The following is a 211,692-nucleotide window of genomic DNA, read 5'->3' on the forward strand; positions in this document are numbered from 1 at the left end:
GACAGACCCAGGACAGCTGACCCAAACTGGCCAAAGGGGTATTCCATACCATCTGAGGTCATGCTGGTGGCCCGTACGGGGAACGAACCCGCGACCTTGCCGTTATCAGCACCACGCTCTGCCGTTTAACCCGGCTGCCCGCCACCGGGTTAAACCACAACAATGTTCTTAAAGGATCTTAACAATAGAGCTGCCAGCCCCACCTACAAGAAGTAGTTTGCACTCTTTTGGCAGAAAGATCTAAGATTGAATGGGTATAAGGCAAAGCTGGGAAAATGATGTTGTTCACTCTTTCCCAATGAGTCATCAACAGGTTTTTGAAAACTTTGTAATAATAACATTTTTTTAGAACACCCGAGATGCTTTTCTTCAAAATGTACCATTATAACGAGGGAGGAGTGGAAACGCATGTGCTTTTCATCTGCGCAGAATACAAAGAGACTATTTAATGTAAAGCAGACCTTAAAAGAGACAAATAAGCATGTTAAAGAAAAATGCTGCTAGAGTAAATCTGAAGAAAAATGTTTCAAGTGCACATTGAAATCCTTTCATACCATCTGAAATGCATGAACTAGACAGAGAAAACTACACCGAGAGTCACGGAAAGGGTGATAGATAGACATACTCACACACCCAGGACTGATAACAAGTTTTGTGCAAATCTCTTTCATACTGTTTTGCTTTTCCTCTGATAAATATTTTAAAAGAGATTTGTCTTACCAGGATGACATTAGTATGAAAAAGTGAAAAGTGAAAAGAGTAGGGTTTTTATATTCCTGCATTAGAGAGAGCTTTACAAAGTTTTGTTGTTTTGTTTTATTTGGAGGCAGGTACCTCCATGGTGTTCCAGTTTGTCTATTTTTCTCTTGCTGCCTCTCCTGGTCTGCAGAGCCCTGGAAACAGGATAGCCCAGGCCCCACCCTCCTGGTGGAAAGTTCACGGAAACCATCAATCAGAACTAGTTGCCTTTAGCAACCAACAACAAATCTGTCTGCACTCGCCACAGGGATTGAGAGTACGTGGTTATTTTAACATTGATGTTCAGCTGAGAATTCCTGGCATCAGGAACATCCAACCTGCAGAAACTTCCAGAGAGCAAGTAAGTCATAAGTTATGTCTGTAGGGTAACTAAGAGAGAACAGCGAATGCCAGGGTATGATAGAAAGCTCCACCAGTGTGGTTGCACCCAGTCACTGCTGTTTCCGCCAACAAGAGACCCTAAGCCAGTCTGGAAAATGGTGCCCAGCGGGTTCCTCGTTTGAGGTGTTTTTCTCAGTTGATGGGGGAAAGGCATGCTAAAAATGGTCAGCTTCTTTTGCAGTCTGCGGCAAGGTTTCTTTAGTTGAATATCTGCAGGAGTGGAAATGTCAGAGTCTGTTTTTTTAATAGCCTGAATTAACTGGCATATTTTAATGCATTTACCTATTGTTATTGCTGACTTGTTATATAAAACCTTAAACACGCTGACAAGGCTATATATAATATATATTTATATGATACATGTATACATGTGTGTGTGTTAGATATACGTATATATGTATTGAGAAACTATCTGACCCGCCGTACCTGTACCAGGTAGTCCTTCATGTACGTGCAGTACTGTCTCTAGTCGTATGCAGGAACACCTTCTGCCCCTTCACCCTGCAGTAAAATGAGACAGCACAAGCTGCAAGCCTATGAAGCTCAGGAATGCTCACAGAATTACATTCATTCGCAAGCCTTTATCTGTGGACCAGTTGCTGCCTCCCACAGAGAGGGTCTAAAAAGTGTGCAGCAGTCTCCGAGGCTGGCTGTCAGCAGAGGGATTATGGATTCTGACCCTCCCAACACAAAATGTTTTCCTAGGTCAGTGCAGTGTGGGTCTCAGCAGCTGCCCACCTACGCCTTTGGGAGTGGGAGGCAGAGGGGAAGAGAAGGGAAAACATGGGTATACACTTCAAAGTCAGCTCAGGTTTCAAGGGGCAAGAAGCCTAAGAGTATGATTTGTCCTCATTCCTTTCCTCCCCTGAGCATCAGATGTGGGGAAGGAGCCTGTTGGTGCGGTGGAGGGAGGCAGAGCTGTTGTTACACTGAGCCCAGCATCTCTGTTCAGGACAACTCATCCTGCCTTTGGGGAAGTTCAGCAATTTCAACATTGTCTTTGGGATTTTCCAGAGGGTACAGTCTGCCAGTTAGTCATTCAGCCTGTTCTCCAAGTGCTCTTTTGAAAGAATCATGGCATTTTCAAAGATGTCAGAGGTCATAACTGGCTTGGGTTGACATTTACACTTGTTTTTATCAGGAGATAGGGGAATGGCATTCACTGCTGGTAAATGTGAAAACAGTGGATTTTTTTTTCCCCTGAAGAGTTTAGAGCTCACTCTCTCACACTTATTTCCAATCTAAAAATAATTCTCTCATCAATTCATTAGCGAAAACACATTGCAGTACACTGCACCTTGTTATTGACATTCTTAGCAATATAAGCACTGCTGCAGAATAGCTGCCTGACCGCTTCTGCCAGGCAGTAAAATACCAGAGGATATATTCATTCAATTGATAGAGCAATTAATTTTTAACTTTTTTCCTCCTTTCATACATTTCTGAAAGATACAGGAATGACTGAGGCCAGAGGAACTGAGTAGATCCTGTTATATGAGGATCTGTCTTACCTTTTGGTAGGGCTGTGCACCAGCATCTTTCCTGACCATATTAGGTGCTGCAGAGACAAAATTGGAAGCAGAAAAGCCTAAAAAACAAAAACAAAAACCCAACGAACAACAGTTTTGCATTCTTTGGACTTCCTGGTGATAGGATGGAGATTTTTTATTGCTATTTAGATTCACCATTAAGAACACACAGTATATTTTCCAGCAGATAAAGGGAGAAATGTTAAATAATCATAGAATCTTTCAGACTGGAAAGGACCTCCAAGATAATCTGGTCCAACTGTCCCCCTACCACCAATATTACCTACTAAACCATGTCCCCAATTACCACATCCAACCTTTCCTTAAACACTCCTTACCCTTATGTTATTAAGTAACATTAATAATGTTATTAATAATTAAAACTAGGTGAACATTTTGAGGTCTCCATCAAGATCAGAATCTCCCTGTGCTGATCTAGGTGAGAAGGCATTCCCTGCCTTGAAGAGCTTAAAATCTGAAGAGACCAGGGAGTCATCAAAATTAGGAACAGCCCTCTTTTCACAGAGAAAATAGACCTGAAGAAGCCCTGTGTCCTTCTCAACAAGATTGCTTTTTTTTTTTTTTTCAGAGATTTTTTTAATAACAGGACAAACTAGCTTATTAGCAGTATTGTACACATGATCTATTCTTTGGCAAGTGCATTCCTCAATGTTCCAATTAAAATAGCTCAGTCACTTTCACCCCTCTTGCTTTATTTAGAGACCTCAGCATACATGCAGTAATAACAGATAAGGGTATGAAGATATAAACAATCCTAATTTGTATTATGCTGGGTACATCAAAAAGCTACTGTTCCATAATCTGCTTATTTCCTTTGTAATCCCCACACAAGACCTCTGAAAATCTCCCTGGAGTGTAAGGATTGTAAAGAGTCAAAGAGGGAGAGGAAAAGGGTAGCACGTTTAATAATTGAGGAAGATCTCATTTGAGCAAAGGCTAATGTATGAGCACACGATGTTTCATATGATTCCAGGTAAAGGTTCCAAACACGGCTGGAATGGAGAAAATCATTTGTGCGTAGCAGATCTATGTCATACATCTAGCAGCTAGACCTGGATTGATGTGTATTGTGACCCTAGGGAAAGACTGACAGGCTCGGATTGAGGGACTCTGTTGAGGCAAAAGGCGTGCAAGGAAGCAAGCAGAACTAAAGAAGCTCTAACCCTTCTATCCAATTCTGCAAATACAAAATTCACATTTGGTTCTCCTACTACTGAGAACTCCTCTGTTTCCAGCAGAATTAAATACACCTTTACTTCATGTGGGAAAACCTCATCCCTGCAGTATAACCTATCCATAGGGATAGAGCTCTGGACATGCCATGGAAACTAGGGAAATTTGGTTATCTCAGCCCTGTTCTTGCCATATATTTGAGCCAAAAGGGAAGAGGGCCCACAAATCTCTGTGAATTGAAGCTGCTGTGTTTTGGAAAACCCAGTTTCAGTGCTGGTTTATCCCATGTTTCTGCATGCCACAGGTAGAGACTCCTAAGTAGGTTCCATTAGCTCTATGAGTACCAATGTACTAGACAAATGTACAAAAAAAAAAGTTAAACTTAAAAGTGTAAACTGCATCTTGCATTCAGCTAGGTTTAGCTATATTTTGAAATATTTTTTCCTTTATTTTGAGGCTTATTTTGTGTTATTTTCTAAATAAGTATGCATTAATAACCTCTTGTGCTTGACTGCACACTTGTAGAGGGCCCAGCATGTTGTGGAGATGCTGAATGCACTCTGTTATTGTACAGAGGGCTTGTGTGTGCAGTAATTCTGATACAATCAAGATGTGTGGGACCCACTGGGGATAAGTTGTAGGTAGCATCTATATGTGCATAGTAACTATCTATGCAGCATAGTCAAATGTTAGACTGGCTGGACAGAAATGCTGTTCTGACTCAGTTGCCAGAGATGTAAAGAGATCCTAGGAATATGTCTGAACTCCCCTTTTAACCTCCAAGGTAAAATTTCTGTCTAGAAAATCTGGCCACATCCAGGAAATGCAGGTATATATTTGGTAGCTCCACTCAAATCATATCCTGAGTTCCCATGGTGGGACACTGATGAAAATAAAAGGGGATCAGGCTGACATGCATCTGTGTGCACAGACATACACAACACAATGAAATGCTCGGCTCCATTCCTAGCTCAGTGCTTTCACGGATAGTAGTCATAAATCCACACCCAGCAGGGATGCAAGAACGAAAACCAGCCACAAGAGACAGAGAACAGGCAGAGAAGTGATTGAAGCCAGCCTAGGCAGAAGCAACTTCTGGGAAGCTTGATGCTCCTGGGCAAGCTCAGGGGCCCTATGGGCTCTGCTGCCCTGCCAGATCCCATAGCAGATCTCTGGGGGCAATGCTGGTGTTGCTCTTGCTTCCCCCTCCTTGCAAGACTTAGCAAGTAAAGGCCATGCAATGAAGGCAGCCCCCCCCCCACTTTTCTATTTTTTTTTTGCCCATGGTCTCTCTAAAAGCAGAACACGATTTCTTCAGCTTTGCAATTCAGAAGTATTTTAATTTTTTAATGGAATTTGTTCTTCAGGCTGTGAAATGACCATAAATAGTTTTCTGCAAGCATTTGCTCCTTGAACTGTGATATTTATTAGAGATGAGTCAGATAAAATACCTTAGGCTAGACTGCAGCCCTTTGGTCTCTGTTCATAGCAGAAAGGAGGCTGGGAGGTCCTGGGGGAATGTCCCCCACCAGAAAGCACATCACAGGCTTTCCACACTGCTTCCTCATCCCATCTGCAGCATGGGAGGGCTGGGAATGCGAGAGAGAATGACCTGGGCACACAACAGACTGGAAGCCTGTACCCCAGAAAAGCTGGTAGCAGCCAGATGTACGTGCCAGAAATCAGAGCAGCTTCTTGGATGCATAGACAGATCTGCAGGAGCAGCTCTACTTTGAAGAGTGGAAAAGGTGGTCAATACTGCCCTTGCCCTCTCCCACACTCTGCACCAGTGGTTCCTAGTTTGAGGAGCACGGTGTAGAGCACTGCCCAATTTATGTTGTGCCCTCCCTTGGTCAGCATCAACACAGCCCAGCATAAGATTGTCAGGGGCAGGGGGCTGACCTGAAATGGGTTCTGGGCTGTGGCACTGTGGGGGGAGCACCAGGGGAGGTTGGGCAGGGGCAGTCAGGGCTGGTGGTACCCCCGAGGTGCTGACAGGAATAGATTTCAGTAGGCCTTCAGGTTTGCATTCATTGTAGGTGAAATTATGTACCAGCACAGAGATTCTATGGTGGTTATTCATGGACAAGCATCAGTGATTTAGGAGCAGGCGTGGTAATGGAGCTCAACATCATGCATAAACCCTGAATAAATGCATAAAGTAATCATGGTCAGTGCTTCAAGTGTCCCTATTTACAGACACCTAAAAATAGCAGTGAGTAAAACAAACTGCCTTGAGTTAACACGGTGTCCTGAGTTGTCACGCACACGCCATGGTTAAAACAGTTCTCAGTTCTTGGAAGTCGGTGCTCAGAAACTGCTTTAGAACATTTTAAAGTTAATAACATGCTTTATCCTCAAAGCAGGCCTACTTAATTGTGAGTTGATTTTGCTGTACAGTCATTTTGACACCTCCATTTACTAACGCATCTTTATCCAGTCCCACCAGTGAGACCTGCAGAGTGGGAACACTCCTTGGTTACAGAATTGACTGCCTGACCTTTTATGTGGCCTAAATGTCACCACCTTTCACATCAAGACAGGCAAAAGTCTCAGTATCAATCAAAGTGAAACTACAGTCTCTGGCTAGAGTTTCCCGTGTACTTTATTAGCTTAAACTTTTACAGCGAGTATAGCCTCATGATACAGATGTATGAAAAACAGCTTGACTGTTCATCTCCATGGCTCAAATCCTAAGCCACTTTGCAGGCAGGCATTGGCTTGAAGACTGATGCAGTAAGATAAAAGAATATCCTCTGTATAAGATGATTCTTTGTGAGGTAAAGCAGCCCAAGAGGCAACTCATCCACAAATGGAGTGCCATTTTTTGTTACTTGGAGAAAATTTGCAACAATGATTTCCAGTGGGAATGTCTACTGCTTATTAGAAATAAATCCCATTCTGCCCTTCAGTCCTATTCAAGAACTCTCTGAAATTCTTGTACTACAAAAAGGTGACTGATGTGGGATCCAGAATGTTCCTATTTTTGGTTTTTTAGCTATAATTGCCAATGTTTGAAGTGCATTGACATGAACCAGAAACAGCTGGAACCTCAGTCAGCAAAATGGGAAAGATAGGTGGTGCATAACCATTGAATTAAGAAGCATCATTGCTGCCCATAATCACTGATTGGATATTATCTAATGGCAGAAGAAGAGATATTGCTAATATCTGATAGTTTCAATTTCAAGTATTTTAAGGAGATGCATCAATTGAAGCAGTGATTAGACAAAAGTGGACCAAAACCATCAGTTGATTGCTTTTAAACATTACAACCTCATTTAAAAATGAATGAAAACAAGTCTATAAATTTATTCAGCTCTAATTTCAGTCTGCTTAAATGTTATGATCTTGCTCTGTTCTGCAAACATCAAAGGGAACTGATTTATGTCAAATGACCAACACTCTTTCCCCCCCTCCCATGAATAATTCCTGTAGCTGATTTCTACTGGGAAAGAAAAATACCTTTTATTTCTGTTATGTGCCTAGACACAGTTTAGAGCAATTAGCTGCACTTAGGATACTTCAGATTATTGTCTATTTCTCTGACAGGTCAAGGAAAGTAGCCCAACAAGATCAGTTTTGAAAGAGATCTTATGAATACATCCAAAACAGTGTACACAGCTGGGTTAGAGTGCTTTATGTCCAGTGTCTTTGTTTTGGTAGGAAATGATGATTGAGACTGATGCTTGTACACATTCATCAGAATTGGTATTTTCTTGACTGCCTATTCAAACAACGCCTCTGACGCTCTTTCCAGTTAGCATCCCCAAGGCTTGCAGCAGACGGTTTTTTGATGGGTTCTCATCTCCACTGTTATTTGGAAAGTCCATTTGGAAATAATAGCCCTATTACAGACAGCAGAAAGCAGAGGCAACATTATCAGAATCATTTACCCTGGGCAATCCAAATGAAATCCCTGGAGGAAAGAATATCTAACCTCCACATCCTCTAAAACTATTTTGGTAAAGTGCTATGAAATAAAAGTGTTAGTGTTCTGAAGATCTCTTTGGGAAGGAGACTTCCCAACACTGTAAATAGGTTTTCAGTGCTTCTGGGTGTCCAAGCATGCAAATTCTATGTTCTTAACATTGTGTAGTCATAGCCTTTGCTATGAAGTTTTCTTCAGTAAGGCTACTTTTCTATGTTGGAAACATAGAAAACACAGTGACTGTGTTTAAACAAGGGTTTAATAAGCAGGGGTCTAGCATGGTTTCCTTGACCATCATAGACAAGAGGTTTTAGGTCCCATCAACACTCAATTTTATTTAATGTCTGAGTCACTGGCTCAAACAAAATAGTGATTTAACCTTGACAAGGATCAGTTTAATTTTGTCTCTGTAAGTGGGAGCAAAATGGTTCAGCATGGGACTTTGATGTGCTTTAATGTGCTTTCAGCACAACTTGACCTTGTCTCCACCTGTGCGACCAGCCTGACCTGTGAAAGTCAGGATGCTGTCAGCTGAAATACAACTTGAGCATAACTCTACTATCAAGAGAGAGTTGTTTTGTAACAGTATTTGGCTCTTTTGTAAAGTCTTTCAGCCAAAGAGGTTTTTTTCTATGATGAGTAAGATTCATTAGAGCTAGCCAAAGATTTACTTGATTACGATTATCATTTTTTCACAGAACTAAAATAAGGTTTTATGGAAGAAAAAGATTTTTTCCCCTTGGACTTCATTGAAAAGCTTTGTATTTTTTTGCCAAAAATGAAAAACAGAACAAAACAAAATAAAGAAACTGACTTGTATGATTTTTTATTACAAACAGCCAAAACATTTATACAAAAATAGAAATTGTCTTGCAAACAGTATCTGTTCTACTCAAGGCTTCTTTTTGGCTTCATAAACTTTCAGTCTGCTCTCATCCTTAACCCTGACATATAGTTAAGGCATCTGAGGGGCTGACAAATGAAGCAATTTGCCCTCGGTGCCCCAGTAGGCTGGTGGCAGAGCCCAGAAGAGTCCTGTTTCTGTGGCATCCACTCTTATGCCAGAGCCTGTTCTCTATTCATACCACCCTGCAAGAAGAAAGACTTTGGTCAGTGCTCCCAGAACAGCTGTAATACTGGGAATAGTCTTTGTTCTCAGAATAGAGAACTGGCCTGATAACAGTATATCTGCTGATAAATGCTGACATTATGTGGATTTAAACATCTCCTGGAAAGATTCTGCTGCAGACAGAGGCACTTGCAACTGTAAGGAATATTATTTAGCATCATATATCTTTCTTCTGCTACTGTCTACTGAGCACTTCCTTTAACAAAGGATACAAAGGAGAGAAAAATGTAAATGATGGCACAGAAGCCAACATATCCCATCAGATAAAATGGCAATTAGCAATCAGAGTCTTTGCTACCTTAACAGTCACAGGACATTTTAAACAGTGGTTGGGCTTAATTTGAATACATGATTCTTCAGTACCTATGTAAATACTAGACCTTACCTGTCTATTGTATACGTTTCTGCTTTGAGGGCAACAGGAAGGGTACATTTTCACACTACCTGCTGCTTTTTTACATACTACTCTAGGTTTTCCATAAAATTGGTTTTTGTTCTTTGATAAGATTTATTACTGTGGCTTCCTCAGCCTCATTTGAATTTGGATTTAAATAATTGGTTTTCCAGTGTTTTCTTCCCATTTGTACTCCTGTTATGTTCAAGAAGCTTTTGTAGGATGTGAGGCCTGTTATAGCCAGAAAATAATATATTTTGGATGTGCTACTCTCCAATTTAGCTAATAATGCTAGCTAACTACAACTATATTTCTTGGACTGTCACTGATGAGTGAATGCATCCCAGGAAAGGTGAATGCTTGTATAAACTGAGATGGCAGTTCTTAACGTATATGTTTTTGGTGTTCCTTGTCAACAAGCTGTGTCAGCTCCTTATCATTTACAATGTGTCAGTTCCTTATCATTTACAATACAAGTAGGTAATATATATTTTTAATGCATTTGCTTCAGGAATATTTACTAAACACTTTCCTTTCTCTTTGACTGAAAATCAGTATATATATTTCCCCAGGTTACAAGTCTTGTCATTTCCTTCTCTTTATGATTTATTTAAGAAGTAAGCTAAGTAAAGCTTTAAGTGTTTGCACCATGTTCAAATGTCACGGATGAATTTAATTAACAATTGCAAGGATGAGTTTAATTTGAGATCGATCAGATCAGATCAGTGGGAGACTAGTACAATAGCAGAAAATGTATTGCAGGCATTAGCATGAGTATACGGAAGTCACAAACAAATGCTTTTCTTTGTGCGGGTCTGATGCTGTTATTACCTGATGAGCTGGGACCTTTGAAGAAATCTGAGGAATCAGGTTCCACCGTGTGCTGTCAGAAGACGGGCAAGTGGTTGGCTCCCAGCAAAGATGGCTCAAGTCAGAGGTGGGTTCAGGATGCCCTGTCTGAGCACAGGCAGGTAGTAGGCAGGCCTCGTAGATCTGGCACTGCAGGAGAAGATGGAAATGGTACAAGCAAATTTTCCTGGAGCAATTCGCTGGCTACAGCAGTCAGTTCCACCAGACCAGACCAACTGTTGTCAGGAACATGTGTCTAAGTCCTTTAGCTCCTTCAGAAAATTATTGCTGTTGTCTGCTTTCCAAGGATGTCTTCTGTAGCTAGCTCTATCTTCCCATTTGGTCTGGACTCTAAAGTCTGTTTGTTCATTTTTCTCTTAGAAAATGCCTTTGAAGGTATCCCCAAACCTTATCACCTTTCTGTGCTTTCTAAACCTGTTTAAAGTGATTGGAGATAGGAAGAAGGACAAGTAGCAACCAAGTAAGACTGGAGGTGTATTGAGGTACTGTAACCTGGACTGTAGTCATCCATCCTCCATGTGCTCCCTGGCAATATGCTACTGAATTAACACATCTGATGTACACAGTGGGCCAAGTCCCATGGGCTTGGTCTTAGGCTTTGTTTGGACATCTCTGCAGGTTCCCTGAGGACCCATGAGCCTGCCATAAAGGAGCCCCTGGATAGCACAGAATATCACAGGATCCTGTGCATCCTCTTAGTGCTGAGCATCCAGGCTCAATCTTTTTAAGTGGTTCTGCAAGGAGAGGCTGGGCAAGAGCAGAGCATGTGGTCTATGACCTTCGAGCAAGACTTGCTGGTTCTGAAGTTAGGTGTGGTGGTCAACGCACTTTGGTAATTACACTGATACATGGAAACAGCATGAAAATGAGATTTGAGAAAAGTAGAGATACAAATGGCTTTATACTATCTCACTAACCAGCTAGCCCAAATAAAATACAGCTTCAAAGCTGCCTTTAACCATGGTGACAAGCTCTTTTAGGTGAGAACAACCAGGAGAGCTTGGTGAGAATATATGGTATGTTGGACTACTGTTTTTTTTTTTTTTTCTCTCTATCTTTTTCTTTTTCTTTTTATATGTAATGATGATAGATTATCTAGTCAATCTGATCACCTATTTTGGAAGGCATTTATAATGATCAGTGTCAATATTTATGAGGAAATAAAGCACTCAAATTTATTCGTAGTCACTGAGACTGTTTTTTACTTAGAATTAATGCACTGAGTGCAGGTTTCTTAATACAGTCAGATATGTTAGCCAAGAATAAGCTCAGGCCCCATTGTAGAGCTAAGGATGTTTAATGTATCTTGACAGTCATTAAGTAGTTGGTAAAGGACTGGCAATGAATTCATTATTCTCCTTATGAATCAATTCCTATTTATAGCAAACTATCAAAAATTTCACACTGTAATATGGAGATTGAGAGGGTTATATATAATGGTCCTTTCACTAGAGGCAGCCGTGAAAGGACCGGTGAGACTAGAACAAATTATAGTTAATGATAGACTCTTTCTCAGAAAATTAAATACTTTAATTGGTCAATTAGGTTGAGCATTTGAGAAAGAAAGAGTTGCAATTATGTGAAAACGTGCCTACTGTACTTTGGCAGCTTTATGGGCCTCTGGCAATTTTTCATCAGGATTTAGATTTGTCATCATGTTCTAATGTTTATAGATACCCCTAGCCTAGAATAAGAGCTGCCTCTTGACTTCCTAGGTTTTGGGGTTCCTTTGAAGAAAGGAAATAAGATCAAGATTTTGTTACTAATACACTATGGGTGTAATTCCTTCATGATGTCTATATATCAGTCACAGTGTCTTTTGAAGGCTTAAGTGAGATGCGATACCCAGACATTTCTGATTACGGGTGAATCTCACCCTCTTTGCATATATATGAGGCAGCAACATCAGTTCTCTGTGCATCACACATGCTTGCTGTAGAGCTGAATTCGGGGAAGCAACACTCAGTTACATTGCTTGAAGACACAGGGTATGTTTTTTTTTTTTCAGGTAAAAGTAGGCTTGCATTTTGCATCAAATTCACAAGAGCTGCATGAGTGTGTAGTAATGAAAGACCCAGGTATGCGCAACAAAATTCATTATGTGTATTCCTGTGGAAAATGCTTCTTCACTCTACCTCAATTGTTCTCCGGTTAAACACCAAAACAACTCCATATATTTATTGTCTGCCTCGCATAATCAGTTTGTCATTCATTCAGGGAAGAGCTTATCTCTTAATGTGTGTTTTACCAGGCTGCTTAGTACACTGCTATGGTTCTTGGTGGAAGCTTTAAGGTGCTAACATAGTGTTGTGACTGCTTTTAACAGTCTGTGTTACAGCATTTTTAATAAAGCACCATTGTGTAGATTTCTGTGTGTCCCACATGAATCAATGAATTGAAGCAGCTGTTCTACATAAGAAAAAGTTCTGCCTGCCCTCCTCTAGAGAGTCTCATATTAGAAGTGAGGTAGAATTTTGTTCAAAGTGAAACAAGACTCTACCCCACAGCAGAGAGCTGTTCTTACTTGATGATTGTGGGGAACATGATGTGCTTTAGGTATGGCTAGTTACTGCTAGAAACAATTGCACTATGTTAGTGAAAGTTCATATTGCAGGCTTTGTGCTGTGCTTATTCAATGAGCTTGATGAATGAGGTTAAAAAATGAGGTTCTGAAGTGCTGGAGAGAGTGAGCCTTTCCCCACCTGTGAAGAAAGAGCAATAGCAGCTTGCTTCAGTGGTGCTATGAAAGTGTCTGTGCGCTGGGTTAAGCAGTCTATCGTCCTGAATCTGGGCAACAGACCAGTCTGAAGTCTTATATCAAGAGGCATATTTTGGGCCAACCATATGAAGGCTGCAGCAATGTGATACAAGGGAAGGTAAAACTTTGGCTATTGCAGGGCTAGGTCAGACACACTGGGAAAGCCACAGCTGACAGCTCCGTCGCTGAGCTTCACGAGGTTGTCCCCTAGGGTGGATGAATGGTCACATATCCTAGCTTTCTCCTGGTAGATGAATCCTTCATGCAGTGCTCACCAGTTAGAAAATCAGACAGTTGCCATTCCTGACAAAAGGCACCTCAGCAAAAAGCACCTGCACCTCAGCAACTGCTGGAGAAGGGCAGCAGCAGCAAGACGAGAAGAGCGATTAGCAGCAACAGCAAAACCCCTGAGGAAATCACGTACCACAAAAGGTTCATTCTCTGCTGCCTTTGACAGAGGAAAAGTCACTTTTCCTAAGGAAAGCCACATTTCCTCCCCTCCCCCTCCCCTCCCCTCCCCCCCCCAAGGAACGGTCATTTTTCTTAGGTAAGCAGAACAATAGCGTGTACCTGACATTTTATGGGTAAAAAAAAGAGGTATTTTGTGCTCATTACCTGTTTACTTCACTTCCCTCAAGTGACAGACATGAAATAGAGCCTCCTCCCCTGAAAGCAACAGGAGCAAGCTAGGCTTTGTGAGGACATGTAGTCGTCAAACCCTACCTTTTTCTTCCTCAGCTGCAGCTATGCTGAGCTATTAGGACAACGCTCCTCCTGACATACATGGTCAACACACACAAAGGCAGGGACAGAAACTCTGTGGGGCTGTGCTGGCAGCCAAGCTGAGAGGTGCTTCATGCTTCTCTGGCCCAGGTTCATGAGGTCAGTGTTCAGGAATGGTCTGGTTCAATACCTGATTCATTTTGGAGGCTGTCTCAAGGGAACATACAGACGAGACACATTCCAAGCAGCACTGATCTGCCAGAGGAAACTTTCCTTGCTGTAGGCAGCCCTGGTTTTGCCTGGAGCTGGGCTGGGGGATGAGCCCATTCCACGCTCATGGCCCTTGAGGCAAGGGGCAGCCTGGGGCACGCCGGGATAACATGGGTCCATTTGTGGGGCAAGGACACTAGGCTGGGGTCCTGCTGTAGTCTTAATGTAGTGCAGTGTGGCTACAAGATGGCTCCAGTCAGCTCTGGGTTGAGTGTGCCAGGTAAAATGCAGCTTTCAGAGGGAAGAGGGCTTTTTTTTTTTTTTTTTTTTTTTTTTTGGGGGGGGGGTGGGGAGGGCCATCATTGTCCCTGTCTGTACCCTTGAGGCTGAGAAAAATCCTGGCCCATTACTAAATAAACTTTTTTTTTTTTTTTTTGGGGGGTGTATACACAGAGCAGAGCTGTGCTGTGCCTGTGGCAAGGAAGGAATGAAGTAGCGAAGCACCTGTATCACTTGTATGCATGCAGCTGCATCTTGCCAGGAAAGATATTATGCAGCTAAAGACACACATCATGATGTCCCAGGGAAGGTAAGGAGCAAAACTGTGTTTTCAGGAAACAGTACAGAGTTTTCTCACATCTGACTATTTCTGGGGTGTTTACAAAAAGCTGTCACCTCTGATCTGGTGCTAATGGGCAACTTGCCTTGAACGTGCTGGATGTACAGCTTCCTCCTGTGTGTGCTTTAGCACATCGCAGGTCTGGTCCAGCCTTTGGCATGAAGTACTGCTCGCTCCCCTTGGGCTGGGGGGTTGGTCAGGGCCCAGCAACAGAGTGGTGTAGTCCAGATCCCCAGGCACATCCCTGGCTGTGGGTGAGGGTTGTTCCTATGGGCATACAGAGACATTTTTCTGCAGCTGGTGCTTGCGGGAGAAACAGCATGTGCTTCGGAGGCTGTGCTTCAGACACTGGCTCATTAGCACCAAAATGGGAGAAGAAACACTGACTAGGTACAGAGCCCCACTTCTGTCCTTGCCCCAGACCCTGTGTCAGCCCCACTGCCACGGCATTTCTTGCTGTTAAAATCACCTTTCAGAATGGCTGGCTGCCAACAGAGGCCTAGAGCAACCCCAGCCTTAGCCTACTGCACTCCTCACCGGCTGTACAGTGGCCATCTTATTTGCATTGCTGTGCAAACAGCACCTGTGTTGATGTGAGAGCATTTGACCTTCAGAGAGACCTCATCCTGTTTGACAGAGGAAAAATCACTTTTTCTAAGGAAAAGAGTCAGCTCCAGCAGAACATGTAAAAGTGACTTCTGCTGTCCCACTGGTGAGAGGCCGCAGTGTGGGAGAGGGATGAACAAAGCTGCCGAGGGGGATGGAGAGTTGGGGATGCAAAGTCTCTGAAAGCTGGGCTTGCTTTTCCTTCTCTCCCTGCGAGCCTGAGAGGATGTCTGTTTCCCCTGAAGAGGGAATCCTCATACTGTTCCCAGACAGCAGTTACAGCTACCTTATACACTTGGAGCCCTCTCACTGGGGGCTGCACCCCACACCAGCCTGGTGTTGCAGGTGGTAGGCAGCAAAATTGTGGTGTTGCACCCAGCAGTTTGCTACCTCATGTTACTGTCTGCTTTGCTGGGGCCTTTAAGTCATGTCAAGCAGTACTTTAGTTCAGGTTTGTTTAGGTATAAAATATTTTTTTGAAATACACTGCAGCTTATTCACTGAATGTACTACAAATATTATTAAATTAAATGTAAATGCTTTTGAAATGCAAATACAGGCCTGGGTTTTTCACTGCTTTGCTTTGCTTAGGCACACAAGATAGGGGAGCTGACTCATGACGGGGTTCTCAGGAGTCTCCAAGCTTTTAGTGTTTTGGCATTTACTACTCATAAATACACTTCTCACATTCAGATGACAAATTGGCACTGCACCAGGGGAGCCCATGTTTATTCAAAATACCCCAGCCTTGCTCATGATTATGACAAATCCATACTCAAGGCTTGCTGCCAGCTTGAAAGTCTGGATCCTGATCAGCAAACTTTGATGAGAATCAATTCAATATAACTTGCTATATTAGCAATTGATGTGGGAATGAGCCCCAAGGAGAAAAAAAGTCAGCACAGCTTCTGTTAACAGTTGGGAAAACTGCTGCCTTTATGCCTGCATTTGTATGAGGAATAGCTTTTTGATGCAGTGGGTCTTCACTTTCTGTCCTTCCTCTATAAAAAATGCGCATGACCAATTCTGACCTTTCAGCTTTGCCTGTTAGGAAGACATTTTACTACTCTACCTTAGGATATGCTTGAGAAGTCTGTATTTTTCCATGTAAAACATGAGTACTTCTGTGGTCTTTAAAAACTATTATTTGTTTAAGCATTCTGAGAGGGATATCCACAAAGACATCGTGGTCTAAGCCTCATACCACGTTAGAAAATGAAAGGACATCCAAGTGAAATGTTTTCAGACATCCCATGTGTTTTGAACTTGTCCTCCACGCTGTACTTGCCTCTTCTCATCCCTTTTCCCTGTTTGTTCACTGTTCTTCCTGCCCAGCTGGGAGCAGTTCCCCCTGATGTCCTGTGCCACGCAATGGCCACAGTAAAGAAAGTTTATTGCCTTCTCCTTCCCTGCTGTGGCAGGCAGGAAGTTTGGCAGATGACATTTCCTGTCAGGAAGCTGATGCAGGGCATAGGAATCTCTGCTGTCTCTAAATCTCAACAATCAATGCAATTTACCGTGCAACTACTTTGCTGTGGGTTACTGCAATTGTTATTCATAGTTTAGTCTGACATTTGCATTTTATCAAAGAACAAAATTGCCACATCTCTGTCCCATGTAAAATCTGTGATTGCCCTGCAAGCTGGAAAGTCAATTTAAATTGAAGGCTCCAGTTAATAATGTACAAGATAATCAGTTTCACATGGTTGTTCTCAACGATATTAAGGAAAGTATCAAAGAAATACAAATACCATGTGATGTGATCATCCTCATACACAAGCATTTAGGACCAACACAGTGTCTTTGTTATCTACCTGGTAATTATTACTATGTTTCACTGGTTTAATTATATTTATACCTGTAAGATTACAAGATAATTATGCTCGAATTTATTGCAGGAAACTAGAAATTGCATGGTTTGTTAACCACAGATAAGCAGAGTAAAATTGGCAAACATGACATGGTTATTTGTGCAACATCTGAATGCACATATTATTACTTCAAAGATCCAAGACTGTTGTGTGAGAGGCAAGCGTGAAGCCTAGCCAGTTCAGCACCTGGTAACAGGGAAGCAAAACACTGAGGAAAACACTGCATTGTAAAGCAGCCTGGCACCTCTCCAGGGCTGGAAGCAAAATCTTAAAAATTAAGTTTTAGAAATGTAGCAATTTACTACACCTTACTCCTTCTATTTGTGACGTTTTGCCTTTTTCATGCTGGAACGCTGAGATGCATTTTTGCATAATGCATTTGTTGTACAACTGGCTTAACTAAAAAGTATGTTCTGTGATTGTAGCAGGCTGGACTTCATGACCTTAGTAGTTACCATGTTTAGCAGAGGGAGGAAAAGCCAGTCAGATTGTTTTTTTCATTTGCCTTAGGGGAAAGATAAAGCATTCTGATGGATAGGGCCCAGAGCAAAATGCCCTGCTCCTAGAGGTATTGCTCTTTGACTCCTGGAGACAGATGCTGTCTTTTTACTGAGAGTGTGCCTAGCAAATTGTTTCTCCAAACTCATTTAAGCCTTCTAGACACTGGCAAAAACTGTAAAGGTTAATAATGATACAGTGGAAATGGTTTCCAGTCAGTGATGTGGATGATATTTTCAATTAATTAGCAGTAGCAGTGAACTGTATACTTCAGGTCTGCATCCTTCAGGTCTTGATATAGCAAGTTTTGCTCAGGAGCCAAGGGGAACTTAGAAACTTAGCCTGAGTTTAGGATTTAGGAATTTAGTATTCAACTTTAAGACTTCTTAGCTCCTGTTCAGTCAACAGCACTAGAGTGGTAGAGAAAGCTACCCATCCAAGACTCTGGCCATCAACTGATCTGGGGCAGCAGCAGTCTTGGGTTGGAGTTGCCTTCTTGCTATTGTACGTTTCTAGGTAAACATAAAATTCTCTGAGCTTGGCTTTTTGTTTCTTCCATACTTATTAAAAAAAAAAAAAAAAAGAGCAAAAGCTCATAAGCCTCCTTGCCAGCAAACCATTAAGTGTTGCCTCCAGGTATCACTGCGATGCTGAATGTCCTGGGACTTAGAGAACATTGAGCAGGGTGTTGAACTATCCAGCATGTCAGCATAACCCCAGGCATTTCTACACATCCTCCACTCTCTGTAGACAGCAGAAGTGAATACATCCTGGAGTTTGTGTATAATAACAGCAGTTTGACTGTGTGAGGGCACTGTGGCAGGTTTAAATAATTATTTTCAGAATGGCAGTGCTTAATTTCATCTAAAAACCTTGAAAGAATGTAAAATCTATTTAACATAAGTGACAAGTCAACTAGTAGATCAGCAGTGTTCTACCAAAAGACAGTGAGAACAAGGTACCAGGAAAAAAAAAAAAAAGCTTGATACAAATACAGTGTTGTGAATAACAGAAATCAAGAACTATGAATTCTTTGCTCTAATGTCTAGAGATGACCATCCCTTCTGCTAAGTATTACTCCTTAACATTGCCAGTGGAAAACCTCCTGCAGAACTGTGGAACATCTTTGTCGTAAAATAAACAAGCAATAGCATGAAAACTCCTTGTTCCAGAAGAGAGCAAGGCAGTAAGCTGAACAATATCAGGGAGCAACCCAGGAAGGCTTTGGCAGGGTCCCACAGACCCACAGGATTTGAGTTGGGTGAGCAGAGCAGGGCTAGTGATAGCAACAGGTCCCATCCACAGTCCAGTGAACCTCAGGAAAAAACAAAGTTAACAAGCCCTGTCCAAGGTCAATTCAAACACCAATTCAAGAGCAAGGCTAGAAATAAGTTCTCTGATAACATAGCTCAGTGGAAAAATAATTGTTATTACCAAGCATTGATTTTTTTTCCAAACATGTTTGAGGAAACCAGACACTTTCTGAGAAAATATTTCCTTATTTGAAAACACTTCTTTTCCTTCAAAAAGAAGCATAGTAAGGATGTAAACAAGTTCTACCTTATGAACTTTAGTTGCCTCTGCAGTGCCTTGAGCATCTTAATCACTCCTTTGCTTAGGTATTATATATAGCAATGGGGCTACATTATATGACACAGTTGTCTTTTTGTAATGTGTATTTAAACATGCCAGTGAAACTGGGAAAGATCTTGTGCCAAATTCTGTGATCCCCAGGCTAATGTTTAACATAGCTTTTTTTTTTTTAATGTTTCCACTCATTAAAATTAAAAATAAACAAACAAGAGTTTTTAATCTTCTTCAGTGACAATGTATGACTTGTTTACTGTCTGACTGTCTCTATTCTACTCCCAGAAAGATCTTGAACCTAGTAAGACTCTGTAAGCTCTTGCTGAATTAGTGTTGAGTGTAACTACATTTCTTATCTGCATGAAGTTTACACTGGTATCTACCTGGGGCTGCTATCCTGCAGCAAGTCATTTCCTTGCCAGAAGTTGAGCCAGAAAATCAAAAGCCTGCTCCAGTCAGTCACTTTAGGAAAACTTGCCCTCAGCACAAGTATCACAGAGGAGGAAAACAATGGCTCATGATCTATTCAGACAGAAGTGGTGACTAAGAGGGTCCAAACTTAAATAATTTTCCTCTTAGCCAAGTGAGCATTTCCAACAGACTTGTTATGAAACAAAGAAGGGAGGATCTAAGTAAGTCTGTGTGCACCTGCTTGGTTTTTCTTTGTCTCTTTGCATGGTCAAAAAGCTTCCAACAATACTAATGAAGTTAACACATTTTAAAAAGAACACCAAAAATTGCTTCTTTTTCTGTCACGTCTACTCTATAAATCATCAAAACCAACCTCCAGGCTAGCAGACTTTCACTGGGTATGCCGCCCCCCTGAAGGCTCACAGAAGCCCCTCCTGGAAGCCTTGCTGAGACAAGGCTTAGTGTCATGTACTGTTAAAGGCACTAGGAGAGGCAGGGGTGCAGGAAGGTTACCAGACAACGTTTGCCCTGATGAGTCTGCCCCCTTGCCATGACTGGCTACTAATCAACACACCCAAAACTGGGGTATCTGAAAGACCAAGCAACACTGGTCAGATAAAATTTCAATTTCTTCTCTACCTCCACCTCCCAATGCTAGTGACTTGTGTTTCAAAACAGTACTAAAGGGGTTTGATTCATTGTAAAAACAAAATCAAACAAAAAACACAGTTTATTTTTCCTTATCCCCCAAAACATTAGGCACAAGAAAAAGAAGAAAAAGTTTTCCCAGCAGCTGAAATTACAGGACCAGGTACTGCAACTGCAACAGCAGCTGGAAGTTCAAAGACGAAATTGCTTACAGGTAAGAAAAATAACCTTGGTCTTGATAGAACGTGCATCTTCAGTGCTTTGTAATTATGCTGTTATTCCCACAGAGCTGCCTTTCCTTCAAAAGCAGGTTAGCACAGACTGGCCTATAATGCAGCTGAACTGCGGCAGCGATGCTGGAGAGCTTTAAACAGTCCTGCTCTTGATTGTAATGCTGAAATCCAAAAACCTCACAACAGGGCAGAATCTTGCTCAAGCTCTAAGCTTTTTCATCATTTTTATCAGCTGGATTACTAGAACTCTGTAACCTACCTTTGGTGCTAATTGGCCCTACTTAAGCCCTTGTACATCCTTGCCTTATCAATCACAACTCTTGATGCCTTTGGTAGATATGTTTTCCCCTCCTCCATAGTTAGGAGACATTGTCTATTTAGAAGGGCTAGAAAGCTGAGGTTCTGTATTTGGTCTTCTTGTAGTCTGCTAGGAACTGTGTGTACTGTGATACTAGTTTACCTCTTTTGAGTTCTTGGTGAGTATTAAGTAAGTTATATGCTTTAAGTGACTGTTGTGGTATAAGGCCCAGGAAGATTTCTGTCTGACTGTGAAGTTGTTCTTACTTGGTACTTCATGTAGTCACCCGCAGAGGTGTGTCTGGTGAATAGATGCTGGGCATCGCCTAGCTGGGCATCGCTGGGCATTGCCTAGTGATGTGCCAGCTCAGCGTCACTTCATTTCTTGTTTTTGTTTGTGGGTTACTTGGTATATGTTTTCTACAGGAGGAATATTATCTTTTCCGAGTAGAGAGTGCTCAAGATTTCTTAGCATTGTATGTACGATTCAAGTTCACTTGTGGTGCAGGTGCTCCTTTCACAGGAAGGAGGGGGGAAAAAAACTCGGGTTAGGTGAGGTGTTACTCTAGATATGTGCTCTTCCTTCTAAGGGCACTACTCTAACTGGATTTCCGGAGTTGTCAAAGTACTAAGAAAATGGTTCCACTGTCTGTTAGCTGTCTTAGGCAATTAGCTCTGCCTCTAGGAATTTAAGCAAGCTTTTTTTTTTTTTTTTTTTTTTACTGTATAAAGTGCTATGTAAAAGGAAGAAACTGAAACCTTCATTATGGTGCTTTGGCTTTTCTACTCTGCTAACATGCTAATTTAAAGAGCATCACCACATCTTCTCTGGAGTACATCGTTTGTGGCTAAGTCTGTATTAAAAAATAGTGCAGCTCTGTAGGAACTGGCCTGTAGAACACAGTAACTATTGCTTAGCTCCTGCTGTCTACAGCGTACATATATTTTGGGGTTACTCCTAACCTCATTCAGCAGGCTGAGTGTCCATTAACAAATGGATCGCTCTGTTTAGCTTCATTTGAAAGAAGTCTGCTCTGTGGGCTATCAGCCTCTATGTGTTATGAACCAAAGCACAGGGAGTGGGAGTAATGGAAAAGAAGCTTTTTGGAGCATGGCTCCTGTTCTAATAACATCTGATATTGATCCCCCTTTATGGTCAGCATGAAGTGTTACTTCCCTGGAGCACACCTGCTGATGGTGAGGAAAATAATGCTGGACTCTGCAATGGCAGGGTGCTTAGAATATGAAAGAAATCCCTTTTTTTTCACTCATTGATTTGAAATGACTGCATGCTTCTGCATCTACAGTGGGTTCAATGGGAGTTGTTGATAAGGGAGGAGGGGGGTATTGTATTTGGGGAGGATGATGAGAAAGTGAATTGTTTGAGCAGCCTGAAAGGCAGGCAGGAAGATCCAGTATGTTATCATGGTGATTCCTTTCATTTCATTTGGAAGGTGATGTGATGCTTAATTCATTAATGTTTGCTAAGTGTTTTAAAACTGTGAAGAAGCTGAAGGATGTAGAGATTACTAATGACCTTATGCTGTAAACTTTAGGACTAGATTATTATTTAACTTCAGACTACCCTGCTATAAACTGAGTACTAGAGCTGTTTCATTAAAGGATCTGTCAGCACTTAGATTATTAAAATCTGTTTTAAATCTTATTTCTTATTGAGCATCTTGGGAATGTTTCCATCTGGAATGATGGCTTCCCACCCCACCAAGACTGAGGGGTGTTTAAGTTCTTGTTAGTTCTGGAGCTGCCTCTATAACTCATGTAAACGATTAGATCTTTTTCCCTGCTGAGATGATGATTTTGGTTGTGGTTTGTTAATTTACTACAGCTAAAGTGAAAAAGCTGGTGGGGGACACACAATGGAAGGGGATGGAAAAAAGTTGAGATCACTTAGGATTGATTTTTGTTTTTAAAGAAAGTATACCCCGAGAAGAAAACCTGAGGTCAAAGGGAAATGAAAAAGGTCCTTGAACTGTCAGTAACTCAAGCTGCAGATACTGTGTTTAAAAATAGCTTTCTTTAAATTAGAATAATTGTGATTGATATTGTCACCTTCAGGCTTTCCAGGTTTCTTCCTGAAACAACAGGGTTAATTTTCCTGTTTGACTTACATTTGTTTTCTGATGAAACTACTAAAATAACAGTTTGACAATAGAAATTTTTCCTGTACTGTGAACTTAAAAAAGAACAAGCAAAGCATTAATTAGCATTTGTATTACAGAGGTGCTTGGGAGAATGGAGTCAAAGTCAAAAGACAAAGCTCTTTGTGTGGTTAGGTAGTTACCTTGCTGATCCATAATGACACTCATGACACTGGCAATGAAAACCCAACAAAAGGAAGAAGAGTTGTTCTATGTTTAGGTTTCTGACTTTGTACTCTGGAGACCTGAGTATGTGACTCCATCTCTTTACTCTCAGGCAAGCAAGAAAAGCCTTACTGCTTAGCTGGGTGGGGAAAAGCTGAATATATGAGGCCTCATGAGTAGACAAGTAGTGGCTTCTGCAAGAAATCAAGCTCTTGGAAAGCCACATAGGCCTGAGTCCTTGCCTTTGTATGCTGTTTTTTAAACACTGCTGACATCTCCAGAACTACTATTCCTCTATGGCTGTACTGTACCCTCGTACCTATGTGTCTGGCTGCTAGTCTGTGCCAGGCAGATAAGCTGTGAATGCTTGTGTCCTCTACTTAATATGTTCCCTGTCTGAAAGTGAGATACTCCCTGCCTTAGGTGGTTGTTGGCTAAACATCATAAGGTGCTTGAATTCTCTGCTAATGTCTGCCAGTGAAGGCAATGAGTAGCACTTGCTAATTTTAATACCTTGAGGAAATACCAGTGGTACTAAAGATTCATAGAAGGAAGAAGCCAACAGAAGACTGCTGGAGTCTTCCTTTGGACAGTGCTGTGGTTTGTATGTAACTTTGAATAGCCCTGCATACTTCCTGGGGAAATCAGTGCTTGTATGAATGCAGTATGTGTTCCTTCTCTCATATCCTCTATGGCAAACATCAGTGCTCCTCAGTAACTGATTTGACTCCAGCTATAATCAGGAATAAACATAGCAACCAGGCTGTGACTTTAGTCTGTGTGCAAAGAAATGTAGATATCTAAAAGTAGTTGATTCTTAACTAATGATCCATGTTGTGAGTCAACAGATCAAATGTGACTGGTTCCTAGCAATTCTCCATGTCTGTCTGCTTCCAGAGGGAAGTGGGATGTAGAAGTGTGGTTTGGTGTGTTTTGGTTTGTCCCCCTCCTTCTCTTGTGTGATAGTCAGCTCTTACCCACGTCCATGTGTACATGAACACTGACTATGGCACAGGAAGAAAGCTTCCTGCATCACTAGTATAGGCCTGTTACCGTATGATGTTCTGTCTGTGCTCATTTCTTCTTCCTCTCTCTCCTGGTTATAGTTTCTATAGTACAACACAAGCAGAAGCAAAGCTTGTTTCCCTGGAGCCTCTATGTGGAGAGAGGTTTAGCTATCAATGGACAAGGTTTATTACTTAGGCCCAGTTCAGGTGCTTTGGCCTTTCCAAGAGGATGTATTCAAGGCTGTGCACTGCCTGAGGGAGAAACAAAACTTTCTCAGTGAAAGAAACAAAATCACTTGAGGGGTGTATTCATGGACAAGCTACAACTTTGCTGCCCCTTCTGTGATGTTTAGGGCATCATGTGGATGGCATGGGCTCACAGGTGTGAGGGAAGTATGTGGAAAACTTGCTGTCACCTCCACCAGCAGCTGGGGCAGAGGGACGGCCTGGCTGTCCTCCTGTACTGCCCACATAGCCTCCTGCTCACCCCTGTTGCAGTCCTGGTGCAGGAGGTTGCTATTTCTGCAGCTTCTATAGTACTTGTTAGCAGCAAGCCCAGTGGACCCTAAGCAAAGCAAATAGCAGGGCATGGCTTTTCTAACCATCCACAGTGTTCTGCTGCCCAAGGCAAAGTCCAGCTTGCCCTCTGCCTAGGGGCAGCCCTGGGGAGGAGCAAAAACCCTGTGTGGCTGCCAGTGGGAAATTTTGGCACCTGCACCAGGTTGACACAAAGTCCTGGCCAGTATGCAGCTGGCTGAGGGATATGTTTTTTAGGGGGTTACTAAGGCAGGGTGCAATTTGCTTATTTTGTCTTTTTATTAGTTGGTTTTCTTGGCTGTTCCTATGCATACGTAAACACTTCCTCCCTGTGTTCCTGTGCTTCTGTTGTTTCCCAGTGAACTGAAGTTGCTGTTACTAAATTTCTTTTTCCCGTCTTCATTTTCAAGCATGAAGTGAGGTGATTAATGTGTGGGAAGAGGAGTTGAATGGCAGAGAAGTGCTGAAGGCACGAAGTGTTTCCTGTGGTAAGAAGGGAAAGGTATCTACTGATCTTGCTGAAGTCCTATACTGCTGGTTGGGACTGTCCTTGTACTGAGGAAGATTGGACCCAGACCAAAGCATGTCAGGCTTCTTATGTAATGGAGATGGTCAGATGAGAATCTAGATTTTTTTCCCCCTTGTTGGCCCTTTGTTCTGTAATGGCAGTAGCTGAGGCTCTAGATCTGGGTGCTGGGAGTAAGTGTTTTGCACCTAGATCAGAACCTCTTTGGCTGCAGCACTGAGATCACTCTGAGGAATCTGCTTGCTCCACCACCTCTTTTCCTCCACACTGATGCATTAAGCAGACTGCTCAGACTAGAATGTGTGTGACGTAACTACCCAACACGTGTTAAAGAGCCCTGAATCTCATCAGCTAGGAAGTCTGAGCATGCCCACTTTCTAATGCTGACTGCTGTTTCTTCATTGTTCCTTCCTCGCAGAGATGGGATTAGCTTCTGACACTGCACAGAGCATTCAGGCTCTCTGAGTCTCTGCTAGTACTTCTTACTCCAGAAGAGTGATTCCACCTGAAGCATAAACTATTACCTACAGTTTAGCCCAACTAAAGCTTTGAGGCAGTTAGAGCAATAATTCACTTGAGCCATCTACTCAATATAACTCAGGTTGTATGTTTGTGTGTAATAGTAATTGCTTTTCAGTGGAGTAGAATTTCAACTGTTCAGCAACAATAACTGTTGTGTAGAGTTTTTCCATGTCAAGCAAATAGGTTGTTCTTAAAAAAATAACTTTTGGAGCATTAATATTTGGTATTATTGCATAAAAGAAGCTTTTATGTGAATTGAAGGTAATCTAGGAACTTGCAATGTTTTTCATTTTTCAATTCAGTCCCAATCTCTTTTTTTGTGGTATCTTTCCCCCTACCCCCTTCCCCCCTTCCCCACTGTGTTATCGCAATGTATTGTGGAAAGACCACCATGGACTTGCCCTGTAACTTGCAGCTTATCTCCAAGATGGTGTGATATGAAATACCTTTCTATTTTCAAAACGTTAAGTTATTAAAGCTAATATGGCCTGGCATGTGTGGTGACAAGCCATTCCTTACTCTGAAAAGTAAGGGATACTGTGTAGGACAGGGCTGTTAGGAAGCTGGCCACAATGTCAGAAGCATTTTTAAGGCATGTCTTTGTCTGTTGTATTTAAAACCTACTGTTGACTCCTATAGGTGATTAGCTGAAATAAGTGGTTTGAACAGATTTGTTTCTTTTACACAATTATTTAGTCCTTGGGAGGTAGTAGTTTGCAGTTGAGATTTTTCTGCAGTTAACTTTTTTTTTTTTAAAAAAAGCACAGGCTTTAATATACTTGCTGCTGGATTTCTTTTTCCTTCTGCTTTCTGCCCTTTTGGCCACAGCAGTATATAATTGAGTCTGACAAGGAGCATAGGCCTGTTATAGGTTACTCCCTTAAACTATGCTTAGCAATCAGTTAACTGGCTTCTTTCAGCAGATGCATAGCTATGGAACCTAAGTGAGTTTCTGTCTTTTTTTTTTTTTTGTGTGTGTGTGGTAATGAATGCTATATGGTTGTTATATTAGTGGTTTGTGGTTTTTTTTTTTTCTTTTTTACAGCCTGCCCCTTAATACAGTCTCCATTTATCTCTCATCTCAGAAAATAGTAGTGTTTGCAGCAGATGAGAGCAGGGCTTGTGTGGTCAGCTCTCTTCCTCCAGCTAGAAGAAGACCTTCAGAAACTGAGTGATATGGACCCAGGTTTTCTGTCTAAAGTTCAGAAGTCTTGAGAAGCCAATGAAGCAGGGATGAAATGAATTCAAACGTAGTCTGCAGCAGCCTACCATCAAAATTTTGGCCTGTAATATATAACATGTGTTCATTCATTTTTCTACTTTACAAGAGTTAATGTACAGTATTTTCAGGGTTCATAAGGGGACTTTCCTCCCTCTAGGCTATTAGCTACAGCAACGGCTTATTAAGAGTCAGGTTTTCTTCCAGCTAGGGGAAAAGTGGCCCTAAAGGAGAGGGGGAGGAAGATGTTTAAACAAAATGTTCAGTTTTCTCAACTTAACAATACAATGCCAGAGGAAATGAATCAGATGAGTGATTTCTGTGAGAGTATGTTTTGCTTTAAGAAAACAAAGAGGTTTAAATCTTGGCCTCCCAAGAGTCAACAGGGCCTGTATTTAACTTAGAAAGGCAATGTGGGTTCTTGGTTCAGTTGCTAGGGGTGGAGGAAGGTTATTTTCAGAAGAATAAATGTTAGTTAGGTTCCTATCTAGCATAATAAGCTCAGAGATACTTTCCAGGATTACATTTTGGGGAAGAAAAAAAAATAACCTCCTTCTTTCTTACCTCACCCCTGGGGAAAAAAAAATTCAGCTATAATGCCCTGTCCTACAGAAATGGAGATGATCTGCACCTGATGCAGTGTGGTGACAGCTTGTTGCTGGCACTTGGCACAGCTTCCCAGTTCCTTCCTGCTGTGGGGTCAGACCAGCTCTGAGAAGCCTGCTCTAAATTGTGCCACACTGAGGAGCCCTGAAGAGCAATCTGGCAGGCAGGGACTTGAGAAGACTGTAAATAAACACCTATTTTTTTTTTTGGACTTGCCGTTTGTGATAAGCTATAGGGAGGTTTCCTTCTTCTCCATTTCCTTCATTAGCGAGACCCTCAGTTCTTCATTTGAAGAAGGTGTAACAGGAGGATGTGATCCTGCCCCTCACCCAGTGTGGCTTAGAGCAGTCAGTATATATGTAGTCTGTAGATTATTAATATTCCTTTGCGGGCAGATCGTCCATGTGGTTTTGTTTGTATGCATTGCCAAGCAAACCTGGCTTCTTTAAGGACTGTTTCCTGGAATAAACTGTCGGTGGGCTTTGCATGACTGATTGATGATTGCTATTCTCAGTCTAAGGCTGTTGGTGGAGATGGATGTTTAATCCTGGTCTTTCACAACATGACTGACAGCTGTTTCACACCTCTGGTGGTTTTTTACAGCACCTCAAGTGTGTGCTGATGCTGAAATGGAAATATTGCTGTTCGCCCTCTCCATTAACGCATATAAATAATTGACTCATGATATTTTGAGAAATCAGCTCTTTTTGCCTCCACTCTTATACCTTGCTGTTTCCTTAGTCCCAAGTACTTTCAAGTAGGCTTCCTGTGTGTCTCTCAAGTTGTCCAGTTCATTTATTCATAAGTAGTGATATCAGCCAGTGGGTGAAATTCTGGTCTGAACTTCCAAAGCCTGTGTCCTTCCTGCCTCTCTCATGCAGTGTTTCCTGACTTTAGGCCTTCAAAAGCAGCATTTAATTGCTCTGAAGCAAGTCTTGCTACAGCACTGACTAACTGTGGCCAGGCAGGTGGGCTGTCTGCAGCGTGGGAGTAAATCAAGGGGAAAGGTGTTTCTCTCTGGATGTTTCATATGATCTTGTTGTTCAGGTCAGAATACAAATTCCTGTACTTTTGTCTCAACTTGATGTCACAGAGCAGCCTGACAGGCTAATCCATGCAGGGAAGGTGGGCTGAGACTGAGGGTGACTTTGGCACGGGCTGTACAAGAGCCTCGTAATGCAGGACTTTGCTCTGGAGAATCTGGTGACAATAGTAGGCTAGTCCCAAGTTTAGTGATACTGATAGTCCCAAACACGGGCAGCTGATGAGTCAGGTGTGGGGTCTGTCCAAGGAGAGTCTAGTCAGGAACAGCAGGCTGGAGCTGGGGCTACTTAGAATGGAGGTACAAAGATTATCTGGCCAACAGGGTCAGAAGTGAGGCTGGAAATAAGGCTACCATGTAGGTCTGGGATTTTTTGGGGAAGCCCAGTCAGTAGATTGGAATGGGGCTGGGCACAGTTGTGCTGGCACCGCAGCTTCAGCAAGGACTGAAGCTCCAGGGCTGAGTTACCATGGGGCCCCACAGGCAGTGGGTGAGTGTGTGGGGTCCAGGTGAGGCTAGCAAGGGCCATGAAGGCCACAGGTGCCCTGAAGACCCTGACAGAGTAACATTAATACCTGGCAGACTTGTGGGGGTGCCTTTCCAAAAAAAAAAAAAAAAAAGAATAATAATAACCTCACAAAATCTGTTGTGAAAAGAATACTTTGTAGTTCCCTGTTTTTTAAGAGAATAAAATTAGTTTTTCCAAATCAACAGCCTGTTTTTTGAAAACTGACACAGAAGTATTAAACAAAATGTTGAAAATTACCATTCACATTTCATTGTTGTATAGGGGAAAAAGGCAAAACAGAAGGCTAATAAGTTTTTGGCTCATCTTTTTATAGGAGGACAAAATGTTCCTCATGAACACTTATGAGAAGTCTTGTGGCCCAGTGAATCTTGCTAACAAGTTTTGAATGTCTTGCTATTCTGAAATATACAAGTTTGGGTAAGTCTGAAAAGGTCCAAGAATGGTGTTGTTTTATTATTATGAAGCCATGTGTCCCTTGTTCTTGTCATGCTCCAGTGGGTTTCTCTTGAATCCGTTATGCTAGCAGTCAATTAGCAAAGCATCAATTCTGTTATCAGATAAATAATGTCTCTGAAAGCTAATAGATGTCTATTCGAAAGGTTATTTCTCTTCAATAGAACATCAGTAAGGAAACATGTGCGAGTATCTGACAAATGTGTTTTTTTTTGAAATGTTGCCAAGAAGAATCTGTCTGTTCTAACATAGCAAAAATGAAAGGTGACAGTCCTACTTAGATTGCTTTTAAGGGAGCAACCTGATTAGGGTGCTCTGTTTACGAAGAGGTGTACTGCTGCCTAGAATTGGACAACAACTTAGTCTTGAGGCCAGGCTTACCAGACGTTTTTGGGGTAGGGAGGAGGGGAAGAGGTTGCAATGATCAAAGCCCTTTCTGTAACCTATTCCACAACAGAACATTAGAGATGTCTGGTCAAGATATTTATGAAAGGGCTGTTATTAAAAATACTTGTTAAAAAGAGAGTATGAATCAAAGCTAAGGTTGCTTCTGATCACAACTGAAACAATAAAATTGACAACAAGAAATGCTGAAACACTACTGAAGAGGTTGCTCAGCCATATTTCTAGTTTAATCACTGTTAGGAAATAGTGCAACTCTCCTTTCTTTTCTTCCTGAAACTTCTAGCCTCACACTGCAGATAAAAGAAGTCTGCATGAGGTAAGCTATTTTACAAGTCGCAGTGCATCAGTCTCAGTGGATCCATGAGCTTTATCTGAGAGGCCATAAAAGATGATCATCAACACACTTAAATGCCCTAAACAGATTTACACTTCCCAAAGAATACAAGAATCTGCAAGTGAAAAAAAAAAAACAAAAAACAAAAAACAAAAAACTCAAATGATTTCTCTATAAGCAAGCCCAGAGTTATTTTAGGAACTCATCATGTCTCAAGTTTATCTTCTCAGTTGTAACTTACATATGGGAAACAGCAGTAGAACTTAGTCTTGTTTTGTCACGCACCCTGAGCTGATTCTGTGGTGACTAATAATTGTAGCCTTTCCCTCAGGCACTAGTTTTGCTTTTTTCCCTGCTTCTGTATGAGCACTGAGTTTAATACTTCTCCTGTTCTGTAAAAACTTGTTTGGAATTAGTAAGTTCAAAAGCTACTGGAGGTGAGTGGGGGCTATATGTGTGCATATCTATCCATACATGTGTGCATCTGTTAATAAGTAGCTTAAGTTTTATTTCCTTAGGAAACGAAGCTAACAACTCAAGAAAATAAAACCAAAAGTTTCCTGGAACAGTAGAAGGAGATAGTGAATGATAAATTAAGCAGTCTATGATGCTTGCCTCCCAGATTGCCATATATTAGCAAATGACATGCCATAAATGCATAATGGTATATGACCTTTTCATAGACAAATAAATCCTTGTGATTTGAAGGATTGTTTATTAGAGGATGGATGGGAGGGAATAGATCAGAATCTTTTGTTAATAGCACTGAACCTGTTATTTACCATGTCAGCTCATGATTTGTGTGCCTGCTCAAAGCTTTCATCTAGTTAGTTGTTTCTTTTTGACAATGGATTATCCTAATGTCTCAGTGCAATGCATGTGCAAGACTGAGAACTGCAATGACCATATTTACCTGGTCTCATTACAGGCTCTGATATAATGTCCAAATTTACCATCATGCGGACTAATGTTGTTTGGAAACTTGCTATAATTGTGTATTTTTTGTCAGTAGAATTGTGATCACTTAAACTTTTTTGCTTATTCATGTGTGAATGCATATGGAGGTGAAATACATACTTAGTGTGCTTATAAGTAGCTTGATAGAAGATTTTCTCTCAATAATTAGCTTTTCCAAGAGAAAGATCAATGCTTCTGCCATTTGTAGTAATGTGTTACTGATGAGTTGATAGCTTCTATAATGCTTATTTCCACTAAAGAGGCAAACTTCTACTGCTTCTAGGCTCTTGAGTTACAGAAGATGTACTCTCATCACTTCTGATGTGAATGACCTGAACGGTAAAGAATCAACCCACCTGTCATTAATGGCTATTTGAAATGCTTTTTTTTTAAATAGTTTATCTAAAGCTCTTGTTTAGTTTCCAACATGCAACCAGAATAGATAGCAAAACCTCAAAAGCTGTCCTCAGGCCAGCTCTACAGGCTCTGTATGTTTGAGACATGCCTACATCTGTTAATTATTGCTGTGGTCCATCGACTTGCTACTTAAAGGTGTGCCCTAAGTACAGAACATGGCCAAGGACAGTGTTTTACTTCTAGCCACTGCGGCTATGTAAAATTCAATGGACTGTCTAGTACCAAACATAGTTTTCTCTATAAGCTTTAGTCCAGTTTCACTTCCCATTATTTGTTACTGTTTGAATGGTCCTTGTGACACCTTTGAAACTGTCAAACATGAAGTTAATCTGATCAGTTGTCATGTACATTCCAGTGAGATGAACTGCATGCTATAGACTTAATTCTCACTTAACTATGCTGGGGGAGTCTGGGGTAAGAAGCTCTGGCAGGGGTAAAATAAATTCTGTGCTGGGGGAGATAATTTGCAAGGCTTATGCTCCCGAAGTGGTTGGCTTTCTCAAGTAAAACCGACTTTGCTGTTTCATTCAGGGGAAGCAGGTTTGGCTCTCTTTGCAGGGACTCTGATCTTGTGCGTCAATAGGGAAATTCGAGGAGGCAAATGACCACAGTACATCAACAACTCTTCTTTTACATCATATTTCTGATCAGTGGGTGTGCTCCTCCTGATGAGCTGCAAATGTGTACTTCATATTATATTGGCTATTAACTCCCAAAGTCAACAGTTCCCCTGGTAAGATCAGAACACTTCAAACATTACTCTGTAAATTTTAAAAAAAAAAAAGTAACATTTTTTTCAGTGTAAAGGAACCCTTATTTAAATATTTACTGATACTTTTATGATGTGATCACTTTCCTAAAACCTAAAATTGATCAACTGTGGTGAATACGTGTCACTCTTCCCCCTTTCCCCAAATTCTTCAAAGAGGAGAGTGTGTTTCTAGTAACCAAAGGAGGTCTGAGCTTTAAATGCTCTGTTGTAAGAATGAATTGGAGCCTGAAGACTTAAAACAAGCATGAGGTCTGCTGGTGCACAGTTGTCTCCTCGTGGCAGTGAAGGATATTCTACTTTGACTGTTCTCTCTCATGCCTTGGGGATAACAAGGAAAGACTTCTCAGTGCTTTCTGCAGCTCTGTCTGCTCATCTGCTTGGGAGGAAAAAATTAAAATATCCTTTTGTGTGTCACTATCTTTGCGCTGAGAGTGACATCATTGATGCAGCCAAGTTGCAATAGCAACTCTGCCAGGGCTGTTGACCATAAGTTTTCTAACATCCAAATTCCGGTTTCTTTGGACTTGTACTTTTATGGTTATGAAGTTCAGCAGATACAGTTTAACTCTCAAGCCTAGTTAATGACATGGGTGTCTTTGTGGTGGTAACAAGAGCTCACTACGGAAATGAGTGCCCTTACAGTAGAGGGCAAGGGGCCTGATCCAAAGCCAATTTAAACTGATAGAAATTTTCCCAGTGACTTCACTGTAGCGTGAATTAAGCTCCCAAGTAAATAGCAGCTCCCCCATAGCAGCAATCAGCTATTTTAATGCTGCAGTAGGGATTAGTTGCAAGCAAATGGTGTTTCACCAAGTTTCAGGCTAGCAGCAAATTCGTATATTCCTACAGGAACAGGGATTGTGCTTACTGAATGCGTGTCATGAGCAACTGTGGAGATGGCAAGCCACCAATCGATATCTGCTGCCTTAGTGGGGAGAAAACAATGAGCACCAGTTAAAATGGATGCGTCCATGTGTCTTGGAAATGCAAAAGCATTCAGTGAGCAGTAGCTGGGGTGTTTTGAGCTTCCCAGAGCACTGCAGTGTGCTGTTTGGTTTGATTGTGGGGTGTAATGCAACCAGTACGCTTTGACCCTTCATGCAGATACACACAGGTCAAACATAAACTTGTCAGGACCTCGGGTGCATTGATAAGTATGTGACTGGGAGGAGAGGGGGCAAGGAAGGAGGATGGCCTCAACAGCTGTTAGAGCCAAGTTAGCACATCCCAAATGGGGGGTCTTGACCTCTGCTGTGTCCTGTAATGATTCAGATCCCAGGGTGTGTGGGTGCAGGTACAGCACCAGCTGTAGTGGGTTTGGAGTGTTCCTGTCCCTATGTGACAAGTTACTGACCTTTTTTTTTTTTTTTTTTTTTTTCCTAGATTGCAATACATTGTGATACTATAGGGATTTAAAGAGTTTTGGGCTTATTTTTGGCCCAGACTTTGTGGGTTATTTGTCACCATTTTGGAAGTGATAAATAGCATATGGGTAAGTAGCTGGAACAGTGTGTGTTTTTGGGGTAGGAAAAGGGGAAAACACCATTCTTATTGTTGGTAGGATCCCAGCACCTATGGGGTTGGGGAGTGAGGGTCAATGTCTGCTTTCAATATTTATGGCTAGGTCTCCTCTCCCCATCCCACCCAGAGGCTGGGCTGCTGCCCAGGCAGGGCGGGGGTGAGAGCTGCTGAGCCCCAGGTGGACTGCTGTGTCTAAAAGCCTGAGAAATGATGGGCAACAATCCTTGCTTGCTTGACCCAGCAGGTGGGAACAGGCTCTTGTTTTTTGGAAACAGACTTAATGAGAAACTAATAGCTCATGGAAAGATTACTTAGCTAGATAAAGTGGGAAATTATAAACCATATCAAGTAGTGTAAGAAGATAAGAATGCTTCCCAGGATACTTGTATGTTTGAGTGAAAGGAAATCACTGAATGATTAAATCTCTCTCAGGAGAAAAGGGGGAGCTTTCTAAGAACTTGGTAATGTAGTAATTACATGTGTAAAGTAGTGCAGGCATGCTGTGTGTTAATGTCTTTAAAAGGTTATTATGCAATGCAGATTTTTTTGAAGGATGTTACCAATAGACTAACTACTGACCCATTAAACTTTCTAATAGATATTCATATTTCTATAAATTGGTTAATTCAGTGGTTAAGAATAGTTAATACCCTAAAAGGTATGTTTCTAAAACCAGTACTATAGAGTGAAAGGAAAAGATGATTCTACTCCTCTCTGCAATTACTTTATACGGAAGCTACTTCATTTCCTTACAATTACCTTTTTTAATGTGAAGGTAACCAGGCTATAGATTTATGTCTATAGAATTTTTGGGGTGGTGTATACTGGGTTGTATATTTACAGTAAAGACTGCAGAGTAGCAAATCCTATTTTATATTGGTGGCATGAAGGTGCGGCCCTTGACTAACCCTTCAGTAAAGTGGAAAGGAGAGCTATCAAAGCAAAGTGACGCTTTGCCTTGCTGCGGTAACATTTTCTGGCACACTTGTATTTTGAAAGCTACAGGCTGGCAAACAGACTCGTCTGTGATTAAATAGTAAATACCATATGGCCACTGAGGCCTGCTTTGAGAATCTCCTTCCACTCATGCATTTTAACTCACCTCTATGGAAATCTCCCAAAATAGGTCTGAGTGAAAGGAGTGACAGGAGAAGGTGAATCCAAACACCACCACACTTGCACTGTTTGCTGGTGTGGTAGTTTATGCAACTTAAAGCAGCCCTGAGGCTGTTTTTCCTTGTGACAAAGATTTTCAGATCAGTTTTCAGCCCACACAAGAAATACTGTTGGTCAGGAATTCCCCTTAGAGTCCTTATTGACCTCTCCATTTCATGCTCCCAATTGCTGCAGTAAACTGGCATATATGTGATTTTAGTGCTGGTGAAAGGTGGTCGGCTGACAGCTTTGGAGACCTGTTAAATGTACAGGCAGGTGCAAGTACCAGAGGCCTCCTTGCAGGTCCAGCTCAGTTCTCACCTGTGGGGTGGCCTCCTGTGGGGCCAGGCTGCTGCAGATTCTCACTGAATCCTTGGCCTTGCTGGGGCCAGTAGCAAGCCCACTAATCAGTACTGCTTGTAAAGGCTCACCCTGATATGTATTGACTAGTCTGACTACCAGCTCCAGTGCAGCTACTGGTGAGAAGGATCTGCTGTTGCTGCTGAGCTGTGTCCATGCTTCATAGTGGAAGTTCTCAGTGCCAACCCCCTGAAAGTTGGTCCACAGCAAAAGAACCAAGTAATTGAAGCAAAAATGCAAGAGGATGCTGAGTTCTGTGCAGTTCTCTGAAGAGACTCTAACAGAGAAGAGAAGCTCTACTACGTATCCACAGCTGATGCAGCTTTGAGGCTGTCTTCAGGCTCTCTCTCAAGACTTGAAAGATGCTCTAGGGACAGCAATGCCAGAGAAGAGTTGGTGGGAGAGATGCATGTGAAGTGTTTCAGCTAGGTGTTTGAAGTAAGGAAAGCATTTGAGCTAGGGGAGGGGGGGGATGTGAGAGTATTAAAATATGAAACAGACTGAGGTTGAAGAAATCAATCCTTAAAATTGCTTTAAACAGCACCGTGGCTCGCTTTCTTTCCTTCTTCTAGGAGTATGAAATACTCATTAGTTCAGCAGCACTAATTTTCTGGGATTTTTCCCCAAGTGGTTTGCGATCTGGATTGGATTTGTTCTCCATCCTAGTAGTATTCCTGGCAGCAACAAATAATGCGCAGCACTGTTTTCAAAGGTGATGCAGTTCCTGAAGCCCATAGATTTCTGTATCCTGTGCTAGTGCCTGTAAACACCAGACCTGCTTTAAGCATAAAACTATTTTGGATTTTTTTCACTGGATGTGGTTGTTGGCTTTGAGACCTGCACTCTGCTCTGATAGTGTGGGGGTCAGCCAGGCTTGCTGCTGTCTGAAGGGGAAGGTATGCAGATTTTAGATGTCCATCAGAGATGGTGAGAGAGCAGAAATTTGGAATAAAAGTACTTAAATGGAACTTTGAATGGAGTAAGTCTAAAGGGTGTGAGGGATGGTGAGGGGAGAGAAGAAAGTAAGTTTGACTTTGACTGTCATAATACTTTTATGTGGGTCTTAAGTGCAAGATGAAAAGGCTTTAATGCTCAACCAGTTCTCTTTTTTGTAGTCAATTTACTCTATATTGAACAATATTCTTTCTTTGCACCCACATCACTTAACAGAGGTCAAGTAAAGAAAGAAGTATAGAAATAATTGAAAAGCACTCCACCAAGGAATAATAAGTGAGATTTTTTTTTTTTTTGCGCTGAAGCCAAGACAGAACTAAGTAATTATTTGTTAGAGCTTGGAATCAACGCATGAGCATTAAAGAAAGAAACTGCATGTTTTCTTTTGAGTCTTCCACCTGCTATGCTTCCACTATCTCTAGGCAATAATGAAGAAAGTAGCAAAGTCATGTTCTCATTCTGCCATCCAGGCACGTGGCTGAAGACTGAATTTTGACAGCAGCTCACCACCTTTCCCCTTTGTGCCTCTTAGTCACAAGAATCTAAAAATGTAGCTGTTGCTTGTCTTTACCTGCTGATTATTATTCAGCTTGCCTCTGTCATTCATTATGAGGCACCTGCCACTGTCAGCTTGGGGTGACTAAGGTAATATGAGGTGTAATTCTTGTTCTCTGCCAGAACAGGTAAGCACACATGCAGCGGGTATTTTTGTTGGGAAAAATACCTGTTTGCTGAAACATATTCTTTGTTTAATGGTGTCTTTGTAAGGATTTCCCTCATGGAGAGAGAGGGAGAATACATAGACTATACATTTCTTTTCAGATGCTAGAGGAGTGCTTAATGATTTAGATGAAATTACATGCAGAACCTTCTTCTGGTGTTGCTGAGTAGCAGCTGCTTAGCAAAGGCTAAAGCAAGAGAGAATGCCATTCTTTCCTTTGTATTACCTTCCTTCTTCTTGGCAAGCTGTTGCTTCAGGGCTTCCTAGGGTAGAGGTTGTTGTATCTGGGTCACTGTTCACTAGCCATTGATGCACTGATCCTTTCTCAACTTGTTCAAACTTTCTTAAATATGAGAATATGTTTTGTAACCCATTTTAATGATTCTATAGAAATAATGCTGATTTGGACTAAAGCCCTATACTACTTGGAGCTAGAGGATAGTCCCAAGTGACTTTAACAAAGTTACCTGCATGCTCAGCATTTGGAATATGCTTAATTTGCTGAGTCAGAGGCACTGTATTGTTTTTATCTACCAAACCTGAAGTGAGTGAGGGATATGTTTGTAGCAACATGCTACCTCAAGTGCTACCCATAGGGATGTCTTTAAGAAAAGCATTTAATGCTGTGTACTTACATTTGTGTGTTCCCAGATGTATAAGATGAATCTTGCTTAGACTTCACGTTCTTTAATGTTCTAAGTACTTACCTCCAGCACCTGTATCATTGACTCCTAGCTCTGTCCAGGACTTCTCAATGCATTTCTTTAGAAGTATTGCATGGGGGAGAATCTGGCCTTGTCTTTCTCTTCACTTTGTCCAATTCAATTTTCAGTGATGTGTAAGGGGGGAAAAAATATTCCTACCTCTCATCAACTACCTATGACTTCCTCTGAGAGTCTGTTTTGCATTCTAATGGGTTTCTTACTGCAGCTCAGCAACTCCCTTTTCCTGCTACCCTACATTCTGTAATCTCATTCTGATCCTATACCTGCCCAGGTGTAAAGCTACAAGGACTTGAATAGTGTTTCTCTTGGCTAACAGGAGGAAAGAATATAGCCCATGCTATCTTTAAATGGGATGGCTTCTTTTGTGGAAGTACACTACCATGATCTGTATCTCTTGGTTGTGATGGGTAGGGTTTTTATAATCAGTCGGAGTAATGTTCTGCTCACATCAGACCTTGATCTTTGCAAGTGGCCACTACCAGCTGCTTCAGTGGGACATGGCAGAGACCCTACAGGAGGCCCTGAAGTAAATTGCCTCAGAGAAAGCTGTTCCCTGCTCTGATATCTCAAGGCAGACTCTCTGCTGAGATGCAAGGACCTACCCCTTCTATACTTAACAGTATATGAATTTCACTTTAATGATATCTTCTGATATCTTCATGGTTGTTCATATGGTTTACTAGTCACCTGTTGGTGGTAGGCTATACAGATTAACTGTGCATCAGGTTTTAAATACACTGCAATTTTCTATTTCAGTCAGTGGCCTCTCATTCAGCATTCGATGCTCTTCCCTGACCTCCCCAAAGGCAACTAAAGCAGGTGGATCATTTTAATTGTTCTTAAATTTGAGCTTTTCAGTCTGATACCATGTTGATATCTTGTTTTGTGAAGTCAAAGGCTAAGATGCAACATTGGTATTACTTTCCAAACATCTTGTGTCCCTGTTGTAAAGATCTAAGTACTAAGCTGGTCTGTAAGTAGTGCGAGTGCCCTAGTAAATAGTTGGACTGTTCAGACCAGAGAAAGAAAACTCATTAATGGTTTAAAAGGATTATAAATGTGAGATGAATTCCTTTTTCAGAAAGAGGAAAAAAGCTTTCTGTATATTATACAGACTAAGGCTTTCCCAGACTTGAGATGAACATCTGGATCTTCTTTTAAAGAAATGAGCAAATCTGGGGCTTTGTGTTCATTGGAGAGACTTATGTTCCTATTCCTAAGAAGCTTCTTAGTTATCACCATTCCAAAACATTCAAATCTTTGCAAGCTGCAAGTAACCACCTCTGACTGGACACCTTGTTGTAAGGCGTCAGTAGGCTTTTCTAGATCCTGGTCATACTAGCTTTCTCCTGTTCCTCTTTTGTCACACTCAACTTTTACTGCTTTTCAGTCTGAGCCCAGTTCATCCTTTTCCTGTAGTGTGTACCACCCTCTGCAATAAAGCAGTAGGTGCTGCGGCCTGTCACAGTAAAATATTGTTATTGCAAGATATGCCTCTGAACTCTTCTCCAGGCTCTCCCTACATTTCACAATGGTACCCTGAGCCCCAGGCAAAGTGGCTCTGTATGTACACAGCGTATTTTGTAAGTAGTTAATAAGTTACTGGAGCCCATTTATGTCCAAGAGGTATACTAATAACTTGATATTTGAGGCTGGGGTGGGGAGGAGTGGGGAAGCCCTTGAATGGCAAACAGTGCATAGACTAAGGAAGAACAGACTGCCAGCTGCTCACACTGAAAAGTTCTTGCCTTGATTTTATACTAGTAGGAATGGGGCTGAGGGAAGGTGTTGATGTGTCATTTTCCTTTGGAGAAAAAATCCCCCCTGCCAGTGTGTGTACACTTAATTTAATGCTTAGGACCTCTGAATTTTTGCTCTGCCTTGCTTTGTGGACTTCTCTGGGGCAGAGGCATTTGAGCTAGGGCTGAGCAATGCAGCTTGGACACCAGGAACTTGTGAGCTGTGTCCCCCCAGGTGCTCTGGCTGTGCTGGCTAAGTCCATAGTGTGTTCCCCCTATATAACCATGGAAGCCATAACCACTTCCAGGTGAGGTGTTCTGCCTGTTAGCACTGTGGGTAGCAAGGTAGAACCAGATATCTTAGAGTGGCTTAGGGCCTTCTGCCCACTACTGCATTACACACTGTATGTGTGCCTGTATGGGACTGACCATCATGGGGAATGTTTTCTTTATGCTGGCAGAGGGTAAAAATACTGTGTAAGCAGAACTGTATATTTAGTTGTCGGTCTCGTTCAGTTAGGTAGAAAATAGTTGCTTGTGTGTATATATAATCTCATGTACAAGAAAAGGTGTTTTATTGTTTTTAAACTACTTTTTTGACCAGATCTAAGGGGAGGTTGCTCTGTTTCTGTCCCTGGTCGCACTGTCCTAACATACCCCATATGTGATCTCTTATGCTTAGTTCCCTACCTTTACTGAGTGTTTCTATACCAGTCCTGGACATGAAGTCCAAATACAGTGTTATATGAAACAGATCTGATATAAAGGAACTGTTAGGTGAATAGCAGAACAACACAAATTCCTGCAGCATAACTAACATGCTGTCAGCATGATTGATGTCAATAACATGAAGAAAGATACAGCACTGAGACCTCAGCTGTTAAAAGCTGTGTTCCTAATGAGGAACATGTGAGCGACAGGCTGGTTAGCTGCTGGTGCCTGCTCTCTCTGAAGCCTCTCTTTGTGCTCGGCCCCTTGTTCAGAGCTCATGAGTCACTTCTCTTCTTCCCTGAAGAGAAGCTCTTCAGAAAATAGCATACCAGGGTGCTGTGTTTATTGACTTTAAGTGACTTTCAGGACAGAATTGTTCTACATACCAACAGGGATGTTTTTCCCTAACTGCTGACTCCGTAGATTCTCCCTGGGTGTTGAAAGTCAAACTGTTTTTCCTCTGATTTAGGCTTTGTTGAGGATTCAAAGCTGTCAGGCCCAACTTCCCTTTTGGGGATGCTGTGAATGCCCCTTCAGTATTGCTCCCCACTCCACTGAGCCCCTCTCTACTGTGGTGCCAAGTACCACAGTACACCTGATATCAGTTAACCAGCCCTTCAAGTAGCTTACCATGACTTCAGGATGGCTGAGTATTTTTTGGGACATGGGGAAGGTTCCCAGGGTGTGAGATCTTCAGTCTATAAACCCTTAGCAAGGGTCACGTCACTCTGCAAAGTGCTTGATGTTCTCTGCATACCGTCAGCTGTGGAGTTGTGTTGCTTCCATGGCAGCAAGCTGATGTTGTCAACATGTCAACAGGGGTCTCGCTACAGATTGGTACTTCGTATAGCAGTGTGTTTTACTTCCTTTATGCTTGTTTCAAACAGTGCCTGACAGTGCTCAGGAGCTTTTCATGTAATAACCACCAAGAGACTATTGAAAACATCCCTCTGTGTGTGGGGAAAATGGAGAATCTGAGAGTGTGTTTCCCTGGGAAAAAAGTCATTTATATGTGCTTTCCAGTAGTCCCTGCAGCAAAATAGCTTCTCGGTCTGATTCACCAGTGTATTAAAGCTGTTCTTAAGCACTCTGGAAGTACAAAATAGCTTTACAGTGGTTCAAGTAATCACTGGAGAGTATCTCCTGGAATTGGAAGATCTTTATTCTGGTAAGTTTACTATTGTAGCTCTTCTTTCTCTCCATTCACTTTTTTAGGCTGTCATCAGGGATGCACCGTGTGAAACTTGTAGCATTAGCATCTACTTCTTGGGTTTTTCAGCACCTTCAGGGTTGTTTGGGGCCTGTCAGTTGCCCTAACTACTAACGGGGACCAAAACAGAGCTCAGCTAGATTCCGTAATCAAAAGCCTTACATAAATAGAGCTCATGTCTTGATTGGTCTTCTATTGAATGTTCCTTGGCTGAACTAAAGAATTGGGACATTTTCTCAAGTGGAATCTGTAGGATTCCATTTTAAATTATAATAAGTAACAACTGAGGATCACCTCAGGTTTGAAAGAATTAGTTGTATCTTTTTAACTCTAACCTTCTCAGTCCTCAACGTGTGTGTATATATTAAGTTTGATAATGTGTGCTAAGTCTGAGTGCAACTCTGGTGAGTAGGATTAAATTTGACTTGCAGGATTGAGCACAGTCAGTAATATATGAAAAAAACCCAATGCATTGTAGCTTGCTTTTGCTCTGTTTTGAAACTTCTGCTTTTAGCTATATTTTTTTTAATGGATTGTCTTATTACTGTTAGTGACATTCCTCATACACAAAGGATTTGCATCACACAGTGCAGCCAAATGTAACACATAACAGGTCATGGCATGGCTGAGGCAGTTAAAATGTAGGGAGACTAGAGTCTAACATCAATGGCACTGTGCATCTTGTAAATGATTCCCCCACTGGAGGAGGGGAGGAGGCATTTTTTTTTTTTTTTAAAGCAGTAGTATAAGACAGTCCTATTGTTATAAATTAACATTTTTGTCCTAGATGGCAAAAAATACCACAATAAATTCAGGATGCTAACACTTTAGACACTAATAAACAGTCTTCTGAATCAGTCAGTGACAACATTCTTCTGCTCATAAAGTTCAGTAAATGACTTCTTTTAGACAGAAAGAAACTTAAATTTTGACCAGGATGCATGACTGGAAAAGGCTTTAGTAAATTAAAATCTGCGAGAAGTGATATTTTATTTTTCATGGAGAGAAAAAGTCTTTTTTTTAAACGTCTTAACTTTGAGCTTTGCAATACTTGATTGGATGTGACACTGAAGAATAGTCATACTTTTCCGTGTATTTTTGAATCAAAGGATGAAGGTGGTGTGCAAGCACCGTAGTTGCCGTGGCCAACCTCTCTGAGAGAGTTAACAATGTTCCTGCTGTTCAAATGGCTAAACCAAGGCATAGCCTGTTGCATGCTCTAGTGATCCCATGGTGCTGCTGGCACATACAGCCTGGAGTGGCTTGGACTGGAAAGGGCAGTGGGTGTGAAGGCTTCAAGTCAGGCTGTTCACTCACTGCTGTAATCTCCAGGCCACTTATGCTCCCTCTAAAGTATACTGCATTTGATTTGAAGTCAGCCCTGTTGATATTTTTTGTGTGCACACTTTAGGGTCCTGACCAAATGCTGCTCTGACTAGATCCTAAATCCCTTACTATTCTTTAATTCATTAAAGGCTTGTGTATTGTTTTAATACAAGTCTAGGTCTTACTGGGACCAACAGTTCATTGGTATTGGACATTTACAGTGTACTTGCTGTTTAGATGAAGACTGCATATTTTTTGTCCTTCTGGAGGCTCTGGTCCTAATTTCAGTTATTTCTTTCCTGTCACAAAATGGGAAGTGAGAGCTGAGAGTATAAAATGTGGTGTCAAGCTGACTTTTGTCCCTGTATCTGGAGACAGTCAAGAGCCTGGATGGCTTGTAGCATATCGAAGAGGACTTTCAAAGCTGATTACTCTTCCTTCTGTGCCTGTGGGTCTTTGGAAATAATTGTGTTATATATTGAGCTATAGTGCTCTGCTTGTCCCCTTGGCACCCCTTTTCCACATCATCTGTTTTCTTGTGGGTAGAAAGGAGAAAAAAATTCTGTTGGGATTATACATTAGTTAAGAATTGGGCCTAGTATTATCCATACCTCCAGAAGAGGTACCTTCTTCTAGAGAGAAGCTGGACATAATTTGACCCTGAATGCTTTTGGAGCTGTTGTACTGGTGTTCCTCAAGCATTTAAAAGATGCTGTGGCTCTAGCACTGTGGTGCTACACCTGTTTTCCATAACCTGTTTTCCATACAATGGTTTTTCTCCTACAAGTTGGAGCAAAACCTAAGTTTTGAGTTTACAATGACACTTCTGATTGTCTGAAACTTCAGATCTGAGAACTTAAATTTGAAGAATCGAACACCTGAAGTTTACTGCCACCTGGCTTTGTCAGCTGATGCTTTGATTTTTGAAGTCAAATGTTTTCATGCGAAGACAAAACCACCACTTGTACTTTTCTTGACAACACTAACACTCAGTCCACTATTTCTTGGGATAGTGTCCAACTAGAGTAAGCAACACAGTGACAAAACTGCTATAGCCAGGCAGCTATGTTGTCATAAAACAAGCTAATGGATAGTGTTCATCGTATTTCTCTCCTGCTGAAATGATTTCAAAACCTAATCAAACTAGGGAATATTGTAAAATGAACTGAGGAGGGTTAGGGAAACTAGAGTCTTAACAAGAATTTTTTTATTCTGGATGAAGTTTGACAGTGGGGCAGCTGAAATTGCTAAAACTTTTTGAATGTGTTCTCTGAATTCTTGAGTCCATCTTGAGTGCCTGCAACTTGTGCCAACAGGATGATATCCTGCACATCACTGATCAAGGAAGGGCTTTGCGGGTCCTGCTTGCTTCCAGGTAGAGCTTCAAGACCTCCCAGTCAATTAGGTTCCTGTCACTTCAGGCTCATTCATTACCCGAGAAATAAGACACTCAACATAATAGTTGGGCATGCTGGCAGAAATGCAAACAAGGTTTGAAATTCAAGCCAGGGGAGAGGTCCAGTACAGTATCTCAGCTTCTGAGCTGTGAGTTAAACTCAGGTTTTTAAGGTCTGGATGTTTTATAAATCTAAAAGTAGCATAGACGTTTGTTCAGGCTTCAAGGTTTCTGGGGTGTAATGCCTAACCAATTAAGAGCAATAGGTAAAGGCTGGCCTGCTTAGTATACTGTTCTTACGTCCAAAATAGACTTTATTCAAATTGTGTAATGATGACTGATTTAAAACAAACAAACAAAAAAACTAAAATACATTAAAGCAGCATGTTACAGAAATATCGTTTTTCTTATATACCTACATAAGTTAGCAATACTGAATTGAGCTATTTTTTTAATGCATAGAGTGGTGCATTGGCTATCATGGTTTTGGTTAGTCCTATTTGTGCCTTTTCCAAATTGTTTATGTAGCCATACCCTTATAGCTGGAAAAAAGCCTTACAATTAATCCTTACAATCTCAAATATAGGTAGCAGACAACTATCCCAAGCCATTCCCCAGCAGTACTGCTGACTTGAACTGAAAAAAGAATTCTGCTTGGGTTCCCATTTACCTCTGAAGGGTTTGCTGGGGACTGTTCCTCTCTCACCTGGCGCTTGCTTTTCCAGTCTACCTCTGCATCCATTCCTTGGATGGCTTTTGTACTTATGCTCCATATCAACTCAGGGATTTGTTTCATATCTTGCTTGCTTTATTCTAGTTTAAGGACAACATCAAAGAAAATGGAGACAAAAATAGCTGGTGAGAATAAGTCCTTGAGACTTGCAGATGTAGTTACTCTTTTTATACAGAGGAAAATGAAACCCATCATAATTAATACTCATTGTTGCTTTACTAATTGTACAGCTCACTAATCTGTTCAAATCTTGTGTTTATGGGAAAACATTGAAATAAATGAAATGAAAATAAATGTTACATGGGTAAAAGCCTTACTTATTATAAACAAAATAGTAATAATGCTGTGTGGTTAAAAGATCTTTTAGGAGAATCAAATTGGTGGAAGAAAGCATTTCTGGTGAAATGCTCTACAGTGTTAAGGTAAATCCAAACAAATATGCGTGCTCATGTATTATTCCCTAAATGCTTTCCAGGCTTGTTCTTAACGAGTATTTTGTCTCCCACAGTCACTGCTAATACAGAGAAATTTGGAGCTGCTACTTCTCTCCCATCATGCTGTGTGTTTGGAATTTGCCAGCTGAGGTGTAGTTCATCATATAAACAATGATGGTGTTTTGTTTCCACTTTGATAATTATACAGCTTGCATTGTTTGACAAGTCCCTCACATATGTACATATGTTTGTTATTTATTGCAGTTTCAGAAGCTACAAATGAGATTACATGACCAAGTCATGCTGGAACAAGTACAATGGGAGAACCAGTGCCTGAATCAGCAAGTTACTAGTCTCACAGCTGCGTTTATGGCACTGCGGAAAATAGTGAGATCAATATAAGAATAATAGGCTGTCTGAATGTTTGAGGCTTGGAAGCAGGTTAAAGCACTATTTGATTTTATACAGCTGAGGTTTTGTATGGGCATGTTTTCTTCTGCATGCTTCAGAACATAATTCATTGTGTGACTAACGTAATGTTATTTACTTGAATGCATTATGAAAAGAGCCTGGTGTTCATACACATTTCTGGAAGGCTTCCAAATGCAATATTGCCATAACAGTCTTGTAGTGCTATACCTAGAATAATTCAGAGGAAAGTTGGAAAAGTAATGTGGAGTGGGTTTTTCCCTCTTAAACCCTCTTAAAAGGAGTTGAAGCCTGATATGGCTTCATCCTTTAGAAGAGAGATTTTTATGCAGTCGTTTAAAATAGGGGGAGGCACTTAATGTTTTCATGGCTGGAAGAGGGGAAAGGCTTTTGCTGTAGGCAATAAGATAGCTTCTGCTATTTATTTTGATAAATTGCATTCTGGTAGATTTGACATAGGAGCTGTGTATTACATTTGTTTTGTACCATGTAAGCCTATGTGTGGCTAAATTTTCAGTAAGTGCTTTTGGGTGAGAATAACTTTTCTTACCTATTGACATAAATATGAACTACAAAATGATCTGATTACATTGCATTAAGGGGAAGCAGTTCTTCCTCTTCCCTCTCCAGAAGATGCGACTGTTTTCAGTCAGGTTACTGCATGGGTAGAGTATTTTCAGAATGAATTCCTTTATCAATAGAACAGTAATAAGGATGAAATGTCATCTGGGAAAAGAAATACAGCTCTAAGGCTAGGCTTATGAAATTGGGAGTAGAGGAGGAAGCAGTGTCATTCCCTCTTTTATCCAAGAGATCTGCTGCATTCACCTACTGTGTTTGGATGAAGTTACCTTACCTCTTGCTGGAGGAATATTAACTCCCATCCCCAAGAGTGTGCCAAACTGCTGTTGGGCCTCTTGGGATGAGCTGTTCTATGCTATTTGTTTAAAATGCAGGTGCCCAGATTCTGGGTGAGGACACAGAGCAAGAGGTTGTGGATTCTGTTTTGCTCTGTCTCTGGACAGTGCTTTTGTTTTGTTTTGTTTTAATTTATTTTATTTTATTTTGTATAGTGGAATAGCTGAAGGCTGTTCTTCATCTGCTTGGTGATCTAGACTCTTGATACTCCTGCAGCTTGTTTGGCTTGTGTCAAATGTCTGTTAACTCCAAAAACAAATGGCTGTATTCTCAAGGCTTTTCAGAAGTTATGCTTGCATGTTGTGATGGAAGGTGCACATGCCAGTAGGAAATCTGACTGCACATGATCAAGTACAGCTGAACTTGGTTACACCATGGCTGTTTCAAAGCTGCATTCTTGTACCAGGAACTGGAGCACTGGACTCTGCTACTACTACTGCTACTTCTTCTCTCATGTTTTCTTATCTAAGGCGTGGCATAATGCCTAACTCCTGAAATGCCTGTTGGCCAAGTGTTAACTGCTGGAAGGGAGTCAACTTTGGTCAGGAATCTAACTGCCTGTATTAGAAGGCTGGTGCTTAATCTCTCCTGGATTTGCTTGCCAAAAAGTTAAGAACCAAGTATTTTTTAGGTGGTTGTTCATCCTTGCTGTGTAATCAATGCAGTGGGATTAATCTCTCCTAATTTAAGCTGTCCAGAACTCTGTCCTCTCACTAGTCATTTGAAGGGTAGATATGGCAAATCATTTCAAGGATATTATTCATAATATAAGAGGAATCATTTTCTGGATGGACTTCCCTCCTAACTGCACAGGATACTTATATGACTGGGTTGGAGTGACAGGGTTCAAGTTAAGTGAGGAGACAAATATTTTGTCTTTTGAGCCCAGTAAGGACAGCTTCTAGAGGTGGTAGTGAAGGATCTTGTCCTCTTAGTTAGCCAGCTATCTTGGATACTTAAAGCTGTGGTGTACAAAAATGCCTTTTTGCTTAAAAGTAGATTAAAATACTTTAAAGATGCCTTTTATCTTGGTCTGGACAAGATCAAAGACATACTGAAATTACGTTAGTATCTGTGAAACAAGTGAAGTGCTGTTTGTCTCTTTAGAAGAAATAATGCAACTGGAAGTTTTTGATTTTATTGGACTGAAGCTTTCTCCCTTTGCTATCAGTAAAGTTACACTGAAGGTATTGAATCCAAGATGAATATTGCCATGCTGCGCATACTGGATTTCTGTAGGGTAAGTAGAAACAAAAAAGGATATTCTTTAAATGTGTCTATTTTAAATCAAGCTACATCTGGAAAACTAGAACAATGTAATCCTATAAATGAAAAGATTCCAAAGTCCTTTTGCCAAACGTATTGCAACTGTTTGTTAATAAATAAAAACTCTCTCTTGAAAAATTTGAAGTATTTCTAGCACCGCTTTTAAAAAAGTGACATTCTGGGTCTAAATATGAAGTTTGCTAAATGAGTTGTTTCGTAATCTGTTTCCAAGTATAGTCATGCAGCATTGTCAGCAACTGTACCTCCAGCTTGTGCTCATGGTTTGTTAGAAGCTGTATCCAGATGTCCGTCAAGTCTACTGTTCCTGTGCTTGTTGCACAGCCAAGAAGTGAGACTTCTTTAATATCTTTATCGATGATCTGGATGAGGGGATCGAGTGCACCCTCAGTAAGTGTGCAGATGACACCAAGTTAGGAGCATGTGTCAATCTACTTGAGGGTAGGAAGGCTCTGCAGGAGGATCTGGATAGGCTGGACCGATGGGCTGAGGCCAACTGTATGAAGTTCAACATGGCCAAGTGCCGGGTCCTGCGCCTGGGGCGCAACAACCCCAAGCAGAGTTACAGGCTGGGAGATGGGTGGTTGGAAAGCTGCCTGGCAGAGAAGGACCTGGGAGTATTGGTTGATAGTTGGCTGAATATGAGCCAGCAGTGTGCTCAGGTGGCCAAGAAGGCCAACAGCATCCTGGCTTGTATGAGAAACAGTGTGGCCAGCAGGGCTAGGGAAGTGATTGTCCCCCTGTACTCAGCTCTGGTGAGGCCGCACCTCCAGTACTGTGTTCAGTTTTGGGCCCCTCACTACAAGAAGGACATTGAGATGCTCGAGTGAGTCCAGAGAAGGGCAACGAAGCTGGTGAGGGGTCTGGAGAACAAGTCTTACGAGGAGCAGCTGAGGGAGCTGGGGTTGTTTAGCCTGGAGAAGAGGAGGCTCAGGGAAGACCTTATCGCTCTCTATAGGTACCTTAAAGGAGGCTGTAGCGAGGTGGGGGTTAGTCTATTCTCCCACATGCCTGGTGACAGGACGAGGGGGAATGGGCTAAAGTTGCACCAGGGGAGATTTAGGTTGGATATTAGGAAAAACTTCTTTACCGAAAGGGTTGTTAGGCATTGGAATGGGCTGCCGAGGGAAGTGGTTGAGTCAGCATCCCTGGAGGTCTTTAAGAGACGTTCAGATGTTGAGCTTAGTGATATGGTTTAGTGGAGGACTTGTTAGTATTAGGTCAGGGGTGGGACTAGGTGATCTTGGAGGTCTCTTCCAACCTAGACGATTCTGTGATTCTCATATTATGTTTGGCTTTTACTGATTAAATATTTAAATGTTCCAGACGGGAGACCAGAGTGCAGGAGAACTAGCTGAGCTCCCTCCAGGACGTTGCTGAGGCATGTGTGTCCTTCCTGAGTTTCTAGTGGCAATTGCAAGCAATGAAAGGCAGATATCTGGGCTGCTCTGCTCAGGCAACATAGTAGCTTTTGAAAAAATTGATTTGCTCATCAAAGGCTGATGCAGAGACTATTGGAAGAAACATGAAGGAAAAGTAGTAACTTCTACTAGTTTTCTCTGTAGTGTCTGCTTTAAAGGAATTGACTATTAAAGGAACAGCTGTCAAGAGCATTTGCAAATTGATGTTCATAGCATGTTTTAAGATAGCAGAGAACGAGCAAAGCTACAGAATCCCTTCTCCCACAGATTTCTCCTGTAGGTTGAACAGTGCTCAATTTGGGACCTGGTCAGTGCTTGATGCAGAAGGTCAATCCTTTGCTTGCTGTGTACTGATGTACTCCTCACCTCTTCTGTGAGGTCTGTCCCTAGCCTCTGTGTCACAGAACCCAGACCTGCACACGCAGCCTGAGGCAGGAGGGAAGGCTATTCCCCTGTGCTGAAGCTGCCTGTGTATGCTGCTCACACTGAAGTATGTAAACTGTCCTTTCTTTCCAGCTTTGGTTAGCTGAAAATACAATGTACCAGACACAGAACCTTTTTTTCTTGCCAAAGCCTGTGACAGTAAGTCTGTGGCTTAGGTGCAGCTCTCTTAAGCAATGTTTGCACTACTGTGGAGCAAGTCTTTTGCCAGGCTGTGCAATGCCTGTGTAGAATAGATGCAGAAGCAGTTGTATGTAGAAGGAAAATAAGACCTCCCTGTCAAAGATCTCAAACTTTGGCCCTTATAAGTAATTCCACAGTAAAAGTGGTATTAACAAAAATATCTCTTCCAACTGAGGGTTTATAGTAAGAGAATGGCAACCTTCCTGTTACCTCTTCAGAGAAATTGGAGAACCCTGTTGTTGCCGTGTGAGTCTGCAAATCTCTCTTTCCTGGGAAATAAGCAGCAAAGTGAGGAGTCAGGTACTGAGAAATCCATCTTGGCCTTGATCCTGCCCCTGTGGGGATTAATGAGTTCTGGCTTATAACCACAAGGAACAGCTCCCTGGTGTATGTTTATGAATGCTGAAACATGGGTGTTTGCAAACAGCTGTAAGAAGCTCTCCACAGTGTGTGTGGAGAAGAGCTTCAGGGGTGCTGACTCAGATGATAATGTCTGAAGCAAAATAAATGAGACTTGTAGCAAGCTTGATAAACTCTTAAGAAGTTTTCTGTTAGAGGGGCTTTAGTGAAATGATGTTGTGAAGAATTAACTCATAAAAGATGAATGTAGGATTTGTACAGGTACTCTCAAAGGTTAAATTTTAGTCTTTTGGCTGCATCTTAACATGCAAGTCAGCGCATAGTCTAACACTGTGGTTGAAAGTATTTTAAAATGCTTTAAATCGAAAAGTAAAAGGTGACTAAAATATATGTGAGTTTATTTTATTAAATTTACTGACTCAGTTAAATATATTTCACTTTAAGGAAGTATTTAAAGCAGTATTACCCAAACAACCTAGCAATGAGTTAAATCAAAGGGAAGCACACTTTAGGTCAACATATCAGAAGTTAAATTACTTTGAGCTGTGAAGAATATTCTCTTGCAGGTGAAAGACTGTACTAGGTTAGGACACTGTACAGTGCATGGCAAAATAACTTGTGTTGGCAAAGGAGTTGGTGTGTTCTGATGTCAGTGAATGTGATGTCACAGTATGCTACATCACTTGGGACAATCTTCTGCTGAAAACATTGTGTAGACATCACAGAAGATCAGTTACTGCATACATGTTGACTTATGGCAAGAAAACCCTTTAGGTCTTCAGCTGGATTTGTCTCTTCCTCAAAGTGGTGCCTCTGGAAAAACTGATATGGTAAGAACTTTATACAATCCTGGCAAAAGCATAAGACTTTCTAAAGCTGCATACAGTCTGCATAGGTTTAAGTATTTAAATAATCACCAGTGTGTTGTAGCTGAAGACTTTTCTGGAGTTCCTTTCCCTCATTTAGGGAAGAAGCATGAAACGTCAGTACGACTTCTTGTAAGATTTTGTCTTGCTGAAGTCCAGGAAACACATGCAGTCTTTCTCAGAGTATTCTGTTTCTGTGATCAGCCAGAGCAGGACGGACAATTTGAGTCAAGTGGGTTCAACTCCCTTCCCCCTTTTTAAAGGTTTAAATCCAGGTTGGTTTTGGAGTGGAGCTTTGTTTCTCTTGTGACTGAGCTATTTTGCCTTTACTAAAGGCTAATCTAGTATAAGTGCTGCTGTTGAAAACGTGTGTATTTGAGGTATTTAAGGACTTATTTGCATTTAAACTTGTGTTTTGAGGTCTGAAGCTGAATAGCCCCTAAGACCATCATAAACTTTCTTTTGAGATAGTGAAGCTTGGTAGATTTTTTTTTTTCACTGCAGTTTTAATGTTATCTATTAGGCCTGGCGTATGTACATGAAGAGATGAATGTGTCTCCCTGTTCCTGAGTTAGGACTAAATTTAGTGGGAGGGAAAACAGCCACAAACATTTCGTGCACTGACACAGCTTTATCAAACATCAGCTCCTTACATACATATGAACATTCAGTAATGATGTGCATTATCTATGCAAGATTTCCTTCTACTATTCTTCTGTAGCATATGTTTCTGGGTATGTATTTGTATGTTCTTGTATAGCATGTGCCTGCATGCAGGCAGCAGAGTGGCTCTGCAAGTCTCCCCAGCCCCTGAGAGGCTCTGCCCATGGCATATTCAGCCCCCAGGGTAGCACTTCAGGTGAATAGACCTGTTATTACAAGGAGGAGGCTGCAGGAGCAAGGCCTGGTCCTTGGCAGTACTGGGGTTCATGGCAGTAGATAACAAAAGCAGTAACACTCCTTAAGAAGCTCCTTTCTAAGGGAGCTCGAGGCTTTCTCAAGGGAGAGAACTGAATGGCTGAATAAATCCCTTTCTGCTTTGAGGACACACTTGGAGACTTCAGTCAGTCAGGCTGCTCCCAACTGGTTAAGTCAACATGAGGTTGGTTTGTGAGCAGTGAGACTTGGTGTAATGTGTAGACCAGCCAGCTGGCAATGAGACTGCAGTTCTTGCAAATGTTTCTTTGTGACGATAGCTTAGATGCAATTAAGTTAGAGGTGATTTGCAAATGTTGTGTTCAATTTAGTACACTAACAGCTGTCACCAGTTTGCACTCCTTGGCTTGGCAAGGTGAACTTCTTCCCTGCCTTGTCTGACTTCTGTGAATCCTAAACTCTCAAAAAATTAATACTAGTATGTTGTAAATATATCACCTTCTTAATGTTAAAATTAATCTTAAGATTTATCTGTCCTTTGAAACACTTATGAGCTACTGCTTTCTTACTTCTCAGGACTGTGGTATTATATATTCATAATGACAAAGCAGAAACAACTCTGATGCAGATGCTCTCCTTTATCTTAACTGGACTGTATTCTGCTTCTGCCACACCAGATAGAGCATCATTTAAACCTAGTCTTTAAGAACTAGACACATGCAGCAGGGAGGAAACCTGCAACGTAAAATTAAGGAGGCAGGACAAGTGAAATGCATAGCTCGTCCTATGTGTCATGAGATGACAAATACAATCATCTTTAGAAATAAAGAAGATGCATGTCACAGAAATCCAGTGACTGCATTTTGTTGTGGACTTTTTCCAGTAGCGGAATATATTAAAATATTCCAGGAATCTAGCCTAACTTCTTGTTTGTACCACATCTCAGTCGACACTCAAGTGTCTACTCGTTACTAAAATTATATTTTTATAAGTTGTGGTTAGAAAACTGAATTCCTGACTGCAATCACAGTGAGTGGTAGAAATAAGAAATATATACAGTGAAATACTGCAGAGTGCTATGTGGTACTCTGTGGTACCTCACACTATTGTTTGGATCTCAGTGGAAGACAATGCATCCATCTTATCTATATATAGATCCTTCTGTTGAGGAACTAAATATTCTAGGGGCCTGCCTTTACTCAGTGAAAATTCAACAGCACAGCCTCTCTGTGGCTTGTAAGCTCTACTGGCAGACAGATACTTGGATAGAAAAATCAGAGCTTCCTTGAATTAACAAGCTCTTGCACGGAGAAATCAGACTGCAAGTCACAGGAATACTTTTTCTTTAACTCCCCTTTCTCCCAGTACAGGCTGTAGATGTAGCCTTGACTTCCTTTATCTGCTACAGCACTGAGCTGAGGTAACTTGTTGCAGGTCAGGACTGAGGAGCCCCTCTGTTACTCTTTCTGCTGACAGGAAAGATGGGAGAACAGCTTAGGGGTGGCTTGGTTACACCCTGTGCTTTGATCAGGATGTACAGTAAAATTCCAGGCTAGCCCCTTACAACGATAAGTAACGTGGGAGGTGAATGCTAAAAACATGAAAGACTTTGATGCAAGAGAGCAAATAGGGAGAAGCCAAGAGTCTTCACATGTCTTTTTAAGCAATCGTAGGAGTAAAGCAAGAAGACAGTAGCTTCTTCCATGATGCTGTCCCCTTCTTTCAACACAATACCACATGCATTTCCCATGTTTCCATTCTCTAAGCAGTGTCTCAGTGACCTGCTTGGTACTGGAGAGCTTAATTCTCAGATGAATGACTGTTCCATGGATGGTCTTTTCTGGCTCTGACATCCACAGCTATTGTTGCAGCTGTGACTTTTTGAGTGGATCAGTGACACTGATTTATATTTCTGCCTGCCAAAGGGATTTGGATTTTAAAATCTTTTCAGAGGCATCTCAGCCACAAATGTTGTGTTGACCATTTGGTTATATGAGACTAGGTCTACAATGACCAACTTGCTGCAGAAGTCAATCACTCTTGGGTAATTGGAGAGCATGAGAGAATATGCAGGCTCACAGTGCTTTCTTTTCACTTTGCATATTGTAAGGCAAACTTTAGGAAAGGTGAAAAGAGTGATGAGAGCTGCTAGGAATTTTTTAATAAAGGTTTTTTTGGCAAAACACAAGTTTCTGTCAAGAAATATTTTTATTCACAGCATATTATTTTGCTGTAGCTGACAGAATTTCTACTTCCAGAATGGGATTACTAAAGGTGGAGAACTTTTAAGTTAAAAAAACTTTCTGATGAACTGGAAGTGTGTACGTGCATGTATGTGTGCGTGAAACTTGCACTTGCCAACCAGCTGTAAGGAATGCAGTGCTTATCTGTCCTTTGTTTCATTGTGTAGAGCCCTTCTTAGTGATACTGGTTCTTCTGTAAAGAAATCTGTAGCTCTGAGCAGGGTGCATGAAGAACTACAGGTTTAAGCTTGTAGGATCCTGGTCAGTGTTACTTCTAATTAGAAGTATGACTTGAAAGGCAAATTGATTTTTGCAGTGTGACTTTGGCACCCAGTGGCACTGCTTACTACTGAGAAAGATGAGATTCGTTGAGAGTAGATGAGGTTAGTTGAAAAGTAATGCTTGAGATCCTGTTGTATTTTTGTATGACTTTTGAATTCAGTAGCTTCCAAATATTTAAAAGTAGCTTTCATTCATGAAGAAGCACCTTCTCTGAAGTGCAGACAAAGTAGGATCTCACTCTTTCAATCAGAGATGACTTTTTGGAAGGAAAGCATTCACCTGGATTCAGAATGAGGCTGGCTACCAAATTACTTTCCCCAGGGCTTGGCTTTAACTCCTGAGTGCTCTAGCCCATCTGGAACATGCTTTTTTTCCTTTTTTTTTTTTTTTCCTTACTGTGTCTCAGTCTGAACTAAATTGGCTACTGCAAGACTTGCATGATAATTACAGAACTAAATTCTCTCCAACATGTATATACTTACAGAAGCTATTCTGTCTTTGGGGTGAACTATTGCTCACTTTAAAGGCTATATATTTGCATGCATATATGTATGGGTGTGGAGGAGAAGAACAGGCAGGCAAAAGATGTAATTATTCAACAGAGGCCTTAGTCTTACATTATAAATATGGATCATGACTTAAGGAGCCTGAGGACATAATATATTATCTTCTGCTTGAATATCTAGTTTTAATCATAGACTTGCCTGAAAGTCCTTTCAAAAGATAAGCACTGACATTTAAACTACTTCTGATATATACATTTTTCTATGCACAGATACAGTGGGCTTTCGGGGCAAAAGGGCTGAAGACAGGAGGGTGCTGAACTGAAACAAAGCCAAGTCAGCCAGATGGATGAAAATAAAATTTCCCTATTAGAAAATGTCTATAGTTATGGATATAGTTATACTCAAGGATATGTTCAGTATAAATATAAAATCTTTCAATTGCAAAGATAACTTCTTGAAGCATGAGCATAGGTGCTGGGGAGTTGGTTGATGCAGATGTGGATGCTGGTTGCAGCCCTGGCACTGGCTTTAGGTGGACTACTTAATCTCTTACAGGCCAAATGGGAGCTGGGCAGGATCTGTTCAGCCTGGCGAGCTTGTCTGAAGAGCAAGCACAGTTGTATTTCTGCAGATGAGAGCCATGTGACAGCTGTGTCCAGCCTGCTGTCCTTCTCTTGGCAGAGAAATACACAAAAGTTCAGCAGGCATGCACCTTATCCTTTATATGCTTGTTGTATTCGTAGCTCTGTTAGCCACAGCAATGAAATGTGCATGCAAAATGTGTGTAGAAAAGAGGTGTTCAAGGTGGCATCCAGTCCACACTGCTGGAGAGGCAGAACCATGTGACAATCCCACCTATCACACTGAGGAATGGATTACATGGTTAGTCTTTAGGCTGTCCTATAACTAAAAATGAACACTGGGTAAAAATGAATCAACTGTCTTGTGGGTTATCTGTCTTTCTTTTAAATTAATCCTTTGTGATAACTGGCTATGTGAGCCTTGTTGTGGTAAAACTAAGGTATTCTCTTCCCTTGCTAGTTCTGGACTTAATGGCATCTAAGTTTTTAAACAATTTTTTTCTAATGTTAAAGAAGTTTCCATGATACAGTGCCTGTGAAATACTAGATATACTTTTCCCATGATCTCAGGTGATGTCCTGTAGACACTTATTCATACAGTTCACCCAGCTGCTCGAGTCATCTTACTGTTTAAACCTACCTATGGTGTTACATTGAAGCAGAACACATAGTTGAGTGACTGTGGAATCAGGTGAATGCTTATCTTGTTATTCTGAGTACTGGGCTTTTTATTGAGGTAAGACTTTGCGTATCTCAGCAGATGGAGTGCAATAAGCCCAAATTCTTTTGCTCTAGAAAGAAAGAGCAGAAGGGTGCACTAGCTGCTGGTACTCAGCTAATGAATAAGCATCTCTTTCTTGTCTCTGGCTGCAGAACGCCATGTGAGAACTAGGCTTGGTAGAGCAGATGAATGCAGATAGTGGTGCGTAAGGGAGCAGATAAATTATGGAGTATGAAACCCAATAAATGAAATGGACTTTTTATGACACTTCAGGAAAAATAGTATTCGTGGAGAAAAATGATGGGTTTTGTTAGCTAATATCACCTGTACCTTTCCCCATGCTGAACGCATCATATGCTATAGCATATCACTGTATCTATACTACCTACAGTACTTCATGCATCTTATTTCAATGGTAAATCTTACATGTTAAGTGTCTGTTTATATTTGGGCTACTCTGCATTTGTTCAGAGCAAACTAAGGGAGTAACTCTTTTCCAAAGTAGCTAACAAAAGCTATGGCATAAATGCTCAGCGATGTTAGTCAGGCAAAAGACTGAAATTATCAAGGAAAAATTAGACATTTCCCTGAGGGAGCCAGGCATGCTATTAAGGGATAAAATTTGATGAGACATGACCTTTTTCCCCAGGAAAGTCTAACCTTTTTCTTTCTTCCTACTACTTATGGAGTCAGAAAACAGACATTTGCTAAAGATTGCTTCAGCACTTTAATACGAGAAAAAGCAATAGAAGGCTGTGTTCAGATAGCACAGAACTAGATTCCCAGAGGTGTTTTACATCCAAGGCATACTGTGCTGGGGCATCTCATTGCTCCTAAACTGCTCACAACCCTGGAGTGATGCAATGAGCATGTTACTAATATTCAGTATTGTGATAAGCAGTATGGGAGTGCAATGTCAGTCCAAGCCTGCTGCCTTCTAGCACTGCCTGCAAGTTGTTCTGCCTGCAGACAAAAACCAGGGTACCAATAGACTGGGGCATTTTTGGCTTTATTTCAGTATTCCCTTTTATGCACGGTACTGACTCCTGTAAGCTAGAGAACTGGAATAACCACTGCAGGAAAATATGCAGGCAGATTTCTCATCCTACAGAAAGAACCTATAGTTCCAGCAGCAGGGAGTTTTGGAAGTTGTCCTGCATATGTTTGGTTTACTTCTGCTATTTCTATCTTTATAGTTTAATATATATAAATAGGGGCCTTTAAAACAGGCAAACTAAAAAGGAACACAAAAGCCAGTGTTATAGGGGTAAGTGATAAAAACTTCATCTACTTGAGGGTAGAGTCATAGAATCACTTAGGATGGAAAAGACCTCTAAGATCAAGTCCAATTATTAACCTAGCACTGTCAACTCTACCTCTAAATCATGTTCCTAAGCACCACATCTGCATGTCTTTTGAATACCTCCAGGGATGATAGTAACACTTAAAACAAAACAAAACAACAACAAAAAAAGACTCTTCCTGTCCCATAAAGCAGATGCTGAACCCATTATTAAAATTCAGAGTAGTTTTCCCCTTCTGTGGACAAAAGCCCCACTTTCTCAGCACAGTTTCCTTTACAGACTGCAAGTCTGTCATGTGTCTTGACAATTAAGGATGAGTTAGGAGACAGCTCTTATGTTAGCTTTTCTTTCCTGACTTTCCTGAGCATCTTTAGATCAGCAGTTAAAAAGAGACATATTTGGGTAAAATACAGAGCCATCAAGAAAGTGCATCTTTTTTCATGTGGCAGAACCACATCGATACCAATAAATACATGTCTGAGCCTACTACTTCTAAGTGAGAGGTGAAGAGGATAGTGATGGCCAGCTGTTGGAGGAGGAGCGGGATATCTGAGGTAAAATCTCAGTTCTACTGGCCTGTGCCTCACTGTGGCTCAGCAACTGGTTCTGGGAGTTCATGAAATGGGAAGGAAGGGTCTCCCTTTTGTGCCTTTTGGCATATACAGATAAGAAGTGCTTCATAACAGGAAAATGGTGTTAGATGTTGCTTGCAGTTTGGGCAGATGCCAGCTGAACTGCTAATGCAAACGCTCTGGCTTTTTCCTCCAGACATGTTGACACCTGGGTGCGTGTTTCGTATTACAGGTATGCCCCTAATTGAGGGTTAGGAAGCTCCTAGACAGAGGAGGTGGTAACTGTCAATGAGGTGATTGACACCTTGGCTCAAAGGAAGACGAAAGTTATTGCACGGCTGCCAAGGAGAGTACAAAAAACTTAATGGCTGTTTTGGAGGGTTTCTCTTTGAGCCCATAGAGCTCATTAAGTTGGTCTGACTAGACAATATGCACAAAAAGCATGGGTAACAAAGCAGATTGCATGCTGAACATGCTGAGACTTTTCTTGCTGTGGCCAGATGCTAGGCTGAGGAAGTAAGTCAGCATTACACCAAAAGTGGTCATCCCCTGTTGGTTTCTGAAACTGCTATTGTCAGAGATTATCCAAAATAGCAGCACCAGTCTGCTAGGAAAATGAGCTTGCTTTTGTGCTGTGATTTGTTATGTTAATGCCACTGATATTTTGTTGCTGCTACAGGACTGCTCTTATTAATAGCCAGGCTACTTTCTGCATAGATCTGTGTTTGTATAGCACAACGGAGGTGTCTATGATAAGGACTGAGCACAGAGCAGCTCATGGGCTCTGAAGTCATGAGGAAATTTTTTTTTTTTTTTTACAGGCTGCTTCTAGTTCTGCTTCTAGATCTCTGTCCCTGTTTCTGTAGTTCTCATACTGAGTCTTGCTAGGAGAGCATAACAGAAAACTGTTTTTAGTGGCTTCAGTTTAACTGCAAAACCCTGACCTTTTGGGAAGGTATGGAAGTGGATCCATGCTGTTGGCTCCTAGTACCATTACCTGGATGTTACCTGGAGAATAGTGAGCCATGAATGGACCCCTGAGCACAACTGCGATGAATGTGATCTCCTCAGCTTCCCTGAAACAAGGGAGTCTGATTAGACCCCTGCACGTATCAGTGCAACTTTAGTTAAGATGATTCTTTATTCATTGGATGAATGAGTAAAAGGTATGTGGGGATTGACTGTTCCACTTTGGATATGTGCCAGCTCTTTGAGACATGGCTGTTGGTGATCTTTATTATTAGCTTAAGGCAGTGTAGAGGCTCAAATGGAGTAAGTGCTCCTTGAGCCTGGGTAGGGAAGGGTCAGAGTTTAGGATTTGGGCCTGGTTTTGAATTTTGCAGCTGAGCTGGAAAGACGACAGCAGCCAGCTTACTTGGGACTATCTACCAGCATCATGCAGTGGTTTGTGTGCGACTTCAGCTGCCACTTCTCACCTTGTCTAAAATGAGTCTTGTAGAGCGGTGTAAGAAGATAGACATCAAGGTATGCCACAAATGGTGCATGTGGAGCTATCTGCAGCACTAGAATTCTGACTTTCTGCTCATTTTTCTCTTGAAAACAAATCTGCTTTAGAAATTGAATGACTAGGTGACATTAGCACAACCCTATTATGTACATCATTGGAAAAGAAACCTTTTTTTACTTTTTTTAAAGTTTTTACTCAGAATGAGCTACTTATATGCTTAAATCTCCAAAACTAAAAATGGCTTTCCTTTATTATCCATATTCTGTTTTTATTCATGCCAGGTGCCAAAAAAAAAGTACAAGCTCAATAAGTACTTTTTTTAGGACAGCAAGCATATTTTCTAAATGGACTTCATCCTGAGATTTTATACCAAATCCAAGCACCCTCAGTGTGGACAAAGCAGAGGATTCAAATTAGATTTAACTTTTGAAATTCAGCTCTTCTGTAAATGAAATAATTCTATTTCTATTGAGCTTTCAGCTTAATTTTGGTGTCAAGTTTGGCTCAAAAGAGAAATCTTCGTTTTGGTCCAGTTGCTGGAGGCTATGGGAAACCCTGTTTCAGGCTATACTGAGTCTTGCTAGGAGAGCATAACAGAAAACTGTTTTTAGTGGCTTCAGTTTAACTGCAAAACCTGTTTCTGTAGTTCTCATACTACAGTTACTGTTTAGTTACTGTTTAGTTACTGTTAGTTACTGTTTCTGTAGTTCTCATACTGAGTCTTGCCTCACTGAACTTTTGCAATGTGGACGGTGGTCTGCTTCCTAGCATGATATGGGCATTTTGCACAGAAATGCACAAGTGTGGAAGCGATGGGTCTCTGTAGATGCTCATGGTCCCGCCTCTCTTGTGATGTGCTGTAGCTTGCAACTTCTGGTCTCTTGTAATTGAGGTCATAGTTCTTCATAAATTTTCTAGGACTTTCCCTTCTGAAGTACTGGAATGGGTATCATGTGGGCTTTCTAGGAAACTAAATATATATGTGGCTAAACAGATTATAAGCACTTTAAAGAAATGGCTGAGATCTGCTGTCCTTTCAGTCCCTCAGCTACGGAGATCCCACAAGCACATTCCAGGTTTCTCATCTAGTCCTCAGGTAGTTTGTGCTGATGCTACGTCACAAGGTTGCTGTTTTCACCTCAGTCTTTCTGGGCCTTGGAATTTATAAAAGCACCTGAGTGAACCCTCCTTTATGTCAAAAGCTATAGTGGGAAAGGTTGCCCAGATCTTGTGCTCCACCATGGTAGTGGGCAGAGCTGGCTGCATGCCTAGGACAGACGATCATACATGTGGGACTATTCTGTTTCTGTTAAGACCTGATGCACAGGCTTTTGAAATCCTTCTGGACTTACATTAATGCAACCCTGTCATAGCAGAATCCTCATGTTGAGGGGGAAAAATACTGGCTGTTGCAATTGAGGATGGGCAGGAGAGGCTGATGGTGAAATATCACTCTCTTGTAGGCTTCCTGTAGCTCCTGTTACTAACAGTCATTGCCAGTTAAACCACTCACTCCACTGTAATGAACCTGAACTACCAGGTAGCTGACCTGGTTCCAAGTCCAATGATATAGGAAATGCTAGTGGAGAAGAGCCTCCCCTGTAGTCATTACAACTTTTCTTAAGTCCTGAGGGGTTGTATGTCTGGTCACTTCTGGGGATTTTATGTATCATTCTTTGGCTCTGAGAGGAACAAAAAATGAAGTGATATTCTGCTTGTGTGTGTGCATGTTTGTGTGTGCATTATAAATATATGTGTATTGTAGTAGTATGGCTTCCTTGAGTATGCGGCTTTTAAGATTGCACTGCATATATGTTCTCCTCCCTGACACACTACTGAAATTCAATGAAATACAAAAGAGCTGAACACTTCAAAGGTAGTTGTGTTACTTTTCCCCTTACGTTGAAGATTTTTCATTCCTATCCTGTGGTTTTCATTTCTTCTCTACTTGGCTTTCAGGTCTGTACTGGATCATGCTGATGAAACTAATGCAAGAATTTGGCTGCTTAAGTGACAGTTGTGCCTATATTTAGAAAATGCTTTAAATGACTTCTGTGCCCCCACTGAATCCCGTTTTCCATTACTGATGCTTATTTATGAGTAAATATTAATGAGCATCAAGAATTGACATTCATACCACAGTTAAAATAATTGCTTAGTTAGAGAAGGATAACTTAATGCTTGCTAGTAACATCTGTAACCATGTAATGCAAAATAAGATTTGCTTGTATCTCATTAGTATAAACCTTGGCCAAAGCTCTGATACCTGTTGGGTGTCAGTTTCTCTAAATTGCATTTCAGTAAACTGAAGGTCAAAGAAAGTTTGTGAACCACATACCAAACTCACAAGTGCTTGACTTGGCCACAGTTCTGTATAGCAACCAAGAAAGACATTCCAGCTGCTGCAAACTTTACTAATCTTTTGTTTCTGAATTAGAATATAATAACGAATGAGCTGAGTGGTAGTCATAACTGAGACTTTTGAACTAGATCTAGTGCACACTGCTCTGGAAAATCTTAGTTCAGTATCTCTAACAAGTCTGGGAACTTCTTGTGCTTTGGCTCTTGTATCATTTTTTTAATATATGAAGTTTGCTTAGCTGGACCTTCTTGACAGAACTGAATAGAGCAGATTGGACTAGAGGCATAATATGAAAGCAATGTGGTGTTCTTCTAAATATAGATTTCGTCTTCTCTGCAGCAGGTCCTTTTTTGCTTTGATATCTTACCCTGTTTAGTCGCATGCTGTCATTTATTGTCACATACATGTAAAATGCTGTGGTGTAGTTGCATTGTGAGAAAACTGATTTGCTACTTGCTCAAAATAATAATAAAGGTCTCATATAGTATCAAACATTTAGCTTTCAAGTAATGAGAACGAATATCCTTTCTCTTTCACTGGGGGTGTGATGATGCTATCTATCCAAATCATCATCTTGATGAGGACCATTTGGTGTTTGCAACTCCCTTTTCATTATGCTACTTTTGGCTGGGTATCTTTGGGCAACTCTAAGCTCAGACATACTTGGGCTTTCCTTTTACATTTGGGGTCGGGTGGTGCATGAAGAGGGTGCAATGTAAATTCTAGAAGGATTATAGAATTTCATGCTAAAATCATAAGTTTACCACAGACTAATAAATTCAATCATGACTTCATTGGTACTATACTGATTGAAAAAAGCCTAGAAAAACAAAGCTATATTAGCTATACAGATACAAGTGTCTGTGCAGAGGCTGGATATATTATAATCTTCGGGATTGTTTTCAGTTCTCTTAATCTAGACATCCCATTGATCACATCCTCTTTGGTCTTTAAGGAGACATGGTAAAAATACCAGAATTCATTTTGGTCATTCATTTGGTGGCAGCTTTGCTTGAACCAGCACTCAACCACTGCCGTAGGACATAGTCGTGTTCCGGCCTCTTGCAATTACCTTTGATTACCAGGACTAATTTGCAGAAATTCAAATGGGTACAATATTCTTCTACATAGCCCATTCTTAGTGGACCTTCAAAGAACTCCTTCATCAAGTCTATCTGAGGAGAGCTGCTTGGTTTGAGCTTGCCTGAGGAAATACCAAAAATATCAGAATAGTGGCTTGTCCCTATTCTTCTACCTCATTCCTCATGTGGCTCCTATGCATCTATGCCTGCCTTTGCTTATTGCATTCTCAGTGATCCTTTAGTTTGCTTTGTAATGGGAATGTCATGTCTTGGCAACTCTTTCTCCCAGCTCTAAACAAGCAGAACAATGTGCGCTATTCTGGTATAGTATCCACTTTCAGTTTTGTAACTCCTTGATTTCCAGCTTAAAAATAGTTTCCCCCCTCACTGTCTTGAGCTAAAATAAATGCAACTTAAGTCATTCTGAAAGGGCATTGTCTTTTTTGATGAATTATTTTAATCGGTTGCTTTGAAAACTGCACTTTTTGAGCACAAAAAAACTAAGGAAGAAGAGAATCCTCTTATGGATAATGTGCCTTTATGAGATTATCTGATACTTAAGCAGTAGAATTAAAATCAGGGAGCAATGCAAAATGGTTCTTTATTTAAAAACAAAACAAAAACTTTTCAAGTAAAGAATGTAAAGAAAATACAGCAGGAAGAGCCTGGGTCCTGACTGGGAAAAATCAGCCCACATCTGTTGAAAGCAAGGCACTGTCTTCCATGCAGGGGAAAAACAGGATCTGTAATACATAGTCAATATCCCCATTTAGTGTTTCTGAGCTTCTACCAAAGATGTGACTGTAAAACACATGGGATTTGCTGGACCAGCTAACTCCAAAAGCTAAACAGAGTGAATGGCCTTGGTCTTCAAATAGCCTCAATGGTCAGAAGCTCCTTTGAGTTTACAATGCTTTCATTGCTTGCATATTTACAAGATGTGAATTAAACTAAAATCCTTCCCAAGCACGTGTTGTTGCTTGGCAGTCTGCTGGGTAATGCTCTTTGCATGTGTTTTTATTTTGTGGGACAGCTTTTTCCCCACAGGTTTATACACTGACTTTTTTTTTGGACAGATTAAATTGTGAGACAGCTGATCTGATTACAGATGAATGCTTTTAGTTAATCTGAAGGAGAGAAGTTGTACTTCCAGTTATAGAATTACATATGGTTTGGTTGGGGGTGGGAAAGAATGAAGTTTTATGTAACCCTGGCAGGCTAATATTTAACAATGCTTATTTACTGCAGAGTGCCTGGAGGCACGGCTGTTTCTGCATATGTGACTTGTGTTTGTTGTTCCCTTTGGAGAGGGGAGAAAGAAAAGCCACGAAGGTATATTCTAGAGCAGCATGCCTCAAACAGATGACTATGGTTTAAGATGGAGAGCAGCAAGATTAAGATGCTGATATTTGTCAGGAAGTAAACAGTCTAATTTAGCCCAAAAAAGTGGGACAGCTCTTGTATTCTAGGATTACATCGGTCCCCCCCCCCCCCCCCCCCCCCGTGAAAGTACTTACAGTACTTACAGATTTCTTTTATATTCCTTTTCATTAGGAGGCAGCCAGACCATTCAAAAATTAAGTTTCTTCTTCCTTCCACACATCTAAGTTTAGTATTTTCTCAAGTTTTTCCCCACTACATATTTTTTTGGTAATGGAGGAAAGTAATTTTGTAAGGTAGGGAGTGAGAGAACAAAAACAGTTGCTTTTTGTTTTGAGTTGTTAATATTTCAAAGCTTTACATGAAATCTTATGAAAAACTTTTCATGCAGTCCTTTGCTTTGGTTTTAAATATTATCTATTAATAAAAACTCCACTTTGAAAGTTTGTAACAGAAATCTTGTGGTGGCTTTTGTAAAGCAACTCACAGTTTGCAGCCTCTGGGAAATAGATGCCAAGTGGGGAATTTCTTTGCTTGTTTATTGAGCTCCAGGTCTCTTCTATTTGTCACACGATGAAGAAAATAAAAAAATAAGGACCAATTTCAGTATAGGTTAATCTCTCATATGTTACTCTTGGATGAGCATGGTGTTCTTTAAAAGAAAGTATGTCATACTTGTAGTGCATTTTTATTTTCCTGGTTCTTTCTGGCTACCCAGGGCTCTCTTCCTCCTTGTTGGAATTTGGAGCAATTAAGCTAAGATTATTTGTGATGATGTATCAGTGCACAGACATCAATGTCCTCTTCTGCTTGGGACATCTAACTCCCACCTCGCAGGAGACTGGCAGGTGGGCTTCTGTCCTAGACGTAAAATCTCAGGCTCCTGCAGCTCAGGTAAGGAAGGCTTTTTAGCATGAAAGATGCTTGTTCTTGGAAAGTGTCTGTTCTCTCCAACAGCCACAAAATGCAGTGTAGTCCTGGGTGCAGATTATCTGACAGCTGCGAAACACCAGAAGTGTTGGCGTGTTCCCCATGGCTTGTTCCCAGAATGTAGCTGGGGCTCTCCCAGTGCCCATCACAGCAGCAGATCCACCGGTGCTGGTCACAGACCACAGAAGAGCATTACCCAGTGTGGGTGCAAAGCTGAGCTCCAGAGGGCAGGAGGTCAGTCACAGAGGCCAGTTATGACTGCCTTTTGGAGCTGCAAAATTCCCTTTTTTTTTTAAGGTATATCCCAAGAAAGGAGCTTTCCAGAATGAGGAGACAGTGTTAAGATTGACTGGTTTAAGGAGAAAATTTTTAATTCCTGACCTTTTATACTGGCATAGTGAAATCAGATTTTTACAGCAGTCACTTTAGATATAAATTATGCATTGTTATTAAACAGTAATCAAATGATTCAAATGCAATTTAATTTTTAATTAAATAATTTAAAAGTGTGCTTTAAATATACTGCTTTAATAAAATGCTACTTTCTGCTGCTCTTTTGTCAAGAACTTTATTAACAATGTTGAATATTTTATAGTGCCAGGGGCATCATGTCTCCTCAGATATTGCCAATCTGATAAGGAAGTCTTAAATGTAATTTCTTCACATGGTGGACAGAAAAGTATCTGACAATTTGTTAAATGGGAACATATAGCTTTGAAAAAGCAAATTAATAAAATAACATTAGCATTAGAAAATATAGCTGCATTGTATCAAATATCAGCCAAGGAATTGTCTGATGTATTACATAGACTATTTGCATTTAATTCAAATACTTAATCTTCTTTCCTTACTGGTAGTTTTGGTACTGAACTGTGAACTGTACTCTGGTGCGTGAGTGAGCATAGCATCACTGGAGTCCAGTGCAACTGATACTCTTCCAGTTTGTTCTCTAGTAGTAGTGGGTTTTAGTTTACCTGATGAACCGATGGAGACATGTGGCTCATGAATGTCACCCTAGGCTAAATCCTATATTGTGCTCCGTACCCTATACATGCAGGAAGATTGGCCTTATATTTGTAGTAGAGAGATATGTGAGGTCTGGACCAGCTGTGACCAGTTTGTGAAACCCTCTGGAGGAGTGGTGGTGCTGGCTGGCACTGCCTGCTGGTGGAAGGGGTGCACTTCCTTAAGTTTGGAGGAATTAGTGCAGGTGGGTTTTCATCAGCTTTCTGGGGCAAATGCCCCCCTTGGGGAAGGGGCAGCAGCAAGGTGAGAGATTCCCATTTGGTGTGTGCGTTGTTTTGGGGCTGGACAGCCACTGCAGGCAGCGGCACGCTGGGGCCAGTGTTGTGCAGCATGGCCAAGCAAGGGCCCTGTGCTCAGCATGGGTTATTCTTGTGGGCTCCTCTTGACCTTCTAGTCCACTACAGCCACCAGGTAACGAAACAGCACTTCAGCTGTACCAGGCGAGCAGCCTGAATATGAAGCTGGGAATAGGGAGAAAATTCTGCTTATGTTGCAGCAAAAGCTTTGCTGCTGCAATACTTCTGAGGTACCCTTGGGAAGGTGGGAAGATCTCTGATTTCTGGGTGTATTCCCCAGTGCTTTTCTTTCAGAGGACAAGAGTTTTGAAAAATGCAAAGAGATTGCATGGTCCATGATCATCTAGTCCTAAAATTCAAGTCCATGATTGATATCTTATGTGGAGATTGCTATGGAAGGGTTAAATATTTGCAATGGGGTGTTGCATTGTTAGTCCATAAATACTACCATTATGTCCTATTTTAAGTGTTAGGAAACAAGGCTATCTCGGATGCTGTGTTTTCCAATTTCCTGGTGCTTGCTGTTTCCAGCAACTTGAGTCATCTTGTCATCTGCTTCTGGTTATTTGGACCTTCTTTTTGTAAGATATAGCTAAATGAATAGCTCTTGTTGCTGCCAGTAGATCTGGGAGACTTCTGTATATGTCTTCAAAACTTTAGAAGACATGAAAATTTCCCTTACTGTACTATCATGGTATGTTCTGAATCATACGGGGCACAAAGAGGGGTTGTAAATGGTCAGTCTAATGAAAAATCTTGACTGGCTTTCACTTGGTAGTTTATTTTGTCTCTACCAGTTCAGTAGTTTAATGGCAAATATTTTTTGTATTCCAGAGTTAATAATCCTAGGGCATTTCTAACATGTGTCCTCAGTGTTGAGCAAGTTATACTTTCTAGTAAGTCTAGGCTATGGATTTCAGAATTACTAAAAGTATTTCTTCACTTGGGTCATATTCAGCAATAAAGCTTTCTAGGCTGAGAGGGGAGAATTGTTTAAAAAGCCAAAATGTTTTATTTAGAAGGTTTTGGAACATTCTGTTCACATACAGACTGTCTTTGTACAAATTTGGGCAAAATTATTTGGAGAATGCAAGTTATATGCAACTTTGGGTTTTGGACTGAAAATATCTTCAATCTATGATAGGCTTCCTGTTCAATTCTGCCATTGAGCCACTCTTTCCTTGTATCCTTTCCTTTGCATATCTCTACTCTAAATTAACTTCTCCCTTGTGCAAGGTGGCCATAAAGCTGACTGGGATTATTTCTTGATGCTCATTGTAACTCAGTAGGACAGACCCACTTATATGCTTCTATTTGTTTTACGCCATTTAGATGATGCAGACCAGCCAGTGCATTGCAGTTGCTCTGGTCCATGCAACTGGCTTGAATAGCAAGTTAGACGTCAGTGAGGAGCTGCATCTAGGCTGCTTGTCTTACCCCCACAAAAACCAACAAAATGATAAACTACAGAGATCTCAAAAGAACAACACTCCAAGGATACGTAGAGAGCCAAATCCTCAATGGTAATGTTTACCTAGACAGAGAAGCAGTGTTCTCCTTGCCACTTGCCAAAAGGCAGTGTTTCAGGGGATGTGATAGATGAAACCTTGGAGATTTGATTTTGCTTTCCACGTGACAGGCATCTGTTGCCTGGGGAATGTGTTTTTACATTCTTCCTCCTTGGGTGGTTGTACATTTTGCTACGGGTTGTTTAAGAAATTCAGAGACAAAATTGTAGTGATAATCACTTATGCTCCGAATAACAGTGTAATGTGTATTTTGTTAGTAAAGCTAGAGCAGTAGCAACCATGGCAAAACTCAGTATTATTCCTGAGTTAGCTAAAGCTTAATTAAAGTGTCTGAGTTTATTTAAGCTGTCTCTTCACCTACCTTCGCCTACCTTAGAGCTTTCCTCCCTGGAGGCATCACTGCAGAAGGCTCCTGACTAAAAGAAGCACTGGCATTGACTTCAGCGTTGCTCAGCACAGGCCTGGCCTTACGGTTCCAGTGATACTGCTGTTGTGGCCAGTTTCTGGGAAATGTTTGTATAGATGATAATGTTGGCAAAGAAAGTCCTCGTTTTTCATGGGTTGATGCAGTCACGAGGAGAAGTTAGTTTTTCTTCTCTGTGCTTGCAAGTCTTGCTTAGAAGTGCCCAGAGGAGATGAGGGCTCATGGCAGATGTAGTGTATGTACTGATAACTCCTCATACATAAGTCCTCGTACAGTGAGTTCTCCTATGGACTCCTATTTAAAGCCTTTATCTCTAAGACAATCCATTCCTTGAGCTACAAAAATTGAGATGCTGGTGGAGTTCATGGGACTGCACCAGAAGCACATCTTGTAGCAGTCTGTCAGCAGTTCTTTCTTTAAGGCATTACTTTATTAAATAACACCTAGCTTAAATAGCAGCAACATTGCCATTGCCAGACTGTTTTGTAGTTGCTCTTATACAGTGTATCTCTGTGTTTATGAAGTAGATTGTTCCCAAAGAGTGTCTGGCCTCTTTAGGTAGCCCAGTGATCCATGTTACCACATTATCTGAGCCCTGCACAGGTCTGAATGCCTATCACCACGGTGTCCCTCTGGAGCAGGAAGTACACTTGCTCTTACTTTATAGATGAGGCTGAGACCTGGCTGTGCTGCAGAATGAAGATGTGATTTGCTGCGGTGTTAATTGCACCATGCTAGTGAGGGTAAGAATAGCTGGTGCTGGCAAGCAGTGCGCAGGTCCTCTGTGGACCCTGGGAGGATGGTGTGTGTTGGTGGCCGTGCCAGCTGTGTACTGCAGTCCGTGCCAGCTGCTGTCACTACTACAGTTACGCTGGGGAGTTGGAGTACGCAGGAAATGACTTAGGCTGTCATTCTGCTGTTCAGATACAGCCGAGGTGACGTGCCCAAGGTCATGAAGAGAGCAAGTGCTAGAGAAGTGAATTGGGTTGGGGAATTGGGAATAATACTGCTATGCCTGATCTGCTCAGAAAAGCACCACTTTCTCTCTGATGTGGGAATTATTAAATGTTTTGCTAGCATCAGAAGCTGAACTTGTAGGAAACCCTTGCGGAGGGAGTAAGTTACTGAAGCCTGGTGTCACAGCTGTGGTGTGGTCAAGTACAAACTTGTATCGACGGCTGTGTTTCATACTTGCTAATGCTTGTGTCAAAACAGTGCTGTATCAGAAAATTTGTAAGCGGTTACACTGAATGGAGAGTTTAATCCCATGTGCAGTTCATGTACAGCCAAATGGTCAGGGGTCACTGCTCAGGAACACTGTATCTCACCTGGGAGGAATGCTCGCTTGTTGCTCTGTGGTGGGGTACGCATGCGGATGGCTGCCGGATGAGGCCCTTGCCTCCTTGGAGGGAGGGAAGTGATGACAGCAGAAACTGATGTGCAACAATTTCCAGAACAGTGGTGAGGTAATTCACAGTGAATGAGCCTTTTAAAATTAAGCACAGGCAGTGTAAAAGGTGCTTTACAAAATGCCATCCTGTTTCTAAGTGTGCAGGCATTAGACCCCCCAAGAAATACAGATGATTATAGCCATTGGGCTAATTTTCAAGGCTTTCTCTGTGGTAGTTGGAGTAAGTGATTATCCTGTCTCCTTTACTGCAGAGCACTTCTATCTAGAATGCAGGACGTGATTTTTCCTGTTCATGGAGCACAAAGCAGACACCTCACTTGGAGTAAAGTGTTTAGTCTGGTGAAAACTGCTCTTTGTGTGCATGCATGTGATTTATTTATAATAGATAATTCCTGCTATCCAGATGATGTCTCCCAGCTTCCTTTCAGCCAGAGCCAGGGCAGTCTTTGTCAGTTTTGTAAGGCCTAGTAAGTGTGACACATAAGCAGCAGCCTTTAATTTTCATCCCTGTTGGAAAATAAGATGAGTTATTCCACTTACCCCATGAAATAATAGGGCTGTGTTTGGAAAGGCTGCTGCCCAGCTGGGAGGACAAAGGGCTGCACACCCTGCAAAGGTGGCAGCTTTAGAGAAATAATGGTGATTGAGCAGAGCCATTTACAAAAGGCACATGGCTGGGCAGGTCCCAGAAAGGAGGGAGCTGCACTTTCAGATTAGCTTTCCCCCCTTTTGTGCTGTTCTGGCCTTGTTCTCATCTTCACAGGCATAATGGGCAAGAGTTTCAGGAGGTCCTCCAGAAAACAGGCACTTATTTCCCTGGCTACAAGAGGTAGCTGTGCAGGGGTGTAGGCCTGCATTGGTGTTTCCTGAATGGGTTTGGTTTATAGCTTATCTGCTATATTTCAAGAATATGCTTAATGAAAGTGTGGATTTCTACAGATAGAGTAGAACAACAATCCTTACTTTAAAAGCCTTCTGAGGATTAAGACTAAAACTGAGATGCTAAATTAAAATTGTAGTACCATTTTCGCATTCCCTCAGGGATGATATAAATATAGTAGCTTAAAAAAAAAAAAAAAGCCTGCTAAATTTATCTTAAATTTGAGTTGAAGACTATTCCCTTGGCATATTAGAACATGTGATGTCTTTTGCATCTCAGTTAAAGTGAATGGAAATGGTAGCATTTTACTCCCTAGTTTTTTCATTCTGTCCATAGTAATACAAGTGATAGACCAAATGCAAGAAGTGGCTTGGACTGGGTCAAATGACTGGCTCAAAAATGATTCATAATGGTATAAAATGACTCATAACTGTATACAGCCTTAGATATATACCTGTATTCAATAACAAGGAAGCAAAACAATGAACTTTTTTTAAAGTGCTTACCCAGTATAGCTTGCAAAGGACTGTAAAGAGAAAGACCTGCATTACTCTACTAACGGGAAGACTGAGCCGAGAAGAGGTTAAAGAGAAGGATTTGGACTAATGCTCATAGTGGCACCTTCAGCTGGCAACCATGGTTTCCTTGTTTTTAAACTGAGTTTATTATCATTGCCCAGAAAAAGTATACAGAAAGTCATTGTACTGTAGCAAATATGACATTACCTTCCCTTCAAGTTTCAATAGGCTATTTGTGTATGTGTAGAATTAGTTAGAAAGAAGGAAGATTGTTGGACTTTGTTTAAAGAAAAGTCTGGTGTGCAGAGCACAACTTATGTCTCTGTATAATTATGACAAGGCGAAGCAAATGTTCTCCGAATGGCTCTGAAGCATGTCCCTTTCTCTGCTCTCCTGAGCTGCATCAAGCTGTTGTTTAGACTTTACTAGAGTGGAGAATGTGTGAATGTGTTACAGCTACACTTAATAAAAAGTCTAAAAGTCTATCCCATGTGAAATCTTAAACTCTGCTGTGGTTACCTCAGTTGAGGGGGCTCGCTTTCTTTATCCTCCCCTTTCTCCCCGCCCCCCCCCCCCCCCCCCTTTCAAAGTCAGGAGGGAAGGTTTTGTGCAAGAAGGGAGGAGAAGAAAAGGAGAATATTTAACTATAATATGCCTCTGGCGAATCATGTACTATTTAAAACATCAGTGCACCCAAACAGCCAAGCCAGGCCATGCAATCTGAAAGCAGATGTGGCTCTGCAGCTTCCATCAGACCCCAGAACCCCATGCATCTCTCTGCCTCCCCTCCCACATCTCTGGAGGCTAGACAGTCTGGTCTCCGTCTCCTCTGCACAGCCATACTCCCTGATGTGCATATGAAACACCTGCATTTCCATGCAGCATGCTGGTGCTAGACTCCATGGTGCTGCACTTTAAACATGTCTTTGCTGTAGCTTGTTTTCTGCTTTCTCCTGCTGTTGTTACTTGCTACCTGCAGCTGTCTTGACTCCTTTTCCCCCTCCATTCTTTTCCACTTCTTTCAAGCAAAAGCTGTTTCTGTGTTCCTCCTGTTTCCTTAAACTCCTTCTTTATGCATTATTTCACAAGTCATGAGAAAAAGACCTACATTGATATATCTGATATATCAATATATATATATATATCTGCACTGTTTTCCCCTTTGGAGGAGTAAGGTAAAGGACAGTTCTTACTCTGTTCCCCTAAAGCTGATATTGAGAGGTCTCGTCCTTTCTTCCCATGAGCCCTTGCAGTAAATTTTAATTAATACTGGGAGATTGTAATGAATACTGAGAGATTGGTGTGACTTTGGTTTTCCAGCCCTGTCCTGGGGTTTTCCCCAGCACTGCCAGCCTGGTGCATCCTCACTTGGCAGCTTGGTGGGACGCAGCACCTTCCTGCAGAGTCATGTGCTGCCCAGCCCAAGGAGGCAAAGCCATATCCTCCATGCAGTCCTGAGACTGATCTCTTTCTGTGCAGATAGAAAAGCAGTGACAGTAATGGACTTTTCCCCAGAGACATTTGTTTTTATTTGAAATTATAATTAGAAGCACGAATATATTTACTGTCTGATAAAATCAAAAGGTTTTTCCATACATTTTCTCTCCTTTGTCAGTCTCTGCATTGTTGAAACTGTGAAATTCATGCTCTGTGTCTCTTGTTATACTAGCTACCCTTTAAAATGCAGCTTAATCTGTTACTGTTGTCCATAAATAGTTACCCTTTTTGTGCATAGTCCTACAGAGCTGGAAGGGAACTTCCAGCAGAAGCATCCCTACTGGCTGGGGAGTAAACGGGGGGCCACTTGGCGCTTAAGGAAAAAACTTGCTGGTGGTTGTCATGCATGGGGACAGTTGGTGTCTTGTACATCTGCACTGGCCTGGCCTTCCACATCATGCAGCTCATGCAGCTTTGCCCCCTCAGTGTTCTTCTCAGTAAGAACTGACTTACGTGAATAAGGTATTGGGCTAACAGTCAGTTTCTGCATTGAATTCTTCGTCTGAGTCCAGCCTCAGACTTTGAACCTGCCAGAGCATGTGGCTGCCTTTTACCCAGACCAGTGTGCCCTAGCACTGCATGGTTAGCAATGGTCTCACTGTTACTACCTGCTTCACCGTAGGAGGTTACTGAATCTCTTGTGGAAAACTACTAGATGTCTTGTAAGCTGGGGGCATGGGGCTTTTTTTGAACAGATATAAATCTTTGTTCCACTAGTAAGTGCATTTGCTTGGGATGAAGTCTCCGATGGTCTCACTTTCTTTTTTTCAGCATCTCAGAGGGAAAAAGTAAAGCTTTGGGAAGTAGGCATTATGACCTGACTTGGAACTGGATGTTTTTCTGCAACTAAGGTTTTCACTACAAATATGTTTATGAGGATATCCTAATTAGATATTGACATGTATCATCCAGGTCTCACCATTTCTCCTCAGAGAACTTTGATTTGGCAGAAGCATGTAACAAACACCATGAGCCAGAAAAGCCTGCAAGAGTTGCTTTTAACAACCTCCCTCAGCACAACCTCCCTCAGCTTTTGGCATCCCTACTTGATCCTGTTTGCATCTTTAATACGTGTAGATGTATGCTCATGTACTAGAGGTATGACTACGCATGCAAAGCATCCATTATAAGCAGTTTCTGATTTTTTTTCTGTTCACGCTGATCTCTCAGAGCATACAGTTTGCTAGTTAAGCTATTATAGTTCCTATTGTCAGGAACTTTCTCCTTTTATCCTCTCTTTACATAAACAGTGATTACCCACATCTCTGTTTATGCTTCTATTAAAATAAGCTCTCTTTTTTGGAGTAATATCTATTCTACTGGGCCTGATCTTCGGATATGCCAGGAATTCTATAATCTTACACATGGTTTACCAAAAATTGAGAGCAATTAACCTCTTGAAAAAGCTATTCAGAATATCAGGGGAACTGGACTGTTAAAAATAGTCCTATAGATGGGCCTTTTAGATGATCCTTGGCTGGATCCGTAGCTTAGCCTTGTGCTAAATGTCATGCTAAATGAATTCTGTATTGCTTCTTGACTTGGCTTTTCTAAAGAGCCTAGCAATGGGCTGGCGCTGCTATATTTCTTCCCCCAAATACATGCACAAAATTCACCTTCTCTTTGTTCCAGAAAGGTAACTCTGCTGAGTTGTGTAACTTAACCGCTGTTATTTAGGAGCTGAAATGCTTTGTGCTACAAAGCTCTAAGAGACTAGGCTCTAAGAGAACATCCAATTTACCAAGTTAAACATTTAAAACTGCCTTTTCCTATTTTTTTAGTTAATTCATCTGCCTTTATACCTATGTTATGATGACCTCTTTATGACTGGATCTCAATGATTCTTTAAAGCCTTTTCACTACATCTAATTTCATGATTTGCCTTCTCTCAGTGTAAGACTGCATTTACATGCTGTGAAGCGATGCAGTGGGCAGGTGAAGCATAAGACATCTCTAAGCCTGACGGTTGGCTATGTGCTAAGGTGCGCACATGCTCAGGCAGTGCAGGGAGAGTGTTCCCTACCCAACTGTACCCTACCCCCACTACAAATTTCTGTGCCTAGCTAATTTTGGTCATTGCAGCATGTGGCATGCCTTAAGTCAGTAGACAGTAACTGTTAATACTATTACATTGCTGTAGGTTTTGAAAGCATTTCAAGCAAAATGGCCTCACTTAGTTCTGTATTTTTCACTTCTGTTGGCAATTTTAAAAAAATGTCTACTATACCTCAAGGACCTCAAAGTGAACATTAAAGGTTCCCAATGTCAAGCACTCCAGATATATGAAATGGCAGAAGGAGGGCTGCCTGCATGTCCTAGCCTTTTCAGGCTGCATTTCTATTTCCAGAGTGAGTCAAATCATACCCAGATATCCAGAGGTCTGCTCATAGCCACTGATCTGTGACTGGAGTAGGGTTTAATAACTGTTTTTTTCTTCTTTTCCACATGTTCATCCTCTTCCTACTTCCTGTAGGAAGTGAAAAAATATTTCTAGGGGCTCAGAGCAATGGACAAACTTAATCCAATAATTGTGGTAATTTATGAGTTGACTGATAGCAAAAGATGTAATTACTTGTTTTCAACTTAAGCTCTCTCACTGATCAAATACGACTATATGTGAAGTTAGGATCTGATTCATTGAACAATAACATAACACAATGCACCAACATGGTGGCACTATGGTCCTCACTCTCTACATCAGGAGTTAGATCAGTTCTTTTGTCTTGTTTATCAAAGTTTTTTTGTTTTATATCCCTAATCATACAAACAGTTGCATACACTTTAAAGTTTCCTGGCAGAATAAATCCATGTTTGAGGACTAGAGCAACCTGAAAGGAGATTTTAATGGTTTTCAGTCCCTACAGCTGTCTCTTTGCATCCCAGACTACACTTATATTTCAGTCATTTTTGTACTTCTGTTTGGTTTTAGCCCAACCTCTTGTCAACCTAAGCTGTCCTCAAAGACCTTTGTACCATGCTTTCCAACATAGGAGAGGTTGTAAGTTAATTCATAGGCTTATTTTTACAGTGGGTTCTGGTCTAGGTACGTCTGTAGACTGTCCTTAACAGAAGTAGGTAACAGTCTAGGTTACAGGATTCCTATGTGTTGATGCACCACTGTTGAACTATCCGACCTGTGCACCACTACTGCTTACCTGCGATCACCATCTTGACACCAAGCCTACTCAGTCACTTGTATGCAGTACATGTTGGTGCATGTGTGTATATTTATTTACCTGTATGTTTTCATTTCAAGTGGATGTCTGCTTTTATCAATATTTGGTTCACACAATCAAAACTAGTCTAGAAAATGCAGTGCCACAAGAAACTAGCCAGGGCATTTGGCCAAGAATCTACTTTATCTTTTAATGTAAATACAATAAAACCCACAATAGTAGGAGAAGTGGCAGTAGTTTGCCTTTTTAAGATCCGTCTTAAGAAAGCTGGTGGGAGGAAATCTAACTAAAAGCTGTCTGGGGCATAAGTCCTTTTTTTTTTTTAAAAAAAAAAAAAGGGTGGGGCAAGAAGATGACCCATTTCTCCTGTGATTAGTCAGGTTGAGGTATCTGCTTTCAGCCTCAGAGGTGAAGCCAACACCCAGAGACTCTCCTTCACAACTCTTGGTAGTGTTACTGTGTTCTGCACAGATCAGGCACCTCTGATTCTGTGGCTGGCTGGACTGCAAAACACCTCCTGGGCTGGAAAGCATAAATTTATGCTACCTCCACTCAAATACATGTTCCTGTGGAAGAACAAGTAGTTGGATTTTGACAACCAGCTCTGTGGTTGGGCTGATTTGCTTGCTTTCCCTTTACCCTCATGGAGAGGTTTTGTGCAAGTTTGCATTTACAGTAACTTTGTTTACTATCAAACTGCATCCCTACTGTGCTTTTAATGTGCTAGTGTGGATAATACTTAATTTGCTAATGAATTGCATGGGTTGTGCAATACATTAGTGTGCAAGTCACTCAGAAAAAATGAAGTTTCAAGCTGCTGTATTTAAAGGAGTTAATGTGGTGTCAAATGTTGTCATAATCCAAATAAAAACTTATCACCCAAAGACTTGTATGTAGATTGTTGTAGCATGCAATTCCCTGGTCCAGGGAAATGATGGCCAACAATTGGCCTAGCAATGATGGATGTATCAGTCTTTTAGCCTCTGGTTTTCTGCTCCCAGACGTGTTGTGGTGTGCATGCTTCCAGGTGCTGCTAAACCAGCACTGTCTCAGTCCTGCTTCTGATTTAAAAAGAAGAAAGTAAATCCACCTTCTTCCTTCCAGATACCATGCAAAGAAAACCCCAGCATGGTAGTATTGATGCTGTTGTCAGCGTGGCACATAAAGACGTTGTACAGGGTGCTATCTGGTCTCCAGCTTTCCTGCTGCATATCCCACCACCGTTTGCTGCAGGTCGAGGTGACAGTAAATCTTCTTTTGCCATGTGGTGCTTCTGGGCAGAGATCAATGGAGTTGGAACCACATGGTCAGGATGAGTCTGGATATGAGGACAGGGAGGTTAACTGGGGTCTGAGGAACAAGGTTGTGTGTGACTCAGGCTGCCAGCTCGTCCTCATAAATAACAAGTTTAAACTAGGTTTGTTCCAGAAGATGTGTCATTCTGGCTGAAGCTTTTTTAAGGACATGGTTATGAGTGCCCTGTGAGAGTTGGGAGATGGTTACGCTAACCATTGTGGTAGAGGGCAAACTGTGCTCCCAAGGATGACTTCAGGCATCAATAGCCTTCAGTATCAAAGTCCCCTGGAAGGAGGTGAAGTCTTTTCTTATCCAGACGTGACTGTGGTAAGGCTGGATAGTGTGCACAAAAGTTAAGCTCGTGCTTGCTCTTAAGAACCTACTTCAAAGAGTACATGAATTCTTGCAGAGTCAAACCACTGTCTTAAAACTTGTGAACAGGGGTTTTAGTAACAAAGCCAGTATGTTTCTCAATATCTCATCCCCTTTACATAGAGAGCACCCAGGATTTGGTGTTCTTGAAAGTTTCTTAAATGCTGTTACAACTGCAAAGGGGAACAGCCATGGAATTAGTAGTTTTGTTTTGTTTTATGTACACTTGGTTTGCAGCTGTGTGTGCAGTTTGCAGCTGCAGAGTGTGCTTGTGTGCTGGGAGTAAAATATGGTAGTATTCTACCTTTGTTCCTATAGAAAAGCATGGGAATACATATTCAAAGTGGTGAGATAAACTGGTACGTGCCATTTTATTTATATTGCAATGGTATTGCAAGGATACTGAAATGGATGTATATACAAGCATATGTACATATGTATATGTTGGGTTGAAGAAGATATGGCCTTCAACTTCATTTGTCCCATAGCCAGATGATGTATTTTTATTTTCTGAATTATCACTGAAAATTGTTTCCCTGTGTTTTAAGGGTATGTTGTGTTAGGGAAGTAACTTCTCACTCTGAGATGCATGTATTCTTTATACTTTTTTGAGCAGAGTACATAGAAGAGAACTGAGCCTATTGTTTGCCAGTGCATTTCTCCTCTAAACCCTACAGTTCCCTTTGTCTTGTGTCCTGGGAACAGAAGGTGAGCTTGGAGCTTTAGGGCTGATTTTTACATACTCTGTAGAGCAGCTGTAGGTCTGGTGCTGTGAAGCAAACTTTTTCCGCCGTGTGATGCAAATTGGTCTCATTTTTGGTTTGCAAAGAATACTCCTAAGACTTTCTCAGTTTATGTAAATGCTCTCTGTGCTGGCAGGGGGACCCAGTTTAGCTGTTTGTGGAACTGAAGAAACTTTTGATGTTGACATCTGCACTGTATAAATGGGTCATCACTTTATCTTCTGCTATGGCTTTTGAGCTGAGTCAAGATTGATGTCCAGCCAATGAAGTCTAGATTAAACAAACAGACAAACAAAAAAAAACCAGCCAACTTGATGTCCTCTAACAACTTAACAACAATACTTTGATTAACATAGCAAATCTTCTCTTCTTAACACTTGATTTAAAATCTTTGATAAGAATGTAGGGTTCCTATATACTACCTTATATGTGAGGTAACACAAGAAGATACAGTCTTTTAATAGGAAAGTAATATGATCCTGAGATGAAAGTCTTTCTCCACTGCCTTTTCTTTTAGTCATCAGGGTATGCCACTGTTGCATATTAGCTGTCTAATGGAGAAGAGCCATGTTGATTATATTGTCATCTATTAGCACAACAGACAGTACTGAACACGTCTCCTTCCAATGCAAATCACAACATCAGGAGCCTGCACAGGAATCTGTGGGACGAGGCTGCAGGCTGAACCACTGTAGGAAGTTGCTGTGAATGGTTTTTATTTTCAGAGGCACTTAAAAGCTGGAAAGTGTCCTTTCTATTTGTTATTGTAGTTTATATTATATTTTTGAAATAGAATTAGCAGTAGTAAGCATAATAATTTGTATTGTGCTAACACCTTGTCTAGACTGGTTGTAGACCAATATGCCTTCGTAACAGAGGCTGCGCAAGAAGTGCACATAGGAAGTCTGCAAATCTTTGCTTTTTCAAAAGCCCTAGGTGCATGTATCCTAAACTTCCATTGAAAGTATTATGTTAGAGGCCAGAGTGGGTTGGCACAACATATATTTAATTTACCTTTGTACATTACATTTATTTTTTAATATTAGATTTCTTTAATTTGTGTATCCAGTGTTCCAGTTTTAATGCACAGTAATCAGAAAGGCAAATGCCGGCAGAACTCGTGAGTCTCCAAATGCTGATGCATGCGGCCAGGTGGGTTTTATTAGACTTCTCATAAGTGTACAGTTACCTTCCCAACTAATTCTAGCTTTTGGGGAGTGTTTCTTCAGCTTCTACTGTTCCTGATCCAGTTATCTTCTTAAAAACATAAATGGGTTTGACTGACTTTTATTTAGCATGGGGGTGCATCAGCCAGACTCTCCATAAGGAGGAAAGGACAATCTGCTGATATAGATAAGCACGCTAGCTCAGCCTTTACCATATTATGTAAATAACAGACTTGTGGAGCTGCCCGAAGGAAGATTATTTGTATTTAATTGGCTAATCTCTGTCTGTATGCCAGAAAGATCCCACCTCAGACTTACTGAAGTTGACAGAGGGACCTGCATGTGCTTTTAGAAGTCTGATCCAGGTTCCAGCAGTGCTGAACTCAGGTTCCCAACAGCACGTGCTGCTGACAGTTTTATGCTTTCATCCTTCTCTTACACTTTTATCAACTTTTGCCAATCTGCGTGATTACATAAAACAAATTTAAAAGCAGAATTTGTGCAGTCTTCACATACGTTGGCAAAAAAATAAATTACTTTTGCTTATACATTTCTGATCGTTACCTTTTGCGTTCTCCAAATGTTCTGATATTTTCCAGTTAAGGAACAAAAGTAAGTGTATCTGACAGTTTAAGCATTTGCAACACAAATAGCACCATCCTAGTTCTGCAAAACAAGCTCTCATAGCATACAGTTCACAACTATGCATAGTCTGATACGTGTCAGAACTAAAAAAAAAAAAAGGATACATAATTTCAGATCAAAACATTAAAATTTCTGATTACATTTATTTGAATAAAAAGAAAAATTACAGCTATTGGCAAATTTACTTGTTACTATTCAGGCAACATTTCTAGTCAGTCATCTGGGTGACAATTTTGTGGGTTTTTTTTTTTTTTTTCAGTTTTCCAGTTTGCTGTGCTAGGAAGACAACAGCATTTTTCATTCATTTAGTGTCCTTTAAAGTGAGATGCAGTGATTAGAAATTTATGGGGGGCGGGGGGGGGAGGTATGCATGTATGGACATAGAGGCAATTCTTTCAGTTTTCCATTGAGCTTCCAAAGGAGGGAGTTTTACTGCTGCTCTTTTCTTTTTACCCCAAGAACAGTAGCACTGATATTTTCCACATACTATTCTATATTGTCCCCTGTCTTTCCCTTCTGTGTGGATAGCTCAAGGTTTAAAACCTTGCAGAGATTCTATATAGGAAAAAATACTGATAAAGGATAAGAGACTATTTAAAAATTAAAAAACAAAAAACAAAAACAAACAAAAACTCAGGTGAAACTAATAGAAGCTAACATCTTAGCATGCACTGCTTGTTGCATGTAGCACTTTATCAGAGCCATCAATCAGGTTAGATCGGTCAAGCTCCTGGAAAAAATTTCCAATTTTTTGTTTCAATGGGATTGATGTTTTCAGCTACCAGGGGAAAAAAGCAAAACAAAAAACCTTTAGATTGGTGACTGAAAAAGGTGCATAATTAACAAAAAGAGCGGAGTGTAAGTGGACTAGCATGGGTTGATGGATGTCCTAAATTAGTGAAATTAACAACTAATTTTATTTTATTAGACTTTTTCCATGCTGTGTACTTGGTTACTAATATTTAATGGCACACACGGGGCCAAGAAAAATAGGTTTGTGCAGACTGGTTGGTCCCATTTGGAAATGCTGGCTTCCTCAAGCTGTATTTGTGTTTAACTTACAGGTGCTTGCATCAATGAACCTGTAAGTAGAAGGGACACGCATTTGTAGAGGTTACCATTTGTGCAGTTGCTTGCAAAGATGGGCTTTCCCAGTTTGCTAGTTGTTTTCTTGTTGTGAGGGACAGGGAAATGACTGAGGTATCCAGGATGCAGCTCTGTGGTAACAGGATGAAGAGGAAAGCTGTCTTCTGTAATAGTAAGTACTGCTAGGTAGCAATTTCAGCAACAGATATATGGGGTCTGCCAGGCTCCTGGGCCAGGTGTCTATGCTCGAGTGCTAGATTTTGGATTTCTAGTGTGGGCTCATGTACTGATGCTTTTTAAAACGTCATCAAAGACTAGAAAGTAGCACAGGAACACTCATAAAATTGCATCCAGGCAGTAACAGTGTATAGGCTGTTATTTAACATAGGCATTGCGCCAGTTTATATGGGTTTGGCGGGGGGTGACAACACAGGTAGATGAGGCACCAAAGCTGGCAGTCCAGGTACTGCAGATTTCTTCTTGTGAAGTAGTCTGATTAGAGTGACAAAGCCTGGGTAGGCTGTGTGATCAGGTTTAGGGTAGTGCATATTTGTGTCCCCTTACATGCACCTTTAACCCTTCTTTAGTTACACACAGATTTCATTAAACTAGCCTCTATTTTTTTCTGATATAGTTGCTCAGATAAAAAGTGTGACTGGCCGCTTGTTAATAATTGTTTTCTGGAAAGGTTCCTTGCCATGTCAAGCCATTTCCCTGACCTGTTGTAAGCCATTAGTCAGTCATGACTCAGTTTTTTAAGCCTGTTCGTGCTGATATACTGCAAAGCATTTCTGGAAATAAGTGACTCATACTCAGTTGAGTAGGTCCCAGTGAGGCTATGAAAGTGGGATGAATTTATGTGCAACACTTTTAAAGTGAGGCCCCAGGAAAAGACCTGTAATACAGCCCATATCTTCCTACAAAAGTTTCTTCAGGCTTTTGTATAGTTGTTCCTCGGGAGGTAGGATTCTCACATCCCAACCTCTGTGTTGCTGGACTCTCTCTTCTGCCTCTTCTCAGGATATTGTAGGAGGCAGTTATGAAGGAATCCTATGTTTTGAAACATGTACTTGAGCTGGGCATATAAACTGTTGGATCAGATTTCGTTGAATTAGTAATTAATTAGTATTAAAGTACTGTAGAAAATATTCAGCATGAATACCATCTGGTTCCATCCAACATCCAAGGGAGTTCAATGGAGGTTGCATTGGTGGCAGCGTGTTTTGGCTCTGACACATTTTTCATACCTGGGTTAGAGTTTTGCTCCATGGTACCATTGACAACAGGGACAGCCTTGTCCCAGTTGTGCCGAGCATTGGTTCTGTCCGTGTAGGAGCACACTGGGTGTTGCTGCTTATTCAGAGGAGAAGCAGAAGGTCTGCGGCAATTGTCAGCTTCTTCATTAAACCCAACAGGTGTTTTATCTATAAGCTTTATTTTTGTGCACATACGTGAATCTAAATACACAATGTGTGTAAAATGCCTGACTATCCCTTAGGGAAAATGTGCTTGCCTTCACATCATTGGAGAGAATTGGCTGAGCAGTAAGTCCACCATATAACTAAACTGCTCATTTGTTGGGCCACCAATTGTTCTTCCTTCTGCATTTCTGCGTACTTGATTCAGTGGAAGAATGATTTCGGTTGCTTGCAAAACTGTTTTCTGCATGAAAAAAGGAGAAAATACTGTGACTTGTGTGCTTGTATTGTGAGACTATCTTGGAAGCAGACTCAATAGCTGACATCTGAAGCTGGACAACACCAAAATCAGGTCTGGTCTGTGCCTCAATGATCTCCTCATTTTAGCAATAGTTCAAATAGTAGTACGGATTGATAAATTTAAGTTCAATGGAAAAGAACTTTTCGTTTGTGATATGAAAAGAGAACAGCACTATAAAAACATCCTATACAACAGCTGATTTTATATACATCCTGTAGCTCCTAGAACCACTGATGCTATCTCTGAATTTAGTTCAGCTGCAGGCAGCAAGTAATGAGATGTGGCTTCAGCGGAGCTGTTTCAGAAAAAGCTTGTGGGAGAAGAAAAATCCTCTAATCTGGGCTCTGCATTTGCTATGCTCTTGGGTCAGTGTCCATCAGAGGTGTTGGGTACAAAACCATTCCCACACAATCCTACTGATTTGCTGTCAGTCAGGAAAAGTACGTAAGCAATAGTGTAACATAATGAGTTTATTCATAAAGATGAAGGCAGTAATTGATGGTACAAGTGTGGCTGCACAGGAAATATGGTGGCCCTGGAACAGAATGTGATGCTCCAAGCTCTCTGCAAAGCCTCGTGTGACCCACTCTCCCTCATGGACCTTGCTGCCCAAACTGTAGCTGCATAATGAAAACCTCAAGTCCATTCTTGGGACTCTACTGATCTGGGATGTTTCATCTGTTTTGATTCACAGAAAGCATCTGAAAGAATGAGTACCAGCAACAGAAATGCTGTCAATGGAAGATTATTTTGTAGAAGACATTGAAGTCCTGTTTTGTCTTTAGCTTCCACAAGTACATACCACAGGAATAGTGTACTATCCTCGGGGGAAAAGTAACTTCTTTTCTAAGAAACCCTCTCTTAAATCTCTCAAATACTTCTTAAAACTTTCTAATATCATTATTAGCTTCTTAAGGAAATGCACAGCTCCAAGTCAACCATTTATCACACATCTCAGGTCCCCAGAGATGAGTTGGCTTTACTTTTGTTCTTTCTGCAAGTTTGGTGCTCATAAAACAGAATTTTGTAAGACTTCCTGGCCCAGGCATCTCCATGGAGATCTGCCAGCCCTTGTGTCACTGCTGACCTGGTCCATGTGCATTTCAGGGTTGGACTCTCCCCATGTACAGAACATCTGCTGTGTATGGAGGCATTATAGGCCTTGTGCTAGGAGAGAAAGCAACCAAAACGGTATTTTGCTTGGAAACGGTACGAAAATACTGTATGAAATGACCTCAATGTAATCTGTTGCCTGCCAGATTTATGAGGTGAACACCTGTGTTTTGAAGAATAACATGCAGTTATGTTTGTGAGGACCAGGACTGTAAAAATAAAAACAAAACCAAAAACTTTTCATATTAGGTATCCACGAGCAGAGTTTAAATATCGCATTTGTAAAGTACTAAAACTGGGCATTAAGCAGTATTTATGTGCCAAATCAGATTATAATATTATCCTGTACCTTGCACTGAAGAAGTCACAGGTGAAATATGAGCACAAACTTAATTGTAACATTTTCTGCTATTGTTCTGCTTAATGTTCTGAGCAAGCTTTTATGGCTTTCTTATTGTTTTATAAACTCACTGGATATACAAGGATATTATGCATCTTGATTCTGATTTAAAAAATAAAGTAAATTAAAAGGTGAAAGTAATAATGAATATATCTCAGCACAGAAGAATACTTAGATTTTTAGCAACTAGTAGATTAGGCAATTAGAAAGTAAAGCCTTGGGTTTGGGTTAGTTTTTTCTTTCCTTTGAAGATTAAGTTGATTTTTGTTTAGAGATGTTTTTATAATGACAAACTGGGAGAAGCCAATACTTCCTTCTTGTCTTTGGCTGCACCTGGAAAATGCTGCAGGTGAATGTATATGCAGCTGTGAATTTCACAGATAAAGCTGTTTAAGATATAATCAGCTTAAGGGGAACTATTTTCTGACGTGAAAGCTATGTAATTGATGCAGTTATAACCAGATAAAAGCACAATCAAAAAACTATTTGTTTATAATTTTGAGCTTTCCTTAGAAAATAATTAATCTACGTAATTTAACATTTAGTTAAGCTCATTAGTGTTTTTTAAAAACAAACAAAACTTAGCAAAAAGAGAACAGCCCCAAAGCCTGTTACAGTTCCTCTCTCATAGTTGAAAGCACCTGGTTGGGGTAGTTTTAAATGGAAACCCTTTGCATGCCTCCTCCTCTTATGTTTTGATTATTCTCAGAAGAGGTTGGATGTAAAGAAATTTCTTTACTGAAAGGGTTGTGTGGCATTGGAACAGGCTGCCCAGGGAAGTGGTTGAGTCAGTATCCCTGGAGGTCTTCAAGAAATGTGTAGATGTAGAACTTTGTAGCATGGTTTAGTGGTGGACTTGTCAGTACTAGGTTGGACTGGATGATCTTAGAGGGCTTTTTGTAACTGAAATGATTGTATTATTCTAAGAACAGCTGTGCGATTGGTTTTGCTTCAATATGAGGCATATCATATCCTTATGTCCTGGAGGTTAGCTTCCAGATGGAATATAAAACTGAGGATTTCCATTCTCAATGGTGGCAATGATCTTTATTTCACTTAATTATGTTTACTGTAGTCCTTAATGACTGGTAATAGCATTTAGTGAAGACAATATTCCGTGATGCTGTACTTTAATTTGTTGTAACACCTACCTGCCTCTCAGCTTCCCCAGCTGAATGGAGACTTCTTCAGGGTGCAGCTGTAGGAAGGAGGTCTTGCCACCCATATACAGTGTGGGGGTCCTGGCAGCAGTTTCTGTTCTTCCTGTGTCACCTGGTCTGAGCACATTCCATTGCTGTGTGTTACAGTAGCATTTGTGCTGGCATGCATGCAGAAGTTTGCTGGATTTGCAAAAAACTAGATTTGGAAAGACTGACATAAAGTGTCGGTGACAGGGAAATGGAGACTGGCAGCTTGTGTTTTCTCCTGTCTCCAGAATTCTGAAGATTCCAGAAACCACTGGGATTCCGAGGTATTTTTAAGTGTTGTGACCACTTCCATCTGTTTTCAGAGCCTCATGGCTGAGCACAAAGAAGCACAGCTAAAATCCAGGTGTGCTGCCCCGTTCAGGACTTTTCTTCTTTGCAGGAGCCAAGTGAAGCCCCCTGAGGAATTACAGAGCACATCAGCTACACAGGCAGGCAGGGGTGTGGGAAAACCGTTCCAGAAACACTCTGGGTTGGAAAAAGAAGGGTAGCTGAACTTGAAATGTTTTGTGAAATGCTGCCAACAGTGCAAAAATGCTGTTATAGAGGAACAATCTCATCCTCTGCTCGTGTATTCTACTCATATCTTCAGGATGCTCTTGAGTAAAACCTTTTGTTTAATATCTCAAAAACTTCCTGGGTGCAGTTTCCATCCTCATCCTACCTCTAGTCTCAAACCCTGAGGTCTTGGGCTTAGGCATGAACTCCAGATCCTGTAACAGAAATAAGGGTGACATTGGTGGAGTCTTATCAGCAGGAAGATCTGAGAAATTACATGAGTACCAGCACTAATGAAAATTGGTTACATTCAGGCTTTTGCATCTTAGTGCAATGAAGGTGCCAACCTGAGAAGGGAAAGCCTCCATGATCATCTCTTCTGGGTTGTGTGGTGGTTTTACCTTGCTAGGCAGCAAGCTCCACCACAGCCGCTCTCTCACTCCGCCTCCTCAGAAGAGGAGGGGAAGAAGAAAAGGAAAGAAACAACTCACTGGTTGAGATAAGGATAATTTAATTAAAGGAAAAAATAATTATTAAGAAAAAATTATTAATTAAACAATTTAACTAAAGGGAAAAAAGGGAAAGGGGAAAAGGGAGGGAAAAAAACACACACACACACACACAAAAAACCAAAAAACACAAGCAAAGGCCGTGTGGAAGTGCACAGGAAAGAAATTACTCTTTACTTCCCACAAACGAGCGATGCTTGACCACATCCTGGAAGCAGGGCCTCAATGCACGTAGCCGTTGTTCGGGAGGACAGACATTTTCGCAACGAGAGCCCACCCCTCCCCTCTCCTTCCCCTTCCCCACTTTTTATTACTGAGTGTGACACCACACGGTATGGAATATCCCTTTGGTTGGTTTAGGTCAGCTGCCCTGGTGATGTTCTTTCCTCTCTTTTTGCCCACCCCCAGCCTGCTGACTCTGGGAGGGTTAAAGGGAGTCCTGATGCTGTGCCAGCGCTGTTCAGCAGCAGACACAACGCTGGTGTGATACCAGTGCTGTTCTAGCTACAAGTGCAGAGCACAGCACTGTATGGGCTGCTGCAGGGAAAGTTAATATCCCAGCCAGACCCAGCAGAGTTGTCAGGGACTGACCTGCCTATCTCCCATGTGTATTTTCCCGTATTTACTAAGGAACAAGCTAATGCAGCTTTGTTTTTTTCATGGGTGAGAATATTAATTAGATTACTAGCTTTTGCCTTGCCACTTATTTTTGGGAAAATGGTAGGAGCCTAGTTCTACCTTTGAGACTCTTCTGTCAGATTTCACTGGAACTGAGCAAAAGCCTTAAAAGTTGCTGGACAAGGGATCGAGCCTGCAGGGAGAGCGACTGGACAAACCTTGTTTCTCTGTGGGGTTTCAGATTGACAGGAAAACCCCAGCAAACCAAATGTGCTCATGCCCTTCCCCTGGCCGGGGAGCTATGCGTGGCAGCTTGCCCCTGCCATGGGGGCAGTGACCAACCCACAGAAGAGGGAGAGGCTTTTGGCAGGCTGAGGGCAGCTGCCTGGATTCCTGGAGCCTTGGACAGCTGAAGCTGCTTCAGATGGACACTGCTGCAAGAAGCAACTTGGTGCTGGGTGCTGGTCCCTGTTCTGAATCCCATCAGTGGGACTTAGTGTGGGACTAAACCTGTTCCTAGTTTAAGTAATAGCCTCAGCATTGCTTTTTTTTTTTTTTTTTTTGGCCATCCATTATTTAGATTAGGTTTTGCATGAGTGAAGGTCATGCCAAACAGCTTTTATAGTTATTTTGTATTGTGTCTGAGGGGGTAAGATATACCTATTCAAAAAAGAAAAGGAAATAAAAAAATATCTTGAGTTCATTTGCTTTAGCCAGTCTCCAAGCAACTCCTGGCTGAGGGCAAAGCTAAATTAAATTTAGTAGTAGCAATCTGATATATATACCTTAGGAACTATTTTTAACATGTGTACGTCTACCATACCTCACATCTGACAGCTTTATTTGAATCCAGGCTATTCACTGGGAATAAGCAGCTAATTAATTTATCTCATGAATATCAAATATGCAATTAGTCACACAGCACTTGCTATTTCAGCCGCTATCCACCGATGAAGGCTCTTTACTGCCAAGAATGACTCTAGGAAATGAGTCCTATTCAGTGCCTGACCTGCCATGGAAAGGCAGACATAAATGGGTTTACCATATGCTGTTGAGTATCATGCATATAATTCTTTCTTCTCCTTGTGTGCGTGCATATGCGCACGGTCAGCTAATGGATTCTCCTCCATCATAACAATGTGAAAGAAGTAAGAGTGTTTGGAAGGTAAAATAATATTGTACTCTCAAAGCCCTGAGATTGCTCTTTCTGTCTAAAGATAATTCTAAAGAAACACACACACATTTATTTCTCCACGTAGACTGTTGGTAAGACAAAGAGGTAATAGACTGAAATTGCAGAAAGGAAGGTTAAAGTTAGGTATTGGATGAAAAGATTTGAAATGGTAATGATGGTTATGCATTGTTAAGCAGATGTTCAAGGGGAGATAGTGCAGTCTCAGCTGTGGGTGCATGCTAAGGGGCAATGTGGCAGGCACTGAGATAGCAGTTCAGGTGCAGCTGGTCATGTCCTGGAGAGCAATGGCAAGGGATGTTAACTCCTTTCCAGTGTTATGGCTGCATGTCTCTTTCTTCAGAAACCTCATCAAATTTGGCAGCTATATTGCCTTTCTCAATAGCAGGCTCAAGGATCAAATAAGCTTGCAAGCTGAATTATCAGATGAAGTTGAAGCATGTTTGTGCAATACTGTGAAGCAAACGTCATTGCTGTTGCCCTTGAGATATTTTGTGATTAAGTATGATTTCCCACACTGTCAAATCTAATGCCTTTTATAGAAACACTAACTTCTATTATTCAATGGCTAGCTCCTCAGGTTTGACCTTGGAGAAGATCCTGGGTATTGAGTGATTTTAAAGATCAGTAAATGTTATTGTAATTGTAGGAAAACCTTGCAAGATGAGGTCCAGCTCAATTCGTCGTAGCACTGTTGCAGTATATCCAGCATAGCAATGAGAAAATTGTTTCTCTGAGAGTGAAGCATTGGAAGACATCATGCTGTTAGAAAGCACTGGAGCCTTTGTTCCTAAATCTTGTAATTTGTGGTAGAATCTAAACTAATAAAGCATCAAAAGAGGGCAAAGAAGTTCCAGCACCTTTTCAAACTCTTCATCTTTTTCTGAAGACACAGTTTATAGGGGTGATGTGAGGTTTATTGATGGGTGGGAATCTATCAATGCTTTTATTTTTATTAAGTTGCACTTCATTTCTTAATGTTGTTAACCTCTGGCTTTTGATGGTTATTTTTATAAGTGGATAAACTAACAGCTCATAAATAAAGCACAGCAACCATTCTTTGAGTTGCAAAATGTAGGCCATTGTGTTCTCAGCATCAAGCTGCTCATGTAAACAGTAGTGTAGAAATCATCTCTTCTGATTAGTCACCACATAAAGCACGGGATGAAATACTGGTTTTAGGTGGCTGAATCAAAATCTTTGGAGGAAAGAATTCATTAATAGTCAACATGAAATTCCTGAGTGCTTCAATTTAAAAGAAAAAAAAAACACAACACTGCACATATGGACATAGTGTAGTGTTTTGAAACTGCAGTGAAATTTAACTCCCTTCAGATTGTTGGTGACGTTAATATTTGCTTTTTTCTTTCTGTGATTTGGGGTAACCTTGAGAAAAGGGTCGGTAATTCCCCTGCAATTCCACCATCCCTGGAGGGCAAGTATGGGAAATCCTCCATATGCACCAGCCTCTGATAGGGAGAGGTGGAAGGAGGGCAATAAGGGGCAGCTCTTGCTTGTGTGAAGCATCACCATCCACCCCTCAGGTACATCCCAATGGGTATTCCCTTCCTCCTCCAAGGTTCATGTCTCTCAAGGGCAGCAGCACTTGCATGTTGCACGAAGGCTTGGCGTGTGGTGTTTTTCCAGCCACTGGTAACTACCAGAGTAGGCACTGTGTTTCCCACTGTTTCCCACTTGCTGGTCTGGACAGGCAGGCTGTAACCCACAATCACCCAACTGTGCTGTCTCCCATGCCTGAACGGTGTTGGGCTGCCAAGGGGAGGGTTATGTGTGTTCGCTGTGTGGGTGCAGAGGTTGAGTCTCTGGTGCAAGCCCCAGCCTCTGCTTTGAAACCTCTCTGGGCCCAGCAGACCGCAGCGTGTTTTGCATTCAAACATCGTGTGTCTATCAGTACCACCAGTATCATTTAGGGAGTTTAACAGCAACTTTTTTGTAGCTGTAACAACTGCTCTGAAAGTCAAATCTAATCTCTTAAGGTGCTAAATGCAAACAAATTCCACTCTGCATAAAAATGCCTTTGTATTTTTTTTGGCTAAACATAAAGATTGAAGGAAATGCTTTATAAAAACAATTCTCTCTAAACCCTCAAAGGACACTAATTACTTTTAATTTCAGTCTGTGATGGTCCTTATCCAAGAGAAGTATGCTGCATGGGCTATAAACCATTTTTACATCATATAGCATTTAACAGAGCATGCCTGGAGTTAGTTGAGCTGCCTCCCTGGTTCTCTGATCTTGATTATCCTTCACCACGGTTAAACATGCAGTGCCAGTCTCACTGCCCGATCTTGAAGGGCATTCAGGAAAGTTAACTGAGCTTTTTGTTCCTACCTGCCTGAGTGGTTATGTTTCCCTCTGTGCTTGCTGCATCATCTTTGTAGCAGAGCATCGCTCTGCCCAGGGGAGGTCAGAGAGTAGTCATGGCCATGCAGAAGCAATTCATGTCTTGTTGCTGTTCTCACAGCAGGAAGATCAGCTCCAGTGAGAGCTGAAATAGCTGTAGTCCTCAGCAGCCAGGAGTCATGGCTCAGGAGCTTGCTTTCCAAGTCATTCATTAAACTGATGTAAAGGGCTCTCACCTCTTCAGAAGCAGCAGAGCCTCACGTTCTCCCTATAAAGAGGTGACAACAGCTTTTCCCCTTCCTCTTCTTTCCCCCAGCAGCAACTGCAGAGCAAAGCCTGGGAATATGCAGGCTCTGCTCAGATATGGATCTCACTTAATTCAAGGTCAACCCAGCCATCTCAGCTCTTTCTAGGAGGCCAGCCCATTTCCTGTATTTTCATGTTGATGACATTCATGCTCCCTTTGTGTGTGATCCTGCCACCTTCTCATCGCTGCCCTGAAGATACATCTCTGCAGGGTCATCTCTGTAGGAAATGAGCAGATATTCATAGTTTGGGGGATATCTTAGAGCAGGTAAATCTTAGCATAAAATGAAATTATCAACACGACCACCTTCTGTGTCAACATTACAGTAGCCACTCACCATGTCTGCATTCCTAGAAAGCTGCTGTTGGCTGCTCTTAAACACTCAAGCATCATATCCTTTAAGCCTTCAGTGTGTTGCTGAGGTTGCAATTTGTTTCTCCTTTTGCATTTGGAAATCTCTTAAGATGTTGCAGGTATTACCAGAAATGAATTAGCACATTCTTAAGCTGTTTACCGTGCACCTTAGTGAGGGTTGTGCATGCTTCTGTATATGTTTTTGTTCAAAGGAAGCTTTGGAAATCAGCATAGGGTTCTGTTGTCAAACTCAGGAATAAACTGCAACAACTAAAAATCAGCAGACAGAAATAGGTATCAAAATATTGCAATTATTGCAATCTTATGTAGGGAAAGGGTGTTGACATCTTTTTACAAATAGATGAGTGTTCAGTAATTGTGCATTTATCTTAAACTGACTGAATTCTTAATATCATTGAAAATGATATTATTTCCATCCTGAAAACATAATTTCTTTTTCATCTACTCTGAATTAAGTGGCTTAAATGTCTTTTGCCTTCTCCTATTACAGGACCGGCTTGATCTACATGCGATTACTTTCATGAAAGTACATCAGCAGCACTGGTAACACCAGCAAAAATGTACATAGGTCTGAGAAAGGGTAGCCAGCTGCTGTTACAGTTAAGGCTATGGATGCTGTTTTGCTTCACAGTGCCCATGATTAAATGATTGCTATTTAAAAACAAAGATAGAAAGATTTATATTTCATCAGTGGAATGAAAAAAAAAGCCCTCCAAAACATGTAGTAAAATTGAACCTTTGCTACTCTTCTCAGTGAACTCCAGCCTTATTCATAACCTCAGCACAGATTATTATGTTAAAACTTGCAGAGATCCAAAATATCTTTCTCACAGTAATAGCTTACAGTTGCTCTTCAGCCTAAATAGGATTTGAAGTAGTGACCGGGAGATGAAAGTCTCTCTGCCATTTTCAGTCCCCTAAGCCATCTAGCCACTTTCTGCATTTATTTTTCAGAAATTATTTTTTTTTAAGAGCAATTGTTTTTGCAAACAGCCCTTTGAATTCCATCCCAGTAGCATTTTAGAGCATTATTGCAAATTATTCAATTTATATGCATAGTCAAGCCTACATCACTATTCCCATATTCTGCTAAGGCAGAAAGTGAAAAAGAAATACACTCAGAAAAGAAAGACAAAAAAAAAAAGACAAAATTAGATGACCCTCCTAGAAAAATATTTTTCACCAGGCTGAAAACAAACCTAAAACACCTTCATCAATGTGATCTTTTTTTTCAAAAGTCATTGTAAGCATGGATTCAAGTGACTGCAGTAAAACTCAAAAGATATACTGTATTATGAACACTAATTAATGTAAGTATTAACGTTTTTGGCTTTAGACCAGATGATCCAGCATTCTTCAAAATTAATAAAAATTACTAGAGAGACTTACACACATACCTGAACATGTTCCAACTTAGCAGCTAATCATTATTCACAGAATAATTGGCTGTTCATTTACATCCTGTGAATTTCAAGGCCTTTTAACTACATAGGTATTACTTTCTTTTATGCGTTGTTTTGTGGTTTATGCTTCTGATGGGAAAGGTGCAGTAATGCTGGTGTGGTTAGCCCCAGGAAAAGCATAAGGCATGGGACCTTTCCTCTGGCATACATAAACTATTTAAGGAGTTTGTTGTTCTTCCCAAATTCTGCACCCGATCCTCTGGAAACATCCAGGTGTGAAAATGTGCATCCTACAGCCACGATTCTAGTCCTCTTCATTTTGATTTGAATGTAAAAGGGATCCAAACAGAGCTGATGGATCACCCCATTGCTGTCAGGAGTGCTGTGATAATTCAAATTCAGAAACATACTGCTGATGGAAGAAACTAAAAAGTATGTGGTGGTGAAGCTGAGAGTTCCCAGCCTGTAAGTCATGATGCACACTCAAAATGTTGGTCCGAATTATCAGTCAGCAAACTTACAAGTATTAATGGTGTCCTTTTCAAATGCTGTTGGAGAAATTTACAGCACTGGAGAAAACCCATTCCAAATTAACTGCAGGGACAAAACCTCTTCATCTCAGCTCAGAAAAAGGGAAAGTTTGATGCTTTTGGCTTGAAGTATTTGAGCTTGCTGAGACTTGTCAAGAGCCATAAAATAAAACCACAACAGGAAGAGTTTGAGGGGGAGTAAAATCTTCAGCCATGCCCACAAAGGAGCCATTTTAGCCGAGCGCTCTGCATCTCCTTCCTGTTTGCTATGTGTGAAGCCCAGGTTTCTCAAAAAGAATGTGTCCCACTGGGATGGAAACCCAGCAATGGATCAGAGATGTGGTGGGACAGGTCGCATGACTGGAATGTTGTCATGGAGGGCTATGTCCTGTTTAGGAAAGACAGACTGGGGAAGTGAGGGGGAGGAGTTGCCCTTTATGTGAGGGAGCAATTAAAATATACCCAACTCCACCTGGGGGAGGGTGAAGAAGTAGTGGAGAGCTTGTGGGTGAGAATTAAGGGGCGGGCTGGTATGGGTGACACTGTTGTGGGGGTATACTACAGGTCACCAGATCAGGAGGAGGAGGTCGATGAGGCCTTCTACAAGCAGCTGGAAGTAGCCTCGTGATCCCGGGTGCAGGTTCTCATGGGGGGCTTTAATTATCCAGACATCTGTTGGGTAAGCAACTCGAGCAGGCACACGCAGTCCAAATGGTTCTTACAATGAGTTGAAGACAACTTTCTGACGCAGGTGGTGGAGGAGCTGATGAGGCAGGGGGTGCTTCTGGACCTTGTTCTTACCAACAGGGATGGGCTTGTTAGGGATGTGAAGGCTGGGGCCCGCTTGGGATGCAGAGATCATGAGATGGTGGAGTTCAAGATGGAACTTGGTGGAAGAAGTAAGGCTAAAAGTAGGATTGCTACCCTGGACTTTTGGAGAGCTAACTTTGACCTCTTCCGGGACCTACTTGGGGGTATCTCATGGGCTAGACTGCTAGAAGGCAAGGGTGCTTGTGAGAGCTGGGCAACATTTAAACAGCACTTCTTCCAAGCTCAGGATCAGTGCATCCCTAAGAGTAGGAAATCAGGGAAGGGGGGCAGGAGACCTGCGTGGATGAGCAAGGAGCTCATCGACAAGATCAAAAGGAAGAGGAAGGTCTATGAAATGTGGAAAAAGGGCCTGTCCCCTTGGGAGGAGTATAGGAGTGTTGTCGGGGCCTGCAGGAACGCGACAAGGAAGGCTAAAGCCCACCTGGAGATGAAGCTTGCAAAGAAGATAAAGGATAATAAGAAGTTTTTTTTTTTTTTTTTTTTTTTTTTTTTAAGTATGTAAACAGTAAAAGGAAGACTAGAAATAATGTGGGTCCCCTGCTGAATGAGGGGGGTGTCCTGGTAATGGGGGATGCTGAGAAGACAGAGATAGTAATGCCTTCTCTGCTTCAGTCTTTGCTTCAGAGACTTACCCCTGGGACTCCTGGACCCTGGAGGGAGGAGAAAGAGTCTGGGAAATGAAGGGGTCCCCTCTGGTTGAGGAAGGAGTGGCTTGGGAGCATCTGGGTGGGATCAATGCACACAAATCCATGGGTCCTGATGGGATGCATCCATGTGTGCTGAGGGAGTTAGCGGAGGTGATCGCCAAACCACTCTCTATCATCTTTGAAAGGTCCTGGAGAACAGGAGAGGTGCCTGAAGACTGGAGGATAGCCAGTGTCACTCCAATCTTCAAGAAGGGTAAGAAGGAGGATTCAGGAAACTACAGGCCAGTCAGTCTCACCTCTGTCCCTGGAAAGGTGTTGGAACAGCTTTTTCTGGAAGCCATCTCCAAGCAACTGGAAGAGAAGAAGGTTATGAGTAGTCAGCATGGATTCACCAAGGGGAAATCATGCTCAACCAACCTCGTTGCCTTTTATGGTGGCATCACCAGCTGGGTAGGTGGGGGGAGAGCAGTGGATGTCATCTACCTTGGCTTTAGCAAGGCTTTTGATACTGTCTCCCACGACATCCTGCTAGCAAAGCTGAGAAAGTGTGGGATAGACGAGTGGACAGTAAGGTGGGTTGAGAACTCAGCTGACTGGCCAAGCTCAGAAGGTGGTGATCAGCAGCACAGAGTCCGGCTGGAGACCCGTGACTAGCGGTGTTCCCCAGGGGTCAGTACTGGGTCCGGTCTTGTTCAACATCTTCATCGATGACCTTGATGAGGGAATAGTGTCCACCCTCAACAAGCACACCGATGATACAAAGCTGGGAGGAGTGGCTGACATGCCGGAAGGCTGTGCTGCCATTCAGAAAGACCTGGACAGGCTGGAGAGCTGGGTAGGAAGAAACCAAATGAGGTTTAACAAGAGCAAGTGTAGAGTCCTGCACCTGGGAAGGAACAACCACATGTATCAGTACAGGCTGGGGGATGACCTGCTGGAGAGGAGCTCTGCGGAGAAGGACCTGGGGGTCCTGGTGGATGACAGGTTGACCATGAGCCAGCAGTATGCCCTGGTGGCCAAGAAGGCCAGTGGGATCCTGGTGTGCATAAGAAGGATCGTGGCCAGCAGGTCAAGGGAGGTGATCCTCCCCCTCTACTCTGCCCTGGTCAGGCCTCACCTGGAGTACTGTGTCCAGTTCTGGGCTCCCCAGTACAAAAAAGACAGGGATCTTCTGGAAAGAGTCCAGCAGAGGGCCACAAAAATGATATGGGACTTGGAGCATCTTCCCTGAGAGGGAAGGCTGAGAGACCTGGGTATGCTCAGCCTTGAGAAAAGAAGACTGAGAGGGGATCTCATCAATGTTTACAAATACCTCAAGTGTGGGAGACAGAGGGATTTGGCCAACCTCTTTTCAGTGGTCTGTGGGGATAGGACAAGGGGCAATGGCTACAAAATGGAGCACAGGAAGTTCCACACCAATATGCAAAAGAACTTCTTCACGGTGAGGGTGACAGAGTACTGGAACAGGCTGCCCAGGGAGGTTGTTGAGTCTCCTTCTCTGGAGATATTCAAGGCCCATCTGGAAGCCTACCTGGGCAACCTGCTGTAGGGAACCTGTTTTGGCAAGGGGGTTGGACCTGATGATCTCTTGAGGTCCCTTCCAACCCCTACAATTCTGTGATTCTGTTCCTTTCAGCCCCAAAGGAAAGGCAGAAATGGTGGTTTCTGGGGTATCTGCACGTCTGCTTTGGCCATCTCCATTTGTGGTTATTGAATAAGGAAGGCTACCACAGTGGACTTTGGAGATGAAAGAGCTGCTGATCACTTGCATCTCAACAGAAAGGCTTGCGCCATTTCTGTTTGCTCCTGCAAGTTCTGCCTGTGGTCTGCAAAAGACTGGTGGAACGTGCATAGCGAGCTGCCTGATGCTTACCTGGAGTAAAAGGGCATCAGCTGTAAATTGCTTTTTCTACACTGTGCTCTGGTTTATAGCTTAAGAAGGATCTTTGCTGAGAGGCAGTTTTGAATTACTTTTTGCTGGCTTTTCTGATTTAGTTTACTTAGAGAAGCTAGCTATTAATTACAAGCTGGTAAGTTCTCAAATGAGGTCTCGACCAGCTGCTCCACAGACACAGATAAGCTGCCAGCTGATAATGGCTCTTGGCTGCTGCTGACCTGGGCTGAATTTGGGCTGTTGCTTTGTTCTGTAATGAACAATCCCACAAGCCATCCAGTCTCCAAAAACAGGCTTTTTAAAATTTAAAGTGTACTTCTAAGACTTAGCTTGCACTGTTTGTGGAGTTGATTGCCCTCAAGTTCACCTTGGGCCTAATTGGCTTACTGGCTTAATTAACAAAGTGCTTATTAATGTCTAGTGGCAATTAATTTTCAAGGGATTATTTTCTATTAAGATCATGAGTAAAGTATTAACGTTGTGCAACTGTGATTCTGGAAAACCAACCAGGGTGTGGGGTTTTTATGTACCTAGCAAAATTTATTTCTTTGGTCGTGCTGTGATGATTTGCCCTGCAGTTATAATAATTAGCATCTGTATAAAACCAAGAACTGCATACTGAGATTAGGGCCATTTTGGAAACAATGGCATGATAGCTTCTACTGGGTTTGCATAAATCATAATGGGCCGATGAGCAAATAAATGATGTTTGTCAGATAACATGGTATCTTACTAAAAAAGGTACATTTCTGAATGGCGATGAGCCTACATTTTACAGATTCAAAGTGAATTGTCTTGGTACTCTAATACTTATATGTGCATTAAAATTGGAATATGGACAATAGATGCCAAGACCTAGCTATAATCCACTAGCTCATTTCATAATGCCACAGCTCTGTGATGCTTCTTTTATGTGTGCTTTATTAAAGACAGTCTTATTCCCATGTAAATCTGGGAGTGCTGGGAAAGGCCAAGGACCCCTCCAGCCCAGTGTCAGAGGTAGTTAATTAGAGAAACAATATAAACCCAGAGTATATTACGAAGATTTACCTCCCTGGTTACAAATTCCTTGCTTTCAGCCACCTCTGGCTTCAAGACTTTCTGAAGAAATTAAGCCTTTGGTAGCCTGCAGTCATTGAGAGGTTATTTTTTTTTCTTTTGTGAGTTTTGTCTGTTTTGAACACACTTATAGTTTGTGTTTCTGCACATCCTGTGCAAGTGAGTTCCCCAACATGTGCATGGCTTGAAAAAATACTGTCTTTCCTTTCTTCAAAAATATTTACGTGCTATTTCTTTTTAATGCTCCCCAGTTCTTGCATTCTAAGAAACAGTGACTAATCATTCCTTGTTCATGTCTATGCTGTCTTCAGATTGTATAGATATCTCTACTAGCAGCACACCAGCCTCTTCTCTTTCTTACCTGAAGAGTTCCAGTTACTCAAACCTTACCCTTGCCATATTTCTCCTTATCCTTGGTACTTTTGGTTTGAAAAAATAAATAAATAAAAGGGTACTAGGTTATATGAGGAAGGTGCTTAAAACTGGAGAGAGGCAGATGCAAGCTTTGTGTTAGAGACTCCCTAAGCACCAGATTGTCAGAAGGTGAGAAGAAATGCTGGTCCTTCTCTTAACCTGGTTTTCACATTGTCCGCTATTTATCACTGGCATTGGCAGGGCCCTTGGTTGGATGGACCTTTGCTTGTGTGCCAGTTTCTTGTTTTTCCATATTTCTTGATCTTCTACTGGTTCTATAGATTCTCTCACACATTTCTTGTTTCTGACATTTCTTGTTTCTGGTATGTTTGGAAATATTTACATCATGTTCTTTAATGCTCCCCCCCCCCACACACACACCTTATTATCATTGTATATGCCTTCCTTCAGTTTTCTTTTTTTGTACAGGATTTTTGTGTTTTCAAGTATAATAATTTACTTCTGATGTCTTCTTTACTCTGCATTTTACTGTGACAGCTCTTCTCTGGGGGAATGAGTGGGAATTGCTTTAACATTTGTTTTGTTTGTTTATTTGTTTGTAAGTGGTGTATATCTGGGGGATTGTTAATATGGGGTCTGCCAAAAGACTTTGAAAAATCTATTTGACCCTCAACAGAGAACAGGTTCTTCACTCCTGCTTTGTAAGACTGAAAAAAAATGCACACGCAAAGACAGGTTTTGTTTTCTTGTTCACTGTGTGGCATTTTGGCAGCTGAGTCAGCTGTATCTGGAATTGTATCTCAAAGCTTGGGAAATCTGGGAATAGAAATAGAAAAGAAGGTGGGAATTCAACCCTCCTGAGAGCCACCACCACAGTTAAGTCCATGTGAGATCCACTGATGCTCTCCTGTAAAACTGCTGAGAGGCTGATGTGCTGCTCAGGCTCTGTGATGTCCTTCTGTCAACGGGAGAGCTTCACCCTCAGTATCTCCTTTAGCAAATTCTCTCAACATGTCATAAGGGACACTGGTGGCTTGCTGCAGCCCTATAGCATATGCACCTCCAGAAGCATGAAACTGTGGATACCTACTTTGTTCCATGTTTTGGTACTAAAATACACAATAATAGTAGTAATAATAATAATATCAGCAGTTACAGGCCAGTGATAAAAAGTGCCACCTATGAGTTAACATGAAGTACATTAATAACCTTTCTACAGCAGGCAAGTATTGTCATTTAATTTTGTTTTACAGTTTTGTAATAAAAGCTTAATTTTACTCCCTCCCCCTCTACAAAGCATGTGCTATAAAATAACTAAAAGCAATCATCCAAGTGTGAATGCAATAGAAAGCTCTATTCAAATTTATTATGCAAACATGAAAGGGAAGGTTTAATATAAACTACATTGCAAAATAAGACAAATATATTCAGCTAGCATGTAATTGCATTTAAATTTTATAACTTAACTGGTGTTATGAGACACATCCTGTGAATGAGTCACTGACTTTTACATATCATTCCTTTGTTATTAATAACCACTATTTCTCTAATGCCTTACATCCCAATTGGTCTCAGGTATTGACATGTATATATTGGGAACGCTCCATCTCCGTAAGGGCATGATACAGCAGTTTCGAATTGCGTAGCGACTCTTTGGGGCAGGAAGCAGAGTAATGCTGTGTGGTTTCAACTACAGGGGTACATGCGGCAATGCCTTATCATTTGGCCCATATCTTGGCAAAATGCTGCTTCAAACAATGTCCCTGTTAATTATCATGCAGTCCTTGGATGTAACCCAGGTGGAAGCTGTCACATTAACACAGCGGCCACTCGAAGCAGCAGGTTTGTTGCAGTGGGTGCCCAAGGGAATGGAGCCCTAAGATGGAGGTTGCCTCGGGGGAAGGCTGCCTCGTCCCAATCACCTGGCCTGGGAATGGTGCAGGTCTGCTCACCTGAGCTGTGTACATGGGCAGCTGATGCCATCACAGCTCACTGCCAGTGTGACTGGGTCTTGTGGCTGGGGCAGGAGCTCTATCCCTTGGCTCCCTTCACAGCCTTGCTTCTCTCATGGTGTTCCTGCTTGCAGTTAAATAAGTTGGGCTTGGGGAATCCATGAGGGTCTGGGAAGGGAGTGTAGGTTTGTTGTTCTCCTCATGTGGATTACAATCTGAAGCATGGCATGTTAATTTTATGCTAATTTTCCCTTGCTGCCTCTGCCCATAGTTGAAAACCATAGCTCCCCTGAGTGATTGTTGAAATACAGACACGCATGCGGACAGAATAGAAACATAATGTCCCAGCCGTCCTGCAGGAGAAATGTCTCACTGCTGGGCAAATCATTTGTAATGTTTTTCCTGAGCAGTGTAAACACAAAAATGGACAGTCTGTTGCTGTAAGTCAGCTCTCATTTTAATGCTGCATAAGTAACACTCACCACTTAGTTCCTTGGAAATGAAACGTGAGTTATAATATACAGTTCTTTGGCTTCCTTTTCTTTAAGTACTTGTATCCAGAAATGATGGAAAAGGACGGGGATAAAATGTCATCTTTATCACTGAATTAAGCTCTCCAGGACACAGATTGCCCCCTTATTTTTACCATGGCAGTACTCAGCACGAAGAAACACTGGCTTCTGTTTGAACAGAAATAAATCAGGCTAACCATATGCTGAGCGCCAGCAGTACTGCAATGAGTATTTTGTATCTGTACTTCTGATAAGTGCTAAAGCTGTTTTTCCCTTGGCCTCCAAATAGATCAGCACATGCATGTAAGTCCCTAAAAGGCAGCTAGGAGATAGCTGCAGTTGGTAGCCTGGGCAGAGAAGCATGTTGCAGCTGAAAAAGGTTAATTGTTTGCCTCTAGTGCTGTAGCAAGAAGGTTTGGCAGTGTGCTGGAAATGCATAGGAAGATGCTAATTACTCCATTTCATCCTCTTTTGTTGGGTATTTTCCCTCTCGCGGAGTCTTTTTCCTTGCTCAGCTCCTCTCGACAGAGGCCTGTCATGGTGCGCACCCCGCGAGGCAGCAGCCAGAGCCAGCAAGGCAGAGGCAGCACGTGGCAGACAGACGAGAGGTCAGTCACCCCCCTGTAGTTGCTGCCCCAGACACGGATGGATACTTCCCAGGAGTTTTACCGGTGTGTGAAATAAACGTTTCAAAAACGTTTGGTTGCCTTACCTGAAAATGCAGTAGCTGGTGTTGAGGGCCTTTGTGAAATCCTCAGGATGTGCGCGTATTTGTTGTGTGATGCATGATGAGGTGCAAGTCAGGCATAGAGACAAAGTGCTTCCAGCCAACGCTGTTGTTGCCCATGATGAAATGCAGGTGTCTTCTTAGTCAGAGACCACGAAGTTACCTTGTTTGTCCTTGACGGGCTCTATTCTGTGTCCTGGAGTCTCCCTCAGAGGTTTTTGAAGGTCATCATATGAAGATACATGCAGTTAGGTGAAAGTGTCTGCTGAAACAGAATAACCAAATTCTGCTCTTTTGTACCTTTCTCCCAGTAGCTAGTACAGAATAAAGTATGTCTAACATGGCAATCCTTGCCTGTGCTGGGCTCATTGGGTCCAAATCTTGGGTGAGAAGTCAGGGGGTCCTTGACATTTCTCCAATGTGACTGCGTCTACCAGAAGCAGTAGAAGATGCTGTTGTATGAATAGCTGTGTCCTTTGGTCCTGTCCCCAGCTGCTAGAGAAAACAGGTGTGCTTTGCAGAAGACACAAATGTGCTCAAACCATGCCGTCAGTTCATGCTATTGTCTTTGGCCTAAAAAGCAAGTGGTACATGACGCAGTGCTTTCCAAAGGCAACACCATAAAGTGTTTAATTTTCCTTCACTTTATGGAAGAAAGTTCTGCTGAGTCAATGTCAGGGAGAAGCACATTGTAACTGGTTTAGAGCTGTTTTTTCCGCAAGAGAGATGGCATTGCTAGACACAAGGAAGAAAAGTATAAAACTGAAGCCTGTGTTTGGTCTCCAAGACTCTACAGGCTTCATGGGATTTACAGGAATGAACTCTATAGCTAAAACCATTCCAATTCCAGTTTCCCTGTGGTGGTAAATGTAAATGTAAAAATGTGAATGGCTTTCTTGATGAAAACCTCTTCGAATGTCTTCTTGGTATGGAGAATATATGAAAATGGGCTGTTTTGTGATTCCACCCCTATTCCCTTTGTCTTGTCCAGTCAATAACACTGGAATACCAGTTTTGTCTTATATTTCAGTAAGTCTACCAGGTGCATCCAGGGAATGCAGGGGGATGTTAAAGTGGAAAGAGGGTCTTAATTTTTGTTTGCCTTTTTTTTTTCAGAGTGTTTTTGATCTTTTTCATGAAGTTGTATTTGTTTTCCGATTGGAAATAAGGCTCTGTCAGTTTACATGATTGCTTTCACTTACCCTGGAAAAGTTTAACCACAATGTCAGAGAGAGCCTACTATTTTGACTGGTAGTATAACACAGCATCTAAAGCAGTACTTTGGACTTTTGTGAAACTCCCTGCATAAAGATGACAAAGTACTTTACAAATGTTAAAACACTGCACTTCACAGTACTCAGGAGAGAAAAGCAATTGTTCTCCACACTTTATGGAAAGCAGGAGCTGAAATTAATGGTTTTATGGATACGTCCCCTTAAGACTAAACGTATTTTTATCAGAGCATCTCAGAGTTTCAGGAAGTAGCTGCAGTGTGAGGGTCTTTGGTCACTGGAGCTGAACGTGTGGTTTTTAGGTATAATAGGGCTTTAATTTCATAAGTATGCATTCTTCAGGCTTTACTTGCACAAAAGCATTACAAGTATGTATCAGAAGCTGTGCAGCTGGTGAATAAAAGACCTTGATATGAAACCCAAATCTTATGTCTGAACCTTAATTTGCACGCTATTCATTTTGATCTTGCCTAAGAGCTTACCAGAATACTTATTTAGGCAGGGTTTGTGTATTGCACTAATCTGTCAGGTCAGACTGGGAGTGATACTTTTTATAAGGCTGGACTATTATCACTATGTTTGTTTGAATGGGGCATGACCCTCACTGTAATGTCCCTCCCTTCTTGAACGTTAAGAAGGGGTGAGAAAAATGTGTAGAAATTGCAAATATGTCCTGAAATATTCTTTTGTCTTCACCACCACACCCTACCCCATCCCATTTCCTTCTTCTGGGCAAATCTACCTGGCAGCTTTTCAGCTGTCACTGCCAGCTTTGTTAAAGATGCTGCAAGGTGCCAAGAATATAATTCTAAAAACATCTTTGTTGGCCAGGGCTGGCACTGCTGCCAGTGCTGGGGTTCCTATCTCCTTCTGATAAAAGCTACTGGCTCATGGAAGTGTTGATTTAGTGACAGGCCTGTCATGTATTGGCAGTTTGCGTGTAGTGGGATGGGCTGGCTGAGGCCAACAGGAAAAGTGAGGATGGATCAGATAGTGGCTTGCAGAGCGTATGAAGTAAGCCCTAGGCAGTAGGGAGCAATAGATCAAAAAGAAGAGGAGAAGTACAAGGGTGAAGAGAGGTAGCATTGAAATCCCCCACAGCACCCTGGATCATTTTGCATGCCTCCAGAGAAGCATATATTCTAAAACAAATAAAACTGGACGTGGTGTCAAACTGAGCTGCCTACATTTCTAGCATCTTAGGAAAAGTGCTTCCTCAGTGCACACTAAGGGCTGTGTTCAGACTTGCAGCACTCTGTGCTCAGCCGCCATATGTTGAATATTTTATTTGAGATTTGATTTACTTCTTGAGGAAGTAGACTAGAAAAGCTCCGGGTGTGTTGCCTCTAGTTACTAATTTAAATTGAGATTAGAGCAGAGGAGTATCCAACACCATTAGTTTGCTTTAAAACTTTCTTCATCTGGCAGTCTTCTGGCTGGTGCTAGCACTCTTTGAAAATTGAGGAGAAAGCCTGAGAGACTTCCTACATCTGGCACAGGAATAAGCTGGCATTTGAGTGTTCCTTCATGAACATTGAAGTTGCAATAGGGGTAACATCTCTAAGGTTATGGAAAGACATCTGTTATTCCACTTTTTAATATTTGCTTGAAGTCCTTCCTGTCTGTAGCAGGTGTGTCTCTGTGTGTATAGAGAGGGCCTCTGAAGGTCTCCACAAAGGTGCATCTGTGACTGGGGGATGCAGCCTGGACATTGCTGTCACTCCTCCTTTGAGCATTCTGGGCAAGACTGTATATTCCCATTTAAATTCAAGACACTCTGGAGGAAGTTGGAAAGGAAGCCAAACAATCTTGAGAGCAATGGTAGGTTGCTGAGGCTGCCATAACCATCATCCCAGCAGTTAGGACTCTTAGGAACTGCCCTGTGAAAAAGGCCACCAGATGCAGAGGACAGGCTGGGAAACTTAGGAAACTTTTGTTTCCCAAGGCTCACAGGATGAGGTCTACTTATGAGTAACATTTGAGGACAGTGTATGTGTCCGCCAGAAGTTGTTTCTTCAGTCAAGTCACTCTGAGCAGAAGTGCGTTGCTGAATTAAAATCCATAAGGGGTAAGGCCTTCTGAGAAGCCTGTAAAAACATCGCACTGCAGTCTGAAAGACAAACTACAGTAAAATATCACTCTATGTAAGTGCACCAAGGGCTATGTTCTTAACAAAATATGCATTTTTATTAGAGAAAAAAACACTGAGCAGAGCAAGGCCATAAGGTAATGAGGCAAAGCAGAGCTGAAAGAATACTTTTTATCATAAGAGAGCGTCAGAAATCAGAAAGAAAAAAAAAAGTCCATTCTTGGAAATTTCAAGTTGTCACTGTGCGTAAGACCAGGGGCTTTTAAAAGTTGAGAAACAGCAAGAATACCTGGCGGGAAGTTAAAGGCATCTGGCACAAGAGTTGAGGAAAAGCATCATGGCTTAGGAATCTCAGCAAAGCTATTCTGATTCTATCTAGAGGAATGTGCTGGTTCATTAACTCACAAGGCAGTCCATTAAAGTGTATATCATAGTTTTTAAGTGTTTATCAGTTAAGTAAACCCTGTGGTTGAGCTTGTCAATGGACAAGGAGTTTTAGCTTCACTGTTTCTGCTTTGCTACTTGGATGACCTTGAATTTTTCTTTTATTCAGCTTCCCTGGTCTCATTTTGGTATTTGTGGCTTTCTGCTGCTACATGAACGTCAGCTCAGGCTCATCAACAGTTTCTGTATTTATAGGATCAACACAATTTCCTTTCCAAGGACAAATGTTTCTGATATTGGATTCACATCCTCTGTGACACAAACCCTATTTGGTAGCTGATTTTCACTCTCATTATTAGCACTGCAAGAATCTAAAAGTTGTCTTCCTCTGGATACCTTGCTAGCTTACTCTGTCTTGCTCTTTTTGTCTTCCCTTGCACCTGTTGAGAGGCCAGGGTTAAATTCAAAAACTTGCAGAGGAGTAAAATACTCTGATAAAGACTTATAACAATTCTTTTCTTCACTTACTGCATTTATTTCATAGAGTGTTTGGTGTGTTTTGTTATGCGTGTCACTGGATTTTACTTTCACAAGAGCATCTCTATTTTCACAGCCCCTCTTTACCTTACAGATGCTCTGTCCATCTGATGAAGGGACAGCATCATGCACTTTCAAATAATCTTGGTTCTTACTACAAGTTGCAGAATTTTTCTCTGAACATTTTGATGCCGCTGCATGAACCACTTTTTCCTGCTGTTTCTGTTTTTCAACTTAATTTTTGTGGTTCCCAGATAGCCAACAGGATTCTTACCATGTCTTCTGCTCACAGCTTATCTTACAAGTCGCTGGTGAATGCATGATTCTCAAGAAATTCTGCAATCATTTTAAAGTACATTTTCAAGCTTCATGTTGTGATCTTGATGAGAATCACATAGTAAAACAGAGGAACTGAAAATTTAGAATGGTTCTGGAATGGTTTAGTGGTAAAATATTTCTCACCTAGTCGAGACACTACATTTTATTTATTCATCCTCATTTCCTTTACAATCTATGAGCCAATTTAAGGACTGATTAATTTCATCTTTTTTTTTTTTTTAAATAAATAGAAGGATTGAGATTAGGCAAAATTTTTCTCCATTGCACATGAAGGGAAATCTGAACAGCTTCTTTTAGGATACTTAACTAAAGTTAGGTGGGAGGAACTCGGTGTACTACATAGAGTGTTACATACATAACTTTTCTTCCAGATATTAGAAGCTTACTGACAGGAGTGTTAATGGTTTTTCTGGATTTCTCCTATTGGGAGATGTGTGATGAATTTGCTTAGAGCACTCAGTGTCTGTTTTCATCCATGCTCAGCAAAGTAGATGTCACGCAAGATGGCTCTGAGAATTCCTACTCCTTTATGTTACTACTGATGCACTTAGGTTTTGTACTTTGTATTTACTCCTTTCTCAACCAAAAAAAATGTGATATAACTTTACCTATTCAACACCCTAATTGCATCAAAATAGGGATTTCATCATGCATTCTTCAACTTTTCATCTTTAATTTTTTTAACATTCTTAAAAACATTAACAGGGGAAAAATCTATGCATACTATTGCATTATCTCTCTTAGCAGCAGGGCTGAATCTTTGGATCCACAGTATGCACTATACTGCTTGGATAAGTAAATAAGAAGCAGCATTAGTAGACTGTCATCTAAACTGTGAACAGGTGCTGGGGGAGGCACAGGCTGGCACTGAGTGTCAGAGGTAGGTGCTGGTAGCTCATTCATTTGTCAGCTCTGGGATCCTGGTTTCTATTCCAGACAAAAGAGCCTTCAGTAGAAGCTGTGTCTCCTCAGCCTCTACAGTATCTGCGTGTACCAGCCTGTTTTTCTGATAGTGCAGCTCCTTTCTGATAGTGTCCCAGTTACAGTTTTTACCCATCTGAACCTTCACAGCCCTGATCACTTGTTCCCAGCCTTTCTCAGGATCTGGGGAGTTCTGTGGTCTGGGTAAGTGGGAATACGTGGAGCAGATGCACCTTTTCAGACTAAACAACAATGGGGATGTGGACAAGACTGAAAAAAACAGTCCTGCATTCCTGTCTTGGCTCCTACCCTGTCAATACACAGAACAGTCACTGTTTCTGTTGTCTGCTGTTTTCTTCCGCTGTTTGATCCCACTTCCAACCTCTGCACCCAAATACCTCTTATCCCCATCTGAAGGCACAGTGTTCCTAGGCTCTGTCCTAAATTCCTTCCTCTGTTGCCACTCCTTCCATCCTCCAAAGTTTTGTCTTTCATCCTTCCCAGGAAGCCTGCTTCTTCCAGCCCCCACACCACACAAATGGCACAGCAGTGCAGGAGGGATGATCTTGCAGCTAGCGGTTCTCTTCACTGCCACAGGAGACAAGTGGGCATGAGAGGGTGAGTCCTGCTCAGTCTCTGCATCTGTGAGCTGAGTATGATCAATGCACAGGGAGCCCAGGGAACTTCTAGCTGCTGGCCCCAAGGTGCTGAGCCTTATGTTGAGTGAGGCTTGAATGCAGTCAGTAGTATTTTTTACAGGGGTACCAAAGGACATATCTTGCACACTTGAACACAACTTCTCAAATTTCATGTTCTCACTGCGGAGTGAAAAGGCATTCAAACTTTGAGATGAACTATTATGAGAGCTTTTAAAATAGTGTATGTCTTCATAAACTTATGTTAAAAACAAGAACAACAACAAAAACTTAAGCTTTCAAAAGCAGTGTCCTGAAGCAGTATGGAGCCTTATAGCTGACTGGCAAAGGTACAGAAACAAGGCACTGGAAATGTACAGCTTTACTTTTTTTTTTTTTTTTTTTTTTTTTTTTACCAGCTTAGTCAGCTTTGTCTTCACATTTTTCCGAACACCTGTGCTTCTGACTGGGCAAGTTCTTCTTTAATTGCCTGCTGCATTATCATGTAACACCCTGCTGAGGGGATCAATGAGAACAGTAATCTCCTGTGAGACAGATATCTGGAGGAGTCCTTCAGAAAGCATTTGGCCCAGAGTCCTCTTGGGAACAGAGGACCTTAAGGCCGCAGAATTTAATTGCATTTTTTAATACTTCAGAAACTATTTCTTAATGGTTGCAGGAAAATAAAATAAAATAAAATGAAAGATATTGGTAAGCCAGAGTGAGTTCAGTGGAGGACTGCAAGGATGGTTGGGAGCTGGAGCTCTTGCCCTGTTTGGAAAGGCTGAGGGACCTGGGATGCTTCAGCCTGGAGAAGAGATGGCTTCAGGGGGAACTAAAAGGGAACATTCTGCTCGGCCCCAAGGAGAGACTATGGAGAAGATGGAGCCAGGCTCCTTATGGAAGTGTCTAGCAGGAGGACAGGAAACAATGATCATAACTTGACAAGAGAGAAGGTTCTGTCATGAGATAAGGGGAAAAACGCTATGAAGACAAGAATAGGTTTTCCAGAGATGTTGTGAATGTTGTGAGATCTCCCAGTCCCAAATGGAAGACACAGAGCAACTTGGTCTTAATTCACTGTTGAAGCTGCTTTGGGCAGAGGCTGGACTCCCATGGTACTTTCCAGTCTGAATAATTCTGTGCTTCTATGAAAATGTGAAAAACCTAGAATTCAAGCCCGGCAAAGATGCAGATTTGTGTTCCACTCCAAGTGTACAATAAAAAAAAAAATACTGACATAGCAGGCAATAGATTTTAGCCTTGATTTTCACAGAAAGTATGTGAATCATTGTCATTTTCCTCATTTTCAGTCTTGAGTCAGTTTGAGTTTTGGCCATTCTGAGCCTTAGCTTTGGCATTTGTCATATCCAAAATGGTTATGAAGTTTACTGAGTGCTAGGCTACTGGAATGCTAACAGTGTTGTTGTTGGACATATGTATACTCTAGTATGGGGTACTATGTTTTAATGTAGCATAAAGAGATCCTCATAAGCATTAAAGGATTAAAAAGCACAGACCCTATCTACTCTTTAAATAACAACTTTCCAGACTTCTCTCTTTCCTATTTTACCTCGTAAAAACCTGAGAAGCCCAAATCAACATCTCGTTTCTTAGATGCTGTGGAAAGAGATCCTTACTACAGTGATATAAGGCTGCACTTGAATTATACCTTAAAAATAAAAAATGACAGTGTCGTCAGCTTGTTTGATGTGGCATTGAAACTGAAGCTGCAGGTTCCATTTCAGATGTTGATAGGAAGCTGTTGGAGGGGGAGAAATTCTGTTCTAATAGGAGAAACTCATGTCAGTCACACAACAGTGTTAGGAAACATTATGAGATCTGGATGAAATCTGGTAAAAACTGTACCTTATCATTTTCTAAATACTCGGCCAGTCTTTAGCAGTGTGCTCCAGAGATTTTTGAATGCTGACTTCATTAGAAAACAAAAACATAAATAGATAATTTCAGTGTGGTCACATTTTTTCTAGCAGAAAGGCTTATTTGAGTTGTCATGAAACATTCATTCCCCTTTTGTGCATTTTTGTATTAAAACACTAGTGAATTTGTATGCCAAAACAGGCATTCCTTAATTATGCGTGATATATATTCATAAGACCCCAGAGGAAAGAGGTAAGTTCATGTGACCAGCATGTGTGTCATTACCATGCGTAAAATGGTAACGACATTAGCAATGGCCAGACACCAAATTGGAAGCAAGTTTATTGTAACTCGAGGGAGAGAATCACTGAAGTGTTTTGGTGCCTAATGTTTTTCACCGAACTTTACGGGCAGAATGACTGCAATGAGCGTGACAGCCTCCAAGCCATCCCTGAACAGGGCGCTATAATGGGAGGGTATCACATCTGTGCCTGTATCGCCTCACAGCTGAGGAAGTGGCTCTGGAGCAGGTGGGTTGTTTTAATTATGCAGCAGCTAGGAAAGACCCACGAGGGCTGCGGGAGCTGCTTTTGGTCAATGGGGACTGCACTGGTGCAAATCTCAGGACATCCAGATTGTTTCAAAAATGACAAGGCTTAGAATGCACCAGATTTCCGGTCATCTTACAGCAAAGTGCTGGACTGCTGCAAGAACCAGAGCTGTGGGATGCTTCTGAAAATCAACTAAGGTATTTTTGCAAATGTGCCATTGCTGGTGCTAATTTAATCCTTCAGCAGCTGGGGATGCACTGCAATGTTTAGACAGGATATACAGCACAAGATTGTGACTGGAGCTAAGTTAGGGTTTAGATTATCTAATGTGTTGATCAAGTTATTACTTGATGATAATGTGGCCATGCTTTTATTACATTCTCATTACACTAACATATTCATCCCAAAACATGGCAGCAAATCGTGACTGTCTAGCACGAGTTGGGGCCTGTAAGCATTAAGGTTCAATAAAGCTGTGAGACATTTGCCTGTCTCCTCCCCCCGCCCCCCCCCCCAAAAAAAAAATAAACACAAAACAAAACACCACCCAAACTTGACAAAATACAAACCCAGATAATGTAATTCATATTTTGGTCCTGTTGCTACTGCAGAAAAGCAGAGGAGGCATTTGCGCTGGTGAGGTGAGATTTAGACTATCTTTAATGGGAATGCCTTATGTTATGGGCTCTTGTACATCCAAAGCAGCAAAGGCAGTTATCTGGTTTTGCATCATTTAAATTAAGACTTGGTGCTCTCCTGTCCGTCATCTCAGCAGCTGTCAGTCTAGGGTGCAGTGAAAGCTTGCTGTGAATTTTCAATTGGGACTGTCAGTTAAGATCATAACAAGGACTTGTGACTGTCAGTCTCCTTTGGAACAAAACACTATCTGTTAGTGCTGTCTTGCTTTTCTTGCAGGGCTTTGAGTTCGGTGGAGTATAGATGTAACTGTTCCGGGTGTATATAGCAGTGTGTTCTGCTTCCCTCTCGGGGGCTGGCTAAGCTCACTTAACAAATTTGCCTTCTGGAGGAGTGTGGTTCAAATTATGATTACAAACAAGCTTTCTTGACGCACTAAAGCAAATAGTGTATGTTTTTATTACAGATAATTTTCAGTTATGATAAAAGTAGTATTAATCACAGTTGTAAAGGGAATATCATATTACATCTTTGCAATCCTCCCTTTATAACAGCTGAGAAAATATCTTGCATGAAAATACAACAAACATTTTACCAGTATTTAAAATATTTGATAAATTCATGATGTTGCCAGTATTCTTCTGTGACATCAAAATTGCATAGAGACATAGTAGCCTAACTGGTTTCTTCTCCCAAAATATTTCATTGTCCTGCATATCTTGGACTCTTTTCTGAAAAGGAGAAGAATTATATTCTTTTTTTTTTTTTCTTTTTTTTTTTCACACCACTTAGTAAGTTAAGTAATTCAATAAATATCTGGTTTTCTACATTTTCTTTTCTGAGTAGTCATCCTGTGGAGGGGGGGGAATGTATTTTATACCTTTGCTTTTTCATTCTCTTGTTCTATATAAATACCCATTTGGGGGGATAATACCTATTATTCTTCCTGTTATAATTTCTTCTTCCTGATGACTTTGAGATGCAGCTGTCTGTCACTTACAGGCCATGCTGATGGCTGAAGGGCTCAGGTCAGGAATAAGATCCTTTGATCTTTCTTCTAGGCAGGCGTAAAGCAGGCACTCTTTTGGAAAGTGGGACATGACTCTGCACTCATATTAAAGGGGTTATGATAAGCTGGATGGTGTTGATGGAGTAATATCACCAGTAATGTCTTTAGGGGACAGGGATGTTTATCTTTTAATGAAACCAATGATCTGTTCATCAGCTTTTTATGCATTTATTATCCATTGTGTAGGCTTTCTATTTGGTGTTGGGAGCGCTTTCATTTTCCTTTGAACCTTCTAAATGTATATCCTTGCTGCACTACATGCCATGTGTAACTAGGACTTGTCTTCAGAAGCTGGGTGTGTGGAGGGCCAGAAAGATTGCTGGAAATGCTGGTAATACCAACAGTGGAAGCCTAGGAAGATTGCTTCTTCTGAGTGCCTGAGCTGTCTTAAAATTGTAGCTTGGTGCATTTTGTTTCACATTAAAAAATGCAAATGTGTTAAGATACAGTGCTTTTTAAGGACTGCATTTTTTTGTTTGTTTTTGAAATGTACTGCAGAGGTAATGGGTCAGTTTGTAATGAGTACAAGGTTTCCCTGATTGTTCCAGCACAGTTCAGCAAGACCAATGTGCTTTAGAGATCTTGAGAGCATTTATCACGCTCAATACCTGCATGTAGAAGACATGATTTATTACCATGCAATGTGCAATAAGCTAGTACTACCTGGAAACTCTCTGTAAACCAGAAGTTTTCTGTTCTGATCCCTAGCTCTCTAGATTCTTTTTTTTGGTCAAACTGTCTTTCAACTGACTGATACCTGCCCTAGGTAACTGCCTTCCTCAGGACAAGTGTGACTGCCACCTCTGTTGATTTTACAGATAAGTCTTTTTCCACATGTGGAACTTTTTGTGGTGTGCTGATTTTGCAGTCCTCGTGAAAAACTGTGCTGCATCAAGCTGTGCTTACAGTCTCCAGTCACAGCTTTCTCTCCATTCATATGAATGTTTCTAGAGGAGAACATGGAGCTGATTTTGGTGTGTTTGTGGGGGTGTGTGCATGTGTGTGTCTGTACAAATGAACCTAACCTTGCTTGCTTGTTTTAGCATCTATTATTCTCAGTCTTCGCCTTCAGATATAACCACCTACCACATTCTCTTTTGGTTCTGGGGAAACACTTGTAAAGGAGTTTTAAAGCCTGTAGCAGAAAATTGTCTCCCAGAGGAAAGATGGGTTCCACCAATTCAGCATCACCAAACTATGGGAAAGTGTGTCCCAGGGATTACTCAGGGCCTTTAGCAAGCTGGATTTAATTACTTGTTGTGCCGCTGAATTGGCCCATAGGCCAATTTCCCAAGGGAAAAGAAAAAAAAAAAAGCTGTTTAAAAATATACTGACCTGTTCTTCTATGTGCCTTTGCTGTGATTTTACCTGCAAAGTCTCCCAGCTTTTTGGCTGAGTTCAGCCCTGCCTACAGTGGTCTCCCTGCCTATTTTACAGCAGCATTTGTGGAGGTGACACAACCTTGGTGTTGGACATGACCTGCTACTGGTTCTGCCTCTAGTCAGGCAGCAGATTAGAGTCCTGTTCTGGTGGTTCCCATATTCAAATTTTCCTTCTGCCGTTTGACTGACTTAAACAGGTCAGCTAAAAACAGGCAGATGTCTCTATACTGAAAAATGTAAACACTGAACTTCCTGATAATCCTTTGTCCAGCCATTGAAATCCTCATTTAGCCAGACAGCCCGGAAAGCTGCAGGTGAAAAAAATATGAAGCCATTATAAATAAACACCTATGTCTTGCCAGCTATCTTGTTGCCTACTTTTGAGACATCTCTGTGGGCAAGGATTTAATCACACTGAGCTCAAGTTAAATTCAGTGAAAAATTCAAGAGGGCAGCTATAAGTCACAGCTTCTTTTCAGGATAGGGACTGCTATCTTTGCAGAAGTGTGCAGATGCTTCAACAAAGGATATAATTTAACCCAGATATTCCTGGAGCTGAAGGGTTGGCAATGAAGGCATGAGATTGGAGCTTCCATGAGCATCCTCATCCTTGGGGCAGCAGATTGTGTTGCTTTCTACCCTTCTGTAAATCCTTGAGCCAGCTGTGCCCCTCCCGTCAGCCCTCAGGGGATGAGGTGAGAGTGGTAGCTCCCCTTTCCTGATCTTTCTCCTCTCCCTTTCCAGCAGGGAGCTCCTATGCAAAATTGCCATATCAGCCTCACGGACTGGTATATGGCAGGTGCTGAATGGAAGTGGGAGAGGGGCAAATGGGCCCTGTGCAGAGGTGCAGCTGGCAATCAGCTCTAGCAGAAGGAAAGGGAGCTGCATCAAGAGATCATTAAGTGAGGGAAGGAGAATCCAAAATGAAAAGCATACGCTTCTGGTGTTCTGTTATGTGCCTACTGATTTCTGTAACAGGGAAGCATTCGCATTTACTGTGTGAGGTGGGGAGGACAGATAAAACATTCAAAAATAATTGTCATGCGCTTCGTTAGCTGTTATTCCAATTATGTTATCCTAGCCTTCGTGCTCAATTATCCCATGGCTGCCAAACAATATCCAGAGCACTAGGGAAAAAATGCAGTCCTGGCTCTGGGAGTAATTTAACATCTCACGTTCATCGGTTGTTCTTTGTGGGCTCATCCCCAGGAGGATGGGGGCATCACCCCTTCCCCAGGGGCCAGCGGGAGCCACGAAGGACCTGCACCAGGGCCAGCCCCACAGGGCTCCCTGTGCCTGCCCGGAGCTGCTGCGGGCGCAAGGCGCAGCAGGACCCACGCCAGGAGTGCTCTGAGGTGTGGGTTGGAAGGACAAACAGCAGCAAGTCCTGATGCTGCTTCCTGGCTGTCATGGTTGAAGGCCACCTCAGGCCCATTCTCCTCCCTGAGTAAGCTCCCAGGGCCTGGCAGCTCTGTGTGATGGCCAGCCTCAATTTGCCTTGGCTCTCCTGAAGGCTCAGCTCCACCTGACTCCACCTCTGGCCTTGCAGTAGCTGATCTGGCCTCCAGAGAGAGCAGGGATGGAGACAGCACCCAAATCTGGGTGCTGGGTGTCCTTTTTGGCCAGTGCTACCAGGCTTTTCTACCACCTGAGTTACAGCTGATGGGTTATGGTGTGGGGTGGGTCTTGCCAGAGCTCCACCAGCAGGCGTTTATTTCCATGGCTGTGTGTCTCCCAGACCCTTCCCGGCAGGAAAGCTTGTGAAATCCTGACCCTGCTGTAAACATCAGGAGGTTGAACCATCATCTTCAAAGCGCTTAGTGTTATACCTGTTATCCAAAATGACGTCAGCTGACCTCTGCTCTTGCTTTGCCTAGATAGCTTCAATCTAAGCTTGCTCCTCAGCTGCCCATGCTGCTTATGCTACCTGAAACCTAGACCAACAGATTTTTCATCTTATGAACTGTGGGCAGCTTATGGCTGAACTGTGACTCAGCCCATATTTCTGTGCAAGGCTGAAGAAGAAGGTGCCTGATGCTGTACATGACTGTTGGTGCTCAGTCGTGTGGAAATGCAGGTATTGCCTCCAGCAATATCTCCCCCTGCATCACAAGAGTTCCAGGATGATGGAGACAGGAGAAGCTTTTTCTACCCTGCCCAGATGGATCAGCTTGCTCCTTGCAGTGCAGACAGTCATTTTCCACTGGCAAAAGCACAGCCTGAACCCCAGCTCCAGCCCCCAGCCCCTTTCTCTAGAGAACAGGAGGGAGCCGGGGAGGCACAGTGAGTCAGAGCGACTGAGTCACGGCGTTTCCTGGCCTCCTGCTACAGACTGTCCTCTGCCTGAGTTGTGCCTTCAGGCACCTTCTGGTCCCACGTACACACCTTGAGTTTTAATCAGTGGTCTGCTCAGTTTCCCCATTGTTTAGTGTTGTGGGTTTCTTCAAAAAATAAGATGAAAATATTTTGGGAGATTGAAATAAATTCAAAACACAGAACAAAGGAAAGCCAAATGCAATTTAACTAAAGAGTTGTGTGTGAGAAAATAGTATGTAACTACGTGATTGCTGTGCAAACAGCTTCTGTCTTTTGTTAATGCTCTTGAACTCTTACACCCTTCAGTATTTTTTCCTCTTCTAACCAGAGCTTTTCTTCAGTGTTTGCTTTTAGTTCCTTGTCTGTTAACACTCCTATTCTGCATTTGTTTCCAAAATTTTGATGGAAGACCATATGCTTTTCATTTGAAAATCAAATGCCAGGGAAACAAAGCACCTCCAATGCTGCAACTGCTGTGTGTCCTAGGAGCACCCTCCCCTGTCACTCTTGCACTGGCAATCTCTACATCACCCCAGACCCTCCTCTGGAGCCATCCTAACCCAGATCCCTCCTCTTCCTCAGAATCCAGCCACTCCCACTCCCAGGCAATCTCTTCTGACTGGGGCTCCCACTCTGCCAGGCCTCCACTCCTGCAGATAACCCCACAGGCTGTGTGTGCTGCTTGCATGCTCTTGTGGCCCTTTGAATGTTTAGGGGCAATGCCTCCCTTTTTAGGCTCCATCCTCTTTGTCCGTGGTCTCTCTGAAGCTGCGGATGTCTGTTTCTCCTTTTACTTCCCTCCCATTCTTCAGTGGCAGTTTTTAAGTTTCCTCCCACTGTTCAAATTGCTCTGATCCATCCCCTTCTTACTCTTTCTTAATTTTCTTCTTCTTCCACACCTCCTCTTGTGGAAAAAAGTCTGCTTGTTTAGGTTTAATCACCACATGTAAGATATAAAACTTTCTAATATGCTCCTCTGCTTGCTGCATGCTGTGCCTTTCTGATTTCTCCTGCAGTACCATTTCAGTCACATGAAGCTAAAAATAAACATATTTCCCTCCTCCTCAGCCTTTTCCACTCAACCTGAACTGTGCTGAGAAGATTACAGAATAGGAAAAGCTACCATGGTTTCTGAAAACACTGACTTGTATTTCAAACAGTTGTAAGATCGCAAAGTTTCATAAAGGGGTCTAAAGAGAACAACAGAATTCTGCTTGAAGCCTCCAAATGATCTTTATGAAGTTTTTTGAAAAAAGTTAGAGAGCATCACTACAGCTGGTTAAGTCTCTCTTGAGCATGGTGACCAATGTTTGAATGGTCAGCCATTGACAAACAGAGATCAAGAATTTCCTGAAGAGCTATGGAAAAAACAAACATCAGGAATAAAATAGATCACCACAAAAACATCCTTTCAGAACACAGTAATGAAAAAGCACATCCTCTTTCCTGATCAAGTCAAAAACCTCCCTGATTTTCCATGCATTTGTGAATAGATATTTGTGTAGGGCACATTAGTAAAGGGAAGGGAGAGGGAGAAGGCAGGAAGGAGGGAGAGGAGAGGTGCCTGCATGTGAGCAGTAGTTCTTAGTTTGGTAAGCTGGGTATATATTTGCAAGATCCCACTTTCTCCATTTTTTCATTAAAAATCAAGGCTTGGACCATATAACTGAAGTTATTTCTACTGTAATTTTACTGTAATTTTGGAAGCATAATGTATCTTGCAGAAGTCAGGGAGGAAAAAGTAAAGTTACTTACCTTGTGTTTGTTTTTTTTTTTTTTTTTTTAATTGAGCTCTTGACCTCAGAGGACCTGTCCTGTCCTCATCTGCAAAGTCTTTCTGGCCCTGTCTGCATGTGCAGAAGCATACAGATCCAAATTCCTTCACCCACATCCTGAGGGTCCAGATACTACCCAGCGCAACCTGGAAACTGCTGCTGCCCTGGAAGCAATGTGCAGTAATCAATATAGATGGCTGCCTCTGTGCCCCTCGTTTTTCCTGTTTTCAGACGTGCTACATTTAAAATGTCCCATCTGAAATGCACTCTGTGCTTTCCACACCTGTCAGAAACGTTTGCTGCAATTTGGTTTTGGTTTTCCCTCCGTCAGACAGAGCAGAGCATGGAGAGCTGGAGCAGCACTTCACCTGGTCAGTTCCACAGAGGGAACAAGCAGAAATTAGGGCATGCTGAGAAAGCCCTGTGATATCTGACTTATGTTTGTTTGGTCGTGGCTTGTTTTGCACCATCTGTCTGCATAACACTGCTCCTGGCTGAGGAAAGCTGGCGCTGGATCCTTCTGTCATGCATGAATGTCAGTTCCCTTTCTAGCATGTTACCATGGCATCCTACCTCAGATAATTTAATAAGTTCGTACAAAATGGAGAAGAAAGGGATGTAAAAGGGACATGTTTATAGTCTGTTAACCCCTTCAAGAGAGAGATAAAAGGAATAAGAAATTACCTAGAGTGAAGATAAATTACTTTGAGGGAAGAATGACTGGAAAGCTGCCTGGTGGAAAGGGACCTGGGGGTATTGGTGGATAGCTGGCTGAATATGAGCCAGCAGTGTGCTCAGGTGGCCAAGAAGGCCAACAGCATCCTGGACTGTATCAGAAACAGCATGGCCAGCAGGACTAGGGAAGAGATCATCTCCCTGTACTTGGCTCTGGCGAAGTTGCATCTCTAACACTGTGTTCAGTTTTGGGCCTCTCACTACAAGGACATCGAGGTGCTGGAGCGTGTCCAGAGAAGGGCTACAAAGCTGGTGAGGTGTCTAGAGAACAGGACTTACGAAGAGCGTCTGAGGGAACTGGGTTTGTTCAGCCTAGAGAAAAGGGGGCTCAGGGGAGACTTTAACCCTCTCTACAGCTGTCTCAAAGGAGTTTGTAGCAGGATGGGGGTCGGTTGGTCTCTTCTCCCAAGCAACAAATGTTAGGACAAGAGGAAATGGCCTTAAGTTGTGCCAAGGGAGGTTTAGGTTGGATATTAGGAAAAATGTCTTCACTGAAAAGGTTATGAGGCATTGGAACAGGCTGCCCAGGGAAGTGGCTGAGTCACCATCCCTGGAGGTATTTAAAAGATGTGTGGATGTGGTGCTTAGGGACATGGTTTAGTGGTAGACTGGGAAGTGCTAGGTTAACAGTTGGCCTTGATGATCTTACAGGTCTTTTCCAACCTAAATGATTCTGTGTTTCTACTGTGGAGGAGTCTTGGTTGCTTCATTGCTGGTTCATGGAGATTGCAAACGAACTCATGCCCCTTCCCAGGTGCTGCAGTATGACAATACATCACCATAGATAAGGCTTGATGTGTTAGTAGCCTGGCCTTCTGCCCCCTGAAAGATGAAAAGTCAAGCCCTGAAAAGAAGTCAGGAAATGCAGGGTAACTGAACTATACTTTGTGCTCAAGCCTTCGTCCTGTTTTTTATTTTTATTTATTTATTTATTTAAGTTCTGTCTTTGCATTACACTCACCCCCAGAACAACACCTCTGGTCTTCCTGGAGAATCTGTGTTTGTCTGAGATTGTTAGAGGCAACCTCATTTCTAGAACAGCCTGGTTTGCTGGCGTTTTAGCTTGAACTGCTCACTTGTCTTACGTAACAAAGGCAACAGCTGAATCTTCACAGATGAGGCTGCACTAGAAAGTACTTAAAATAGCAGTAAAATCTCTCAGTGTGCACTTTAATTATTAAATTTTGTCCTGCTGCAGAGCAGAGTAATTTCTTTTTGGGATAATTGCCTTTTCAAAGCAATTTTTGCATTAAAGATTCACTGGCTTTGCAGAAGAAACTAGGTGCTTCTAAATGCTCCTTTATTAAAAATTTAGTCTGAGTCTTGTCTTTTCTCTTTTTACTTTTTACTTTCTCTCAGTGTAATTCACCCACAAAACAGTAGCCTTCATTCACTTCTAGCCTAGTGCCATCTCTTCCACGTTTGCTTTGAGAGTTTCACATGAAAGCAAAAAACAAATAAACAAAACAAAATAAAACAAAACAAACAAAAAAAAAACACATTTTTGTTGTTCAGCATTTATTTCTTCTAAACCAAGGCTGGCTGTGGGACAGCTTGGTTTGCTGCTCCACAGTCCAAACTGCCACACTGAAAGGGTTCCCTTCTTAATCAAGCACACTGACTTCACTGTACCCTTTCTTATTTGTGATGTTTCATGGCAAAAAAGAATTGTTATGGAAGAAAACTGATTAAATTTCCCTGTTCATGATTGAAAATACTGCAGCAATTCAAGCTTTTCTATATCAAGCAAGATGGATGTATTATTTCTTGAAGTCCATGGTCTGTCTTAGCCACTATTCATCATGTTGCTGCTGTTCTCACCAACTATTTTTTGCATGTCCCAAAGGAAGGAAGAGTTATGTAAAGGAAGTTAGAGAGATCACTACAACACTGGAAACTGAACTGGTCCTCCATATTCAGTGAGGAAACTCTTTAAAATAATCTTGGTGATTCCAGCTTGAGGAAATAGGTACACAACAAGCAGTTGTGTACCAGTGTCCTAGACATGTTTCAGCAGGGGAGAGTTCAACCAGAAAAGCATGTTAGACTAGCTACCATCTGTTAAAAGAAATCAAAGTCACTATTTCTATGTGCATCACCAATGCCACACTAGGACAGCTCAAGGTTTCCTGCTATCCCCATATCTAAGCAATTTAGAAATTAATGGAACTTTAATAGTGGGAGTTTGTCTTAAAAGAAAAAGTAGAGATGACATTGCATTAAGGACACTTGATTATAACTTCTGTCAGATCACTCTTTCTTGCTGCTTGTCCTGTTACTTTTCCATTGATTGAAATGGAGCTATTCCAGATTTTCAGTAATATAAACCAGATGAAAATTAACTCATTGACCAACTTCAAATGATGATAACTTCTTCCCATTTTTCTGCCCCCAGTCATGTTCCCCACCTGCAACCAGGGTAGGTGTAGCCTTCAGAAAAGAGTGAAGCTTCTGAGGGTAGCCTCTTGGATAAGGTGTTTAGATGGGGAAATAATGTTAAAAATTCAGCTGCATCACAGAGCCAGGATTAAGAAGTAGATTCAGTTATGATATTGCTGAACCTTCATATATTTGTACTCATGTGGTCAGCTAAAAATAAAAAAAAATGCTGAGAGAGAAATTGATCTCGTGACATTCTACCTGCCCTTTCCACACTGAAACATGGTTAAAAATATTTGTCTCCATCTAACTGAACCTGATCCAGCTTGCAGGTGCATATCTGGGTTTTCACTGAAGATCTCCCACCCTCCAAACAGGGAAGCAAGAAGAAAATAGAGTCTCCGAAGCTCTCCTTTGGGTCTGTCTCTTCCTGCAGTGGGCTGCATTATGTGCACAGCGCAGTCTGTCTTGCCCAGAACAGCTGTGGCTGTCATCCGCTAGTGTAGTGTTAAAATTAAGACTGATTGCGTTTTCATCCATCCAGTTATCTGCTGTCAGTCTCAAATGTGGCAAGCAATTGGTGCAGAGCTTTGGCCTGGAATTAACTGCTTTAACCTTGAATAAAGTGAGTAAATGTATATAATAGCAACTGGAGTTTGGTGACGACCAAACAACATTATCTGCAAAACACCGTTTCAGGTTCCAGCTGGCACCCCTCGAGGGGCAGCGACACAGTTGAGATCGACAGGAGGTTGGCAGTAAGTTAACTTCATGGGCTGAATTCTGGCCAAGGACCCAAATACCTGCACACTGTGTGAGTTATGAGTGTTGCCTTTCTCAGTAGCAAAGTGCTTTATGTTCCTAATTTCTTTTCATGCTTATCTATGATAGTTGTCAGTTTCTGAGCTAATTACAGCCTCTTTCTCGAAGGTTGTGGCCTTTTGTAGTCACAACACGTGTCCTCTTTCAACAAGGTGGGAATTCTTTCTTGTGACCTGTCTTGGTCTGCCCTGACACCTTCCTTTTCCTTGCATCTTCCACATGTCTCTTGGTACCTCCACATTCCCAGGGAGAAGCTGAGTTTTGCCCCAGGCCTCCGCGATCAGCTTTCCAGTGCGTTTCTTTCCAGCTCACGGCAAAGTAATGTTAAGATGCAGAAAGAAGCTGTTGTGACATTTAAATAGAGACTGGAGTGAGCAGATATTAGGCTCAGGCGCTCTCAGACTCAGGAGACAGATGGTTTTCGACTTTTGGCTTTCGGGTCTGTGGTTTGTGATCACCTCTACAAACAATTTGGCATCAGAAAACCTCTTATTTAGCGCTCCTCCGTGATGAAAGTTTCAGGCCTGTTGTCAGCACAAGGCATTTCTTCCCCTTAAGGGGAAGAAAGGGAGCAGTTTTTAGAAGCAGTTTTCTGTCTACATCATTTCTCGTCCTGCCCATGTCCCAGAACAATTTGGTGGGCCTGCGGCTACACTGAGCCATGCTCCCTGTCACCGTGCGAGTCCCACAGCATTGCCCGAGCCTGCCCAGCTCTCTCAAAGGTCCGTTGTCCACATGCAAAACAGAGGCCATAGAAGCTGCAAGAGGATCTGAGAAACTGCCTTATGGGGAGTGTGGGAAAACGAGAGGAGCTGAAGGTTATTTCCGTGCCTGGTCAGGCTGTTCATCATAACACAAAAGGCAGCAGACTGAGACCGTGAAGCAGGTCCTGGCCCACTGGAGAAAAATATGTGGCCTTTGGTATTGTTGTCATTTAATTATTTGTGTTACAGTACCACCAGGAGGCCCTGGCCTCTTCTGGAACGAGTCCACAGCTGGCAGTTTGTGCTCTGTCACATTCAGTGAGTACTCTGATGTAACATGGATCCAACTGGACTTTTAGCGCTGCTCCTTCTTCGTGTTGCCGGCACACACTATAACCCTGCAAGTGATTTCCCTTTAAGAAGGGTGAGTAGGCTGATTTAATTGCTAGTGGAGGAAATCTGATAACACAGAGTACAGAGCTATGTTTTCTGGCATATTCTTAAGACATGGGTATAAGGAGGTAGAAGGAAAGTAAAAATAGATTCTCTTTTTTTTAAGAGGTTTCGTGATCTAATGCATCTGGACAGTATAAGTTACTGTGTCTGGACTAAAGATTTATCCATACTTGTTTTTTGTGATACTTTCCTTGGTATTTTTAGTGGCTCCTATTCTTTGGTTCTTGTCATCATGATATTTGGTTGGACTTCTGGAGTATTTTGCTTTGCTTCATTTACTGTCTTTTGTTTAAGTTCATTTGCATTCTGAATACTTCAAAGTACTTTAAAAATGCTCATTAAGTATATCTTGGTACATCTTTGAGTAGTATTATTAATTCTGATGCAGGTTTTAGATAGCCCCATGGAATATCTTCACTGCACAATGCTAAGGATGGATCCTTTTCTTTCCTTCCCTTCTCCTCCTTCAGATTTACAGATCCTGACTCCTAAAGCCTATTCATTCAGCTCTTCTCTCTATCCTTAGGGTATTATAAAGAACTTGACAGGTGATTTATAAGTTAAAATTTAGATCTGCCTTTAAAAGAGTTATTAAACCTACAAAACAGAGATTATTATGCTGTAGGACCACTTTAAGAGCCCCTTTTTATTACCACTACAATGAGTAAGCCCTTTTTCATCGCTGTACAGTGGGATCAGAGGCAGTAGAAATAATAAACAGTTCTTATGGATAAAACTAAAGGAGAAATATTTTGGTGGTGAACCAGGAGTTAGTAAGTGAAACACTCTTTTGAACTGCTGAGAAATCTGTATGCAGCAATTTTGTGCTTGGGGTAGGAAGTGGAGAATGAAAATCATCATGTTAGTATCTTTCTCAAAGTACCATGAAATAAAGCAAGGAAAACCAAGGAAAAAAATTAAATGGAATTAACAGAAGTTACATAATGATGACCCAAGGAAGCAAATACATAATGAAGAAAAAATATTCTAGCTTTATGGTAATATTTGTTCATTTTTAAATGTTTCCCTTCTTATATCAGAGAGAAAAATAATATTTTCCCCAAATCATTTGCAATAAATGTTTGAACAAAAGTTGTAGATTAGCTGAAATCAGTTATCAGCTACTGAGTCAGAGACATGGACACTGCAGAACATCTTAGATAGCAAGGAAAAATACCAACATTTATGGTCATTTGGCTTTGTAATGACTCAGAGATGTTGAGCCTGTCCAAGCCTAAACAAAAGCTACAAACAGGAGGATTAAACTTGGCCTAAGAACCAAAATGAAGCTACCTACAATTCTCATGAAGGGGCCCAAGTTGAAGGACAGTTCTTCCTATTATTTTCTTCCAGCTCATACCCTGTTTCCTATCAGTTCTGCGCCAGAGAGCTCAATTAAATGATCTCAGTGAGACAGTCAGGATTCAGAATGCCATTTTCCAAGTGCAGCCTGCTTTGCAAGAAAACACAGACTATCATTAGTCCAGAGACTCAGCTGATCCTAATAGCCCCATATATACGCACTCCAGGAGAGCTGAATGTTACTTTTCCACCCTTGGGGGGCTGGGTCGGGGGGGGGGGGGGGGTGTGGTCCTGAGTCTATCCTTCAAATATTTCTATTTATATTTTTAGATATATTTCTATTTATATTTTATTTTCATTTCTGGCAGAACAAAAAGGTGAACAGGTTGGCTAGCTACCGCACCACCTCCTGCAGTGGTTGCAATTCATGAGCCATGTGCCAAGGTTGAGTAAAATCTGCACAGGATTCAAGTGTGAAAAAGCGCAGGGAAGGGGCGTGAGGCTGATCATTAATTCCCCAGCCTGACTTATCTTGTGTCCCTCAAGAGAGCAGTGTTTCCATACCACAGTAAGATGGAGCTTGCTGTCTTTGTTTTCACAGATTTTGGTAACGAGCAGGATTTGGGATGTGCAGTGGGGCCTTCGCCTCTGTAATTTACAATTTCCTATTGCCCTTCAAGGTGCAGTACCTGAGCTGTTGCCTGTGCTGGGTCTGTCCCCTGGGCTACAAGGTGATGGGGCAGGCTCTCTGGTCTCAGCTCTGCTATGGACAGATCCAACTGCATTTTGTGTCTAACTTCTGCATAGCGTCAGTGTTTAAAATAGCAAACTAAGAACATCTGTTTTCTCGTGAAGCTACCCCTTAAGTTGCCTGTGAGGAAAGGAGTCAGCTCTAAGAGGAGGTTTGGACGTAAAGGAGGGTAAAACTCACAGCCAGCTCACTCCTGAGCTGGGGCAGCTCTTAAACTGTGCAGGAAAGCAACATTAGGACAACCTGCCATACTGCCAGGCAGACATTTGGTATGCAAGTTTTTCACAACACAGGTGCTAGAATGTGCTTTGCTCTCTGCCACGCTGATGTTGGTAACATTATCTTGGACTTTGCAAGCTCAACTGGTATCAGATGGGAGCCTGCTGTTTTTCATTTATCTTTAGAACTTACGCCTCCCCCAGCCCAAGGATCTATGAATTCATTACATGTGATAATAATGTAATTATACATAAGAGTAACGTAATCATTTTTAGTTTAGTGCAAACTTTTTTTCTTTCTTTCTTTCTTTTTTTTTTTTTACTTCAGAGATTTTAAAGATTTTTGAAATGTTTTAAATGTTAACTATTATAAACATTCTTCGGTAATGAAAAAGCCCTGCCTAGGCCTAGATTACTTCTACCTGGTGCTCAGCAGAACTGAAGTCAGTGGCGCTCTGCCATTGAGGTCAGCACAGAAGCGCCGTTTGAAAAATGTGAAGCAATTGTGTGTTCCTGAAAAGCGTCTTTGGAGCTGGGGAGCAGTACGTTTCCTATCACTGATTCTTATCGTTGATTTAGTCTCATGTACAGGCAGCACAATTAATTTATCTGGAATGAAATTTTAATTTCAGTCATCAAAATGTTTTCATTCATCATTTCTTCGTTAATCCCTGAGAGCAGTGCCTGGGGAGGAGGGATGTGCCCTGCAGTCAGTTTTGGCTGCTTGCTGACTCCTTGCTTGGTGCAGGCTGAGGCTGCAGGTGAGGGGGGACTGCCAGTGCCACTGTCTGTGTGAGAGGCACATTTTTTTTTCCCATTCAGTCTGATGACTGAATGTAGGAGCTATGTAGCTTTGGCTCTGAATCTTCCTGTGTGCAGGGTGCGGAAAATTGTCCCTTGACTTCACCCTGCAGAGGTGTCCTAGAGCTGGCAGCTAGCCCACAGCATCAGGGAATAGATGTCAACGCCTGGATTCAGGTGTTCAGGGAATGACGTAAAGAAGTGCCAGCTTAGATGTACGCAAGTCAATGGGGGCGGATGGGATCCACCCGGGGGTACTGCGAGAACTGGCAGAAGAGCTGGCCAAGCCGCTTTTCATCATTTATTAGCAGTACTGGCTATCAGGGGAGGTCCCAGTCGACTGGCGGCTAGCAAATGTGATGCCCATCTACAAGAAGGGCCGGAAGGTAGACCCAGGAAACTATAAGCCTGTTAGTTTGAACTCAGTGGCAGGGAAGCTCATGGAGCAGATTATCTTGAGTGTCATCATGCGGCACTTGCAGGGCAACCAGGCGATCAGGCCCAGTCAGCATGGGTTTATGAAAGGCAGGTCCTGCTTGAAGAACCTGATCTCCTTCTATGACAAAGTGACGCGCTTAGTGGATGAGGGAAAGGCTGCGGATGTGGTCTACCTCGACTTCAGTAAGGCTGTTTCCCACAGCATTCTCATCGAGAAACTGGCTGTTCTTGGCTTAGACTGGCATACACTTTGTTGGGTTAGAAACTGGCTAGGTAGCCGGGCCCAAAGAGTTGTGGTGAATGGAGTTAAATCCGTTTGGAAGCTGGTCACTAGTGGAGTCCCCCAGGGCTCAGTACTGGGGCCAGTTCTCTTTAATATCTTTATCGATGATCTGGATGAGGGGATCGAGTGCACCCTTAAAAGTCTGCAGGTGACACCAAGTTAGGAGCATGTGTCAATCTACTTGAGGGTAGGAAGGCTCTGCAGGAGGATCTGGATAGGCTGGACCGATGGGCTGAGGCCAACTGTATGAAGTTCAACAAGGCCAAGTGCCGGGTCCTGCACCTGGGGCGCAACAACCCCAAGCAGTGCTACAGGCTGGGAGATGGGTGGTTAGAAAGCTGCCTGGCAGAGAAGGACCTGGGAGTATTGGTTGATAGTTGGCTGAATAAGAGCCAGCAATGTGTTCAGGTGGCCAAGAAGGCCAACAGCATCGTGGCTTGCATAAGAAATAGTGTGGCCAGCAGGGCTAGGGAAGTGATTGTCCCCCTGTACTCGGCTCTGGTGAGGCCACACCTCCAGTACTGTGTTCAGTTTTGGGCCCCTCACTCCAGGAAGGACATCGAGGTGCTCGAGTGAATCCAGAGAAGGGCAATGAAGCTGGTGAGGGGTCTGGAGAACAAGTCTTACGAGGAGCAGCTGAGGGAGCTGGGGTTGTTTAGCCTGGAGAAGAGGAGGCTCAGGGGCAACCTTATCGCACCCTACAGGTATCTTAAAGGAGGCTGTAGCGAGGTGGGGGTTGGTCTATTCTCCCACATGCCTGGTGACAGGACGAGGGGGAATGGGCTAAAGTTGCACCAGGGGAGGTTTAGGTTGGATGTTAGGAAGAACTTCTTTACCAAAAGGGTTGTTAGGCATTGGAATAGGCTGCCGAGGGAAGTGGTTGAGTCAGCATCCCTGGAGGTCTTTAAAAGACGTTTAGATGTAGAGCTTAGTGATGTGGTTTAGTGAAGGACTTGTTAGTGTTAGGTCAGAGGTTGGACTAGGTGATCTTGGAGGTCTCTTCCAACCTAGATGATTCTGTGATTCTCAGATGCTTGGCAGTGGCTGCTAACCCCTCTGCTGCACAGGGAGAGGGGCACTGCTGGGCCACTGGCTCCCGGGTGCTGGGGGCTAGGACCAAAAGGAAGGTACCAAACTCGCCCTATTTCTGCCATACCTGCTGGAGTGTGATGGACTACAGGTCACAGAGAGCCTTTCATCAAACACGTCAACCTGATGCCACATTTCTAATAGTTTATTTTGCAGAAACCATATCATCCCTCATGCTCAGAAAACTATTCAAGTGACTGTTTTCCCCAAGCCACCCCCATTCGGTTTGCTATCAGTTTCATTATTAAACATTTATATAAGCACTGTAACATTTTATAGTGTTTGACAGAGATTTTTCAAGTCTGCCTAATTAGCATAGGCCCTGCCACATGGAATATACTTTTATTATTATCCATTCATGGCCTTGTTATTCAGAAGAGGCTCTCTTGTGAATGGAAACGTGCATTACTGCACTTCAGGCTAATAAGTGTGACATAAAATATGACACACAAAATTAACAACTGCACGACAGGATCCAGCAATTGGGGGTGATGTGCATATGGTCACACTGAGACTCTGCTTGTTTGCATCATTGCTTTTCTCCCTTACTGCTTTATTAAAAGTCCGAGAGAAAAATATTGGGAGAAGAAGGAGGGGGAGAAAAAAAGAAAAAATCTATCTTGGCATAAATAGGTTTGACTCAACAATGCAACATTTGTCGGCAGCCTTTTCCACAAGCCTGTTCTCCAATGAGGAGAGCACAAAACAAGTGATTGAAAAGTCAGTTCATGTCCTTACAGCATTCTTGGAAAGAATCTTAAGGAAAAAATAAAGGGGAGGGGGGGAGAAGAATAATAATGAGAAGTTATGGTTGTAAAATGAAGTGTGCTTTATGTTTGTGTGTGTCCAGTGCCAAAGCAGAGCTTGCCAAACAGAGATGCAGTCCTCTGCCCCAGTTGTCCCATCCAAAGATCAGTGGCCTGTTTTCTTTTTTCCTCTCTCTCTGTCCATTCCTGTCTGCTGTGATGTTGTGAAATCATACTGAATGCAAAACTATTAAGAACATTGGCAACTTTTGGAGCTCTCAAACAATAAATTATGAATAAGGACCATAAAACAAGTCACTATTCGTCTATTAAATGCACATGCACAAACCTCTCCAGCTGTTCTGCCAGTGTTGGCTGATAAGCAGTTGGATATACCTGGCGCTCCTAAAATCTGTATCCTGGAGAGATCAAAAGGAGCCTCTAGCAGGGGTGCTGGCTCTCCCGTGGTGTTTTGCACCACAGGACGGATCTTCCTGGCTTTGGGCTCATCCCCAGGCCTTTGGTTCTTTACCTCAGGCCTGGAAGAGAACAGAGAACATCACACCTTGGCCAGCAAATCAATGCCTTTCCCCAGCAGCACAAATGTGTATGGACTCTTTGGACAAGTATGGGCTGGAAAATGTGCAACTTCCAAATATTAAGGTATGAACAAGCCAGGCTGGGGGTAAGGAAGAAAGGGTAGAAGGGGTGTTTCTGAAACCAAGTGGAGAAACTGAGGTAGCTGGTGGCTGCTTTTTGACACAGATGAAAGACCCGTGTAACATGCTGCAGTCATTTCATTTGTCCCCATTCAAAATTACAATATTGTAATAAAAACAAGCAACAACAACAACAAAAACACAACAAAATACTGAATGTTTAGAATTTCCTTTCTCTGCCTTACCTTACAAGCACTGCTGTTCTCTCCATCCTGCCCATCCTATAAGGCTTATGCTGAGCCTCGCCTAGAAAGCCATAGCCCTATCCTTATCCTAATTGCTTTTCCTTCCACTACAAATACTGAGGATACTTGTCTATTCTTAAGGAGAGGCCTGACTCCAAATCCAGATTTAGGTCCTTAAATGCCTGGACTTGCCTGTATTGTTGCAAAGCTGTTGCTCTCACTGTGTGGGAGGCATGTTGGGGACACCAGCACCTTAGAAATAGTGAGACCAACCATGGACTCAAGATGCTCAGCTTCAATACTGCATTTGGACTGCTTTGCACAGCTGCTACTCTTCAATGATATCACTCAGTACCCTAGTTTTGCCCTTTATAACATACTGTGGCTTTGAAAAAGGAAAAGAAAAGGAAGAAAATATTGTGCTTCAGTGTGTGTATTGATCTGCAACTATGCCAGGAAGCTATTTCATTTCCCCCTGTTGCAAGCAGTGCAGCTGCCCAAATGTTTCGGTTCATTGTGAAACCTTTTTTTCACTGATTCTTCTTCAGTAAAGTAAGTTGTCACTCCTGAGGCAGAGAACAGGCTTTGGTTGAATCTGAGTATCACAAAGCCCGAACCCTGGTTCTTGCTCATACGGAGGTGGCTAGGATGGCTGCTGCAGGCCTTGACAGTAATTTGCAAGGACACTGAGCATTTGGTCTGGAAACATCTGGCCGGCGGTGTTCAGACTGCAGTGCTCTGCTGATGTGAAGAAATTTTGTGTGAGCCTTCACACAAGGAAGGTATTATTCATACTGTTGCATCTTCTCTAACAAAAGAAGGGGGATTAAAGTAAACCTTCCTCTTTAAAACATCCTGAAGGAAAATATTTGTTGAGAGAATATATGGTGAGCTGTCAGGGTGCATAAGACAGTTGAGCGTAGACAATGGGAGATTAACATGTGTAACAGAGTCAGTCAAAAACAACTTGAAAATGATGCAGGTTGGCCATTGCTGCATTCAAATGTCATCATTTATAGTGGTCTCCATTTTTTATATAAATTGATGGACTGCTGGGAAGATATGCATTTTTTTTTGCATCGAGTTAATTCAGTCTGTGTACGTGCATATATTAGGTGCAATGTGGTTATGGTGTCTGAATGTATAGGTGGCAGCATGCATATACATAAATTTAGATGATTTATGGATCCTGATTATTATTTTTTCTTTCTTTTTTTTTTTTTTTTGTGACCACAAATGACAGAAAATGTCCCCTGGCAAGGAAATAACCTTGCTAATTTAACTGCATCAGCTAGCATATGGATCAGTCTTCCCCTCATGGGGCAGCGGCTTTGTGTTTTTAGTGAACATGCATTCCTCAGCAGCCAAGGAGACACAGCCCTTTCTTTGCTCATGTCTTCCACATGTTCCTGAAGGATATTTAATGACATTTGAGTGTTTCTAATACTGCTTAAAATGAACCACGATGATTGCAGTTTCCCAGGCTTGTGAGTAAGGAAGCAGTGAGGAGAGAGGAGGACGTAAAGAGGCATGAGCAGAGCTAGGACAGTTGCTTGTGACCACATGGTATATTCAGTAAAGTTTTTCAAAGCTATTGTTTAAACAGAAAAATAAGTAAAACTGTCGTCATCCAGGGTGCCTCTTGCAGATATGGTATCAGCGAGAAAGGACTTAAACAAGACATCACAGTCTGCACATCAGCAGTGGCAGCTGTGCAGTGCTGACAGAGGCTGCCTTTTGAAAAGAACACATTATTCCATGAAATGGGTTTGATCTGACAGAGCTGTCATCAAGCAAGAACCCCCTTTGCGCTACCAACCTGGACCCAAAAATGGACACCAAGTGGCTCATCCCTCTCCATGCTGGGAGCTGCAGAGAGGCTGCTACAAACAGCTGGGTTTCGACGTAACGTTACAGACCATTTCCCAAGATCCATACACCGCTGGTGGACAGACACCCAGATGGACTGGAGATGCTGCAGATGCAGAAACCATGTTTGAGATCTGTCTTGTCCGGACTCTTTGGTAGGGAGGAGATGCTTCAGACTCTGCCAGCTTCAGGCTGGTTCAGTGCACAAGCTGTTGTGCACAGAGGTGTCTGAACACAGGCAGCACTCCAGTGCTTCTCTCTTGGTGCTTTTTCACCCTTAAATACCAACTCCATGATCCACTATTCTTCCAAGGCCTCGGATGTGGCCCAGGTTACTGGGGATCTTCATTGCCTGTTGCGTCTCAAAAGGACCGCAGAAATCTAGCCTGAAGAATGAGATTTTTATTCAGAGAGAGAGCTTTCTTGGTATCCTGTCTCTTACAAAGAATTTGCTCCCACAGGGTGTGAACACTGCCATCTCACTACCTATGGATAGAAACTCAGGCCGTTGCTCAGAGCCATCGTCCTCCTCTGGCTGGTGATACAGGCTATGTCCATAAGAAAAATCGCGGTGGTACTTCTGTACTTTATTTACAGGCACAGTCAGACAAGTACTTGCAGTACAGTTCAAGCTGTTTCAGATGTTTCTACTCTTTTAATTAAGAAAACATAACTTACTCTTTGAGCAATTTTAGCCCATTTCAATGAATAAACAAATAAAGGAAGAAATTTACCTTCAGCATTACCACCTTCACAGATATCCATGAGGACTTCTTCAACCAGTTATATCTCAAGCACTTACCTGTGTGTACTCAACACTGTTTACCTTGTGATGATCCTAGAGAAAGAAAGGGAGATGGTAATGAAGGAAAGGAAAAGGTTAAACAGAGCAGCTGCAGTCTGGCAAAGGGAGTTGCTGGGCTTGCCAAGTCAGTCTCTTTTGTTTCTCTGTTTCTTTATGCCTTGCAAACTGTCCCAGTAGAGAAGAATTAGGGAAAAATATCCTAAACTTCCTGAGAAACTCTCAGTGAAATTTGTTCCTAGATTTAGGTAAAGGTTTACTTGCATATAATTGCATATTCAGAGGACAGGAGAAGAGGGAAGTTTGTATTGAGAGGTACAAAGAGAGGGGGTGTGTGTGCATATACATGCATATATATGTGTGTGTGTATGCAACGTATGTGTCAATAACTATGGGAAATGGTTAAGAACATTTGATGCTTTTTGCTATTACTGTGTGGTTGGTAATTTAATAAAATGCTACTTGATGTTTATCCTGACAAAAATTCGGAGTGAGTCTCCAATGAACGTGGGTGTGTTTGGCTATTTGGATATATGGTCTGAAATGTGTGAAAAGTTTTATTAGACATACTCACTTTAAAATAAATAATTAAAATAAATAAATAAATAAACAAGGGAAGGACTGCTCCTTCCATTTAAATGCAGTGTCCTGTAGTTTTTCAGGCTCTCCTACACCAGCCTGGCTAGCCACAAGCCTGCCCCAGGCCTTAAAACCATTAAGAGTAATTAAATACTTACAGTGCCGGACTCCAGTGGTCCCCTGAGAGCAGCCAGCCAATTTACAACCCACATATATTCCTGTGGAAAACAGCCTGTGGTTGCAGAACCTGCTGGCAACAGGCTCCCCCAGATGTTAATTAATGCTGCAAGTCTGCATTGTGGCTGCTGACAAAGAAACCCCCGTTCTGAACTCTGGCCTGGGATGTGGCCTGAGCACAGCAGCTTCTGGAAAGGCATCAGGTGCCACGCTGCACTGTTTTATTTCTAACGTGATGACCTGTTACATTAGGGCTGGTGGAAAACGTGCCATTTGTGTTGCTGTTGTCACACGTAGCGTCACCGTATCATAATGGTGTGGATGCTTCTTTCACAGCCCCATATGAAGGCAACCAGCGGTAGGAAGGCTTTTGCAGGTGCCTGAGCTGGTGCTGCGTTGGCACAGTGGGTTGGTGAGGGCTAGCCCCCTCTCCCTGGCCTCAGGACCACTCGTACCAGCAGACAGCATTGCTGGTATTCGCTTTTAAGGTGACGAGGCAGGGTGTGCTCACGGGGTGGGAAGCCTCGGTTGTCATCACGTCAAGGCTGCTGCCAAGCAGGCTCTCACACCCCTTTGAAGCCCTGCTGATGGTGCTCAGGCAGCTCCACGCAGGCAGGATTAGGGGGACAAGCGCCTAAAGAAGGAGCAACAGAAGGGATTGATGCCTGTCTGTTTCTGTTGCATGTGTCCAGCAATGTTTTCACTGGTGCATGGCAGCAGTGGGGGCCTGGTGCTGTCTGCTGCAATTTCTTCAGGTCTTGGCTTGCAGAGTGGTGGTGAAACTGTGCGTTCTGCAGCCCATGAGGAAGGGTGTTCCCAGAACTGCTTTTTAAAGCAGATACAATGAGAAATATTGGACAAAGATGTGTGTCCAGCACGTTTTAGAAACACTTTAAGTAATAATATTCCCTCATCGTATGCTGGGTGTTTCCAGATGTCTGAGGGTGATCTCTGCTCTCAAATGTATGATTTCAGGAATTGAATGCTGATGGAAGTTTGAGGGCTGCAATAGATCTATTACTGCTGTTTCCAGCATGTCACTTCGAGATCACATCATGCACAAGACATCAAGCATGCAAACACATCATTTTGGCAGTGTTGTTCATGGGCAAAGGATAAGAAAGAAAGAATGCCTTAAATGAAGTACAGAAATGAGAGAACAAAAGCTACTTCCTCTTCCTGAAAATATTCCAGTCCGTCTATTTGTTTTCACACTAGTCAGGTATTGCTGGTAAATTAATCTGCATGCTCCACAGTAAATCTGATACAGAAAATCCAGATCTGCAGAGGACAAATACCAGTCCTGGTATGAAGGCTTAAAATACATTTTGTGTGTTTTATCTAGCAGAATTTAGAAACATGTTTTTGGAAAGATTTAGGTAGTTTTTAATTCAGATGGCTAACTTCCGAGCACATCTTCTGATTACTGAGAAATAATACCTAAATTGAGAGACATAACCCCCCCCCTCCCCCATATAGTTTGAAAAAATGAAGGAGACATTTCTGAACATTTTGTGCCTAGCACATCATAAGCATATTTTTATATACCAGGTTGTGAAGAAGAAGTGAAATAAAACATCTGCATTTAATAAGAATTTGGGTCTGTTTTGGTTCTTTGGCAACTATAATTTGAATATAGCTCCCAGGTATTCCCACTCCTTTTCCAATAATACCTTCTTGAGATAAGTTTCCCACTGCAAGAATTCCATTTTATTAAGTTCTGTGAAGGTGGAGGCCTGGCTCTTCAGTAGCACTGATATAAAACCTTGTTACAGAAGGCCATAGCCAGCAGCACCTCTGAAGATGGTATTAGAGAGCCAGTTTCAGTTTGCTCATTTTTTCACATGTTCTCCATTTGGCAGAGGGATAGCAGAGCATTTCATTTTTCTGCAGGAAGAACATTTATGGAAAGATTTCTGTTTCTGATTGCATTTGTCATACGCTCAGTTCTGTTCTGGCTATAGTCAGTGTCAGGCACCTTACAGCAGCTTGCCGAAGTGCTCTCCAGGGCAGTCATGGACCTCGCAAGACCAGCATCCCACCCAGCTTCTGCCAGTGCCTCCCAGAGTACCTGTGCAAGCATGCCTGGTGGCATGCTCATCCCTCAGGCATCGTGGGTGTGCGTGATGCCCCAGTTAGAGCTGATACTGCGTGTTGCCACACAGTCTGGGAAATGGGCATCGTGCCCAGGAGAATGGCTCTCATGTTGTCCTTCTTCTATTGCACAGATGTCCCCACCAACACAAACTGTGTTCTCCTCCAGTTGGATAAACCCATGAATGCTGTTCTTAGCGTCACATATGTGCTCAGGTCCTGTTCACATCAGCTGGACCTTATTTTCATCTCATTGTCTAGGTGCAGGCAGTCTGTCAGCCCAGCGAGTAGGTGGCTTGAGCTGCTCATCAGTCTTGAACCAGGTCCATAACAGCATAAACGTGGCCTAAGGTCTGTCCTGATCCTGCTGTCAATGAGGTGACTATAATGTTTTATATGTGATATAAGTGTGTAAAACCAAAGTTATATTTTATGGAGAAGAAGCTGAAGTGGCTGTTATTGAAGCAGAGCTGAGAAGCAGTGAACAAGCTTTGGACTTCAGTTATATAGGGTAAGGGATATAGGGTAAGGGACTACAACTGAGATTGTCATAACATCTGCCTCTGTTTGGGAAGAGAAGGGCCCAAGGAACAGAGCAGCAGAACAACATACCATTGTCCTGGAAGTTATCCGTAGTGGGTAGGGGATCATCCGAAAAAGATTTGACACAACAAGGTCAGAATCGATGTAATACCTGAGAACAAGATCACATCATCGGTCATTTACACAAAAACTGGTTAAGTAGTCTTGAAGTCATGAGAACTGGCAGTGTATTTTTACCAGAGATGAGTTGAATTGAAATGACTTCTGTAGGCCAAGTTAGAAAGCTGGGGTGGTAGAAGCGGCAGATTTTGGAAGGACATGCTGTTTCAGGCTAAAAGCAAATTTCTCCAGATCCTTTTCCAGAAATGAAAACTGAACCCAAAGCTCTGAGCTGTTTGTTGAGGACTGATACACTTTTTGTAGTTTTCAACAGAGTGGGCAGCAAAAACTTCTTTGTTGAGTGGGTAGGTGGCATTCTTGTTTGTGTTGCAAACTGCATTGTTGTCAGAGTACATATATTCAAACTATGGGTAGGGTGCTTTTGGCTAGAGTTGTGAGAAGGATGCTTTGCAGGCTTGTTTGGCATAATCAATTGAAATTACTAAAAATGAGCTGCACAGCTAAGGCTTTTTCCACTGTTTGGGATTTCTGTATCACTTGCTCGTTTGAGGTGCGTGTAAAAATAGGAGATGCTGAGCTGTTGTAAGAAGGCCTCTTTTTGAAGTGGCTATGTGGGTTTTAATAGGAGACAAAACTGGTTTATAGTCATGGTCCTGAGCCCTGAAACTTCTCCTGACCTGCCATGGCAGTAGTTTGAATTTGAATCATACCTCCTTCTTCATGCGGGGCCCCAGCTCCCATCTGAGTGCTCAGAACCTTGCTTGAAAGAGGACAAAATTTAGCCCTGGTAACAAACCCAGGATTATACAAGTCTGTCTCAGAACTGGAATTTCTGTCTCAGAACTGGAATTTCTGTGTCTTAGATCATAACCGTAACCCCCCTGGAAAATCCATTTAACTTTAAAAGCAATTATGGTGATGCTACCTTAAATTGCATGTGTTATGAAGCAAATAGCAGGAAGTGAGGCAAAGTTTATGCTTTTGGCACTGCAGTGCAGAAGAAGCAGACAATTATTTAGCAGAACGACACCCACAGAGGTCTTATCCACTCTTTGTGCCTGGTAAAATTGGTGGGTAAGAGGTTTTTCTGGAAAACTTCTAAGTTTCTGGAATGCCTAAGGCAGCCGGTGAATGTCTCATGGCTCAGCACTAAAATTCTGTTGTGGACTCTCAGATGTTGTCCTTAACTTGCCAATACAGATCTCCGTGTGTGTCACTGGTGCATTAGTCTTAAAGTTAAAAAATAATGCTAAAGTTTTTGTAGGATTGAATCTTACTGGTAACTAATTGTTTAAAAATAATTGTGTGGTCTTTGAGTAAACAATGACCTCAGAAAAGTATTCAAAGTCCTTTTAAAATGTCCTTAGAAATGAAATGAAGTATGAAAGGTAGATCTGTGGTAAAAACCTAAGACATCAGGAATCATGGGAGCAAGCAAAAAGCCTCCTTTTATTCTTTTTTTTTGAGGCATATCTGTGTTTTTTACATATTAGCATGCCTCAGGCAGGGCTAAATGTTTCATGTAACGTGATGGCCCTGGAAAACGTGCTGCAGTTTTGGGATAAATCCTGACGGGGGGTTGTGAATCTGTAAGGAACCTGTGTATCTGTAAGTAAAGGAACCATTTCTCTAAGCCACAGAATGCTGAAATGTTCTGTATTACTGCAAGGACCACTTAGTGCAAAGCCTGTTCTGCTCCAGCAAAATGAACAGGATTTCTGTTATTCCAAGGTAATAGTAAGACTGAAGAAACCACTGTATGTGAGGAACTGACTTTCTTGTTTTGCTGGTTTTGCAGGTTTTTTGCTTGTTTGGAAGTTCTGTGTTGCCATCTATGAACTTTCTGTTACTGATGCTGGAGCCAAGAGCAGGTCACCTGCCTCCCCTGACTCTCCCTGAACAAGAAGAGTATTATAGCCCTCTGCAGGAGTGCCTCAACAGCTCAGGTTATCTTATTGCAGCAAAAGAGGCGTATTTTTAGTTACTGTTTCATATAACATAATGCTTTTGAATAGGGGGAACACTTAAGTGAGTGATTGTATTAGAGCAGCTGTAATTCTGGTCAAGTTGAACAACTGGAAAAAATGAAAGACAGTGTGTTTGGGGGGGGGAGGGGTTAGTGTTAACCTGTGGCAAATGCACTTTCATTGTTGTTGTTCTTTAACACCCATGTGTTTGCGTTGTAGATCAAGGCGTCACTTAACAAAAGTGTTTTTCAGGCAAGACGAATATTGTCAGTCAACCGTTTCCATGTGCTTATAACTTTGGCCTGGGGGTGAAATATCAGATCATTTCCTTAAGAGGTGACAAAGAAAATCTGGCTGGGATCAAACACCAAGATAAGGTTCTTGGTGGGAGGACATAGGGAGTGATAACCTTATGTGGAATTCATGAATGAACCTTTACGAGACTGACGTAGGTTGGCATGATAGAGCATGTTGGGATCATTTTGTGACTCACTTGTGGACACAATGTCGTTTATGTCTTTCTGCACCAAATGCGCTGCATAGCCACTGAGACTACAACATTGTTTCAGCGATGCAGTTAGTCCCCTGCTATCCTGTGTTGTTTGTTTTAAAGCAAAATGATCATTTTCTCATATAGTCTAAAAAGAGTTCTCTTAACAGTTTTAACTCCAGTCAGTTGCTCTAGCTAGCTTTTATTCTTATTCGGGTTTCAGTATATGTATTTTTTTGCATAACAGGATGACAGACAGCAAAAGCATCCTGTGTGTATTTAAAGTGGGTATCTACTTGATGGAGTGGTGCTGTCATAGGTCAGAGTGAAGTGATTGAAATGTCACTATAGAGCTCTGCAATGAGTGTCAAAGGGTAAAGTCTGATTTCCATAGGCTCTGCTCGCCTGAAGTCCTTCCTTTGTCTGGTAACAGAGCTGTATTCTGATTGCTGCATGCCAGTTATACATACCTCCCGATTTCCTCCATTCCTTATGTTTCAGCCCACCTAGAAGCTTTCTATTAATGTATCGAATTGTCATTGGGCTCACTTTGTTGCTTTGCAATTGCTAGCCTGTCCATTTGCTTAATTGGTCCATTTCCCATTTGTTAGTTTTTCAGTCTGTGAATCATCATTTGAATAATTTTTAGCTAACTATTAATTTAACACCATTTATAACGTGACTACATTGTCTACACTCATTTTTTCATGATTGGAAAGAGAAAGGTTTTTTTATTACGATGCATATCAGATTTTCCAGTTAATTGGTGGTTTGAAAATGGGTGGAAAGTGATGACTCTGTTCAGTAATTACAAAGCTGAGGAGTCCAGGATTATTTTGGCTGGTTGAACATGGGCAGTCAGTTCAGGAGCCAGTTTCTGCTTCTGTGCTTGGCTGAAGAAGGCCACAGGGACAGAGGAGTGGCCAAGAAGCTGTGTGATCTTATCGAGCTTGTTGGGCCTTGGTGGATTGCCAGTGGCTTTAACCCTGCCACTGTGCCTATTAGGACAATGGCATAATTAACATTACCGCTAATTTTTTGCCTTCAGAAATGCTAGTAATACTCATCCTACACATCAGTTCAGGTTCAACATCCGTCGTGTATTAAAGTGGAGCCTGTATGAGAAGTTGATCCAAAAGAGATGGCTAAACCTCACTGACTCTTCTGTGCCAATCCATCACTTCAAGGTTTATACAGTGGCCCTCCTTGTAACAGCCTGTGATTTATGAGAAACTTGGGAGTAAATAAAAGTGAACTGCTAGAAACATTCTGATGGAAGAGGCAGAGTAAGATGAACTTTATGAGGGATAGTTAAAGCTACCAGGAGCTCCAGGGCTGTCCAGAGAGGCAGAGAAGATTCTCTGGATTGGCTCAGTAACATCTGGAATTGGCTGAACTCACTTTTGTGAGGGCAGGGCTTGAGCTCACAGGGGACTGGATTTGGATTTCTGCCCACCTGGGACTGGGACTGGGAAGGTCTGGGCTATTGAATCAGGTGTTTTTTTGGTTTTGTAGCCACCAGAGCCAAATTTTGCAAAAGCGTTCAAGTTCCCAGTCAGGGCAAGATTCCCAGAAACAGTCAGCCCTGCTGTGGGATAAGCAGCCAGGTTCTGAATGCTGGGCATACAGGGTGCTAGGCTCTTCCTCAGGCTTAAGGGGAGTTTGGGGAGAGCTGTCCTGAAGTATCGCTCTTGGCTACAGTGGAAAAGACTGCTTTAAAAGAAGAGAGGGGCCTAAAGGTGCCTCGGTGCTAACGTCAGTCAGAGTGGCAGCCTGACCATGACCCAGGTATCTTGTGAGCCCAGCTTGCTTCTGGCAACTGTAAATCATCCACAAAAAAAATGCTTTTCAGTAAAGACTGATTTGTGCCTGTGTTTCTGACACAATAGACAGAATCTAGGCTTACTCATTCTTGGCTAAATTATTAAAAAAGAAAACTCGCAGGTTTAGCCAAACATAGAATTATTATTCTGGCAAGTAATAAAATTGCAGGGCTGTGAACCATCTAAATAATCCCCCAGCTGGCCATGGAAAGATCATAACCACAAACAAAACCAACTCCCAAGTCAGAGTAACCCTACAAGCTCACTGCCGTTCCTGAATAGTTGCTAATCACAGATGTGTGTTAGTCCTCTTTGAAAACACATTGGGAAGCCAAAGATTTCAAAGTTCCAGTAGTAGATAATTTTATTTACACTTTCTCTGCATTGGGTGCTGAATGGCTCATTCACCACTATTAAATTTAAACAGGATGATATTGCACCCCAGGCAAGAAGGGAATGGAGCCAGATGAACACTGACTGGGAGGAGATGCATGTCCCTGCTGAGCCCAGCACCACCCAGATTGAATTTTGGGAGGTTCCTTAACCTTTGCTCTCCAGGTCATTGTGCTGCCAGTGTTTAAAGTCTTTACCTAAACAATGCTGGTAGGTTGTGGAGCATACCATTACGCTTGGTTACCTCCAGCGCTGGGAGGGCCCCTTGCTTCAAGTGCTTCCCCCTCCGCCTTCTCCCATTAAACTGAGTGGGCCTGATCAGTCCAACATGCAAACAATGATGTCAGTATTGTAAAAGAAATGAAAAGCTCAGTGGGAATCTGGGAGACAGGCCCCCAAATTAAGAGTCTTTTGGCTAAATACAAGCATTAAGAGAGACTTATAGAGATCAAAATAATGTTGCGTGCCGATGTGGCATTTGATGTCAAAGATAAAAGGGGAAGTTATTTCAGAAGCAAGATTGTTTTAGCAAGAGAATGAAATCTTAGTATCTGTGTTGGAATGCATAAAAACACATGTTTCCGATATTGTTTTCTCATATGCTAAATGAACAGGACATCTGGTTATGTTTTTAAAAATTAAATTAAGTGACACTAAATCAGTGCTTTACAAAGCAAAAGGTAGTAAACCAAGAACATCTAATAAGGTAACAATGAAATATTTGGCAAGACTTCACAGCAGTAGAAACTCACACAACTAAAAGGAGCTGAAATATCTTATTGTGATATATAGGAAGCCTTAACTTCTCATTTATCTGTGCTATTTCTTACTACACTTCACAGTAATATGTTGTGTTCCCATTGGTGTAGATTTCTATATATTAGTGCCAAAACTCCAGATGTTTTCTAGGTAAATCTCTGAAGACTATATTATTGTGTTTCATTTCTCATTTACAATTCACTCATCTTGAACTCCAGTTGCTGGTAATAAAAATCCATGAAGTCTGCAGCTGCGCCAAGTGGACACTATGGTCCTGTTTTTTCAAGTCAGGAATGGGTTGATCCAAGCCCTCATCAGAATCCAAACCACTAGACTTTTCAAAAAGTTCATCTATTCTCTTTTATTTTTTTAACCCTTTGTGCTCTAGCAAATAGAGAGGCAATTGCTTTGTCTTCTTCTTTTTCCCCATTTCCTCTCATGAAATGTCCAACCCTCTTCACCACAGCAGCATTTCCACAATTGCTGCCCTCAGGACTGTCCTTTGACCAAACCCTTCTTTGGAACCGGCTCCCGCCTGTCGCTTTCCACTCCGTCCCCACTCAGTCATTTCATAAACCGCACTGGAAGACATTCCTCTGGAGCAGAAGCAAAAGCAATGCAGAGCACATTCTTGCCTCATCACTGAGCCACTTTGCACTTCTTAACCTATCCAGAAGCCCTCCTTTTTTTGCTTTGTGGGTACTGCACAGTGTTCCAGCCAGACACGTATAAACCTCCACTTCTTCCAGGATGTTGTTCAAGGCCTTTATTAATGAATTAAAATACAATAAAGCCTGGTGTCTCACCCCTTTCTCAGCTTGCTGTCTGTATAGATTAGGTTCCCTGGTACCTCAGAGAAATTCTGGTGCCCAATTTGCACTGGAGTCGGTCTGTGGTTATCGGGGAATTTGGGTCTTTATGTGCTGACAAAAACCCTACGTAATGACATACAAATAATTAGTCAGCCGCTTCACTGCAGTGGGTCTTCAGCTCATTTTTAAGAGCTGAAAAGTTTCGTTTCAGAGTTGCTGTAATCACTAGTACATTTTATAATCCATCACAGGTGTGTTTGATTAATGGACATCAAACAGATTTTTATATGAACGCAACCACCCACAATACGTATAGAAACATAAATCACTCCACAGCATAATCTGATCATGTTTTCTTAGTGGTTCTGGGCTTGACTGGGCCTCTGGGGGAAAGCAGCACTGCTCAGAGGAGACCTGCTCAGATCCTTGTAAGCGCTGCTCTGCTACCACTTCTCTTTGGATAGAAGGGTGAATGGAAGTTAGCCATTGCAGTTCGGAAGAGGTGATGTATTTCTCCCTGCATGCCTAGGTAAAGTTGACTGGCAGTGAGTCCAGCCTCTTCCCTCGCCTGTATTTTCTGTGCTGACACTCAGGGACTGTTCAGTGCTTGAGATCTAGAGCTGCAATGCAGTTAATGGATATCTCCAGCTTCCTGCAAGACTTCAGGGAATTCCTTCTTGCTCTAGTAAGCAGCTAGATTAGTAAGTGCTGGCCTACTAAATTTTTGAAAACTTATTTTATTTTTCTTGGATTTCTTGTTTACTGGGCAGTGAAATACACTTAGACAAAGAAGTTAACATCCTTTTTTGCATTTTGCTATTGCTTGTGAATTACCTACTTGTGAGGAAATGCTAGTTACCTATACAGTATGAAGTTTATAATTGTTGCTCCATGTAGGTCTGTATCAGTAGGTTTGATGGTGTTGGTTGGCATCTTACATATCTGAAGAGCTGGATATTTATTGTGAGTAAATCATTCAAAACTAAGCAAGTTAAAATGGGCCAAATCCAAAGAAAAGCATTTAACAATTTGCAGGTGCCAAACTTAAGCTATGCAAACTTCATTACAAGGAAAGTTAGTATTAACGCTAGTTTAGTTTCAAATAGACAAAGAAGTACAGAAAGATAAATTGATTTTCTTAAGTCACTGCAGTTCAGTAGCAGTACTAGCAGTTGCTCTTTGGTCCTATATCCTAGCTAGTGGCGTTAAAACCTTGGATGCAATGTCTCCTAAACTTCAGAGAAAACCACCTCCAAATGCCATGCCTCAAGCTCAGCTCTAGAAATATTTAATGAGCAAAATTTTATTTCAAGTTGCATTGAAATAATTAACAAAGTGAGCATCAAAGCACAGTTATCTTCCCAAGCTAGCAGTATTATACAAACCCTAAATCTCTAGCAAACCAGAGAAAGTATCATGCTGATCAACCATTTTCAGTGGGGAGAAATTAATACAAGACAGGCATTAAGAACCAACAGTGATGGCCACTGCTTAATTTTATTTTCTTCTCATTTGGAAGCAAGTGCAGTGTCTGTAGCCTGTGGCTTTGTTTGCTAACGCTAAGACTTCAGCCTGGATGGAAGCCACATGGATCACAGATTCATCCTCTGAAAGCCCATGGATTCTCTGTCATGGAGTCCTTTGGGTACACTACATAAAGATCACTGTTCTGGTTAATTCCCATTTTACTCCATCCATTTTTCAACTTGTTCAAGCTCTACTTGTTCACTGCTAAGGACCAGTTTAAGAAGGAAAGACATTTTGAATTCTTTTGTGACCCTGTTCAATGTGAAGCTGGGTACACGTAGTACTCAACATTTATGGAGTATCTATCCTTAAAATGTCAATATTTACCAAGCAATTCTGTATGTTGGCATCTCAGATATCATAAATAGCCCTCTGAAGTCAACTAAAAGACTTGAAGGCTTCCAGTAATTTCTGTGTATTTTTGATTGTGCCATTATTTTTCTGCAGTGGGAAAGGACAAGAAAAAACAGGTGGTATCTAAAAAGCTATGCGTATCTTTTTGCAAATGCAGTGATCTCACAGTAACGTTTTTTTTTTCCAGTGCGATGCTGTCTCAGACATTTGTTTGCAGCCAAAGAAAAACTGTGATATATTCCCAAATTTCAATTGCCAGTTACCTGCTCCCTCTGCCCTCCCTGATGTCTGTCCCTGAAGAACGCAGTTTGAGAGTTGTTCTTAAAACATTTTTAAAAATGAAAAGAATGACAGTCAATGAGGGAATGGGAAAAGCAATACATTTCACCCATTATAATTCTCAACAGTGCTTGAATTTTTAGTATGAAATACTTATAATAAATTGTATAAGATCAGTCTTGTAATAACATTTCAAGGGAGAGAAAGATCTGAAGTAATTTCAAAGACAGATTTGAAGATCCTTGCCTGGACATAAAAAGATGATAACTCTTGGGAAGTCATTTCAAAAAGAGACAAAGGGGGCTAAATTTTATTGAATAAGTTATTAGTGTTAAATTATTAATTAATTTCTGAGTCATCTTTGAACTACTTATTAGCAATTAATTGATACAGATATTTCATCAAATGTGCTAGTAATTTTAATAAATACTTCTGAACACTTTTTTTCACTTTGTGCTAAGTGATGGACATGTGAGAATGTATGCTCAGCCTTAGTACTTGTCACTGTAGTGTACGGTGCCCTTCAGAGAGGGGAGAGGCACTGATACACTGGGTAAGGAACAAAGCCTGAGAAGCAGTTCCTGTGCTAGTTCCTGGAGAGGACTAATAATGACCTCTTTCAGCACACAAGAAATTGCGTCTTCTTATGTATTTTTGGTTGAGATCATCTCCCAGAGAAAATTCCTGCCCAAGGGTTCTGGCTGTGCAGGCATCTGAGAAAAGATAGTTCTCGGGGTCTGTACTTAGAATTAAGTGGAAAGAGATTGCTATAAATATTAAACAGAAAGGGATTACTATAACAGGGGGAGTCATTTTCCCTGTGCTGGATGGGGAGAAACAACCTGGCAGAACAGAGGAGGACACTGGGTCTCTGCAGCACACCTGTCCCATCCCTCCTGGCTACAGAAAGCGGGGAGGGCCTGTGGAGCTAGTGCAAGGAGATGTGTCCATCAGGGAAAAGAGTTGAGGAGCAGTAAATTTTTGCAGCCTGATCTTCTAGGCCGGAAATCTTCTGCAGGGACCCTCACTGTCCTCCGTAGCAGCTGCTCCTCGGCACAAAAGCCTGTTGTGGGATTTTCCAGTGTTCGCGTGGCCCCCATCTGGTCTCGCTCAGGTCAGCGCTCAGTGGAGGAGGCTTTAGGCCACCCATGAAAACTTCTGGAAATCCCATTCTTTCTGTAATACACATTTGAGCTTGTTCCAGTTCCAGGAGAGCAGGAACTTTGCTTATTATTTTTTGGAGGCTCTTTGAAGATAAAGAATGTACTTATTCTGATCCTTTCCACATGCTCTTTTTACTTTCATCACCTAATTTAAAATCTGATTAATCTTTGAAGAAAAACATTTTCCTGTTCTATCAACTTTTCAATCTAACCTTTCTTTCCTTTCAGCTCAGTGGTTCCCACAGGGTTAATAATAAAATTTACGCATGCACTAAGTGAAAAATATATCCATAAGTCAAGTAAAAATGCCTATACATGTAATTATTTTCTGTTTAATAGAAGGCCAGTTGAAATTATCCTTTGCCACCCATCAGAATGCACCAGAGTGGTTGCTGAAACATGCATGCCCTTGTGCACATGCACACACACTCACCAGCGACATAGAAGCATTCCTTTGAAAACTGCCTATGAGCTTGAAAACTGCATGGAGCTTGCATTTAGATAATACTTCCATAGGTTGTTAGGTTTACAGGAATGCACAAAACATTACTGTCTTTCTACAGATGCAGATATGTGGACACAGGGACACGAGAGTCCCTCAGGAACTGATGTTCCTCTGAATCACGAGCATAGACTTCCAGAGGAGTTTAGGATCCTGTGAAGGTTTAGGATCCTGTGAACCTAAATTACTCCTGAAATAAGCTTCTTGTTTTGGTGAATATTGCATTGTGAATATTACCAAAGTGGCTTAGTTCAAATTGTGAAGCTAGCCTTTTGGCAGGCATGGGAACCTCTGCCTACCTCATTTTGTGTTAATACTGAGTTAATACTTGCGTTAAAACATCATTTGCACCTGGAAAGAGGAACAAACCACGTAGTGCTTGAAACACATGGAACTGCAAATACCCACAAGACTTCCTCATGCAGCTTCATTTCATGCACATGTATTTCTCTTCATCTCCCTTCTAGTGACTGAACTGAAGTCTCTTTGAAAGCTTTTGCAACCTTTGATGGCTACATAAGCATGATATTCCAGTGGTACAGATCTGTACCCTGCCTGACTGAACCCGAAAGGACTGATAAACGTTTTCTCAGTACAAGCTATCAGAAGTAATTCAAGCTACAGAGTAGAAGCAGAGATGATTCAAAGTTTATTGAATGAGGACTGTATTTGAGTCAGGACATGTGTTTTTATTCCTATAGGAGCCACCCTTGAGGAAGCTGCATGAGTCTCTGTGCCTAAGTTGCCTCTCTGCCCTTGTTAGGTTCATATGTCAGGATGAGAAAAACATCTGAGCACCACCGAGTCTCATTGTGGATTTCAAAGCTGCCTAGTACAATCTCAGTAGGGCTTCTAGGAATAAATGCAACACATAATAATAATGGCTGTCTTCAGAGGAATAATGCTCTAAAAGTTTCTCATCTTTTAAAACATGCTTGCTGCAGTGTAACCAAACACAGCACGAGAATATTATCACTGTAATAGCTTTCTACAACGCCATAATCTGAATTTTTATTCCATCAGAGAAATAGCTAATAAAATATAAAAAACAACGTCATACAGAAAAATTTATTTTAGGAGAGGGCAGCCCATTTAAATCTTCACACATCCAAGAAAACTGTTGTGGGAGTCAGGCAGGGACGGGAGGTGGGGATGTACTTGGAGAATGCTGGGCATCTTGTTCTGTTCTGGAAAGGAGGAGTTTTTGTCGTGTGGTTATACCTACTGGAGGAGTTCCCGCTGGTCTTGGGAGAAAGTGAATGTTTCTGAAGGTTATTTTGGGAGTTCCAGTTAACGGTTTTGGTCAGGATAATATTTCTTCACATGTTGGTTTCCAAAGGAAAATAAATAAATAAATAAATAAATAAATACTAATCTTACTTGGCACTGGAGCCATTTCTTGTCTGTCTCCAGTGACATAACTCAGAATCATGACACAATCGGTAACTTTCCCATTTATTTATTTGTATGTGTGTATATATATACATATATATGTGACTGCTTTATATAATGGCCTTTATTTGCACATCATCTTTTAACAATATTTTTAAATTGCTTTTTTTGTTCTGAAAAGTAACTGCTCTGTCCTTCCTGAGGTGTGTGCTTAGCCACGAGGCAATTTGTGCTGATGCTGTGGCAGGAACTGGAACAGTATCAGCTGTCACAGCTTCAGTCCCAGCTCTCAGCCAGTCTGCAAAGTGCGGGTCCTGAGGCCGTTCTTGCCTGGCCATGGCCATGGTATGCTCATAGCCATGGAGCAACACAAAGTTCTGCCACTGTGGCAAAATGGTGCATGAAAATGGTTTGGATCATGAAGTAAGCACAACTCCAAGATGCCCAGCCCATTTTTACCCCTTGTTCATGAGAATTAGTGCTGCAGTGAGGGATTCTGCTCGAGGGAGTCAGAAATGGTGCATGGAAGAGGTTTTAAAGTTTGGAGGCACATCTTGCTACTGTGATGAAAGCCCCTTCTTTGCCCTCTGAGTTTTAAGTACTGCCTTCATGCTGTGGAATACTCAAAAACAGAAAACCAAATTTTCACTCAAAGATATTTTGAGTGAATATCTTCTACTCAGATACGTGCATGTGATCTATTTTTTCTTGCCAACCCAAATCTTGAAAACAGTGCTTTCACAACCTGAAAAGGGTGTTTCCAGTCTGTCTTTGAGCTTTACAGGTTTGAGACCTAAAGCTCTTGTTTGAATTTTCGAATGCTGGAGAATGGCTGAAAACAAAACAAGGCAGGCAGTGCATGGTGATACTAAGCCACCTATATAAAACACAAGTTAAAAAAAGACTGCAAGGAGCAGAAAATATGCATGGAAACAGGTGTACCCCTGGGCAGTGTTGTTAATGATCCTACTGGTACATTAATTATGGTCTCCCTCAGCACAGTATGCTGCATGCAGCCGGGAGCTGGCTCTTTGTGCCACCTGAAATAGAACTGGCGGAGAAACCAGCTGAATCTTGCAGCCTTCTTCTCCCAGGAGGTGTCTGCAGAACTGCAGGTCCCCAGTAACAACCTTCATGTGGTGTGTTTGCAGTCACTGTCCGATCATGATTCGGAGCAGGTCTGTCTTGCATTAGCCGCGCTGACTGCGCTTTGCCTAAGCATCTGCCGGGCTGCTTTTTGCATACAGCAGGCTCAGGTAGTGCTAATGGAGTAGTCATAGCAACACCGTGCTCAGCAGAACCTGCACATCCACCCAAAAATTTGGATATGGGCCAGGACTGCGTGACAAACACGCTCTCCAAGCTGCCACCACTTCCACCTGTACACTGGATCCTGAAGGTACTCCAACAGCACTTCCCCAGTGAGAGACTTCAGGGAAAACTGGACTTAGGGAAAGATAGCAGCAATGCCATATGTTTGTTCAGCCTCAAAAGCTTTTCCCCACACAGGTCTGGCCGGTCCCTTTCCTTTGTGCTCAAGTCCTGAGTTTAGCAACACGTCTGAGTCTACAGCACTTCACGGGTCCAAACAGAGGTAGTCTGGAAACAGGACAGGGCACGCATGGAATGTTGGGATGCTGCAGCTTCTCTCTGACATGCCAGCAACAGTGGCAAGCTTTAAACAGAGGCATTTTGTGAACCAAATTTTGCTGCAGGAGCCTAAAGCTTCACCAGCCGTCAGCCACCCAGCTTCCCCGGGCGGGCACCCTGCGTCCTGGGGCAGAGCACGGTGCCCCCCGTGCCTGGGCACAGCACCTCCAGCAAGACAAGGCAAGGCATCACTGCGGGCTGTTAGCTGGGTTTTACACTATCTCATAATGATGAGACTTCAAAGTGACATACTGCTTCTGTTCTCCTGCTGGCAGGTTTTGTCTGTTTTGTCTGTTTTGTCTTCTCAGTTTCTAATAGCACCTTTAAAGGCAATCCGACTCTTGTTGCCGAGATTTAATTAACTGGACAAGAATAACCCTTTTCCCCCAGTGCTTCATATCTCAGGAAAAGATACCGAAGTTTATACTTCTAAAAACTTGCTCTTTCAAATAGGTTTTTACTTGTTGTAAGACCACATATGCCCTCTGCTGTCCCTTCAAACTCTATGAAGCAAAGACATTATCAGAATATTATTGGTATTATTATTACTGATATTAATTTAATAATTATAGGAAAGTTTAAAAAAAGAAGAAATATTCTGAACCAAAGTAGTAGTCTTTTTTTTTTTAAGAAATCAGCCTGAACCAAATCTCAACTTCGTATTTATACCTTGATTTCTGGATATTAGAGAATGTCTCTATTAGAGAAATGTCATTGATGAACCGTGATGTTTAATAGCTCAATTGGAATGAAGGTATCAGACTCTGCTTTTCTTTGCAAATGGTTCCCAGAAGGGCATGCACAGGATGATGCACACAGGTGCAGTACTTCTGTCACATCTCCCTTCAAAGTGGCAGCCCCACCAAGCTCTACCTCAGCCCTAGTACAGGAATCATCAAAAGATTCATTATTTTTTTTGATGCAACTCAAGCTACTGCAAAATTACAATCACATTTCAAGAAACAAAGGATCCTTGCTGAGGATTTAAAGTCCCGCTTGTCAGGGAGTACAGAGCCCTGTTTGTAGCCAATGAAAGAACCTCACAGACACTCTGAAGTTTATATCAAGCTTATCTTCCAAATCCAAAGGCCTAAATCTTTGCATTTGCCAAAGCATGCATAGCACAGATCCTTTTCAGACCCCCTGGGTTTGCAGACAGGTGTTGGGTCTTCTTGCACAGGGCTGGCAGCACGGCTGCCTGCCCCAGGAAAGGTATTACATTGCAGGAGGGGTTTCAGGTAGCTCCACCTGTGAGCATGCAAGTGGGGTTTGGGGGCTTGTACTGGGTGCAGAAGAGTACAAGTAAATCTTTTGGGAAAGCTTGGCTGAAGGAATGCTTTTCAGATTTTGAGTTTTCGTGCTTCCTAAGCGTGTTGTCTGATGTGCTTCACATTTCTGGAGAGTCTCCGGAATAAGATCATATATGCAAAAGTATATACCTTTAAAGCTAGGTCTATAACAAAAACCTAGATAAAACTCCAAATATAAAGGACCATACATATTTTCAGAAAGCAAACTGCTTGCTTTTTTTTACATGCTGAATTTCCTTGATGTTTCAGACAGGGCTATTCCTAAGAAACTATTTCTTGATAGCAAGCAAGCCTTTAACAATCCTGGATAAATTTTATATAGTGTTTAATTTACTTGAGTAACACATAATGGAAACAACGTCTTGACTAGAATGCACATTTCCAAATTAATTCCTCCTTTCTGACAACATACACTTTTCTTGACAAAGATAAGTTTCTGAGTGCTATTCAAATTGCTCCCTGCTGTTTGTGCAAATTAGATACGCAGTATTATTTTAATTTTTTAATGACAGCTGAGCAACTATCTGACACACTCATTTTAAATTATAGCCTAGTCCAGATCTCACTGGCTCCTAATAGCTCTCATTTTGGATGGCACCTCTGAAGAGTGTGTGTCCCCATGTAAATGTCACGTAGCAGTGGCCAGCTGAGGTGCTGGAGTGAATATCTCTGCATCAGCCATGGGCAACACGGTGGGCTTTTTCTAACAAAACCTAATTATGACAACTGACAGAGACGACTAAATATGTCAATAATTTTCTGTGGAGGGGTACTAGTTTGGCGCTCGACAGCACAAAAATGGATTGATAAGATGGTGTTTAAACTACTGTGTTTATTTATATGGAGCAAATTGCACCCCCTACCCAAAATCTTGCACACACCCATTTGTTAATTGCTGTGCCTGTCTAGCTTGCTAGTGTGTGATTGTGTGACCACATGCAGTGCCTTCATACAGCTTATTTCTACTTATACGCTAATTAAAATGCCTCCTAAGACACTGTTCTCAGTGCCTATACTGGAAAATGCTCAGCCAAAATTGTCCACGAAGGTGCAATTACCCGTGAGCAGAGCGCCAAAACCTGGAATATTTTTGACTAAAAGGTCAATTAGTGTGACTGGGAGGCAAAGAATGCAGTCAGCCATAGGACGGTCAGAGGGAGCAACCAACTGAATTGAACAGTCAGCTGATTAGGAAACAAATCCTGAGAGCAAGATGAATTTTCACCCTGGAAGTGATGAATGTAGATCCATCTGAAGTGCTCAGGCGAACTGAACGTTCAATCAGCATTCGATTAACCTGAGCTGCCCCTAGGTGAAGGCATATACATAAGATTTAAATATATATGCAATAATCTTATCATGTATGAGTATCCCAAAAGCTGTGCTCTGTATAATAAAATATTAGCGAAATTAGTAAATAATGGTAATAACTCATACATTCAAAATAAAAACGAAATAGCTGTGTATTCAAGCAAAATATTTGTGTATCAAACAGATGACTCCTCTACCTCAACTTGCAAACACAGATTGCATGTGTTTCAAATCTAAATATCAGAGTATTTTATTTTATCTAATAATAAGTCTTAGCATAAAATAAGACTAGACTTTCAGGTTAATTAAAGTTCACTAGAAATGAGCTGTCTGATATCAAACCTATGCCTTTGTAATTAACATTTAGGAGGCAGGGTTAATTATTATTGTCCCCTTCGTTAGTCTGCCATGGAGAACTAAGAAATCAAAAGCTCTGAGTTTGATTCCGAGGTTGCCTCTTGTTAATGCGACAATCACGCTGATCCAAGACTGGTGCTGTGAACTCCCCAGTGCAGGTGTGGAGGAGAAGGGGAAAGGTATGTGGGCTTCAGGATTTCCCTACTCCCCCAGCCCAGCCATTGGTGCCACACCAGCCCCAGAATCTGGGGACAGTTCTTGCATGGGTGGTGGCACTGGAGTGATGGGACAGCCAAAGGTCCTGATCTCTCTGTGGAGGGAGGAGTGGTTGGCTTGACATCCTCAGCAGCTTTTTGTGTGAGTGGCATGGCTCGGGGCAGGGGGCTGCGGTATTACCAACCCTTCGGCTAAGCTGTGGTAGGGGCTTGGGCTAATGTAGATGTCTCTTGCCATTTCCATTCTGGCATTCAGCTGCAGCCAGGGGATGGAGACAGCAGGTTCCCTACCTTCCCCTTCATTCAGACTGAAAAGGTTAACTCTTGTACTGCTAGAATAAATGCTGTGAAGAGAAGCCTGCAACAACAACATCTCACCGTTCCTGAGAATGGTAAGGAGGGTTCTTTCTGGATACCCTAGGTGTTTTGAATGGTGAGTGTGAAAACCAGGGTTATCCTCACTGTAATAACCCATCACCTGCCATTTTCTTTGACCACTCAAGGCTTGGTGTCAGGAGCTGGGCACCCAGATTTCCAGCTCTGCCATTACTTTCCCAAAATGCACAGCAGCCACATGGATGGGGCAGCGCACGCTCTTTTAAATGAATTCCTACACTTCCTCCCTACGGCACTTTTAACCCCAAATAGAAGTGTATATCAAAATAGAAATGTATATCAGCAGTAAAACAAGCAAGTAAGCAGCGCAAGCAGAAGGCTGGCAGGCAGTGGGGCAGGCGGGCTGAAAGCACCTCCAGGGCCCCACAGCAGAGCTGGCCGTCAGCAGGACTTGCTCGTCTGAATGTGAGCAGCCAGTCAGCCCTGGCCCCAAGCCGCTCTGCCAGCAGGGAGAGGAGCTTGGCCCGCAGTGGAGGCAGCGGCAGCTCAGGCGGGCCTTTGCAGACATGCTGTCATTATTTTGCGGAAGGAACGTCAGGAAAAGCTCTGGGGAAGGAAAAACTGTAGACGTGCTCAGGTTTGGCTCTCCTAAAGGCTACCTCAGTTAGCTTCGCTTGGTTTGTCTCTGTGATTCAGAAATGTATGAACAATAGTCTAGATTTATTTTTAAATGAGGTCATAAATGGCATCACTCCAATCAGAGTAAAGGCAAAGCTTTCTTTACTTTAGCTAGATAAATCGTCTTTCCTTGAAGTGGAAATCGTGACTCCTAAGTTTATTTCTTGACCCTGTTTATATGTTAAGAACGATGTGTTTGGCATTTGGGATGTGTCTTTTAGGAAGAATAACTAGTTCTGTTTATAAGCGTATTGTGGCACTGTTGGGTTTTATGTTGCAAAATTTCCTTTGTTAGCTTCTTGACCATGACCAAAGTTATATTATTTTAGCATTGAGTTGGTTGTTCTCTTTTCAAAATATTTACATTGTAAAGCTCATGCTACCAAGTTTAGTGCAGTGTAGCAGTCACAAGTTCACTTCTCCTATACGCTGACTGGGCAGTGATCAGACCACATAGATGTCAGCAGACCTACTCATTTATTGTGGAGGAGGATGAGATCTCCAGGGGCTGTTACAAACAAGTCTGATTTAAGATTTGTTTTCCAGATATGTTTAAACCGCCATGTACTGTGTGTACATAATTAATATGGAGTCTTTTAATCTTTGAAACCATAGTTTATGTTACTGATTTCACAAATTATTTGGGATGTTACTGTGATAAAATTCTGAAGGTGTTTCTCTTGGTAAAAGAAAAATAGTGACACTGGAAATGTGATGCTCAGCACTGGGGCAGTGACCTGTCCTACTTGAGCTAAGAAGTAGCTCGATTCACTTGCAGAGTACAAGAATATTACCTTTATACAGAAACTAAAGAAGGTCAAGATGGTCAATTAGCAAATTATTACGTTGTGTGTATGACATAGTTTACCTGACTCATGCTGTCCTGTGATGAGCATCTCCCGACAGAGTGGTGTAACTCTTGAGTATGAGGAGACACTGCTTCTCTCAGCTTTTTCCTGGCTGAGAGCTGTGAGGTTAGTTTGGTTTGGTCAAATTTGGGATTTTACTGTGTTGTCCTTAAAGTACACGTTATTATTTTCGGAACTTCCTTTCTGTATGTAGGTACAAGAGAACTTCCACTCCCTCTACATCAAGTGATGCACTGAAACATTAGCTCTGTTTATCTTTCCTGCACTGTGATTAACTATAGTGACTATTGATTATAAATGATCTCACCATTACTTAAATGACATATAAAGGTACATGCTTACCTGAGAAACTAACGGCAAATGGCTGACTTTTAAGATTTAATGAATGGAGGACCGCTTCTGAAAGACTACAGTTCATAGAGCCACCTTCCCATCTCACTCATAAATTCAGTGCTATATGTAGCCAAACTTGAAAAACATTTGATCAGTGATCAAAATATGAATGAACTTTTCATTTTTTCAGATCTGAAGTCTGTGTTAAGACTTCATGATGTGACATGAAATGATGTGACACAATCACAAGCTTCAAATCCTTTCCCCCTTTCCTTTCCCCCTGATTTCCTGTGATTGCTTTCTTAGGAAGCACGAGATCCTCTTGCCAAGAAGAAAGCACAGAAGGAGGCTCAGGAGGATTATGTCTTCCTGGAAAGTGAAATTGAGTTACCCAGAAATGTGCCTGTAGGAGAAAACAGGTGAGAGAGCTAACTGAAAAAAATCAGTGACTGTTTTACCTTTATTCCTGATTTGCTGCACATCTGTTTTAAAACTGTTTGAATATGCAGATGTCAGGCCCAGATTTTTTGAGTTTTAAAGTAGGCAAAGAAAGGTCTCCGCCACCACCCCTCACAGCTAATTAGTCCTCTACCTCAGGAAAAAGAATATCAAGTTTGTAAAGGCTCTTTTTAAAGAAGATGACGGAGTATTGCGTTGCCACGTTGGTCAAAAAGCCACTGAAAAGCCACAAAAGACACACTTTTGCCTCCCAAGTTCCTACCAGTTCTCCCTTTCTGGAGAGACCTGTTGTTACTACCATGTCTAACCTCACAGAGCACAGCTTGGTGTTCACATGCTGCTGAATCTTTTGTCCATGCTTATTTCAGAAGTACCCAAGAGCCTACATGGTAGAGCTTGCAGTGGATACCCATTTTTCTCAGGCTTTGAGAAAAGGCCCAAACCAGCCCTTTTTAGCCTCTTTGTTTTCTTCCAAGCCAGCTTCTGGTCCTGTGCATGCTGAATTACCAGAAATCCTTTGTTTGGGAGGCACAGAGACTCACCCAAGGCAAACCAGCCTATATAGGCTTGCTAATGCACGCTCACCCCATCTCTGAGCTTTTCCTGACTCAAATAGACTCTGTAGAGCGGGAACCTTCAGCTGGCACTGCTTAAGTTTATACCCAGCCTCCTAACCCTGGTCCACGTCACTTTATTTTGTTCCCTGAACATTTAATGTTAAAGAGAACTGCTTCCTTCCACAGCAAGACAGGCCACAAGCACCTGCTGGAAGGGCTGTGCCTGGAAAAGGTGGAGGAAAAGCAGTGGTGGGAGAAATCACTGAAATTACCACGCCAATTTGCTTTCTGTATCCACTTAACAAGAACTGTTTGCACTCCAGTTCCAGCTAACAGTCAGTAGCAGAACTGGAGCACGCATTAGTTTCACTGGTGTGGCACTCTTCTTGCTGCTCCCCGTAGTTTGAAACTGCACGTGCTTGAGATCTGCACACTAGAGTGGAGGGGAGGGGGTTCGCTAACCAGCTGTGGTGCCAAACTCCACAAAATTAAAGGTCATATTTCAGTCATTGCCAAAAGGAAGAGATTACTTGAAGGAAAATGTAGGGGCTGCACATAGACTGGTAAACATATCCTGTCTGTACTCTTTTGGTTAGAAAGGCTAGAGGAGCAAGGAACAAGTTTTCAAATCAAGCTTGCTTCACTGATTCGATCTCCCTCTCACAAATGGCATTTTTTACACTGACATAACTTGCTGATTTCAGGCAGCAAAGCCTGGCCTGCTGAATCTTGCTAAGAACTCACTTTTTCACAAACATATTATATATGTATGTATCTGTATATGCACACTGATAATTTCATAAAATACATAGCATAACATAACATAAAACAGAACATATTATAAATATGTAATTTATATAGTATATAAAGCTTATTCTTTTGTGTCTGCTGGAACCACTGACTAGCAGATAAACTTAAGAGCTCCCCTGACATTTTAATCAACACAGGCTTATCCTCTGTTTTTTCTGACTGGTAACTGCAGAGTATTGTGTGCAAAACAAATTCAAGTGGTTTTGATTGTGATGTGTCATCTATAGTACAACTTCTGTCATTAGCTGTCTCCTCTAATGCAGGGAGACTGCAGTCCACTTCTCTGTTTAATCACAACACAGAGTACAGGCATTGAGCTTTGTACTCCAAGCAACAGCAGGGTGGGGTGGACATTTTATCATCCTCTTGTTCTATCCAGGACAAAGAGCACAACAAATTTACCTGTATTTTAGATTTCATGATATATTTTTATGTCTAATGCTCGTGGATAACATCCATTGCAAAATGAAAGTTTTTTAGACTCAGGGATTGCCAGTCTCTGTGCATGTTTTCCATGAGCTGGCACTTAGAAGAGCCTTGATCTGTGTGCAGCTGTGCTCTCACACCTGTGTAAATCTACGAGTCATCTCACTGAAATTATTGCAGTTGCTCTAGACTTGTGCCACCATAGCTGGAAGAAGGAAGTAGTTAAGTTCGTTTTGAAATTCTTCAATGTACAGCAAACTCTCTGCCCTACCAGCCCTCACAGACAGAGGCATATGTACATAAATGCAGGTGGAGTTCATAAAACAAACTGCCTGACCAAGCATATCCGCCCAGATAAAAGCCAGATGCTTGGGAAGGAAACCCTTTTCCTGCCAATGTGGCCTCAAAGACGGCTTGTGTATGGTCAGCCTCAGCTGTGTTGCCATGACCAAAAATAGTGTTTTGGGGAGTATTTACAGGGATGAATACACACACACACTTTTTTTTTCCTTGGAAGTTTACTACAGATGCTGCTAAGCTTTGAATTTTCTAATTTAAAAAGTCCCACATGTGTCAATGTCATATGAACTGTGATGTTTTTCCTGGTATCCTGTTTCATAGTTGAAGCTTCTGGGGAAGCCCTGAGAGTGTCAGTTGCTGTGTGTGCAGAGGCTGCCTCTGCATTTACAGGCATGCAATTGAAAATATGAAATTAGGCCTCAGAGAAGAGTAACTTTTGCTTGAGCAGCATGCTGTCCTCAGAAGACATGCAGTTCACACCCTTCTTAGGCTCTTGGAAAAGTCCCCACATCCTGTCCCACAAACCTAGACTAGATCAGGGACAACACCACACTTCAACTCCTCCCTTCCCTGAACTGCTCTCACTGTCCTGACTGCAGCAGCATCTCTCAGTGCCACAGTAAGGAGTTCTGCCATATCTTCTGAATTACATAATGAGCCTCATAATTATTTAACTTAAAGGGAAGCACAAAGAATTTCAACTGAAGAACTTAATATGGGGAACTCAGCAATTCCTGTGATATTGTGATGGAAGAGGTTTACAAACTGTGTGGCCCTGTGGCCTAACTGTGCTGGCAACTTATCAGGAGCCTCTGAAACCAGTCTGGTCATCCTTCTAAAGGAACAGCACACACAGGCAGCACATTGAAAAAAAAAAAGTGCAGACAAATCCAAATCCTTTTGTTTGTGCTCCCAGCAGGATGGACATAAGCCAACTTTGATCCAAAACCTTCGGAGCTGTGGTTATGATAAGCAAATTTATTGGTTATGACATGGTGCTGTGCTGACTTGGCAGGGTGGCTTCCAGGAGGGAACTGGCTTAGGTTCATCTAGCCCAAGGAGCAGGCACTACATGCTCAGCTCTTGTCTGCTCCTGCCCATGGTGACATACAGGAGAGAATCAGAGTTATAGATTTCAGCCAAAAGCTGCCACAGCCTTGCAGCTTTGGTAGCCTAAAGGTATGTAAAGATCTCATCACTGATAGGGATTTGCTCGGGTGGCAGGATGTGACAAATAGACAACTCAACATGCAAACACATTAGACAGCATAAGCCTATTGCTCAGAGCTGAAGATAGCTTTGTTGGCTCTATTGTGATGTAGTACTGCTCAGCCAGGACTGTATCTAATTTAAAATGAGGAATAGGTTGGGAGGTTATCGCTCTGGCAATGATATGACTTGTCCCCATATAAGATCATGCTGTCATTTATGTATTTATTTAATAGACAAAGAAGTCAATATATACTTGAAAGATTACTAAAGATTTTTTCTTACAGAACTGAGACAACAGCCTTCCAACTGTCTTCTGAAGTATCAGTTGCAAGCTCAATCACTCCATGCTCCACAGTAGATGTGTCAATGTATTCTTCAGACATGTCCTTTGTGGACTTGTCTCATTCTGCGTCTGTCACAGGGGCCACAGAGTCATCCAGTTCAGCACAATCTTATGGCCTAGCCTACACTTTGCAAAGCAGAATCATAGGTAAGCATCGGAAGGTTTGTCTGCCATGTACAGTTGAAGAGAGTCCATTATATGCACACAGTATGAAAATATAACCCTTTAGCTTGAGAGGAGGCTTTGATGATGCTTCAGTTTATGGAAGAGAGCAGCCAACATCCTACTTCATATCCCACCCTCTAGCTGGGACTGATCATATCTCCAAATACGCAAGTGGGAGGTGGGCACTCAGGCGGTAGAAAGTATTCCAGTTTTATCTGAGCTTGTGTTTCACAATGTTTATGGCTACAATAAGGACCCCACATTTAAAAAGAACCTTATGTTTTCACCCTATATTGCAGTAGGCTTAGCTTTCCTCTGCAGAAAAAACTGTAACTTACTCCAAGCAGTGTGTTGATGCTTAGAGGAGGTTTGTGGAAAGATGTGTGTACATGTTCTTGGAGCAGTGATTGGCCCAGAATAAGCTACTGAACAGTGAGCATCCAGCTCTTCCCTGTTACAGGGATTTTGATTGTTTCCAAATCACAACCAGGGCTGAGAGCAGCCCTGATGCCAGCAGAGGTTCTGTGCCCTCTGCATCCCTCTCCATGTCATTTTCCCCCCAGCACTGCCGCGTGGGACAGAGGGGAGCTAAGTGACACAGGCTGTCTTGCAGCAAGGTGCTGTTAATGGGGCAAAGGCCCTGGCTTTGCATCTGGCCGCAGACTCTTTTTGATTCTCATAGAAAGTCATGGCAAGTCAGAGAAGAAACTGTGCAGTTGGGTGGGAATATGTGTGAGTGCTGCTCTGTGCAAGGGACATTCATGAGAGAAGGGGGACAAACCTCTGTTACATACGTCTGTGGTGAAGCAGAGCATATTTATCCCCAGAGATTTTAAAATGCTCTCTAGTTACTTTGACATAGACCAGAACAATGATGCCAGCAGTAGTAGGGGAGTTGGTCAACATCCTGCAAAAAGGGGGCTGTAACACAGCTCGTGAAATGCAGTTTTGACTAGCATTTCTAGTCAGTGGGCAATTCTGATATTTTGGCATTTGTTTCAGTGATAAACATAGAAACAAACATTTTGGGGGAAACCAAAAGGATTTTTTATTATTGTGATACCTGGTTACTGGTATGTGTGTGTATGCACACATTTTGCTAACATTAATAACTTTGGAATATATGCTACCAATTTCTCCCTCCCAGGTTGGCATGGGGATCCTCCTCAAGGTTGAGGTCTTATGGGTTTCCTGAAAATTGACAGGCAGGCATGAGACTGAAGAAAAGGTTGAGATGTCCTCTCCTTCACATTTATTAGCCATCAGAGAACCCACATGATGCCAGGGCAGGGGGATGGGGAAGGGGAATGAAGAGAAAAAGTCATTAGAAACCAGGCTTCATTAATTCAGCTGCTCAGGGAACAGCATGTTCGGAAAGGTCGAGATGTTTCATTTGACCTAAACAAAATGCTTGGACATTCTTCAGTTGAAATGTTTCATTCCTGCCTATTGAACCAAATCAAAACACTTAGCTTTGGTGAAGCACTGTAATGAAGAGCTTGGGAGGGAGCAGCTGCAGCTCATTCTGGCTGCACTTGTCAGCCCTGTGGTTGGGAGAAGGTGGCATTCCTTTTCAAAAGGTGCAATGCTGATTGTCTCCAAAGTATTGATGAATTATGATGGATTTCACCCCAAATATTAACATACAGTGACAGATCCCAGTTTGAGTCCTGCCTGCTGTCTGAAAGGAGTGCATGTCTCCTGCCATAAGCAGATGTATGGGGGAAAAAAAAAAAAAAAAGGTGTGAAAATGTTTTATTAGCCTGGTCTTCTAGGGAATAGAGGCTAAAGTGACCTTCATCCATGTGTGCATGCGTGTGGGCATTTGTCTGTCCTCCCAGCTGTATCTTAACTTACTGATCCACTTCAAACAAATTTGAGCATGTTATGTGTTAGCGTTCCTTCGGTCCCTCTTGCTGAAGCTCTTATACAAACAATACAGGGTATGTATATGGAAAGTGGTGGCTTCTGTTGTTCCTCCCTTTGCAGCATGAGCTAGCCACCAGGTTCAGATCCTTCCTTCCTATTCTTGTGTGTCAGTGAGCAGTGATGCGTGTTAGGCAGTGGGGTTTGCTGACAGACTCCTTCTCCCTCCACACTATTGCCTGGAAGTTAATTCAACCCCCTCGGTGGAAAACTGGGATTAAAATCCTTACCCTGATTTGGATAGAGTGTGTTTGAATTCAGTGTCTCCTCTCTCTTAGGAGAGCTTTCTAACCACTCCATTGCAAATTCTGGGACATGGATATCCCCTGCTCGGCAATGCAGGCATGACACAGCACAATGGCACAAAAAAAAAAAATAAAAGGAGGAAGAGGTCAGGACTTCACTAGTCTGCAGGACAGAGCTGGTGCCCCAGGGTGAGCTGCTTAGGGCAGCTTGAAGACTGATGGAGCTGGGGTTTCCTGAAGTTCAGGGTGCCACAGGAGAGCAGACTTTGCCCAAGAGAGGCTCTCCTGGAGCCTTCCACTACAGCATTTTTCGCTGCTGAGTGTTTATGGAGCGCTACCACAGTTTATACAGAAGTTTCCAAAAGAGCATAAGCGACTTAGTCATTTGATCCCACTGAATTTCATTGGTGTCAGCCCTGCCCCCAGCTCCCCAAAAGCCCCCTTTTAATGGTGCCACATCCTAGCAACAGCAAAAGCAACTGTCAGTCTGATCTCAGAAACAGACTGGCTTGTTGACACATCAGTGAAAAGCAGCTTCAACACAGTCTGCTGCCCTTGTGGCTGCCAGTTCAGCTACCGCTCTGAATGTTTGATTTAGCAAAGACTCCAGCCCAAAGCAACAAAGCCCAGCATTTCTAGTTCCCAGCTTCAAGAGCTCATTGCCCCTTGTGCTATTTGTCTCCCACTAAATGCCCAAATGCCATACTTTAATGTTTCCTAGTTCGGTTCATCCTCAACCAAAGTCACACTCTGTTAAACTGTATGCCAGCTGTAGCTTTCTCTTTAGACTGCTAATGTTGTAGCATTTCACCTCGTTATTACTCCAGTGCTGTTATGCTTGGCTGCCACTAACTGCTCATTTGCCACAGATAGGTGAACCAGCACCGCTGTCCCAGGGCTGGAGCTGTGCTCCCCTGGGTGTCCCAAAGGAAGGGATTACAAATGGCACTGGAAGAGTGTCTGATGCTGTGCCACTGCCATGCTACGGAGAAATGCAGAGGGAGAAGGGACTACAGCATTTCAAACACCTTGGGTTCTTGTAACACAGAGAAAAACTCATATGGAAAAAAGTAATGATGTCTGTGCAGTTAGAGACAACACTCGCAGTGAGCTGGTGAAGCTGATCTGCATTGCAGGGATGCTGTCTGACCCAGACACTTGGCCAAGCAAACTTGGTTTGTGCCCCAGTCATTTCAGAGCTAAGATGAGCTCAGGGACTGCTCTTCCCCCAACAATCAATGCTATCACTGCCCCACCATATTTTGTTAGCTAGGTTGCCTGCTGGAGTGAGTCTGATATAGTAAGATAAAACCTTGAAGGAAATCTCAAATGCACGGTCAGAGAAACAGGCACTGAAAAGCATTTAGTTTGTTGGGGAGACACTGGTGTGGGATGTGAGAGGAGTTCTCTTGGTAAAGGTTTGTTGTGCATGCTCCCTCTCTGGTTCTCCCTGCCTTTGCCAGGGTGGGGAGTCCCTCATAGTCCCTCTTGGACACTTATATTTGAAAAGAGGAACATAAAGGGGATTAAGGGATGTTATCACTTTCATTTTGTAATTGGAAGGGAGCCTCTATATATTCATTATCCGCTCACAGCTGATGCTTTGCCATCCTGCAGCACTGAAATTGAAGGATGACAATTGTATCACTGATGGCAAAATTTATTGCTTTTTTTGTTACTCAAGGTAATTCCAATGAGGTAATAAATCTACATGTCAGTAACAAAATATTCAGTTTACCAGCTGAGCTCTATTTTATAGCCATATCACACAGTATCACAGTATCACAGATTTCTAGGTTGGAAGAGACCTCAAGATCATCGAGTCCAACCTCCGACCTAACACTAAGTACTCCACTAAACCATATCGCTAAGCTCTACATCTAAACGTCTTTTAAAGACCTCCAGGGATGGTGACTCCACCACCTCCCTGGGCAGCCCATTCCAATGCTTAATAACCCTTTCGGTAAAGAAGTACTTCCTAACATCCAACCTAAAACTCCCCTGTCGCAACTTTCGCCCATTCCCCCTCGTCCTGTCACCAGGCACGTAGGAGAACAGACCAACCCCCACCTCTTTACAGCCTCCTTTAAGGTAACTGTAGAGAGCGATGAGGTCGCCCCTGAGCCTCCTCTTCTCCAGGCTGAACAAGCCCAGCTCCCTCAGCCGCTCCTCGTAAGACTTGTTCTCCAGACCCCTCACCAGCTTGGTCGCCCTTCTCTGGACTCGCTCGAGCATGTCCATGTCCTTCCATAGGTTTAAGGATTTGAAAGGAGTGTTTTCTAAGCACCACTTTGCAATTAGAGGCAAAGGGGAAATAAAATGTTCCATATTTGTTACCAAAAAAAGAGAAGAATTCAGTCTCATAATTTGTTTTTTTTTGTTAATGTTGCATAACACAGTGTCTTTGTCTCTTGCTTGCTCATCAGCTCAGCTCAGAGATGGTACTGAAATACCAGACTGGGAGCCTGCTCCACCAAGAAACCTTAGCCTACCATTGACAGTGTCACGACAGCGCCAGGATTATTTCAGCCCTTTGCCTATTGACTCAGGGAAGATTGCCCAGAACCTCAGATGCATAAAGACTCATGGAAGGACCTGTTCTGCTTATGAGGACTACTACCAGAACTCTGCATCCAGGTACAGGCACAGCTGAGGCCTTTCCTTTGGTTTATTTTTGTAGGGAAGAGATGGTGTTTTGTGCAGTATCTCATTTAGAATGACTGTGAAACGCCAGCAAACCCTTGACAAGAGGCTGAGTACCCTTTAACAAGAGTTATTATCCAGGAGGGTACTGGAGAACCTTAGGGGCTTTGAACTGTAAGGATCATACTTACTGCTTTAGGCACAACTGCCCTCAAATTGGACTTAATCCTCAGAAAAGGATTAATCACACATCATTAACTATATCCCTTTCAATGTTTGCTAACTTATTCTGCCCAGGGCTGCAAAGACACCTTGTGAATGCAGCCCAGAAAAGGAGCAGAAATACTGTATCTCATGGGTGGTTTGGCCTTGTCTTCAACTGATCCCACCCAGTTTTGAATCCAAGAGTAGAACCGATATTGCAGGGGTTTTTAGAGGGTCTCACCTGCATGAAGTTATATGAGGCAGTGACAGGCAGCCAGAGAAATGAACTGGGCTGTATGTAGTTTACATCAACCTAGAAAACCCACTGAAAAATAAAGTATTGTCTCCTGGAGAAGATAGTGATCCCAAAAAGGCATTTGCCATCTTTAACTTGGCTTCATGTATACTACGGGTTGGGAAAGACCTATCAAAACAGATCCTCAGCTGGTTTCAATTATCTTAGATTGTCTCCCTCAGAGAAGTGGCAAAGCTGGTTTCAATTATCTTAGATCTGTCTCCCTCAGAGAAGTGGCAACAACTAACAACTCCAGTTTTAAGGCTAACTCCTATGTAGACACTGTCTCCTACAGACTGTTTCCTGACACGTTGTTCAGTGGATAGGCCTGCACTTGCTTATTGCTAAGTTTGCTTTCACAATACTCAACATCATTTCTCCTTTTCTAATGTTATTTCATTGGTGATAGTTCAGCCACATAAAACCTTTGCCTTTTTGCTATTTTCCACCCATATGCCATACCCATTCTGTTATCACATGACCCCATGATTATCTGTTGAATACAAGCATTTTAGCTCTTTTATTCTTTCCTGAAGTTACCCCCAGTATCCCTCACCATTATACTGTTCTATGATTCCTTCTTAATTAACAGCATTTTTTTGGTCATGAGAAGTTCTAAAATGAACCAAATGCATATTATTTTGGTCTTATTCCAGCCTAAATCTAAAGTTTCTAGCACAGTAATGCTCAAAAACAAGCCAAAGCATCATCGGTGAGTTTGCATATGTGGTGCCTCAGGCCAAGACACGAGGGGTGGATGAACTTTGTGTTGCCTGTCTTGGAAGTGGGAGAACTCTGTCTACCTGCATTTACTCCCGACACAAGATAGGAGCAATTAGGAGGAATTTTCTTGTAGTCAATGAAGCTGCACTGGTGCATGTGAACATAAGGACCAGTATTTCTACTTTGCCTTCTGCCTTCTCCACAGCTGCACAAAAGGAATCTTCCACTTTGTGCTCCCTACTCTGCATGGACAGTGCCATAAAATTGTAACAGCCTTTTTTCTTCTGTCAGATTACAAATGCATCATTGGCTTCCTCCTAGCTTTCAGCATTATTGCTCTCCATACGTCTCTCTCCTGGTGAATGTTATTTCCTCTCTGATGAATTAGTTCACCATTTTCCAAGAGCTGCATCTCACTTATTTCCTGACCATACTTCTAAGCCCTCCAGGGCTCTTTGTATTATTTCTCTTGTCCTCATTTGTGTTCCCCTACCCTCTCCTCTCACCTTAATGTTATCTACATCTTTTATTAACCAGCTGTTTTATTCCCCCTTCCACATCACAAGTGGAGATGCTCCATGAAATGAGAACTACCTGTCATCCCTATAGGGAACATATGAGACACAACCCGCTTGTCTGTTATTATTCCTTGTTTACAGTCTTTCAGATGGCTCCTGTGACAGTATTTATATCTAAGCCAGTGGGAGATAATATTTGAGAGGCACTTTATCAAACGCTTTCCTGAGTCCCAGCTCTTTGATGCCTGCTGCTCTCCCTGCTCTCACCCATTTTGAAATTCTGTGGACTTTGTATTCATTTTTCTCATGGACTTAGTCTTTGTAAACCCGCTCCATGCAAATGTTTCCATAAAGAGATCTGTGTAACTCTTAAGACATTACAGGGAGAGCCATGAAAAGATACCTTTGAAAGACAGAAAAAAAGCCACAGTTGTGATCAGAGCTCTAAAGCTGTTTCCAAATAACAAGTTATACCATACTGTTTGGCTGTGCTTGGGGAGAATAACTCTAAATAAATATTGAAAGATAAAAGAGATTGCCTTCCCCTTTATGCATTTCTTTGTATTGCATGAACTGTTTTCCAGTGGGGATTGAATCACATCTTGTCTCATACAGAAAGCAAGAGAAGTCATTAGCTCTGCTAATTGTTTAAGATAAAAAAGCAACGACAGTTTGCTTTGCGTGTGGTTAAACTTGTTAAATGCACAAATTAAGCAATTCTTTTAATTCTCATTTGATTCATTATTCCTTCATGCCAGCACACTAACACTTTTTTTACTCTGCTCACTTTGTGTTAGCATGAACACAGTGTGAACACAATTTAGTAATACGTCTATAAAGAGTTGATGAATAGTATGTCTAGATCTGATTTGTAGTGAAGCCACAGTATGAGCATACACAAACTCAGTAGAAATTTATGGATTGGGCCAACAAGGATATTTTGGTGTTATTGTTTACCATCAAGTTTAATTTATATTAATTTGCTTTTCAGATTATTTGAAAATGATGAAATCACCTTGAAGATTGTATGTTTAATTAGATTGTTAACTAATATCTTACTGAGAAATGTAGGGTTGCTGAGAAACCAGGATTTTCAGCTGCATCAGGATTTGCTGCATCAGGATTTTCAGCTATCAGTAGTGTGCAAGGAGAGTGACAGTATTCTCACACGTCTTGGCACTGATGCTTGGAGACAGCCACAGTGTGTTGTTCAGTGTTGCCCTAACCTCTCCCTGACTTTCGTACCTGAGCAGTGTGAAAGACGGTATATTTTGGCGGTGACCATTTTGCAGAAAATAATAGAAGTGGATGCTGATACTTGAAATTTTGTGCATGGGTATTGAAAATGATCAACATGTTGCACTAAGTGAATGTGCTACGTACTGAGGATGAGCTCAGTGAACACCCTGGCCTGTAAAGCATTCTGGATCTCAGCTGAGCCCTGGCATTCCAGGCCTACAGCTAGTATGTATGCAACGTTTCCCAGCCTTCAGCAAAGAAAGATCTGAGCCTTCTGCCAGGACTTTTTCAGTCATATTCTTCTAGTATAAAATCTATTGGCATACAAACAAACAGATTTGCACTTCTGGAGATAAGCTTTTCCCAACATACTAAGTGCATCAATCTGTAACTTTCTTGAAGACTTAGGAACTTAGAAAGACTTTAATTCTTGGCATATTTCAGGGCTTAAAATGTCCTGTTGCTACCTCTACCACATAAGAGAGGACCAGTTCAACTGGCATCCTAATGGCAGGTCACAGGTGTATGGCTGATGCACACTGTGCTACCAAGAGCACTGACATTTTTTCTCCCCTTCGCAATGTGCAGCATTGTGTATATTATAGAAAATTTTGGATTCTTTTCCAACAGACCATATTAGCACACTGCAGAGGTAAGTACAGCATCACTGCACGCTGACCTCTCCTCCATGCACTTAAGCATTTTAGCTCCAGTCCCCAAGGAGTTGGTCCAGTATTTTGAAAGGTAAACTAGCTTGCTTAAAAAAAAGCTTTAAAGTCTTCAGTGAACATCTCCTTAGAGTTGTTATTCCTTCAGTAAAACTAACAAAAGTCTGTTGCCATTCAGGGAATAGCTGGCTGTACAAGTCCTTAGAGAAGTCCTTGACATCTCAGTTTCCCCACTGTCTCTCTCCTTCTTGTTACATATAGGGCTTTTGCATGGGACTAAAAGCCACAGGTACACACAGAGAGAGTGCAAAAATGAAATGGGTTTGGAGAAAAAAATTCCAAAGGTGCCTTCCTATCCTGTGCCCATCATAGGTATTGTCCTGAGGCACTGCTGGAGTTCTAGGACTATAATGATGTAGAGATCGACTGTGGATTTAAGTCACAGCATTTTACATCTGCTTTGTGCATGTGTAAATGATGACTTACAACCAGATCATGAAGGATCGGTCTCTGCACCAGCAGTTAGCAATGTTCTTGAGCACAGCTGGCCATCCCTTCAGTTGCACTGACACGATGGCTTGCAGAGACTGCCAAAAAGTCTCCGAATAAAATAATGGGGGGGGGGTCTGAATGTGAGCAGTTTTTCCGCCTGGTTTTGCTGCCAAAACCCCTCTGAGGCTCTGTGTCTCTGGGAAGCTGTCTCCAAGTCTCTCCTTGCTGACATGAAGCACTAATAGTCCAGGACTGAGCGGGAAGAGGGACGCACTGGAGTTCCCAAAGTTTGCAGGAAGGGAGAGAAGAGGCAGCGAAGTGTTTTGCTCACGTGTGTCCTCTCTAGCCGTAGAGGGGGCAGCTCCCCGTCAGACTCCACTCTCAAATCTATCAATGCCAGCAGCAGCCTGGAGGCAGCCTGGCTGTCATGAACAAGTGAGACTCAATGCTGCAGTGCACAGCTGAATTATTTGGGGTGGGTGGGCAGAATTTGTCACACTGTCAGTGAGGATTTTGCTATGTTAAGCAAGCACATAAACTGTCTGGGGTGTTGTATCAACCTTTACTCTACACACAGACATCTGTGACTTAAACTTACTGGAAGAAGACAAATACTGCAAGGGAAAAAGCATTACACACACAAAAGACAAAGAAAAGACACTGCACCAATGCTAAGTAATCAAATTAATTGCAGTGGATGCTGCATGAAAAGCTGAACGATTCTTAGACTTCGCTCACAACCTGTCTAATGAGACCTATGGTGAGTATTACAGACTGGGACTGAGTGTTTAAATGCACTTTCTTGACATGTGCACTACTAAAAGGAACAGTCAAGTAATAAATATGTTTTCCAGTGCTTAAGGGAGATTTGAGTGTTCCCCTGCTCATGCAAGAAGTCCCTGGTCTTACTGCAGATGCAAAACAGACCCCGCTTTGCTGCAATTCTGAAACAACAGGTGGACGGAATCTCAGTCTTGTAGCACGGAGCCTCCCTGAGTTTACAATAATGAGTTAATAATGGAGGTCTGTCTTTCTCCAGGAACGTAAAAACAATGAGAGGCAGGAGGAGAAAAGTATACTGATGAACAGGAGGAATTTTCTAAACTTACAAAGGGAGTCAGCTACACAACTCCCAGTAATCATAATAGGCTAAATACACAAGACAGCCTTGAAGCTTGTAGTCTATATAGATTTAGGAAAAAAAAAAAAAAAAAAAAAGCAAATGGTACACTGATGGCTTTTTTGCCCCACAAAGAATCTTTTAGTTTCTGATGGTAACAGATGCTACCTAAGAGTGAAAGATAAATAGAATATACTAATTTCAGTTCATTTTTTTTTTAATCAGTTGAAAAGCATGGCATAAAAGATAAGATGGCAGTTCTGTAAGTATTCTGCCTGTGGTATGTTTATTTACCATTAATTACTGACATCTAGCCTAGTTGTTGGAAACATACGTATTTTTTCAACTAAGCAATGCTTTTACACTTTCAGATCTATTTCTGTTCTTTCAGTGCTGTGGGAAATGTGAAAATTGCTGAAGTTGATCCAGATGGTCATTTTATAAAGATCCTGAACTGTGCCCCTGAAAAAGAGGAAAACATTGGGAATTATGTCTTGAAGCAGGACATCCAAGGTCAGCCAGTGGCTGAACTTTGCTTTCCCCCTGAGACCAGGATGGGAGCCAACTCCACTGTCACGGTGAGTGGGGGGAACCTGAGTGTCTTTCTTCAGTCTCTGCCTAGCAGACTAGGGTTCACTCTTAGCCTAGCAGTACAGAATCAAACTTTTAATCAAATCAATCAAATACAAAATTTGTATTTTCAGAAGGGCTAACACTCATAAATAATGATGAATTCAGAAGGAGCAAATAGTGTCCACCACCAATACAAGCCTGGCGTTTTCATGACGTATCCATCATTTTGTATTGCCCAGCAACGGAAAGTTATCCTGAAAAGTTCTTGTTTGATATGTTCCTGTTTCCAACCATTACTCCCATATATCTCCCCATACTGTCAGATTATTGTCAGTTGCGTCAGTGTTTGCTAACTGAGAAGATGAACCGAAGGGTTGAATTGGAAAACTACAATTAATAGAACTGGAAAGAAAATGAGTCTTACACATTGCTACTGATGCCATGCATCCCACATGCCATTACTATGGTTTTGTGCATACTCTGAGATGTTGCTGTAGTAGGATTTCAACTGAGAACTTTTTAAAAAGTGATATTACTTTTTAGTCTGTGCCCACTATCTGAGGACAGCTGTTTTCCAGCAGAGAAAGCCATAAAGCAGCAATGAGATATTGTTCCTGGCTTTGCCTTGTGTGACTTTAGGCAAAACAATGACACTCCGTGCCTTAACTTCCCACTCTATAAAATGATGTGCTTTCCTTTGATGTCATGCCAGAGCTATATGTTAAAAACTCAGTGCATGGGCTGCTGCTTTTCAAAAATGACTTCTCCTCCAGAGAGTTAGATGTAGCTTTTTGCCAACTTGAATAAGAGATAGAGAGGTAGGTAGAACCTACAATGCCAACAGTCAAATGGTTGGGGTTGTTCAACCGGGAGAAGAGAAGGCTCCGTTGAGACTTTATTGCAGCCTTTCAATACTTAAAGGGGGCTTATAAGACAGATGGGGAGAGGCTTTTTACTAGGGTCTTTAGTGGTAGGGATAATGGTTTTAAACTAAAAGAGGGTAGATTTAGATTAGATACAAGGAAGAAGTATTTCACAGTGAGGGTGGTGGGGCACTGGAGCAAGCTGCCCAGAGAAGCTGTGGACGCCCCATCCCTGGAGGTGTTCAAGGCCAGGCTGGATGGGGCTTTGGGCAACCTGGTCTGGTGGGAGGTGTCCCTGCCCATGGCAGGGGGGTTGGAACCAGATGGTCTTTAAAAGGAAGCTAATGATGTGCTTTCCTTTGATGTCAAGCCAGAACTATATGTTAAAAAAAAATCAGTTAAATATTCAGATGATTTTATAATTCTATAATTCTGTGATCCATGGTAATGAAAAAGGGTCGGACGTGAATTAAACCAAAGCTGGTTTTGGAACTGACCAAAACTCAGTTGTAGCTGTAGCTAAGGAGTATCTGCCAGTATCTGCAGCCAGCCTCCTGTAACCTCTGGGATGAAAATACCAAGTACTGTACCCACACTCAGAGCAGACACAGCCTTTCCAGAACTGGCTGCCTGTCTGGCTGCAAGACGCTTTGAAGAGCTCTCCAGAAATTTCAGTTAACTGGTTCTGAAGCACCAACCATCAAAAAAGAAGTGGTCCTTTCTGAAATGCTGTGATCAGTACTAAGGTCATTTACATGGTTACTATTCCCTTTATCGCTAAATGGCTTTTGGGTGGACAACTGCCTGAGGTAGAAGGTTCACCACAGCTGCTGTTTCAGCAAATGGAAGCAGAAGTTTTCTGCTGGTTTATTAATTTCAAAGGTTCTATTCAAGTTGCCAACTCTTGCATCTAAAATTCATTTACAATAGCATCTGTGCCAGAGAGCCAGCTATGCAGGACTTCCAGGCCCCAGCTCTCTGTGAGAGCAACAGATGAACCAAGGCGAAATGTTCAAGTTAGATGCCAGAGTAGATGGTTGGAGTATAGCCCGAAGCCTCTTTTACCACCAGTGCTTATTTTCTTTTTTGACGTGAAAATTGAGGCCTCACAGAATACAAGAAGTCCACGTTCATCACCAAGTTCAGGGCAGCCCTGCATGAGCTCTCCTACAAGAAAGCTGGAAATGCAAGCTGGCAGGAGCTCAGAAGAGCCACAGTCACTGCTGTCTTCTGGTGTATGTCTGAAAAAGCCACAAATATACTTTGACAGAGTGCCGTATGATGAGCACTTTTGGAAGAGAGCTTTTTTTTTTTTTCCCCAAGGTATTTTTCCTTTAAAATTGAACGAGAATTGTTTTGGCTCCCAGGAAGAGGTTGGAGCCATTTTCTCACAGATGGCAAATGCCAAATCCTTTAGGAATAACACTTGCAAAAGCATGTTGTGGTTGTCTTATATAAGAGAAATGCTTTCGTAACAGGTCCTTTTGCTGCTGTGCTTGTGATAAAGGTCACAGATAATTGTGTTCAATTTATAAAGCACAGCATTGTTAAACCTTTTGTATGAGGATAAAAGTACAAAAAACTTCTAGTCCCCAGCTGAGACTGCTTCTCCCTGAACAGAGGGAATCCAGAATCAAGCGGAGACTAGAATTTTAAAGCTGATATCACAGATTTCTTCAAATGCCCCTGGTAATTTAGCAAATAAAAGAAACTGCCTATTTTTAATCTTACTCTCAGCAAGCCAGACCAAAAAGTCCTGGATTTACTATCATACCTTGAAAACTGTGCTTTTGTTAATCTCTGTTAATCCACAGGAGAGGTACTTGAAAATAATCACTATAACTAAGCTGCAAGTCTTGAAATACAGTTCTTTCAGCTTTGATTTCACAGATCAAATGGTGACCAGCATTACAGAAATCAAAAAGGAAAAGGAAAACCTGATGTTTTTACTGAGTCCCAGCATTATATAAATATCCAGGAGCCATTTTGACTTTAAAGTGCTGACTGTTTGATCTTTGCAGGTTTGGGCAGCAGATGCTAAAGTGCTTCACAGACCTCCCTCAGATTTTCTTTGGAAGGGCCTGGAGACATTTGGGACAAGCCTCAACTGTGCTACCTTTCTCTGTGACCCCAATGGTCAAGAGAGTGCCCTGAGCAAAGCCACTGTGTTCCCATACCCAGAAAGCTCTCTTGCTGGACTTCCTTCAGAAGTTTAGGGTGATTTTGTTTAACTCCTTGTAGAACTAAGTCCAAGCAATCCAAGTATAGAAAAGCTGTGATTTCTGTTAACTTCTCTTCAGTATGGATGATAATTAATAGGATCTGAAGGACTGAAGAAAGCAGTAGATTGATGACACACTTGTTGAATGAAGGGCTAAAATCCTCACAACAGTTAAAGCCAAAGCTACAAATATGCAATTTGCCGGCCTATCCTCTGCCACTGTACTTCAGCCATGAAAGATCCAGCTGTGCCAAGGGCTATTCACCCAATGGCTGCCCATGTCACTGGCATGTCAACTAGGTTGAATTTTTTTAGCCAAACTTCTGTTTACTTGGGAATGAGAAAGAGCCCAAGACCATTTTTTACCTGATAGTTGTCCAGTGGCAACTATGATTTTGGTCATTTTTATCTATAGAAACTTGAAGAGGTGACCAGAAGGAAAAGACCTGTGATTTTCATAAGCAGTGTAAGTTGTACAGCTTCCCCAAGGCAGCATAATTTACACCTTACAAACTAGTAAGTGTATGTTGACTTCTAGTATCACATTTTCATATTTACTTCTCTTTAAGCTCAGTTTGTCCATACTTGCTATTACATTGTCCATACAGCCAGGAAATCAGAGGGTGAAAGGGAAACGTGATCACCTCTGCCAGGATTGTTCCTAGCTGGGGTTTTCTGAGGTAGTTCTGGAAGACATTCAGTAATAGATACTCCACTGCGTCCCCCAACAATCTGCTTTAATGCCTTGCTCTCCATATGGTTAGAAAACCTTTCCTAGAGCCCAAACTGAACATCTTCGGTCTTGTTTTTAGTCCATTCCTTAGTGTCCTATCCACTGTGGCCATGGAGAAGAGATTGTTATTTCTTTCTTAACAGCCTTTGACAAACTTGCCAAGTTGTCATGTCCCCTTTTGCCTTCTTCGTCTGGCTCACTTAATTGGAGCAGTGGAATTTCAAGCCTCTTACATGATGATTCTACCCTAAGTATATTTAAAGACTGGAAATTGATTTCAAAGACCAAAGAAAAAAAATCTGGAATTTGATGCTTGTCATTACTATTTATCTTCCAAATGAAATATGATTCAGAAATACATTGGAGCACCTACCCCTTCCTGGTTTGTCTACAATAAACAATTATCTTGATGAAAAGATGCAGAATACAAATAAGCAGTGATATGTTTTTTTCAGGCTGTGTCTTGGTACACTCCTCTCTACTGGAACGGAAAGCAAGGATGGCTGACAAAAGAGGAAAGTGGAGACTTTGAGAATGTTGTTGTACCAACTTTCTCAACAGCAAAGCAAAAAGAAGAATGGGAGGAGAAACAGGAATTTACAGTAACTGATAAAGAGTGGAAGAGGGCTGACTCAGAACAAACAAGAAAAAAAGGACAAAGCTTCATTAAAAGGTATCTGACATTCATTGAGTGTACTTTGCAATTACAGTATTGTGCCAGACTAGCTTTGTAAGTGGATGCTTTTAAGTGAGCATCTTGTAAAGCAATTTTTAGAAGGTCTGGAATTTTGAAAATAAGGATTAACCTTAACCCCTTCAAACAGGTATCCAGGCAGCCCCAAATTCCTGATAGGAGTGCGTTCATTGTCAGTCAAGACTAAGTGAAAAGTAAAATTCAAGTAAAATTCTTCTTAAATTTTTAACAATTCAGGTTGAGCATTCAAGTCTCAGTCATGCACCCCTGAGCAGAGTCATTGGCTATTTTAAATAAGGAACACAGTTTTGGATTTTATTTTTTTTTTCTAAGTCCCCTCCAGAATGTTTGTTCCATGGACTTTAGAGCCAGGTTCACAACAGAAAAGCATGTGCAAAGGAGTGCATGTGCATGTGCAAAATTTTATATTTTAAAAATAAAGGATTAGCCAATCTGGATATATTTATATTTTACACAAAAAAAAAAAAAAAAAAAAAAAAGTGGGTGCCTCTTCTCATGTTGAAGTAATGGCTTTTCTCTAAATTTCTTTAGATTCTAGCTGGAGATGTTCAGAACGTTGAACAGTTTTCAACGTCAATTGGACTGGCTGTTCTTTACAAGCTTTGTTCTTAAAAATAGCTAAATCACTTTTGCTCAATCTCTCCAAAGAGACTAACTCAGAGGCAGGGAGAAATTATGTAAAAATTCAGTGCAAGGAGTTCAAGTCTGGCAGAATTATAAGCAATGGCAAATGGTAAATTATAATGTGATATGTCAAACAATATAGAAGTTGCAGTTCTTCCACCTACAACTAAATGCAGAATGTGGTAAATGTGTGCTGTTTGTTAAACAGATAGCATAAATTTAATGTATATGTGCAGTAAACACAGTAAATCTATGCAAAATGCAATCATAAATATGATAATTCAATACAATAAATAATGCAGTAATAAATACAATATGGATGAATTTTTAATATTCTGTACACATACTTGCATGTGACAAATGTGTGAAATATACACGGTAAAGTTAATTGAATTTCTCTTTACAGGGAAAAAAAGACCTTTGCATGCCTGTTTCCTAATCAGAGTGCCTGGTGCCAAAGTCCAGACTCTCCCACCCACCCTCACTTTTCTCTGGTTAGACCACTAACCCTGGGGAATGACGGCAGCAGCTTGTGCAGGCAGTCTCGGTGTCAGTCGTCAAGGCCTGACCCCGTGCCAGGTGAGTTCAGGAGCCAACACAGTATGGGCTGCAGCAGGCACAGTGGTGATGCAGTGGAGTTTCTGACACGAACTGTTGAGTACTTGAAATGCATATATCTTACTACCTGGATGTACCTCCATGCTCTATAGCAGTGCTCTCCAAACTGTTTTGACTGAGCACCCCTACCTGTAAAAAAACTTTGAGCACACATCCCCAGTATATGCATTTTTATTTATTTATAAATTATATGCATTTACTACTGTAATAATATGTATATTATAAAAACTACACAAAAATAGAAATTAAAAAAGGATGAGATAAAGATGAACAAAATGCTATATTTTAAGTATTTTAAATTTTTCTTTTATTTATTAATAGTACAAAAACATTTTCTTTCCATACCCCAATGGATTGTCTTGCACGCCCCCTGGAAGACCAGTGCTCTGTAGAGCTGCATATGTTGGGAAAATGGAGGGAGGCTATTGCTACTAATACTAATGTTTTTATAAAGTGAGACAAAATATTAGGAATCAACAAAAGAAAGAGACCCTTACATTGGCAGTGAATTGCTAATTAGGCAGTGGTGAGAAAGCTAGTGTTTAATTTGGGTGCTTCAAATCCAGAAAGCTGTTGACATACTGGAAATAGTTCAGGGGAGGATGACAAAGTGAGTGTCTGAGGAGATTGATTCATGAAGATTAAAAAGACCTAGATGTGTGTTTGACAAGCAAGGTGATCGTCATGCAGAGGGGCCCCAAGCTCCTCTGCAAGAGAGAAAACTCTTCGATCCAAGAAATAGAGCTGGAGGGAATATCAACAAGTGAAAAGCAGGGAGGCTTAAGTTGCATAGGTATGTAAAACGGAGATTTAATGATCTGTAGTGTAGTTTTCCAGTTGTGCTCATTGCTCCATTTAGCATTTTAAACCACTGACAAATTTCAAGTGCTCAGTTCCCATTAATTTTAAAGGAACTGGGTATCCAGCTCCTGAGGACAGCTTTGTGACACTTCTTTATTTAGTGAGCGTTTAGAACTAGGCCAGTCAAATTCTTTGAATGTACTAACAAGGTCAGTCTGTGACTGGTGTGGATAGGAGACCATGTAGTTGTCAGGAATTTTTGCCCATTTCTAGGAGTGCCAGCCTATGAAAAGCCTTTCAGCTTGAGCTAGGAAAGTGTTTATGCTTAGCTTTACCTGAATAATAACCATGCAGGAACATCCTTCTCAAATGCCAAATCCAGGGAAGGCAGATTAAGACCTGATGGAGTGAGTTCATGGTTTGTTTCCTGCTCTGTCGTAATGGTAGCATCATCTGTTTGAAAGATTTTTCCCGTTTCTTAAAACTTGATTTGGCTCTTTCTGTGTTGTTCTGATCTTCTGCAGAGCTGGGTCTCCCATATCTCCTCTGCTTGTTTCCCAGACAGGGAAAAGCTGGGAAGAAGTTGGCACTTGTCAGCTGGGGCTCCTGGTGGCATCAGAGGTTGTGTTCCAATACACAAATGCTGTGGACAAAGAGGAGACAGTCTGTAGAGCAAAACCCTTGGTGTTGAGGATCTGGCCTTCAATCTGGCCTTCACCCTATACATATTTTAAGGATGGTTTAGTTTGTCCCAACTCTAGGCTGGTCCAACAGACCATGAGGGGGCACCTACATCTGCACAGTGCAGGTCCTTTTTGGGTATGGAACTTCCCAGGCTGCTGTGACACCCACTCATGCTCACCACTGGACTGCTCAAAGTAGTTTCCATCTGAACACCCATTTGTAGCCAGAGTAATTGAGGTGCAGCTGCTCTGGAGAACATCTTGTGGCTTGGTTTCATTCAAGAGGAATCCAGCTCATGCACTCAGTACTGCTCCATGATGCAAACCTGAGTGCCATGGGCAGGGAGAGTGGCAACTCCACTGCAAGGGAACAGTCCTCTTCGGACCCAGAGCACAACATGCACACACAGGATGTCCCTCAGTGCTTCTCCTGGGAGCCAAAGGGAATTTGCTGACACAGCTGGGGTGAACTGCACACAGTCTTCTTTGCTGCATTCCTGTCTCTTGTCACATCCCTGCAGATGGAGGCCAGCGCTCTTGCCACAGGCTACATTTGGTTTCAGTTTTCAAGATTTTTTTTTCCTTGCAACCATTAAGGCTAAAACTATTCTCAGTAAAGCAAGCAACGTGAAACCAAAGCAAAACACCTCTTGAGACTATAATGCAATCATGTCCGCAGGCTGCAGGCATAGAGACAGGGCCTGCCCACTGATCTGTCTCCGGAGTGTGGGAACTCTGGAGGCAGAACTCAAGGCATGGTGGTCTGCCATGCATTAAATGTGTCTGATTTTCTGTAGGTAATCTCATGCAACTTGCATACCCTTAGTCTCTGTTTCTCAGATCTTTGCAAAAGATAATTCAGTTCTATTTACTTATGGTTCATTTGCAGTTCTTTTCACTACTGAATTATGAAATTATTCCTCTTAATACTGACAGGAAAGTTAATAATATCCAAGATATCAGATTAAAAATTAAATATGAGTACAACCATTATTTTCCTCTGATAAATATTCATGTGTAGTACATATTACTGCAGGATTTTTCCATAAATGAATATAGAGAGAGATGTAGGCATCATCCTTATTTTATTACAAAGCAAAAGTTACAAGATCTTTAGGCAGATTTATATGTGTACTTAGACATTATTAATGATGGTGGCAGAATGATGATTTTCAAATATATGATGGAATGATGTTTTTGAATATACGACTACTTTATTATTATTTTTTCTTTTGATTTTTCTTTCATTGCTTCAAAACTGTGAGCAACTGCAGTACACAGTAGTATGGATAAATACAGTCTTGCTTAGTTCTTGGTTCACGAAAGCTTCCCTGTTCAGAAAGGACTCTTCAACTTGTTCATAAATGCTTTCTAATATCAGAGACTTACAGAAATCAGTGTTGCTAACTTCACGTTTATTTTCTGCTGCAAACACACTTTTAATCATTATTAAGTAGGATATTTATTTTCCTAATGCCATAATATAGCAATGTTAGGTCAATGCTATTGAATCAAATTAGTGATTCAAGGTATTTTTACATTTTCCTCTCAGATACTTAATTTTGCTTTTCAAAATCAGTTTAGTATATGATCATATCCCAGAAGTACAAAGGCTCACTCAAAACTGCAAAGAAATGGACCTCACAGATGATAGTTTGATGATATTTGCTTATTAGCTTAAAGTATTTCATTTCTCTTATGTATTCTTTCTAGCTCCTAGCTCTCCTCTGTAACAATCAAACATTATCTTTCTGGCCCCTTTTTTTGGATGTTAATGGCAGCAATCTGCAATATTCCAGTACAGAACAAAGTACATTTGGTGACATGATGGTGTTTAGAGAAGTCTGCCTTGCCTCTCCTTTTGCAACTCAGCATTTGTCCTTTCTAACTGCTACAGAACAGGAGTTGCATTACCCTGTCCCAGTTACTCTTGTAGCTTTACTCTGAGTCCTTGCAGTTGATAAGACAATGGTAGGGTATGTAGTGGCTGTTCCTCTCAGCATCTATCCACCAATATGAAATTTCAGCTGGCACATTATGGTTCCTCCACTTTGGCTTCTGAGTCCCTCCTGAGGCTGTGTACAGTTTTCTTTGCTGCTGACAACAAAAAAAAAAACTCACGAATTATCCATTTCTTGCTATCTTTTCTTTAGAGTCTATTAATTAATCTTTGAACTATCTCTTTGGTTTCCAAGTATCCCCTTTTTCTTAGACTGATAGAAGGGGAAAAGTTGCTCCTGCCATAAGTCACAGTGTTTAAGCCAAGCTCCTTGCATTTCAGGTTCATCATACACCTCCCTTTTTCCTCAGAAACACATTGTTGTGATGATATTTTTGTTGTTGTTGTTGATGATGAATTTCACTCTGAATCAAAAGCTCAGCTGTGAACTTCGCAAGGAGTTTAAAAATAGCCATGGAGCGTATTGTATAGAGAACACTTTGAAGCCTCAGCCAAGACCAATGTATTTTGTGAATCTGAATGTTTCCCTGTTGCTGGGGAGCGTTAATTAAGCTTTCAGTGGCAAATTGAACCTGCAGACAAGAAATGTATTTAGCACACATTTTTCAGTGAAAATGAGCCAATTCCTACAACCTTCTTCTCTAGCAAATGGAGCAAGCCTGTTAGTATTCTTTTTTTTCCCAGCAGTTCTCATGCTTTTTGCCCCAGAAAAAAAGAGTCAGATGAGACAAGATGCACTCATATCATGAGGCATTCATTCTCTTTACTTGCCCAAGGACTTCTGTAGACTGTGGGACCACCCATGTAATTTCCAGTAAACAATGAAAAACGTTTGCAGATTTCTCTTTTTTCTCTTAGGTCTCTGACATATTACAGACAAGGCCGAGCAACAACATCGGCCAGTGTAAATGATGTACAAACACAGATGCACTTTTTGAGTAGCAAGAGGTCAAACAAGATATTACAGTAATATCCTATGGTACGAAATTAAGTCAGCTACTTTCTCCAGTAGATCAGCTAACCAGTGCGGATCTATGAATTGTGCTTATCATTACTAAGACATAAAGGAAGGCACCTCCGTCAAGAAAGAAGGACCTGGGGGTCTTGGTGGATGACAGGTTGACCATGAGGGCAGTATGCCCTCGTGGCCAAGAGGACCAATGGGATCCTGGCATGCGTTAAAAGCAGCATGGCCAGCAGGTCACGGGAGGTGATCCTCCCCCTCTACTCTGCCCTGGTCAGGCCTCACCTGGAGTACTGTGTCCAGTTCTGGGCTCCCCAGTACAAAAAAGACAGGGAACTCCTGGAAAGAGTCCAGCAGAGGGCCACAAAGATGATATGAGGCCTGGAGCATCTTCCCTATGAGGAAAGGCTGCAAGACCTGGGTCTGTTCAGCCTGGAGAAGAGAAGACTGAGAGGGGATCTTACCAATGTGTATAAATACCTGAGATGTGGGAGACGGAGGGATTTGGCCAACCTCTTCTCAGTTGTTTGTGGGGATAGGACAAGGGGCAATGGCCATAAGATAGAGCACAGGAAGTTCCGCACCAATATGCAAAAGAACTTCTTCACGGTGAGGGTGACAGAGCACTGGAACAGGCTGCTTAGGGAGGTTGTGGAGTCTCCCTCCCTGGAGATATTCAAGGCACGTCTGGACACCTACCTGGGCAGCCTGCTCTAAGGAGCCTGCTTTGGCAGAGGGGTTGGACCCGATGATCTTTCAAGGTCCCTTCCAACCCCTCCGATTCTGTGATTCTGTGATTCTGTGATCTCAGCTTGTTCAGTACAATGTCATTCACTCCGGCTGACAGCCATGTGCTCCACTAGTCTGCACCTGTGTGTTTATGTGCCCTCTGCCAGCTTAAGTTCTTCTGTAGCCTTCAAAACCTTAAAAAGACTTTTCAGTTTCTCACTGGGTTAGAAACTTAATCTAGAATTCAAAGGGTCAGTGTAGCTGTGGAAGAGGATGATCCAGTAAAGAAAACAATTCTGTTAGCAGAAAGCTATGAAAGTATCCTGACATCATTTATTAGGTACCAAATGCTCTACCATCATTTTGTCAGAACCATAGGAATTCTGGTTTCTTTTTTGCTGCTTTCTCAGCCATGATATCTTATGACTTGACAGTATGCTTCCCTACCTGCCAGGCAGGATGCCAGTCTGTCAGAATTATTTCCTTATCTATTTGTTGTTTACTGCTTAAAAACCACTGATGTAATGTGCATTTGTGTATCTCTGATGCTCTAGGGTAAAAAAAAAAAAAAAAAAAGTTATTCTGACTTAAAATTTTGTAGGAGGGAAAAACTTGGGCAAACCAAAGAGATAAATAATAATTCTTTGTTATCAAATATAGAAAACATGAAATAAATTACATTATGTACAATATCTTTGAATAACATAAGCAAGCAGTGTTCTTTCAACTCACTGTTTCAGTATGAGCTACATTATGAGTACCCCAGTGACACTGAAAACAAATCAAGGATTTATCCATGGTTTTGTTGAGAAGGAGGAGAGGTAAAGGTTGGTGAGAGACTTTCTTAAGACTGCAAGAAACCAAAATACCCCTGCCACTGTTGATGTAGGTGTCCAGAGGTGATGGTAAGGTGTGTGTAGCAGGTATCCTGTCTACAGCCTCAGAAAGTCAGCAACACTGACCTGCTTCATGTATATTAGCATCACTTCCCAGCCCAAACGTCATCACTGCGCTGAGAAGTGCTAATACATTTGGCACTTGCAAACTCTGGCTGCCACTCAGAGATAAATCTGGAGAGTTTCAGTGCTTTTGAGATGTGAGCACTTCTAAGCACACATGTCCCCTGGAAATATCAGCAGAGCTGTCTGAATAAAAGGTACATTTATTGTCCTTTGCTTCTCTTGCAAGCTGATCGCTATGGGAAAACTGTGTTTGCAAGTGTCAGGATGGCTTGTGAAAAAGCAATTCTCTCCTGGATAATTTTGGCAGAACAACCTGACCTTCAAGAAGCCATGACTAAGGATGGCCCTTTATCTTCTTGTCACCCATTACAGCATTCAGTCTGTGACCAAGTCATATAAGGGAGTGATAGAGTCCAGAGATCCACTTCTGGAAATTGCTCTGATATAATAACAATACCCAGCGTTTATGAAATCTCCAAGTGAACTTGCTTAAAGGTGGTGTTCATGACAGTGGAAACATGGAGCCATTTAAAAGGTGATTCTATGGTAAAAGTATGTCCAGGGCTGAGATTAGGTTTGAACACAGCTCAAGGAACTGACAGAAATCCAGGGTCAAGGAGTAAAAATTCTTGTTCCCTGCCTGCCAGGAATTTATGGAGAACTGCAGACAGTGGCAACAGGGATCCAAAGACGTGATGATTTTTCCAGTGAGACTTGCAGAAATGGTATAAGACAGATAGTCTGAGAGCATCAAGTGGAGGGAAAATGACAGTGAGGAGAAAAAAAGACGTGATCTCTGTTCAGAGGCTGCTAAAGCTTTTGAGAAGTACGTTTTGTTCATGGACAGCCAATGCAACTGTGATTCTGGCTTACTGAAATCCAGTTCAACTGAAAATCCTGCAAGAGAGAGATTGATCCTTTAAAGTAAAGGTATCTTAGAGACAGCTAGTGACCTTGCATATTATTGTGTATTTTTCCCAGAGTGGCTTTTATTTAAAAAGTTCTTCCATAAAGTCAGAGGAAACAGGGTTTTTGTTATTAGCATGCTTGTTTCCTAAACTGACTTTCTTTTTAAAGTAAATGTGTGGAAATAATGACTGTTGTCATCAACAGGCACTCTGTATGCAGGAATTAGCCGGAGGAAAGATCCTTCAGTTCCCAGCTGCGAGAGGGGGCAATGCAGAAGAAGGCCTACTCGGTCAGCAAGGGTGAGTAAAGTTTCCATGACTCGGTTTTCAATAGAAACAAACAGCAACAAGAAAACAAAGAAAAGAACTGTAGAGTTTTTAAACCAACGAACAAACCACAATTCTGAATAGAAGAGTTGATCTATTTTGCTGGAAATACTTTTAATTTTCTTTTGGTGAGTAAGACCTATGCCAGAACTACAAATACAAAGTATCTGGGTTTGGGTAATACAACTTAATCACAGCTACACACATGTAAGTCTAGAGAAGTTTATGTTTGCATCTTACCTTTGCTTAAAGTTGTAATTTAGTTACACTGTTCTATCTAGGAAACAGAAGGCACTACCCTACCTAAAGACCTGGTGTGTCTGTTCTGAAGCCCTCACCTGTAAATGTGTAGACCCTCTAGTTTGAGTTGTTGTGAATTCCTCTCTCAAACTTCTTGATTTCTAGACTCATCTCCTGAAGTCAGGTGTTTTGCTTTTTTCTCTGTATTTTTATTTGTACAAAATATCCATAAATATGCAGATGTTGGAAATGTCTTGTGAAATGTTAAGTATTCACATTGCCTATCTCTACTTCTCAGGTTCTGTTATTTAAGCTGCAATAATTGGTGCATTTTTTCCCATCAAGCTATGCACTTATTATTATGGCCTTAATTACAGATTTATACTTTATGTATTGATATTACTCAAAATGGTTAATGTTCTCCAAAGTGCTATATACATTTAGAATGGTGTATAATTAATAATAGTAAGAATAGCCAGCATATACACATCAGGTAGAAAGAAGAAAAGAAACTGCATGATTACTGCTTGGGCCTATCTGCTCACTGTATACGTGAAGTGTAAAATGACTGCAATAACACATATCTCCTATGGGCACGGTGAGTCAGCAGTGCTTGTGAAAAGGCTTTTCTATCTTGATATGAGAGGTACTTTAGAAGTACAGTGAATTAATGTTTTTCTCAGTGACACTAGATTAAATGCTTTTTGATTAAGACTAACACAGTTCCTGAGAAACTCTCTAAAGTAAAGTGAGTTGGCCACCCAAGAAAACTATGACCAAGTAACTTGCTTGCTAATCTCTAGGTTTGCTACATGATAGTCAGGGTTTAGTGGAACTATTAGAATAGCCAAAGACAACTAAGTGACGTTTTAGAGCTTTATGAGGAGGAAGCCCTTAGTAGTATGGGCTTGATGTTGGTTCGCACTGTAAGAGCTTCACAGCTCAGAAAACATCCTGGGACATGTAATATTATCAGCAGTGACTGACTGTGCACACACAGTTCTGTCAGAGCAAATGAAAATGAGATGAAGTACAGACTTGCTTTAGTTTCAGCAAACAAAACTGAACAGATTTAAGAGAATACTTCAGATTACAGTATGTTAAAATTTTGGCTTGGCACTAGCTTAGCTGACTTGTAGCAGCTCATCAAACCCTGGTTTGAAGCCCTACAAATACATCCTTGCTTCATGGCTGAGTCAAGCTTTCCTTCAGGTATCCCTATCAAAACTTAATTCATCCACATGCAAAATCTTTTTACGTGATAGAGTTATGCTTTCAATCAGGCCAGACTGTCAAGAGCACAAGCTTAAATCCCAAGGGAAGCTCTCATTTGGGCTAGTCACTTACCCATTTTGTGTGGCTGAATTATCTGAACCAGTAGAGATAGAGATAAGCAGATCTATAAGCTCCAGATCTATAAGCTCTTGCACAGGAGAAAGAATAGGAGAAGAGTTCAGTTTGCTACAGCATACGGGACTGTGGGATGTGCTTCTGAAAGTGAGGTGCATACAGCACCTGTGAAGATACGACTCAAGTGTAGCTTTGCAGTGTGGCCTCTCGTGCACATGCAAATCCATGTCCTAATTACCTCAAAGAATAACGATAACTTTATATATTGTACTGCTAGTGATTGTTATAGACAGTTGTTAATTTTTTTCCCAAATGTTATTATGTATTGTGATGCTGTAAAAAGTTATTATTAAGACAACATTTGAGTGGAAAGTCTTTTGACTTACTGTGGTCTTATGTTCTTATAGAAACAATCATAATGCCCATGTAGTCCTAACTTCTCAATCATGAAATCATATAGTAGACAGGAAATTCCAAGACTCCAGAGACTGCTGACTCAGAAACATAGAAGGTTTGATCCCATAAAAAGGTAGTTTTTACATTGGAAATGGGAACAGGCTAAATTAAATCACTGGATGCCTACTATATGAGCAGTCTTATTCCCAACAAGAGTGTCCTTTTTTTGTCTGTGTCACTTTCAACATGGCACAACCTAAACAAGAAAATAATCCTCTTTATTTTGAAGTGAATATCTATAGAAGCAGCTAAAACACTATAACTTCAGTCATACAGCTGTACTAGGAAGTTCTTCCACACAGACCACCTTACTAAAGACCTCCTATAGGCAACATGTCTTTTGCTATCTAGTCAACGTATGGGAATGTCTGTGAGTGTGAACTGAACTCAGGTGACTTGAGAATGACATGAAACTCCTGTTTTCCCCCCTGAAATCTGATATTGAGGAATCCTGATTCCAGTAATCAAGAGGATTTACCCTTGGAATTAAATAGGCAAGACGTGCCTTTTTTCTGAACAGAAAAGTAATCGTTTCTATTTCAGTAAGTATGGGGAAAGCTTAGGATATTTGAGAAGTGACATTTGATTACTTGATGGGGCCAGATGAGAAGTGTAGCTGTCCATCCCTGTGCAGCTCTCTGCTTTGTGGGTAAGAAAAAGCAGAGTAGAGATGACAGCTACCAGAAACCAGAGGGTGGGAGAAGGGACTAGCTTATCTGCAAGCCTGTGTGCTTGCAGGTGTGGGGGAGAAGGAGCCCTTTCTCCACCGTTGCAGTCCCCGCAATTCTTTATCATGAGGAGTCTTAGTGAACGGGTGCATATATATTTTAAATCTAGAGTTCGAGTCAGCAAGGTCCTGTGGTTGATAAGCAATCCACCTGCCTTTCTGTTTGGTTTTTCTGCAGTACCTATTGTTATGTTCTGAGGCAACGTAATGGAAACAATCCAGACAAGCTGGGCACAGGCACACAGTCAATTGTCAGAATACTCATGCAGAACTACTCTTGATATCCTCCTCAGTGCATTTCAGGTTGTCTGGAATAGCTCAGGAACAAGTGACACTCCAGATTACTGTCAGAGAGATGATGGAGCAGACAGTACCTTTTTTTTATTATTTATTTATTTCCTTCCACTACAGTGCAAATACCTTTGCAGTCATGCCCAGTGCTGAGACTAAGTGGCTACAGCCGTGGGGATGCTAATGACTGGGATTTAATTGTCAAGGCTCTCTCACCTGTGTGTCAGCAGCATGGATTGTTATGACCAAGTTGTCGTGAGCAGATTGCAACCCATGTGGGACATGTTCATAGGTCTCAGTTTAGTCCCTAGCAGAGAACCCACCACTTTGTGGGGTGTTAGTAGCAATCCCAACAGCAAAGAATTGACTGTATGGGCACTAGAAGGGAGGCAAATGGGGCAATGTTAAGAAAATTTAGATGGGTAACATAAAAGTACTCTTTTCAACTACGTACCCTGCATTGTAGATTTATGAATTTAAGAACTTTTGTCTCCAAGGCTAGCAGTATTACTTCTTGTACGAACTGAGTGTCAAGCACCCCAAAATAAAACCAGGCAGTTCTAAAGACCTGTGAGGACAGGCTTGGTGTAATGCTATCCTATTCAGTTCTTCACACCCCTCCTCAGGTTTGTTTTAAAGGTCAGGATAGGACAGGACAGGACAGGACAGGATAGGATAGGATAAATCCCATCTGTAGGATAAATCAAGGTGTTCCAAAACCAGGATATTAAGTCTGCACCTTATCTCTGATCCTTCATATTTACTACATTTTACATGGCACGGAAATTCTCTATCCAGTTTTATCCCATTTAAGTAATGTTGGGAAAGACCAGTCTGTATTTTGTCATACTCTTTAATGAAGGAGACTGTTCCAGAAAATGCTTAACTGTTATAGAAGAAGAAAAGTAGTTCTGAAAAACAAGCTGATGGCATGGGGATGGCTGGATTTTGGTCTTAGGCTTATGTCTATGTATATGCTACAGCTATAGGCAGTGCATCCAAACCAGTTATGACATAGCTGCTCATCAGCCTGCTTATATAGTGGTTAGAAACAGCAGCACAGAACTGATGGTGTCCCAGGTGATATTTGCACTAACTGCACTCTGGCTTCAGGAGAGGTCGGAGAAGTTGTAAACAGGTCCCTTGGCTTGTGTACAGGACTTCACAGAAATAAGGAGAAGGTGAGCCTAGTGGCTCTTCAGTGGTTTGTAAGAGTTGCTAAGAGAATAGAGTTATTCCCTCTGAAGGTGAATTTCAGGCTCTAATTAGTGTTTAGATGTAGGACAGGAGAAATCTGTTGTTGTTCATTACAGAATTTTAGTAGCTTGAAGAATGAGTGTATTAAAAAATCTCTAGCAAATACGCTTATTAAGTGATATTGTATTCTTGCATGGAAACGTGTGTGCACAGAAGACACATGTGGAGCCTTGCCAGCATCCAGGTACCAGTTCTTACGTCTAATCTTACATTACATGCATCAACCCTGTTCACTCATGGGTTTAGGCCCTAAACACTTCACTTCGCAGTGATGACTGACAGTGGGAGTATTCAGGTGTAAGTGCCAAACAACAGAAGTGCAGATCTGACTCAATTCTGCAATAACTGCACAATCACAGGACTATACAGGAAATACACTGTGGATGGAGAATGCCCTGTTTTCTTTTAGTCTGCTTCTTTTTCTGTTAAACAAAATACATGGTGAATCTCAGTTTTGCTGCATGCTCCATGCAGGAGACACTAAAACACACAGTGAACTCCCCTATGGACTTGACAGCTTTTTTAAAATGTATTGCCCAATCTGTAGGTTGATATTACTGAGCATAAACCCAGAGAGTTGGTACAAGTCCATGTATCACTGCACATTTCCTTTAGATAGAGCTCTAAAAGCAAAGTAAAATCCCATGCTATTTATGTCACAGTTATTGGCAATGTAGTAGATATAATAGAGTTTAGAAAGACAGGAAAGGTTCTGGTGAATCTCGGCGCACTGCAGAAGCCCACTTTGTAACCTTGCCAAAAGAAAAAGCATTCCCAGAACCTTACGGAAGGGCTGTACTTTTGACAGATCTTACCTTCCCCACCATGCTGAGCAAAACATTCATAGCAAAACTTAAAGCCAAAATAAATTTGTCATTGGGTACATCTTTACAGTTTCAAATCTCAAGTCATAAACTCTGAAAGGATGACTATATAGTAGTCTGTACATATATTCTGTTACTCAGTATATCATCACTTTGCTGTACCAACTTTATCTGCTCTGCTCAGGGCCCATTTTGAAGTGTCTCTGTCAGTGCTAAGTGGGATGTAACTAAGAGGAGAAATAAGGAACTGTGTGCACAGAAGTCTGGAAATGCCAGAATTAGACTCTCCTGTGCAACCTCAGTTTACATCCCTGAGGAATTACAGCTTCACCTTCCATCCCGTCTTGTTCTCTCAATGCGTTGCGTGGCAATTCTGCTAGCAAGGCTTGGTGTCCTCCAGGTATGTTTTCAGATATTTCTGACCAGACACTTCCTATCTTTTCTGACTGGCTCCTGTCCTAGATTCCCTCATTAGCTCCCCTTCCTTGTTTCTTCCCACCTCATTATCTAGCTACTTCATCAATCTACCCTCCTGTAGGCAGTTACTGTCTCTTCCTTAAGTGTGTGGATTTCAGTCTCTTCCAACTATTTGTTGTAGTTTCTCCCTTTAAAATGTTTTGATTTACATCTCGTTTCTCATTGGTATTGGCTTTGACAACAGTTTTTGCAGAGCTTTGCAGGGCCACTGCCTGTGTGCATGTTGGAAATCCTGTGTGGTCCCACAAAAGCAAGGATGCAAATTGCATTGCCAGCCTGGCAGCTGCTGCAAGATCACTGTGCTGGCTAGCAATAAAGACACAGAAATCCACTGAAATCATAGATACACTCCATACATACAGTGATTTGGTAAGTTAATTACTGAAAGCTTTGTGAGTTTAGTTTCCATACTTTCTTCAAAGGGATCAGTATGACTTAATCAACAGGAGGTGTATTATTTTACATGCCTCTTTTGACTTTCAAAGCATAGGACTTGTGCTTTTCTGTTCTTTGTATACAGCCTTTTCTCTCACTCGAGCAGACATCATTTACAGTAGAATGACACTGGTGTCTTCTTCCATCATAACACAACCTTACTTTTGGTTTCTATTTATACCAAAGTAACCTGAACTGCAGCCTGTTAAACAGCTGAGAGGTAACTAAATTCTATAAATAGCTTTATTTCATTAGCTGACATTAGTTTTAGGGGTCTCTATTGTCATTTGCTTTCCTTGCAGCTGTTGTACCATGTACTGGACCATTTCACAGGGTAGGCCAAACATAAGCGTAACAAATAGCTGCAAGCTAGAAACTAGACAGAGGGTAGCTTCTCTCTTTTCTTTAATTATGAATTACATTTTGGAAAGGTCAGTCCCATCTATCTCAGCTTTGTAACCAGTTCTTGCAGAATTGTACAGAAACAGTACATGTGTGCACATTCAAAATGACACGTGGTGCAGAAGGTGCTTTATAAGCCTGTAACATTGTATTGCTGGCCCAGTGATCACGGGTAGGTGATTGTGCTGGCTAATGATGACTAAATAAATTGGGAGCAGCTGTTTCTTCAGTCTGTGAAATTGCAGGAACGAGTTAGAGGTGCAGGCAGCAAACTGGAGAGAGCCTCTCATGACACGAGGCAGGAGGCGTAAAAGACATGCATTGTGCTCTCTGCACGTGCATGGGACTGGAGTCTGAGAGCTATGTTTGCAGAGAATGGATTTTTTTGTTGTCGTCACTTCCCTTCATACTCTTTGATTTTCTCACCTCTGTTTATTTATTTTTATTGTTTACACACACTGAGTCTTGCAATCTAAACAAAGCTAATTTGGCCACGGCAAAATCTTGATCATTCTCAGTTAGCTATTCTGCAAACCCAGAAATTTCAATCCAGAAAGGCATCAGATCTTCTCTTCATTGTTTTCACAATGCACAGCTTCAGAACATGTAGTAGCCATCTGTGAAGTGTTATTACAAATACGCAAGCCTAAACTTCCAATTCAAAATAAGTGAACTACATCATTTTGGTGGTGCATCATCAAATATTTTAATTGTGGTTTTTGCCTTTCTAGTTTGCAAAATTCATTAAGCTTCAGTGCATGCAAAACACAGGGCTCCTTGGAGTTTCCAAGCTGGTCCAAGCCGTGGATAACTTTTATCCACAAAACAGATGGAGCTCCAGAAATGGCAGGACAAGTTTCCTCTCATTGTCTTGCTAGAGTGCTGAAAAGCCTTCATGATATTGTAGTCTCTGTACCATTTCATTTGTAAGTGCCTCCACTGAGAGTATCAAAAACAATAACAATTAATGCCAGCTGTATGGTAATTTTATTGAGGGTAAACAACACTGCAGTAAGAGTGGGGTTAAGGGCAACTAATGATTCACAGAGGTCACCAAATAAGCACATTATATCACATGTTCATAACACTGGGTGAGTTATTTGTTGTGAGTGAATTATCCAATAAACTTTGGCCTTGAGTGATTTCCGAACAGGTCCTAATTTTCACAAATATGTCAGTTACGCAGATGAATTTGCGTATGCTATCAAGAGGATATTACAAATGCATGCAGTACAAATGTACCGGTACATTACCAGCTACGATTTATAGATTGTCTGCGAGCTTTCCCCTTTTATTTTTATCCTCCAGGGAGTCGGATGGTTTATATGAGTTTCAAGCTGTGATTGCACCTTTAATAAAAAGTGGTGAGCAGCAATGAAGCTCGCTGTTCTTTGGGGAGCCTAGGCAATACTGCAGTCTGTAGGGCAGCCATTCAAAGTCAGGGTAATTTAAACAGGCTCCCTGACCCCATCTTGTCCTAGTCCCATGTAAATAATGGCTGGGGTCTCTCCAGTCCCCTGAGGAGTGCTGAATCGAGGTGTTACAGCGGTCTAGGAGTGGCCGTATAAAGTGCAGGGGACTGGGGTGAAAGAGGTGGGGAGGTGGGTATGTTCTGAGTTCTGGTCTGAAGGGTCGTGGGGAGCTCGAGGGGGTACCTCCAGCATACCTCCTCCCACTCCTCACTTTGGAGGGCATTCACGTGTGGTGAGTCCTGCTCCACATCTGCAGTATGAGGATGGAGTTGCCAAAACAGGATAAAGAGGAACACAGAGCAAAGCCACAATACAGGGCAACGGAAATCATCTAACTTATATCTCGTTCAGTCAAGGTCTGGCTTCTCATATTTGAAGTTGGCTGCAGCAGGCCAGCTAATCAGCCAGCAGCAGACATATCACATCATATACAAAAACCCAGGTGTACTCTAAATTCACAAACAATTTATTCACACACTCTCTGAGCTGAATGGGCAATGCTCTGTTAAACACAGCAGGAGTAACACTTCCAACAAGGTGTGTGGCATCACCTTCACTAGAGCTCAAGTCTCTTGATGCCAGTTTTGTGATTTTTCTGCAAAGCCTAGGGAAAGAGTGGAATTATGTTTTCTAGGGAAGTGTAGCCCTCCATGTCTCCCTGAGTAAGTATCAGAGCTCAGCAGAGAGTAAATAACACTAATAATTCATATAAAGCCATGCAGCCTGTGGATAGTTTAAATTCAGTCTCAACAACTAATAGTTTGTAGTAGCAAAAAAACAAGACCCAGATTGTCTCCCCTCTTCTTTCCTGAAGGAAGCAAAAACCCGAGGCTGTGTTTCTTGGCTGAAAATGGATTGACTTCAGTGTATGTTGTGTGCCAGCTGGGAGTCTGGCTCTGAATTTGGCAGCTCCAGCCTAGATCTGAAAAAAAAGCTGCTTCTTCTGTCCTGTGTGGATTCTACGTTATATTCAATATATATAAAAAACAACCTCCAACTAACCAAACAGTGACCTTGACCATAGCATCAGCTAAAGGAGAGGCAAGAACTCCCCATGGCGTGCAATATCATTTACTGAGGCACGCTTCTATCGACCATGCCACCTCTAAGAAAAATATCTTAATCTTAGGCTTTATTACTGAAACTTTGGGAAAAGTTTGGGTAAAACTTAGCAGCAGAGGCTCAAAAATTTTAACGCAGCTAAGAAAGTCCGCTACTACCTTCTCCTAGTCCCAAGCAACTGCCACAATGGCAACACAGATTTACAGCACACTGTTTTCCTTTGCTGTGTCATGCTTCCCAGTTGCTGCAGTCCCTCCCCATTTCAGACAGCGGTGCACTGGTGCTGTGCTCTACAGCACCTCCGAATACTGCAAAATGGCAGTCATTATACACCCAACATCATGAGGTCTTGCCCTCTTGTAAGTCTGTGATGTTGGTCTGATTTCAGGGGACAAATGCTGTTTTGCCTCAGTGGAGGAGTAGGCCTAGAGACTAGTAGAGTGTATTTAAAAGATTTTTAATAAATAGCTTCAGTAACACAAATAGAAATCACATGGAAACTGTCAAACTTTTCTTTAAAATTCCTAATAGCTTAAAAGTACATATATTTAATGTTAGATAAAGATATGTATATACCTAGAGAGAAATTGGCAGGGGAGAGAGGGAGAGAGATTAATTCTCCATGAATATTCTGTTAGATTTCTCTTCTTTTATGGACACTGCCTTTTCAGATCTGGAATGCACCTCATTTCCCAGTTACTGTTTTCTCATTCCTCTCTGACTGTCTTCTTTTAAAAGAGAAAGTGACAAATGAATGATCTTCCACCATTTCCTTGCTCTGTTTTTACAGATATTATTTCCCTTTGCTGCTCCTATTCTTTCATTTAAGCTATGCACAGAATGATCTGTCACTTCCTAAACATGAGAAATATCTGCATAATACAGCAGTTTAGGTCCTTATTCAAGCTTTATTTAAGCTAGTGTGAAATTTCAGTAGACTTTGGATCAGCTCCTAAACATCCCTTGCATAAAGGTTCTCCCCAGTCAGAGAGCTACTTCTTTAAAGTTATGCCTCTGTGCTCTTAAAATATTGCTTTTCCTTTCTTCAGTGCAACTTCATAAAACTGAAGTCTCTGGACAATGTGTCTTTGTCAACAACATACTGTATTCCCTTACAGTGCATTTTGATGATGGCATCGATTCTTCACTCCAGGAAAATGAAGAATGCTTAAGGATCTGCAGTGTGCTAGTTAAACACAATGGAAGATCTGGACTTGTACGTTCAGCTCAGCCTCTCAAGGAAATTGCTTCGCTTCCCATTTACCTCAGTTTATCCATTTGAATCCAGGGTGTAATGCCTTTGTGAAGTTTAAATGATGCATGATTTTAAAGTACCTGAAGCAAGAGAGATTATGTAATGTGAAAAAATATATATATTATTTGTTTAGAAAGGGGAAAAAAATCATTCTACAGCATTCTCACAGATCTGATGAACGAAAACAAGAAAGGATTTGCTAAATACAGGCTTAAAGCCAGCCTTGAAAAAGTCCTTTTACTCTTGGTTTAGGATCTCATAACAAACATACCAGGTTCATCATTTCAAAGAAATTAGGTAATGAATGAGGATCTTATCCACACTCTAATCATACTTCATGGTACATAAATCAAGCAGATTGCCTATTAGACTTGTGTCTCTCCAAAAGAGCAGATGCAGTCTCACTTGAAATGTATTGTGAAGACACGTCCTTTGGGGCCAGAACACTGTGTCCTCAGCAAAGTCTGGGCCCGTAAAAACACCCTGCAAATGGAAAAGTAACGTGCAGGGCTGAGGTGCACCTAGTCATGTTCATCCTGTAAAGTGAGGTTTTACCGCAGAAACCTGTAGACACAGAGTTAATTGATTCAGTGAGCAGAGCACTGTGCTGCAAAGAAGTCTCAGCACACAAAGAGGCATCTGATTGTTTCAACCATTTCTATTACATGACAAATATTTTCACCATATAACTATGCCACATTTCACTAAATTACATGCTCTGTGGTTTGCTGTGATTGTATGATGGCATCACTCACTACAACCACAAACCACAGTGAATTGACATTGTTTCCATGATTTCATTGGTTTTGTCGAAACCATATCCTTTGGCTTTTCTGCCAGTTTCTCCAAAAGGAAATGCTAAAGAGGATACACCATAGAACATTTCTACAAACTCTTGTTTTCAAACTATTTAAACACACATGGCTATAAAGCTTCTGTCTAATGTAAACCTCCTTGCGAATGCAACTTAAGCAGCTCTGTCCTGCCCCAAAGTGGTAGCATTGGATTCCCGGGTACCCAAAACTGAAATGCCACATGCTTTGGTGGAGGTCATGGGCCAGCTAGCACTTCCAGCTAGTTGATTTAGATGCACTTCTGGTTAATAATGAATGAAGCCTAGTAGTTGCCTTACCTATTATTCCACCTTTATTGGTACAGTTGAAGCACGTGATAAAGATAACACCCTGTGAAATGAGTTGTCAGGGAGAGGCAAGGGCCAGGAAACATCCTCACAGTTGGCACCATTTGGATGGCATAGGTCTAAAGAGATCTGGGGATCAAAATACCCTGTCCCTCTTACAGGCTCTTCTGGAAGAGGAGAGGAAGAATGACACTGGATCACAGCAAGAGTGGCTGATACTTCACTGCTCCACTCTCCACCTCCACCCAGAGCTAACAGCCTTCCCTTGACCAGTTTTTCCATCCCTTTTGGGTGTTGCATATGCTCAGGCAGCTGGAAAACGAACTTTTAAGTCATGATTTCAGTGGGTATGGCCAGAATTTCCTAGCACTTGAAAGCCCTTATAAAATAATACTCACAATCTTTAAGATTGCAGTACCTTTTAAAGACAGTTGGTACTTCATTATCTGTGGTAGTGGAGGTCTCTAGGAAAATCTGAGTGATCGAATAACTGAGGTTATACACATACAGTAGGTTATGGTGGGCAGCGTTGTGGAAAGATCTCTGAGTGGCGCAGCAGGGAGCCAGCTCAGGTTGTCCAGAGTGATGCTGGGCATTGGCATATGAGCTCTGCTGGTCTCAGGTGCACTTTTCCCTGAGCCATTCAAATACCCGCACCCTGTCCTCTTCAGCTAGGTGTGTGGTATAGAGCCACCCACACCAGCACCGAGTGAAGCCAGCTTAGGTTTGTTGGGATTTAGCAGATCAGCTAGGTCTTGGCACAGATATGTTTCTGCTAGAGGAAGCAGCATAACTTCATTCAGCATAGCTTTATTCATGAAGGCTGTGCTCTACAATGAACCAGAAACCACTTGGATTTCTCCAGACTGATGGCATGACCTGCCTGTGCCAGATAGGCTGTCTGGAGAAAAGGGAAAATCGACTGTAAAATAGTTTCTGTTGGCAGGAAAGGGAAAATCGACTGTAAAATAGTTTCTGTTGGCAGGAATAACACAAAGTCTCGTTGCAAGGTTGAAAATACGTTGCCACTTTTTAGTTAGGTCTCTTCCATGGAAGAACAGAGAACTTCAGTTTCAAATGCCATTTATCAATGCAGATTTCAATATCACTGAGATTGCTTCTAAATGATGGAGGAATGTGCTAGATAGAGATATGGTGAATCAGGGGGGTGATTTGTTCCAGAGAGTAGTGGAATCACTAGCCTGATTAGTTTCTGTGTCATCCAACTGCACTATTTCAATAAATTAGAGCACTTCTATGGCTGAATTAAGCACTGTGGTGCATAGTCCACTTGTGCCATATAGATAGTCCCATGTATATCTCCTGCCAAGTAGGTAGTAAACTAATGGCTACACCCAGCTGGAGTAGCTCTGTGTCCCCATTGTAATTTGTGATCAGAATAACAAGATATGCTCTATACTAATGCTGTGGCATATATTTGGTTGTTCTGAAAAGGCATCCTCTGAGATATTGCATGTACACACAGGCACACGTGCGCACACTGAGGTTCTCTCCCTCTGTGTAGGGCTGCACAAAGAGATGTGAAGCACATAAATCTTCCTATTCCAAGAATTTCCTGGTTAAAAGGAATCCTTAGCTAGAAACAAGCTTGTGCATTGGTTTTTCAGAGCAGCAGACTTCATGTTTCAATTGTTACCACAAGCAATTATCTTCCAGGAATTTATTGGTCTCTATTTTTGTGTAATTATTGCTGAGTGAACAAGATCTACCCATTTTTGCTTTAAATCTAATGACTCCCCAGCAATGGAGAAGCTAATGAGAGTAGAAGGCTCTCCAAGGAACCCCATGTATGTACAACCAGTGGGACAGGACTCTGCTGGGAAGGGAAGAAAGGGAGATTGACATCCCTTATAACTCTCTATCAGAAACGGAAGACTGCAGCTGCATGACTTGTTAACCTCACTGTTTTCTGAAGGTTCAGCATTCATTTGGTAAACAAAGGCAGGATGAAACCTTGAGCTGGTATAAACCAGCGTACCTCTGCTGTCAGAAGTGAACCTTGCCAGACTACTCCATCAAAGGATCTGACCCAAAGTCATGGGAATTTGCTACTGGAATATAAGTCATACATTTTGGGACTGTATTCCTTCCCTTGAAAACTCACTTCAAGTTTGGTGATCCTCCAGAGAGCATTTGCAAAGACCGTTTTTTAATTAGTTTGAGCTCAGGTAGACAGGAAAAAAAATCAGTGGAGTTGGCTGGAACGCCAGCAGGAAAAGACCTTATTGAGAGGAAAAGAAAACACTTCTGCACTGAAGTTGCCTTTAGCTGGCTGGCAAAAGGGGAAGGAGGCTGTAAAATGAATGTTTTGTTTCATTAATGTGCTTTTGTTTTTTGTTTTTCTAATCATTGGCACCACTATTATTGTGAAGTGATGCAAAGATTAAGGCAGCTCAAGCAGCCACTTTGGAGTGGAGGTGGGGAGAGTCATCAGATGCTGCAGACAGAAAACCAGCCTCCACCCACAAGGCAAAAGGTGCATAGCGGCTACGTGCAGGCAGGCTCTTGCCAAGAGGCGCGTAGCAGCTTTGGAAGATTCTTAGACTCTTAGACTGTTAGATCTTAATAGACTGTTTCTTTTTTCTTGCCCTGTGTGCCCATACACACAGATGATATCTGTCCTCCTGGCTTTCATTTCCATGAAGCAGAGAGCTTCCTGGCCGGTGATGTGGTCTGTTATAAAAGCAACATGTGTCATCTTCACTGTGTACGTGTTTGGGATGCACTCAAATTCAATGTTGACCTTTTTTTTTTTTTTTTTGCATAAGAAGGCAATTCAGAGGGGACACAGTTCTTAATACTGATTTGTCTTCTCAACATACTGAAGGGGCACTAAAAAATTATATAAATGCAGCATGTTAAGAGCTTTAAATCTTATATATAAAGATAATTTTTATTTACTATACTGGGCACCAAGCATGAGGAATAACAAAGAAACGTATGAAGTATACCCAGAGCTTTTACTGTATTTTCAAGGAGAGAGCGAAAGCACAGCATGACTTGGTAGCATCTGGCTTTCTTTGCCAAGGTTTAAGATTGACACCTAGTTTTCCTGAGATTGCCCTAAGCTTGATCAGTCCTATTTTAAAATTGGCATTTCTAGAATAAATAGTGCTTTACGTTTTATTCTCAGGATCATTATCATTATCTCTAATTGTCTTTGTGTGACAGAGTGTCGGCTTTACACCATGAAGATATTGCAACAAATTGTTTGGATTGAAACATAATGATGCTGTGATTTAGAGTAGGACTTCCTTCATTTAACCTTTGGCATAAAAAAATTAGATGTCTAGTCTCAGTCTGGGCTCCATCTGTAGTCAGCAAAGAGAGACATGCTTCTAGAAGATGATTCATTCTATCCAAAAATAGGTGTCTAGGACTGACTGGATCACTTTCCCACTGGAGGTATCCACAGATATCTTCCTGTATCCACAGACTAGAGAGGAAACCTATATAGCTAGCTTGGACAGGATACCTGCCTTTTTGATGGATCTGTGGGAAAGGAATGTTGAAAAACACTTGGTTACAGTCCTTCTTTGCTGCTTCTGTATTACACTCCTGGCTTCAGGCCCACCTAGAACTATAATGAGGTTGTAGCATAATAGACAAAAATAGATAGGAGAGAGAATTTCATTCCCAAGAGGGGAAAAGAAGAAAAAAAAGAAAAAACACACAGAAAAGAACGTGATATCTGTATGAACTACAGTATAATTTCTCTTTCCTTGACAAATATGAGTGTTTCACAAAAATGAAACTGAACTATATAATTTCTGTGATGTGTCAAAAAAAACCCACCTATTATAAATTGCAGAACTGAGACTATGTGGGGCCAGCTACATTGTGAGTGGTCATAAGAAGCAAAAGGAAAGGTAAAGTTAAAATCTAGTTGCGCGGTGTTCACAGCCTGTTCATCAGGGCAGTTAGATGCAGTTTGTGTAATGGACCTATGTGTATTCACTTCTTTCCACAATGTGGCATGCAACCTTCTCTTATAAAAGGCCCCATCTAAAACACGTGGCCTTACAGTGAAGCATGTGCTGAGCGATGATGCATGTGTGGATGAAGGGAGCAGGAGTGCCTTAGCTTGGATGGACATCTCTGCTCCCGAGGTGCTGGTCATTTTGTGAGATCTGAGCTGCCATGTAGCATGACTTTGGATCTTGTGAGAGTCCCTGGAAGATGTGGTTTCCCACTAGATCTTCTGAGATGAGAAGCAAATTAAGCAAAAAAAATGAAGCAAAAAAAAACTGTAAAGTTTTTTCTTCCACATTCAGTTAGTACGTTGACCTCTTGATATCTGGAGCATTGTTAAAATACTCCAATTTCTCCCCTTTTTTTCAGTAATTAAAAATAAAGAGGAACAACCCACCTAAATGTGCTATTTAGCAGTTACTCCTGTAAAAAAACTGTGCTCTCATTAACAGGTGGGTTATCCTCTTAGCTAGGCCAGCAGAATAATTAAACCAATCCAAATACTAGGCTAACATTCACGTCTTCTTTCTGATTCATCCTGGATATAGAATAGCCCAAGTAGTTATTTCTGTCCTTTTAATATGGGCATAAGACAGGCCACCAGGACCACGCTGTTTCTGTCAGCTGACCACATAATCCTTCTGATGATACCGGGCCCAACAATGGAGTGAGTAACAGAGAAAGTGGTAACAAGGAAATAAATCTTGCAAGTTGGAATCCCTTAAAATGTAACATTTACCTTACTGTCCTTACTGAATGAATATACTTTTTTTTTCATAAAGTTTTGCTGGACCTTTTCAGCAGCTCTGTGAGCCTGTCTGCAACAGCACAGTCAGCTGCAGCTGCTGCTGCTGGAGTGAAGCAGTGTGCAGGAGATGCTCGTCCCCACAGTCAGTAAATGACAGTGGCAGAGCTCAGTGTATTGACAGTCTGCTGCATTTTCCACAGATGGGATGCAAAGTTGGGTAAGACTTTCTACATTTTTGTTTTAATCACTAGCCAAATCAAACTTCTTCCCCAAGAAAATACAATTCCGTGAGAATGGTGACTTTATCCCAAAGGAAGCACCTGGGCTTTAGAAATGCATCCCTTACTCCAGGGCGAAAGCAATCTCGTATCCAGAATGCAGTGTCAGTGCAGATTTATTTTGGTCAGTATCCCATACAGAAAGGCTTTGCATCATAAAGGTCTATGCTGATTACAGAAAACGCTGAGATGAAATTCACTTGGTCCTGTGGATGGGAATGAGGTATCCTTTTGCTGCCCTCTTTCTTCAGCTTGCAAGCATACCTCTTGCATGTATTAGTTCAGTTCTGCTTTCATCCAGGAAAGTCAACACTTGGAAATGATTACTCAGATCATTTGGAAAAGATTCAGTATAGTCAAAACCTCTTGAATCTATACTCTTACTCTTACTCAGCCTGTAGCAGATTTATTTCTTTTTCAGACACTTTTTAATTATGGTTTCATGTATGTATAAGACTGATCTGTTGCAAATATTGGTCCCAGCAGACTAATTCCTAGAATAGATCTCCTGACTTAACAGGTAAAGGTAATCATGCTTTACCCTGTTGCACATAATGGAATTTGTTTTCCATCAAAGAACATTTATTCTTCCTGGATATGTATTTAAGGCTGCTATTTTAACAAGAGAAAAGATCTGAACAGTTTTGATGACCACATGGCATTGCCACAGAGCAATCCTAAAATACCAGCAGTCTGACTTTGTATTTCCCCTGATATTGTCATTTTAAGGACTAATGCAATTTGACATTAGGAGTGTAAGGGGAATAGACGAAATTAACGTATGATGAGAGTCATCTAACAGAGACAACTTTTCACATAGCAGTTCTTATTCAAAGCGTCTTTTATTTAATCTCACACTGACAATATCTGTAAATATCTTAAGCAACAGTTAAATTGCTGCTCAGCATTAGATTAGATGGGATGGAGAAAGTAAAATGTGAAAGAAATGATACATTTTCACATTGGCAAAAGATTAGCAGCAGGTGTTGTAATCCATACTGTCAAGTGTATTCTTTGCTGTTTTTGTTAATGATCTGGAAAACAGAGCGAGCAGTGAGGTTGGAAATTTTGCAGATGACACAAAATGGTTGAAGGCCACTGGGGATGACTGTGAAAACCTTTAAAAGAGTCTATGAAAGCAAGGAAAGATAGAAATATGAGAGCAAGCAGAATTTTATGTTCTGAATAAATACAAAATAATCAGATTTGGGAAAGAAAAGAAAAACAAGCACAAATGTCAACTACTGTTAAAAGCTGGAAATTAACTTTACTCAGAAAAAAAAAAAAAAAGAAGTGGATCATAATTGGTGACAGTGAAAACCTTTACTTAAAATGCAGAGGTATGATAAAAACAAGTTGCGTGAGTACTGTGCAGCCCAGGATGGAAAACAGACCCTGCAAATAGTTTAACACTGCTTTATAAACCAAGCCAATCAGTATATCTGAAATACTATATTCATTCTTGATTTTTTTTTTTTCTCAAAATTATTTTTTCAGGAAAAGTAAGGGTCAGAAATGGGATATTGAAATTACTGGATAAAAGTGTTCACATGGAGAGAAACTGTAAAGATTGGAATTGTCATTTAGAGAAGAATAAAAGGAAAAACAGTAGAGAGAGGGTAACTGTTTTACTTCAGCTTATTCTTTCTTCTCAAAATGAATAAAAGGAATTTAATTAAACTGAGCATTTAAAGCAGATCAAAGGGGACTCTCCTCCACCGTGTACAGTTAATGACAAGATCTTGCTACAAGGGATAATTGAGCCCAGGACTTATCCTGTGGGGAGGCTGCTCTCTAAGTTCCTACTTTTTCCTTGATTTCCTCTTTGGGAACTTTTGACAGTGTCCACTCTCAAAGGCCAGGCATTGAACTAAACGAATCACTCTGGGATTGCTACTGCAGTATTCCTAAATTCAGTATAAGCTCCCCATACCTTACATTGGGAAATACTTGTGCTACATTGCTTTGTACTGCAGGTTCACTTGCAGCTAAAAATACTGCCAATCTGCAGGGAATTGTACCAGATTAACTGCAGGGGCGGCACCTACCAACACATTTCTCTTAAATCAATCTAAGTAGCTGATCCTGAACATAACCAGCTAGAGGGCTCAAATTATTATGATACTGTTTTTCACTTCCCTTCTGTGAATTTGAAACTTTGAGACCGTGATTAATTAAGCCTCTGAACTACCATTATGTCCCAGGTGTTATTAGAATGGTACCTAATATAACCTTTTGAAGGTCACAGTGTAAATAGCTAGTTCTGGCAGAGATAATTCCCAAAGTTTCTCTTGAAAACTACACTGCTTCTTTAGCCACCAGAACACATCCTTCCACAATAAAATCTCTTGCTTTCTCCTCTGTGAATTTCCAGTCATGGCACTGCAGTCATAACAAGCATCAAAAATCATCTTGCAGTCTTTGCATGTGACTCATGACTGGGATTTTTTTGACAAAAGTGTCAACTCACCTGTGTCTCACACTTCATTTTCTAAGTAAATGGACAATTCCAGTGGGGCTGAATGTAGCATAGAAGAGAGATCTGGTACTGGCACTGACTTCACATCATCCTGAACCTTACAAACAGCCTTACAGAAACTCCACTGACATAGGAAGAGAACACAGTGTTTTCAGTTTCAGGAAGTACTATATAGTTTAACAAGCTATTGCTAAGGTACCAAAGCCCATTGAAGCCAATGGAAGATTCCTGTTGGCCTCGATGAACTCTACATTTTAATTCTTCAATTTGTGGGTGCTTTAGTAGTAATAGTATCACTAAAATGATTACATACTCATTTCAGTGGTTCAAGAGTTATGTTTTTCATTTCCATGGTACTTCTTAATGCAGCCATCTATAAATGCCTCTTGTTCTCCTCAGCTGTTTGCAGACTGACCAGACCTTAGGAATATAGTTAAAGATTGCAAAGCAATGAAATTATCAACTTGTTGACACAAGGTCTTGGTGCAGTGGCTAAAATTCGGACACACCTTTCTCCTGCTGCAGAGTGGAAACGTAGACTAATGAGGTCCAGAAAATTGTCTGAGTGTCATTGTTTTCAACAATTCAGATCCCTTTTGTTTGGAAAGAGATCGGTGATCTTCAATACTCTGGTATTTAGCTGATCACCATGAGTAACCGTTGATTTTTCCAAAAGTGAAAGTTCATCACTCACTGAGAAGCAGGCCATGTTAAAATAATGCCATCTGCGTGGTCCATGGTCAGTAGCCCCTTTGGAAAATCTCAATTTTTCTTTTTGCTTGATATTCTTTGATGAAATTCCTTTTTTTTTTTTTTTCTTTCTTACTGCTACTCCAAAAGAAAGGAGCCAGGCACAGCAAACATGGGGCAGAGAGGTGAGAAAGACTTGGATTTTGTACTACTGAGGTCTCAACAGGACTTTTTTTCAATGTGATGTACTAGTAACCATCAATTTACAGCTGAGAGAAGGGTTAAATATAAAATCAGTGCAGTCCAACTTGTAATGAAAGAATGCAAATGGAAATAACACCATGGTCTTCCCTGACACCAACTAGCCTCCCCATATGAGTCTCAGGAGCAGGACCCCAATGCAGAGTGTATATTTGTTGGACCCTTGGTGCCAGGGCTGAGGCAGCAGGACTGGCACAAGAGATATTTCTGTTGTCACTTGACCTGCTGAATAAATAATCAGAAACACTCATGAGCATTTAGATTACTAGGAGAAAATAAAAGCTAAACTAAATCAGCACGGTTATTGTTAAAAGTATTGATTGAATGCTATTTGCACTGCCAGTACTTATGAGAAATCTTGTTTTTTTCTTGCAGCCTAATTTTGGTGGAGTGATGTATGTAGAGTCTCTCCCCCTGGCTGGCACTGCTCTCCAGAAGTACTTTGTCACTCCATCTCACAGCTACATGCTAAGAACACGTCACTTGCTCTAGCATCCATCACTAATTCCATCAACAACAGGAAGAGATTGTCTGAGCTTTTTTTATTTTTTATTTTATTATTTTATTATTTATTTGTTTGTTTGTTTGTTTGTTTATTTTTAAATCCTTTGCAGGATTTAAAGTTGTGCATCTTGTTGCTTCAAGAAATGAGATCTGGCTTTGTGGTGACACCAGAGATCATCAACTTTATCAGTACAGACTGGCATGTCCCATAAAATTTACTTTGATGATTGTTATCATTAGCATTTCACAGTAATTCCATGTTTGTACTGATGCATAGTGTGCTGTGTATAGTTTATAAACTTTGTATGTATACATACATGTACATAATGTTTAAGAGAAAACAGATGCATAGAAAACATGCTATATAGATAAATGCTTTTACTTTTAGAACTCTGTGGAAGCAACATCCATTTTGCCTGAAGAAGAAATGGATGTTGAAAAGAGTTTGCAGTGTGCTATTTCTCATGCAGTCATTGTTTGCTTTCTGTTCTAGCCTTATGAGCTACTGGCAAACCATCAGGTGGAGTGGAAGCTGCTCATATATATTCAAACGGGTAGGCAGAGAGCTGGTCAGACGGGGTGTCCTGGAGGCCAGCAGGAGGTAATGATCAGATTAGTTGAGTCATAACAGCCAAGCAAAGCTCTATATATCATGGCTGCCCTTCAAAGGAACTCTGCTAATCAGATTGGTCCCCAGGAGTGTGTTTGTCCTGTCTAGAGCTTGGCTTTCGAAGCAATTTTTTTTTAGGTCCCATTTTCCCTGTAAACCTGTGAGTGTTGATATCACAAAGGCCCTTTTGATTTTCCTCATTATGAGAAGGTTATCAAATCTGAGCCTTAATTTCCTAATCATCTTCCAGACATGGAAAGCTGTGGTTCAGCCTCACTCCTGTCAGCAAGAAAAACAGTGTCCTCCCGTTCTTTCTGCAGATCTTCACAGAAGTTTTTTCACAGGCTTTATTAAACTAGTCTCTGAGCTCTGAGCATCTTTTCTGGATTTTGAAATTGTCCCCTTACCTGAATGACAGAGAGCAGACACCCCACAGGAGACTACAGAGGTGTGTTTCTCCTGCCAGCCACAGAAATGCTTGTGCTTCTGGTGAAGGATGAAGACAGTTTTTGTGGGCTTCCAGTCTGCATTCCTAGAGACATATTGTTGACCTCACTGATTTTTACATTCGAGTGAGTGACCCTTATAGCAGCAACAAAGCCAAAGAAGCTCAAAGCTTTCAACTGATGACCCCAAAAAGGTGAGGAAAAAGTCAGCTGAAGTCATATAGGAGGAGGCAAAACAATTCCCATTTCCTGTCTCTGAAGTCAAGGGGTTTTGTTGGCCACTTGCATTTGAATCTTTCTGCAACATTAACCCCTGCAGTGCTGTTCAGGTGGCCTGCTCTGATTCTTTAAGGAATAATGTGGAGAAATAAGTGTGAGTAGACGATACTGGAGCTTTTCCTCCAGAATCTGCTTGTGTGGATCGCACCAAGGCACTACATGAGCTCCCTCTTCATTGCCAGACACCTATTAATTCCAGCTCTGCAGAGGCAATGCTTCCTACAGTTAATATTACACTGCAGCAATTTTGAGCTCAACTTCTCATTGTTGTTTATTTACAAAAACAAAAGTCAACATTTTTGTCTGGATGTTGAGAAGTTCCTTTAAATCATAAGTCTAATATATGTGTATACCTGAGAAAAGGAAAAGATATGGCAGCAGTGAGGTTTTTTCCAAAACTGCGGTATATATTTAAAGTACAGATGTGGAAGACAGTCAAAGCCAAAAAAACTTCTGTTGCACTTAATAGCGTAGAGGGAGCTGCACAATTCCCTCTAAGACAGGGAGACAAAGGGCATCTCTGACCACTAAAGCTGTACCTGTTTGCTCTGTGCTCTCCTTTACACTGCACTTGTAGCCTCATATTTGTCAGCTAGCTTTTCTTCCCTTTTGTTTTGCTAGGCTGTTTACTGCTGCATAGAAGTCAATAAACACAAATTTCAAGTACTTTTCGTTTTGTGATCATGACACAATGTTACCATTAATTATTATGTTTTTTTTCATATTAGCAGTTTATCCAGAGGGATCTTTTTGCTTCTCTTGGAGTTGGTATTTTTGCAGTAACCCACATGTTCACTATGACAAACAAGATCTGTGAGGTTCCAGTGGGAATGCTAGTGGTGGAAGATGATCCAGTTAACTCCCTCAAGACAGCCCCTGATGCCATTTTACAAACCTGTGCTCATTCTTTTTCCAAAGGATGGTGGATACCACAGTAGTCTTGTCGCTTAAATCTGCTGGATCCCCTTACCTCAAACACTGGCTGTGTTGAGGGCACTGTTTGGTGAAAGGGAGCTGGACATGAGTGCACATCTGTGTAAGGTCCAGTTTCCTAACAGAGAGCTTTGTGAAGTTCCCAAGGTCCCTTAAACCCATTCATTTCCATAGGCATCACACTAGGTTAGGCACAGCCAACAAAGCAGCAAATACCTTCCTCTTTCTCCTCACTCTCCTGGTTACAGCATCATGGCAGGACCTCTAGTGCAAGTTTTTTCTGCAGACAGTACAGCTTATATGTTATTTCCGTGTCGGTTCCCCAGCCTTTTCTGATATGCAGAGGATACGCATATCAGCACACGGAGGGAAAAGGAGTTGTTTAGGGTGGGACGAAGCGTAACTAGGGGCAATGGGAGGAAACAGAGCAGAGCAACGTCTAGGCTGACTATCAAGAAAAACATCCTAACATTGAAGCCTGAAAGGCTGTTTAATGATCTCCCAAAGGAAGTAGTGAAAACCTTTATCAATGAGTCATTTCACACTGTGAAGGACAAAGCTCTGAGTGTAGGGGATAGTCATGTGTTGGCAGGGCATGAAGGGTCTTTCCCATTCCTCCACGCTGACTCCTTGCCCTCACCCTTCTAAAAGAAACAGAGCCTGGAAAACACAATGCTAGCAATGGTTTCCTAACATACACACAGAAAGAAAAACAACATCCCTAAGTGATCCTTGGAGATTGGGAGCCTGGGAAATGCTTTTTAAATTAGCTTCAATAACATGACAGACGATAACAAGTTTTAGAGCAATTTTTTTTTTCTGTTCAGCCGTATTGCCAGAGCGTGTGTCTATCCTGGCAGCAGCTTTCTTGCAAATTAATGAAACATCAAGGCTGCACTACCAGCCAGATTGGAAGAGTGTATTTCCAGGAGAGAGCCTGAACTGGCAGATTGTCAGCTGCTACAAATCAATTAAGTTCCCTCAATTCCAGTGCAGAGGGCCACCAACTTACAGCTGCAGAGGATCTGGTCCATTTTGTATTGAAACAGAAATATTGCTTTCATTTTACAGAGAGATAGACTATTTAAAATTTAAATGCTATTAAAATTTAAAATCCCTACTTAATTTAAAATTCCCTTTGCAGTTGCTTTTGTCATGAAGTTCCTTATTCCTGCTCCAAAGAGTTGAGCCCTTACATTTCCCTGAGACCAGCACATCAGGGTTCGTAGGATTTTAGTGTCTTCTATCCAGCAGGCATGATATGCCTTGCCTCAGATTTTTCTATGATCCCAGTTTCTCACTCCTGTATTTTAAACAACTGTAATAAGAATCAATAACATTAAATATTAGGCAACGCTCACCACATTGCCCAAATCCCTGGAAAGCAGCAGCACGCTGCAGTGCTGGGAGGGGAGTGGAAATGGGATGAAGATGAATCCTCTCGCCTGTGGAGAAGTGTTGTTGGTGGCTTCGAGGCTCAGACAAACTGCAGTGAAAACAAAGCTTGCTTCTCACCAGCGTGTTCTTGCAAGGCTCTGCCAAGGACTCCTTGAGCGTGTTTCTGGGGGTAACAGAGCAGGTCCCGCATCTCCACCCCAGAAGCAGGACATCCCCACTGGGTGCTGGGGCAAAGAGATGCAGGGGCAAGGAGCGGCTGCTCCTGGAGTAGGTGAGACACACAAGGGAGGCAGAAACTCAAAATTTGTCTCCTGGAGCCAAGGATATGCTGCAAAGCAGAGGCTTGCCTGGCCAGCTGTGGCCTTCACTACAGCATGCCCATGCGGTGTGAGGAGGCAGGAACCACGCAAAACCTATTGAGCTGGCCTCAGGGTGAGGGCCTTAAGCACAGGCATCGCCCTGACATCCCCGTGCCTGGCTCCCTGGCAAACTACTGTGCGTAGGGCTGACCAATGGGACTGGGGTGGAAATAATCCTCCTTAAGCACAAAAGCAGGACAGGACAGGCTTCAGAGTTGCCTCAGACTCCCGCAGAGCTGTTTTAGCTTGGTGTCACCCACGGCAGCAGGTTCTGCAGGACCTATAACCCAGAGGCAGGCAGCACCTCACTCCAGGCTTCAGTTTTGGGAAAGGGCTCAGCTCTCAGGGCAGCCTTTGGGCCCTCAGGACATTTTACATGAATGTGGCAATACTGTTGCAGGGAGTTGGACCACAACCATGAAGGGAAGAAGGAGGACCGATGTCTAATCACACAGACCCTGGTGAGCCCCTGCAGCTATCACCATGACTCAGATCAACAGGTGGGTGCTTTTCCTTATCAAAAGTTATTTCACATTATTTAGTCCCCAGACAGTTGGGTACCAGGGCTGGCGTTAGTGAGGAAGAAAAGACTCATCTCCCTCAGCCAGTGGGTGGGAGGGAAGGGGCTGTCCCAGTGAGCTGCAGGGAAAGGCGATGCAGGAGATGCAAAGGTGTCTGGAGACAGGTAGAAGGGAAAGGAGGCCAGGGGAAAGCAACCAAGAGAAATGAGGATAAAGGGAGCATGAAGGGACTGGGAAAGAGGGCAAAGGGAGCAGGAAAGAAAGAGCCAGGAGCTGGTAAGGCCACCCTGTTCAACACCAAAGCAAAAGGACAGGGAGCTCTGGTGACAAAATAAGGGGGAAAGGAGTGGGGAAAGGAGCAAGGCAGGGCAAAGTGGGTAGAAAGCAGATGAACTAAATGGACAGGAAGAACCTGATACGGAAAAGGCAAGGGAGCCCATGGGGAGGCTGAGGGTCTGTGGGCAGCTCTGCCGTAGCGGGGAGGTGACAGCCTGGTGCCCAGTCCCTGCCCCATCCCTGTCCCTGGACGCCTCCAGCTTTGCTCTGGCACCTGTGCCCTCACCAGCAGGCAGCACCATGCTCCAGGTTGGGCTGCAGATGTTCAGGTCATTGCTCTCCTTCTCGTGAAGATGCAAGATTTCACGCTTCCACTTGCAACTGGGTTTATAATTTGGCACAGAAACTCAAAAAAAGAAAAAAAAGAAAAAAGAAAAAAAAAGCACCAAAAAATCATGTGGTTACAAAGCATTACAGCACATGCATTAGTGCCTCAGTACAAAGCCCAGATGAGAGCCAACTTTCCAGTGTAATTTTCCTGCACATCTGCCAAGCAGTGCATGGAAAGAGCCATCTGCAATGTCTTATGGGGGCATTTCCCGGTCACAGCTTCCAAAGGGTAACTAAAAGCTGAGTTCTGTAAAACGTAAGCCATCACCCAAAATGGCTTGAGTTTTAACAAAAATGTAAGTTAAAGTTGAGAGAACAAATGATGACTCTCACTGTTTTGTCTGCTCTATCGGTATCTGGAGCTCATCAGTCCCCTTGGCAAAATTAACATTTCATAAGTACTTTATAATCCAATTTATATTTTAAGCATTTTATCTAAAAAATTAACAGTCTATCTGTCAGGCACTGTTCATTAAATGTTTTTGGATCAGGCAGTATTCAGGATCACCACCACCCTGATTATGCTTACGTTTTAATCTCTGGATGACTGACAACCTGCTGGAGCCAGCAATCAAGGGAAACAGGGCATTGCCCACCTCTGGAAAGCACCAACTCCAAGCTGAGCACCTTGGTGGGACACAGCTTTTCTCCAGGTACATGTTGTGGAGCTCAGGAGAAAAGTGTCCAGGTGAAAAGTGTCTTGTCCATACACAAGAGACTAGGCTAAATGATCTAATGGTCCCTTTTGGCCTTAAAATCTTGAATCAATGAATTGAAATCTAGGAAAATGAGTCCCCAGCCATAGGAATGAGCTGGCTCAACTGCAAATAGGTCAATTAAACCTCAACTGACAACCTCCTGGGTCTTCTTTAAAGTAAAAATTGGATTGAAAGGGATGGAAGTATAATTAAACTTCTCCCGTAGTTTCAAGTTAACATAGAATTTCTCACTGCCTATACTACACTCCTGTGTAATGTTCCCATGCTCCCCTGAAAAACTGATATATTATTTTCCATCTCTGTCTACAAAGGTAATCTCTAGCTGGGCTTCAACATAGTGAGTACAAGGCTGGACTCACCAAGTGAAAGAGTCCCTCTCCTGCTCTAGGTTGCAGGTAGACCTCTCTGTTTCAGAGCTGTCTCATGGGAATGTCCCATGGAGCACACCAGGGTCCTCCGTGTCCCGTCCCTCCTTCCCATGTGGGGCTGCAACAAGCTGCTGGGGGGCCCTGCTAGCCACCACCACTCCGCAGCAGCACAAAGCCTCACTCCTCTGCGACACCCCTCTGCAACAGGCTCTGGTCCACAAAGCATCACAGGGCTCAGCACAGAGTGGTCACAAGGCCCAGGATAAGGCATTTTGTTATTTACCATGAGTGTCTACAGTTGGGCCACTACTCTCACTGCTAGAAAGTACTGCTAGAAATTTCTCTCATTTCTTCAGGACTGCAAATTAGTTGCATGTTCTGAGCAGGATGGGTGAGGAGAAATATGAGCAAAGCAAGTTTAGCATTTTCCATCCTGGCATCTTAGCCCTGCTCCTTCTTCTTGGGTCTTGAATCTCTTTGCTCTTCTCTCACTCCTCTTTCCTCTCCTCTCCCACTGCTGCTGCATGTCCTGCTTCCTACCCCAGCCCCCTCATCTGCTCCTTGTCTTATCACAGCTTCTCATCCCCTCTTCCCCTCACCCCTGCATCTCCCCTCTATCTGTCTCTCAAACACACAAAACTCTTCCAGAATATTTGAAACTGGACTTCAGTGGAGCCAGGTGAGTCTCTGAAATGCTTCACTTTTGCCTTTGATGCCTGCTGCCTTACCTGGGTGGGCTGGGAGATGAGGCATCAGGAGCTAAGCAGGGCAGCACTTGCTGGATGTTCCAGCACAAGGCCTTCAGATCTCCGGGAGTGTCGCAGATGGGATGCAGTGCGTCTGCAATGTTAATAGTGCCATCTTTTGGATAAGGTGGAAAACTGTGCTGACTTCCTGATGCCATTGAAAAACTCACAGGGCAAACCTCACAGAGAAAAAAGGATGTTTCTTCTTGCTCTCACCAAAATCTCTGTCTCGAATCCCCTTGATGATTTTACAAGGAAAAGTTATACTTTCCTTCAAACTCAGAATTTCCCTGCAGTGTGTCTGTACAGCATCCAGCAGTGCCATCCCACTTCAGTCAACTGCTTTTCAGTGATGTACCACAGAGAAAAACACTTTGAATGAGACTTTTCAAAGGAACTTGGGTGCCTGATGAAAGCCGCTATGGCTTGTGTACATAACTCCCGATGACTGAAAGTCTGACTTGAGAAAAAGCATGCCAGTGGTTCCAGGATTTGTCTGCATTGCACTGCTTTCTAGGATTGAATAAAAGGAAAAGGCTAAAACCCAGAAATGCCCTGTCTGTAATATTATACTGCTTCACATAACACACAAGTGATGCTGTCTTAGAAATTAATCCTGCATCTCCACTGGAGCTGAGCTTTAAAAGCTCAGTAAAACGTCCCGATTCTTGGAGGGGCCCTAAACTGAGAATACACTCATCCTCAGTAGTCATGCTGATGTTTTTTGCATCCAAGCCAAGATTTTGTAAATCTAAGTCAGCTCTGTCTCTTGTGCCTAATAATATAAAGCAAGAAATAGCCCAGCCTTATAAAAATTGTGGGTTTTGGCCTCAGCCCATATTGATTATCTAGCTCATAAATGAAGACCAAACTTCTGGTTCTTGTCCAGACAACAGTTGTCTTGGAGCTCCATGCCTACAAATCAGAGTGGCAGACATGGGCTGTTCTCTGTTAGTTCAGGCTTCGCATTTTAAGCTTCCTTTGTTTATATACATTTTTCTTGAGTAAAGTTTTTTTGTTGTTGTTTTGTTTTGTTTTGCTTTTCCAGTTGTGTGCTCTTCACAGAATCAAAACCTTCACAGAATCAAAATCAAAATCTGACTTCTATAGATTTACTCTGGTCATATCCTACTGCCATGAAAGTAATGGCAAAAATGCTGCTGATTTCATTGTAACCAGGGTTTTCCCATTGGGAAACCCTGGTCTTGAGGGTAGTTGATGGAAAACGCTGCTATGGGGAGCCAGGACTAACCAAGTAATGCAAGCAGGCAGATGTTCTGCCACCCCCGATTGCACTCTGCTGAGGTTCTGCCTCCTCCTCGTCTTTGCACCTGGAATCCATTTATGCTACTAAAATATCGTTTGCAGGTTTAAAGAGTCTATATAAAGGCTGTATTGAAATGCTGCTCCAATTATGCCGAATTAAGCACATGCTTTTGAAGAGCTGAAATGGGCCCATAACGAGCTTTAATTTGCTGGGTATTGATGTGAAGATTTCGGCTGCATAGGCAATGTGCCCCCTTGAAGCCAGTTCGGTCCTGGGGCCTCTCTCAGCAAGCTTCTGGCAGAACAATGGCTTCATCTCGAGGGCTGGTTCACCTCCTCGTCCCTCCTTCCCTGCCACATTGAGCTGCAGCTCTCCAGAGAAGAGGGGAAAAATTCCTGCACTTGGCACAGGGACACCGATGGAAAGCTCTCGAGCGTGGATGACTTTTCATCCAGCTGGAGGGCCCTTGGATGGGGAGATGGCTACTGCCCAGTCTGAATTATTTTCCTCAGGACTGAGCACTGGGGAAGGGACAAAGCCATCAATGAATGGGGAATTGGGACCAGCCAGTGAAGGCCACTGGTGCTTTTAAAAGGAAGAGTCTCTACTGCAGGGCCAGGTTGGCCAGCTGGGCAGGATACTTATACCAGGGCACGGCAGGCTTTTGCCCTGCCTGGGCAACTGCAACTCCTAGGAAAATCTTGCGAGTGATGGTGGGCACCGAGCTCATTCATGGACTTTGAGAGAAGCCCTCATCACAGTGGGGAGATGCCTGTGCAAGTATATCTGCGCTATTATTCTCTTGGAGCTGTTTTCTTTCTGACTGAAGTACTTTTTGATCCCTTAGAAAAATGAGTGCATCTCTTCACTTCAGCTCCACACATCCCTGAAACGGAGGGTTGTATGCCAGGGTGCTCTCAGAAATGATGGTTGAAGCCATATCATATGACTAGGTGGGGGAAGAAAAGCATCCTGGGTTTTGTGAAGGTTGTTTTGCTAGGAATTGCCATGTCCTGCCTACAAATGCTGCTTGTGTGCTGCAAATGTGGCAAGGAAGCCACAAAGAGGCATCCTGGGGACCCGCTCAGAGGAAGGGAAGCCTTAGAGAAAACCAGTCCAGCAAAAGGAACATTACAAGGTCTCCGC

At 41.9% G+C, this 211,692-nt stretch overlaps 1 protein-coding gene across 14 annotated transcripts; it reads left to right on the plus strand.

The window, feature by feature from the left end:
- The first annotated feature begins 491 nt into the window (after positions 1–491).
- On the plus strand, positions 492–208,470 carry LMNTD1 (lamin tail domain containing 1). 14 transcript variants are annotated; one of them, XR_007159469.2, is made up of 12 exons: positions 14,437–14,467; positions 20,230–20,332; positions 154,173–154,285; positions 157,915–158,120; positions 162,736–162,946; positions 168,603–168,789; positions 173,057–173,274; positions 174,347–174,519; positions 181,771–181,865; positions 202,728–202,835; positions 206,660–206,759; positions 207,938–208,464. XR_007159469.2 is itself a non-coding variant. In XM_067000536.1 (11 exons), exons 5-11 carry the CDS (start codon positions 157,997–157,999, stop codon positions 202,860–202,862), a joined length of 1,143 nt encoding a protein of 380 aa, XP_066856637.1. In that variant the 5' UTR covers positions 1,063–1,099; positions 20,230–20,332; positions 137,145–137,292; positions 154,173–154,285; positions 157,915–157,996; the 3' UTR covers positions 202,863–204,235. The 14 variants fall into 14 exon arrangements, 12 of the variants coding, with proteins under 12 accessions (XP_066856618.1, XP_066856626.1, XP_066856637.1 ...); XM_067000536.1 differs by lacking the exons at positions 14,437–14,467; positions 206,660–206,759; positions 207,938–208,464 and adding exons at positions 1,063–1,099; positions 137,145–137,292 and having other exon boundaries at positions 202,728–204,235; XR_007159470.2 differs by lacking the exon at positions 207,938–208,464 and having other exon boundaries at positions 202,106–202,835; positions 206,660–206,681.
- The last annotated feature ends 3,222 nt before the right edge of the window (positions 208,471–211,692 follow it).

This window comes from Anser cygnoides, chromosome 1, assembly GCF_040182565.1.
Source record: "Anser cygnoides isolate HZ-2024a breed goose chromosome 1, Taihu_goose_T2T_genome, whole genome shotgun sequence".
NCBI classification, from domain to species: Eukaryota; Metazoa; Chordata; class Aves; order Anseriformes; family Anatidae; genus Anser; species Anser cygnoides.

Excerpts from the sequence above, each read along its gene's own strand:
- LMNTD1 (XM_048052247.2), top strand. Across the intron at positions 158,121-162,735 it reads TTTGCAAAGCAGAATCATAG|CTCAGCTCAGAGATGGTACT; the intron begins GTAAGCATCGGA and ends CTTGCTCATCAG. Across the intron at positions 162,947-168,602 it reads TACCAGAACTCTGCATCCAG|TGCTGTGGGAAATGTGAAAA; the intron begins GTACAGGCACAG and ends CTGTTCTTTCAG.